Below are 288,358 nucleotides of genomic sequence, written 5' to 3'. Positions count from 1 at the left end.
ACTTGGATACAACCAGCCTGCTGTATTTTACGTGTGATTATCGCTAGTGTCTGTTATAGCCACTAGTGATAATCACTGTGTATTCCCAGCAGAGACATCTCCTTCCACCGGGAGAACATAATGCCTTCACGGTAGGGATTCCAACGTCAACACTTCCTAGGGTTACAGGAAAGCAGTTCGCTCTGTCTATGGCTGGCCTTAGATGAGGGGAGCTAGAGTGGTCTGACACTTCCAAATGTGTGGATTTCCAGCTGTGTGAACAGCTGGTTCATTTAAGAAAATAAATGGTATTGTGACAACAGAAAGCCAAGGTTGGTTAGCACATTCTGTATACTTCTGATGTATTCAGCTGGTAGTGATGACCGGGTCTCTTTGGGGGGAAAAAATGTATGGAGTAAATCAAGCCCACCATAAAATGTCAATTTTAATATGGAGAGAGACAGGTTTTATCCCCATCTTGGCTTTTTGAGGTTGTCTGGGTATTATATTTGGGGGTTGCTCTGTGTCAGCTTTGCTCCCCAATTCCATGGGAACCCCCCCTTTTATAATATGGAGGCAGCCATTGCCATCTTCTGCTTTTGAAAATTTGTATCAATGCCATGTTAATTGAGTTAATATCAAGTTTGCTGCACCTCTGAAAAGTGATCTGAGGACTTAACACTATAAATGCCGTACTGCTGCATTTGTACATGGTAGCAGGGTGGTTGTGGTGCAGCCCCATTTACCTGAATGGGCAGCAGTACTACCTGCTAAATGTGGGGGGTGGGGTGGGGGATAGTTTTAGCCACGGTGAATACCCCTGTCAGCTGCCTATGCAACATAAGATGGGGTATTGTCTAGCCATTCCTATGTATTAAGAAAATCTATTATTGCTGTCCCAGTTTTTAATTGCTGTCTGTGTCTGCACTGGGGAGATTTACCCACTATGTATCCTGTAAAAGTAATGATAAATCCAAAGTGTTAGTTTTCACCCAAACCAAAGTAGCGCTGATATGTGTAAACTCCTGAAAGTAGTCCCTTGTGCAGGTGTCCCTGTTGGAATTCCCTTGATTTCTGGGACATTTCAGTGTACTTATTGGTTTAGCCAGATGGACTTGTGTCTTTTTTTCAACCTAACTATGTAACTTCCATGTTATGCCTTGGAGAAAAGGAAATGCTGGGAAATCTCCTTGATGGGGACACAGGCAGCAATAAAATCCAACCAAAAGTTCTAACCCTTTAAAATTAAAAAATAATCTTTTTGTCTGGAGTTATAATTCTAAAATCAGTGTTTCTCAACCTTTTTTTCATTCAAGGCACTTTTTTTCATTTCAAATTATGGACAACCTCGAGGCACTCTTTAAAAATCATGAACAGTCTCGAGGCACTCCATTCTAAAATGCAAAAACTATTCTAATACTTTTACATAATGCAGCACAAGTCCAAGTAGGACACCCAACGTTAAGAGTTGACTTATTCTTCCAAAGCAAATAAACTTTTTCAAACGGGTACTGACTAGTATTCCAATGTTTCTCGATCACTCAGCTAATGTGAAACCACTGCTGATGGAGAGGGGCAGGGGAGGGTCAAATAAGGATGCTATGCAGGCGATTGACATCCTCCTCATCAACTGATGACGCCAGTGGTCTTCCTCATCAACTGATGACGCCAGTGGTCTTCCTCATCAACTGATGACGCCAGTGGTCTTCCTCATCAACTGATGACGCCAGTGGTCTTCCTCATCAACTGATGACGCCAGTGGTCCTCCTCATCAACTGATGGCGCCAGTGGTCCTCCTCATCAACTGATGGCGCCAGTAGTCCTCCTCATCAACTGATGGCGCCAGTGGTCCTCCTCATCAACTGATGGCGCCAGTGGTCCTCCTCATCAACTGATGGCGCCAGTGGTCCTCCTCATCAACTGATGGCGCCAGTGGTCCTCCTCATCAACTGATGGCGCCAGTGGTCCTCCTCATCAACTGATGGCGCGAGTGGTCCTCCTCATCAACTGATGACGCCAGTGGTCCTCCTCATCAACTGATGACGCCAGTGGTCCTTAGGATGCCGGCAGCTAGGAGGTTGTAATATGGTGAACGATGAAAACCTGTGGCTTTGTGTAACTAAAAGGAAGCCTTCATCCAAAGGCCGGCAAGTATACAATTTTTGGGCAGATTTTAGCCATCTTGCCAAGGCTTCCCTGAAGAAACCTTAAGGCACCCCAGGGTGCCAGGGCACCCTGGTTGAAAAAGGCTGCTTTTTAAATGGACCCATATTTACTTTGCCAGATGCCGGTGTTTCATAGATGAATGCAGTCAAAACTTATTCAGCCCCCTGTGCTGTTGGAATTTATAGCAGTCACGTGTTCTGTCCATCGGTACCTTGTTATTCCCTTATTCAAAAAAATCAGTTTTATTTTTTTTTTCTTTTCTTTTTTTTATTCTGAGGACAAAAAGCTCCACTAATGTTCTAGGGAGTTCTCTTTGATTAACAAGTCTACCCCAACCGCAGGCTTAATTTGTTAAGAGAATCTGTAAATGAGAGAATGAGTAATGAATGAATAATTCATGGCATAGTCTCAGCTGATGAATAGATGGTTCTGTCTCCACAGATACTAGAACCTCGCTTTAATTCGGATACCCTCGCCATGCTCTTAAACATTCCGGCACAGAAGACGCTACTCAGGAGACATCTAGCCACTAACTACAGCTTGCTGATTGGCCCAGAAGCTCAACAAGAAAAAAGAGAGATCATGGATTCCACAACCTACTCACCTCTGTCCACCACTGCCAAAGTCCGGGTGTGTTATTATTATTATTATTATTATTATTATTATTATTATTATTATTATTATTATTATTATTATTATTATTATGAAGCAAAGTGCTTTACCTATGCTATTCTGGATTTTTCAGTTTATTTCAAGCTGAATTCCAGGTATGGATATTGTTACATGTGGTCCAGCTTGGAATAATGGAAGTATGTATGTGGCATACTTGTGGGGTCATCAGGGAAGCTGGCACAACACTGTAGTAGTCACTGCTACCGTCTCAACTAACTTCCAGGTCACATGGCAGGTGGCTGCATTGTGAACACAGGAGGTCGCCCACTTGGCACAGGCAACATTCAGGAAACACTTTTTGCATTTTCTCAATGATGGCAAGACATTCTCTGATTGGAAGAGATGTGGCGGTGATGTCACAATCTCCTTGTCCAATCAGGGAATGCTTGCATTCATTTATAAAATGCAAAGCATTGGATAAATGGTGCCTGTGCCAAGTGAGTCACTCCCTGTTTTCAGTATGTAGCAGGGCAGCTGCACGGGACCCAGAAGTGAGCAGCAATCGCTGTATGAGCTGAGCTGTGCCTACCACACACGTTTTCCAACTTCTATGGGGATTCCACAGGTATGGCACATGCTTAGTCATCCAAGCAATGTAAAAATTGCCATACCTAAACTTCAGCTTTAGGCTTGGTTCACACTGATGGGTTTACACTGATGCGATGCGTCACATTGCATGTGATTCACACAGGAATTGCACCGCATTCCTGTGCAAATCACATGCAACTCTGTGCGGTGTGATTTGATCCCATTTTGTATGGCCCAAATCGAACCACATCTGCAAGAAAAAGGTGTAGGCACCATTTTTTTCTGCCGCACTGGAATCTGATCGCATAGGTGTTCATATCCATGTGCTCTGATTCTAGCAATCACACTACGTTCTGCAACCTGCCTTTGGGGTGTCGCCTTAACTTTTACTTGACACCCGCAGCAGATTGCATGTACACAGTGCAAATGCTATGGGATGCGGGAAACGCAGCGACTCCTGTCTGTTTCCTGCATTGCGTCAGTGTGAACTGAGTGTGATGCGATGCAGGAGACGCACTGGAATCCCTGCGTTTACCGCATCACATAGCAATCACACTGTGTTGATGTGATCTGCTGCAGGTGCCAATCAAAAGTTAATGACACCCCAAAAGCAGGTCGTAGAATGCAGTGCAATTGCTAGAGTTGGATCGCATGGGTATGAACACCCATACGATCCCATAACAGTGCGGCCGAAAAAGGTGCCATCGCCAGTGCATGAGCCTTAATTGATAAACTAGATGCTGAAATATGTTAAAATACATTGCAATTTAGGAACCTGGGTAGCAATGGGAACCTAAAAATGTTGAGCACTCTGCTATGCAAATGTCAACCAGACCCAACATGGTCATGATCTGACCTCTCCTTCCCACCTTCATGTTGCCTACCACATGTAATAGGCAACCTCACTGACCAGTGGGATGATGCATGGTGTTGGAAAGGCTAAGCTAGCTTTCGGTACATTTTTTTTTTTCTATTTACCAGACAGCCCCAGATTTGTGAATATCGGCATTTTGGAAATTGGCTCATTAGTAAAATCACCTACGATCAGGCAGTTGAATACATTTAATGACAGCACAGGTTTAACAGGGAAACAATCAAAGAGCTTTAACTAGCACACATGGTAGCAAGTCAAAATATATCTTCCATTATTCTGAAAAAAGATATTATGGTGCAAACCCTAGGTCATCTGAATAAACACGGGCATGGCCCCCTACATAGTTTATTATAAATCACAGTCACTCTTAAAGCTTGCAGCTCCTTCTAAGCCCAGAATTAGGGTTAATCCTCCAGATACAAGACTGTAATGAAAAAAAAAAGGATACAGAGGGCGTGACCATCTAGTGTAGATAATTTATTGCACAAGGGGTTAAAAGAATAAAATGCACTCACAAGTGCAGTTATTGGCACACCATCACAGGCATGGCCAGGGGGACCCGAAATATCAATGCAGCGCACGCTGTGTAAGCGGCTGGGGTATTGCAGTGTTAATGCCAGGAAACAGCTGTCACTGAAGGGTGCACTGCAGAGCCAGTGTGGAGCAAACAGCATGGTTGGATGTCCGAATAGCAGGTCCGCTTCTGGGGGGGCAGGTGACCTCAGACTAAGGGGTGTGGCTAAGCATTTCAGGGCCAAATACACCCCCCTTTCTAAAGCTGGCTCTGCATTATTATATCTCGGGTCCCCCTGGCAATGCTTATGATGATCCCATAACCACATTTTTATATGTGAGTGTTTTATATTGTTTAACCCCTTGTGCAGTAAATACTCTACACTTAGTCGCGCCCTCTGTACCCTTTTTTCATTCATCTGAAATAACTAAGATTATTTTGGTACTCCACTTTTTATTTCATTGCTTCTTTCTTATTTAAAAAAATTATATTTTTTCTAATGCTGATTACCACACAGGGTCTGTCTAAAAATGCTCATAGCACTCCTCAGGCAGGACAGCATTTGAGCTTGCTATACAAAACATATTGAAGTCATTGTGCTTATTGAATGGCATAGAAGCCGAGGTAACACAGCAATTAGCAATGGGCCCATTATCGTAAACTGCCCAGCTTTGCCCTTATTTCAAAATTTCTCTTTCCTCCTTGCACCATTGAAGGTGACATCATGATTTGTTTATAAGTGTAAAAAAAAAAAAAAAGCCTTCCTACTCGCACATGGGTAATCTTTTCCAAGACATTGCATAATTGGTAGTTTTATTTACCATGAATGAAGCTAATTAGTTAGCTTTTTTGCATTAGTGCACAGTGGAATTTAGCTGCATCTCTGCTTTTAATTATAGCAAAAAAAATAGTTCTTGGAATACATTTGTTAACAATTAAAGGATAAGTCCACTCTAAAACTAAAATCCCTGCATCTATACACCTCCACAATCTAACACTAACCTATCTAGCCCTGTAATAAAGAAATCCATATACTTACCTTTTTTGAAGCCGATCCAGTCCGGTCTCCAGCGGTGGAAGCTCTGCAGGAGACACGGCTGACAACGGCTGTGAAATGAATGGGAAGTGACGCCACCCATAGACTTATGGCTGACAGATCCGTATGGGATCGGCTTCAAAAAAAGTATTTATAGTGATTTCTTCTTTACAGGGCTGGATAGGTTAGTGTTAGATCATGGAGGTCTGTAGATGCAGGGATTTTAGTGTTAGGGTGGACTTATCCTTTAAGAGGTAGTGTACTACTGGCAATATATATCCACATCATTGGGATTATTAAAGTGGAAGTTAGAGCAACTAGCTAAATTCACAACTGAAATATGCAAGTGTGACGTTTCCTGTGAGCTGGAAAAAAAAACAGCTAGTCCTCTAAATAAAAAATGCATCAGACAGCACTGCCAGGCTCTGACCTCACTTTTCTCTACTGCACTTAAAGTAATACAACTTGGTCAAGGACCTCCCTAACATATGATTGGCTAGTGAAAGGACAACAACACACTAATGAGGTTGGACCTGTGTTTTTCTCATTCAATCTGATGGCTACCTCCGTTCTGTACAATATGCTGTTGTCCTAGTGTTGTACACCAGGTGTGCCTGGGCACACCATAATCACCCCATACGCATCAGCATTATCAGCAGAAAGATGGGAAAGATCTCACCTTACTGACTGTTTTATAAGCAGTGTTTGCTCACTTCTCTTTCAATGTGCCTGCATGGAGATAAATGTGCCGGGGTCATATATAGTATCTCACAAAAGTGAGTACACCCCTCACATTTTTGTAAATATTTTATTATATCTTTTCATGTGACAACACTGAAGAAATGACACTTTTCTGCAATGTACAGTAGTGAGTGTACAGCTTGTAAAACAGTGTACATTCGCTGTCCCCTCATAATAACTCAACACACAGCCATCTTGGAGGTGTGTTTGGGGTTTTTATCATGTTGGAATACTGCCCTGCGGTCAAGTCTCTGAAGAGAGGGATCATGCTCTGCTTCAGTATGTCACAGTACTTGTTGGCATTCATGGTTCTCTCAATGAACTGTAGCCCCCAGTGCTAAAAGCACTCATGCAGCCCCAGACCGTGACACTCCCACCACCATGCTTGACTGTAGGCAAGACACACTTGTCTTTGTGCTCCTCACCTGGTTGTCACCACACACACACTTGAAACCAGCAAACTGTTTGCGGATTTTCTTGTGCATCATCTTTATAAGAGGCTTCCTTCTGGGACGACAGTCATGCAGAACAATTTGATGCAGTGTATGGTCTGAGCATTGACAGGCTGAGCTCCCGCCCCTTAAACCTCTGCAGCCATGCTGGCAGCACTCATACGTCTTATTTGCCAAAGACAATCTCTGGATATGATGCTGAGCACGTGGCTTCAACTTCTTTGGTCGACCATGGCAAGGCCTGTTCTGAGTGGAACCTGTCCGGTTAAACCGCTGTATGGTCTTGCCCACCATGCTGCAGCTCAGTTTTAGGGTCTTGGCAATATTATTATAGCCTAGGCCATCTTTATGTAGAGCAACTATTCTTTTTTCAGATCCTCAGAGAGTTCTTTGCCATGAGGTACCATTTTGAACTTCCAGTGACCAGTATGGAAGAGTGAGAGTGATAACACCAAATTTAACGCACCTGCTCTTCATTCGCACCTGAGACCTTGTAACACTAACGAGTCACATGACACCGGGGAAAGAACATGGCTAATTGGGCCCAATTTGGAAATTTTCACTTAGGGGTGTACTCACTTTTGTTGCCAGCGGTTTAGACATTAATGGCTGTGTGTTGAGTTAGTTTGAGGGGACAGCAAATTTACACTGTTATACAAGCTGTACACTCACTAATTTACATTGCAGCAAAGTGCAATTTCTTTAGTGTTGTTGCATGAAAAGGTATAATAAAATATTTAGAAAAATATGAGGGGTGTACTCACTTTTGTGAGATACTGTATATGTAGACACACACACTTGTTCGAGCTTTAGGGCGCATACCCTAATTCAATAGGCTGCGCACACCTATGACTGACTAATTGGCTAAAGCTGGCCATACACGCAGTCAGTTTAGGCCAGCTCCTGATGAACTGGCCAGAATCGGAGCCATAGGTGGCCCCTTCAGCACCCTCCACCCTCCTCTTCAACCTGACAATCAGAAGAGCCAGGCAGAAAATTGTCAGCTGAACAGCCACTGAACCTAATCCGATGCAGCCAATGTTTGGGTATTCTGACAGCCATGGGTGCTTGCTCTCCGGATACAATAGGCCACAGGGAAGATTTCTCCATCCACACTGTTTAGCATGAATAGGGGGGTCAATACATTTCTCTTGTTCAGCCAAGTCAAGTGCTGGCTCTACCTTTCCTGGGTAAATCCTGCTGTGCAGTGAACTACAAGAGGCTAATTTAAAGACATACTGAGATAGTATTAAATCATTAATTTACCCCAGTTTTGTACTTTTATTAAAAACACAACCAAAGCCGACCATAGGCAGTTCAGCAGGAAACGGATGAGATTCGAGCCATGTATGGGCAGGCCGAATGTACCCAAGTTGATCGTTTGACTTGGGTACAACCAGCCTGCTGGATTTTACATGTGATTGTTGCTAGCGGATGTTATAGCCACTTGTTGTAATCACGGGGCTCTCACAGCGGGGACGGCTTCCCCCACCAGGAGAACACAATGGCTCCGCAGGAGGGATTCCCCTGTCAGCACGGACTGTGTTGATGGGGAATCTAGCAAATTTCTTTCCTGCAACCTGTGGTTGCTGGTAAGAAATTCGCTCAGTCTATGGTCAGCTTAATTGTAAGTATTTTTTACATCTAACTACACTTTCATTTTAAAAGACAGGTTTACCTCGCTGTATACTAAAACCTCATACACACGCAACGAATTTCCGCCGACCGGTCGTCCGTCTTTTGTCCAGAGTGGTGTCTGTCTGTTGGTTGGAATGTGCTCTAGACTGCACACGAATTTTCCCTCACGACAGAATTCTTCTTCAGAAGTGATGTCGTGTTGGATTTCTTTCTTTGTGTTCTTTCATCTCTGAGCATGCCTAGTCTTGCTCATAAGATTTTTCCCCATCAAAATCTGTACTAATGAAACGAAAATCGGACGTGTTTTGACGGTCGGCAAAAATTATATAGCCTGCACACCAGGATTTTTTCAGGCCGAAAAGTCTGAGTCGGTTGTCGGAAGCATCATACTAACAAGCCGAAAATCGGCAGATAGGTCCTCGGAGGAAATTTCCCGGCCGAATTTCTACTCGTGTGTGCGGGGCTTAACACGAACTCATCCACCTTCCCCAAGCCCTCCTAAACCAATCTGCACTAACCACCCATCCTCTACACCCCCCCCCCCTTGCTGGGAGAGCGCAATGGCTCCACGGTAGGAATCCCTGTCAACACTGACTGCTGGTGTGGAAATCTAGCCAAAATTCTTTCCTGCAAATTTTCTTTCCTTTTATACCAATCTACACTACTACCCCCCCCCCCCCCCCAAAGTTACTACGTTTTAAAAGTACGATCTTCCATTTCAACCATTGATACCATTGTTTATTTCAGCCAAAGAAGCTTGGATTGTCCAATTTTGGCCACCTCCGCAAGAAGAAATTTGACGACTCTACGGACTATGTGTGCCCAGTGGATGCCAGCCCCCAGAAAAGCGAAGTCAAGGCCCCCAACAACAGTCCTGTAAAAGAGGCAGACAAACTGGAGCAGGTGGGCAGACTAATCTGATGGCATCCGCATTTGGCATCACCCCTCCCCCCTCCACATACATACCCCCGTATTGTCATCTGTGTCTTTAACCACGTATTGCCATGTAACCATCCTACCGTCTTTACCAGCATGGCTTCACCCAAAAAGACAGACTTTGCTTTTGTAGAAGAAGTAAATCTATATTTGAGATTTTTTATATATGATGTCGAGCATGGCCTGGTGCTGGAGTTGCATCATAAGACACTTTACCAATTTTATACAGAGGCTGCATTATCTGCTGAAGAAAATTCTAATTTAACTTCAAATATTTAAATATGATTAAGATTATGAACTGTGTAAATAGTCGCTGAGCAGTGTTATATGATGATTGGGTTTTATTGAAGTCTGAGAAGTTTGTAAGAAAATTAGTTTTCGGATGAAAATGTTACGTGTACAGTATAAAAAAAGACTGCTAGAATACTGATTGTTCACTGAAGATGCAATAAATGAACATTATTATTAAGTTATGTAAACCATTCATCTCCTGGCTTTGTTTCATTGTATTCCTTCATTCTAACCTGTTTGTATGTATTGTGGTGAATATATATAGTTCAATCTAACCTTCTTATTCAGGGTGGTCAACTGTGCAAAATGTATTTACTGTCTGTTAAAGCATATTTAAATCCAAACATTTCACAGAATACCATTTACCAATTTTGGATGTGGTGGCTGCACTTGTGTTCTCCTCCTTCCTCGTCCTCCTTCCTCCTTCCTTTTCCTTTCTCCTCCTTTCTCCTTCCTCCTCCTTTCTCCTTCCTCCTCCTTTCTCCTCCCTCCTCCTCCTTCCTCCTCCTTTCTCCTCCCTCCTCCTCCTTTCTCCTTCCTCCTCCTTCCTCCTCCTTTCTCCTCCCTCCTCCTTTCTCCTCCCTCCTCCTCCTTCCTCCTCCTTTCTCCTCCCTTCCTCCTCCTTTCTCCTCCCTCCTCCTCCTTTCTCCTCCCTCCTCCTCCTTTCTCCTCCCTCCTCCTCCTTTCTCCTCCCTCCTCCTCCTTTCTCCTCCCTCCCTCCTCCTTTCTCCTCCCTCCTCCTCCTTTCTCCTTCTTCCTCCTTTCTTCTCCTTCTTCCTCCTTCCTCCTCCTTTCTCCTCCTTCCTCCTCCTTCCTCCTCCTTTCTCCTCCTTTCTCCTCCTCCCTCCTCCTTTCTCCTCCTCCCTCCTCCTCCTTTCTCCTCCTTTCTCCTCCTCCCTCCTCCTTTCTCCTCCTTTCTTCTCCTTCCTCCCTCCTTTCTCCTTCCTCCCTCCTTTCTCCTTCCTCCCTCCTTTCTCCTTCCTCCCTCCTTTCTCCTTCCTCCCTCCTTTCTCCTTCCTCCCTCCTTTCTCCTCCCTTCCTCCTCCTTTCTCCTCCCTTCCTCCTCCTTTCTCCTCCCTCCTCCTCCTTTCTCCTCCCTCCCTCCTCCTTTCTCCTCCCTCCCTCCTCCTTTCTCCTCCCTCCCTCCTCCTTTCTCCTCCCTCCCTCCTCCTTTCTCCTCCCTCCCTCCTCCTTTCTCCTCCCTCCCTCCTCCTTTCTCCTCCCTCCCTCCCTCCTCCTTTCTCCTCCCTCCCTCCCTCCTCCTTTCCCCTCCCTCCTCCTCCTTTCTCCTTCTTCCTCCTTTCTCCTTCTTCCTCCTTTCTCCTTCTTCCTCCTTTCTCCTTCTTCCTCCTTTCTCCTCCTTTCTCCTCCTTTCTCCTCCTTTCTCCTTCCTCCTCCTTTCTCCTCCTTCCTCCTCCTTTCTCCTCCTCCCTCCTCCTCCTTTCTCCTCCTTTCTCCTCCTCCCTCCTCCTTTCTCCTCCTTTCTCCTTCCTCCCTCCTTTCTCCTTCCTCCCTCCTTTCTCCTTCCTCCCTCCTTTCTCCTTCCTCCCTCCTTCCTCCTCCTTCCTTCCTCCTTTCTTCCTTCCTCCTCCAGGCAGCCTTGGTTATCACTGGACTTAATACATGTTTTGCCTTTGTTCATCTCCATTATAATGGATTGATGGGACTAGTAGTTTACACAATACAGAAGGTCCTTTGTGCTTTGTTTTAAGTTCACTAGAAATCACAGACATCAAGCAGATTGCATTTCTGGCAAGATCAACAGGAACTTTCTGTATTTGCTAGAAATGTTTTTAGCCTGAAAAACAAACACTGATGCAGCCACCACTTCTGAAGACTGGTAATCTGCAATTTATACAGATTTTGGTTTGAGGTTAAAATTGATAGTTGTATGCAAAGTCTGTGAGAAAATAAAGTCCATGTAAAATAAATACATTTTGAGTTGGCAACCCTAACATGGACACAGTGGGGTCCTGGGATTGAATGTCTCCAGATCATTTTGTTTAACATAACATTTTGGTGGGTATGTGTAATCTCTTACTAATAACTGCTTGTGTGTCCTATTGGTTATGGTAAATGCAGACAGTGGAGCCAACAGTTTTTGAATTGAAGTTTGGAGAAAATCTAGCAACTCAAAGGGGTCTATTTATAAAATGTCCAAGCATTCTTGGACATTATAAATTCCGGTAATGTCTTTTCCAGTGATCAGCAGCTCCATCTAGTGGCCATATTGCAATGTGTTCCTGAAATATCTCAAGCTCCAAATTTGGTCAAGCAGTATTTATTTTTTTTTTTCATTGAGCGTACTAATACGAAGCAAATAAGAAGTATAAACGGCACTGTGTTGTGGTTGCAATACCACACTGCCCCCAAAGTAAATTCTAGATTTTTAAAAAAACATCTACTATAATGAACCATCAAAATTACCTTTTATACAGTTTAACAACAAATGATAAAAACTGCTATAACTAAGTCTAGTTGGGCTAAAAGCTATGCAGTAATTTTAGACTAGACAAACCGCATTGTTCCCTGACCTCATTTTAGATAAAAGCAACTTAGTAAACTGGAAAATGAAATAAAAAAAAAATTAAAAATACGTTTTCCTCTTGTCCTCTGAAAGGCAATGTTATAATGTGCTAGTATGCATCGCATGCAAGCACATTATGTGAAACTTCCCTTAAAGAGGAAGTAAACCCTCCTCTGCAAGTTGTACCTATAGGTAAGCCTATGATAAGACTTACCTATAGGTACTGTAAATATCTCCTAAACATGTACCGTTTAGGAGATATTTACCTTACGTGCAGCCAGTGACGTCACTGGCACATGCGCTCTGAAGGAACGGCCGCTGGTGCCGTTTCTTCAGAGACCCGTGCCGTGACCGTCGGCTCCCGCGGCTCCAGCCGATCAGATGGCCGGCTGCCGCGATCCTGGAAGACGGGCGACTGGACATGTCGCCCGTCATAGAGGTGAGCGGGCGGCACGGCGGGGGCTCGTTCTAAGATAAGTATTTCATAATGAGCTAGTATGCGATGCATACTAGCTCATTATGTGTTTCTCTTTCAGGGTGAAAAAGAAAAAAAAAAACAATTGAGTTTACAACCTATTTAAAACGAAGCCCTCCGGCGTGCTGTCACCACGGACTGGGCTTCCATCTTCACCCGGTCTTCCTTCTGGGTTCGCGGGTTCTGGTCTTTTGAATTGGCTAGGCCTCGATTATGTCACTCCCGCTGTTTACGTCACTATTTACGGCACAGAGCGTTAAAAGAATGGCATGGGTATGCTGTTCCTTCAGAGCGCATGGGCCGGTGATGTCACCGGCTGCTACACAAGTAAATATCTCCTAAACGGTGCACATTTAGGAGATATTTACAGTACCTACAGGTAAGTCCCATTATAGGACTTTACTACCACTTTAAAGCAGAGTTCCACCCACTTTACCATCTTCAACATCTGCTTCATAGCAGCAAGTTAAAACATTACTGGCCGTTTTTTGTTTTTTTTAGCTTCATTTACCTTGTTTCCATGGGGTAATCCTTTTTTTTTTTTTCCTTTTTACCACCACCATGGCGAGGTACGTCATTACCTGTGTCGCCTTGGCTCCTGGGAGACTTGTGTCTTCATTCCCAAGAGTCAGTGGGCATCGCTGCCTGTTAGCATTGCGTTATTTCCAAACAGGAAATGACGCAATGCAAGGCGGTGATGAGCGCCATTTTTTAGTTTAGTCTAGATTGCTATAACAGGGCGGGAACTTCCTCCAATGCCGCCATTGCTATGGCAAGCCTTGCACCGCGCCTTGTGCTTTATGCGCGAGATCGGGAGGTGCATGCTGGGTAGCCAGCAGCACCTTATCCTGGAAGAATATACTAGTGGGCTTCACATGCCCACAATTAAGATAGGAGTGCGCTGGCAATGAAAGATAAAAGTTAGTTTTACACAAAATACAGACATACAAAAGCGGCATTGCATAGAATTACCTTGTTAAAATTTAAAAAAAAATAAATAAGGCTGGAACTCTGGAAACCTGGCATGAGTGAAAATTCAGATTTCTGTCAGTGACCACTTTTACTGAAAATAGTTGACTGGCTGTCAGGCTTACCCCATTGCACCTCCACGATTAAGCCCTGGTGGGTGGGGGCGAAATGCGTCGGTGGTATGGCTTAGGAGGAGCCCAAGGCTGAGGCCATTCACATTCCTCCGCGCCCAGTGTGCAACAGGTGCTCCTCCTTCCTCCTTTAAATATTGTCTATGCTAAAATGATGGCTCCGTCATACCAGTAGGATACAGCCCAAACCTCCAAAGGGGGATTAGCATCACCACTCACTCGTGAAACCAGCTAATAAATAAATACCAGTAACCGTTTTAATTAGTCCAGGTCAAACTAGTCATTTAAAAAGTAATGGCAGCATCAATGTTTCTCTCACAAGTTTCCTCTAACTTCTCACTATGTTTTAGAGAGGAGACCATAGCAGCACTTGGAGTTAACCCATGCAAGTGAAGAACGTGAGGATATCTTACAAACCTAAAAGCCGTCATGTAGATAGGGTTCAGGCTGGATTGTAAACCATTCGAACCAAGGAACCTAGTACAGCAAGGCAGGAGTGCTGATCACTAAGCCGCTGTGCTGCCCTAAGCTTTGCACTATCAATGCTGCCTACCTTGACTCACAAAGTGGTAAGTGTGCCTGGATGTTCAATCCTGTACTAGACCCACCTCAACAAGCCCCATAATGGCCTCATTGTTGGCTATGCCAGTTGTCCCCACACAGGGGGAGGCAGTGAGCATACCTTGCCTCACTAGAATTTGTGGCATTGAGGAAATTATTATAATTATTCATTCAGGCCATGAATGGCTCCACTGTTTGTATCTGGTAAGTAAAATTTATATAATGGGAACACCAGATGAAATACTTGAAAATAAACAAGATGAGTCAATTCATCAAGTTGTATGTACTGCACTGCATTTTTATTCTGTCATTCTATCATTTCAGGTTCAATTTACAAAGCTAAAACACCAGGATAAGGATGCTTATTATTTTTTTTTTTTTTTAAGTGACAGTTATTTTCAGCAGAGACTAATGAGATTTAAAAAATACAGTCACATGGCTTGAAATAAATATCCTTATCCTTGTATAAAGCTTCTTAATTTGAGCCTTTTGTATATAATTTATGCATGATGTACAGGAATTTGTAATTTACAATATAAAAACGATCGGATAAAAGAAAAGTGAAATTTGTATAGAGAAACTGGTTGGAGTTCATTTATCGTTCATCTAATGAGGTTCCCAATGAGGGATAAATGCTTAATTGGCTACCCTGGAGAACATTCTTTTCATACACTTACATTTGTATATTTGATGTTATTTGTCTTTTTGTTCTTAGTCTGTGTTTCGCATTCATAAGACCAAGTCATTTCAGCACGTTTTTTTGCATGTTTGTTTGTATTTTCTTTAATTATTCTATGACCATAGCTTGCCATGCACTATATAATCTGATTTCTTACTTTTAGAGTTAAGAAATGTAATATGTAATAGAAGGACAAGTCTGAGCAATCTATTCAATTAGTATCAAATCTGGCAGGCTCTTACCTTGCACTACATAGTTGATGGTAGATCTAAATCAGGGGGGCTCAACCTTTTGAAAGCTAGGTTCACTGGAGTGATTTGGTAACCAGTCAGACAGGGCCGCTGATAAGGCAGTACAACTGGTCCTGTTGTACTGGGCCCAGGCCCCATCAGCTAAACAGGGGGGCCCAGGCAGCTTTAGGCCCCTTTCACATTATCCGTCCATCGGGACGGATTCCGTTTTTCTCAGCGGGGGATCGAGCCGCCGATCCCCCGCTGAGCAACAGGAGGACAGCTGTTCTCCGGGGTGTGTGCGGAGACACAGCTGTCAGTTCCCCATGCATCTCTATGGGGTAAATCGGATGGGAACGGACCGTCGGTCTGTTCTCATCCGATCCCATCCGATCCGCTGGACGGATGGAAAATAGGGTTTCCATCCGTCCAGATTTGACGGATCGGATGTCAGCAGACATGTCTCCGCTGACATCCGAACCCCAATAGAGATGCATGGGGGGACCGTTCAGATCCGCCAAAAAAACGGACAGGCGGATCTGAACGGTCCGCCTGTGTGAAAGGGGCCTTATTGTTCATTTCTGCCTAAATTAATAAATTGATTTTTACTAGACTACACACCCACTCCTATTTGCTTACCAGGGCATAGATTACATTTCCCTGGGCCCCATTACGTCAACAGATGGGGCCCATGGGTTGGGAGCAGGGGAGGGACTTTTTTTTTTAATTTTCAGGGTATAGGCGGATAAAGCCAGTGCTGCCGTTCTGCTGCACCTCAGCGGGGTGGAGGCGGGGATGGGTAGGGCCCCATTAGAAAGACTGTAGGGGGCCCCATGATTTCTAACCGCAGCCCTGGTCCCAGGCCACAATGAACTGTGGGGTTTTACCACCCCCCCAAACTGAAATGTAAATGAGCCCTCACTGTCCTGACCCTAATAAGGCTGCTTTCACATTGATGTGCTGCAATTTACCCGCACCATGGGTGCAGCGCAAGTGCATCTGCAGATTTCCTGCAGGTTAGCTGCACTGAGGCATAGGTTTCTATTACACCTTGCAGATGTGGTGTACTTTCTGAAAGCACATCAAAGCTCCTGCATTTAGGAGTTTAGCTGTGCTTTCAGAAATTGCACCAAACTCGCAGGACAGAAGTCTGTGGCTGAGTGCAGCTAACCCGCAGATCAGTGTGACAGCAGCCTAAAAAAACCCTTTTAGAAGTGCTAATATGCCCATTGCAAAAACACAGCTTATGTGATGTTTAATACACTAACCTTTCCAGCTTTTGCTGGCATCACTCTCCAGGCTGCTAGGAAGGTTCTAGGGGAAGTGCATTTGGTATCACTCCGCCTGGGACAGGAGCTGGCGCTACAGAGGAAGCATTGGCTTATGCGGCTCCTGCACCCTCCGCAACCGCCTGCTTCTTCTGCTGCTGGCTCCATGCACTCTGATGCTCTGGGAGGGCGGGTTGGCAACCCGTTGCCCGCAATCTGGGCTTACCAACTTGCCATCCCAGAGGTAGTGGGATGTTGGGCCAGAGGTCACAGGCCACAGAGGGCGCCGTGAGTTAAATACCCCATTTCTATACCATTGTACAATCAGTTTGTGTAGTGTATAGTTCACCTTAGACATGGGATTGAGGCATTTTATGAAGTGTTCCAACGCTGCCAAGGAGATTACTAGAAATAACTGGACGAAGGTACAACAAAACAAGAAAGGTATAAACCTATTTACTGGGAAATGGAGATTACAGTGCTGTGATAACTTCAAAGCCATTATTTTGCTGAAACTGAATTTTTACTAAATCTTTTCTCTGTATGTATCACACTGCTTATAGGCTAAGCCGTGGTAAATCTCGGATTTAAAATGAGGGGGTTGCACTTTTATGATGCTACTTATATTTCTGTGAATACATTTGAGATTTATTGCATGTGGTTTCCACAAAGTGCAGTATATGCATATTCACAAATTAATAGTAATATATATTCGGTTTGGACTTGCAAAAGATTTGTATATCTTTTAATTTAGTCTTTTCATTCAGCCTTCCCTGCCAGATTGCACAACTAGGCCTGCTTCAGTTACACAATAACTGGTTGGTCAGGAACCTACCCCCAGCCTGCTAGATGAATAATAAAGGAGCAGCGGCACACTGATAGGGTCATCCTTCTGCCTATTTAACAAGCAGTAAAACTCTTATAGGCTCTGTGGGTTGCCCCCTTCCTGCCTTAGCCTGAGACCTGACTGTGTTACAGGAAGCCAATATAAAGATGTATTCTGGTATATAATTGTTAATGTGCATTTGTGTTGAATAACATTGTACAGGTCTTCTCTGCATGAACTTCATTGCTTTCTTTCATAACAGATGGTGTGACAGTTTTTTTTGTAGTGTCCTGTGTGCGGTGCATGGGTACTAGTTCAGTGCTGTGTGTAAAGTCGTCAAACTTCCTTCCTATTTATGAGGCTGCTGACTGATTTTACAGATGGAGCATTCAGAGGGGACGGTAAAGCAAATAGGGGCTTTTTCTGAAGGAATTAATAACCTCACTGTGAGTATTAAATCCTTGCTCCTTTCTTTCAGCTAACATTGCTTGGGTTTTTATCCCAGGGTGTTCTTTTTATTCATAGCATAATACAAGGCGTAATACAAATTTAAAATTAAATTATTTGCTCTTTATTAAAGACAAAACACTGTCACATTGCCCATCCAGGGGTATTACTGGATTTCAGGGAATTGATTCTAGTCCATTAAATTCTATACCTGGTGGGAAGAAGTGTGTTACTAATGGCACTTTTCCACTGCAAGTACCGGCTCGGCTCTACTCGGCCCTGCTTGGCCCGGTTTGCTTTTCCACTGCGGTACCGCATGGTATAGTGTCGGAACGGTTCGGTACGGTACGGTATAGGTTTGCTTTTCCACTAAAGTAGTACTAAAGTTAAGTGGGTGGGATAACAACGGGGTGGTGTGATTCTCTGACCAATCAGTGGCTAGTAGTGACTGCATGCAAAGGATTGTGGGATATGGTACCAGTTTGGTACCTGTTGGAACCACAATCGAGTAGGTACTGTTTTTTCAGAGCCGTACCATACCGTACCGTTCGGTTCCATGCAGTGGAAAAGCAAACCTATACCGTACCGTACCGAACCGTTCCGACCCTATACCATGCGGTACCGCAGTGGAAAAGCACAAAAGCGTGCCGAGCCGGTACGGTTCTATGCAGTGGAAAAGCGCCATTAGAGGTGGGGACTGTTAATAGTACTGCTAGTACTGCTATGAGTCAGTCTGTTCAGGAGAAATAAAATGTATGTGTGTATATGTGTGTATATATATATATATATATATATATATATATATATATATATATATTAGTATAGTATCTAACAAAAATGAGTACACCCCTCACATTTTTGTAAATATTTCATTATATCTTTTCATACGACAACACTGAAGAAATGACACTTTGCTACAATGTAAAGTAGTGAGTGTACAGCTTGTATAACAGAGTAAATTTGCTGTCACTTCAAAATAACTCAACACGCAGCCATTAATGTCTAAACCGCTGGCAACAAAAGTGAGTACACCCCTAAGTGGAAATGTCCAAATTGGGCCCAAAGTGTCCATATTTTCTGCGGCCACCATTATTTTCCAGCACTGCCTTAACCCTCCTGGGCATGGAGTTCACCAGAGCTTCACAGGTTGCCACTGGTGTCCTCTTCCATTCCTCCATGATGACATCACAGAGCTGGTGGATGTTAGAGACCGTGCATTCCTCCACCTTCTGTTTGAGGATGCCCCACAGATGCTCAATAGGGTTTAGGTCTATAGACATGCTTGGCCAGTCCATCACCTTTTACCCTCAGCTTCTTTAGCAAGGCAGTGGTCGTATTGGAGGTGTGTTTGGGGGTCGTTATGTTAGAATACTGCCCTGCGGCCCAGTCTCCGAAGGGAGGGGCTCATGCTCTGCTTCAGTATGTCACAGTACATGTTGGCATTTATGGTTCCCTCAATGAACTGTAGCTTCCCAGTGCCGGTAGCACTAATGCAGCCCCAGACCATGACACTCCCACCACCATGTTTGACTGTAGGCAAGACACACTTGTCTTTGTACTCCTCACCTGGTAGCCACCACACACACTTGACACCATCTGACCCAAATAAGCTTATCTTGGTCTCATCAGACCATAGGACATGGTTCCAGTAATCAATGTCCTTAGTCTGCTTGTCTTCAGGAAACTGTTTGCAGGCTTTCTTGTGCCTCATCTTTAGAAGAGGCTTCCTTCGGGGACAGCAGCCATGCAGACCAGTTTGAGGCGGATGGTCTGAGCACTGACAGGCTGACCCCCACCCCTTCAACCTCTGCAGCAATGCTGGCAGCATTCATACATCTTTTTCCCAAAGGCAACCTCTGGGTTTGATGCTTAGCACATGCACTCAGCTTCTTTGGTCGACCATGGCAAGGCATGTTCTGAGTGGAACCTGTCCTGTTAAACCGCTGTATGGTCTTGGCCACCATGCTGCAGCTCAGTTTCAGGGTCTTGGCAATCTTCTTATAGCCTAGGCCATCTTTATGTAGAGCAACTATTCTTTTTTTCAGATCCTCAGAGAGTTCTTTGCCATGAGGTGCCATGTTGAAACTTCCACAGTGAGAGTGATAACACCAAATTTAACGCAGCTGCACCCCATTCACACCTGTGAGCTTGTAACACTTATGAGTCACATGACACTAGGGAGGGGGAAATGGCTAATTGGGCCCAATTTGGACATTTTCACTTAGGGGTGTACTCACTTTTGTTGCCAGTGGTTTGGACATTAATGGCTGTGTGTTGAGTTATTTTAAGGGGGACAGCAAATTTACACTGTTATACAAGCTGTACACTCACTACTTTACATTGTAGCAAAGTGTAATTTCTTCAGTATTGTCACATATATTAAAATATTTACAAAAATGTGAGGGGTGTACTCACTTTTGTGAGATACTGCGTGTATATATACATATATTACAGTGTAAAGCAATTATTGGTTATAGTAAAGGGTACTCCTCGCAAATGTCTTTTGCAGGATGAACAAGCGTGTCAGTATTTACCTATAGGGGGCAGCCTTGAATAACTCCCAGCCAGCTACCGTGTTCTGACTGCAGGCACCCGCAGATGTTGGAATACCTGAACAGTGGCTGCATCTGATTGCACACAGCCACTGTTTACTCATTACTTTCTGCCTGTCTTCTTCTTTTTCAGATCAAATTATGTAAGCCGGGAGCATGCCATTCATGGCTCAGATTCAGCTAGTTCATTAGATCACCTGTATGGCCAGCTTTAGTCTGTATCCCTAGGGGGGGCGATAATGAAAAATCACTTAGAAAATGGGCAACACTGAATTTTCAATTACACTGTGTACCAGTATCTTTGCATTGAAGAGCGCACAACATACACTTTATTACCAAAAGTATTGGGACTCCTGCCTTTACACACACATGAACTTTAATGGCATCCCAATCTTAGTCCGTAGGGTTCAATATTGAGTTGGCCCACCCTTTGCAGCTTTAACAGTTTCAACTCTTCTGGGAAGGCTGTAAAGGCAGGTGTCCTAATACTTTTGGTAATATAGTGTATATTCTTTTTGGTTACATATTTTCATCTCAACACTTTAGCTGATCCAATTCAGTCTACATGGTCTATAATTATATTACAAACAAGGAGTCTATGGTTTTAAGTTTTTTTTTCATTGAGAAGATTTCTTATAAACCCCAGTGACCGCAAAAAACGTTAGATTTTTCCACATTTTCAGTCCCAGTGATAATATTTAACAGGGCAATAAGGAGTGAATCACCCTAGTGGAGACATGGACAGCAAAAACAACCTCAAAGCTGCTCCCTTCATCAGGGTTTTGGATCATTTGTTGTGATTTGAAAGTGGTCCATGGATCAAGTAAATTATTTGCTATTAGACACACTAATGTGAAGATGGCCCAAAGGAGAAAGGGGCAGCTTTGAACCCCCGAAATACGGTTACAATTTTGATTTTAGTGGACTATTTTAGTGAATAAGGAAACTTAAGACTCCAATCTTGGCTTGTGGTACGGTTACTTTTTCTTGAATTCCAATCTGAAGTGCTCCCCAAGATGACGTTCTACGTATCAGAGCTGCTTACCCAATGTAAACACACTGATATCCTTACATTTCACATTAAAACATGGGAATTAAATCCTGTTATAGGGATGCATCACCTGAAGCTGAACCCAAAAAAATAAATAAATCGATCCCCCTATCCACACATTTTAAGGTAAAGGGAGAATCCTCCCTATTGTATTCTGACAGCAGGCAGACTCCCCCCTGGTTTTGACAGATACCCACTTCCAGTCTGATCGCTGCTGCCATCTCAGCAGAAATTCAACCTCCCCCCCCATCCTTACCCCCACAGCCGTCTGGGACAGATCACAGATCCCAGAAGATGGCAGGACCTTTCACAAAGCACAGTGCGGCAGGGAACTGGCTTCACTGCTGGTTTCCCTTACTTAAGATGCCATCTTGGCTCAGGTGAGGGCAACCTGAATCCCTGGAGAGGTATATTAAAAGTCAGCAGCTATGGTATTTGTTGCTGCTGACTTTAATTTTTCTGGGGGAGACTGGAGCTCCTCTCTAGGTACAGCTGTCCTGATAGAGAAGTAACATAAATGAGGATAAAAGGATCGCCCCCGAAAATATTTTTGTTACAGATCGCAGGTTACCTGGTGGGCTAAGTAAGTTCCTGGTTTTCTAATATGTCTTGGCTGTTCCAATGGCACAATCACCCTGCCAAAATTTTGAGCGTTTCTGTGCACCTTTATGTGTTTCAATTCTTCCTGTTGCATTCTCAATTTTATAAAAAGTTAAATAATAATTACTCAACAGGGAGAAGGAAGCCTCTTCCTAATGTTCACAGCAAATGCATAAAAAGAGGAACTGAGAGACCTCACCAATAGAGCCCCCAAGAGATATAAGAATCTGTTAGTTGGTTTCATTCTCCAGCATCTACCAAACACCAAAACTTCCATTTTGGGTGGCTGACATTTTTAAAGCTAAGTCTTTTTTTACACCAAAATACTCCTGCTGGGAGTAAGTTGACGCTTTTGCTGGACCTTTGGTAGTTTAAAGAGCATCTTTACCCTGTTTGAAAATAAGTCAGCATCTTCACATACTGTAGCTGCTGACTTTTGATATGTAGCACCCTCCTAGGTAGGTGCTAGGTAAAATATATGTTTCTCTGTTGCTCATTGACAGACGCAGGACTGATATCTTGATATCCGTAGGGTTATACTGCCCCCTACAGGAGTAGGACACTAGGCAGGAAAAACGTTCTGGCCACACCTATGGGCAGTCCCAGGGGGTATATCCTCTCTCTCCCTGCTATAGGATGTCAGTTTTTTTCTGCCTAGTCAGGAGTAAGGACCTAAGTTCCTTGCTGGGATCTCTGGTCCTGGCAAGTTTTTTTTAGATAAATCTTTGTTAGCTTTATTCTCCAGTTGTTCCTGGGAGATCTTCAAGCAATTATGCCGGATCTGGGCGACGGGCTGGATGCTGAGATCCAGAGGTCACCCCAGCCAGCCTACGAGCGCGTGCAGGCCCAGCTCCAAGCTGGGTCGGCCGCGACATAGTCCCGCTGGACGGGGACTTGCCCGCGGGTTAAACATCCCCCCGAGTCGCATACAACCGGTCAACGGCCGAGTCGCAGCATCTCCTTTGGCCGACAGCCCCCCACTGGGCAGCGAGGGGTTTTGTCTAGAGTGGCGCCCGCTCTGTTCCGGTATGGTGAGTAAATGCTTCCCCCCTTCTCCTCATGGCTGACTCTGGGGTGGACTCGGACCCACACTAATCTGGGTTCTCCTCTGTTCCCCTGTGCACCCCCTGTGGGGGTGTTTGTGTGTGGGGTGGCTAGCCGTTCGTGCAAGCCGCTAGGGGGGTGGGGGGGTCCCGACAGTGCGGACGGCTGTTGTGCGGACGGCTTCCTCCCTGGCTTCACAGGGCCTACCTGCCAATCGATCATCTGTTAGTGATGTGGGGACCTCCCTTCACACCGCAGCGCGCGGGGCCGCCATTTTCCTGGAGTCCCTTGTGTGGCTCATGGGGGTGGCCATCTTGGTACACCCAGCTCGTTTTGTTTGCAGAGCTGGGCAGCTGTGGGAGTTACTGAGGGCGTGTGAGGGGACGGAGCCCCTCCCTAGACCCGGGAAGATCGCTCCACAGGACTTCCTTGTCATGTAGACAACGCTGAGAGCAGTCCTTTTGAACTCTGGTGCATCGTGTGGTGAGCCTTTTGGGGTTCACTCTCTCGCTCTGCGGGGGTCTCGAGGCATGCTGTCTCATTGAGGGGCACTGTAGCGCTGGATGACATTTTGCCATTCTGTCATATTTTGCTGACGGGTTTTCCTGGTGTTGCCATGGACCCTGCTGCACATGTGTCCCCACCTGATCCCCTTTGAGGTGGCCGCAGGGCCCTCCGATTCTCCGCTCACCATTGATGTGCTTTTGGCGGTCCTGGAGTCATATGTGTCCCGGGTGGAGGTGGCCTGTCAGGGACGGGGGGCTAAAAAGCGACCCCCGCCTACCCCTGTCTCGTCTGATGCCTCAGATTCTGATCCTGAGCCAGTCGCTGCTGCTGCGGGTTCCTCCTCTGGGGCTGCTGTCTCGCGCCCCGTCTCCTCTGATAGTGAGGATGACCTTTCTGCCTCCACCATAGCGCAAGACAAGGCACTAGTGGACGCACTGATTGTGTCTGTCCGGGAGACACTAAAACTGGAGGTTGCACTTGCCGGTGCAGCTCATACGGAAGTTGCCTTTGGCACTCGCAAGCCCTCCAGGGTGGCAAAGGTGTTTCCCTTTCCCAAATGCTTTGACGATATCATTAAGAAGGAGTGGGTCCGTCCAAAACGACCCCCTGGGATGCCCAAACGGATTGCTAGGCGCTACCCGTATGAAGAGTCCCTCCTTAAAAAATGGACGGTGCCACTTTCGGTGGATCCGCCGGTTTCCAGACTAAATAAGGCTACTGTTATCCCGTTGGAGGATTCTCCGTCCTTTCGGGATCCAGTTGATCGTAGGGCGGAATCTGTGTCCCGTTCCATATTCTCCCTGGCAGGGTCGGCCTTGAAGCCAGTGTTTACCATTGCTCTGGTTTCACAGACGTTGACGGAATGGGCCAAGCTATTACGCCATGACCTGGAGGGGAGAAGTCTCCCCCCTGCCGTAGAAGAGTTGCTAGAGCAAATGGTGCAGGGGCTACAGTTTGTTTGTGATGCCGCACTGGACGCTGCTCCATTGCTGGGGCGCGTGTCGATCTCGGCGGTGGTCCTCCGGCGCTTGCTATGGTTGCAGTGCTGGTCGGCGGATCAGGCTTCCAAAAAAGCCTTGACTGATCTCCTTTTCAGGGGGATCGCCTGTTTGGTGCTACCTTGGATGAGATTATCAAGGATCTCACTGGGGGCAAGAGCACCTTTCTACCACAGGCTAATAAGGGTAAGGAACCTCATCGCAGACAGGGACCTTCCTTTTCAGCTCACAAGAAGTTTTTTCGCTCCTCTGGGGCGGGCGACAAGGCGAAGCCCTCCAAAGCCCCCCGGGGGGTTTCAAGAGACCCTGGTCTGGTAAGCAAAAATACGGTCCTTCTAGACCTGAGGATAAGACCGTTTCAGCCTGAAGGTGCGCCTCCACCCATATCAGGGGTGGGGGGGGGGGCGTCTTCGCCGGTTTCCGGACCCGTGGCTCTCCAGGATTCAGGACAAATGGGTTCACGAGGTCATACTGTCGGGATACAAGATCGAGTTTCAATCGCTTCCACCAGTGCGGTTCTTCCCTTCCAATATGCGACTGTCCCCGGATCGCCTAACGGCTCTGTTGGAGGCAGTGCAGGACTTGATACAACAAGGAGTGGAGTCCATTCGCACAGTGGTGGCCTCCATGCATCAGGGGGATTTTCTGGCGTCCATAGACATCAAGGATGCCTATCTTCAGGTTCCCATTTACGCAGGACACCAGCGGTTTCTGCGCTTTGCTGTGGGAGAGGACCACTATCAATTTGGGGCGTAACCCTTTGGTCTCGCCTCTGCTCCCCGGGTTTTCACAAAGGTTTTGGCCCCAGTTCTGGCGCTGTTGCGGCAGCAGGGCATATCGGTTCTGGGCTACCTGGACGACCTCCTCCTCTATGCGGAGTCTCCGCAGGCTCAGTTCCATAAGCGGACTCTCCAAAAGGAGATTCTTCTCAAATGGAACTGGAATCCCGATTCCCTGAACAATTGGATCCGGCTGAGCGAGCGGACCAGGGAGTCTCTGGTTTGGTGGCTTCGGTCTCCGATGCTCAGTCAGGGGAAGTCCTCTCTTCCGATCTATGGGACGATTGTCACCACGGATGCCAGTCTATCCGGGTGGGGAGGGATTCTCGGCAGGCTATCTGCTCAGGGGCTCTGGTCCCTGGAAGAATCCAGGTTGCCGATAAATGTGTTGGAACTGAGAGCGATCAGGTTTTGCCTGGTTCACTGGACCGAGCATCTTCGGGGCTGCCCGGTTCAGATTCAGTTGGACAATGCCACGGCCGTGGCTTATGTCAATCACCAAGGGGGCACCAAGAGTGTTCTGGCGGCCGTGGAAGTGGCCGGCATTCTTCGTTGGGCGGAACGGTTTGTTCCGGCTCTTTCCGCAGTTCACATTCCGAAGCGTGGCGCTGGTTGCTCCGTGGGGGCAGTATCAGCTGCTGTATGCCTTTCCTCCTCTCAAGTTGCTGCCGAAACTTCTTCGCAGGATAGAGGCGGAGGGAATTTCAGTCATCCTTGTGGCTCCGGACTAGGCTCGTCGGGCCTGGTACGCCGACTTGGTCAGGCTGGTCACGGACGCTCCTTGGCTACTTCCTCTCAGAGAGGATCTGCTGTCTCAGGGACCGATCTAACATCCTGCTTTACGATCGCTGGCTTTGACGGCTTGGCTGTTGAGAGCCAGGTGCTGAAGGACAGGGGTTTGTCTGTTTCAGTTATTCCTACTCTGATTAAAGCGAAGAAAGCAACTTCCAGAAAGATCTATCATCGCACATGGAAGTCTTATATCGCGTGGTGTGAGTCCCTCGGGGTTCCTCCACGTTCTTACTAGGTGGCTCGGATATTGGCCTTCCTGCAACGGGGGGTTGAGCAGAAGCTGGCTTTGAGCACTATCAAGGGTCAGGTTTCAGCATTGGCGATCTTCTTCCAGAGGCCACTGGCTACTGATTCTTTGGTGCGGAATTTCATCCAGGGGGTGCGGCACCTGGCTCCTCCGGTGCGCGCCCCCTTGCCGCCCTGGGATCTTAATTTGGTGTTGTCAGTTCTCCAGAAACCTCTCTTTGAAAATATTAGGGAGATTCCCTTGCTTACCTTATCCCAGAAGGTGGCCTTTTTGGTGGCTATCACTTCTGCATGTCGGAACTGGCTGCGTTGTCCTGTCATTCCCCTTATCTGGTGGTTCATAGGGATAAGGTGGTTCTTCGTCCGAATCCATCCTTCCTTCCTAAGGTGGTTTACGACTTTCACTTGAATGAGGATATTGTGTTACCTTACCTGTGTCCTAAGCCCAGTCATCCTCGGGAGTTTGCGTTACACTCCTTGGATGTGGTTCGGGCAATCAGGGTGTACTTGGCTACTACTGACTCTTTTCATAAGGCTGATTCACTTTTTGTGATCACGGATGGCCCTAGAAAGGGGTTGCCTGCGTCTGCCGCGACTATCTCAAGATGGATCAGACAGACGGTAGTGCAGGCTTATTCTATTAAGGGTCGGGTTCCTCCGTTCCCTGTTAAGGCGCACTCTACTCGGGCTTTTAGTGCTTCCTGGGCCTTCCGCCATCTGGTGTCGGTGCTTCAGGTTTGCAAGGCGGCTACCTGGTCGTCGGTGCATACCTTTTACAAAATTTTATAAGGTTGATGTGCTGGCATCGGCAGATGAGTCTTTTGGCCGCAAGGTTTTGCAGGCTGCTGTTTGAGGGGACCTTTGGTCTACCTCGGGGTTTTGTTTTTTTCAGGTGGGTCTCATCTTCTTGTTTCGATGAGTCCTCTGTTCTTCTGGTTGGCTCTGTTTTGGCCTTCTGGATTGGATTTTATTTCTGTTATCCCACCCCTCATTTATGGCACTGCTTTGGGACTTCCCTACGGATATCAAGATATCAGTCCTGCGTCTGTCAATGAGCGACAGAGAAAACCGGATTTTTGACTTACCGTAAAATCCTTTTCTCTTAAGCTCATTGACAGACGCAGTACCCGCCCCTCTATTTTGAGTTGGGTTGGTATGAGTCTCTGACACTGCTTTGTTACATAACTGACATCCTATAGCAGAGAGAGAGAGGATATACCCTCTGGGACTGCCCATAGTTGTGGCCAGAACGTTTTTCCTGCCTAGTGTCCTACTCCTGTAGGGGGCAGTATAACCCTACGGATATCAAGATATCAGTCCTGCGTCTGTCAATGAGCTTAAGAAAAAAGGATTTTACGGTAAGTCAAAAATCCAGTTATGGCTCTGTTCTGCTTATCAGGCGAGCCTGATCTATGGGTTGGCCTGTCACATGCTTCCAGGTGTGACCTGTTGAGTCTGGGGAGTCTCCCCACTGTATCCAGTGAGGGATCTTGTTGGACAGTTGAGGAAACCTGGCCAGTAGCACACCAGGGTTTATGACTGTCTCAGTGGGTGGGCATTCTGCAATGCATCTTGGGATTGGGAATAAATCCTGAGGGGGCATGTGACAGAGTGTCTTTTGGCGGGAGTAAAGTCCCAGAAGGAGGTGGACGGCTGTCTCTCCTCCTGTTGAAGTGAGGAAGGTGGTCCACACAGTCGGCCTAGGGACCAGGGGTTGAGCTGTGCTGCAGAGGATCCAGTGTGCTGACCCGTGGAGCTGCTGGGCAGAAGACTTCAGGAAAAACAGTGTCGTGAGTACTCAAGGATCTGCCCAGGTGTCTGCCTAAGAGAGGGGACCACTCCAGAGAGGTCAAGGGGATCAAGGAGCCAGCTAACCCAGAGTCTTACAGTAAAGGGGGTGCAAAGTAGTTAAGCCCTGAAGATAGTTATAAAGGGGGCGCCAGGAGGGGCCCTGAAGTTGCTCAGCTGTGCAGTCTACCTCAATTTACAGCTTGCCTTAGGAAAGGATTACCTCAGGAAGCTTAAGGATTCTTTTCACAGCCAAGGGCAAAGTAAAGCAGTGGCGTAGCAGTGACTAGCTCAACCTAGTGATACTCAGCATCTTTCAGTTTGTCCCAGCCTATTGTGCATAGTTCAGTTCAGTTGGAGTATCCCACTCATCCCTTCTCCTATCCAAGTTCCTAATAAAACCTAAAAACCAACGAAACTGGACTGATCCTTGTCTGAGATAAAACACTTGGAAACATGCCAGATGGTTCTACTGTTGCTAATGGAAACCCAGGGGGAACCCATTTTCAGCAGCTCCCAAGGGAGTAGTGCTACAGATATGAGGACACTTACCTGTCCAAGGAATCCAGCACCATCCTCACCTGGGCTGGTTCATCACTGGTGGCATGTGTACTGTGGGAAGTCAATTGTGGCTTCACAGCCTGCTTCCCACTGTACATGCGTGAGCCGCTCTGTACTTCGTGAATGGTCCCACAGCCTTCTGGAAACTGTGACGTGTCCCAGAAGGCTGCAAGCAGGGGGAGGGAAGGGAGAACTTCCAGTGGAATCACTATGACTATCTGACCAGAAGTGGGAGCGGGTACCTGTCAAAACTAGGTACCCGCTCCTCTTCTAGCCCACAAAAAAGTGACAAAAATTAAAGCGGAGGGCATAACCAGGGAAGTTCCGCTTTGATGAACAATTATGATGTGCATAGTACCCAATGTACAGTGTATGTGTAAAGAGACTTACAACAGCATTTAGGATAATATAAAGGTCTGGTGTCGAAGGGCAAATGCAGCTTGTTATCTGGAGCAATGTGTTTGTTTGCATTTAGGGTTAATTTGAAAACCTTCGGACACTAGTCATAGTTCATTGACAGGTGCAATTTTGTTTGCAGTTGACTTGCATCTAAGCTGCATCTGCTTTTGCACTGCCATTGACTAGTATAAAAGAGAGGCTGTTCTCATGCAAACAAAAGCCCATCAACACAGGCCCATCATAGAGATCATAATTCCATGTCCTACACTGTTTCTGTAGGACTTTTTTTGTAGGATATTTCCGTCCAGAGGTTGTACATGGTTATTAATACTCATATCTGCATTAAATCTCTCCATTTCAGAACATGCTGAGCCAAGATGAGCTCCTTAACAACTACAGATTTCTAACGAACTACGATTCTTGGAGATAGCGCCGAAGTTACCTTTACTGACAGAATTGGAAGAAGCCAAAGATTGCATTCGATGGATTCTGACCGGCAGATGTCACCGGTTGGCTAACACAGATGGAAGTGATGACTTCTAGTGGGCCTATGGCAACAAAGGGCCCAGTTCTGATCTAGATTGAAGAATATTTCTAACCTTAGTTCAGAAAATGAAGCAATATCCTGATGTTATATCAAATTGTTATAGGTGTAAGCTACATTGGGAAAATGTTCCTATATCTAAAATCAACTGTAATCATTTGCTATAAATGATCACTAAAAGATTGAACAAACAGCCAGCTGTGATCGAAGGTGTAAAAGAGAATGTAGTAATTATACATTTGGAGCTGCTACAGGATATGTGTGCAGACACCCTAAAATCAAAGGAGCCACCGTGTTTTTTTACTTTGTCACCCTGCACAATGTATAAACTTCCTTTGATGCCTCTCATTCTCCATAGACCTGACCCAGCTTTTTTCCCAGCATAGTTGGCAGGTGACTTTTTTTTTTTGTAAAGCAGCCTTTATATTTGTTCCTCACAGTATCCTCATTGAAGGGCCACTATAGGGAAAAAACATTGTATTCCTAAGGTATTCATGAAAAAAGCCTTCTCTTTTTTAAATTAGCCACACCCCTTATTTAATAGCCCCACCCATAGCTTACGCCATAAGTAAAAACAAAGTGTTCCCTGCAAAGAAGGGAAGGTTGTACATTATCTCTCCTGCTGCCTGTGTACAGAGCGAATGGAAGAAATCCAACCGATTCCTCCATCTACACTACACAGCAGCAGATGAACGAATATACAGCCCCGCCCCTTTATCTCCTGATTGGCTAGCTGACTTTGATTGAGAGCAATGGCAGCCAATGGCTTTGTCTCAGCCAAGCAGGAGGGAGAATCTAGAATGGCTAAGAAACTCGTGGACATCACTGGACAGGGCTCAGGTAAGTATTGAGGGGGCTGATGCACACAGAAGGCTTTTTATCTTAATGCATAGGATGCATTAAGATAAAAAACCTTCTGACTTTACAACTCCTTTAAGGAGAGGTAGATGTGAATTCACTTTTTTTTTTTTTTGCAGAGGGCACTTTTCAGTTGTAACTATAATTAAAAGCAAAACAATTTTTTTCATTTTGGATAGGGGGGAGAAGGGAGATTCACCCTCTCCATTTGTCCTGTTTACCATTATCATTGCAAGTAAAAGAAAATCCCATATCCCATATATGCCAAAGGGACAAAGATGGCGAAAATAAACTTTACCAGGTTTATATCCAAAATGAAGAAAAAAGTTTTTTGCCTATAGTTCTACTTTAAGCTTTCCTCTGCATGGTGGTAGTTGCTGAAAATGTGATCTCTTCCTAGCTTAGCTATGTATATATATATATATATATATATATATATATATATATATATATATATATATATATATATATATATATATATATATATATATATATATATATATATATATATAATGTAGGTTTTTGTACATACTGTATATAGATACAGGGGGACAAGTTTTTAAAACTTATCCAGACTGAGAAGCTAAGCATTTGCTTCTAAAGTACATATATTTTTTCCTAAGCCTATAATATTTATGACACACAGTTGCAATGTTACATAGTCCATACACTACAGAGATTAGCTAGAGGTGTCCATTATTTTTTGGATAATTTAACATTATTCCCAACTCTTTTCCCGGGCTCCTGGGAGTTTTAGGTGTCGCACAACTTTTTATCTGTTGTAGCTTCCCCTTTCATTTAATTAGGCCTCTCAATGCACCACAAAGGATCAAAAAGCATACCTGCTGCACTTTCGGTATCGCAGCTCAACGTAAGACAGGTTTCGAGGGTAACTGGTGCATTGTGGAGGTGCGTTACTGCAGCTCAGTGGTATATACGGGGCGGGCCATCAACATTTACTCAATTTACTATTGAAATAAAACAGTGATGATAAACACATATGATAATACCTTCCTGTATAATAGAAAGTTGTATATTTTTCTTCTATTAATTTAAAAACTATATTGTATTGTTTGCAGAATGAGATGTAAATAGTTTGGAAACAAAATGTTTTATCCGTGTAAATCTTTAAAATTGTATTTTTATTATATTGGATTTTACAAAGCTGCTGGTTACATTTTTCTGCTGAAGTGACCTATTCAGGGTGTTGTAGAAATAGAAAGGCGGTAGAACTGGTAACTTTCTGTACACTTTAAAGGAAACCTGTACTAAAAGTTGCCTGGCTGTCACATTGACCCTTTGTCTTTGAATCATTTCTAATGCACTGAATGTCCTTTGGTAAATCCTCCTATGCATGCGCTGCAGACTTTTTTATTCTTACAGATAACCATACTCATGGTGGCCTCTAGTGGCCCCTTGAAGTACATGCATATGAAGAGGAGTTTGCCGGGTCTGTGAGATGAAAATATTACCGGATCAGGGAAAAATGTAAGTATTATTCCAGGTGAGCTGCATTCAATGGGGGGGATTTAGTAAAGGACAACTTTATTAAAGGTGAAATTGGAAGATACTGAAGACTGAGAGTCAGCATGGCAGCTAGGAGGAAAAGGTCAGCAATGCCAGTCTTAAGGGCCCATTCACATTACAATGCATCCTGAAAGTATTCACAGTGCTTCACTTTTTCAACATTTTGCTATGTTACAGCCTTATTCCAAAATTGATTAAATTCATTATTTTCCTCAAAATTCTACAAACAATACCCCATAATGACAATGTGAAAGAGGTTGGTTTAAAATCTTTGTAATTTATTAAAAACAACAAAATGAAAAAAAAAAACATCTTATGTACATAAGTATTCACAGCCTTTGCGCAATACTTTGTTGAAGCACATTTTGCACCAATTACAGCCTCAAGTCTTTTTGACTATGATGCTACAAGCTTGGCACACCTATTATTTTTGGGCAGTTTCTCCCATTCTTCTTTACAGGACCTCATATGCCCTATCAGGTTGGATGGGGAGTGTTGGTGCACAGTCAATTTCAGATCTCTCCAGAGATGTTCACTTGGGTTCAAGTCTGGGCTCTGGCTTGGCCATTAAAGGACATTCACAGAGTTGTCCCGTATATGCTCCTTTCTTATCTTGGCTGTATGCTTAGGGTTGTTGTCCTGTTGGAAGATGAACCTTTGCCCCAGTCTGAGATCTCAAGCAGGTTTTCATCAAGGATGTTTCTGTACATTGCTGCATTCTTCTTTTCCTCTATCCTGACTAGTCTCCCAGTTCCTGCTACTGAAAAACATCCCCACAACATGATGCTGCCACCACCACGTTTCACTGTAGGGATGGTATTGGCCAGGTGACGAGCCATGCCTGGTTTCCTCCAGACATGACACTTACCATTCAGAGTTCAATCTTTGTTTCATCGGATCAGAGAATTTTGGTTTTTCATGGTCCAAGAGTCCTTCAGGTGCCTTTTGACAAACTCCAGGCGGGCTGTCATGTGCCTTTTACTGATGAGTGGCTTCCATCTGGCTACTCTACCTTACAGGCCTGATTGGTGGAATGCTGCAGAGATGGTTGTTCTTCTGGAAGGTTTCACAGAGAAACACTGGAGCTCTGTCAGAGTGACCATCAGGGTCTTGGTCAACTCCCTGACTAAGGCCCTTCTTCCCCAGTCGCTCAGTTTGGCCAGGCGGACCGCTCTAGGAAGAGTCCTGGTGGTTCCAAATATCGTCCATTTACAAATGATGGTGGCCATTGTGCTCATTGGGACCTTCAATGCTGCAGAAATTTTTCTGTAACCTTCCCCAGATCTGTGCCTCGATACAATCCTGTCTCGTTGGTGTACAGACAATTCCTTGGACTTCATGGCTTGGTTTGTGCTCTGACATGCACTGTTAACTGTGGGACCTTATATAGACAAATCATGTCCAATCAACTGAATTTACAACAGGTGGACTTCAATCATGTTTTATAAACATCTCAAGGATGATCAGTGGAAACAGGATGCACCTGAGCTAAATTTTGAGTGGCATGGCAAAGGCTGTGAATGTACATGTGTGTTGTGTTTTTTTTTTTTTTTTTTTTTAAATTTGCAAAGATTTCAAACAAACTTCTTTCATGTTGTCCTTATGGGGTATTGTTTGTAGAACTTTGAGGAAAATAATACATTTATTCCATTATGGAATAAGGCAGTAAATTAACAAAATGCGGAAAAAGAAGTGCTGTGAATACTTTCCGCATGCACTGTATGTGGTACAGTAATGCACATACATTAATGCAAAGTATTATTACAGCCTAAATCTTGCAGTTTTAAGGCAAACTATTAATTTTGTACTATTGTGTGTTGCAGTAATAAGGTGAAATGCATGTTGCCATAACACATCAATGTGAATTGACCCTAAAATAAAATGTTATATTACCATGCTCTGGTATTTGCTAGATAACCATATCTTCTAGAAAATGGTCATCCTTTGATTTATTCTTCTCACATTAGCTGAGGCATAAACCATGAAAGAACTCTTGCTGCTTATAATAGATTTTCCAAGTTACTACCAGTGGTAACGGTCCATCATAAATGTGTATGTGTCAAAAGGCAAAGGAGTAGAGTGTTGTTTTTTTCATCTTATCATTGCATTTGTTAGTCAGTGTAACCTTTTGTAAAACTGACACCTTTTTACTTTGCCATTTATTTTCAAACCCTCAAAATATCCTTTGACCCAGAAGGACCCCATTTCCACTTACCTTTTAAGCTGTAGGTCTGAAAGTGAGGCTCCGTTCACATCTAGGCATTCTTGGGCGATTTTCTGCTGTAAGCCTCAGCTCTAAAAATGCCCAACAATACCAATCCCATTCATTTCAAGGGCCCCTGTTCACATCTGAGTGTTCTGTCGCCTTAAGCAAAACGCCCGTCGGTCAAAAAGGTACATGAGCTTCTTTTTTGGCAGATTTTTACTGCTTTTTATTGGTCACTTATCAACTCAAAACGCTTGCACAAAAACACCAAAATAAACACCCTAAAAAACTCCTGTAAAAATAGCAACATGTAGATGTGAACGGAGCCCTAAAGAAGTCCTCTCTCTAAACACTTAATTTCCTTTTGCCCCCCCAGGTATGCGTGTAGCACTTTGTCCCTATTTTGAAAGGTGGCGTGGATCCTGAGATAGTGTAGTCGACAGTGTGCCACTGCCCTGCTGCCACGTACTGCTCAATGACTGCCCTATCACTACATAGTACTCACTGTCTGCCCTGCCACTACATAGTGCTCAATGACTGCCCTGCCACTACATAGTGCTCACTGACTGCTCTGCCACTGCACATTGTTCAATGACTGCCCTATCACTACATAGTGCTCACTGACTGCAGTACCACTACATAGTGCTCACTGTCTGCCCTGCCACTACATACTGCTCACTGTCTGCCCTGCCACTACATACTGCTCAGTGACTTCAGTGACTACCCTGCCACTACACAACACAGTGCCCACAGACTGCCCTGCCACCACACAGTGCCCACTGACTGCCCTGCCACTACATATTGCTCACTGTCTGCCCTGTCACTTCTTACTGCTCACTGTCTTGCCCTGCTGCTTCATACTGCTCAATGTCCTGCCCTGCTGCTTACTGTCTTTCCCTGCCGCTTTATACTGCTCACGGTCTTGCCCTGCCACTTCATACTGCTCAGTCTTGCCCTGCCGCTTCATACAGCTCACTGTCTTGCCCTATCGCTTCATACTGTTCCCTGACCTGCTACTGTTTACTGCACTGCCCTGCCATTATATAATGCTAAGTGCCTGCCAATGACAGTACATGCAGCTCATGGTGTGCTCTGCACTGCTGCTGAGTACTGTACATGGCCCTGTATTTCCTTACTACTGCTTTCTGCCCTGTCATTGCATGTTGCTTACTGCCCTGCACATTGTTACTGCAACATAGAACACACTCCACAGCTCTGCACTGCCACTTCTTACTGCTCACTGTCCTCTGCACATTCTCTATATACTGCCCTACACTGGCACTGCATACTGCAGCTGCACATTGCACACATTAGTACAGACATTCACACAAAGGGGGGGAGGGGAGGAGGGTCCTGTCAGGTAGGCTGTATGAGGCCCCATGATTTCTAATGGCGGCCCTGGCATCATCACTTCACATGCATGATCAGGAAAGCAAAAAAGAAAACACTGTCTCAGGCAGGTGTGCTCCCAGCAGAGGGAATGGGAGCAAGTGAGCTCAGCCTGTGCTCCACACACCAGCACCGATGAGTCCTTGTACCTAAGATGTGCAGTCACAAGGAGTGGGAGCAACAGAGCTGTGCTTAAACTGCCTAATAGGAATGCCCACAAATAGGGCTTCTGGCAGGGGAGCAGCTAACAGGCAGTAATTGGAGAGCAAAATTATTAATTTACTGCACAATCCTACATGGATTCTTTATACAATCTGAGATAAGTATTTCTGCATTACTGAATAGACCAGTAGTTAAAGCAGAATTTCACTTTCGTACTCTGTTCAATGTCTGAATGAAGTATCTCCACTCAGGGCCACTAGCTCAACAAATGTTATTAGTACCAGGCCCCAGTACTCTCTTGTTCAGGATAACAGCCAGGTAGCTAGTATTAGTATTTTTAAACTAAATTCAGGAATAACACTTCTATATTTTTCTAATGATAGGTAGCATTTCGGCATCTAATCATTAACTTTTATGAAGGTAAAATTGCATAAATGCCGAGGTTTTTCAAAAATAATCCAGTAAGTTTACTCCTTGCTGTTGAAATCTCAAACATTAGTCTGGATCAGAGTTTGCTGCTCTGTGATAACATTTAGGGGTCTATTTCTAAATGTGACTTTTCCCAAACATTCTCTGGTGGAGAATCATCCAGAGACCTTTAAATGCCTGTGACTGATTTCCCACCCGAGAATGTCTGCTGAAAGCAACATTCTCCCCTTACTGTACAGTGAAAACAAATTTTATTTTTATATCCTTTGTATGAGAATTGGTTATGGCCTCATAAGGTGTCTATGATTATGTTGTATTATGCCATCTATAACTATGTAAAATTGTAAATATATGTATACATTGTATTTGATGTATTCTATCCTAAATGACAATTTTTGCTGAGAATTAAACTACTTTTCCCTTACATTATGAGTTTTATATTGCGCTGCCTACAATGCTAGATATAGAAGGGTTCAGGGAAACTGATCATACGTCGTGAGGCTGGGGATATCTTCCTGAAGTAGTAAAGGTTCTTTGGTCTACTCTTGCATCTTTTCCCATAAACGCCTGCACTGGACCCAAGGTCAACAAAGTAGGTCCAGCTTCTCTTCTTTGATGCTAGATTTTCATCCCAAATTCCCTCTCCCTAGATTGGCAGAGCATGGATCTTACATATTTTACTGCACCTTCAGTGTAATTTCCTACCTGCTCCTGCACTTTCCCCAATAACTGTCAAAAACTGCATACGTGGATTTCATTCTCAAGTACTTAAAGTAGAACTATAGGCAAAACTTTTTTTTTCATTTTGGATAGAGCAAGGGAGGGTTATAACCACCGTTGGGTTTTTTTTTTTTTGTACCATCTGTGCCCCATTGGGGAAATTTCCCTTCACTTCCTGGCCAAACAAGAAGTGAGAAAATCCATGCAAATTTAGGGAATTCCTTGGGGGCCCCCAGGTCACCAGAACTAGTTACCTCATTGGAAGTGTTCCCCTCTATTACTTTTCTGGGGACAACACAAAATGTGGGCTTTACTTTCACTAATAATGGTAACCAGGACAAATGGAAAGGATAACTCTCCTTAACGGGGGGGCACAGGCAGCAGTAAAAACTGATTGAGTTCTAATCCCTCCCCATTCTATCCAGAACTAAAAAAAGGTTTGCCTTTAGTTCTACTTTATTCACAAAAAAATAAACCAGCCTGGGATATGGAGGTAGGGAGGCTGGATCTTCTTAAAGCTTGATTGATATCAATGGAATAGTTCATGGGTGCCTTTAAACTAAAAATACTATAATACAATATACGGCCAAAGTTTGTGGACACCTGACCATCAAACCCATGTGAGCTTGTTGAACATCCCATTATTAAACCATGGACATTAATATAAACACCCCCTTCCACTTTACAGCTTATAACCACCTCCACCCAGCTGGGAAGGCTTTCCACAAATTTTTGGAGTGTATGAGAATTTCTGCTCATTCAGCCAAAAAAACATTTTTGAGGTCAGCCAATCGTGTTGGACAAGAAGACAATTCATCCCAAAGGTGTTTAGTAGGGCAAAGGTCAAGGCTGTGTGCAGGCCGCTGGAGTTCCTCCACTCAAAACTCCTCAAATGATATCTTTATCGAGCTGGCTTTGTGTACAGAGGCACAGGCATGCCAAAACCAAAGGGGGCCTTCCGTAAGCTATTGCTACAAGGTTAGAAGTACACAACTGTATAAAAGTTCTTCGTATGCTATATCATAAACAGTATCATTCACTGGAAAAACATGAACTCAATATTTTGGGGAGGGGTGTTCACATACATTTTGCCATGTACAGTACAGAGGTGTAACTAGAATTTTTCAGGGCCCTGGTGAAAGAAACCATAACCCCCTGACCACCAGGATCCCGGGACTATTTATGCCCTTTATAAGCCTTGGTTCATGCTGTTGTGACTTGCGACACATATGGGTTGATTTATTAAAACTGGAGAGTTCAAAATCTGGTGCAGTTGTGCATGGTAGCCAATCGGCTTCTAACTTCATCTTGTTCAATTAGGCCAAGGGTCTTCAAACTACGGCCCTCCAGCTGTTCAGGAACTACATTTCTCATCGTGCTTAGTCATGTCTGTGAATGTCAGAGTTTTACAATGCCTCATGGGGTGTGTAGTTCCCCAATAGCTGGAGGGCCGTAGTTTGAGGATCCCTGAATTAGGCTTTGACTAAAAGCTTTTTGGAGGTCAACTACCCACTGCTCAAGGAACCCATAGCAACCCCTGGAGGAACCCTAGGTTTCCACAGGACCCTGGTTGAAAATGGCTGACCTTGACATGTACTCACACAACACTCATAGTACAGAATAACCGTTTAATCATTGAAACTTTAGGACATAAAGACATCATTAAACCAAATGTTACAAATTCACATTTTAAGATATTGGTCACTTCCAGGTATAAAATGTAGAGAATTCATAAAAATGTGCAGCTGAAGTATTTCTCCTGAGTTGTCCCTCACAGTGTGTCAGTATCTAGATTATTGCTACGAAGTCACTGCTGATTTCTTGGCAATAGTGGAATGTAAAAAGAATAAATAACTTTTGCATTGTGCCTGCCTTCTCATTTTGATCTTATGTTACGTGTAACACAATGTGGTTGATTTACTAATCCGAGTGCAAAATCTGGTGCAGCTCTGCGTAGAAACCAATCAGCTTCCTGATTTTATTTTCAAATCTTAATTGAATAAGCTGAAGTTAGAAGCTGATTGGCTACCAGCCACAGCTGCACCAGATTTTGCACTCTTCAGTTTTAGTAAATCAACCTCAATCTGTTTCAATGTGATCTTCAGGAAAAATGCAGATACTTATTTTTCTTGTGGTCCAACATGACCAACCCCCTAAGATACAGAGTACTCCACTCCTGAACTTCTTTATCTTTATTTTTTAAATCACCTGATTGTAAACTGAATTTTCTGGGGGACTACTATTGCCCTTTTACATTTATAAAACATTTCTCAAAAGGTAAAATATTTTGGCAAAAATGACTCCAAGAGGTGAAAAGAGAAATTGTGTATGTACCTACACTTCCAATAGATCGTAATCTATTGCCACAATGCAGGCCTAAATTACAGTACCAGTGAAGTTTACTGCATATGAATTAAAGGACATCGCCATTCAAAAACTGTTATTTTTTGCATGGTTACTGGAACATTGAATTACATACCACCTTGTTGAAAATGTCATTGGCAAGATACTACCACAAGAATTCCCAGTTTCGCCCAACTGCTGCAGCTGCTACAAAGTTAACACTTTACTGAAAATTCTGTAACATTCAATACATTTACTGGGTCACCATGACAAGGCAACCTCTTTAATCTGGCTTTTTGGGAGGGGAAACTATCAGCTTTGGATGGAGTTGGCCTTAGGTCAACATGTACCTATCTGCCAAATTTGAGGTATCTTTAGTATTCTCAGTTGCCAGCATCCGGGTGTTTGGCACAGTAGCACCAGTGGTTTGTTGAGTTTTTAGTAGGCGAATCTTCTGTCTTCAGGGTAGCCAAGCTTGGTCAGGTTGTCCTGACAGGCGAACTGGATCATGGGAGGGGGTCCACACATTAGCACAAGTGGGTTATCAGAAGGAGAAGGCAAGTGCTTCTTAATCATATCTGCCGTAACAAAGCCGGAGCCATACTTCCAGCCTGAAAAGAGAAAAATGATATATAAAATACTGTTTGAACATGAACATACGGTTTGTCAACTACCATACCGTATATGCCGCCCAAAGAAATAAGGTATTCGTACAGAGCTGTACTCTAGATTGAAGAGTAATTCAAATGTTCAACACCAGGGCAGCTCTCTATCACCCATAAAACTGATGCATGCAATTGGGCGATGGAAGTGCCACTAATTGGTCTGACAAGTCTAAGAACTTTTTATTTGCCACAATCAAAAAATCAGAAGAGCCTCCGATGTATTTCTGTGGCCTACCTGCGACACTCCCCCCTCCCCCAGGCCACCATACCAAAGAGGAGAGAAGAACTAGGTGCAATGGACCAGGATTGTTACAAAACATGTAGACTAGTGCCTCAAAAGATCCACTTGGAGTGCCACTTTGTTTTAGGTTACAACACCATTGAAATCATCACAGCATGTCCATTTTTGATGAAATAAGCCTGCTTGGTCTTACCTTGAGGAGGTCGGTCCAGAGTGTACCACAGCTTAAACTGATCCGGGTGGCTCTTGGCTGCAGCCTCCAGTTCTGCACGCAGCAGAATGTCCTCTTCAGTCTACAAATAGACACCAGTATATGATATTGGGTCATGAACATGTAAAAGCCAAACTCCAGGCAAACCGCTAAATACAAAGATTATACATTTGTGTGATCTATTTTACCTACGAAAAAATTTGTAATTCTGGCCATCCAAAGCCTGAGATTTAAACAGCCCCTTAGTGTCCATTCACACTGGTACGACTTGTCAGGCGACTTGGTCAGCCTAACAAGTCGTGCACCGTCGCTCCCACTGAGTAGTACAGGACCCGTTCTAATAGGAGAGACACAAGTCGCTCTGACTTAGAAAAAGGGTCCTGTACTACTTTGGGGCAACCTGGAGGCGACTTGCATTGACTTACATTATGTGAAGTCCGTGCAAGTCGCGCCGAAGTCACGCTGCACGCGACTTCACAGGTCGCCCCCTAAGTCGGAGCTACCTAATGTGAACGGGGGCTTACACTGCACAGTCAAGTGGAAGACACCACTTACAGTTATGGAATACAGCTGGAGTTCAGCTTTCAAAATAAAATCAGGGTGACTTCATGGGATATAAATTGGGGAGCTGACAAGTATGTATATGATCCTCCTGGCACCCTATTTTTATTGAAAGTTAGGATCTATTTGAAGAAAACATTTAAAACTACAACTAAAGGCTCAGGCCTTAGGAAGTACTATATCAGGTTACTATGTCACACAGTTGAAATACATAAATATATATATACTGTACATAAACTGTTCAACTAATCTTGTGATTTGGGAACCCCTTCTTAACATCTGAACCAGGTCTTGGACCTCCATTGCAGTTAAAAAGATTCTGCAAACTACTGCACCAATTTATACTTGTTGGTGGTTTTGAGTTTTCTTTTTTATTCACTTTTTATTTTTTGGGTTAAAGTGACAGTCACTTTAAGCAGGACAGCCTGGCAGGACACACCGTCAGCCTGCTCACTGGACAGTAAGGGAACAGCAGCATACTGATCCCTTACTACTCTGCTCTTTCCTAAGCCTGTTCACAATGTTACATTGGAAGCACTGTACACTACAACAGAGCCCAACTGGCTGTGCCTCCCTCTCCCACTACAAGTCTGCTGATTAATGGACGCTCATATAAAGACACTAGAAGGTGCTTAGACTTATCAAATGTATTAATATATTTATTGATTTTTAAATTAATACATAACTGGCCTAAATTGTGTTTTTATATCTGTCAGGATTCCAGCTATGGGAGCAAATTATGCTGCCTCACATGACTGCTCAGGCTTCTCCTGAAAGACACAGTGCTTTGAAAAAGTATTCATACCCCTTGAAATTTTTCACATTTTGTTATGTTTTTATCAAAAACATAAATGTATTTTATTGGGATTTTATGTGATAGACCAACACAAAGTGGCACATAATTGTGAAGTGGAAGGAAAATGATAAATGGTTTTCAAAATTGTTTATAAATATCTGAAAAGCGTGACATGCATTTGTATTCAGCCAAGTCAATACTTTGTAGAACCACCTTTCCTTGCAATTACAGCTGAAAGTCTTTTTGGGGATGTCTCTACCAGCTTTGCACATCTAGAGAGTGACATTGTTGCCCTTTTTTCTTTGCAAAATAACTTAAGATCTGTCAGATTGGATGGAGAGCGCCTGTGAACTGACACTTTAAAGTCTTCAAGATTCTCAATTGGATTTAGGTCTGGACTTTGACTGGGTCATTCTAACACATGAATATGCTTTGATCAAAACCATTCCATTGTAGCTGTGGCTGTATGTTCAGGGTCGTTATTCTGCTGGAAGGTGAACCCCCGCCCCAGTCTCAAGTCTTTTGCAGACTCTTAACAGGTTTTCTTCTAAGATTGCCCTGTATTTGGATCCATCCATCTTCCCATTAACTTTAATCAGTTTCCCTGTCGCTGCTGAAAAAAACCATCCTCACAACATAATGCTGCCACCACCATGTTTCACGGTGGGGATGGTGTGTTCAGGGTGATATGCAGTGATAGTTTTCTGCCCCCACATGGTTTCTCGAAAACTGCAAATGGGACTTCCTATGGCTTTCTTTCAACAATGGCTTTCTTCTTGACACTCTTCCATAAAGGCCAGATTTGTGGAGTGCATAACTAATAGTTGTCCTGTGGACAGAATGTCTAACCTGAGCTGTGGATCTCTGCAGCTCCTCCAGAGTTACCATGGGCCTCTTGGCTGCTTCTCTGATTAATGCTCTCCTTGTCCGGCCTGTCAGTTTAGGTGGATGGCTGGGTCTTGATAGGTTTGCAGTTGTGCCATACTCTCCATTTTTAGATGATGGATTGAACAGTGCTCTGTGAGATGTTCAAAGATTGGGATATTTTTTTTTATAACCTAACCCTACTTTAAACTTCTTCACAACTTTATCCCTGACCTATCTGCTGTGTTCCTTGGCCTTTATGATGCTGTTTGTTCACTAAGGTTCTCTAAGAAACCTCTGAGGGCTTCACAGAACAGCTGTATTTATACTGAGATTAAATTACACACAGGTGGACTCTATTTACTAATTAGGTGACTTCTGAAGGCAATTGGTTCAACTAGATTTTAGTTAGGGGTAAAAGGAGATGAATAGAAAATGCACTACATACTTTTTAGATATTTATTGTAAACAATTTTGAGAACCATTTATCATTTTCCTTTCACTTTACAATTATGTGCCACGTTGTGTTGGTCTATCACACATAAAAACCCAATAATTACATTAAATTTTTGGTTGTAACTTGACAAAATATGGAAAATTTCAAGGGGTGTGAATACTTTTTCAAGCACTGTATTAGCAAAAGAGACCCAAATGTGAAGATACATTAATCGAACAATCCTATATTTCAATCCTCATTAAACAATCCTATAGGCTGTGATATGGGGTGATTCCGCTCTTGTGGTAGATACGCTTTTGAGATCACATCAGTCTAAATTGTATTTTTTAAAGGCTTGGCAGCACATTTTTGGACAAGGCAAAGCAAAGGGAACAAGTGAGAAATAAAAGCTCACACTGCAATATAGTTCACTGGCTGGTTTTTCAACACCAAAAAAATGAAAAGTGAAAAATGCTAGCACACCTGGCTACACTTCAGCAGCACCGTTGCTATAGTACTGGTCTCCTACACCATGGGGTCTTCTTTTTTTTGTCACAGCACCTTGCTGTATGGGCTCACTCCTGGTTCTCCCAGCACTATAGGTTCTCAGGAACTCCGACTCCCTTCAGCTCCCTCTGTGAACTTGCTAGTCACCTCAGCTTTCTCAGACTCTTTGGATCCATATAGCTGTCCTGACTTGGGCAAGAAGTGCCCCCAACAAAGGATTGTGTCTCCTGAGTAGGTCACCCCTCCTGGCTGGAGCACACCACTATCTTCACTCAAAAGCTGTGTCTCTGAATGGCAGGAACTGCCCTGAGTTCTCACCAGACCTGGCTTCTAATGACCCTGTGCGCTCATACAGGCCAACAAAGCCCAGATACGGGATTGAAGGTTCTGTCCCACCCAAGACACTTTGGGACCTTCAAGCTCCAAGCCCCAATCTGAAACTACCAAACCCAGAGAAAACTTAGAACACAGCTTTCTCCACTGACAATACACACGCTGGAGCTTCTCAAACTGAAATTTTTGGAATCCTTTGCATCCCTTTCCTAATCTGACACCATGGCAGGGCCTGGCACTGTCACAAGGCCAATGATTAGAAGAAAAGGACCTTTTCCTTAAAATAATCTATATGGATATTTGGGCACCTTTAAAGATGGAAGACGTTTTCTAGTACCTGATTAGCAAAGATAAGATAACATTTTGTGTCATCGTTAGGATCCTGTGTAATGTGACGGATCAGCTGCAGCATTGGAGTAATACCTAGTGTAAAACAGGAAAAAAATGGTAATTATATCTTTCCTTTGTATCGTTTACTTTTGCTACCCTGGTAGCTTTGTAAGTATGAGGAGGAAAACCTATTTGCTTTGTGCTTTCCTTTTAGCCTTGTCCCCTTTTTTTCCTTTTCTTCCCTTACCTACTGGCATATGAACTCAACGAGTCTATATTCTATTGTAGATTATACATCTGTACACTTCGCATCTGCTCCTGATGAGTGAACATATTCACGAAACGCGTAGAGCTATTCTAGATGCTACACCATACCATCCTACAGTCTATTACCATTATATCTTTATGAATTAGTTACAATATATATTTATTTATTTTAATACTATGTATTTCCTCGTTGTGTGATTAGAGAGCTAGCTAGGTCAGTATTAATTCTATATGTGCAATCATGTTATTCCTTGTACAATCATGTTGATTAATATGTATTTTATGGTATCCGCTGTTTTGATCATGTTTACCATTATTATTGCATTGTATACTATATATTTTTTACGTGAATAAAATGTTGTCAATTCTTATACACTATGTTTATTATGCTATGACCTTATACATATACATACCAATATATACATGTATAGATACATCTGTACAATTTCCCCAGATTGCACCTGCGGTTTCATTTAAAGTCCCAAACTCCTTTATGTTTATTTAATTATATCTTTCCATCTTTCTAACAATTCAAGGAAATCTACTCCTTTATACTTTCAAATCTTTGGTTTAAAAATAAACATTTAAAGAGGTTGTAAACCCGTACAAAGTTTTTTTTTGGTAACCTGTAAGAGAAACACATAATGAGCTAGTATGCTAGTGTGCAGCCCGCTTACCTGTATGCTTCCGGGTTCGCGGCATCCGGCCATCTGATTGGCCGGAGCCGCGGTGACGTCACTCCCGCGCACCAGGGGCTGTTCCTTCAGAGCGCATGCGCCAGTGACGTCACTGGATGCATGTAAGGTAAATATCTCCTAAACGGTACATGTTTAGGAGATATTTACAGTACCTATAGGTAAGCCTTAATATAGGCTTACATATAGGTAAAAGTGTCAGAGGAGGGTTTACTTCCTCTTTAAGGCTGAACTCCAGGCACCAAAACCTCTATTTAATTAAATTACTCAATAGTCATAAGGGATACAAATTCACTCAGTATGCACCGAATGCCTTTGCAAACCCGGCTATTGCCTTGTAAACAAACCCCTCCAGGTCCGCACTCATAGCAGAGGACGCCATGGGTTCCACGAGATAATAAGCTGGAAACCGGAAGTGAGCCAGAAACTGGAAATTACGCAATGACGAACACTGATTCGCTAAAATCTAAAGTGGGAGGGTTTGGGGTGGAGAGAGGACAACCTAAAACAAGCCAATTACAGCCTCAGCCTCAAATCACATGCTTGTCAAAAATTGATGGACCTAATATACACCCATTAGACTGGCGCCACCCGCAAAGTGCACACACATAGAATGATTTATTTTTTTAAAAAATGATAATATGACTAACATTTTTGAACATCTTAAAGTAGCTTTCTTATTTAGCAAACAAACTTTGGAAACTTTAAGGGGGGCGATGCCCCTGCACCCCTTATGAACTGGCCACCACTGGATAAGACCAATCACCCTGCACGAGGAGAGAGAGAGCAGCAGTGACCAGTTTTTATTACAGGAAACTCCTGCCCAAAGGCAAAGTACAGGAGTTGTTTCATGCTTCATTGCTGCACAGATCTAGAAGAAAAACGCAAAAGGGCAGCAAGATTTAGCTAAGAATATAAATCTCACATATACAGACAAGTATTTAGCCAAGATTTCAGCTTTAATACAGGGTGCTCCCATAGCACAGGATACACACAGTTTTCTAGGCAGAGAGAGCACTGCAGAATCTGTCTGCTTTCAGACTCTCTGTCTCTGATTGAAATTTTGTTTGCCCATTAAAGATAAGCAGCAAAGTTAACGGAGGGCGATGAGTCCTGTTCTGACTCATTCAGGTGTGTGTGTAAACAGTTTTTAACCCGAAATAGTACAGGATTTTTTTTTCAACAAAGCAGGAAAGAACACCTTCTAAAACATTTGAAAAGAACCCTAGAGCTCCACCTGTAGCATGGATAGAAGACTACACATAGTCATATGCAATATTACATATTTTGCTATTACTACTACAAAATATTTTTATGTATCCTATTTGTTCTGACCACAATGAATAAAGAAAATATGTACAGGACCACCGTGCATTACCTTAGTGGAGTGGCTTAGTGCACCACAGCTACAGAAACCCTCAACAAGTGGATAGCGTCCTCATTGATTTTACTGGAGTTCAAAGTACAAATAGGGATTTTCAGGCAATGCTTCCTCCTGGGAAACTTATATATTTGAACCTCTCCAAAAAGGATAAAACCATCTGCTATATTTTACATGTACAGAACCTGAGAACAATACTATTTCTGTCTTATGGTTCTCATCAGCACAGGACAGCATATGAAACACCACAGGAAGGTCTTCAATAGAGTCTTCCTGAAGACGCCAAGTACAGTGAAACATACGTCGGAACGGCATTCGTCACTTTCGGATTCCCATGTGACTCTATATCAGGTGCCTTCAAACTATGGCCCTACAGTTTCCATCATGCCTAGTCATGTCTGTGAATGAAGACCTCTGAAGACGTCTAGCCAATGACGAAACGCGTTAGTTGGAACGCACGCCGTGACGTCATACGGGCTTAGTGGAACGCAAGCCGGAAGTACCGCTCTCCACTCGGAGCCCTCGTGTATGACGGCGGTTTTGCATGTTTTATGGACTTTACCTTATGTTTTATCACACGGTTTGGACTTTTTATCACGCATTGATGTTCCTTGATTTTACATCTGAATTTACACCAATTTTTAAACTTACCATTTTGGGACTGCATGTATTTGGAGTGACCGGGGGTGTGCAATAAACCAACTACTTATATACAGTACTGCACTATCCTGGTTTTTATTCCTTTTTATACCCTGTGGCTGGAGGTGACCCGAAACAGTAGGACCACAGAACCAGTGAGCCTTTTTGGGACCATACCCCCTTGGAGAGGGCTGGCAGTGGAAGTGGTACTGCAGAGGGACATCCTTATTCGCCAGGAGGGACGTACCTTATTCTGGAGATTGTCTCCAAAGCACGGCTGGTCTTAATGCCGTAAGGCATATAGGACCCACGTTTTCTGGTGAGTTTGAATTTCACTTATTTTTCATGGTGAAGGGCCATTTTGGGAAGAGGAAAAAGGAGCACTGGCACTTTATTTATATATTTTTCACGCCATTCACTGGACTATTTGTTTATTGAATATCACATTTTTTTGGAAGATATCACTACATGGACTTTTTGATGATTTAATATATCTTTGTGTGTAGATCGATTGTTTATATATATTATCACCCAGCAATTATCACATTATGTAATATTTTTGTAATTTATATCCTTTATCACATCAATTGTGTTTAGCAAGCGCTATAGGTAATCGATCTATTTCGATTACTACATTCCACATTCGTCATGTCTGTGAATGTCAGAGTTTTACAATGCCTTATGGGATGTGTAGTTCCGCAACAGCTGGAGGACGTAGTTTGAGGATCCCTGCTATATACCAAGGCCATGAGCTGAGAAAGAGGCGTGGAACACACGCCGACACTCAAACTGACAGGCCACATCCGCACATGCTGTAGATCCCAAATGGGTAATGGCGCCCTCTGCAGGAGTAAGCTAGGCAGATAGAAATGTTAATATGAAACTTTTCTATACTTAGACACACCTCTAGGGGGCCGTCCCCAGCCATTATCCCTGATCCAGTCACAACTGGTCCTCTTGGTTTGTAGCAAGCAGTACCGGAAGTGCACTGTTACATGTGAGCACAATATATATATATATATATATATATATATATATTTTTTTTTTATGTCTTTTTAACATAAAAAAAACTTACTATACTCTAACGTCCTTCTCTGTGTCCCTGGTGGAGTACATTTCCTACCTTTTTAGCTACAACCCAAGGGATTATTGGAGTGGAATGTTGCCAGCTTAGAAACCAATGTGGTTTCCAAAAAAAACAGCATTTTGACCTTCTGTAAAAAGGGGTCAAACATCTCTGGTGAGTTACCATATCATCTGAGTACCCATGGTGAAGCAATTAGAAGACATACAAATCCAGAAGCACTTTGATATTGGTGTTGGGCACAGTCACATTGGATTTATTCATTGTTTGTCTTCAATTTGTTGATTATTACCTTTGCATCAATTGTATATTACTATATCTATAGGTCATGTGGTCTCAGATGGCCCCTTAATAACTTAATATGTCCATTTATGAGTACACATGGTGAAGCGGCAACACCTTTTCTATTCTTCGCACAATTTAGCAGTGATTTATCACCTTTAAAAGGGGCGGCTACTCATCTTTTTTATATATAGGGCGCCACCGCTTGCCACATTGTTATCGGAAAAGGGAAAATAGAGAATGCTCCATAGGAAATGAATGCAAGTAACCATTCCCAATACAGTAAACCCCCCTCCATCGCGGGGGTTACGTTCCGGACCCACCCGCGAAAAGTGAAAATCCGCGAAATAGAAAAACCCTATTAAAATACACTGTAGGCATGTTTATTTAACTGTCACTATACTTTTAAAAGCATTTTAAGGTCTTTAAACACACTTTTAAAACAATAGAAACTCATTTAAACACATAAATGATACTGAAAGACAGAGCAAGAGCTATGGAAAACACAAAAATATTTAATTTTCAATGATTTAATTAGTAAAATAATATTACAGAAAAAAACGCAATATACCGGGACCGCAAAAACTGAACCGCGATGGAGCGGGGGTTTACTGTACAGGGAATAGACTTCGGTGCCTGGAAATGCCTTTATTCAATCTAAAGAGTGGCCTATCTTTATTTTTTTTATCCTTAAAAATGAAGTTTTATTCCAAATATAACACACATAAAATGTGGCTTAAATTTTCAATTTTGCGTGTACCTTTAAATACAGAATGTTGCTGTCTCTGCTCAGCTGATCAGCCCAGGGACTACGTGCAACCTTGCATAAACCAGCAACCTGCTGAGCATTACCTTTGGCCTTGTGCAAACATGAGAGTAATCTGACCTAAACTATTCACTCTGTGCTGCCGAGAATCATAGACTACCTATTATAAATCTGATTACTTCCTAAATCACACTAAAAACATACACTAATCACCTTCAAAAAATATACAGTTTATCTAATTTTCTGTACATACAACACCCACATAGCATTTTACCGAGTACACAGACAGAACTGTGCACATCAGGCTCTAATACTAATAGGACTTACTAATAGTAAGATGTCAGATATGAACAAATGCAGTCTATAGTCAATGTGATCTGACATCAAAAAAAGTCCAATTAAAGCCCCACACCTTTTTATCTCCTTAGGCCTCCTGCACACAGGACGTTTAAAAGACACCAGTGCTGCTGCCAGGAAAAAGCAACATACTTTTAGCCACGTTTTTGACTAGCGTTTCTGGGCTTTTGTGCTAGTTTTTTTTTTAGTTTACAGTAAAAACACTCCCAATATTGTAAAAACGTCTAAAACCACCAAAAGTGGCTAAAAGCTTCTTACAGCGTTTAGCCACGTTTTTTGGCATTTTGCACTTTTGCAGCTAAACAGCCTCTGCTCCTGGTCACCCAGGCTGCCGTTTTTTTCTACTGCCCCTAAACACTTATGCCTCCAAACGCATCCGAAAGTTTATGTGTGCATGGACATAGGCTAACATAGAAGGGCGTTTAGAGGCAGTAAAAAAAATGTCGGACGCCCCTAACAGCAGCTGTAAAAATGTCCTGTGTGCTCGAGGCCTTACAGTCCTGAAACCCTGCATGTTATGATTTCTGACTGGTTTTTGCTAGAAAATCCCTTAACCTCCCTGGCGGGATGATTCTTTTGGATTTTAGGTGCTGAAAGCGGTACCATTATTTTGCATGTAATTCTTGTGAATGAGCAGCCCAAACCAACTGTATACATTTATTATATATATTATATATATATATGTATGTATACATATATTATATATATATACGTATATATATATATATGTATATAATGTATACAGTTGGTTTGGGCTGCTCATTCACAAGAATTACGTATATATATATATATATATATATATATATATGTGTGTGTGTGTGTATATATATATATATATATATATATATATATGTGTGTGTGTATATATATATATATATATATATATATATATATATATATATATATATATATATGTGTGTGTGTGTGTGTGTGTATATATATATATATATATATATATATATATATATATATATATATATGTGTGTGTGTGTGTGTGTGTATATATATATATATATATATATATATATATGTGTGTGTATATATATATGTGTGTATATATATATATATATGTGTGTGTATATATATATATATGTGTGTGTATATATATATGTGTGTATACTGTATATAAATATATATATATATGTATACTGTATATGTATATATATACACATATATTTACATAAAAAGTACAGTAAAACTGCAGGAAAGGGCACTGGGGGGTAATGTAATGTGATTTTATTTTATTTTGAATGGTATCAGTGTGTTTGGTGCATTTTACATTTGAATTTGCCGCCGGTTCCACCCCCCGGCGGACGTCACGTCGCCGGAGACGGAAGCCGGGGCTCGCAGGCGATCGGGAGGAAGCTCCGCCGCCGCACACCGCTCGCAGTCTTCGCTGGATCCCGGAGAAAAGGTAAGTAAAACCTCCTCCAGCATCCAGCGATCTTCTTAGCGCTACCCCGAGTGTGACTCGGGGTTACCGCTTTTGGCACTAAAATCTTACCCCGAGTCACACTCGGGAATACCGCTAGGAAGGTTAAATTGCTGCTTCCTGCCCTCCCACTCCAGTGTTCTGTGCTGGCATAGCTGAGTAGCAGCCACACCCCTCATCACATGTCCTTGCACAGATCTTTATTGAAACGTAAGAGAGGGAGGTGTGTCAGATCATAGAGGGGGAGCATCAGGACAGTGCTGATCACTGAGAGGACTGTCCTTTCCACAAAAGAAAAATCTTAATAAAGTTATATTTCCGTTGTGTACCACAGTGCATATGATTTTTCACAATAAGAAACCACATTCACAGTTTTCTGATAAGAAACACGGGGAAAAAAAATCCTAGCAGCTAAAGGGTCCTTCCTTGGTTCAAATCCCAACCATGGCACCACCTGCATGGAGTTTGCATGTTCTTCCTGTGCCTGCGTCTGGGCACACCGGTTTCCTCCTGCACTCCACAGACATGCTGGTAGGTTAATTGGCTCCTGTCTAAATGGCCCTAGTATATATATATATATATATATATGTATGAATGTGAGTTAGGGACCTTAGATTGGCATCAAAGGGCAGGGACTGATGTTAACGTACAATATTGGGGCTGATTTACTAAAACTGGAGAGTGGGAAATCTGGTGCAGCTGAGCATGGTAGCCAATCAGCTTCTAGCTTCAACTTGTTCAGTTAGGGTCCTTTCACATGGGCTTTCTGCCCGGCGGACTCCAATTTGCTCAGTGGGGGATCGATCCGCTGATCCCGGCTGAGCAGGCAGATACCAGATCTGTCTCTGCTCACTGTGCTGAGACGGAGCTGTCAGATCCCCGCTCTCCTCTATGGGAGATCGGATGAAAACGGACCGCCTGTCCATTTTCATCCGATCCCATCCCATCCAATCCGCCAGACGGATGGAAAATAGGGTTACCATCCCTCTGGATTTCACAGATAGGATCGGATCGGATAGCAGCGGACATGTCCCTGCTGACATCCACTGCTCCATAGAGGTGCATGGAGCATCCAATTAGGTCCGTCTGAAAAACTGACAGGACCTGATCGGAAAGCCTGTGTGAAAGGGGCCTTAAGCTTTGCCAAAAAAAGAAACTGGAAGCTGATTGGTTTCTATGCACAGCTACACTAGTCTTTGCACGCTCCAGTTTTAGTAAATCAACTCCTAAATTTTTAAAAGTGCTGCGAACACTGAAAGCGCTAAATAAGTACCTGTAATAAATAAATACATTTCCATCCTTCTCCTTTGATTTGTGGTTAATAAATGATCATGGTCTGCAGCATGTTAAATTGAACGAACATTTCAAAAACAATCAATTTTTAATGAAATTCTGTGAATGGCCAGCATTACTCTGTTGCCATTTGACTTTTAACCTTGAGTGTGGGGACCATAAAAATGGAGGTTGTTAGTACAATATCTGTTTCTTTGACTTCAAATGGGATTTAGCTGGCTCATTCGATTTGTCATGCGATCCGACAGTTCAAAATGGCATGAGAAGCCCTCCCTTTTTACCGGCAATGGAACTGTTCAAATCGTTGCAGCTCTGAAAAAGGGTTCATGTACAGTAAACCCCCTCCATCGCGGGGGTTACGTTCCAAACCTACCAGCAATAAGTGAAAATCCGCAAAATAGAAATACCCTATTTACATACACTGTAGGCATGTTTTTATAGCTTTCACTGTACTTTTAAAAGCATTTTAAGGTCTTTAAACACACTTTTAAGTGCCGGTTCACAATACCGCGGCACGACTTTGGGGGCGACCTGTGAAGTAGCGTGCACCGCGACTTCGGCGCGACTTGCACGGACTTCATATAATGACAATGTCAATGCAAGTCGCTCCGATGTCGCCCTGAAGTAGTACAGGAACTACTTTCTAAGTCGGAGCGACTTAAGCCGCTCCTATTAGAACGGTTCCCGTAGCACTGCATGGGCCGCGACTTGTCAGGCTGACCAGTCGCTTGACAAGTCGCGGTAGTGTGAATGGGCACTAAAACAAAGGAAACTCATTTAAACACATAAACGATACTAAAAGACAGAGCAAGTGCAATAGAAAAAATACTTAATTAACAATGATTTAATTAGTAAAATAACATTAATAGGTCTTACAGAAAAAAAACGCAAAATACTGGGGCCGCAAAAACTGAACCGCGATATAATGGGGGTTTACTGTACTGCTTTTTGGGGATTTCATTGCGACTTGCTTGGACTTCTGTTAAATGAAGTCACAAGCCGCAATGAAATCGAAAGTCCACTGATCTGCAGATTTGAAATCATGTTAAAGTAATACGATTTTAAAGCTGCACCGGTGTGAATCAGGGCTTCGTCTACAGTTTTTTTTTTCAGCCTTTTTATATTCTTTTCTTCCTTTGGCACCAAAAGTCTGTAAACCGATCATGGAGAAAGTTCTCACTGAAATGTAATGCCTTGTTACTCAATGGTAAATACAGGGAAGTACAGTCTAATCTATCATTCCTATACACAATAGACTCAATTTATCAAAATGTCTACGGATCATTCGTTTTAAGTGGCAATGAATTGGCCCTGCTAATTTTCATCATAGAACGGTTTTCTGCACCGCTAGTTTGGGCACAGCATGAAGCTAGAATGCTGCAGAAAAGGTTAGTTTGGTATTAGAAATTAGGGTAGGGATTACATTAGGGTAAGGAGGTAAACCCATAAGGTTAAACTTCAGAGAGGCTTAAGGCTTACATTTGTGTAAGATAAATGTTAGGGGCAGGGTATACATGTACAGTATTTTTTATTTTTTCTGTTCAACTAGACTAGAGGGTTAAACGGAAAAAAAACGGACAGATCCCCACATCGATACAAGTGATGGGAATGCAGGGATTTCCCCAGCTGCGCTATTGTATTCCGACAGTGGGACTCCCCTCCCCCCACCAGAATATACAGATCGGCGCTGCAGCCATTGGCTGGTTTTCCAACAAGGTCGTTCGACAGAAGCTGGTTGTTAGTGTTAAAGTGGTTCTAAAGCCTAAACGTTTTTTTATCCTAATGCAATAAATGCATTAGGTAAAAAATGTTTAGGTTAGGCATGGCTTTTATATTATTATTATACACAATTTATATAGCGCCAACAGTTTGCACAGCGCTTTATAACATGAGGGCAGACAGTACAGTTACAATACAATTCAATACAGGAGGAATCAGAGTATTCTGCTCATTAGAGCTTACAATCGAAAAGACTTATACTTACCCAAGCCCTCATTTGATCCAGCACTGTGTACGTCTGCAGTTCTTCTCTCCCCTCACTTCCAGGTCTCACTGGCTTTGGTAAGGCACCAGAAGCCATTGGCTCCCAGTGCAGTCAATCAAAACTAGTGACAAGGGAGTGGGGGCGGAGAGGAGTCTCGCTGTCTGTGTCAATGGACGCACCAGTGGACGCTCGGGAGTGAGCATGCACGAGTGCCCCCACGAAGAGCAGCTTCCCGTGGGAGTACTGGGCAGAGAGTGCCAGCAGGGGACCGGAAGAGGAGGTTCAAGACTGCTTTGTGCATTTTAATTGCACAGAGCAGGTAATATAGAGATGTTTGTTTTAAAAAAAAATACTACAATAACTTTAAATGTATCATGAAAGTAAAACACAACCCCACCCTCTGGTATCTAAACTTACCACCAGAGCTGCTGCCATCCAGCACACCCAAAGGGTCACCAATGTATAAAGAGACAAACCAGTAATGCTGGTTCTTGCACCCCATATGGCACACCCCACCTCCAAGCCCAACCATTGGCCACTCAATCCCTATCACTATAAAAGTGGAGGGCAAGTGGCCCATGTTCCCCCTGCACCCAGAAGTGCTGGGATTTTAAAGCAGGGGACAGAGGGGATCAGGGCGCCAGGCAGCAGTGTCAAGGGTAGGTTTAGGCACCAACGGGTGTGTGTATCTGTGTTAGGGGTAATCTTAGGGTAAGTGTTAAGGGTCATATGGGAATGGGGTAAGATACCCTGGGGAAACATGAGCATATTTAGCTGTTGTAAGCCCCATGACCAGGGTTGGTTTTACCATGAGGCACATGGGCCTGCAGACAGCTTTACATATTTATCTATACATTTCACAGTATTCTAGGTGGGGGATGGAGCAGTATAACAAAAAATGTTTAGTGTATAAGATGTAATATTAGCAAATATGTAATGGAAATATGACCATGCCTAGGTCTAATTACGGCCCGGCATCCATACTCCACAAACGAGTACCAAAATGTCTGTGTGGATCGTTCTGTCTTTTGTCTGTCATCGTACATGTAAAACAGTTTTGAAATTGTTTTGGACTGTTTTATATGAATGCAGAGTAAGGTGCAAACAGACCCATAGGGGTGGATTTACAAATTTTTAGCAAATAGACAGTGCACTTTGCAAAGTGCATTTACACCCTACAAGTACAGTTGCTCTAGAGCTAAGTAAATTTGGTAAACAGGGCTGGCCCTACCATGGGTCCCGGTGGGTCCATTGGACCCGGGCAGCACTTTCAGAGGAGCGGCAAACTGACGCCCAAGACAGTGGCAGAACTCCAGCTCGTTCGCCAACCTGCTCTGCTTTGCCCGTTCCACTGCTTATTTCACTGTAAGAGGGCCGCAGCTTATCCCACTGTGAGGGGGCCTGGCGCTGCTGCTGTTAGAGGTAATGACAGAAGTCGCCATACCCACACAGCGGACCACCCACCCATTCTCTCCGTGGCTTCCCCCTATTGCTGTAGATAGATGCCATGTCGGGACAGGAGGCAGAAACTGCAGGAGAAAGTCAGCTGACCAGCTGACAGCCAACTGTGTGAAGGGGGAGGAGCTTTCTGCTGTGCACGAAGACCCCATGTTGGAAGAGGCATCACTGTAGGCACAACTGACACTAGGAGCAAGTAAGTGTCAGCACCACTGATCCCATCACAACCACCGCTGCCTCTGTCTGAACCCCCCCACCACCGCTGCCTCTGTCTGAACCCCCCTCACCACCGCTGCCTCTGACTAAGCCCTCCCCACCATCGCTGCCTGTGTCAGAACCCCCCACCTCCATCGCCGCTGCCTCTGACTGAACCTTCTCACCAACGCTGCCTCTGACTGAACCCCCCCCCCCTCCGACCACCACCGCTGCCTCTGACTGAACCCCCCTTCCCACCGCTGCCTCTGTCTGAACCCCCCCCCCACCACCACCACTGCCTCTGACTGAACCCCTCTCACCACTGCTGCCTCTGGCTGAACCTAGCCCCCCCCGACCACCACCGCTGCCTCTGACCGAACCCCCCTCCTTACCGCTGCCTCTGACAACCTTTGGAAGGAATGACGGACAGGGGCGAAGAACCACCTTATCTCTGTGAAACACCAAGTAAGGTGAACGACAGGATAACGCCACCATTTCCGACAACCTGCGCCCAGAGGTGATAGCCACCAAAAAAGCCACCTTCTGAGATGGCGTAAGCAAGGGAATCTCTCGTAGATTCTCAAAGGGAGGCTTCTGGAGAACCGAAAGCACCAAATCGAGGTTCCAAGGCGGCAACGGAGACCGCACTGCAGGAACCAAATGTCGAACACTCTGAAGAAAGATACACACCAGGGAGTGTGTGGCCAAGGGTCGTTGGAAGAAGACAGCCAAAGTCGACACCTGGCCCTTGATGGTACACAAGGCAAATTTCTGTTCAACCCCCCCATTGAAGGAAGGTAAAGATCCAAGCCACCGAGAAGGAGCGAAGATGAACCCCAAGAGACTCACACCACGCTTTGTACGTCTTTCAAGTGCATTGATAGATCTTCCTAGAAGTAGATTTCCTAGCTTTTAACAGCAGTTGAATCACTGATTCAGACAAACTCCTATCCTTCAGCACCTGGCTTTAACAACCAAGCCTTCAAAGCCAGTGACTGTAAAGCAGGATGGAAGATTGGCCCTTGGGACAGCAGATCCTCCCTGAGAGGAAGCTTCCAAGGAACGTCGGCGACCAGCCACACCAGATCAGCGAACCAGGCCCGGCGAGGCCAGTCCGGGACCACTAAGATGACTGGAATCCCTTCTGCCTTGATCCTGTGTAGAAGTCTTGGCAGAAGCTTAAGAGGAGGAAAGGCATAAATCAGACGATATTGACCCCACGAGACCACCACCACGTCTGTGGCGTCCCCCAGAGGATCCCATGACCGTGCCACGAACTTCTGGCTCAGCTGCATTTGGTTGTCCAGGGACTGCGGAGTCTTGTCCCATTTGATCAGAATCTCCCTTTGCAGGGACCTTGTATGGAACTGTGTAAATGGGATTGCCTCGAAGGTCGACACCATCAGGCCCAGCACCGCCATGCAAGTCCGGAGGGACTACCATCTGCTGAACAGCAAGAGGTGAATTGCAGCCTGCAGTTTTTCCAGAGGAAGGAGTACTCTGGCTAAGGCTGAGTCTAGAGTCAGACCCAAATAGTCTAGCTTCGTGGAAGGAACCAAGGCAGACTTCTGAAGATTCAGAATCCAGCCGAACTCCTTCAGGGTCCATATGGTGATTTTTCTGTTTTTCCACCAGCGCAGTAGGAGACTCTTCTCACAGAAGAAGGTCATTCAAGTAGCCCAGGACCGTGATCCCCCGCTGACGTAACAATGCTAGCACCAGGACCAACACTTTTGTGAAGAACCGAGGAGTGGAAGAGAGACCAAAGGGTAAAGCCACAAACTAATAATGCTCCTCTCCCACGGCAAAGCAGAGGAAGCGCTGGTGACCGACACATATTGGAATGTGAAGGTAAGCGTCCTTGATGTCGATGGAGGCAAGAAAATCCCCCTGATGAAGGGAAGCCACCACCGTATGAATAGACTCCGTTCTAAACTTCTGCACACGCACAAAGCAGTTCAGCGCCTTGAGGTCCAGAATTGGATGCACCTTGCCTTCCTTCCTGAGGACTGTAAACAGGTTTGAGTAAAACCCCTGAAAACAATCAGTTGATTGTAGATCTCTTAGGAAGAAACCAGGAGAAAAAAATCTATCTAAAAAGAAAAAAAAATTGCCAGGACCAGAGATCCCAGCAAGGAACTAGGTCCCTTCTCCTGACTAGGCAGAAAAGTACCTATAGCAGAGAGAACGAGTATACCCCCTTTGACTGCCCGTAGGAGTAGCCAAATTTTTTTTCTGCCTAATGTTCTACTCCTGTAGGGGGCAGTATAACCCAATGGTTAAGAAGATCAGGAGCTGTGTCTGTCAATGAACGAAGGAGAAAAATATTTTTTTTTACATTTAACTGTAAATTTCTTGCTACTACCATAACCTACCACCAAAGAACAACTGAAAATATATTTTCCTGCTTCTGACGGTCACAGCAATACCACATAGGTGTATGTTAGCCCAGAATCAATAGTGTGCATTTTGCTTTTTTTAAATCCTACCTAAAACACACTGAGACTAAGGGGTTTATTTATTAAAGCGAGAGGGCAAAATGAGTCACAATTCTGCAGAGAAACCAATCAGATTCTAGGTTTTATTGCTAAAGCTTGATTAAACGAGCCGAGGTTAGAAGTTGATTGGTTTCTCTGTAGAATTGTGACTAATTTTGCCCTCTCTAGCTTTAATAAATAAACCCCACACTGACAAAAAAACCTAAACCCTACACTGTTTAAAAAAAATACTGACCCTGACCTTTGACCTTGGTCTTGACCCAAACACTAACCCCTGGCACTGATCTAGATAAAACCTTGATCTAGGTATTTTTTTTTTTTTTTATTATTATTTTATTATTACTTTATTTTTTCTTCACACACTTTTTTTTTATCTTTGCAAGGACAGAGAATGATACAATGTATATCTTTCGTCCATTCACTGAGACCGAAAAAACAGGGGTGGGCTTCTGATCACTGTGCTAGCCAATCAGAGGTTATCACAGCGATCAGGTGACCCAGAAGTGGCCGTTTCTGGTCCAGATCCTTAGAACGGGACTCGGGGCTCTCAGTGAGACAACCGGACTCTGCACTGGGAGCGCGCTGCGCAGTGCACTCCCAGCACAAAGGGAGGTACGCAAATTTTCTGCCCCACGGAAAAAAGCCCAGTCCAGTGGGGCTGCTTATTTGCATACTGTCAGGGTGAAGGGGTTAAACTGGTCATAGGGCATTAATCGGGTAAGAGGTCAATACAGAACTTACCAGTCCCCCCTGCCAGCATCCCAATGTGTTTTGTGGTCTTTAGCTGAGGTTCAGACTTTTTGTCCGGTCGGATGGCGAATTTACCTGCAAGAAAACCAGTGATTACAGACAGCTCTGTATACAGGTACAAATCATTTATAAAAGGGAAGTATAGTATATTAATAATAAGCAGATATTTTGACTTATTATCGCAGTGGTTACCCTAAAGTTGTATGCAAACTCTTTACAACCAACTTCTCTGATCTGCTCACTTTTTGTCCAATAAATATAGCATTGAAAGTGTTTTGTTTTATCTGTTCAGTACGTGCAAAAAATACCTGCAGATCCCTTTATACATCAAGTAAGCTAATAACTTGTGCGCTGTATCTGCTGTACTGTAATCAGCTAACACTGATCACAGTTTTCTCCATGGACTATAGAACACCTCCCCTTATATTATGGCAATGAGGAGAGGGGGTGTTCTGTAGTCCTAGTACAAGTTTCTGTCCTAGGTTGGCAACACTTTAGACACAGTGAGAGAGCGTTGTCACCCTAGGACAGGAAGTGTGTTGAGGTGGGTCGTAAAAAAGGATTCAAATGTTGCCATCACATCTAAGGACCGGTAAGCTGAATTATATTAAAGTGGAAGTTCAGCTTAACTGGATCCCGACTGGCTGCCACCTTTTTACTGCGGCAATGTGGCTCTCCTGCGCGAACCGACGTAGACCTTTGTCGGTCGTGCGCAGGCAGCTAGGCGGCGAGAGCGCGCTACCACCCCCAGTCGGCAGCGGGGAAGCCGATGCACGGGGCAGGTGGCTCAGATTGCCGCCTGACAATCGTGATTGTTCCCCGCTGAGAGAGAAGAGGGGTCAGCTGTTGTAAACACAGCTGACCGTTCTTCTTCCTGGAATGATCACAGAGCCCCTGTGATCCTTCTATATAGGAACACAGGTCTCTATGTTCATTTCACAAGCCACGCCCCCCCCCCCACAGTTAGAATCACTCCCCTAGGCTCCCATTTAACCCCTTGATTACCCATAATATTAACCCCTTCCCTGCCAGTATCATTATTACAGTAACAGTGCATATTTGCCATTACTAGTGAAAATAAAAAAAAAAAAAACAATAAAAATGACAAATTTTTCCCGTAGTTAGTAGATGTGACAACTTTTGTGCAAACCAATCAAAATACGCTTATTGCGATTTTTTTACCTAAATTATGTAGTGGAAAACAAATTGGCCTAAAATGTTAAAAACTGAGATTTAAAAATTTTTTTTTGAGAATGCTATATAGCAGAATGTGAAAAATATTGTTTTTTTTTTTTCAGAATTGTCGCTCTTTTTTTGTTTATAGCGCAAAAAATAAAAATCGCACAAGTGATCAAATACCACCAAAAGAAATCTCTATTTGTGGGAAAAAATGGACATCAATTTTATTTGGGTACAGCGTCGCCACAACTGCGCAGTTGTCCGTTAAATTAAAGCAGTGCTGAATAGCAAAATATGGTCTGGTCATTAAGGTGAAAAATCTTCCGGTAATCTAACTACTGTAATACACGGTTCAAATATCGACCAATCGTTCGATCGCCAACCAACAAAACAGCGTTTGTTGGTCAAAATCGTTGCCAACATTAACAATCGAAAAAAATCTTTCAAAGAGCAATCGATTTCATACGTAGTGTTGACGTTTCACGTGCAAGTGGAAGTGATGTAATGTGCGTGTGATCTTGTAGCCACACCCTTCCTCCCAGAATGTTCCTACGCTCTTCATTGAAGGGACCAGCGTTGAAACCGTATATACATTTTTCCTAACATTTCTTTTGCCTTGTTTATTTGGAATTTTTCATTAGTGTTTACGAGTCTTTGTTCTTGAACACTGTTTCTGGGTCACCAACTATTTCCGTTCATGCGTGATAATGTTCTATAGATTTTCCACTGATGACCTTCACACTAACGAATAGAAAATCGTTCGTTTGCAAACGATACAATAGAATTTTTCAATTTTTTCAATCTGTCTTTTTCGTTCATAATACTGATATGGGGTATTGATTGCTGGGCATCAACAAGTAGAAAATCGGCTGATCGTTCGCTGAAAGCAAATTTTCGTACGATTTTCTTATCGTGTATTCCTTCCATTACTCTAAATCTACTAGCAGCCACATTCTAAGATTAATCTATCTAACCCTGTAAAGCAGGGGTCTCCAAACTTTTCAAAGGGCCAGTTTACTGTCCTTCAGACTTTAGGGCGGCCGGATTTGTGGCCAGTGGGGGTTTAAAATGTCCCAGGCCCAGTATCGGTGAGAATAAACACGGCCCCAGTGTTGGTGGTCAGTAGGAGGAGGAGTAGTGCCCCATCATTGGTATTAGTGGAAGAAATAGTGGCCCATTGTTGTTGTTAGTAGGAGGAATAGTGCCTCATATTAATGGGAGCAATGTTGCCCAAAGGGCCAAGTGAAGGTTAGGAAAGGGCCACGTCCGGCCCTTTGGCAGCAGTTTAAAGACCCCTGCTGTAAAGCAAAAAACTGCAGCCGCTCCGGTCCGGTCCCACGCTGAGCTGTCAGCGACAGATTCTCTGCGTAGGCGTGCGCAGGAGAGGCAGCTGGCAACGGAAGCCTCATAGTAAGTCTATAGGTGACGTCACATCCCAGGCATTTCACAGCCATCTGCCCCTGGAGATAGATAAGTCTTAGAATGTGGCTGCCAGTAGATTTAGAGTTAGTTTTAGGCTGAACTTCCAATTTAAATTAATTTCTGAAGTGACTCTCAAATTTTTACATTCTTGCTCTTCTATATTTTTACTATACATTGTAGTGTATGTCAGTGGCGGCCCCCCCCCCCATCCATGCATCCGGCCCCCTAATCTACATGCAGGGCGCTGGACAGATGGATTCCAATGGGGTTTTTTTTTTTTTAAGCACATGATTAGAGCCAGAGACTCTAATAGGCTTCAAAAAAGGGTGGGCTTGGAGCACAGAGCACTGCACCCCGAGACCACCCAGTTGTGTGACAATAGTGAATTAATATTTGCTATTGTCACACGGATTCTGCTCCTTGCCAATCAGGAAGAGGGTCCTGAGACCTGTTTCCTGATTGGCCGACAGGAGAAGCCATGCTATTGGCCAATGAGGAGGAGGAGGGAGGAGACACAGGGGAAGCCCGGCCCAAGGAGGAGACAGAGGGGGAAGCCTGCCCTCCACATGTCAGTCCAGGGTGAGTGAGCCGGCGACTGGGGGGGGGGAGGGAGGTATGGTGTGTGGGCTGGAGCTGGTGTGGTCTGAAGGGGGGGGGGGGGGGTATGGTGTGCGGGCTGGTGTGGTCTGTCAGACTACACCACCCCCCTTACACCCCCCACCCCCCCCCCCCGGCTCATGGAGCACCAGCCGCCACTGGTGTATGTAATCCCAAATACGAAATGTAATGTATTGCAGCTTACCAGTCCTTAGATGTGGAGAGTGCATTTTTTTTTAAGCTTTTTACCATTTTATTTTCACCTGGGGACCCTGAAAATAATACACATTCTGCCCCTTCAAAGCTACACTAATTTCTCCACTGTGTCTATGAAGCAGCCATGGTTGTCACACAATCTGGACTTCAAACAGGTTAGCTACTACAAAAACTCTACCTAACTGCTTTACAACTGCACATTAAGCTATCAGCCACACAGCAAGGGCATTGTGTTTGATAGGGGGGCCAACTCATAGATTTGCTTTGTAATTTCCCATGCACACGTGGCTGTCTGGCTGCTGTGCAGTCCAGCCCTACTGCAGGTAGCCTACCAAAGGTTCAACTGGGCTGAACAGTGTACAGAGTGGCCCTTTGCCTTCAGGGATGAATGCCTGGAATGTAGGAGACCTGCTTCCCCAGAATTTGCCCCTGAATGCATAGGAATCTAAACATGGGTACCACTTGGTACCAGTGGCGGCCCGTCCATTGGGGGTGCAGGGGCGCTGCCCCCCTATCAATGCATCCGGCCCCCTAATCTATATGCAGGGTGCCGGACGCATGGATTCCAATAGGGTTTTTTTTTTTTTTTTAAGCATGTGATTAGAGCCAGAGGCTCTAATAGGCTTCAAAAAAGGGTGGGCTTGGGGCGTAGAGCACTGCTCCCTGAGCCCACCCAATTATATGGCAATAGCGAATTAATATTTGCTATTGTCACACTGACTCTCCTCCCTGCCAATCAGGAAGAGGGTTGTGAGACCCCCTTTCCCGATTGGCCAAAAGGAGAAGCGATCTTACTGGCCAATGGCCAGGAAGAGGCAGAAGACACATGGCTGGAGGACCAGCACAGCGGCTCAGCCATCCAGCACTCCCCGGCTCAGACAGGAGGAAGGAGGAGGTAAGGAGGCAAACCGTTCGGGGGGGGGGGGTTGCCTGCTGACCGACCGACCTACCGACCGACGGGGTGGAGGGGTGCATTGGTTTGCTGCCCCCCCCCCCCCGAATTACCAGCTAAGCTGAAACACAGATCTCTTTGTGCCTGTCATAGAACCCCCCCCCCCCCCAAAGTTAGTAAGCATAATTAGGCTCACACTTTACCCCTTTGATTACCCCTTTCCCACCAGAGTCATTTATACAGTAACAGTGCATATTATTTAGCACTGAATACTGTATTAACGTCACTAGTCCGCCAAAAAGTGTCAAAAATGTCCGTTAGGGGTCCAATCTGTCCGCAGCAATGTCGCAGTCTGGCTGATCGCCACCATTTACTAATAAAAAAATAAATAAAATGACCAAAAATCTATCCCGTAGTTTGTAAACACTATAACTTTTGCGCAAAATTAAAGTAAGCTTTTTGGGATTTTTTTTACCAAAAATATGTAGCATAATACAAATTGACCTAAACTGATAAAAAATTTGATTTTAAAATTTTTTTATTGGGAATGTTTTATAGCTGAATGTAAAAAATATTGTGTTTTTTTCAAAATTGACGCTCTTTTTTTTTTTATAGTGCAAAATCTAAAAACCGCAAAGGTGATCAAATACCACCAAAAAAAAAGGTCTATTTGTGGGAAAAAGAAGACTTCAATTGTATTTGGGTACAGTGTCGCACAACCACGCAATTGTTAAAGTAATGCAGTGCCGAATCTCAAAAAATTTTGGAGGGGTAAAAACCTTCCAGAGCTGAAGTGGTTAAAGACAGAGGGGGTCAGCATGACAACCAAGTAATGCCCCGTACACACGTGCAGATTGTCGGCCGAAAAGATTCGGCCGACGACCGATCGGCCGATTTTCGGCTTGTTAGTATGATGCTTCCGACAGCCGACAGCGCACTTTCAGCCGAACAGAATCTGTCGTGCAAGCATTAAAATTTTTGTATGCCGACACCAGAACGGCCGATTGTTCGCCAGTCAGTACAGAATTCGGCCGACAGACAGCAGATTTGCAAGACTGGGCATGCTCAGAAAAGAAAAAACACAGGGAAAGTTAACCATCGCATGACATCACTTCTGCAGTCGGCGGACAAAATTCGTGTGCAGTCTTTTGCACTTTTCAGTGGACACGACAGCCCGGGGACAAAAGACAGCCGATCGGTCGGCCGACGATCGGTACGTGTGTACGAGGCATAACTAGAATTTTCAGAATGAGAAGAAACCAACAGACTATATAGAGGAGATTTACTGGAGCACACAGACTCTGGTGCAGCTGTGCATGGTAGCAAATCAGCTTCTAACTTTAGCTTGTTCAATTAAGCTTTGACAATAAGCCCCGGTTCATACTGCAGCGACTTCAAATCCGACATCCTTGCATGACTTCATCGCTGCTTGCATACAACATCTTTAACCACTTCAGCTCCAGAAAGTTTTATCCCCTTCCTGACCAGGCCATTTTTTGTAATACGACACTGCGTTACTTCAACTGACAACTGGCAACACTGTTCCCAAAAAAATTTCCTCATTTTCCCATAAACAGAGCTTTCTTTTGGTGGTATTTGATCACCTGTGCGGTTTTTATTTTTTGGGCTATAAACAAAAAAAAAACGCCAGTTTTCCAAAAAAATATATTTTTTACTTTCTGCTATAAAACATACCCAATAAAAAAATTGTAAAAAATCTAATTTCTTCAGAAATTTTGGCCAATATGTATTCTACTTATTTTTGGTAAAAAAAAAATCCCAATAAGCGTACATTAATTGGTTTGCGCAAACGTTATAGTGTCTACAAACTATGGGATAGATTGTGACTTTTTATTTCTTTTTTAATATTTTTTACTAGTAATGGTGGCGATCAGTGATTTTTAGAGAGACTGTGATATTGCGGCAGACAAATCTGACACTAAGTGACACTTTTTGGGGACTAGTGACACCAATAGAGTGATCAGTGCTAAAAAAAAAAAAAAAAAAAAAAAAAATGCACTGTCACTGACAGCGGCAGAGAAGGGGTTAACACCAGGGGCAATCAAAGGGTTAAATGTGTTCCCTATGAGTGCTTTGACTAAAGGAAAACAGAGATCCATGTTTCTGCTTAGCAGAAACACGAAATCTCAATTTTTCTCTCTGGCAGACCGATGTTCTGTCTCTCTACGAACGATTGCCGGTTATCATGTCTGCCGGACCCGTTAATTGGCTCCCGCTGTGTCCAATCACAGTGGGAGTGGGGCTCCGGTGGCACATGCGTGCGCCCTCCAGAGCCGAAGAAGAAGAAGATCACATACAGGTAGGGGATTTTGCGCTTTAAGCCTCTTTCACACAGGCGGACGTTCAGATCCGCATGTCAGTTTTTTTGGCGGATCTGAACGGTCCCCCCCATGCATCTCTATGGGGGATCGGATGTCAGCGGAGACATGTCCACTGACATCCGATCCGATCCGTCAAATCTGGACGGATGGAAACCCTATTTTCCATCTGTCCAGTGAATCGGACCTGATGAGAACGGACCGACGGTCCGTTCCCATCCGATTCCCCCATAGAGATGCATGGGGACATGACAGCTGTGTCTCCGCACACAGCGCGGAGACAGAGCTGTCATCCTCCTGCTCAGCGGGGGATCGGCGGATCGATCCCCCGCTGAGATAAACGGAGTCAGTCTGACGGACTCATAGTGTGAAAGAGCCCTAAGGGCCGCCCTGCCACAGTATATGTACATGGGGCGGTCCTTAAGCGATTAACTGAAGTCAATCCAAGTCATGTTCAAGTTATACCAAAAGTAGTGCAGAAACCTTTTCTAAGTTGAAGCAACTTGATTTAACTACCATTAATGGGGTGCGATTTGTCATGCGACTTTGAATTTTCAAGTCGCATGACAAGTTGCGGCAGTGTGAACCAGTGCTTAAACCTGGAAGCTGATTGGTTTCTATGCAGAGCTGCACCAGATTTTGCACTCTCCAGTTTTAGTGAACCCCCCCCAAATTTCCTTTTGACATACCTTTTCCTTTGTAGACTAGAAGACCATTGGGCCCCCGAAAGTCAATAGTGTCCCCTATTTTTAAGCTGTCCAAGTACTGGGACATTTTTCCTCCATCTGGGAATTTTGGGTTCACATTTTTGTAATAAACCTGAAAGACAGAACCAACGATTGTTAGAATTTCCCAAAACCTGCAGCAGATCCCAATAAAATCCAGATTTAAACCCCAGATTCCAAATGGTGACATTCACAGGATGGTGCATCCTGGCCTGTGGACAGTTTACAAGAAAATGTAGAGGGTATACAATACACATACATGTCTCTTTTTTGTATAATCATCCATTGTTTCATATAATCTGTAACAAAGTAACTTTTTTAGGCCAACGCAGAGCAAAGAGAAACTTGATTTCCTAGCCAATGGCACTGCAAAAGCAATAATTGTATTAAAATATTCTATTAAAATAAAGTGCACAACCTTTTATTTAATTTTTGGAGAGAGTAACATCCTAAAGGACATTATACTGGACGGCTTCCATTCCTCTACCAGGCTCTGTGATCACAGCAGGTCTGACCATGGAGCAGATGAATATATAAAGCTCATCACCTATCACAGTCTACAAGTCCTGTTCTGAATGAGGTTATATTAGGGCTGTACCACTATTTAGGGACACCAGCGTTACATCAGATATTTTTTACACTAGCGTTTATCAATTATGGTTTTGCAGCACCTTTAGGGGCCACATGGACTTATCAGAGGTGCCATGCTGTGTTCATTATTTTTGCACATTGTTATGCTTTTCCATGGTACAGGCAGGACAATAGCAAGCATCATGAAGACACGGCAATAATTCAGGGCTGCACCAGCTTACAGAAGGGAACTGAAGTCTACCTTTGTCTACACTTGCCCTGCTTCCTGCCAAATGGCATGCAAGACTCTGATGTGAAAGTGAGGACTCCAATGTGAAGGGGGGGGGGGGGGGGGGGTAGGGCTCTGACACAAAAGAAGGGGACTGAGGAATCTGATGTGAAAGTGGGGGATGAGGACTCCAATGTGAAAGTGGGGGATGAGGACTCCAATATGAAGGGGGGAAGGACACTGACATAAAAGTAGGGGACTGAGGACTCTGATGTGAAAGTGGGGGATGAGGACTCCAATGTGAAAGGGGGGGGCACTGACATAAAAGTAGGGGACTGAGGAATCTGTTGTGAAAGTGGGGGATGAGGACTCCAATGTGAAAGTGGGGGATGAGGACTCCAATATGAAGGGGGGAAGGACACTGACATAAAAGTAGGGGACTGAGGACTCTGATGTGAAAGTGGGGGATGAGGACTCCAATGTGAAAGGGGGGGGCACTGACATAAAAGTAGGGGACTGAGGAATCTGTTGTGAAAGTGGGGGATGAGGACTCCAATATGAAGGGGGGAAGGACACTGACATAAAAGTAGGGGACTGAGGACTGTGATGTGAAAATGGGGGATGAGAACTCCAATGTGAAGGGGGGGGGGCACTGACACAAAAGTAGGGGACTGAGGAATCTGATGTGAAAGTGGGGGATGAGGACTCCAATATGAAGGGGGGAAGGACACTGACATAAAAGTAGGGGACTGAGGACTGTGATGTGAAAATGGGGGATGAGAACTCCAATGTGAAGGGGGGGGGGGCACTGACATAAAAGTAGGGGACTGAGGAATCTGTTGTGAAAGTGGGGGATGGGGACTCTAATGTGAAGGGGGGAAGGACACTGACATAAAAGTAGGGGACTGAGGACTCTGATGTGAAAGTGGGGGATGAGGACTCCAATGTGAAAGGGGGGGGGGGGCACTGACATAAAAGTAGGGGACTGAGGAATCTGTTGTGAAAGTGGGGGATGGGGACTCTAATGTGAATGGGGAAAGGACTCTGACATAAAAGTAGGGGACTGAGGACTGTGATGTGAAAATGTGGGATGAGAACTCCAATGTGAAGGGGGGGGGGGGCACTGACACAAAAGTAGGGGACTGAGGAATCTGATGTGAAAGTAGGGGATGAGGACTCCAATGTGAAAAGAGGGGGGGGGGACTCTGACACAAAAGTGGGGGACTGAGGAATCGGAAATGAAAGTGGGGGATGAGGACTCCAATGTGAAGGGGGGGGACTCTGACACAAAAGTAAGGGACTGAGGATTCTGATGTGAAAGTGGGGGGTGAGGACTCCAATGTGAAGGGGGAAAAGGACATAAAATTTGGGAACCAAGGACTCTGATGTGGAATGGGGGGACGTGGGACTCTAATGTGAAGAGGGGACTCTGATGTGAAAGGGGGGTTTACACCAACAAAGAGGACAAATGCTCTGGCCTTCCAATCCAGCTCTCTCTTGTTCAGTATTACCTTTAGCTTTACTCGTATCTACAGAAAGACATTTTACCTTTACAACCAGATCAACGTGACCGGTCACCTCATCACTGGACACCGGGGTGTACGCCCGAACCACCAAGCTGCCATTGACTTTAGCTGAGAGGTAGATGTGCTGTCCTGTAAAAAATGATATGTAATAAAAGTGTTATATTCAATAAAAAAAATGCTCATTTTCATATTTTGCTAATTCCAGAGAATTGTAGATATTTAGACATTCAGTTGATTTACTTAAACTGGAGTCCAAAATCTGGTGCAGCTGTGTATAGAAATCATTTAGCTTCCAAGTTTTAGGCCCCTTTCACACGGGCGATCCGATCCGCCTGTCAGTTTTTCAGGCGGACCGGATCCGATGCTCAATGTATCCCTATGGGGCAGCGGGTGTCAGCAGTGACGTCTGCTGACACCGGCTGCTCTCCAATCCAATCCTGTCCGTGAAATCCGGACGCATGGAAACCCTATTTTCCATCTGTCTGGAGGATCGAATCAGATGAGAATGGACAGGCGGTCCATTCTCATCCGATCTCCCCATAGAGGACAGCGGGGATCTCACAGCTCTGTCTCTGCACACACATCAGAGACGGAGCTGTCATCCGCCTGCTCAGCGGGGATCGGCGGATCGATCCCCCGCTGAGCAGAACGGACTTTGTCGGGCGGTGCACCTGTGTGAAAGGGGCCTTACTGTCAACGTTTAATTGAACAAGCTGAGATTAGAAGCTGATTGGCTGCCATGCACAGCTGCACCAGATTTTGCACTCTCCAGTTTTAGTAAATCCACTCCTCTTTTTACGTGAACATTCTGTGGACTATTGGTAATAGACAGACATCATGGTATAAAGCAAGTGCCATCTAACTCCTATTACATTCTCAAGAATATAAAACAAATGAGGGAAATCTAACAGGCAGATTGAGGACCCCTCATAATGGTCATAATAGGTATGAAGACCCCAGAACTCAGCACATACAGTGGCTTGAAAAAGTATTCATACCCCTTGAAATTTTCCACATTTTGTTATGTTACAACCAAACATGTAAATGTATCTTATTGGGATTTTATGTGGTAGACCACAGGTGTCAAACACAAGGCCCGCGGGCCGAATCCGGCCCGCCAGGCCATTTCATGTGGCCCTCGCACCCAGGGCTTTTTTCAGCTGCAATGTGGTGGAACTCTGTTCCGCCACCTCCGGCTCTTGCAGATCCCTGCCTACTCTGCATGCCATGCACTCACACGCAGAGCCACCTACACTGCTGGGAGGTACTAGAGTCAGGCAGATGAGATGTGAGGAAGCTTTTTGGGGGGTGAGGGGAAGACTCTGTTCTCCGTACACTCCTGAACTCTGCATGCCCTGTACTTCTTATCTCTGTATTCTGTACGTAGCGCACCTATAAAACCTGCACTCTGTATGTAATTCACTCCTCAACCCTGCAGTCTGTACAGAGCGCAACCCTGAACACCGCAATCTGCGTACTCATAGGTGAAAATAGAAGTACAGTCATTGCTCGTTTGACTGTACTTCTTCTATGGATCACAGGAGTACAGTTAGTTTTGCACTCCTGTGACCCGTTTTCAGCACACAGTGGGCTGAAATCTGCTCTCTGCTGACATCACAGAGCCGGTCCAGGTTCGGGCAAGATCGTGACCATGGAGTCAGGATCCGTCTACATGCCTATGGGCCATACACACTATAAGATTTTCTGAAGACTTTTTCCTTTAGACTTACCAAAACCATATAATATGGGTTCAAACCTAAACACTTACAATTTGTATGCAATCTGGCAGGCCCTTGCACTACATAGAAAAGGTAAATCTGAAGGAAAAAGTCTTCAGAAAATCTTATAGTGTGTGTGGCCCGTTAGACTGGCACCCAACTCAGCATCTCAGTGAGCCACTGAGAGCCTGAATAGCCGGCTTCTGCCCCTCCACAGCCCAGCACTCCATGAGGGAGGAGGGGGCAGTGCAGAGAGCTATAACTGACAGTCATCTCGAGGAGCTGCGAGAACTGAGCGATCTGTGGTATTAGATCGCTCAGTTCTCAGTGTCAGAGTCGGTACAGATGAAGCATCCACCTAGGTAAGTATGTATCTAAAAAAAAAAAAAAAATAAAGTTCATACTTCTCTTGTGGCATGTATATTAATGTTATTTTCTCCTTTTAAAAGGAGTCAATCTCATCATCATCTTTACCTATGGGAAGTCCTAAAATGTGCTCTGATGATGGTAGACCAAATCGGAATTTCTTGGTGTCATGACTGATTTCCTGCAAAGAGCAAAAGTAATGTGTTACCAAAACAATTCAACCCCCCAATAAAATATATTACTCTGAGTAATAAGAAGTAGGTTACGAGTGCTCTGGATCCCATATGGGACCATAGCTATGGATGACAGTATGATTTTTAAAAGACTGCTTATCATGATACTTGGTACTGAGACAGCCTAAAGCACCCATAGCTAAAATTGTAGTGATCAAGAAACTATTAGTAAATACTAAGGCAGACTGTACATTATGCAATTTTCTTTCCTTTAACCATGGGTTGAAGGAAAGAAAATGTCTTGATTCCCCCATTAATACAGTCAATGTTGATAGGGGAATCTCTACCCCAGCGCTATTGTGTTCTGCCAGCGGGGAGTGTGGGGAGCCTTCCCCACCAGCAAAATACAATGATCACTGCTGGTGGGTATAGTGCCCACCCATAGGTAGATCAAAATTCAGATGGTTTCTGCTAACACAACAAAATTTTGATCCATCTATGGCCGGCTTTACTTCTACCAGTACCCGTGATTCTGATGCAGAGAAAATTACCTGATAAAGTCTTTTCAGAAACTAACACTTCTCCTGGTCCCCCACTGTGCTCACTGGTTATAGAAGACTCCATAACTACTGTAGTCTAGTGATGGAAGAACATCGGCCGGGGCGGTTCGCGAACGCCAGCCGCAAATTTTCTCAAAAGTCCGCCAACCGCGAGTTTGCGGCGGGCCCCATTGACTTTAATGGGAGGCGAACTTTAAAAAACTTTAGGTCATATTTGCAGCCACAAAAGACGTACTAGCTGTGCACAAATAGGCCCAGCGCATGGACAATGTCATAACAGAAGTATTGCAATTGAAAAAGTTGCCCTAAATTTTTTTTTTTTTACAGCAAAAATATATATATTTTTTTCATAAATCAGCCAGAACTGACAGCAGCTGGTAAATACATTGTCTAATACATATAGGGTCCATTCACACATCTGTAAAATGGGTCCGCATCCATTCCACAACTTGGCGGAACCTTTACAGACCCATTGTTTTTCATTTCCAGTCTGAAAAATTAGGCATTCACAGGATAAAGAAGTAAGTGTCAGCCATTCCAGGCCCCAAAAATTAGCCCACATGGGTTTACATGACAGCTAAGAACATAGTTTTCTGTGGCTGAAGGTACATTAGGCATTCACATGATACAGAAGTAAGTGTCGGCCATCAAAGGCCCCAAAAATTAGCCCACATGGGTTTAACTGACAGCAAAGAACTTCGTTTTTGATGGCTAGAGGTACGGTAGGCGTTTACAGTACACAGAACTGTAAGTGTTGGCCTGTATAGGCTCCATAAATTAGCTCACATGGTTTGAACTGACAGCAAAGAACTTAGTATATGATGGCTAGAGGTACAGTAGGCATTCACAGGATACAGAACCGTAAGTGTCGGCCTGTATAGGCTCCAAAAATTAGCTCACATGGTTTGAACTGACAGCAAATAACTTAGTTTTTGATGGCTAGAGGTACGGTAGGCGTTCACTGTACACAGAACCGTAAGTGTCGGCCTGTATAGGCTCCAAAAATTAGCTCACATGGTTTGAACTGCCAGCAAAAAAAACTTAGTATTTGGTGGCTGGAGGTACATTAGGCATTCACAGAAAAAATAATTGTCGGCCCTGAAAGTCCCCTAAAATTTTCCATTCAATGGACATGAAATGCCTTTTATGCCGCTGTATGTAGTGAAGCCAAGGACCAGGAATTGTTGTGGGTGGAGGAATTTCGATGAAACCTGGTCTACTGGTCACATGTGTTGAATTCCTCAGAGATCCATGCCTCATTAATTTTTATAAATGTGAGGTAGTACTAGTCTACACTGTAAGGAGCTAGGCGAGTGCGCTTATCGGTCACGATCCCCGCTGCTGCGCTGAACGTCCTTTCGGACAGGACACTGGACGGGAGGCAAGCCAACATTTCTATTGCAAATTGTGCAAGCTCTGGCCAGAGGTCAAGCCTGCCCACCCTGTAGTCCAGGGGCTCATCACTCCTCAGAGCCGTTAACCCGATGTAGTCGGACACCTGTCGGACACCTTTTTTTACGCTCCAACATTTGAGCCACAGAAGCCTGCCTTTTTCCAGAAAAACGTGACGACGGCATCATGGAAGGTGGAGTGTTCGACAACTGTGAGGAGACAGGAGAAGGAGAAGGGGGAGGAGAAGGAGAAGAGGCTGGACGGTGAGAGCATGGAGTGTGGCTTTGTGGGTTCTGACAGTTTTGCTCCCACTGGGCTTGGTGATGGGATTTCAGGTGCCTTCTTAAGGCGGTTGTCCCTAGGTGAGTGTTGGGCTTACCGCGACTTATGCGTTGACTGCAAAGGCTGCAGATGCAACACTGGTGTCAGCAACAGACACATTAAAAAAAGCCCACACCGCGGAGCCATGTGCCGGCGTCCTGGGAGCGCCAGATGTGACTGTACATGGTTGATGGCTCGCTCCTGATACATTTGCAGTCTGCTTTCTACCTTTTCTGCAATGCAAGTTCTGCCTGCTTCTCCTCCCTGTCTGCCGGTCCGTCAGTCTGCCAGTTCTACAAATAATTGGCCAGTAACTGTTGTCACTGTGTGTAGCAGAGTTAAAAAATACAAAAAAAGGAAAAATGTGTAGCGCTAAAAGTAAATGTCCGACAACATAAAAAGTCCAATTAAACCAGCAATAAGGTGCATAGAATAATGATAAGAATAATCCAATCACGAAAAGGTGGTGGCAAATGATGTGACCAAGTTGTGCAGCAAATCCCTCCACCAATAACGGTATAAATAAGATTGCGCTCACCAAATGGAAAGGACCCCAAATACCTTATGGCAAAGAGGTCAAACAGGCTTGAAGGAAATATTGTAGTGTCTCCACAGGATTCACCGTCCGCGATGAGCAACGTGCCAATCACTGATGACGAGGATCAGACGGAGACTCCACTTCCCCAAGAGATGGTACATCAAAAAGACAAAAGGAGGAGCACATAGCATAATATTGCTAAAAGTATATGTGAAAAACTCATAGTGCAGCTGAATCCCTACACCAGTGAAGGTATAAAAAAGATTGCGCTCACCAAATGAATAGGACTCCAAATGCCATATAGCATAGGAATCAAACCAAGCTTGAAAGAAGTGATGGAGTGTCCCCACAAGATTCACCGACCACGTTGGACAGCGTGTAGATCACCAATGGATGAGAACAATCACGAAATCCACTTCCACAATGGGGGGTGTATCAAAAAAGAAAAATAGGGGACATATAGCGTAATATTGCTAAAACAATTTATTTCTAAAAACGGCTGATACACTTACAAACATCCATGACAGAAAAGCGTGTAGAGTATATAAAACAGCTGTGCTGACTGAGTCCTCTTAACATGTTTCGGCATACGTGCCTTTTTCAAAAATCTTTTGAAAAAGGCACGTATGCCGAAACATATACTCTACACGCTTTTCTGTCATGGATGTTTGTAAGTGTATCAGCCATTTTTAGAAATAAATTGTTTGAAAATTATACTGTTAAATAACACCCCACTTCAATATGTGGCATTGGTGTAGCACACCAGTTCAAAAAATTGGCCAGTGAGTTTGGCGCTGTGTGTACCAGACTTCACTCAGCAAACTAGGCAATATTGTTGCATGACACAAATACACTTGAAAAAGTTTACTCAGATAACACCCCACTTCAATATGTGGCATTGGGGGGGGGGGGGGCAATTGGTCTATCACACCAGTTATAATACATTATAAGTGCTTTTGTCACTGTGTGTAGTGTTGCTGCAGAAACGCTCAGTCTCACCACCACACCTGTCACAGTGCACAATAATAGTACTAATCCACTATAATATGCTTTCTACAAAGTATATTATACTGTGGATTACCCCCCCCCCCCCTTTAGTGCTCTGCACAGCAATACCAAAAAATTTGCAGCCCTTTACATGACTTTTGTGGACATTAACAGAGCAATTTGTGTGTGACTGCAGCCGATCTCTAACTGACCCTAAAGCAACCACAGGATACCTGGCTCTATAGTAAAGAGACAGTAATAGACCCTATAACAACATTGGAGAATTTTAAATGACTTTTGTGGACATTGACAGAGCGATTTCTGTGTGACTGCAGCCGATCTCTAACTGCCCCTAAAGCAACCACAGGATACCTCTCCCTAAGCTCAAAAGATACTGGACCTATACCGAAAAATACCAGCCCTGGAAGGTCTTTTGTAGATCTTCACAGCACTATATGTGTCTAGCAAACTCTCTCTAATGAGCACAGAAGACCTCTCCCTACACTGGCAGAAAGTGGAATGTGAAATGGCCGCCAGATCGGGTCTTTTTATAGGGTAGGGGGACTGTCCATGTGCTGGAATGTTTCAATTGGCTGTCCCGTTCCACCTGACGGCTGTGTCACGGGTCAAAGTTCTCCCCAATGTAAACAATTATGGCCACCGCGAACAACGCCATGTGTCCGAAAGTTTGGCGGGTAGCGAACAAACAAAATTCGCTGCAAACCGACCGCCGGGCGAACCGCGAGGTCATCTCTACTGTAGTCTTGTATTTACTATAAGGCACATTTGGAACACCAAACCAATGCACCCCCACCCCCTGACGGTCGGTCGGTCTGTCGATAGGCAGGCAACACAATCCCCAGGCAGGCAACACATTCTCCCCCCCCCCCCCGCCCCGAACGGCCTGCCTCCTTACCTCCCTCCTTCCTACTGTCTGAGCCGGGGAGTGCCTGTGCTTCTCCTCTAGCTGTGTGCCTTATCCCTCTTCCTGGCCACTGGCTAGTAAGATCACTTCTCCTTTTGGCCAATCGGGAAAGGGATCTCACAACACTCTTCCTAAATGGCTGGGAGGAGAGTCAGTGTGACAATAGCGAATATTTATTTGCTATTGCCATACAACAGGGTGGGCTCAGGGCGCACCCTTTTTTGAAGCCTATTAGAGCCTCTTGGAATCCATGCGTCCGGCACCCTGCATGTAGATTAGGGGGCTGGACGCATGGATGGGGGGCGGCGCCTCTGCTCCCCCAATGGGCGGGCCGCCACAGATATGGACTTATGTATTTTTTGAGTTCACTGAATGCGCTTTGCATTTTTTGCACTTAGAACTCTTTATATTACACTATGTTTTGTTATAGATTTATTCCACATTTTCACAGTTCTTACTGTGAAGAAACCTTTCCATATTTTGAGAATAAAGCACTGTCCCTCCAGACATAAAGAGTGCCCCCTTGTCCTCTGTGATGACCTTAAAGTGAATAACTCAACACCAAGTTCCCTATATGGACCCCTTATGTATTTATACATGTTGATCATATCCCCCTTAATCTCCTTTTCTCAAGAGAGAATACATTCAGTTCCTCTAATCTTTCCTCATAGCTAAGCTCCTCCATGCCTCTTATCAGTTGCCCTTCTCTGCATTTTCTCCAATTCCCCGATATCCTTTTTGGTGCCCATAACTGAACTGCATATTCCATATGGGGTTTTACTATTACAAAACTATAGAGAATAGAAAACTTGAAGATTATTATTTCCAGTGTGGACATAAAAAAGAAGATTTACTTAGGCCTGGTTCACACTAGTGCGATTTCAGATGCGACTTGAGCCACACAGAATCGCATGACAATGGAAATTACATTGTTTTCGATGGCGTCCATTCACATCAATGCAGATCAGCATGGAGCAATTTTTTAAAAGGTTCCAGTACTACTTTTGTGTGATTTCAATGTGATCTTGCCCCCATACAATATTAAAACCTCAAATTTGCATTCAAGCTGCATCCAAGTAGAACTACATAATCGCACTGAAAGTCAGATCAAAATCCTATTACAGCAGTGTTTACCTAGCCTTCCCTGATTCCCTGCACTGCTAGACTGGTAACGTCTTCTCCCCATGCTCCCATACCTCCCAACTTTTTTAGGTGGTATTGAGGGACACCTGTATGTAGGTATAGGACACACCCCCTGCCACGTCCCCTTAAAGGAGAATTATGCACAAAAAAAATGTTTATTTAAAACCACAAGTGCTTTTTTTTTACCACTACTGTTCCTTTTTACTGGCTTTTGAAATTTCCAAATGCAGCCATTTAGAATTTGGCTGAAAGGTTTAGTACTGAGAAAAACTTTTCGAAAGATAAAAAGTACATTTTATAAACAACTTTATAAATCAGACCAAAATTAGGAACAAATGAGGAGGAAAGAGGGACAGAAGGTCTTGACGTCATCATGCAAGGTCTAAAGCCCTGCAATGGTGTGAGGACGCCGAGGGACAGTCCACCTCCGGAGCGAGGGGAAGCACTATCTGCTGGGGGAGTGGAGGATCAGGAACGTTAAAGCGCTTTTCCCCTCTCCTAGGCTAAACAAGCAGTAAACTCTTGCCAAGTGGGCACAGCCCAACAGCAAAGGATTATTTTTAAATTTCCCAGAGTTGGGCTTAAAGTGTCCACAAATGCCGTAACCTTTGTACTAGAGATCGACCGATTATCGGCAAAGCCGATATATCGAGGGCCGATCTGCACTTTCCCGGATATATCGGAATTGGCCACCAAGGTGGCCGATATCACCGATATTTCGGAAAGTGCATGTACCGGAGTGATGCCTGCAGCTAGAGGCATCACCCCGGTACCGGCGTCCATAGCCGATGGTTGGCTGTCTTGCAATGACAACCGATGCAGCTGAGAAGCCACTCGGATGTCATTACAAGGAGCGGGAGGGGACGTCCCCCCCCCTCCAGCGGCTCGCCCAGGTCTCCCGTCCTATCGGTGACCCGATCAATGCCGCATTTGGCTCTGATCGGGTCTCCATGCAAAAACCTCAATGACATCACTTCCGGGTACTGGCGCCAGATAAAAAAAAATGACAGCATTCAAAACTGCCAAACTTGGTGTTTTGAATGCTTTTAAGTGCAGAGGAGAGGTTTGGGGTCTTTTAGACCCCCAGATCCCTCCACAAGAGTACCTGTCAAATAAAAAAAAAAAATAAAAAAAAAAAGTTTAAAAATATCGGCCCGTAATCGGCCGATACCGATACGCAATGACCAAAATATCGGTATCGGCAATGAAAAAACGATATTGGTCGATCCCTACTTTATATCCTGTCATAGGTTGTACAGTCTGCTGATCAGGAACTTTTCAGCCAATAGCTCTTCAATTACTCTAAGAACGAATACCTAGTTGCGAGGAAAATCCTGCTCATGCATTGGGGTAGGTGTGCGATTTTTATTTTATTCTCTACTTCATGCATAGACTTAACAATTTCACTACGTTTATGTGATCACATTTAGTTTCTATTGATTGCACTACAGTAAAGAGTTGCATGTTTTGTACCTGTTTTTCAATAAGAGGAAGAGGATACTTGGTGTTAGGATCCAGGAGGGTGACCGGCGCCTTCTTTGCTTGTGTTCCCATTGATTTAATCATGAATAATAAAGTGCTCACTACAACCACAGCCAGTGCTATTATCACTAAGGAGTCCTAAAAAGAAAGAGAGATTGTGACATAAGGATGGGGAAAAATGCAGATATAAAAAATTATACTTAGCTCTTATTGGGTTTTTTTCCGTTATGAACGCTCTTACAAAATACGAAATATAAGAATATGAACACGTACAGTATAATATTTAAGAATTAGTAATGCTGCCTAATGCCAAAACATTTTCAATGTATGCATAACCAAAACTATTTTTTTTTTTTTTCTGGATAGAGTACGGAGGATTTCAAACTTTCGCTGCCACCAGTGTGTACAGGTCCTTTCACACATGGGGTCCGTATGTCCGTTTTTCCTCCTATCCGTTTGCGGATGAAAAACTGACATAATGCATGTCAATGGGATTGCGGATGTCCGCTAACATCCGACTTGCTTCGTTTCCGTTCAGTTCCGTTTTTTGAGACGGAACAGAACCCTATTTTTCTTCCATTTAAAAAACGGAACGGACGCAAAAACGGATGTCGACTGTGTCATCCATTGACATCCGCAATCCCATAGACATACATTATGTCCGTTTATCATCCACAAACGGATGGTATGATAAACGGAACGGACCCTCCAAAAGTGCATCCGTGTCTGTTTCAAAAAAAAAAAACTGAACGGACCGTGTGAAAGGACCCTTAGGCTGGTCATACATTATACAATTTTCATTTACATTTACCAAAACCAGATAATATGAGGTCAAACCTAAAACCCTTTCAATCTGTTTGCAATCAGGCAGGCCCTTGGGCTCAGTTCATACCTATGCGTATTTTAATGCTGTTTGCAGAAACGCACTACAGTCCATTTACCATGGTTTCCTATAGGACACATTCACATCTATGCTTTTTTTTCAACTGCTGCTTTTTTGGAAAGGGTCGGGGACTTTTTTAAATGCAAAACCGAGCGTTTTTGGATCAATAGACTTCAATGGAGAAGGTGCAGATAAGCGCGTAGTGCGTTTTTTAATCTGCCCAACAACAAATTGGCAAAAAAAAAAAAAAACGCTTGACAAACATGTGCAAAAACACAAAACGCACTGCAAAAAGCACTGCAGGAACAGAACAAAAGCAAGCTGCATAGGTGGGAACCTAGCCTTACACTGCATAGTTGAAGGTAAATCTAAAGGAAATTGAAGAAGAAAATTGTATAATGTATGGCTAGCTTATATCTGACTAGCCAACTCTTGGCTGTCAAAATGAAGCAATTGGGCAGCTTTACAGGCAATAGTGGGTGCACCGTATGACCAGGGCCGGGACAAGGGGTGGGCAGGGGGAGCGGCTGTCGTGGGCACTGTGGTATCATGTGAGGTGTAAGGAGATTGGGAGGGGAGGGGATTTGTGCTGGGAGGGAGAATTTGGCGGGCAGCAGGGGGTTAGTATTGTTCTAGGAGGGGAAATTCGGGGGAGAAGTGTTAGGAGAGGTGATTTAGGGGGATTTGTGTTGGGAGGGGGGATGAGGGAAGAGGATTTGAGCTGGAAGAGGGGAATTGGGGGGGGGGGGGTGGTTGTGCTAGAAGAGGTGATATGGTAGAGGGAGGAGGGGAAATTTTTTTTTTTTTTTTTTTTTTTGGGGGGGGGGGGGGGGGGATAGTGCTAGAAGGGATGATTGTGGTTATTTGTGCTAAGAAGGGACATTCTTTTTGGGGCGGGATTTGTGCTACAAGGGGGAATTTTGGGGGGATTTGTGCTGGGAGGGGGGATTTGGAGGGGGGAGATGTGTACTTGGGAGGGGAAATTTGAGGGTAGAGGATTTTGCTAGGAGGGGTGATTTCATTTTTTGGTGGGCGGTATTTGTGCTAGGGGGGAATTGGCGGATGGGGGTGGGGGCATTTCAGCAGGAGGAGTATTTGTACTGGGAGGAGGAAGAATTTTTCTGCTTAGAGGGTAAGCATGCAGATTGGTGGTGGGGGGGGGGGGGATTTCTGACACATAATGCTCAGAAATCTGGAGGGGGGGGAGTGGCGCAGTTTGGCATGTTCGCCCTGGGCTCTAGCTAGATGACCTTGTCCCGGCACTGGGTGAGACATCAGGCAACTAAAAGATCCCTATTGTCTAAAAAAAAAAAAAAGAGAACCTGTCACCAAAAAAAGCATTTTGTCCCCAATGTGATAAAAAATAAAGCTTCAGGGTCTTATGCCAAGCAGCTGCGCTGCTGCTTACTGAACACAAAAAGGTCAGTTGCTTGGCATGGGCGCCATTCGTGAAATGCTTTGCAACCTCTCAGTGAGTGCAGTGTTCTTCGATTGCCCAATCATTGTGGATGTGCATTCATTGAGAAAATTGTTCATTGAAAGGCACATGTGCCAAATGGGCGACCTCCTGTTTTGCGTAAACAGCAGGCCAGCCACTCAGTATGGGACCTGGAAGCAAGTGAAGATCACTGGAGTAGCGGTGTCTAATACAGACATTTCAAGCTTCCACTGGGATCCCACAGGCATGGCACATACATACTTACATTGATCCAAGCTGGACCAATATAACTATGTAAAATCACCATAACTAAACTTCAGGCCCAATTCACACCTGCGCAACATTTTGTGCTCCTGCTTTTTTTTGGCAGTGGCCTTGCAGGTTTTTGCATTTTGCATTGTGCACTTTGTCGCATGACTGCTTCCCACGTTTGTGGTTGCATTAAGAAATAATTAAGGGTTAAGAAATAATGGCACTGTAAGCGCGATGCACACCTTGGTGTGTTTTTCGCACGTTTCCTGGAACTCGAAGGTGTGCATGCAGCCTCCAAGTGTACAGTGCATCCGGAAAGTATTCACAGCGCTTCACTTTCCACAGTTTGTTATGTTACAGCTTTATTCCAAAATGGATTCAATTTATTATTTTCCTCATAATTCTACAAACAATACCCCATAATGACAACGTGAAAGAAGTTTGTTTGAAATCTTTGCAAATTTAAAAAAAAAAAAAAAACCCCATGTACATAAGTTTTCACAGCCTTTGCACAATACTTTGTTGAAGCACCTTTGGCACCTCAAGTCTTTTTAAGTATGATGCTACAAGCTTGGCACACCTATTTTTGGGCAGTTTCTTCCATTCTTCTTTGCAGGACCTCTCAAGCTCTATCAGGTTGGATGGGGAGCGTCGGTGCACAGCCATTTTCAGATCTCTCAATCGGGTTCAAGTCTGGGCTTTGGCTGGGCCACTCAAGGACATTCACAGAGTTGTCCCGTAGCCACTCCTTTATTCTATTAGCTGTGTGCTTAGGGTTTTGTTGGAAGATGAACCTTTACCCCAGTCTGAGGTCCAGAGCGCTCTGGAGCAGGTTTTCATCAAGGATGTCTCTGTACATTGCTGTATTCATCTTTCTCTCAATCCTGACTAGTCTCCTAGTTCCTGCCACTGAAAAACATCCGCACACCATGATGCTGCCACCACCATGCTTCACTGTAGGGATGGTATTGGCCAGGTGATGAGCGGTGCCTGGTTTCCTCCAGACATGACGCTTGCCATTCAGGCCAAACCTTTGTTTCATCAGATCAGAGAATTTTTTTTTTTTTTATGGTCTGAGAGTCCTTCAGGTGCCTTTTGCAAACCCCAGGCAGGCTGTCATGTTTACTGAGGAGTGGCTTCCGTCTGGCCACTCTACCATACAGGCCTGATTGGTGGAGTGGTCCTTCTGGAAGGTTCTCCTCTGTCCACAGAGAAACGCAGGATCTCTGTCAGAGTGACCATCGGGTTCTTGGTCATCTCCCTGACTTAAGGCCCTTCTCCCACGATTGCTCAGTTTGGCCAGTCGGCCCTCTCTAGGAAGAGTCCTGGTGGTTCCAAACTTCTTCCATTTACAGGTGATGGAGGCCACTGTGCTCATTGGGACCTTCAATGCTGCAGACATTTTTCTTCACCTTTCCCCAGATCTTTACGTGGATACAATCCTGTCTCGGAGGTCTACAGACAATTCCTTGGACTTCATGGCTTGCTTTGTGCTCTGACATGCACTGTTAACTGTTTGACCTTATATAGAAAGGTGTGTGCCTTTCCAAATCGTGTCCAATCAACTGAATTTACCACAGGTGGACTCCAATCAAGTTGTAGAAACATCTCAAGGACGATCAGTAGAGACAGGATGCACCTGAGCTCAATTTGGAGTGTCATGACAAAAGCTGTAAATACTTATGTACATGTGACTTTTATTATTTTTTATTTTTAACACATTTTCAAAAATTTCAAAAAAACTTCTTTCACGTCATTATGGGGTATTGTTTGTAGAATTTTGAGGAAAATAATGCATTTAATCCATTTTGGAATAAGGCTATAACATAAACTGTGGAAAAAGTGAAGCGCTGTGAATACTTTCTGGATGCACTGTACACTTGGAGGCTGCATTCACACCTTCGAATTCCAGGAAACCTGCGAAAAACACACCAAAGTGTGCATCATGCTTGCGGTCAGTGGCGGTTTTAGGCATGACAGTGTTCCCCAACCCCCGGGCCGCAGACCGGTACCGATCCGTGGATCAAATGATACCGGGCCGCCCGAGGAACTTTGAATAATTTCACTGAGGCAGCCGAGCCGAGGCGCAGAGCATTGCTCCCCCCCCCCCCCCCTGAGCCTGCCCACTGTGTGACAATAGCGAATGAAAATTTGCTATTGTCACACTGATCCTCCTCCTGTCCAATCAGGGAGCGGGTCCTCCCGCTTCCTGATTGGCCGAAAGGCAAACCCCACGCCATTGGTGAGGAGAAGGCGCCGCGGGAGGACTGAGGAGAGGCGGGGAATCCGGGGACTGAACTGAAGAGAAGTGAGGTAAGTGCATGGACGGGTCTCGCGGGGGGAACGCTGGCGCTCTGCATTGAAAGGTGGCACGCTGGCATCTCTACATTGAAAGGGGGCAATGCTGTGGCACTCTGCATTTATTGGGGGCAATGCTGTGGTACTCTGCATTTATTGGGGGCAATGCTGTGGTACTCTGCATTTATTGGGGGCAATGCTGTGGCACTGCATTTATTGGGGGAAATGCTGTGGCACTCTGCATTTATTGTTATGTTGTCATGTTATTTTTTTTTGGGGGGGGGGGGCGCCAGGAGGGAGTCTTGCCCGGGGAGCAATTTAATGTAGAACCGCCACCACCAACGTGGGAAGCAGTCAAGCAATACTTTCCGAGATGCACCGTATCTATGGCAAAAACTTGTTTTGGGAACCGATTTCAAACATGTAAAACATTGTGCTGCATGCTCTCTGTAGATAAATACCAAATAAAAAATGTGTAGGGAATAGGTGACAGGTATTCTTTGCACACTTCTGCGATGCGGGAACGCTGGGAATATACAGCGTGTTCCCGCATCGCATCCGCACCTCTGGCAGTTCACACTGCCATATGCGATACGCAGGGGGTGTCAATTAAATGTTAACGACACCCCCAGTTTGATCGCATATCGCAGTGTGATCTGACAGTACGCACAGAATCGGATCGCACAAGTGTGAACCACCGTGCGATCCGATTCTGAGGCGGCTCAAAAAATGCCTCCTGTGCGTGTTTGCTGTGGATGCGCTGCAAATTCAGCCATACAAAGTGTATGGCTGAATTCGCATCCGCACGGGAGATCGCATGTAATGAATTACATGCGATCTCGCAAGCCGCACCAGCTCTGCAGTTAAAATATTCCTACAAAACCTGATTTTCAGTAATCTGAGAGGGATTTGTGTATTTTAGAAATAAAAAGACAAAAGGTGCTCCTGCTAATCTGCCATTCCTGGCTGGGTGATGGAGTTTAATGCGATCCTCTGTAATGATTATACACACACAGAGAGTGAAATCCATGCTATACCATTGTGTGCTGCTTTATATCTATGGAATCCTCCCCCAGCTCTGTGTGTTTGCGGACCATCCCATGGTCTGACACCACCTCATAACCTGACAGCGACCAATAGAATCTCACCCCTCTCTTCCTATACATCAGACCAGACACACCCCCTCGCTCACACATGACATGTGCTGCATGCACAATGAACATGTTACACATAGATGGGGACACAGAGATCTCTTCCTCTGACAGCACGCTGGAACTGTTACACCAATCTTATTATGATCAGATTCATACAATGAAACAAAATCAGTGCAGGGATTCACATATGAAGAGTGAGATCTGTGAAATCTGTGAGTGAGATCTGTGAGTGAGATCTGTGAGTGAGATCTGTGAATGAGATCTGTGAGTGGGATCTGTGAGTGAGATCTGTGAGTGAGATCTGTGAGTGAGATCTGTGGGATCTGTGAGTGAAATCTGTGAGTGAGATCTGTGGGATCTGTGAGTGAGATCTGTAAGTGAGATCTCCCTCTTCATATGTTAATCCCTGCACTGATTTTGTTTCATTGTATAAATCTGATCATAATAAGATTATTGTAAGAGTTTTAGCTCTCTGTTGTGGTGATCATAACTGTAACCATGTACAGTATATTGCAATGATTAAAAAGCATTAATTTCCTTAAAGTATTCATCTGCAGGCAGCAAATAAATAAACATGTATTGCATTCATAAAAAAAATTAGCATGCAATAATTATGAATATAATAATACAATTAATATTGCACTTAGCAAATAGGATGCAACCTGCAAAGAACAATGTAATTATTTGTACTATGTTCACAAATATTATTACAAGCAAGCAAATACCATGTAATCTGCATATTGCACTACAACTATACAGCAGCATGGCACTGCAGGGATCTGAGATGTCTTCAGTGTATTAGTAGTTGAAGGGTTAAATCACAAGGGGTAAAGTATTAAAAGGCAAAGCAGAATTGAATGACATAAATCTAATAAGTAACTCACCATTGTGTGTTGCTGCAGTCAGATGTGTGCTTCTCACATCAAGACACCAGGCACATTCTACAACAGGCTCATGATTATAGTCCTCTGCCTGCCCCGCCCATGTACTACCAGCTCCACCCCCTGCACTGGGGAAAGGGGCTCTAATAGTACGGTATGTGCTGGAGAATGACAGGTGGGAGGGGCTAAACTGACAGTTTGTGGATTGCAGCGAGGAATCTGTCTGCTACTATCCCTTCCTATCAATAATAACAATATGTATTAGTAATAATGTTAATATTAATAATATAACTTCCAAATAATCCCCTATATGCTATATTTTCCTATAAATAATGATAATAAAAAGAATATTAATAGTAATAATATTCATATCGTTTCCTACTAGTAACAATAATAATAATGCATTCTCTTCCTATTAAACATAATATTACTTCCTATAGTAACAATATTAATGCTTTCTCTTCCTAATAATATTAATAATAATAATAATAATATCACTTCTTAATATTAACAATAATAATATAATATATATAATTAGCAAAATAATAATAACATATTAAGCATATTATTATTATTCATATTAATATTAATAATAATAATAATAATAATAATAATAATAATACTTCCTAACAAAAACAGTAGTAATAGTAATAATAATAACAACAATATTAATGATATCAATTCATAATAATAAAAATAACAATAATAATGCTATTTCTTCCTATCATTATTAATACTACTACTACCAACACTTCTACTACTACTACTACTACTACTACTACTAATAATAATATTATTAATAATAATAATAATATTTCTTCCTAACAATAATATTAGTAGTATTAATCACTTCCTAATAATAATGCTATTTCTTGCTATCATTATTAATAATAATACTAGTAATAATATTTCTACCTAACAATAAAAATAATAATAGCAATAATATTATTCCTTACAAATAACTACAATAATAATAATATGTTTAATAAAAATATTCATAATATTATTAATGATAAAAAGCCTGATAGAACAGACTTTTGTATTTCTATTTGCTATGGAACTACAAGTACCAGCACTTGATTTATTTTTTGGAGGTATCTCATTGGACCAATGAACTGATCTCTGCTGTTTATTCGCAGGTTATGTCAACCTGAGAGAATTCTAACATCTTAGAATTAGTACTTAGTACTCACTTGTTCACACAGGAAACAGTTCTTGTTGCTCCTCTGAAAAGCAATTCTGGCTTGTGATTCACTTGAATGGGTCATTCTCAGAAGTAATACAGTTTTGCAATGTCTGAGAAGCAAAGCTTCATGCTTGTGGCATGTGTATAACACCATCTCACCGCCATTGCAGCTTTAAGTATAACTAAAGGGAAAAATGTTTTTGTTTTTTTTTTTTAGTTTTGGATAGAGTGGAGTGAGATTAGAACACCCATGTGAAAAATCAAGTAGATTTTGGCTCCATTGACAACAATTAGATTATTTAAAGACAAGGCTGCTTATTGGCTCAGTGCTATGGTATAGAGTTGAGTACAGGGGGTAGTGTTCTGCAGTCCAGGGCAGAACTTAGCCTGGTCTGACAACACCAATTGGTAAACCAGTGCAGCAAAGGGTTCCCGTCTCTAGCTATAACAGAGCAAGCCTCAGACACAGTAGGTTGGATCATTTAAGTTAGGCAAATGTGGTGTTAAGGATGCAACATGGTGCAAAAGACCCCCCAATGACAGTGAGCGGTGAATCTTCTCTCCAGCAGCTGCTGTTGCACTTGGGTTCTGCCTGCACAGCTATGTCATTCCTCCACAGAAATCTGTGAATAAATGTGTAGCAACCTACAGGTAGGTGCTAGGTAAAAGCATAGTAGGCCTTGTCTGTCTAACAGCAGGGCCATGTTTCTTTTTGTCAGGTAGGTTGTCATGATTCCCAAGTGTGTCTCCTGAGGAGGGGAGTCTCCCCACTGACTCTAAAGGAGGCTCCTGATAGGGCAGTGGAAGAAACCTCAATCAGAGATACATTCAGGCTTGTATCTACCCCAGGAGGCAGATTCTGCCGCAGAGGATTCTGGAAGAGGATATAAGTCTGAAGGGGGCACATGGCTTGGTATCTTTGGCGGGAGCAGAGTCCCAGGAGGGAGAGAACGGCTGGCTCTCCTCCTGTCTGAGGAAGTGGATGTCTCGGGGTGCTGCCTGATGATCCAGAGAGAGAGTGCTGAGTTGAGCTGAGGGGATCCGGTGTGCCGAGAACCAGCGGAGAGCGAGAGGGGTCCAGTCCCAGGAAAACCTACACAGGTCGTGAGTACTGAGGATTGCACCTGGGGGTCTGCCTGAAGTGTTAGAGGAGACCACTCCGGAGGAGGTTCTGGGATCCAGTGTCAGCTAGTTGTAAAGGGGGTACCTACGTTGAGGACCCTGAAGTAGCAAAAGGGGTACATAGTCAGTGGACCCTGAAGAGCTAAAAGTGTAAAGGGGGCGCCTGCAGATTGGGCCCTGAATTGTACAGAGTACCAGTTGAGAGTTGCAGCCATACGGGAATTCACCACAAGCTACCTCTAGCCAGTGCCAGACTGAAGGGGGTAGTCAGTGACTTTGCAGTGCAGCAGTGTCAGCAGTTCTATGCTCCATAGTCCTGAGTCTTCTGGACCTAGGGTCGATGATTCAGCACTTCTTTCAAGTTACAGCGTGTTCTAAGCGTCAGTGAGCGTTGGCTGGCGTCAAGCGTTGACAGACATTTTTCTGGATAAAGTCCCATGTTGTACCTAGTTGAGCCTAAGGAGTATCCCACTCATTCCCTTCTCCCATCCCCTTATCTACAATAAAAACCACAAAACAAAGATGCCGGAGTTGTCCATGTCTCAGTTCTCACACCCAGGGTCGCAGCTCACATGGGCTGAAGAGGTAACCCGTAACAATGGCAGACCCACATCAGGCCACAGGCCTGGAAACCTTGCTACAAATGAATGAACAACAAGTCCCATGTGCCACTGCAGCAGACATATTTGTAATCCTCAATGGACTACAAGTGTAATAATCAGTACACTAATAGTCCATTGATTCTTCCTCCAGATCTGCAAATGAAAGCCAATACAGGGGTAAAGACAGAGAGCTAGAGGAAGATTTTGCAGGAGCCTGACATTTCACCTGTGATATGCTGTTTGTGGGTGCTTTACAGGCTCATATAAAGAAAATAATAAGAGGCACTTTTTTTTTTTAAAGGGGAACCTAGCCTTTAAGATTCAGTTTGAGATTGACACACTGCTTGTACTGTATATTCATCAAAAATGTGTATCAGCCTTGTATATTCAGACTCTGACTTCTTTTTTATGATCATGCTATATATAAAGTGTCTTTGGGTTTAGTTCTGCTTTATTGCGGTTACTGCCGAGTCTAAAAGGTTTGTCTTTAATCCCCACTGTTTGTGGTTTCGATCTGTAGAGGAAGAGCTCATAAAACTAGGCTCAGAAGATGAACACGGCTGGTTCAGAGGACGCCTCCACCCTGGGGAAACCAGACTTTCTCTTGCGAACTATGTGGAGGATGCGGTGTCCTTGACCAGGTGGTGTTGGGTTTCTGTTAAAGTGGTTGTAAACCCTTACATATATCAAGTGAAGTGACTGGCCTTAGGTAATACACAGGGATGAAACAAATCCTCCTACATAAGCTGTACCTGTTTATCTGCAAATTATCGTTCAAAGTGCTGAATTTACAAAACTTGTCTGAGAGTTCCGAAAAAAAGGGGTCGTAGAGCTGAAAGTGAGGAGTGAGGAAAGCTCTGAGAGCTGATTGGAGGCGAGGGGACACCCCCCCCCCCACCCTTCACACAGCACACAGGAACAGAGCTGAGGCTTTCAATGAGCTAGAGGTCCCTCCTATTATCATTTTTCTCTTGGTGTCAGGAAAACTTGTCAGAAGTGATTCATGCTGATAGCAGAGGAATGAAGCAGCAGAGAGAAATTACACTTAGTGCTCTTAATTGAGACACACTATAGAGGGATATGCTTTGTTCATATTTCATGTTTGAAATTTACAACCACTTTAAGCTTTGTGCGCATGTGCCGCCTGCATGAGGAATGGGTAAAAACACTGGATCCTAATAGAAAATCCATTGCTGCTTTTACTATTTTATTTTAGACATGCAGTTATTTTGTTTCCTATTTTTTTCTTAATGAAACAACCCAGAAGATATTATATCTCAATATTCTCAGCAACATTATCAGAAAGAGAAAGTTCACCCAAAACTGAAATTTTAGATATAGGAGAATGCTAAATGAGTGACTCTAAGGGCTTGTTCACAATTGCTCAAAATATTGACACGTATGAAACGTGACTATAATACTAATGCACATTAATAGGTGTGGTTGAGAAGTGTTAAATCAGCATTACAAAAAGATCCTCTAAACGCCCTAAGTGCATTTGTGGTGTGGTTGACAAGTCCTTCTAGCGCATTAAAACCGCACCACAAACGCCTATTAACTGTAACGTACTACTGCATAGCAACCGCATGCTGGCACGATTGCAGCACGTTACCATAGACTTGAATAAAAGGAGTTGAAGTGCTTCAGCTCCTTTCAAACTTGACATGAGGCTTTAATTTTGAAGCGAAGCAACGCTAAGGATTATAGTTTTGATAATGTAAACAGCACTGTGTGCTGTCCATTGTATAATTTGCATAGACGTTTGAGGGGCATATTAACGCACCTCAAACGCCTGCTTTTAATGCCAGTGTGAATGTAGCCTAAATGAGTGAGATCTCTGCACTTTGGTTCCCAACTCTGCCTCCCTGCCATGATTGAAGGGAAGCCTCCTTCCTGCCACCAACATCTTCATATAGATAATGGACAGTACAGCAGGAGTAGTGACACTCCCTTTGTTGCTATCTGGTTCTGGGGACAGCGCTCTTGTAGGGGGTCAGCCCCTTGAATGACTAACTTCAGTACACTGTAGTTCTATTGAGAAATTCCCACAGACTGTCATGCATCTTCCAGCCACAAGAGGTCACTGTTGTTGCTTTAGGTGAAGGGAGGAAGCAGGAAGTTCCAGGAAGTGTGTGGTGTTCGGCTCTCTATGGCTGTGCTGAGCTGAGGAAAGGTACTGCATGCTGTGGCCTTGAGAGGGATATAGACTGTATAATCCTGGGACAGAACAACAGGATCTTGCCAGAGGAGACAGAACTGAACTGTGATACAACGGACAGTAGCTGAGAACCAGAGAAAGAGAGGAGAGAACATCCCAGAGCACCTCAAGCAAATTACAGAGCAAGGGGCCAGATTGCAGTGACCTCCAAGTGACAGAACAAGATAAACTACTTGCAAAGAAACCCAGACCAGTGCATAAGAGACTGCAGCTACAGACAGCAAGGGACAGATCCAGAGACCTGACTGCATCCACCATCACAGAGACTGAGATAAAGCAGCTGTATCTACAGAACTGTGAGTTGCACCGGTGCTAACCTGTGGTAGGGCATAGAACAGGTTTCTGTAGACAGAGCGTTGCAGCAACGTGTCCCGGTTAGCGGGAATCAGATAGGATCATATAACAGAGTAGCCTGTATCTCTGTGTGTGCGTTGGCGGGAACGCCATTTTAAGTATCACGTTGCAGTTAACTTTGCTGTAAACCTATGTAATCTGTTTTTACTGTTAACATCATTCTCCGGCCATTATACTCTGTTGGTTAATAAAGCCGGTATCTGCTTCAGCCTCTCTGTCTGCTGTACCGTACTTTAATTCTGCATTGCGGTCCCCTACTCCTCTGACCGCTACAAGTGGCGCTGCGAGCAGGGTACGGTTACAGAGATGGAGGCGGCTGAAGGAAATGTGCATGATGCTAATGTGAGTACCTCAGGCAATGGTGGAACCCCTGCAAGGGCCCTCCCTATGGGCATGCTGTTTAACTTGCTGCCAAAATTTGATGGCAAGAACATGTCACTGTCAGACTGGGTGACAAGATTACAGAGCGCTGCAAGAATTTACAATGTCAGCCCAGAGTTACAGGTAGAAATCGCTTTGGCTGCCCTGGAGGGTGAGGCCCGAAAGAATGTGTTTCTACAATCAGAAGCCACACGCAGCACCTTGCAAGAGATTGTGCGATTTCTGGAAGAAATATACGGTGAAACAGCTAGTGCGGGCCACCTCCGGGCGAAATTCTTCTACCGGGTTCAGCAAGAAAATGAAGGGGTCTCACAATATGCGATGGCTCTACAAGAAGTATTGGCTGAGGTACAGAAAAAGGAGGCAGACGGAGTATCTGGCATGGGATCTGCCGACCGAATATTGCGGGAACAGTTTATTCTGGGACTCTTCAGCTCTCCCCTGAGACAGGTTCTGCGGGAGCGAGTCAGGGTGGACCCTACTCTGAACTTTCGGCAAATATTGGCGGAGGCTGTGGCACGCAGTAAAGAAGAAAGTTATGCCTCCGGAGTGATACGGACCCAGACCGCCACACCCTTTGGGGTTGTGGGGAAGGAAGAGGTCCTAGTTAAAGTGGTACAAGACCTGCAAAACTCCCTGAGTGCTATGCACGAAAAATTGACACAAATGGAAAGGCGAATGGAGTCGAGCTATTCCCCTGGGGCTGCCTATCCGGCCCAACAACCGCCCTATCAGATTGCCCCACTGGTTCCTACACCACAGCATCCTTACCCGAGTTCACCGTCACACCAAGTTTCTCAATATCTTCCAACAAGGCCAGCCAGGGCGCCTCCCGCGCGCAGGCGGAGAGACTATCGTCCAGGGACACAGTGCTGGCGGTGCGGAGAAGGAGGACACTTCGCCAGAGAGTGTCAGAGTGATCTATCTAGACGCTCAGAGCCGGCGTTAAACTACCGGCCCCCGCAGTAGTGGGGCGTACTGCGGGGAAGGTGGAGAGTCAAGACACCCAACACAGCTCTGAACACCTGGTCGCAGGGTGCCCCGTCATACAAGCTGAATTTGAAGGAATTCCAGTCAACTGCTTAGTAGATACCGGATCACAGGTGACGACCATGCCTGAGTCATACTTCAATCGTTACTTCCAAGCACTGGCTAAGCCAGAACGAGAGACATTGGTCCGAGTTACAGCTGCGAACCATCAGCAAATTCCGGTCACGGGAGTCGTGTGGATGAACGTACGGCTGTGTGGACAGGAAGTGGGAAGAAAAGGTATTCTGCTGGTCCCCGAGACGTTCAAGGAGGATGTACCGGTGATAATGGGCATGAATATTCTACGAGAATTGGATCAGATCATGTTCACTAAACGGGGACCTGGCTATTGGAAGCAAGCCACCCCACACAAACCCACGCAAAAAGCTTTCCAACGGTTGATCCGGTTCTGTGGGACACAGAAGAGTGTCCCAGTACACCAGTCCGTGGGAACTATCCGAGTGCCGGGAAAGGCGACCCTCAGTCTTCCTCCGGGTCGGGAGACTATACTGACACTGCCTGTGGGAACCTTCCGCAACCTTGAAGGTATGGAGGTGATCATCGAACCAGGGGGTCTAGGAGAACTAGGTCAGGATGCCCTAGTGGCCCGGACACTGGCAGTGTACCAGAATGGACGAGTACCCATAAGAGCTGTGAATGTGGGACATCTGGAAGTCGCTTTGGCACCTGGAGTAGAACTGGCCCGTGTGTACTTACATCGGGGAGAAGTGCTAAGTCGGGAAGAAGTGACTTTAGCTCCAACAGGCAATGCTGCATGGACACTGGCAGTTACTGCCCGACCCGAAGAGGCTCCGACCCCAGAATGGAATGGGAGAACCATTGTGGACCAAATGGAGATAAATGTGAAGAATCTCGGTCCAGACCGTTTGCGGGCGGTTGAAGCCATGCTGTGGGAGAATCAGGCTGCGTTTGCCCGCCATGCCGATGACTTTGGCTGCACAGATGCTATCACACATGAGATACCGACCGGGGACGCTGCCCCAATCCGGGAGAGATATCGACAGATCCCGCCCAAGTTGTACCAGGAAGTGAAGACATTGTTGAAACAGATGATAGATTCAGGAGTGGTACGAGGTAGTCAAAGTCCTTGGGCAGCCCCAGTGGTGCTTGTCAAAAAGAAGGACGGCACTATTCGATTTTGTGTGGATTATCGGCGGTTGAATGCATGCACCACACGAGACTCATACCCTCTGCCACGCATCGAGGAGTCCCTGACAGCCCTAGGGCGGGCTAAATACTTCTCCACCCTGGATCTAGCAAGCGGGTACTGGCAAGTACCGGTGGCCGAGAAGGACCGGGCCAAGACTGCATTCATACTCCCCATGGGACTATTCGAATTTAACAGAATGCCATTCGGGCTATCCAATGCCCCGAGCACCTTCCAGCGGCTGATGGAGAAGTGTCTGGGAGACCTGAATTTTGAAGCAACCTTGATATACTTGGATGATATCATTGTATACTCCGCTACTTTTCAAGAACACCTAGACCGACTAGGACAGGTACTCAAGCGGTTGCGATCCCATGGCCTGAAGATAAAGCCAAAGAAGTGTCATCTCTTCAAGAGGAAGATAGAGTACCTAGGCCATACGGTGTCCCAAGATGGGGTGCTGCCATCTCAAGACAAAATGGCTGCCATACAACAATGGCCAGCGCCCAGAACACTGCGGGAGTTGAAGGCTTTCCTCGGTCTGACCGGATATTACCGGCGATTCATCAAAGACTACGCAAAGATAGCGGGCCCTCTGAATGAGCTGCAGAGAGGAACAGCTGGGAGGCCCAAGGGTCAAAGTGTCCCCTGGGGACAGAAGCAGGAAGAGGCATTCCAGGCCCTGAAAGAAAACCTGACATCGGCCCCCATCTTGGCTTATGCTGACTTTGACAAACCATTCCTCTTATCGACTGATGGCAGCCTCTATGGACTTGGGGCGGTACTGTCACAGGTACAAGAAGGACGTGAAAGAGTTATCGCTTATGCCAGTCGGTCGTTGCGGGATACAGAGCGAAACCCTCATAACTATAGTTCCTTCCGGCTGGAGCTCCTTGCCCTGGTGTGGGCCATGACAGAAAAATTTGCGGGCTACCTGACAGGGGCTAAGATCTTTGTACAGACCGATAACAACCCCCTGGCCCATCTGGATACTGCCAAGCTGGGAGCCCTGGAGCAGCGTTGGGCAGCTCGCCTTGCCAAGTATGACTTCTCGATCCGCTACCGCTCTGCTACAGAGAACACTAATGCCGATGGTCTGTCGAGGGTTACTTTTGAGACTCCAGTAGGGGATCTGGATGAACAAAAAGAAGAGGATGAAACTCCAGACTTCCGCAGGTTCACACCTCCAGCAGTTGCAGCACAGACAAGTGGGGAGGCCCGAGTGCTACCCAAGGCATTAGGAAGAACCAATGAAGAATGGGGCCGAATACAGGATGAAGATGTCGGACTGCGGCAGATGAAAGGTTGGGTGTCCCAGCAAAGAAAACCTGACAGAGATGAAAGGACTGAGCTTGATGCCGAGATGAAGTCCATTCTACACCAATGGGATAGACTGGAAATTCATGGAGCTGTTTTGTACCGCAAGTGGCAGCAGCCTGCTGATATAGAGGCAAGGTGGCAGGTAGTAATACCCAGAAGCATGGCACGAGAAGTAGCCAAACAGGCTCATGAATTTGGAGCTCACTTCGGGCCAGTTAAAACCTTCCAGTGGCTGCAACGCTATGTATATTGTCCACGACTGGAGGCCACGGTTGAGGAAGTCTGCCGGCAGTGTCGAATGTGTGAACTCACCAAAAGCACCGAACAGAGGGCACCCATGCAGCCCATACAGACCAAAGAACCGCTGGAAGTATTGATGATAGATTATCTTCTCGTGGGACAATCCGCCAGAGGTCCACAATACTGCCTGGTCATGATTGACCACTTCTCTAAATTTGCAGTGGTCACCCCAACTCGAGACCAGACGGCTGAGTCTGCAGCTCGGGCCATCTGTCAAGATTTCATCCGAGTCTACGGGTGTCCGAAGCGGATCCATTCAGATCAAGGAGCGTGCTTTCAAGGGAAAGTGATGGAGGAGCTACATCGACTGTATGGCATTGAAAAATCCAGGACAACTCCATATCATCCCCAAGGGAATGGGGCCTGTGAGCGCTTCAACCGGACCCTGCTTCAGATGTTGAGGACATTAGAGGAAGACAAAAGGATGCACTGGCCAGACTACCTCCATGAATTAGTCTGGGCTTACAATAATCGGGTTCACAACACAACCGCGTATACTCCGTACATGCTATTGTTCGGCAGAGCTGGCCGGGAAATTGTTGAACTGAATTTAGAACAACCACAGGACTTAATAGAACGATCGACCACCTCATGGGTGAAAGAACACCGTCAGCGGCTCCAGACCATCCGCCGGTTAGCAGGCCAGCGTTTGCAAGAGAGAACTCATACTGACCGTCCTCCCCTCCAGGAGGTTCCGCTGCAACCTGGAGACCGGGTATTGGTGTGGGAGAAACGTCCCAAAGGCAAGTTGAGTGAGCGTTGGGAGGTACAACCTTACAAAGTGATCAGGAGAGTGTACCCCAATGGCCCGGTCTACGAAGTACGGGTGGAAAATGAGGAGTTTGCCTCAAGGATCCTACATAGGAATATGTTACGGCCATGTCGGTCTGAAGATCCCAAACCTGCTGAAGAGACAACACTTCCTGTCCCGTCCTCAGAACTCATTATCTCCAATGAAAACAATGATGAAAACTGGTGGATTGTTCCTGACACTACGGAAGGTCCCCAGGCCACAGGGGATGAAGCTTATGCTACAGAACCACCACCGGCTCGCAATGAGGAGGAACCCAGGTTGGCAGCTCCCAATGAGGAAAGTCAGTCCCTCACAGATAGTCAAGACCTCCAGAGATCCAATAGGTCTACTGCAGGGGTTCCACCAAACAGGTACAATGCTGATCAGTTCGTTTGGTCCACCTGTATGTGTTGTGGACAATGTTGTGCTGCTGTTAGAGATTGTAATAATCACTTTCTTCCCCATGGACTATATAGGATGGCCGAGGACGACCATCGTTAAGTGGGGAGGCATGTAGGGGGTCAGCCCCTTGAATGACTAACTTCAGTACACTGTAGTTCTATTGAGAAATTCCCACAGACTGTCATGCATCTTCCAGCCACAAGAGGTCACTGTTGTTGCTTTAGGTGAAGGGAGGAAGCAGGAAGTTCCAGGAAGTGTGTGGTGTTCGGCTCTCTATGGCTGTGCTGAGCTGAGGAAAGGTACTGCATGCTGTGGCCTTGAGAGGGATATAGACTGTATAATCCTGGGACAGAACAACAGGATCTTGCCAGAGGAGACAGAACTGAACTGTGATACAACGGACAGTAGCTGAGAACCAGAGAAAGAGAGGAGAGAACATCCCAGAGCACCTCAAGCAAATTAGAGAGCAAGGGGCCAGACTGCAGTGACCTCCAAGTGACAGAACAAGATAAACTACTTGCAAAGAAACCCAGACCAGTGCATAAGAGACTGCAGCTACAGACAGCAAGGGACAGATCCAGAGACCTGACTGCATCCACCATCACAGAGACTGAGATAAAGCAGCTGTACCTACAGAACTGTGAGTTGCACCGGTGCTAACCTGTGGTAGGGCATAGAACAGGTTTCTGTAGACAGAGCGTTGCAGCAACGTGTCCCGGTTAGCGGGAATCAGATAGGATCATATAACAGAGTAGCCTGTATCTCTGTGTGTGCGTTGGCGGGAACGCCATTTTAAGTATCACGTTGCAGTTAACTTTGCTGTAAACCTATGTAATCTGTTTTTACTGTTAACATCATTCTCCGGCCATTATACTCTGTTGGTTAATAAAGCCGGTATCTGCTTCAGCCTCTCTGTCTGCTGTACCGTACTTTAATTCTGCATTGCGGTCCCCTACTCCTCTGACCGCTACACTCTCATCAAAGGATATAAATGAGTGGGTGACTAAACCCATCTGTATCCAAAAAACTAAAAGATCCAGTTTTGGGGGAATTGTAACTTTAAAGTCATTCATCATGGGTGTACATACTAAAGTTCTAGGATATGGAGGATGGTGAGAAAACTGTGGAAAAATTCCCAAAAGCATAAATATGGTGACCAAAGTAGTGCGTTCAACATACCATCCTCTTAAGGTAAGGCCTGTAATAATGTATTGTAATTATCAGATCTGTACACTTCAAATGGATAAAGCCCATGGGTGCCATTCTTTTTGCCCATCATTCCAGGAATTAAAATGTAATGCCCTCCTAGTGAGCAACTTTAAAGGCCACATCCCAACAGAAACTGAGATTTAAATTTGGCATGGTAGGCTGGCACACTGAAAAACATATTGGCTCCTTATATATCGTATGTATCAGATACACAAGATTTAGGAAACATTGGGTTATATAGAAGGTCTGTTAGCTATACAGAAACATGTACATACAGAATATCAGATGCCTTGGAAGTAGAAGCGGTTTTCATGGGGTAGAAACTAGAGGTTCATTCTCTGCCCCCTCCCCAGTTCATGTCCTCCAATCTGGCCATGTCACCACACAGGTTAGCAGATCTGCATACAATCCTACAAGCAGGGCCGGGAAAAGGGATGGGCAGGAGGGACGGTTGCCCTGGGCGCAATGGTTTATTGCAGGGATGGGGGTACACCTTGACCCTAACCCTAAGGGGAGAGGGGGGCGCAGTTTGACCTTGTCCCAGCACTGCCTACGAGTGTTCTAAATTAATGGGTTGTTGCCCCATTTCCCAAAGCAGAAAAGATTCAGTGGGGGGCTAAACTATTAACAGTTCCTAATACAAAAGGGGGCATCTGTCTAAAACGTGATCTCCTGGGGCTAAATATATTGATTCTAGTCCCAAAAATATGCATGGAATCCAACAGATAAGCGACAGCCTCCCCCCACCAGGGAGACTTTCAGGCCTCTATGGAGATCAAGGATGGATACTTGCATGTTCCCATTTTTATTTTTTAAGTATTACTGTACAAAAACAATATTACCAGAAAAATCAAAGGTAGAACTAGCTGTCTAGGGATGGGGGGTGCGGGGGAAGTGAAGTCAAATTTCAGAGATAGAGAAAGATAATAGATGGGGGGTCAGGAATAATGCAGGGAGGTGGAGGTCTCTGTAGGTGCATCCAAGACATATTTCTAGCCATGGACTCAACCCACCAGATTACACCTATAACTAAAACACCACTTATGGATGGACTGGGCCTTTATGTTGATCTTTCTTACTTGGGTATACTGTAGATAGAAGAAACATTAAAAGACCTCTGTTTTTTCACTGGAATAATTCACAGACACAAACATTTTGTTAACAGTTTTGATTTATTATGTCACTTTTAATGAACTAAAATCTGAAAGTCGTAATACTGCATAACTAAATTACTTTTACTCACAGTGACATTCTGATTCAATAAAAATACTAGCAGTGACATCCAGTTGCATGAGCAGACATTACCACCTACAGTCTTTATCACATTGTGAAGCCTGTCAGATAATTTGCGATAGTACAGACAAACTGAATTGAATTTAAAACATAAAGTTATAAAAGCAAAACAAGACTTGGTGTGAGAGTATCTATGTGTGTTTGAAAACTGCTGTAAGTTGGGCGCTTGGTTTCTATGCTTGATAAGGCCCTATTTTTTGCCATTCACCACAGGCAAGTGTGGATGTTGCTCACTGGGTAAAGTGTCAGTTATACAAACACAAGGGGGTTGATTTACTAAAACTGGAGAGTGCAAAATCTGGGGCAGCTGTGCATGTTAACCAATCTGTTTCTAACTTCATCTTGTTCAATTAATCTTTGACAAAACAAAAATGGAAGTGGATTGGTTTCTATGCAGAGCTGCACCAGATTTTGCACTCTCCAGTTTTAGTAAATCAACCCCAAGGTCATGATTTTAAGTCTGAGAGGCCATGTGGTCATGGTGCAGTTGGTTGTAGATAGCTGGAGTGAAAACAATCGCTTTAGGATTAGGGTCTGTCACCATGGGGCATTGCGACCCTTCTATATTTGATTACAAGCCTGAAAAAACACAATCTCATGTGCTGAGAGGCCCCATTGGGATAAGTAATTGGACTACTGGTGAAGAGAAAGGCCATTAGTACTATACAGAGTTGACAAGCTATGATAAAGGGTAAGGTTGGTCCCAGATGGTGGTTTGCCATCATGACAGATGAAGATAGGCCCTGAAGGAGTATTTGTAAGGCAAGGGGCTGCTCAGATGAAATGACAGGGCACACAGTAGTATAAAGATGAGTTAATAGACTAGTGGTGAGGTTAAATGAGAGAGGCAATGATGAGGCCAGGATGTGTGGTGTGGGTCTGACAGCATGGCAGTTGTGGAAGGGATACGAGGGTGATGGCCATTAGCTCAGTGTAGTCACATTGATGATAGGTTAATGAAGCAGCAGCTTCAAGATCATGGTTTGCAAATTCGGCAGATGGGGAAGAGCTGTACTGATGAGATACATCGATGGTAAGGAAAGTTGAAGAGGCAAAGGTTGTGATCTGCTAGATGTGAAGGGAGGTTATTATAATAGAGAAGACTCACGAATGGAAGGAAATTAGTATGATGGAAAGATGGTCTGGGAGGGGGCCATAAGGGTTCTTTACAAATCAGTTTAGAGGAAAAGAGTCAACTGTGGGGACTGCATGATGGGATACGTTGCACCAATTCATTTGTTTAAGAAGATTTGAGCACGGCAGTGGAATATATATTGATACAGGGCTTTATTATAGTCTGTGGTTGTGGTCTGTGGTTTACAGATGACAGAACGGGTCAGAAACAGGAAGGGGTGTGGCCTTTACAGGAAGGGGTGGGTCATATATAAATTATGGGGTGCACAAGTTTAGTAAGGCCTAGGGCAGAAAAAAACCTAAATACACCACTGGATATTAGGGTACCAGGGGTTACATATTGCCAACAAGGAAAGGTTCAGTCAGAGCTGAATTGCTAGTATTACATGGGCTCTAAACTGTGGCACCTCTTTTAGGAACATTCCCAAACCCATGACTCTGCTCCAGCTTTGCTTCTTTCAACCCACACAGACGACCCAGGTGCTGACTACCACAATCTGTCTCCACTCTCAGAAAAAATTAAATATAAAGCCAAACTCCAATACTTAGCTCTTCTTTCTATATTTCATTTGTCAAATGATGAAACTGCAATCGTCTCCACCCGAAAACCACCGTCCATGACGCATTTCACCACTGTTCGCTGACTTCCCCTATCCTTTGTGAGCAAGCCAACAGTAGTGAAACACATCAAGGAATACAGAGTATAGAAAAAAATATAGAAAGAAGAGCTACGTTTTGGAGTGAGGCTTATGTTTACTCGTGGCACTTGGTTGCCGCAGTGCTTACTCAGGTGAACCACTGTACTTCACAAACTATGTAAATTAGATTTGTATCTTCAATAGAAGATTATTCTTAGTCAAACATTCTCTAGAGGCATGCAGTACAACACAAAAACACTTTCCCTTTTAGCAAAAACAGCACATGCCTAAAATACACATTTCTCATGTTTTCATATATTTACATTTTGTATGTAAAAAAAAAAATCTTCTTTGCTGTACTCTTCTTTATGGGCTAATTGTGGCTATGGAAAGTGTAAGAGAGCCATAAGTGTAGCTTGGCATTGATCACACTGGTGTTGACTTCTATGAGGAGTGCTGAGCCTGTTGAGTTTATGGTCCGAGGAAAGGTGTCTACTGATAGCTGGGCTGTAACAGAGAGAAAGCTGGAGAGTTTTTATTTGAAAACCACATAACTTTACATCATAGGCCTTAGAAAGCAGAGCGAAGGTTATACTCATTGTTTATCTAGAGGGCATAGTCCAGGAACAATCTCTTACACACCATAAAAGGCACATAGTATTTTAAAGAGGCTCTGTCACTGAGGGGGAGGAGGTAAAGCTGCTGAAAATATGAAGCGCAGGCACCTAGAGGCCCATATTTGCAGCAGCCCCCAAACGCTTCCTGTAATGGCCGAATAACAGGCAAAGCTCCAACTTCCTGATAGTTTCATAGCTGGAAGCTAAGCTCCTCTCTGACACATACCTATTGACCCATTATTAATATTATACAGGACTTATATAATGCCAACAGTTTGAGCAGCAATTTACAACGTAGAGGGGGAACAGTACAATTACAATACAGTTCAATACAGAAGGAACACGAGGGCCCTGCCCATGGAGCTTACAATCTAAAGGGAGGTAGAGGTGGTACAAAAGGTACAAGCTGCAGGGGATGATCTGATGGAGGTGGCTCGGGTACAGTTCTTAGGTGGAGGTGGGGTAGACTTCCCTGAATAAGTGAGTTTTCAGGGATCGCCTAAAGGCAGACAGGACAGGGGCTGACTGGACATACTGGGGCAGGGAGTTCCAGAGGATGGGAGAGGTACTGGAGAAGTCCTGGGGGAGCATGGGAGGAGGTAACAAGGGAGCTAGAGAGCAGGAGGTCTTGGGAGGAGCGGAGAGGATGATTTGGACAATATCTGCAGATGAGGTTGGTTATGTAGCTGGGGGCGATGTTGTGGATGGCCTTATATGTTGTGGTTAGTGTTTTGAATTTTTTATGGTGGGGTAGTTGAAGCCAGTGAAGGGAATGGTAGAGAGGGGCAGCAGTCACAGATCAGTTAGTAAGGTGTATTAGTCTAGCAGCAGCATCAGTAATAGACTAAAGAGGTGATAGCCTGTGTGAGGGTAGGCCAGTGAGGAGAGAGTTGCAGTAGTCGAGGCTGGAAATAACCAAGGAATGAATACGTTGTTTTGTGGTGTCATTAGTCAGGAAGGGGTGAATTCTGGGAATGTTGTAGAGGTTAAGACAGCAAGATGTAGCCAGTGATTGGATTAGGGGGCTGAAGGAGGGGTCAGAGTCTAGGATTACACCGGGCACCCAGGCATGTGTGGAGGGACCAATGATTGTGCTGATGATCTTGATGGTAAAGTCATGGCGAGGGGATCAGGGAGGAGGAATTATTACAAGCTCAGTTTTAGAAAGATTGAGTTTGAGGAAGTGGTGTGACAGCCATACTGTAAGTTTGTGATACGTGAGGAGTTTGAGGGGGTGAGTTGACGAGTGGAGAGATAGATCTGGGTGTCGCCAGCATAGAGGTGGTATTGGAAGCCATTGGAGATTATCAGCTGGTCCAGGGAAGAGGTATAGAGAGAGAATGGGAGGGGCCCAAAAACGGAGCCTTGGGATACCTCAACAGAAAGAGAAAGAGGAGTGGAGGAGATGGTGTTGTATGTGACGCTGAAAGTGCGCTGAGATAGGTAGGAGGAGAACCATTAAAGAACAGAATTACGGAGGCCATGGGAGTCGAGTTTGTTAATGAGGAGCAGGTGGTCAACTGTGTCAAAGGCAGCAGAAAGGTCTAAGAGTATGGGCATGGAGTACTGGCCCATCACTATATTGAGCAACATCAATTGCCATTAGGAATGCACAGATGGAAGAAAGGGGGCAAATAAGATTTAGGTCACTGACTATGTCTAAAGTCAGGCATCCTTTTTTACATACATGTTGCCAGTTAGGAACATAAAATATTGATGCATGATGATAACGAGACAGCCAGAATTTTCTAAAAAGAGTAGCAAAAAGTAGTTGTAAACTTCAACCACTAAAATTTTATATAGGCTTTTTATATAGGCTTTAAAGTGGAATTCCAGGCTGTGACGGGAGTCACTTTGGTTGGGGGGGGGGGGGGCGTGGAACCCAGCTTGCCTTAGAGAGGTTGAGAAATCCCTCTCTCAGCTCCCTAGGCCCCTCTTATGTGTAAGTCACCCTGTGTCTATTAGGGACACAGGGTGACCAAGGAAATGATGGACAGCTACTTATAGGACACTGAGAATATGGTATGGATTACTTTAAATGGGACAGTAGTATTTATTAGAAATATACTTGAAGGAATATATGAAGAATCTGGGACTCTAGGCCTAGGATCCATGGTAAAGGCCTAGCTGCCTATTGCCAATAGGGGACTGCTCCACACAGTCAGACTCATAGCAGATGCTAATATAATCAACTCAACCCCCTTTCTTCCACACAATGTTGATTGTGCTGATTTATTCACCTATTGTCCACTGTGGAGATGTGTTTACACTTATAATAATGTGTATTGTACTTTGTGAGCTCGATGAAATCAAGTCTGCTAGTTAATTAACTCAAGTTAATTAAATCACTGTCATCTGTTAGTTGCTGAGGGGAAAGTAGAATAATGTTTGTTTTGGATGTGCCTTAGATATGTTAATTATATTTCTGTACACAATTTCATCTGCATGTGATAATGTAATCAGGCATCTGACCTGGTGGGGTAATCTGATCAGGAGAGGGATGTCCTCCTGTGTGGTAAATTGTGTGTGAGTCTGTTCAATAAAAGTTGTTGTTCCAGATCTATACAAGCTAAGTTCCGGCTAGTTTTTTATGGGGGCAGATAGAATATCTGATATCTATGTTCAGACTGGAGGAAGCAGTATTCTGACAGAAGCCCACAAGCACAGTGTGGGTCGCGATTCTGTTACACAGGCTATTGCCTTAATATGCTTACACCCACTCCCACCCCCTTCTAAATCCTATATTAATTACCCTGTAGAAGGAAGATGCCTATACTTAACTATTCTCAGAACACTCTGGTCCAGTCATGTGAGCGGCTCCCAGCAGCGGCTTAAAGTGGAGTTCCACCCTAAAATTATACTTACCTCCATCTTCTCGCTCCGGGTCACCTGAAAAACAAATGGATAATCGCAATTTTTTTTTTTTTTTACTTACCTCGTTAAGAAGAAAATATACTTACCTTACTTCCTCTTTCTCCCCTCGGCGGCCATGGCGAGTCGTCACTTCCTGGCATGCAATGATTCCTGGGAGCTGAACGTCATCGCTCCCAGGAATCAATGCGCCTGCACCGGCCCGACGTCAGTTCTGGTGCAGGCGCCGTCATACCTTGCAAAACAGCTTCTGGGCATGCCCAGAAGCTGTGCAGGGATGACGCTGCAGCACCTGAAGTGACGGCGGGGCCGGTGCAGTGCATCGTGGGACCGAAGAAGACAGGAGAGGACACAGAAGAGGATCGCGCTGGCTTCAAGCTGCCCACACCTGAGATGGCAGCGCTGGAGAATACATTTTCAAGGTAAGTATTTCTTCTAAAAGGTAAGTGCAACCCGGGACAGATCAGAGGCTAGCCATTGTGGAATGCACTAGCCCTGACTGTCCTGGGGGTATTTTTATTAAAAAAAAACGTTCACTGGGTGGAACTCCGCTTTAAGGGGAGAGGAGGGACAGCCAACAATGGATGCCTCATAGCAAGCCTATGGGTGACATCACTGCCCAGGCATTTCAGTCATTGTTGGCAACTGATACACTGATGTTTAAGACTCCTGATGGGGGCTGGGGTACTCGTGATCCACCCGGCAGAAGCCAGGTGCATCCTATTCTTCAGGGGAACTGTTAAGGCAAGGTCCACCCAAGTACTAGGTGGGGCTCCCCTAAAGAGAGACCCCATGGGAGCTGGAGAACCGGACAATAAGGCCATGTATCTTCCCTGACAAGACTCTGACTCCTCAGACCGAGGACCTACACCCTACTAATCAGAGGTGAGTAAAGTGCATTGCGCTGTGAAAAAAAAATGCAAATAAGTGTAAAAAATGCATATGTCATCCCTGAATGGTGAAAGCTTATAATAACTGTAGTAGTCTGAGCTAATACAAAGATGTCCACAGTCTTTTGGGTCCCGTGCCCCTCGCGGCTGCCCTTGTGCATAGTAACCACAAGGGGTTGCTTGGCACAACCACCATTAAAAGAGTGCTTTGCAAATTTCTCAGTAAATGCAATGCATTCTCCGATTAGACAATGTGAGGATCGTGATGTCGGTGCCCCTCCTCTCCACCTAGTCCAATCAGAGAACGCCTTTCATTAATTGAGAAAAATGAAAAGCATTATCTAAATTGCGGCCATGCTGAGCAAGTGATCCCCACCCCCTGTGGTTACTATGCAGATGGGCAGGAGAACCTGGAAGACTGTAGTAGCTTCCACAGAGGCCAATTAGGTATGTCGTTGAGTCAAGCTGGGTCAATATAAGTTTCCAAAAAATATCATCCTTGGAGTTCAGCTTTATGTACTGTGGTTACATTATTAGTCAGGTTGAAAAAAAGACACAAGTTCATCTAGTTCAATCAATAGAACAAAAACCTCCATATACACAATCGTATAACCACAGTTGATGCAGAGGAATGCGAAAATAAAATCAATAAAACATGATCCAATATTCTCCAGCAGGGAAAAATAAATTCCTTTTTGATCCCCAAGAGGCAATTGGATATTCCCTGGATCACTCACCCCTGGTGTGATTATCTTTACATGTTAGCATCCAGTTGCATTTTGTGCATTTAAGAATGCATCCAGTTCTTTAATAAAACAATCTACAAAGCTGGTGGGAACTAGTTCTGGGGAGAGTCTATTCCACATTTCCATAGCTCATGCTGTAAAGAAGATGTTGTGAGGTTGTGAGCATGTAACACAAAAACATACACTATCTATCTATCTATCTATCTATCTATCTATCTATCTATCTATCTATCTATCTATCTATCTATCTATCTATCTATCTATCTATCTATCTATCTATCTATCTATCTATCTATCTATCTATCTATCTATCTATCTATCTATCTATCTATCTATCTATCTATCTATCTATCTATCTATCTATCTATCTATCTATCGTGCCTTGCGAAAGTATCCGGCCCCCTTAAACTTTGCGACCTTTTGCCACATTTCAGGCTTCAAACATAAAGATGTAAAACTGTAATTCTTTGTGAAGAATCAACAACAAGTGGGACACAATCATGAAGTGGAACGAAATTTATTGGATATTTCAAACTTTGTTAACAAATAAACTGAGAAATTGGGCGTGCAAAATTATTCAGCCCCTTTACTTTCAGTGCAGCAAACTCTCTCCAGAAGTTCAGTGAGGATCTCTGAATGATCCAATGTTGACCTAAATGACTAATGATGATAAATAGAATCCACCTGTGTGTAATCAAGTCTCCGTATAAATGCACCTGCACTGTGATAGTCTCAGAGGTCCGTTTAAAGTGCAGAGAGCATCATGAAGAACAAGGAACACACCAGGCAGGTCCAATATACTAGTGTGGAGAAGTTTAAAGCCGGATTTGGATACAAAAAGATTTCCCAAGCTTTAAACATCCCAAGGAGCACTGTGCAAGCGATAATATTGAAATGAAAGGAGTATCAGACCACTGAAAATCTACGAAGACCTGGCTGTCCCTCTAAACTTTCAGCTCATACAAGGAGAAGACTGATCAGAGATGCAGCCAAGAGGCCCATGATCACTCTGGATGAACTGCAGAGATCTACAGCTGAGGTGGGAGACTCTGTCCATAGGACAACAATCAGTCGTATACTGCACAAATCTGGCCTTTATGGAAGAGTGGCAAGAAGAAAGCCATTTCTTAAAGATATCTATAAAAAGTGTAGTTTAAAGTTTGCCACAAGCCACCTGGGAGACACACCAAACATGTGGAAGAAGGTGCTCTGGTCAGATGAAACCAAAATCAAACTTTTTGGCAACAATGCAAAACGTTATGTTTGGCGTAAAAGCAACACAGCTCATCACCCTGAACACACCATCCCCACTGTCAAACATGGTGGTATCAGCATCATGGGTTAGGCCTGCTTTTCTTCAGCAGGGACAGGGAAGATGGTTAAAATTGATAGGAAGATGGATGGAGCCAAATACAGGACCATTCTGGAAGAAAACCTGATGGAGTCTGCAAAAGACCTGAGACTGGGACAGAGATTTGTCTTCCAACAAGACAATGATCCAAAACATAAAGCAAAATCTACAATGGAATGGTTCACAAATAAACATATCCAGGTGTTAGAATGGCCAAGTCAAAGTCCAGACCTGAATCCAATCGGGAATCTGTGGAAAGAACTGAAAACTGCTGTTCACAAACGCTCTCCATCCAACCTCACAGAGCTCGAGCTGTTTTGCAAGGAGGAATGGGCAAAAATTTCAGTCTCTCGATGTGCAAAGCTGATAGAGACATACCCCAAGCGACTTACAGCTGTAATCACAGCAAAAGGTGGCGCTACAAAGTATTAACTTAAGAGGGCTGAATAATTTTGCACATCTATCTATCATCAGATAATCTGAGATATGGTGAGCTTTAGAGGGCCTTGTGCTGTGACCTGTGGGAATAATATATGCTTTGCTGTTCATTCACTGGACAATGTAAGCAAAAAATAGTGGTGCAGAGATTTGTCATTTGGCCTAACCTTGGATCTCTGAAGGCCAAAGTCTTTATCAGTTGTTGTGTAACCCTTTCCAAACCCACAAGCAAACACAGCAGCAAGTTTACGATTCACGTCCCTCATTTGCTTCATGTGATTGGTGAGTGTCCCTACCTTTGAGAGTTTTATTGCTTGATGTTCCCTCGTAGATTGCGATTTGTGAATTGTGCCTCTGAGATGTAATCAAGTCTTTAAAATTCAGCATTATAAAGTGGTTGGCTGGTGCTTGGACTTTAAGCTGGCAACTGAAACAAAAAATATCAAGAAATTGTAACTCTTGGCCATCATGGAGTGCCCAACAACTTCTAAACTCCAGGAAAACAGCTAAATACATACATAAAATAAGGGAGCTGTGTCAACCAGAGATGTATAGTAACGAAGTAGAACTACTTAAGTACTGTACTTAAGTACTGAAATGCGGTATCTGTACTTTCCTAGAGTATAATTTTTTTCTCCTACTTCTACTTTTACTTCACTACATTTTTTCGATGATTTCAATACTTCTACTCAAGTATTTTTTTTTTGTGCTGCATAGTTACTCGTTACTTTTAAAAAAATTACCACTGCCAGAACAGTAGATGGCAGGTTACATAAAGCTCAAAAAAATGTGTATAATGTCATTTGTAAATCAGCGCATACGAAAATAAAGGCTGTGTATAATAAAAGCTGCTATACCAAATCTTTCCAATAAAAAGAAAATATGAAACAAACAAATAAATTGTGCTACAGCGCTTAAAGTTCATCAAGAAACTACTAACAAACACAACTTGGCTGTGCGAATAAAGTGCCTGTGCAATCGATATAATATCATCACTGCCCCCAGTGCCCTGCCCACACTCCACACAGTATCAAAAATAAAGTGACATGAATGTGCTAAAGCCTAAATGCAGTGAAAATAATTATTCCCACAATGTAACAGTAAATTCAATTCATATAAAATATGACAATAAATCACAATAAAATAAGTTATGAAATAAGTTAGGTCAGGTGCGTGCAACAAGTTGAAGTGTGTAAACCTATCTATAACGAAAAGTCCATAAATGAATTCCAGTGTGCAAATCTAAAGTGTCACTTCACTTGTCAGATGCTTCCACCTCCTTCAGTGCTCGAGTGACCGACCAACAAACTTAATGGTGGTGGCACTGGTGGATAGCGTCTGGGTGGCACTGTGGCACTGGCACTGACTGCACTGGTTCAAAAAGCCATATAGATTTAATTATTTAAATTCTCAATCTCATAGGTCCTCTCCTCATAAGATATTAATAACTTAAGATTAGGTGATGAACTTCTTGGCGGCCCTGGCAGGATGACGGGGACACCCGCCACTTCTGGAGCCGAGCCGCTGTGATTCCCCAACATGTGACAAAGTGAAAGCCAGGAGATCTAGTGGCTAGTAGTGCTCAACAATATCGCTTTTATATATAAAAATGAAATAAAATATACTGACTCACAATTTAGTAGTAGGTAGCGTGTAGCAGTAGGCAGCACAACTCAATTCAATCAATCCCACAGCCTCGCTCGCGCCGCGGCCCGCGGAATCACTGTCATGATCATCAAGTTAAGACCGCACAGGAGGAGCCATGCTGCCGTCTTCCCGCTCGAGGTCTCTGCCTCTAGACGTGTTGTGTGTCACTCAGACTCCACCTCTTAGGGCCCTTACTGAGAGGAGTTGTGACACGGGTGGCGGGACTCGGAGCATTTTCTTCGTTATCTCATCTTCTTCTCTATGAGGTGAGTGAGGTGGACCCTGGAGAGGGCCTAATCCTTGCAATGGCAAATGTGCCATTTGAGAATCAAATAATCAATATAAAATATTAATATATTATATACACACGGGTCATGGGTGGCTTTTTTGAACCAAGAAGAGTGAGACTGACGGCTACGATGATTATCCGACCATCCATGGTCCATGGACCATAAGTGTTGTGTTGTGGTGGTGCCTGTGCTTCCTGCGGCCTGCCTCTGCCTGTGTGGCTGTGCCTGCACTGCAGTGGCCACTGGCAGTGGCACTTGACTTGAGCAAAGCAAATGAGCACTACTAGTGTGAAGGACAGGTGGTGGAAACATGTTCTGACAAGTTCTTATAATGAAAATAATATAGACAGCTTTTTGAACCAGTGCAGTGCCAGTGCTACTAAGGTGAGAGGCAGAGAGAGACAGAGAGAGAGGCTATCCAGTCCACCACTTTACTTAAGCAGATCACAGAAGAAAGGTGGAAGCATCTGACAGCAAGTGACAAGCACTTCTTAGATTGCACACTGGAATTCAGTTATGGACTTTTCGTTATAAAGTTTAGTTTACACACTTAAACTTGCACCTATCTTATTCACAATCACAACTTATTTTATTGTGGTATTGTCATATATATTTTATATGAATTAAATTTACATTGTGGGAATAATTTGCACTGCATTTAGCACCGACATGTCACTTTATTTTTGATACTGTGGGCGATGATTTTGAATACAAGAAGAATATATATATATATAGTTGCAGGCACTTTATTAGCATTTTTAGCACAGCCACTTTGTTAGTAGTTTTTGATGCATTTTTCACTTTAAGCGTTGTAGGTTTGATGAAGCTGGCCTGGCACATCATCATCAATTGAGCAAATCAAATCAAACCGCGATTAAGAAGACTGCGCATGCTCCTGTTCTGCCTTTTGATCAGCTGAAAAGATGGACGAACCAAAAACACCACCTTCCACCCCTGGACCTTCAACGTCAAGTGATTTGCCTGGCTGTGAGAGTGAGGAAGCTCAGGAAGGAGACCACCCCTGGCTTTAAAAGGTGGATGCTTTAAAAGGGGAAGGGAGGGACATACTTTATCTGTTTTTTGTTTACAAAAAGTTACAGCCTAAGGAATTGTGATTGTCCTTTAGGTTAATCATTTGAATAAATCATTTGAAATAATAATAAACAATATGATGTTCAAACTTTTGACTTCTTTCTTTAATAACTACATAACACAGTACTTGTACTTCTACTTTCAGTACTTGAGTAGAATTTTTTTTTCAAAACTACTGGTACTTTTTACTTTTAGTACTTAAGTAGCAAATTTTTTGAAAAAACTACTTGCAATACTTAAGTAAAAAAAATGTTGAATACTTTAGTACTTCTACTTAAGTAACTTTTTCTGAATGCACTTCCACTTCTACTCAAGTCACTTTTTGATCGAGCACTTGTACTTTTACTCAAGTAGAAATTTTGAATACTTTATACAAGTCTGGTGTCAACTGTCAAAGGATTTGCATTTCTGTTCATTCAGACCTGAGATTTACACAGCTTGGTCACATAGCACAGCACTGTGTGTTAAAGAGGACCTACGGTATTCTTTCTACGCTGCAGTTTCTCTTTCACTTACAGGGCTCATCCCCAACCTTGTTACTGGACAGTCAAAACAGAAGCAGCCTATTGATGAGCTCATTTTTCTGTCACACTGCTCTCTTTTCATTTCAGCATTTTTCTTGCACTATAATGCACCTGATTGGTTCCCTGGGCTGCTTCTCCCCTTCACTGTCTGAGCTCTTCTGTACAGTTACTGCAAGAGGCTAATACCAAGTCAGATACTTACATTGATTCAGTTATTGATGTATTAATGAATACAGGGCTGCATTATTTTTCGCCTACAGTTTCACTTTAAAGTAGAATTCCAAACTTGGAAAATAGAAAATAACCAACATTTTATACTTATCTGCTGTGTGCAGTTGGTTTTAAACAGAGCAGCCTGCATCCTTCTCTTCTCAAGTCCCATGCTGACGCTCCTGGCTTCTCCTTCCTGCTGGGTGCTCCCACAGCAAGCAGCTTGCTCTGGGGGCACCCAAGCTGGCATGCTCCAGAGCCACGGCTCTGTGTTTCTATTCCCACACGGAGCTGCGGCTTGCCCCCCCCCCCCCGCCCCCGTCCCCCGTCTCCTGATTGGCTCACTGGCTGTGATTGACAGCAACGGGAGCCAAAAGCCAATCGGGAGTGTGATATCTCGTGGACATCACTGGATTGAGAGGGGGCTCAGGTTTACTATTAGGGGCTTCTGCACACAGAATATTTTTTATCTTCATGCATAGATTGCATGAAGGTAAAAAACCTTGTGCCTTTACAACCACATTAAATTTCAGTCTTTTTTTTATTCAAAGATAAATAAAAGCTGTCGGAAGTAAGCTTACAAATTATCAGGTACTCTCAACATCAGATCAATACAGAAAATATAAAAGAACAAAATGAGGAGTCATATAAGCTCCATAAACCATTAAAATGTGAATACCCCTGTAGGAATGGAGGAATGGTTACCGTACTAAGAGCGCAACTGGCAAAATAATTCATTAAGAGCAAACTAAAATAGGCCACCATTCAAGATATAGTCAACTTGGCCTAAACTATCATTACACATGTTAAAGTGGTAGTAAACTCTTGAATGTAATTTTTTTACCTACACTACAGGTAAGCTTATGATAAAGGGAACATTTTTTTTCCACTTGTAGCACCCTACTAGGTAGGTCCTAGGAAAAAGCATATGGGTGGCCCTGTCTGCATATCAGGGGGGCCTGATCATTTAATTAGGCCATCACATGCTTGGACAGTGGAGGAAACCTAGCCAATAGCACACCATGACTTATGGCTATATCAGTGGGCGGAGTTTGCCACAATGCACCCTGGGATGGGCTATAAGTCTGAGGTGAGCATGTGACAAGGTGTCTTTGGCGGGAAGCAGAGTCCCAGGAGGAGGGTGACGGCTGCCTCTCCTCCTGTCAGCGAGTGAGGGGTCCTGGGCAGTCAGCCTAGAGGATGAAGGTTGAGCTGAGCTGCAGAGAGGGATCCAGAGTGCTGTGAACCGTGTGGAGCTTCTGGGCAGGAGTTATGGGGAAACATAGTGTTGCGTGTACTCGAAACCGCCCAGGGGTCTGCCTAGGAGAGGGGACCACTCCAGAAGGTCAGGGGGATCCGGAAGCCAGTTAACCTGTGGAGAAGGCTTAGAGAAAGGGAGTGCCAGTTTCTAAGCCCTGAAGATAAATGAGAGAAAGAGGGTGTCGGTGTGGGCCTTGAAGAGTTTAGCAGCGCAGCAGTAGTACAAGTAGCTACCTCAGCATGGAGTGCTTAACCACTTAAGCCCCTGAAGATTTTACCCCCTTCCTGACCAGGGCCTATTTTGCGATTCGGCACTGCGTGACTTTAACGGACAATTGCACGGTCGTGCGACGCTGTACCTAAACGAATTTGACATCCTTTTTTCCCACAAACAGAGCTTTCTTTTGGTGGTATTTGATCACCTGTGCGATTTTTTGATCATGCGCTATAAACAAAAAAGAGCGTCAATTTCCCCCAAAAAAATGTAAAAATCAAAATTTTTTAACATTTTAGGCCAATTTGTTTTATGCTACATATGTTTGGTAAAAAAAAATCGCAAAAAGCGTATTTTGATTGGTTTGCGCAAAAGTTATTGCGCTTACTAACTAAGGGAAAGATTTTTGTAATTTTTGTTGTTTTTCTTTGGCGGCGACTGCGATTTTTTTTGCGGGACTGCGACATTGCGGTGGACAGATCGGACACTTGACTGACATTTTTGACACTTTTGGGGTTACCAGTGACATTACTACAGTAATCAGTGCATATGTATAGCTGTATATTACTGTAAAAATGACACTGGCAGTGAAGGGGTTAACTTTTTTTGAGAGAGGGGTTAAGTGTGTCCCTAGGGGCGTGCTTCTAACTGTGATTGGTTGTGGCTTGAGGTGAAAGAACAGAGATCAACGGTCCTACATAGCAGAACCGTATGATCACTGTTCATACACAGGGAAGAATGACAGGCGGCTGTGTTTACATTAGCCGCCTGCCTTTCTCCCGCTGTACCGGACAATCGCGAGTGCCCAGCAGACATCGCCTGTATAGAAGCATGGGCTGAAAGTTGTAGGGCTTGTCTGCAGGAACCTGATCTTGCACCCATGATCCACTGATCAATGCTGTAATGCTTTGCAGGCTCCTGTGGGAAAAAAAAAATTATAAATGCACACTTTTTTTTCTGCAAAAATATGTGCATTTATTATTTTTTCCCAAAAGGTGATCTTAGCCTTTAACCCCCTATATACTATAAAAATGTTTAAGCCATTCCCAATCCCAATACTTGTCCAAAGTAGGGAAATTAAAAAAAATTGGGAAATACAGGGTGGTCAGTTTAAAGGCACAGAAAGGCGAATATCTGGTTGTTTACTTTCCTATGGATTCTGTTCTTTGACCAAGGTCAGGTAAACTAAACTCAAGGTTTTTTGGTGATCTCTTATGCTTTTCTAACCTCTGCTGCTGCTTTGCTCCATAGGGGAGCTTTTCCGCTCTCTACTGGTCAAAATGGAAACTACCTTGTAAATCTTGCTTAAACTAGAAAAATGGGAGATGTCAAAATGTCTTTTTTCTGTGAGCACCGGTTCACATATATGCGATGACAGACATCACATGTGATTCGGAGCGCACTGCTCTGCAAATCATATGCGATGTCTGTGCAATGCGAATTCAGCCATACAGATTTTATGAATGAATTTGCATCGGATTCTGACACAACTCGCACAGGATTCTTTTTCTTGGTCCACACCAGAATGAGATCGAATGGGTGTTCAAACCTATGTGATCCAATTCATGTCCAAACTGACAGTTCGCACTGCGATATGCAAACTGATCTGGGGGTGTCGTTAACTTTGTATTGACACCCCCAGTGATTTGCATATGGCAGTGTGAACTGCCTGCGAGTTGAATGCGATGCGGGAACCCTCAGTGGATTCACAGGGTTCCCGCATCGCATATATGTGAACCGGGACTAAATCAGTTAGATTGCTCAAAGACACAATGGATTTGATTTACCAAAACTGGTGAACACACAATCTGGTGCAGCTATGCATAGTAACCAATTGGCTTCCAGGTTTTACTGTCAAAGCTTAAAGTAGTTGTAAAGTCAGAAGGTTTTTTTATCTTTATGCATTAAGATAAAAAGCCTTCCGTGTGCAGCAGCCTCCCCAGAACCCCTAATAGTTACCTAAGCCCCAACTCTGTCCAGCGATGTCCACAAGTCCCTCGGCAGCCTGGGACTTTCCCTCCTGATTGGCTGAGACTCAGCAGCGGTGCCATTGACTCCTGTGGCTGTCAATCATAGCCAGTTAGCCAATCAGGAGAGAGAAGGGGCCGGGCCGAACGGCAGCTCTGTGTGTTCTGAATGAACACACAGAGCTGCATTTTGGCTCGGGTGCCCCTATAGGAAGCTGCTTGCTGTGGGGGCTTTCATTAGGAGGAAGGAGCCAGGAGCAGCGAAGAGGGACCCGGGAAGAGGAGGATCTGGGCTGCTCTGCAAAAAACAAACTGCACAGAGGAGGTAAGTATAACATGTTTGATATTTTTTTTAAAAAAAAGACTTTACAATAACTTAATTGAACAAGCTGAAGTTAGAAGCTTTTCCGTTACTATGCATGGTTGCACCAGATTCCGTGTGCACTAGTTTTAGTAAATCCCCTTCAACATGTCTATTCTAGTAAGCCTGAATAGCTCCTGAACTCACTCAGCAGAAGTGACACCAACATTCAATCACAAATGAAGATAATAATAAATTCAACCCTGCCATGGCTGACATATTTTTGAAAATGTTAGTTGCCAGGCTGTGTCTGACTTGAATACTCTTAAATCACAGACAAGAAACAAGCATGTTGTAAATTCCTTATCTCCATACATAAAACCTATCCAAAAAACAACTTTTATCAAAACATAGAAAAGTCACTTGCCTTATATTGTGATGTGCAATATAAACATATGAATAGTATGGACACTGCCTGTAACCTATTCATATGTTTATTTCTATACATATTTTGGGTCAAAGAATCAGAAAGCATTGGTGACTGCCAGAGGACTAGCATACCCAAAATGAGTTCAACAGTGCCAGCCCTCATGCATTTTTAATGAATGTCATTTTAGTAACATAGTTATAATATTTCATTTATAAATGATGTGCTTCCAGCTTAGTAGTGCTACATGTTGTACTTTGCTTTTCCTCTTCGTTAGTGTAAGACAAGCAGTTTAATGGCTTATTCCAGGTATCTTCAAACTACGGCCCTCCAGCTGTTGCAGAACTACATATCCCATAATGCATTGTAAAACTCTGACATTCACAGACATGACTAGCCATGATGAGAATTGTAGTTCCTGAACAACTGGAGCAATTGTATGTATGTGAGTTAGGGACCTTAGATTGTAAGCTCCTTGAGGGTAGGGACTGATGTGAATGTACAATGTATATGTAAAGCGCTGCGTAAATTGACAGCAATATATAAGGACCTGAAATAAATGAATAAATAAATTGGCGCACGCTCTGAAACGCGTCGTGTCACCCTGTGCTCCGGTGACGTCACGTGGCGTGCGCTGCGTTCCAACCTGGTCCCTTCCCCGAACCCGGAAGATGCCCTACCGGTCTTTCACGTCTACCAGTTCCATCTCATCGGAGGCTTAGATCCATCTTTCCGGGACACTTGGACTATACAGCCTCCCTCCACGGTCCACCGGAGCCATCACAAGCCTTCGATACCTTACTTTTCATGTGAGTTACTACATTCTGTGCTTCCATTGTCATCATTAAATACTGCACTTAGAGGCGCTCTGTGTGTTTCTTCTATTTGTTCCTATCCACAGAATTGACTTCCCTGTGTCTCGGAGCTAGCCCTTATTGCGGTTTTACATACATCACTTCTTACAGCACAGTGACTTTCTGGGACTCCATACTCTAATATTTGGACTTGAATACCTTTTAACTGTTTATGGACATGTAAGTTCCACCGTCATGCATTCCATGATCCTGAAACAGCTGATTACGTTTTTTATTAGACCCTTGTAAGTTTATTCTCTTAGAGTGCTTGTTTTCTCCTTCCACCCTGAACAACTGGAGGGTCGTAGTTTGAAGACCCCTGGTATTTCATAATGGATTTTATCACAGCAGTTGTTCTTTAGAATTGCTGGTTGTCCAGTTTCACATACAGATTGCCACTCAAGGGAGAATCTGCAGATCTGTGTATGAAATACAATTCAAAAAATAAAAAAAAACAGCAACCAGGTGGAAATCACATCAAAAATTACTTTCTGGTAAACAATATTAGCTCTCAATGAACATTTATTGAAAATGATTCTCATTTGAAAAGCTCTGTATTCAATAAATGTATCTTATTAGAAACACGACACTCTTAGATTTGGAAAATTTTCATTTGAATGAATCAGAATTGCTCAGTAGAGTGATGCTAAGATCATATATATAACTACTCTTACCTGAACCCTTTGGGACGATCACGACTGTCAGCAACCAGCTTAACCTCCCCTGGTGACTGCAGTAACACCACATCCCTGCATACTGTGTAGATGGACTGTGAAGAGCTGCCATTGGAAAGAGAACCTACCGTAGAATCATAGATAATATGGTTAATATAATAAACGGGTGTGTTTCATTTTTTGTAAAGTGACTCTTCAATGGTGGGAAGAAAGTTACACAGTGTAGGTATTGTGAGTTACTGGTTTTCAGGATTGTGGACAGTGCATGTCTCCTATACATGGTAAGGGGCTCCAGGGTTTCTTTTTGTTATGGAAGAAATAAACTTCGCTGTTTTTTCAGAACTTAATGAGTTTTTCTGGGTCCTGAAGCCCAGAGACTTTGTAGAGTTTTGGATGGGATAAATCCTCCAGTCCATGTCCAAACTGTTGGCCAGACCTATCAAATTAGCATTAACCTGCTTGGACTGTTCCCAGGGTATTCCTGTCCCATGCATAGTTACCACTGGCAATACCAGTTGAGTGTGCCCCCCTTACAGTAGATATTTCTTACCTGCAGCAGCCTCCCTGAGCCATCAGGACAGTCTGGAATGTAAGCAGAATGGCAGATACTAGGGTTTTCTGGGTACTAGGGTATGGCCAAGCAGGAAACTAGGCCTAGCATTAGGTGTGTGGCCTGCCGCTGGTATAAAGCATGACATACCTAAATCCAGTGCGGGGACAAGATCATCTAGAGCCCAGGGCGAACATGTCAAACTGCACCAAGATGTATGAGCATTATGTATCAGCAAACTCCCTCCCTCCAAAAAAATAACACTAATCTGCATGCTTTCTCTAAGCATAAATTCCCCCCCTCCTCCCAGTACAAATCTGCTTCATCTGCTGAAATCCCCCCATCACAACCCCCCCCCCAAATAAATCACCCCTCAAATCCCCTACCCTTCAAATCCCTCAAATTTCCTCAAATCACCCCTCAAACCCCTCCCCTTCCCCCAAATCCCCACTTCCAGCACAAATTCTCTCCCCTCCCCCACATCCCCCTCCTAGCACAAATCCTCCCCTTTAAAAGTTTCCTCTCCTAGCACAAATCCTCCCCCCACAAGTTTCCTATTCTAGCACAAATACCTATTCATCCCTACTAGCACAAATTCCCCCCCCCCCCCCCAAAAAAAAATTCCCCTCCTAGAACAACCCCCCCTTCCCTATCATATCACCTCTTCTATTACAAACCCCCCTTTTAGCACAAATTCTCTTCCCCCACCCTTCCTCCCAACACAAATCCCCCTAACACCACTCTTAGCAAACCCCCTTCAAATGTCCCTTCCTACACCTTACTATCCCCTAAGTTCCACCTCCCAACACAAATACCCTCTCCCCGATCCCCTTGTGGCGCCTCCCACCTCACATGATACCATAGTGCCCAGGGCAGCCGCCCCTCTTGCCCAGCCTTGTCCCGGCCCTGCCTAAATCAGATGTTAGACAGTTATTTTTTAACTCAATCATTCTCTTCTAACTATTACTAACCTACTTGTGTTAGAAGGTAGAACAGTGATCCAAAAAGTCTTCTGGGTGTGGAATGTAAAATTAGTTACAAGCAGCTTGTGAAGATATTTAAGGGTAACTCCACTTTCGTGGGGGAAAAAAATAGCAAATAAAGAAAAAACAATATAGCGTATACAATTGCGACACAAATCATATTGTAATTGAATGTTATTACAAATGACCTTTCCTTTTCAATCTGTAGCCACTGTAATTTTCTGTAACATGCAATGCAATATGTCTACCTGGAGCTGTTCTGTACACAGAATGTACACTGACCACACCCCAGAAATATCATTTACTGCTTGTGTGATTGGCTCACCAATTTTCCTAGAAGTCTGCCTTAAGATACAAGTCAGATTTCTGGCATCCCCTGCAACAAAAATGTCATTTTTGGTAAGATACTCCCAATAGGAAATCACAAACTAAAGGGATGCAGGCCCAGCAGATTTCCTCATTAGTGCTCTGCAGGTGCACAGCTGATTGATCATTTTGAAACTACTCCCATTAGACTCAGTTTCCCACATGGATACAGACAAACACACAGGGCTTTCTTCAGAGTAAGAATTGCATTCACTTGTAGAGCTAAGCTGGCTGAAAAAACATCATCTACATCTGACACTCCTTCAGGTATTAGGCTCCTGGTCGCCTGCTATACTGATGGGTCTGGTATGAATTTTAGAAGTATCCTACGTCAAAAAAAAAAAAAAATGCGTGGCGTCCGCCAAAATCCATACCAGGACTTTCAGGTCTGGCAAGGACTTTAAGGGGGACCCAGGGGCAAAAAAAGTGCCTGCCCCCCCAAATCCATACTAGACCATTATCAAGGCATGTAGCCTGGCAGGCCAGGAAAGGGAGGGAACAGGCATGTGTCCCCCCTTCCTCCTGAACCATATCAGGCCATATGCCCTCAACATGGGACACCTCTGGCAAAATACCTTGTCCCCATGTTGAAGAGAACAAGGACCTCTTCCCCACAAACCTGGTTGGTGGAATCCCCGGGTGATAGCAGGGATGAGTCACTGGCTGTTAGGACACCAAAGGTTGCTGGCTCCTAACAACCAGTGACCAGGGATTAAAACATATGCAAAAACACATCTAAAACGCATATGCATTGTGTTTCATTTTAACACAACACATTGAAAAGGGGCCTCTCTCACCCAGGTTCACCCAGGTTCCAGAGATACATCTCCTCCGACCACAGGAAACACAAAAATTGACAAGTTTAGCAGATGGACCTTCTTCTAAAGTGTATTTGGTGATGCATTTCCAGTTCCTGTGGGAGGAGCTGCCTATATCCCATATGCTGTCCTGGAAGATGATTTGGGAAAACAAGTCCGATCCATGGAGGCCCCACCTCGCAACTTACAGGAATTAAAGGGTCTGCTACTCATGGCTTGGTGCCAGAAACCACAGCATACTTTCAGAGGTTAGGGCTGTTTTGGCAGCAAAAGGGGGACCTACTCAATATTAGGTGGATGGTCATAAAGTTATGGCTGATCAGTGGATGCTTTGACTTTTACCCCCTACCTCACCTAAAATATTTATAAACATTATACTGTGTGTGTGTATATATAAATATATACAGTATATATATATATATATATATATATATATATATATATATATATATATATATATATAAATAAACATACACACACATATACATAGAACTCAGCATAAATGAGAACTCCAACCGATTTGTCAGAAAACCCTTACTTTGCTATCATAATCAATATTTTCTCTGGGACACTATACTACAAAATACTCCCACAAATGCGGGCCCATTGATTGCAACCAGGATTTATTTTGTTGTACACACAAAAAAATATATTTCCTAACAAATGCATTCAAGACCATGTTGCAAAAATGAATACACCCCAGGGAAAGTCTTAGGAGCAAAGCTAAATTTTAGACAACAAAATCCTAATTAACAAGAATTCAACTACAGGTGAGTCTATTCATTTATTAAACAGGTGTCCAGCAGACAGTTGATTATAAAAGGGCATTACTTAACAAAGGGTCCTTTCACACAAGCTTTCTGCCCAGGGGATTCTTTTTTGCTCAGCGGAGATAGATCCGCTGATCCCCACTGAGCAGGCAGATGACAGGTCCATCTCCGCTCACTGTGCTAAGATGGATCTGTCAGAGCCCCGCTCTCCTCTAAAATAGATCAGGTGTAAACGGACCATCTGGATTTCACAAACAGGATCGGATCGGAGAGCAGCGGGTGTCAGCAGACATGTCACCGCTGACATCCGCTGCTCCATAGGGATGCATGGAGCATCTGATCAAGTCTGCCTGAAAAACTGAAAGGCGGACCTGATCGGAAAGCTCGTGTGAAGGGACCCAAAGAAAACCCCTTGCTATTTCATGCTGTCAGCAATGGCACCACATGGAAGAGAAATGTCACAAGGCCTGAGCATGGGCGTAGGAACCAGGGGGGGACACATCCCCCCCAGGATATAATGCGGGGGGGACAGGTATGGTGAAATCCCCCCCAGTTTAGTGGGGTTTACGACCCAGAAAGGCGCCGATTGGCTGCCTTCTGGGGGCGTAACCTGGGCGCAGGAAAGAGCGCTTGGCCACCCCCACCTTCGTGATGTCCTGGCTGTGATTGGTCCAGTCTCCAGCCTGGACCAATCATCATCCAGGACATCCGATCGCTGACGTCGCAATGGGGGCGGTGCCGGTGCATGCGTCAGTCACTCACCGTCACCGCCGCTCACCGCCGCTCACCTTCCCGCCGGTTCCCGCCGCAGAGAAGAGGAGAGGCCGCCCGCCGGTTCCCGCCGCAGAAGAGGACGAGGGAGAAGCCGCTCACCTTCCTGCCGCCGCCGATAGCTGAGCCGCCTCCGCCGCCAGGTAAGTGCATTGGGTTGAAGGGAGCACGCACGCTGGTCTCTGCATTGATTGGGGGACAATGCTGTGGCACTCTGCAATCATTGGGGTACAATGCTGACTGTGGCACTCTGCAATCATTGGGGTACAATGCTGACTGTGGCACTCTGCAATCATTGGGGTACAATGCTGTGGGAACTCTGCAATCATTGGGGTACAATGCTGTGGGAACTCTGCAATCATTGGGGTACAATGCTGTGGGCACTCTGCAATCATTGGGGTACAATGCTGTGGGCACTCTGCAATCATTGGGGTACAATGCTGTGGCACTCTGCAATCATTGGGGTACAATGCTGTGGGCACTCTGCAATCATTGGGGTACAATGCTGTGGGCACTCTGCAATCATTGGGGTACAATGCTGTGGGCACTCTGCAATCATTGGGGTACAATGCTGTGGGCACTCTGCAATCATTGGGGTACAATGCTGTGGGCACTCTGCAATCATTGGGGTAATATGCTGTGGGCACTCTGCAATCATTGGGGTACAATGCTGTGGGCACTCTGCAATCATTGGGGTACAATGCTGTAGCACACTGCAATCATTGGGGTACAATGCTGTGGGCACTCTGCAGTGATTGGGGACAATGCTGTGGCGCTCTGCAGTGATTGGGGACAATGCTGTGGTGCTCTGCAGTGATTGGGGACAATGCTGTGGCGCTCTGCATTGAAAGGGGCTCGCGCGCTGAACTCTGCATTGATGGGGGCACGGAAAAGCATATACCTGGCGAGTAAAAATGCTGTCCCCCCCAGATTTGTGTGGGTTCCTACACCCTTGGGCCTGAGAAAGAAAATATTTTTTTTTAAACAAGAAAGGTGAAGGCTACAAGAAGATCAGCAAAGCATTATTTATCAGTCAGAATACTGTAGCAAAAGTGATACAAAAATTTAACAAAGATGGAACTGTAACCATCTCACAGAGACGTCCAGGCCGTCCATGGAAGTTATCACCTCGACAGGAGAATCTTCTGATGAGAAGGGTTGAAGAAAATTGCTATGTAAGTTCACTGCAGTTAGCTAAAGAAGTAGAAAGCCACCTGGGACGATTGTTTCCCGTGACACAATACGGTGTACACTGCAGAAGAATGGCATGCATGGGTGTTGTCTACGAAGGAAGCCTCACCTAAAGCCCATGAACAAAAAAGCCAGCCTAGAATTTGCCAGGGCCCATGCTGTACTCTGGAGTGATGAGACCAAGATACATGTTTTTGGAACTGATGGCTTTAAAACTGTATGGCATCACAAAGGTGAGTAGTACAAAGAAAAATGCCTACAGTTAAACATGGTGGTGGCAGTGTCCTTCTGTGGGGCTGCATGAGTGCTGCTGGTGTCGGGGAACTGCATTTCATTGATGGTATCCTGAATTCAAAGATGTACTGCTCTATATTGAAAGAGAAGGTGCTGCCATCACTCCATTCCCTTGGTCGTTGTGCACGTTTTCAACATGACAATGATCCAAAACACACATCTAAGGCCACTGTTGCATTTCTGAAGTAGAACAGGGTGAAAGTTATTCAGCGGCCAAGTATGTCTCCTAATCTGAACCCAATCAAACACCTATGGGGAATTCTAAAGAGACAAGTTGAGCATCACTCTCCATCCAGCATTCAGGCTCTAAAAGATGTCGTTCTTGGAGATTGGAATAAAATAGATGTTGCAATATGTCGCCAACTTGTTTATTCCATGCCTAGAAGACTTGGTGCTGTTCTTACAAATCATGGAGGTCATACAAAATACTAGATGGAGTAGTTTTTGTTGTGGGGAGTATTCATTTTTGCATCAACTAATTTGAGTAAAACTGAAGATTTTGTAAACAAAGTTATTTTAATAACTTTACTTTCATATAATGAGCTAAACAAATGTTCTATAAAACTCAGTTTTGTCAAAATTTTGGATATTATAATTATACATTTTATATACTATATACTGTATATATACACACACACACTGTATACACATAAAGGTGGGGGGATGTAAAGAAAGTTCAACTGCCTTAAATGCGATAACCCATAAGAATCTAAATCCATTTTGTAATGGTTTGCCATCAGCTAAATAAATTCTGATTAGCTGGGTTTCTAAATGTAACAAGTATACTTAAGAATAAGAACTCTTTAAGTTAGCAAATAATATAATTTATATAAAAAAATAAGTACACTTGTACATACCTGGCTGTTCTTGGGAGTTAGAAATCTGATCAGGCTGATCTTCTGTACTCCATGGACTGTCTTGATCAATATCATTCCGTAAGTGGCCCATTTCTATTGAATCTTTAATTGACATTAAAATAAATTTAGTAACCTGTCTCATAAACCTCACTTGCCACATGACATGAAATTTGGGTGTTAGAAAATCAATTTTTTTATTACCCACACCAAGCCTAATTCCACTGACCACCCACCCAGCACAAGCTCTGCACCACTTAAAAAAAATAAATAAATAAAATGTACATACTTACCTTTTTTTCCAGGAAAATTTGGTCCAGTCTAGTGACAGCACAGGTCCTATTTGTGCTCTTTTTCCTCAGAAATCAGAGTAGGCAATTTCAGTACAGGTAAGGAGTATGTAAGACTGATGGTAAGGATAGATTTCAGCTTTAAATTCCCAAACCAGATTCAAGGAATTAGTAATAGTCTTACAGTATTGGAATAAAATACAGAATGTAGTATCATGATTTTGTTGTTAAGGAGTCTAATTGTAAAATACCCTATAGCTACATTCTCAACTGTCTGACCCCATTTTAAGTAGGCTTAAAATGGAAGTAAACCCTCCTATCATTATCAGCCAAGGAAGCTGCCATCTTGGCCTCAGTTTAATCTGCAACTGCCGCCATGATGCTGCACACGTGATCCCTAATGACACCAGCTATTGGATGGTTTGACAATTTGAATGAGAGTAAATACAAAGTGACAGCTAGCATTTCCGGCATGCCGAGAATGGTAACTGTTTTTTGAAATTATCAAATCGATGGGTTTACTTCCGCTTTAACTTACAAAACTTTTTTTTTTTTAATCAGAAATAAAGTTTATTGTACTGCTAGATATACAATTAAGTACAAGCAACAGAGAGAAAAAATAAACAATCCATTGTTTACAGCCAACCAAGTATTGAGATCAATATACAAAGCTTTACACAAGGATAGAAGTGTTTATTTTTAGCCATGTGACTGTAATTTTCAAATCTTTTTGAACTAAAAATAACTGTCACTTAAAGTGGATTTAAACCCTTCTATGCCTTTAAGTTAAGGAAGCTGCCATCTTAGCCTCTGTTTGATCTGTAACTGCCATGATGCTGCACATGTTGATCAGTTATGACACCAGCCTTTTGATGGTTTGACAGTTTGATTGAGAGCACAAGCAACCGTGATAGTTAGCATTTCCAAAACGCCATGAATTTAATCGTTTATTGAAACCATTAAATTCATTGGTTTAGTTCCACTTTAAAAATTGTATCTTTATCCAGGTCTGTTAGTTTTGTAAATTACTTTATATTCTGTATGTAACGGAACCGCCGACCCACACTGTGTTTGTGGGCTTTCGTCAGTATATGGCTTCCTACAGTTTTCGACATATATAGAGACTCCTGCCGCCCTACATACAAAACTAGCCTGAACTTAGCTTGTATGTGTCTGAAAACATCAACTCTTTATTGAACAAGAAACAGAATTTCATACACTTGAGAAGTATGTCAGTCACTACATGAACAATGACCCAAATATTTACCCAAAACATCACACAATGGTTAGATAACGAGGTAAAGCTGACTCATGGCTAATCCCATCTAGACAAGGTTATTATTAACATGCTAATTAACTCAGCGCACTTAACCAAGCTGGGATTACAAGACTGCCCAGCAACAAAGCTAAAACAAAATACAAAATTACACATTATCCTAAGTATAAAAACAGAACACCTTATTATACAGACAATGGCAAGAGACCCCAGTATCAGTCTGTCCATCAGTTATAGACTTCATGGCAACGGTCTACAACAGTCTAAAGGTCTCACAGTGTAAAGTGGGATTAAATCTTCATAGTTCTTGAGATATTTTGTTGATAATTATTTCTGTCCCATTTGAGTAATCCAAACCATATTCTGTGTCCATTAAGTCCCTCATTTCCTTGGTCACCCTGTGCCCCTAACAGACACAGGGTGACTTACACATAAGAGGAGCCTAGGGGGCAAAGAGAGGGATTTCCCAGCCTCTCTAAGGTAAGTTGGGTTCCATGGGCCCCCCAACAAACTCACGTCACACTGTATGTTAAAAAAGTCTACACCCTGAGCCCATTTTTATGTCGTTTGCTGAGGAGTGAGCTGGCTTTTTCTTGTGGTTTCCAATGAAAAGAGATTTTATTGGAATTCTTCCACCTCAACTAATATATGCAGCTCCAAGGCTAGCCATGCACACATTGATCTTTCTTGTTCAGCCAGACAGAGAGAAATTACTAGATTTCCCAATTCATGCTAAACAGTGTGGAAGGAGGAATCTCCTCTGCTGTTGTATTCAGACAGCAGCAGCACCTCCCTAATTACCGAAACACTGACTGCGGTTGATTGGCTGCAGTCACTGTCCAGCTGACAATTTTCCTCCAAGCCCCAACTGATCCATATTGTGCTGACCAGGCCACCCACAGTTCAAATTTGACCCAATTCTGCAGGAATTGGCCCAAATTCAAGTCGTGTATGGACAGACTAAACCCTTACATAGCTGTATGTTCTGGAATCAAATATCTTAATTTTTAAACTGTAGTGAGATTACATTGATCAGGACAATTCATTTGTGCACTTGTGTGCCTCCGCTGAGATTCATTAAAGTAACACAAAAAAAAAACACTTTTTAATTATGTATTCCTAACTCAAAAAAGTCCCTACTATTGCTCTGAGCCTCCTCCAAATCTCCAAATTTTGTTTGCTGCTGAACTTACTGTTAGAGGGTGGCTATTTTCCTTCTCCATGGCAGGGGAGGACTGGGCCAGGGGGCAGGGGGGCAATTTCCCCCTGGGCCGCTCTGATGCCCCGTAAAAAGACTGCACCGCTTCTGCCACAGACATGCCTAAAGGATTCCTGGTGAAGAGAAGTAAAAAGTCCCTGCCGCTGACCTACTGAATGCGGGTTGAAGACAAGGACAGAGCGCAGGGTGTAAACCCTGTCTGAGCAGAGGCCGGTTCCATGCCACACTGGATACTCTTCTGCCCTGGCCAGCCCCAACCGAGCTGTCCCATCAGGGAAAGTAGGAGGGGGGCCGAGTCGCTACACCATGGGCCTCTGGTTTGTATTTGCCCCCTGGGCCGAAAGTTGCCAGTCTGCCCCTGCTCCATGGCACCATTGTATGAAGAAAACACCCACACTTTCTTGATCACTCCTGAATTTGACTATGGACAATGGGGTTTTTATTGTGCAAAGAGTAAGAGACAATTTAAATCGGAGTTCCACCCAAAAGTGCAACTTCTGATTTAAGTGCTCCTGACATGCCACATTTGGCATGTGATTTTTTTAGGGGGGTGTGGGCACCTAGTTTTGACAGGTACCCGCTCCCACTTCTGCTCAGGCCACCTAGGAGGTTCAAGCTGAAGTTCTCCTCTTCCCCTCCCTCCCCGCAATCTTCTGGGACACGTCAGAGATCCCAGAGGATTGCCCGGCCACTAAGGAAGTGCAGCGCGACTCGTGCATGCGCAGTGTGCACCCGGCTGTGAAGCCGCAAGCTGTCACAGCTGGGTGCCCACACTTGTGTTGCAGACGCAGCAGGGAGAAGAGGGAGAGAACCAAGGCTCCCGCCGGCCGCATCGCTGGATCCTGGGACAGGTAAGTATGTGTTTATTAAAAATCAGCAGCTACACTTTTTGTAGCTGCAGTGCTGACTTTTAAAAAACACAAAATGGCTGGAACTCTGCTTTAAAGAAAAATAGATTACAGGGACATTAAAGAGGTTGTACACCGAGAAAATTTTTTTTTCTCTTCTTTACATCCTGAAAGAGAAACCCATAATGAGCTAGTATGCATCGCATACTAGCTCATTATGAAATACTTACCTTAGAATGAGCCCCCGCCGTGCCGTCCGCTTACCTGTATGACGGGCGACATGTATAGTCGCCCGTCTTCCGGGATCGCGGCATCCGGCCATCTGATTGGCCAGAGCCGCGGTGATGTCACTCCCGCGCACGCGCACGGGAGCCGACGGTCACGGCACCGGGCACTGAAGGAATGGCACGATCTGCCGTTCCTTCAGAGCGCATGCGCCAGTGACGTCACTGGCTGCATTAAAGGTAAATATCTCCTAAACGGTGCATGTTTAGGAGATATTTACAGTACCTATAGGTAAGTCTTAATATAGGCTTACCTATAGGTACAACTTCCTGAGGAGGGTTTACTTCCTCTTTAAGCAAAGGATGTGTATTGGGTTGTTTTTAAAGGATAAGTGATATCTTTTAGTGTAACTTTAAGTCTGTTGGGGAAAAAGTATTTTAGCTTCTAGTTTCTAAAATGTATAGTTCTTGCTGTCACCATATGGTCCACTGACCTGCCTGTATGACGCTGTATATCCATTCAGTGAATAAGGGAATTTTTGAGTACAATCCAGGTTTGGCATTTCCTCTGCAGCCAACTCCCCTGCTGGCAATTCCATAAATAAAGAAGGCTGTGGGATCATTTGAAGGGCAAACCAATGGACTCCCAGGCTGTCCCTGTACCAAACAAATGAAGAGGATGATTAGCAGAAGGATGCATAGGCCTAACAGTAAAGTATAGAGGTTATACAAGGGCAGAATTACTGACCAAACACATCAAACTGCTCCTAAGAGAGTAGACTAGGTGAACACCCGAACAAGACTGATTAGCCGACAGCAGGGCCTTCACATAGCCTTGTGAATAGATGCCGCACACCCAGAAATTGACGGGCAGCCATAGAATCCTCCTTGATCCATATTACTACTCTTGCAGTGCAAGTAGAGTCGTTAGGCCCAGGCTCAGGCACACCTGCAGGCTTGAAGGTAATTCCTGATGGGTTATTTATCCTCTGGATATGTGCTTATTTCATTCCGATACTGATGTCACCAGGCAGAAGAAGAGTGGCCAGCATGGGACATGTAACTTCTCACCAGGTGGGTACCTGCTTAATTGTACCAGTCATTGTTCCTCACACTGGCACCAATATATCTGCCATTGTTCCTCACAATTACACAAATGTAAACACCGGTACATTACATACTCCTGACTTCTGAACTCTATACACTATGTTGTAGGTTACACATACCTCACAACTTTCTGAGATGGGAATGAGGGACACCAACCAGTAAAAGTATGTAGGCATAGGACACACCCCCTGCTACACACCCTTAAAGGAAAATTGTACTAAAAAAATGATTGGTTAAACCCACAAGTGCTCTTTTACCACTACTATTCCTTTATATATGTTTCTGAAATGTACAGATGCAGCAATTTAGAAGATGGATGGAAGGTTTAGCACTGGGAAACACTTTTTGAAAGATAAAAAGTGCATTTTATATACAACTATATAGATCAGACCAAAATGATGGACAAATGAGGAGGAATGAGGGACAGAGGGACTTTGTTCCAAATCAGGGACAGTCCCTGGAAATCAGGGACAGTTGGGAGCTATGGGTTACATACTTCTGACCACTGCCTTCTATAGGGTATGTTTTACATTACATCCTCCTGATTGCTACACTGTAAACACAATGTTGTATTTTATAATTTCCTGCACTTTATACATCAGCCTTTCTTTTATATCAGTGGAACCCTTAAATAACTTCCAAGTCTCAGGGCGACACTACTAAAATGAATTTATTGGAGGTCAGTGGGAAGATAGTCCCCATTAGCATGGTGGTCTGAATGCCACCCTTGAAGACAGCTTCAAAGATCATAGGTGTTATGCTGCTGGCTCTGCCAAGTGACATTGGCCCCAGAACTATGCAGGCACCATAAAATTGGAGGTGAATCAACCACAGCTTAAGGGACCCCTACCCTAACAACCTCTGGAGGAACCCTGGTTGAAAATACCTGCTATACACTTTGTTGGAAGTTACATACTTCTGACCCATGCTCTTTATAGGATTTGTTCTACATTGCAAGCTCCAGACTACTGCTCCCTATACACTATCTAGAATAGTTTAGGAATTTGTTATGGGACTTTTAAGGTGCCAACATGCAAATAAATGATGGAGAAAGAATAATTTTGTTAAAAACAATTTTACAAATTTGTATTAATCAGAAATAACAAACATTGTTTTAAAAACATATAAAAAGAAAGAATAACTGTATAATGCCTGCTCAACATGTTTCGCCATCTAGCGATAGCTTCTTCAGAGCACTGACGGGCATCTCTAATGAGTTATTTTTCTGTATACAATGAAAAAATATTATATGAGGATCTCTACCAGATCGTTTCTTACTAATAAATGAGTGTAGGCAATACCTGTAGCAATCCTCCTTTCCATGGACCAGTCAGACTGACTGTCCATGTGTGTGCTGGCATTTACATCATGAGGATAGGTAAATATATGGTAGATATATAGATATATAAAATCTAATGCAGACATATATAAAATATGTTTATAATTTTCAAATTTTTTTTATTTAGATTAGATATATCAGATTAAAAACAAAGTTGGTTTGGCTCTTTCCCCCTCTATGATGCATCGCATGCAAAATGGGGGATTTCATCCTTGAGTTTCATATCTAGAGGCATTTCCATCTTGGCCCTTTCTATATTGAGCACAATTCAGTCTTTTTGGAGGTATGTTCTGTGGTTTACTTTTCAGTGGTTAATGTTGAGTACAATGAATGGTATAAAATGTATGTACAAATATAAAATTCTCATATAATATTTTTTCATTGTATACAGAAAAATAACTCATTAGAGATGCCCGTCCACTCCTGAAGAAGCTATCGCTAGATGGCGAAACATATTGAGCAGGCATTATACAGTTATTCTTTCATTTTATATGTTTTTAAAACAGTGTTTGTTATTTCTGATTAATAAAGATGTGTAAAATTGTTTTTATCAAAATGATTCTTTCTCCATCATTTATTTGCATGTTTGCAAATTCCTAGTCTATTCTTACCAATATTAGGGATGTGGTGCTTATGAAGTTTATCTCCGGCAACCATTTAAAAGCTGTGCTTTACATGTTCCTGACTTCTGTAACCCATACACTATAAGGTTGATTTAATAAAGGCAAATAAGATGTTCAATTTTGTAATGGAATTTTACCTTAGCTTAGTGAATGTGGATAAAATGTACTAGGCAAAGAATACCCAATCACATGCAAGGAAAAAAAGAAAAGAGCATTAATTTATTGCGCATGATTAGATGATGGAAGTCAGCCGAGCTTCCCCTCATTTACCGAGCTAAGGGAAAACTCCATTGCAATGTGAAAATCCCTTTCTAAAGAGAAAAGCCTATTTGCCTTAAAATAAACCTCTATCATGTAGGTCACATACTTGTGATCTCTGTCTTCCATAGTGTATATTGTATATTAGATCCTCCTGATAGCTACAGTCTTAATACTATTGTACTTTACATACTCATGACTTATGCACTCCATACACAATGTTATAGGTTACAAACCTCAGAGCACCGCCCTCCGTAAGTTATGTTGTACATTATATACACCTGACCACTACACTCTATACACTATGTTGTACTTTACACAGTACTTGCATCTCCATTCTATACATGATGTTGTAGGTTACATACTTATGACCTCTATGGGTATGTTTTTCATTACATGCTCCAGACTGCTGCACTCTTTAAACTATGATGTACACTACATACTCTTGACCAAAGTATATACTATCTCCTCAAGAGTTGTTTGCCAACTAGACTCTCTTTTATCTAATTTAAATTTGTTCTTCTTTAAATAGGCTCAGAATAAGTGTTTGCTCTACGTTTACATTATGTGTGCAGAACACATGTAATGGAAGAGTTTCAACAATGTAATCCATGCTGGAGACTTTCATCAAGTAATGTTAAAAAAAAAAAAAACTCACACTTTTATGTAATCCACATAATGGCAGTGCCTCAAAAACAAAAACGTGCAAAAAGATTTGAGCTGTACATAGAACTGACACAGTAGGTCCCCTGAAGTGCTTTGTGGTTCCTCCTACCAACGGCTGCAGGACTTGCTTGATATGCCTCGCTATATTAAATTATTTTATGTGCTTTAAAAACAAACCTAAATCTTTAGTTACCTATTTTCTCCACAATTCTGCCTTCACTTGCTGCATGCTTATTTCAGATTTGTGATGCAAAGTTTTAAAGTTCGAGAACTTACATTTTCAGCAATAATTCTCTTACTACAAGTTTTCTTAATTTACTTCAATTATTATTTTAGCCCCCAGTGACCTGCACTGCCACTTTCCTATGCATACATACATATATATATATATATATATATATATATATATATATAATATATATATATATATATATATAATATATGTATATATAAACTTTATATGTAAAAAAGAGCTAAAATATATATATAAAGAGTTAAAAAAGTAAAAAATATAATGAGCTATTTACCTGAATCGGTGCTTTAACCATTCATCATGGAAGCTCTGACTTGTGTTGCTTTAATGTGAAGGACTAGGTTCCATGGGAATGTGTAATACAAAAGAACTATAAAGTGCATGAAGACAGGCAGGGATGTGAGCCAGGTCATGGTGTCTCTGGAATAGAGACCGTTGTGGCACACTGATCACCTTCCTTTATAGTAGAACAGCCAGGCACAACCAATATTAAACATTTAACAAGCAAAGCACTACATACTGTATGATCAACTCTAAAATATGCGGTGGCTTACTGCTATGTTTAAAAAAGGTCTCCAGCAAATAATCACACAGCTGGGATAATATATACATATGTAAATAAATGGTTTCCAATGCAAAAAAAAAAATGTGTACTTTTATTCAAGCAGGCTTGTGAGTTACATGGCCTTGCCAGGGTTGCCAATCTCCCGAAGTGAAATTTACTGACATGACATTTAAACTAGGAGGAGGGGGGGGGGGGACCAGTGGTAGAGTCAGTTAGGAGAGAGCTAAGGACAGAGAGTATTATTGGGGGCAGAAGCGAAAGCAGGTCCGTAGCATCTAAAATTGGGGAGTCTGTGCCAGTGGCGGCTGGTGCTCAAAATTTTTGGGGGGACGCAAACAGAAAATTGAGTTACCAGCGTGCCCCCAATCAATGCAGAGTGCCACAGCGTGCACCCAATCAATGCAGAGCGCCACAGTGTGCCCCCAATCAATGCAGAGCGCCACAGCATGCCCCCAATCAATGCAGAGCGCCACAGCGTGCCCCCAGTCAATGCAGAGCGCCACAGCGTGCCCCCCAATCAATGCAGAATGCCACAGCGTGCCCCCCAATCAATGCAGAGTGCCACAGCATGCCCCCCAATCAATGCAGAATGCCACAGCATGCCCCCCAATCAATGCAGTTGGTGTCAGTGGGAGGAATTGAGCCCCATTGTTGGTGTCAGTGGGAGGAATTATGCCCCATTGTTGGTGTCAGTGGGAGGAATTATGCTCCATCATTGGTGTCAGTGGGAGGAAATATGCCCTATTGTTGTTTTCAGTAGATGGAATAGCGCTCGCTCCAAAGGCCAGGTAAAAGCAAGAAAAGGACCACATTCAGCCCCCGGGCCACTGCTTGGAGACCACTGCACTAGGCCTATGCTCCCTTTGTTTTCTCTATGTTTTCAAGATTCCCCAACCTCATGAGGGCAGCATTGGCCAAACATTCCCGTTTTGACAGAGACTTGATCACCTGTCTGGCTTCTCAAGTACCCCTGAGCGCTGTCATAGTGTGGATTTTCTTGCATGAATCCATTCTAAGTAGGGTTGAGCGGACACCTAGATGTCCGTGTTCGACGGGTTCGGCCGAACTTTAAAAAAAAGTCCGGGTCCGTGTCCCGGACTTTTACCGAACTTTTCCCGGACACCGAACCCCATTGAAGTCAATGGGGACCCGAACTTTAAGGCACTAAAATGGCTCTAAAACACCAAAGGAAAGGGCTAGAGTGCTGCAAATGGCAGCAAAACGTAATTAAGAGCATGGCAAGTGCTCTGCAAACAAATGTGGATAGGGAAATAACTTAAAACAACAAAAAAAAACAGAAAAATAAAACAATGTTCTTCTTCATCTCTGAAGGACGAGGCCCATATGGAGTAGGAGGGAGGTTGAGGTGGTGGTGGATGTGGCGGTGACATAGGCGTGCGCACAGGGTGTGCTGGGTGTGCCTGGGCACACCCTAATCACCTAGGGCACATAGCATTGCCAGTGAGGAGATGGGAAAGATCTCCCTGGGACCTGCTCTGCTCTATTTCTCCTTGCCTACAGGTACATGGCCCCGATACATTACTCTCCCTGCTGGCAAACACATGCATGTGTATTTCAACTTTGGGGTGCACACCTTAATGCAATAGGCTGCGCACACCTATGGGCGGTGTAGGTGGAAGCGGCGGTGGAGGAGGACCAGGGCCGGATTAACAGCATCATGGGCTTGGTGCTGAGGATTTTGAAGGGCCTTAAGGGCCGTGCCTTGCCATGCACCCAGAGGAGGAAGGGTGCAGCCATGCATGCCTAATTCAACATGGGATGCTGTCTCTGAAGCCCATAAACACATCCATGCATCGCCAACTGTCCCTCCTTGTCCGGCCTTCACGCTGTGTGGGGAGGTTCTGAGGGTGCTGCCTGGGGAAGCGAGCATAGAAGCCAGACTTCTGTGTTTACAAGTGACAGAAGAGCGGTAACAGTGAATATGGCCAACCCGGGGCCTATATAAAAGGTAGGGGCCTGGAGCTGCAGCTCCAATAGCCCCTACATTAATCTGGCCCTGAGGAGGAGGACGAGGTAGCCAACACTGCTTCTTTTCAAAAATTTTAAATGAGGGTACACCCCAAAAGAGTGAGAAAGAGCAAAAATGGAACAATGGGTGGGTAAGGTCGGTATCCATTGCTATTCTGCATAAGGTACGGAAAAGTCCCGTGGGATCCATGCCTGGTTCATTTTAATGAACGTGAGCTTGTCCACATTGTCTCTGGACAGGCGGCTGCGCTTGTCTGTTATAACGCCCCCAGCCGTGCTAAATACCCGTTCAGATAATACACTGGCTGCAGGGCACGCCAGCACCTCCAAGGCGTAAAGGGCAAGCTCAGGCCATGTGCCCAATTTGGAGACCCAGAAGTTGAAGGGGGCAGACCCGTCATTCACTACATGTAGGCGTGTGCACACATACTGCTCCACCATGTTGGTAAAATGCTGCCTCCTGCTAAGACGTTCCATCTGAGCTGCTGGTGCTGCTGTTTGTTGTGGCGTGCTGACAAAGCTTTTCCACATTTCGGCCATGCTAACCCTGCCTTCTGAGGTGCTGGCGGTGCCCTGGTTGCGTTGGCGACCTCCTCCTCCTCCTCCTCTGCCTTGTGCTTCCACTGTGGCCCCGCTGTCAGATGGGAATGCCAGCAGCATGGCGTCTACCAGCGTGCGCTTGTACTCGCGCATCTTGCGATCGCGCTCCAGTGAGTGAATTAAGGACGGTACGTTGTCCTTGTAACGGGGATCCAGCAGCGTGGCCACCCAGTAATCAGCACAAGTTAGAATGTGGGCAACTCGGCGGTCGTTGTGGAGACACTGCAGCATGTAATCGCTCATGTGTGCCAGGCTGCCCAGAGGCAACGAAAGGCTGTCCTCTGTGGGAGGTGTATCGTCCGTGTCCTCTGTATCCCCCCAGCCACGCACCAGTGATGGCCATGAGCTGGCCTGGGTGCCACCCTGCTGTGAACATGGTTCCATCTCCTCCTCCAGCTCCTCCTCCTCCTCATCCTCCTCATCCTCCAGAACTGTGCCCCTGCTGGACAATTGCGTCCCTGGCGTTTGCGTGTGCAGGAACCCACCCTCGGAGCCCCTTGCGAATGACTGCCCTGAAAGCCTTGGAAATGTTACCTCTTCATCCTCCTCCTCCTCCTCATCCTGTGCCACATCCTCTTCCATCATCGCCCGAATTGTTTTTTCAAGGAGGCATAGAAGTGGGATAGTTAAGCTGAGAACGGCGTCATTGCCACTGGCCATGTTGGTGGAGTACTCAAAACAGCGCAACAAGGCACACAGGTCTCGCATGGAGGCCCAGTTAAATTAAATAGCGGAATAGAAAATATGATCCAAAAAAAGTGTATGTATATCACACGTACACAACCACACTGGGCCCCAATTACTATTGTTTGTACCCCTAAAAGGCTAGATGAGGAGTAGGGGGAGTATGGAACAGGCAGCACCCTCAAACCTTCAGAAGTATGAGATGAACCCCAACAACTTGGAAAGGTGGATCTCTCTCACACGTACCAACACAGACTATCCCCCAATTTAACTGATCCCCAAAGGTTTTTGATTAAATAGCGGAATAGAAAATATGATCCAAAAAAAGTGTATGTATATCACACGTACACAACCACACTAGGCCCCAATTACTATTGTTTGTACCCCTAAAAGGCTAGGAGTAGGGGGAGTATGGAACAGGCAGCACCCTCAAACCTTCAGAAGTATGAGATGAACCCCAACAACTTGGAAAGGTGGATCTCTCTCACACGTACCAACACAGACTATCCCCCAATTTAACTGATCCCCAAAGGTTTTTGATTAAATAGCGGAATAGAAAATATGATCCAAAAAAAGTGTATGTATATCACACGTACACAACCACACTAGGCCCCAATTACTATTGTTTGTACCCCTAAAAGGCTAGATGAGGAGTAGGGGGAGTATGGAACAGGCAGCACCCTCAAACCTTCAGAAGTATGAGATGAACCCCAACAACTTGGAAAGGTGGATCTCTCTCACACGTACCAACACAGACTATCCCCCAATTTAACTGATCCCCAAAGGTTTTTGATTAAATAGCGGAATAGAAAATATGATCCAAAAAAAGTGTATGTATATCACACGTACACAACCACACTAGGCCCCAATTACTATTGTTTGTACCCCTAAAAGGCTAGGAGTAGGGGGAGTATGGAACAGGCAGCACCCTCAAACCTTCAGAAGTATGAGATGAACCCCAACAACTTGGAAAGGTGGATCTCTCTCACACGTACCAACACAGACTATCCCCCAATTTAACTGATCCCCAAAGGTTTTTGATTAAATAGCGGAATAGAAAATATGATCCAAAAAAAGTGTATGTATATCACACGTACACAACCACACTAGGCCCCAATTACTATTGTTTGTACCCCTAAAAGGCTAGGAGTAGGGGGAGTATGGAACAGGCAGCACCCTCAAACCTTCAGAAGTATGAGATGAACCCCAACAACTTGGAAAGGTGGATCTCTCTCACACGTACCAACACAGACTATCCCCCAATTTAACTGATCCCCAAAGGTTTTTGATTAAATAGCGGAATAGAAAATATGATCCAAAAAAAGTGTATGTATATCACACGTACACAACCACACTAGGCCCCAATTACTATTGTTTGTACCCCTAAAAGGCTAGATGAGGAGTAGGGGGAGTATGGAACAGGCAGCACCCTCAAACCTTCAGAAGTATGAGATGAACCCCAACAACTTGGAAAGGTGGATCTCTCTCACACGTACCAACACAGACTATCCCCCAATTTAACTGATCCCCAAAGGTTTTTGATTAAATAGCGGAATAGAAAATATGATCCAAAAAAAGTGTATGTATATCACACGTACACAACCACACTAGGCCCCAATTACTATTGTTTGTACCCCTAAAAGGCTAGGAGTAGGGGGAGTATGGAACAGGCAGCACCCTCAAACCTTCAGAAGTATGAGATGAACCCCAACAACTTGGAAAGGTGGATCTCTCTCACACGTACCAACACAGACTATCCCCCAATTTAACTGATCCCCAAAGGTTTTTGATTAAATAGCGGAATAGAAAATATGATCCAAAAAAAGTGTATGTATATCACACGTACACAACCACACTAGGCCCCAATTACTATTGTTTGTACCCCTAAAAGGCTAGATGAGGAGTAGGGGGAGTATGGAACAGGCAGCACCCTCAAACCTTCAGAAGTATGAGATGAACCCCAACAACTTGGAAAGGTGGATCTCTCTCACACGTACCAACACAGACTATCCCCCAATTTAACTGATCCCCAAAGGTTTTTGATTAAATAGCGGAATAGAAAATATGATCCAAAAAAAGTGTATGTATATCACACGTACACAACCACACTAGGCCCCAATTACTATTGTTTGTACCCCTAAAAGGCTAGATGAGGAGTAGGGGGGGTATGGAACAGGCAGCACCCTCAAACCTTCAGAAGTATGAGATGAACCCCAACAACTTGGAAAGGTGGATCTCTCTCACACGTACCAACACAGACTATCCCCCAATTTAACTGATCCCCAAAGGTTTTTGATTAAATAGCGGAATAGAAAATATGATCCAAAAAAAGTGTATGTATATCACACGTACACAACCACACTAGGCCCCAATTACTATTGTTTGTACCCCTAAAAGGCTAGGAGTAGGGGGAGTATGGAACAGGCAGCACCCTCAAACCTTCAGAAGTATGAGATGAACCCCAACAACTTGGAAAGGTGGATCTCTCTCACACGTACCAACACAGACTATCCCCCAATTTAACTGATCCCCAAAGGTTTTTGATTAAATAGCGGAATAGAAAATATGATCCAAAAAAAGTGTATGTATATCACACGTACACAACCACACTAGGCCCCAATTACTATTGTTTGTACCCCTAAAAGGCTAGATGAGGAGTAGGGGGAGTATGGAACAGGCAGCACCCTCAAATCTTCAGAAGTATGAGATTGTGTTCACTGTACCCCACAAAGATTGAGTTCACTGCACCCCACAATGATTGTGTTCACTGCACCCCACAAAGATTGTGTTCACTGCACCTCACAAAGATTGTGTTCACTGTACCCCCCAAAGATTGTGTTCACTGCACCCCACAAAGATTCTGTTCACTGTACCCCACAAAGATTGTGTTCACTGCACCCTAAAAGGATGTTGTTCACTGCACCCCACAAAGATTGTGTTCACTGCACCCTAAAAGGATGTTGTTCACTGCACCCCAAAAAGATTGTGTTCACTGTACCCCCCCAAAGATTGTGTTCACTGCACCCCACAAAGATTGTGTTCACTGCACCCCAAAAAGATTGTGTTCACTGTACCCCCCAAAGATTGTGTTCACTGCACCCCAAAAAGATTGTGTTCACTGTACCCCCCAAAGATTGTGTTCACTGCACCCCACAAAGATTCTGTTCACTGTACCCCACAAAGATTGTGTTCACTGCACCCCAAAAAGATTGTGTTCACTGTACCCCCCCAAAGATTGTGTTCACTGCACCCCACAAAGATTCTGTTCACTGCACCCCACAAAGGATTTTGTTCACTGCACCCCAAAAAGATTGTGTTCACTGCACCCCAAAAAGGATTTTGATCACTGCACCCCAAAAAGGATGTTGTTCACTGCACCCCAAAAATGATTTTGTTCACTCCACCCCAAAAAGATTGTGTTCACTGCACCCCACAAAGATTGTGTTCACTGCACCCCAAAAAGATTGTGTTCACTGTACCCCCCAAAGATTGTGTTCACTGCACCCCACAAAGATTCTGTTCACTGTACCCCACAAAGATTGTGTTCACTGCACCCCAAAAAGATTGTGTTCACTGCACCCCAAAAAGGATGTTGTTCACTGCACCCCAAAAAGGATGTTGTTCACTCCACCCCAAAAAGATTGTGTTCACTGCACCCCACAAAGATTGTGTTCACTGCACCCCAAAAAGATTGTGTTCACTGCACCCCAAAAATGATTTTGTTCACTGCACCCCAAAAAGGATTTTGTTCACTGCACCCCAAAAAGGATGTTGTTCACTCCACCCCAAAAAGATTGTGTTCACTGCACCCCAAAAAGATTGTGTTCACTGCACCCCACAAAGGATTTTGTTCACTGCACCCCAAAAAGATTGTGTTCACTGCACCCCAAAAAGGATGTTGTTCACTGCACCCCAAAAAGGATTTTGTTCACTGCATCCCAAAAAGATTGTGTTCACTGCACCCCACAAAGGATTTTGTTCACTGCACCCCACAAAGATTGTGTTCACTGCACACCAAAAAGGATTGTGTTCACTGCACCCCAAAAAGATTTTGTTCACTGCACCCCAAAAAGATTGTGTTCACTGCAGCCCAAAAAGATTGTGTTCACTGCAGCCCAAAAAGATTGTGTTCACTGCAGCCCAAAAAGATTGTGTTCACTGCAGCTCACACACAGAAAAATGGATGTGGATCACTGACACCTGCCTATCTCCAATCCCACACCACACAGCAATATCGATTGTAGTTTGTAGAACACAGTTTCCCTAAAATTCAGCAGACTCTGTCCCTAACAGGATTGAGAAGAGATCGTAGATCAGGATTGAGTGCAGATTCACCCCACCCCCCACACAGCAATATCGATTGTAGTTTGTAGAAGACACTGACCCTATAATTCAGCAGACTCTATCCCTAAAATGCCTACAACTCGCCCTGCCTAAACACTCCGACCTGTCCCTCAATTCTATCCGGACACAAATGGTTTTTTCCTGCCTATCTTTCCCTAATCAGCAGCCAGCACATTGATGTGTGCTCTGTCCCTTAGCTAAGCAGCAGAATGACGCTGCTGCGGCGGCTGCCTCGAACTTATAAAGACTTGGTCACATGCTTCAGACGGCCAATCACAGCTACTAAGACATTTGCAGGCATGGCTGGGATGGCTTAAGGCACACCAGTTAAACGATTGTTGATTGGCTGTTGAAAGCCCGCCATGAAAAGAGCGCCAAAGCATGCAAAACCCGGAAATAAAACGACCGAACACGGATTTTTACCCGAACATACAGTAAAGTGTCCGTGTCCGTGTTCGGGTAAAAAAAATCCAATTATTCGGTACGAACACGAATAATACAGTCCGTGTTCGCTCAACACTAATTCTAAGTCACAGACCTGGAACGAGTATGCAGCAAATTAAAGTCAGAATTCCTGATTACATCAGGAACTTAAAGTACCAAAGCTATTGGACAACAATGAAAGCCCTGCAATTTGCATTTTGAGAAGGAAAGGTCAGAGGCAATGATAGCCAATGTATTTATTCCAACAGGCAAACAGAGTGGCTAGGGAGCAAAGGGAAGATGAGCGTAAGTAGCAGGGGATCTGAAGCAGCAGTTTAGTGAACTTTTTTTCCTGTATGTGTTGAGCTGCAAAGCACAGAACCAAATAAAAAAATACAATTAAAAAACTGCTGGTAAAGCAGAGAAAAAAAAATATTTTTAATGTTTTCGTTCAATGTTTTTTTATTTCCTTTGCTAAGCAATTTTTTTATTTTTTTTATTGATATTTAATGTGCCTTTGAATTTGCCAACAAATTTAACTACTCCAGGAGAGTAGATTCCCTAGCACAGCCCCCTCCCGCCTTGCAGATCATAGCCCTCTCCTCTTTTAGGAGTGTCTAATAATTGTCAGTGCTGGAACAGCTCCTTCATCCCTCCTCTCACCTCCCTATACCACCATAACTTTATATACAGCTGCCAGTGGAGAAGCTAAGGAGAATACTATAGATCGGCCACTCAACTATGGTTCCTCCAGAGTTTGCTACGGGTTCCTAGAGCTGTGGCTAATTGACCTCCCATTTGATGGTGCCTGCATAGTTTCGGGTCCAGTGCCACAGGGCAGAGCCAGCAACATAACACCGATGATCTTTTTACCTGTCTGTAAGGGTCTCATTCTAATCACCACTGTAAGGAGGTTATTCTTCTCACTGATTACCAAAAAATTAATTTTATTTATTTATTTTTTTTTTTGCAGGTTCCTTTGGGATAAAAAGGGTGAGAAATGCTGCTTTAGAGTGATAGTTTTGAGCTTTGTTGGGCTGCTGAACTCACATCCAAGATGGTAGCTCCCAGCAGCAGTCTCAGGCCTCTTGGTTTACACAGGGGAGGCTTTAACTGGTAAATAAAATGCTTAAAATACATGAAATAAACATATAATCTTATGGAAAGACTTTGTTAAAATAAATTGTTTGGTTACAGGGTCCCTTTAAAGCAGTTGTTAAAAAGAAAAAAATGGGCCCCTCCAGGGTAATGTCATACACCTAGTGCTAGTATGTATCACATGCTAGCACATTATGACAGATTTACCTTAAAAGGAAGCCCTCCCGCGGTGTGCTGTCAACACTGACAGGGGTTTCATCTTTACCTGGTCTTGCTTCCGGGTTCTCCGGCTCCCGCGCTTGAATGGCCGAGCTGTGATGATGTCACTCCAGCGCATCGAGAGTGCGCGAGAGTCATGGCTGTGCAACAGCTCCTTTAACCACTTAAGCCCCGGAAGATTTTACCCCCTTCCTGACCAGGGCCTATTTTGCGATTCGGCACTGCGTGAATTTAACTGACAATTGCGCGGTCGTGCGATGCTGTACCTAAACGAATTTGACATCCTTTTTTTTCCCACAAACAGAGCTTTCTTTTGGTGGTATTTAATCACCTGTGCGATTTTTTGATCATGCGCTATAAACAAAAAAAGAGCATCAATTTTGCAAAAATAACAATATTTTTCACATTTTTTTATATGAAATTCCCACCAAAAAATGTAAAAATCAAAATTTTTTAACAATTTCAGCCAATTTGTTTTATGCTACATATGTTTGGTAAAAAAAATTGCAAAAAGCGTATTTTGATTGGTTTGCGCAAAAGTTATCGCGTTTACTAACAAAGGGAAAGATTTTTGTCATTTTTTTTTAACGCGTAATAGTGGCGATCTGCGTTTTTTTTGCGGGACTGCGACATTGCGGCGGACAGATCGGACCCTTGACTGAAATTTTTGACACTTTTGGGGTTACCAGTGACATTACTACAGTAATCAGTGCTATACATATGCACTGTTAATGTAAAATGACACTGGCAGTGAAGGGGTTAACTTTTTTTGAGAGGGAGGGGTTATGTGTGTCCCTAGGGGCGTGATTCTAACTGTGATTGGCTGTGGCTTGAGGTGTAGGAACAGTGATAAACGGTCCTACATAGTAGAACCGTACGATCACTATTCTTACACAGGGGAGAATGACAGGCGGCTTGTTTACATTAGCCGCCTGCCTTTCTCCTGCTCTAACGGACGATTGCGAGTGACCGGCGGATATCGGGTCCGTCGATCACACGTGCGGGGGGGTCCGTGACCGTGCGGGAGCTCCCTAGACCCTCACAGGCTAGCGATGTAGCCCTACGTCGCTTTGCCTATGAGGGGCTGACCGCCGCAGTAAATAGTCGTTCGGCGGTCGGCAAGCGGTTAATGGACAGCATCCGCAATGGACATGCGCTGGTGACGTCACTGGCTGCTACTAAAGTAAATGCCTATTTCAGAAAATATTTACTGTACCTTATTATAGGCTGTAGAAATAAATAAAAAAGCGGATTTTACTGCTGCTTTATGGATGATCTAAAACATATCTCTAAACAGAGGATGAACCCGATTCTTCTAACTAAATAAAAAACCTTACAAACCTTTCTTTTAACCTCAGGATAAAATATACTTACACGGCAGTTAAAGCTAGCTTGGCCTTTTGCAGGCCCAGCACAAGACATGCTTCTTGTAATTCTTCCATAGTAACTTTCACAAACACCATCTGCCTCCAATGGAACTTCCATCTGCTGAAGCTTTGTAGCCATTTCTCCTGCAATTGGTAACATTATGTTATTTTTACTGTTTATTTTATTGCTCTTCAGTGGGGAGGAAATAAAAGGCATCTTTCTTTAAAAGAGATGTATGGGTTTTTTTTTTTGTAGAATGATACTTACCTAGGTTGATGCAGCTCCCATCCGATGCTACATCAGTCCCCTGGCGCCTCTAACAATAAGAACCAAGAGATTGAACACCGCCGATCGCTCGGTTCTCACAGTTCCCTGAGCAGGGAGCTGCTGACTGACAGTCAGCAGTTCTCTGCTCTGACCACACTGTGGAGGGAGCAGGAACGACCGACTCGCATGTGGGCGGATCCCGACTCCCTTGCCGCTATCCTGCCGCTCTGTGACGTCAGCCGAAAGAGGGCTTCAACCCGCTGTCTGTTGAAAATGCATCACAGGAGTGCACAACTAACTGCACTCCTGTGATCCACAGGAGAAGTACAGCCAAACGAGCTTAGGCTGTACTTCTCCTTTAATCCCTTCCGGTCCAACCCAGCGTCCCTTCAAGTGGGTCTAATATGTCCAGGGGGCTGGATGGGCTTTCCAATCAAAAGACCACTGTAATTGGTTGTCACATAATCAGGAGCCCATATTGTGAGCTTCCAATCATAATGGGAGATCAAAAGCTGTCAATTGGGAGCACATAGTGAGCATGCTCTCTGCACAGAAACCTTGCCCGTCTATGGATGTATATGTGTGGAGTGTGGGCATTAAAGCCCACCCTCTTTGCTACCACATACGGTTTATGTGTTAATATTGTATCCGTAACAATTTTAGAAATATCTTAAGTAGACATAAGTGTGGTTCCATTTTAAATACAGACATATCTCCATGGTCATATTTTAAAATGGGTCTGAACAACTTCTGAGGACTAGAAGGAGGAATTGAAGATTGATCTGCAAGCGGTCCAGTCCGCCCAAAAGCGATATTTTAGTTACAGATGGAGCCAGGTGGGCTGGGTCGGCCCCACCTTTATTTATCATGAATTCTTCAAAAGTCTGATACCTCTGCCAAAACCCCCAGAGTTTGTTCCTGCTCTGGTAGTTTAGGTGCCCCCCACCTTTACATGTTCCAAAACCTCCTGTAGCATTCTACATACTTTAAAATACATTTAAAAATCCAACCGTTTCCAAGACTATGGGTTCCATTATTCCTAATCTTCCCCAGATTTTTTTACTCTGAATACCAGATTCCATTAAACATGCCAAAAGGGATAGTCTCTTCTGGGATGTCCTGGTTTTTTTGAGGTAAGGGGTTTATGATCACATTTGCTCCGAATTGGTACCGAACACGAGCTATCTCTTGTCCTGCAAACAATTCCCCCCCCCCCCTTTTTTTTCTCTCTCTCTCTCATCCTCTTCCCGTCTCTTTTCTTTTTTTCTATTCCCTTGCCATACGGTCTCTACTTCTGTCTATGGGCGAGCGGTCCTCCTTGGTCTGCCTTACACCCCTTCTGGGGATCCTCTAGTTTAACGGGACCCAATCACTGGTAGAGTTTCCTGTTAAGGGGTGAAGGGTTGTGACCAGATATCTCTAGCTAGGTTCATAGACATTTATAATGACTGTATTCTACTTTATTTGTCAATAACCCTTTATTGTACTTTTTCTTTCTAGAAGGAAATTGGTTTTTGCTACTATTTGACTGACTTTGTTGTAAACTAACAAATTTTTTTTCTAATAAACACATTGAAACAAAAAAAAAAAAAAACATGCCAAAAAGGATATCCTTAGACATTTCCTTCTGCTGCGTGTACTTTGATCCCTCACCACAAACACCTAGTCTTTCAGATTGGGTCACAGAATTAGACTTCATATTTGCATAGAACTCCGCCTAGCCCAGGGAAATGATAAGTTGCTTGAACTATCCTCTGGAACTCTCAAGAACTCCTTGACTAGTTATCATCCCCCTTATTCTACATTCTTTTAGACTGGGCATGGCAACGGTGGCAGGAGTACCCCTTATCCCCCACTACCTCTGCACCCCCCCCCCCCTCACCACCACCACCACCTTTACTATGCTACCCCATCTCTCTATTAAAACCATAATTTTTGCTGCCCCCCACCCTTTCCTCCCTAAGGCTCCATTCACAGTTGAGCGTATCATTTTACTGGTGTTTTTAAGGGCGCTTTTTTTTTAGCTTTTTTGCAGCTTTTTACAAGCTTCTCTAAAGCGTTTTAGAAGCGTATTACAAGCGTTTTACATATTTAGGTGTTTTTGTTTAGCCAATAGAAAGTACTAGGGGGAGAAGAAGAAGAGGGAGAGAAAATTAGGGGTGGAGATCTGCTGTTGAGCAGAAAACGAGTTACAAAACGCTTTAAAAATGTCCAAGTCAGGTGTTTCTATTGAAGTCTATGGGGCCAAAAAATCTTGTAATCTGCCACAAAGTCCTCACCTTAGCCCATGTATTGAACATGACATCAATACATAAACATGGGCACACTAACCCCTAAATGATGGTGTCTTTATAAAAAAAACTTGATAGTCCCTCTCCCTTATTTCCAAATGTATTTATAGTTTATTGTGCCCCCCGGGAGAAACAGACATCTTGGAACCTTAGCAACTCAAAATGGGTACTGTTGGGTCCTGGAACCTCATGCTAATGTTCTCGATGTTGACATATGTTACACTTGTACTATAATCTCTTGTACCCCCTTCTTCCACATTCTGTATCCCCAATTTGTCCTAAAACACTTAATAAACACAGATTGAATTTAAAAAAAAAAAAGAAAAAAAAAATCAACAATTATGTTCCACTACATTATGGACTACAAAATTTATAGGACTTTTCTCTGGGTGACAGCGCTTTGCATATACAAAGTATTGTTTTCACCCAAGAGCCACATATTTTTGTAATGGCATTTAATTAACAGAATGTCTAAATCCTGGGTAAAAATTAGCTGAATCCTGGGTAAAAACCTTAATTAAAAAAATCCTTATACTGTTCCTTCCTTACTGTATTAGCGCTATAGACCAGGATGGGACATTACAGTACACATACCTTCCCCATTGAGATCCCATCCAGTTACCACACAAATGATGGAAGATGTCAAATTGTTTTTTGAACGAGAGAAACACACTGGTTGTACATTGTCATTGAACAGCAACGGTTCTCCCAGCTGGAGCAGAGCAAGATCGTATTCCAAAGTCAGTGAATTAAATTCAGGATGCAATATGATTTCTTTTATTGAACATTTCTGGAACAGAACAAAAGATAAAGTTTTAAGCCATTTACTGAGAAACTCATACAGAATAGTAATGGAATTTTAAAAATGATCTCTTAAAGGATTACTCCTTTGGACTTGAAAGAAATGTCTATAATTTCCAATGATGAAACGGTTTGATTTTGTAAACATGACACATTGACAGTTTTTTGTTTTTCCTATTTTCTTGGCTGTGTGAGATTTAACTTTACATAGGAAGTTTTACAAGGACTTTGTCCACTCGGCAGAATGTGTTTTAGGGTTTCTTGCCAACTTTAAGTCATCCAAATGTCAAAGTACAACAGCGTTCTGCCCATGCAGGGATTGTTTAGCATAACAACGAACACAAACGTCTTTCAGCCTCCTTGCTATTTGTCGCACAGCTTTATCTATTCCTCCGATGTGTTACTAAACCCACAAATTTAGACAGCAGTTAGTGCTGCAGACCTCAGCATTTGCCACTTTTGCTATGTGGTTTTCTTTTTAAAGGATACGTTCACCTTTGGGAACATGTTATATTTTCCACCAGTTTTTTAGGGTGGAACATATAGCATGTTCCCAATGCTGCAGCCGTTATCTGATCCTGGCACTCCCTGTGACAGCAGTGTGGGGAGAAGTCCCCCATACTAGCTGCCATTTTTTGGGATCAGCGTGACCGCGTGGGGCTCCGCCAACACCGCTGCATCATTCATACACACAGCTCTGTGTATGAATGAACTACAAGTCCTGACATCCTTTGCGAATGTAAGTTAATTGATTCTTCCGGTCAGTGTATCTGCTTGCCCGTACAGGATTTAAGGTCCTTTCACATGGCGGTGTGTCCGATGAGGTCCGTTCTGCTCAGCGGGTGATCGATCCGCCAAAGGTGTGCAGAGACAGAGCTGTAAGATTCCCTGCTGTTCTCTATGGGCAGATCGGATGAGAACGGACTGGGTCAACAGCAACCCCAAACTGTTCCCAGTTGGGAACATGAAATTGTCCAAAATGACTTGGTATGCTGATGCCTTAAGAGTTCCTTTCAATGGAACGAAGGGGCCAAGCCCAAACCCTGAAAAACAACCCCACACCATAATCCTCCCTCCACCAAATGACTTGGACCAGTCCACAAAGAAAGGTCCATAAAGACATAGATGAACAAGTTCAGGGAGGGGGAACTTGACTGGCCCGCAAAGAGTCCTGACCTCAAAGGTGGGCCAACTCATCATTGAACCCTACGGACTAGGACTGGGATGTCATTAAAGTTTGAGTGTGAGTAAAGGCAGGTGTCCCAATACTTTTGGTAATATAGTGTATGTATTGTAAAGATGGATTACATTATTTTTATTGGTACTTATGCTATTGGAGTCCTCCTCTTCTCTCTATGTAAAAGTTTGCATATGGGTGGATGGAGCCAACCTTCGTGAAGTCTGCATTAGAAAACAGCTCATCTCTTCCCTCTGATTTTCATTGGCACAGCAGGACCTGTTATACGATGACACCCTACTGGGAGCATCTTTGTTTTTTAGGTCCACTTTTACTTATGGGTGGAGGTCAATTTCATGATGGAGGTGTACCAAAGCTTATTTCAAGTGCCACATCCTTAGAAAAACTGTCACAGCCTCTCTGCTAAACTCGATCCATTGGTCACCAGACTGAACCCATTGTCTGCTCACATACAGACTGCTCCTGTCTTAGCGCAGGCACATCGGTCTGTCTAGATGGTAACTACCTCTGGCTCTTCAGAATCTCCAGATCTCACTCTTAGATGTCAGTCTAAGTCAGTGGCTTATTTCTTAGGGTCAGATGGGACATATGATGCCCATGTGTCAGGCTTCAAACTGCTCTTGCAGCCCATAGGAGCCATGACTGATTAGAGAGCACTCTAAAGTATTGTGGGCAACACCCATCTGTCTCCAATGGGTTTCACACCCATGCAGGGACCCTTTCCCTGCTAAACCGGCACTATCTACATCATTACATGGTAACAGATCCTCCATTAGTCACTGCTGTTAACACAATCCCCTAACACAGAAACCCAGAATAACTGGTTATTTCTTCTAGCTGGCTTTAACATGATTGAAGTGCACTAGGGGCTGTGTCTACATACATTTTTAGTTTATTACTTTATTGTTTAACCCAGTGATCCTCAAACTATGGCCCTCCAGCTGTTGCCGAACTACACATCCCATGAGGCATTGTAAAATTTAGACATTCACAGACATGAATAGGCATGATGGGAATTGTAGTTCCTGAACAACTGGAGGGCCAAAGTTTGAAGACCCCTGGTTTAACCACTTGTCCACCAATGTACAATTTTAAACAGCTGCAACTGTGAGTTTGGTTCTGTTTTTAACAGCCAGCGAAAGGCTTTCAGATAAAAGTGATGCGGCCAGCCTTCCAATCACTTTTATGGGGCTCTCAAAGTGTACCCATGAAAGCCACACAACCTGTGGCCAAACAGCTGCATTGGAGGCAGGGGAGACACTGGGGGACCCCCAGCATCTGTATAAAAAGAGTAACTGTCACCTGTCCATTCTATCACATAGGGGGCTTGTTAGACCCCTTGTTATACCAATAAAGTAGCAAAAAATAAAAAATAAAATGAATAAGTGTAAAATAAAAAGAAAATAATGTTAGAAAATAAAAATAATTTAAAATGTTTTAAAGCATCCGCGTACACACCCCATATAAAAAGCGCATCATAGGGTGAGCACGTGTATCTAAGCATCAATTACACCAGTGAGCGTGAGAGCAATAATTTTAGGCCATAATTCATGGTAAACCCTCAATTAATAACCTGTAAAGGTTTAAAGCATTACCTAAGGCGGATTTTGGGTGCCATCATGTTTTGCAATTCCACAGGCATACACAATGTTAAGACTTGACATGTTTGGTATCTATAAACTCGATGCAACCCAATATTTTATATTAAAACATGGCATAATATTGTGTTTGCACTAAAAATCATTTTAGTGTATTTTGTTTCCTGAAAATATGGGTTTTATAAAAAGCTCCACAAATATTGGATTTAGTAATATAAAAAATTGCAACTAACACTTTTTTATTCTCCACAGTCTCTGCTTTCATGAAATATATACTTTTTTTGGGAGGTTTACAGTGATTTCTAATAATAAAATGCAGATTTTATAATGTGTGCAAAAAATAAATAAAAAATAGTTCTGGTAGAAAAGGTTAGCACTGATGTTAGTGCTGTAAATACGGTACCTCAGGTCTGAGGTTGGAGTGAATAGCTAATTATTTAGCTATGAGGCTCTATCGCCAAAAATTGTTCTCCAATCCAGAAATGTCCTTCCATATCACCGTCACTAACACAGATGGTAAAACGTGACTGGGAGGTTTACAAAACAATCTGACCATTTGGAAAGCACTCAAGTGGCAACCCTGTTGGCTTGCAGATAATGAAGAAACAGTCAAACCTGGGTATCTTGTGGGCTGTCCAGATCATGCAGTCCAGCGACCACCCGCAGCAGTTCTCGGAACCGTCTTCTGCAGTACAAAACTGAGTTATAATTCAAATACTCAAAGAAAGATAATGGATATATTTCACTTATTGGATAAACTGACATCAACCACGGTGGCCACACACACGTCAATGATGAACTAGTTGCCAAGTCCTGGCTATATGTTTTACTTTATAATAGTCTCCAAACTGCAGCCAAGGGGCCAGATGTGGCCCTTTGCTTGCTTTTACTTGGCCCTTGGGTCAATATTACTCCCACTTTCAGCAACAGTGGGGCATGGTCCCTGACACGGACAATGGTGCACTAGTCTTCTCACTGACACCAACTATAGCGCACTATTCCTCCCATGGATACCAAGAATAGGGCACTATTCCTCCCATTAATACTTACAATGGGACACTAGAACTCCCACTGACACAATTGATGGGGCACGATTCCTCCCACTGACACCAATGATGGGGCATGATTCCTCGCATTGATACTAATGATGGGGCAATATTCCTCCCACTGACACCAATGATGGTGCACCATTCCTCCCACTGACACCAGTGATGGGGGACTATTCTTCCCACTAACACCAACAATAGGGCACTGTTCCTCCCATTGATACCAATGATGGGGCACTACTATACCCCTAATACCAATGATGGGGCATTGTTTACTCCCACTGATGCCAGGACATTTTCTTCCCCCACTGGCCACAGTCTGAACACCCTAAAGTTTGAAGGACAGTATACTGGTCCTTTGGTTAGAAAGTTTGGAGACCCCTGCTTTATATGGATGGATATACTTGACAATACTACTTACTTGTGTGCAACACAGCTGGCAGCTGTTAGGACAAACTTTTTTGTCACAATTACCCCACTGCAGAAGTGCTTACTGCCAAAGCTTATGCTGACGTGCCAGGGCCAAGAGTTTGGAATGGCTTCCTCTGCTACAGTTATGCTCTGGTTAAAGAACATAGGTAGGATTGGTGCAGCTACACAACCTGTGTCTAAGACAAAATAAAAAAAACCCAATAAGCAAGTATGGGGAAATCCCTACTGTACAACAATGATTTTCTGATTATTTTCTTTAAGATGAAGTTTGATCTGCTTATATTTTGTTTTACCTTGTTCTTCCTCCCCCACCCCCACCCTCATCGACATGCTAAATACATTTTAAATAAACCTGTTTTCAATACATACCTTATTTTAGACCCAGTGATGTGTCAGCACAGGGTCTCTGTGCTTCTCTGTGCAATGTAGGTGGATTATGGCTGGTGGGAGGAGCTAGTACGGTGCTGTACATAGCTTCATGAAAACATCACAGCACTCGGTACTCCTTTCACCTCTTAGATAGTAGGGAGACTCTTGAAAGGAAAATCAAACAAAGGGCGACCTCTACCCGTGCCACATCCCAAAATATATTGTATACACAAAAAATGCAAGAACTAGTCCTGCAGTTGATGAACTTTACTGGCACCAACATGAGACCAAGACTTTTTAAAAAAAAAAAAAAAGTATCAAATGTTTATTAGTACACATATTAAAAAAAAAGACGCTTACAAAAGCATCCAAAAAAAAAAAAGAAAGCTTTAAACCATGCATGTGACATACTAGTCCTTAATCTGGCCCCTATACAGCACCTCCCAAAAGTTGGTACAATACGGGTTACAATACCCAAAGGAGGTGTCCGCATATTGGGTCACTTCCGCTTGTCAACGCGTTTCGCTTTGTTGCGTAGCTTCTTCAACACCAATATTGGCAGGGTATCACATTAGCAGGAGCAGTAGAGATTGTTAATGGTCACAAGCAGCACGTCTGGAGGGTGGACACAGGGATGAAGTGTTGCCCCAATTTCAAGACAGCAGTGCCTAAAGGCCCGTACACACGTACCGATCGTCGGCATACAAACGTCGGTGGACGAAGGATCTGCCGATTGTACGCGTGTTAGTATGGTGCCTCCGACAGATGTCTGCGCACAATCCGCGGACAAAAGTCTTTCTTGCAAACATGAAAATATTTGTATGCCGACACCAGAACGGACGATTGTTCGCCTGTCAGTACACAATTCTGCCGACACACAGCTACAAATCCCAACACGCATGATCAAACCAAATGAGTTCCCGGAAGAATTTTCTCTAGTAAACTCAACATTTTATTCAGAAAGAACTTTCGGCTCGCGGAAGTCCAAGAAATAGGTGAAATGCGGAGCACATGCTCATCTTGATAAATGTGAGAAGAAGGAAGATGCTGCTCATAATGCCATACTTTTCTAATAAAAAGGCATGTGTTCTGTTATGATGAAGATAATGTTTGTCTATTCTATCTGTTCTATCAAATTTTAGAATTAAATAATTTGAACTCTTCACCATTATTTTTGTATTTTCACACCAAAGATCTAACTATTGATATGACCCTTTATTCTTGTATGAATTAATGTCTAAAACATATTTTTCAGGTTATGCACAATATTAAACATGTTAACAAATTCAGATAGGCCATTTTTTATTTTAAATTTTCTTTATTTTTTGGATCTCAGCAAAAAAAAAACAAAGCAAACATCAATACTTTCCGTATAATAAACTAAACATAAAAAAGGTCCATTTGGACAAAATTAAACTAGAAACTGGCAAACAGGGGTAAAATAAATAATAGGGGGTTACACAAATTAAAGTTGCTGGTAACTGTAATCAGGTTGCCATGAGGGCAGGTTTGGATCCTGCTGGCCATATTGCCACTGGCCATGTGGCATTTGGCGAGGTGGTGGGTGTTGTGGAGGTGGAGGTGGAGGTGGAGGTGGAGGGCACGGGTGCTCCTGGCATGCGTGGCTGTGCTCAGTAAGTATGCCGTTTTCTGCGTTTTGCAGCACATCCAGAATAATTTTTCTGGCATACTGACACTGCCTGAGGTCCACCTTATCCAGGATTTTGGCAGTCATATTCCCGAAGGACTCATTGGCCTCCGGTTTCCGACGTAGGGCTATGGTGGCCTCCTGGATAAACTCGTCGGTGATGTCATCCACGTGCTTCCTCTTTTGCCTCCGTTTGGCAGGAGGAGGTGGTGGTGGAAAGAGTTCCGCAGGCTCCTCAGGCTCCACAGGCTCCCCAGGCTCCTGGCTGCAACCTGGCTCCTCCTCAGTGACACTTCCCTGTTGATGAAATGAACAATTGATTAGAATGTTATAGTGTATATAAAAATGCATGTTTGTTATATTATTGTGAACAAATAGCAGACTTTACATACAGTGGCATATCTAGGGTCTCCAGTGCCCTTGTTGAGGAGCTGTATTTGGCAACAACCCCCCCCCCCCCAAGATCAATGTAAAACTGTAACCCACCCCCCCAAAAAAAAATTAAAGGGCATTAAAAGTTTCTAATTTGCCCCTTGTTTGCCCAGTGTAGAGCTCTCTAGTGGGCAATCATTGTCTCAGGTGTGAAAAAGAAAGAGAGGGTTGAGAGATAGAGAGAGGGAGAGAAAGAGGGGGTGTGAGAGAGAGAGGAGGGGGTTGCAGAGAGAGAGGGGCCTGAACTTGCAGAGGACTTGATGTAGGGCATTGAGGGTGAAGCAGTGCAGGGAAACATGAATAAGGAAGCCACCTGCCTTGCTGACCCAGAGTGAGAGACCAGAGACATGGAAGCAAGGATGGATGGATCATTTGCAGGAGCTGTTAGTTTTGTATTAAAAAAGGTTGAGCCAGAGGAATGCTGAGGCTACAGCAGTGTTTCTTAGGACCAGAGGTGTGCTGGGGATGCAGCAGTGTTTGTAAGACCGGAGGGGTGCTGGGGATGCAGTGAGAGGCAGTCTCAGTCTCCTGGTCTTTTGGCTCAGCTGCTCTCAATGTTTTACACCTGCATGAAGCAGCTCTCAATGTTTTACACCTGCATGAATCCGCCTGCAAACTGGGGGTTCTGGGGTGTGCAGGCTGAGTGGATTGTTAAAATAAACAATAAAACAATGCCAATGTTTTTGTGACCCACCCCCCTTGGCCTGCGCCCCTGGCGGTTGCCTGTCATGCCAACCCCTTGCTATGCCCGTTTACCTAAAGGGTCAATTATGGTTTAGCTTATAATTTTGTTACATGATTACATTTTAGCAGACAATATATTGTGAAATGCCATACCTGAGTAAAACTCTCCTCCAGGAAATCCTCATCCTGGCTTGGATCTACCGACACTGAGCCCTCTGCCGAAGTAGAAGGCAGTGTAGAAATTGACGGCCTGGATTCCATGGTGTCTGCCAGGAACCGCATGTTATCATAGTACCACAGCCGTGGTACATATACATTCCGTGCCCCTGCTCCAGACTGGGTGGAATCTTCTATTTTTTTTAACTCCCGCCTGTAGGCAGTGCGAATACTGTTTATTTTTTTGCGGATATAATCAAAATTTGCCCCAGGACAGACGGGCTTGTAGAAGGCCACCAAATGTTCCATGGCCTGTTTTCTGAGTTTTCGATTTTTATAATCTGCGGACTTGACTTGCCACAAACAGGGCAGTTGCCTGAACTCATCAATAAAACTTATTAAAAAGTTGTGGGTGGTGAAATTGTCCACCATATTGCAGGACAGTATATGCCTGCAAGACACAAAACAACACAAAACATATTAAAATAGCATGTATTTTGGCACATAATAAAGATATTCCTAATAAAAGCTGTATAGGGCCCAAAACACACACTTTCTATTAAAAGAGTCGTACCTTTGTTTGTGGGGAAAAGTCGTGATTCGCCGCTCGATCGTGCTCCAACTCTCGATATGTCCGCTAGCGAATCGTCGGCCGAACGATCTGGCGTCCTTTAAATACAGCGCAGGCGTCAACTCCTCCTCCAGTGGCGGGCTTGTGCAGGGGTGTGTACGTGCCGAAGATCAGGCCTACATGCGACACTCACACCTGAGGCAGTGGAATAATCATTGTTTAATTAGGAACCATGTCTCAACAATCTGGGAGCTCAATTAGTGGGGGCCGAAGTGATTGGGCCACCCGAAAATCAAGGGCTACACCCATGTCAAAGCCAGAAATGGTGGAGATGGTCTCCATTTTAGAAAAAATGGATTACGATGGAAAGTTGGCAAATTACGATCGGCCCAATGCCAGGAAAGATGGCATCATGGACAAGGTGGTGGCCTGTTTGGTCAAAAAATTCGGTGTCGAGCGATCGAAAGATCAGATTCGGAAACGGTGGTCTGACCTCAAACACCGTGAGCAGGATCAGCTTTCCCAAATCCATCGGATTTTGAAAAAAAGTAAGTTTTATTTTTTCTTTATTTTTTTAATCATGCAATATGTTTTTTTATAATTTTGTGTATGTTGTATTAACATGTCTAGATTATAATGTCTATGTAAAAAGTTAGATTACTCATTTTAGTTGTCATGTCGTGATTTGATCGATCTATTGTTGATGTTTTAGTATATGACATTAAAAGTCAGGAAGCCATAGTGAAAAATATATGTATTGTGTTGCAACGAACGTTCTTTCCTGCACGAATCTTCTCAGCAAACATTCCTATTAATCACAGATTATTATTCAAACCTTTAAATAGGAGAAAAACGTAAACTCCGTGCCAAACAATGGGAAAGGAGGAGGAGAGGTTTGGCAGCTCCATCGGCAGTTGTGGAACAAGATGAGGACATGGGCACAGAAGGTGGCACAGATTCCACTAAAGGTAATTGGTTCCTATGCACTGTCAAACATTAATGTACCATATTTTTCGTAGATAACCATGTACATGTCTTCATATTTGTTACTAAAAGAGCTATCAAGCAGGGCACCATGTCCTAACAAATGTACCTCTTGTGACTTTTATGATATGGCCAATGTTTTGTATTATGTAGATGAAGACATTATTCCGGAAATAATCCTGGTGGAGCCAACAAGTGATGAGACACCAGAGCAACAAGAAGGTTGGTAGTCACAGATTTTTGTGTAGTGGTATCATAGAAATATGTGTATTTGCAATGATTGTTTAACCTTATATTCTTGTATTCCCTTGCAAATTTACATTGCAGATGTTGCATCATGCCAGGATGTGGCATCCCCAGCCAGGTCAGAAGCCCGATCTCCTGGCAACTTGCCAAGCAGCATGGAAGCCAGTTCCGAAACTGTGGAGGAACCAGGACCAAGTGTCCAAGAGCCAATTGTGTGCCCACGTAGGTTTTTTCATAATGATTTTTATCAGTGTTATTTTTAGCCTCCAATTTACAACACTAGTTCCCTATGGGAGCCTCTTTATTTGAATGGAAGTCGCACCGTAAGTCGGATCAGGATGCTCTGACTTGCGGGGCCACTTGCGTTGTGAAGATTTTTGAGGGGGAACTACACCCAAAAATTGAACAACCCACCGTGGGTGTCCCCCCAAGTTCACAACCAGGCCTTTTGTGTGTGGTATTGAGTTTGAGGGTATGCCCACAACAAAAAGACAGCGTGGGTTACCCCCAAAACCCCTACCAGACCCTTATACAAGCATGCAGCTTGTCAGGCCAGGAAAGAGAACGAGCAAGCGGACCAAACACCCCCTGGACCACAGCAGGACACATGCCCTCAACATGGGGGGGTTTTGTTGCTTTGGGCCAGGGGGCCTCTGCACCGCACACCCAAAAGCACCTTACTCCCATGTAGAGGAGGACAAGAGCCTCATCCCCACAACCCTGTCTGGTGGTTTTGGGGGGTCATGCGGCCAGGGGGTTCCTAGGACTTTGGAAGCAACCTTTAACAAAGGGTGGCCCCCAGATCCCAGACCCCAATCACTATGTGAATGGGTATGGGGTACATAGTACCCCTACACATTAACCACATAAATGGAAGTGTATGTGAATAACGACAGGAGACGTTTATGAAATGTTCTTAAATATCTTCATCCGGTCTTCTCCACTCTGCTCTTTGGATCTTCTCCTCTCCACTCTTCTGCTGTCCAATCTTCTGCTCTTATGTTGTCTGCTCTTTTGCCCTAGGCTCTTCTTCTTCCTCCTGTCCTCCTCCAATGCTGTTGCCGTGCATTCTGCCCGTCTCTGGTCTCTGCATCTTAATATATATACATTACAACCATGCCCTCACAATGACGTCATCATGCGTTCACACCCCTAATGAATATATAGTAAGCTCAGGAGACCGGCAGAATCATCAGCAACAGCATCGGAGGAGGACAGGAGGAAGAAGAAGAGCCTAGGGCAAAAGAGCATAAGAACAGGGTAGGTATTAACTCGAGAGGAATTTAAGATTACCTGGACACCAAATGTTTCTCTATTATTATGACCTCATGTAGGTGATTCACATTGACTCATTTTTTTTTAATTTTTACAGACCATGTTTTACATAGTTGCACATTAGCCAAATTGACCCGTGAGGCTCTCCAATGCTGCGCAGACCTGGAACAAATAAAGGAGACTGCAACGGCATTACAAATCAAAATGCGCAATTTTGTGGACATGATTGGCAAATTTTAAGCCACAATTTTACTAGGTTTTTAATGTTTGTATTGGGATGTTCCTGATGTTACAATTTTTTAAGAATGTTTTAGGGCATTTTAATTACACTCAGATGTTAAAGAGTGTACCCAAGTTTGGGAAAAGCACTTTACAACACCCTAACCCTAACCCTAACCCTAACCCTAACCCTGTGAATGTTTGATACTAAAACGTTTTTACATTCAACAATGTGTGTTCAATTCTTTATTAGACTTTAGTTGGGGGGTCGAGGTCTAAAGCTGTGTAAAGAAGCACTAAATGTATGATGGCTGTCCTATTCCCATATTTACATGTTAATGAAAGCATTTTGGTCACTGCCATATGCGAGTTGCTGGAGGTGTCAATGAAATGTTAAAGATACCCCCAGTTTTAACACATATCACAGTGCGATCTGACATTTCACACAGGATCGGATCACACAAGTTTGAACGATTGTGCGATCCTATCCTGATGCGGCTGAATAAATGCATCATGTGCGACTTTTGTGCGAGTGCAGTGCGAATTGAGCCATACAAACTGTATAGCTGATTTTCGCATGAACATCTGATCGCATGTAATAAAGGAGCAGTGCGCTACGATATTACATGCCATCAGATGTGCAGTGTGAATTGAGACATACACTTTGTATGGCTACATTCGCACTGAACACGCATACAAGTCGCACATGACCCTTTATTTCTGATGTATCTGGATTGGATCGCACAGTGCTTAACACTTGTGGAATACAATCCTGTGGAAAAAGTAAGTGGCGGGTCACCCTTATGCAATGCTGGAAGGCTGCAAAGTCGCAGACTTCCCGCATCGCATAAGTGTGACTCAACACTCAAGGTACTAGCAGTCCTAGGATTCAATATGGCATTGATATTGCCAGTAGCAATCAGTGTAGGGAGATCAGTGTAATCTATAGTGTATTGCTTGTTCGTTGCTCTAGTTCACTTTCCATTACCTATATATATAACACTTTGAGATGAACAATGATCAAGTTTCACATAACACTGACATATCCTAATATTGGTGGGCAGTGAGAAGGATGTCATAAATGAACACAACATAACAGGTGTAGGTACTTTGTTAATACCCTAATGTATTATATGAAATATATAGTATGGGCAACTTCTGGACAATGAACACCAATGTAAGGTGACATTAGATGAACCTTGGGTGTGACCTAGTTCTCAATGTGACAGGGTTTGTGTACATTTTGTGGGGTGCAGAAGGCCCTTGTATTTACACCACTGGCTAAAAAATAACACATGGCCATCATCACTTTGGATCAGCTGGTGAGAGACTACAGTCAAGAAACACACTGATGAATGTATTAACCCTTCCAAAGTCACACATATATAACACATGATTAACCCAAATAATTGTGTTTGGCATATGTGCCCAAATGATTATAATCCACAATACAGAATCATTGCAATTTTTGTTTAATGTGTTGAAAAATAATATATCTCTGACATTTATCTTGTGTGTCCAATCTTTAACAAGATTAATGGGTGTGTGACAGTGATTGCTGCCAGGACACAGCTCCTCTCCCCACGAAATAGTCCAGATATTCCTGGCGGATCTGACGGGCCCTGTGTGATGCCAATGCTGACCGTCCAACTTCCATTGACGTCATGGACTCCACTTGGTTAGAAGGTTGGGCCTCTCCACTTGTACCTGGCATAGCAGGGTCAGTATCCAGTTGCTGCAAGACATAATTTTGTGCATTCCTGCGTAGGAAGTTGTGCAAAATGCAGCAACACAAGACCACATTATCCACTTTGTACAGTGCCAGGTTTATGGACGTCAGGAATATCCGGAACCGGTTGGCCATTATCCCGAAGGCATTCTCCACAACTCTGCGAGCTCTGGACAACCGGTAGTTGTAAATCCTTTGGTCTGGGGTGAGGTTCCTCTGAGGGTAGGGCTTCATGAGATGCTCCCCAAGCGCAAAAGCCTCATCTGCGATAAACACAAAGCTCATACCCTCAACAGTTTGCTCCCTGGATGGCAGGTTCAGAGTGCCGTTCTTTAGACGACGAGCGAACTCCGTCTGATCAATAACTCCCCCATCCGAATTGCGGCCATTTTTGCCAATATCCAAAAAAATAAACTCATAGTTTGCATTAACTATGGCTAGCATGACTATACTAAAAAAACCTTTATAATTATAATAAAATGTGCCGGAATTCGGAGGGGGGACAATGCGGACGTGCTTCCCATCAATAGCACCCCCACAATTGGGAAAATTCCACTTCTCCAGAAATTGATCAGAAATCTCCAGCCATTGCTCTGCGTTTGAAGGAAACTGTGGGGAAAAAATAAAAAAAATAAAATTAGTGCTTGAGCACATCACATTATTAATTACACACACAGTTGTCTGTTAAATGCTTATGCAACTTGCTAAAAAAATATACAACAGGAAGGCAAAGGTTTGGATATGGGGATGTAACATCTACATACATTTATTTTCAACCTCCTATTGTTCTTATATTGTAAAGGGCCATACACACTAGAAGATTCTCTGAAGACTTTTTCGTGCAGATTTACCTTTTCTATGTAGTGCAAGGGCCTACCAGATTGCATAGGATTTGAAAGTGTTTGTTGGACCTCATATTATTTGGTTTTGGTAAATCGGAAGGATAAATTGTTCTGACAATCTTCTAGTGTGTATGGCCCATTATACTCACCAGCTAGAGCTGAGATTTACAAACTACGGCCATCCAGCTGTTGCAGAACTACACATCCCATGAGGCCTTGTAATTCTCTGACATTCACAGACATGACTAGGCATGATGGAAATTGAAGTTCGTGAACAACTGGTGGCCCATAGTTTGAAGACCTCTGAACTTGAGCTTTGGTATATGCTGACTTTGAGATTTAGCATGTGGGTGGGGGGATGGGTAAGTAAAACTGGGCATTTATACATCAATTAGGGCTTGTGGTCAGTGAAGGTTTTAACATCATTACATAAACATACAGAATCATAGGTGGGAATGGATGGACTGATGTATTTTAGATAAATCATTAACTAGGTACTAAAACATTGGCCAAGGAATAATTGTTTGAGGGAAAGCAATAAAATGACCCAAATTCAAAATACTGTTAACAGGCAATGCGTTTAGGGACACATAGGAGAGAATGGTGGGGTGGTTAGTGGGTAATTTTACAAATGGTTAAAGATAATCTACATCTTTACTACTATGTGCATGCGGACAGAGGGTAGTTTACAAATAATGGCCTGTGTCAATTGCTGTACATCCAAAAACATCATAATTCAGGTGAAACTAGTAATACATGTAATGTAATGTAAAAAATCAAACATACCTTGATATAGTCCTTCTGCAAGACCTTGATGATGGCAGAGCAGGTCTCAGGGATGATGACTCCAAGAGCTTGGGGGGAGATGCCTGTGGTGAACTTCAGATCCTGCAGGCTTCTCCCTGTTGCAAGATACCTCAACGTCGCAATTAACCTTTGCTCAGGAGTAATTGCAAGCCGCATACAAGTATCCTGCTTCAGAATATAGGGGGACACCAGGGCAAGAAGACGGTGAAAGATGGGATCCGTCATCCTCAAATAATTCCTGAAGTCATCAGGATTATTTTCCTGGAGCTCCCTCAGCAAGGACATATGAGAAAATTGATCACGGTTAAGCAACCAATTTTTCGTCCAGGAGGTCCGCTTCTTCTTCCTATTGCTCGTACGTCGTCTCAGAGCCAAAACTCCAACACTAACGACAGCAACGGACGAATTCACGGTCGCCATAATAAATTCTCGAACGATGTCTCGGAAAATAGCGAAATGTCGTCAACCAAACAAATGCTACCGAAATCAGCGCGAGATGCCCAGAAGGGTCACGGCCAAACACTCACTTCCTCTTTTGTAGCGGCGAACGTGCGTGGAACGTAGTGACGTCATTTTCTGTCGGAAGACAAATGTCCTGGGCAAGTTTGGAGCACTTTTCAACAGACAAACAACAAACACACCAGCCGCGAACATTTGTAGGACGTTCCGTCGGCCGACGATCGGTACGTGTGTACGGGCCTTAAGGGTAACCTTGAGATCTTAACACCTGCTACAAGGGTGTATGTCCCCTCAAGGTATCGCCTGGATATGCAGCACAGATTGATCATGTAAGTGATTATGACTAAACATATTTTTATCTCCTAATCTTCAAAGAGTTCAGATACTGGAAACATCCATCCACCCACCATAGTCAGGGCTTGTAGCAGGCCATTGGGTAAGTCCTCCAGGTTTGATGTTGCCTCAACAAGAGCCGTCCGTCCACCTGCCAGACCTTCTGTCAGGTGGACGGACAGCTTTTGTTGAGGCAACATACACCCTTGTTGCAGGGCTACTTCTTGCATTTTTTGTGTGACTCTTGAAAGGAGTTTTGCAAACATAAAAATGCTTTGATGGGTGGATGTCCATATAGAGGAGTGAGTGTTCCTAGGCAGACTGTCTAGGTAATACCTGCATGTGATGCTGAGCCTCCACAATGGAAAGAACTAAAATCCAATAAATATGGGGAAAGTGGGGAAAGTGGGGAAAGGTTAGCACCGCTTTAATAACTTGCTGAGAAGGCCTTTTCTGACACTTGTTGTTTACAAGTAACAAATTGTAACATTAAATATATATATTTTTTAGCAGAGACCCTAGAGAATAAAATGGCGGCGGCTGCAGTTTTAAAGGTCACATGTTTTTTGTGCAGTGGTATTTTAACCACTTTACCACTAAGCCTATTTTTGACACTTTTTGTTTACAAGTTTAAAACAGTATTTTTTTGCTAGAAAACTACTTAAAACCCCCAAACATTATATATATATATATATATATATATATATATATATATATATTTTTTTTTAGCAAAGACTCTGGAGAATAAAATGTCGGTCATTGCAAAATTTTTTGTCACGCGGTATTTGCGCAGCGGTCTTTAAAACACAATTTTTTTGGAAAAAATTTGAAAAATCACATTTCACTGCATTTAAAAAATACTAAACAGTAAAGTTATCCCATTTTTTTTGTATATTGTGAAAGATGATGTCACGCCGAGTAAATAGATACCCAACATGTTACGGTTTAAAATTGCGCCTCCCCGTGGGATGGCGACAAACTACGGTCAATAGAGATCTCAATCTGCGACGCTTTAAATTTATTTAACGGTTACCAGTTTAGAGTTAGAGTGTAGCTCTTTTTTTAAATTATTGCCCACACTCTGGCGATCGCGGCGATATCTCACATGTGTGGTTTGAACAGCGATTTAATTCGCGGCTCGACTTGCGTATACGGTTTTTTTTGTGCGCGAGCTAACGGGGGCGGCTAAATTTTTTTTTTTCCTATTTATTTTTTCTTTTTTTTTTAACTTTATTACAGGTTTTTTTTTTAAAAAAAAAAATCTGATCACTTTTATTGCTGTCACAAGCAATGTAAACATCCCTTGTGACACCAATATGTAGTGACAGGTACACTTTATGGAGGGATCGAGGATCTAAAAGACCCTAGACCCCTCCACTACACTTCCCTGTATGCAAAGCGCCGAAAACTGCATTTTTGCATACAGCCGTTTTTCAAATCTGCCGCCTTTTGCAGCACAGTAACCCGGAAGTGACGTCATGGACGCCGCCTCCAGGTTACGTCATCGGAGACCCGATCGATGCCATTTCTGGCATTCATCGGGACTCCATCCAGCCGGCGGACGTGCCGGCTGGGTGCTCGGGGCTCCCGGTGGGACGGGAGCCCCGAGCAAAGCCACGGAAGGCGGCGGGAGGGGGGGATGTCCCCTCCCGCCCCCCCGGGTAACGATCGCGCGGGTCCCGCGCCGCATCGGTCGTTACCGACGGAAAGCCGACCGTCGGCTTCAAACAACAGTACCGGGATGATGCCTCTAGCTAGAGGCATCATCCCGGTATAACCACACAAAGTCAGCCGACGTAGGTCTACGTGGCTAGACGTTAAGTGGTTAAACACCATTTTTTTTTAGGAAAATAAACTTTAATGCAAAAAAAAAAAAAAAAACATAGTATATACTCCAATTTTTGGGTATAATATGAAAGATGATGTTACACTGAGTAAATAGATACCTGACGCGTCATTCTTTAAAATTGTGCAGAAATGGCGTGGAATGGCAACAAACTAGGGTTCTTAAAAAACCTCCATAGGCAAGGCTTTAAAATTTCTACAGGTTACCACTTTAGAGTTAAAGGAGGTCTAGTGCTAGAATTATTGCTCTTGCTCAGATGTACGTGGTGATACTTCACGTGTGGTGTGAACACTGTTTAAGTATGTGGGCATGACCTCTGTATGCGTTCACAACTGCACGTGAGCACGCGGGGATGGAGAAGCTTTTCAATTTTTTTTTTTTTTTTACTTTTTTTCATTCTTACATTGTCCCATTAAAAAATATTTTTGGATCACTTTTATTGCTATCACAAGAAATGTAGACATCCCTTGCGATAACAATCCTCTTTATGAAGAGATCTGGGGTTTAAAAGACCCCAAATCTCTCTTCTACCCTTAATAGCAAAAAGATAAAAAAAAAAAAAAATGTTTCTTTGATCTCTTGCTTTTAAAAAAAAAAATGTGGCCTTGTTTACATGTAGCCGAAAACCAGAAGTCATGACGTCGCTCCAGTCCTCCTAGGGGGGGAAGATCTGAAGAAGGGAGCGTGTCTCCCGAAACACGTCAGTTTCCAACGACAGAGATGCATGACCCTCGTTACTGGAGTTTTATCTAACGTGTTATACGTTATACATTTTTTTGTGAGCATGTTTTTTGCTATTATAATAAATTTAACACCCTTTATTGCACGCCCTTCTTTTTCTACCTTCCAGTCCTCCTAGGGCATAGAGATGAGTGGAGGCCATCCTTTCTTCACTCATCTCTGTGCCCAGTCACCGCCAGCACCAAATCAGTTTCCGTGTTTCCCGATCCACCAGGTAAGCTACAAAACCATCGGAAAGCGATGTGAGAAGGGGGGCGGCCCCTCCCGCTGCTTCTAAAAATGACCCAGCTATTTCTATGAGAAAGACCGGAACCTGAGGGAAAGAAATGGTACCAGGGGTTACCGCATCTAGCTGCAGCCATAACTGCTGTATCTAATGTCAAGGTGATGACGTATTTTCGCAGTTAGGCGGTCAGCAAGTCAAGACAGGTAGGAAAAAAACATTTTCACTAGCAACAACACTCTTTTTAATTTCTCATAGTACAGGTTTTCTTTAAGTCTACTCTTACAATATACTAAGCCATTTACCAGCATCTGCAAGTCTATTTCCAGGTTTTGGTGGTTTTTTCGATCCTCCAAAATCTTCAGGTTTGCTCTCCGAGGCTGTAATAAAAATATAGTAATTACCATTTTAATACAATGATTATATTATTATACAGGATTTACATACTGTAATTATTTTTTAAATACAACAATGAAATTAGAACATATTGGCAATTTCAGGCAATGAGCCCCTTGCCGGGCCAATGAAGGGCTTCATTTTTGACCTGACCCTTTGGATATATATATATATATATATATATATATATATATATATATATATACACACACACTATATACTGTATACATACAGTTAAAGGTAACATAAAACACAGAAAATGCCTTTAGTAACCTCTACTTCTAAAAATATAAAATATTAGGTCCTGGCTGTTACTCCTTTAAAGGGGCCAGACTAGGGCCAGTGGGAGTAGAAAATGCCCTGTCTTTGTGTCAATGGAAGGAATAGTGCCCCATCATTGGTGTCAATGGAAGGAATTTTGTCCCATCTTTGGTGCAAGTGGGAGGAATATTGGCCCATTGTTGATATCAATGGAAGGAATTGTGCCAGTAGGAGGAATTGTGCCCATTCAATGGTATCAGTGGGAAGAATAGTGACCCACTGTTGGTGTCAGCGACAGGAATTATGCCCCATTGTTGGTGGATGGAATAGTGACCCAAGGGCTGGATAAAAGAGAGCAAAGCGCTACATCCAGCCCCCAGGCCGCAGTTTAGAGACCCCTGATTTATGACATTATTTGACTTTCCTGAACCTCAAGCATAATCTTAAACATCAAAACCAGTCAACAATAGGAACCAACACCCACAGCCTACATACATCACAACATACCTCCCCACCTTCTAAGATGGCAAAGAGAGACCCCAAGAGAGACCCCCTTCATACCTCCCAATTGCCCCTCATTTGAAGAAACTGTCTTTCTTCCGGATCCCAATCCCTCTTTCCTCCATAAAGAAAATGAACTATTTAAAGTAAAACTAAAGCTAAACATTTTCTTTTAATATTTTGGATATTGTGAGGGTGGGTTATAATCTCATCAGTTGTTTTTTTTCCTGCCATCTGTGTCCCATTGGGGAAATTTCCCTTTACTTTCTACCCATACCTCGAAACTTTCAGCACACAGTATATAGGCAAAGAAACATGTCCCTGCCAAAGCTCAGGTTACATGAACCACAAAAATCCAATATGCAGCTAAACACCACAAGTACTTTTTTACCACTATTTTTCCTTTATATTGGCTTCTCAAAATAGCAAATTCAAGAGCAGTGGTCTGCAAACTGCAGCCCAGGGGCCAGATGCAGCCCTTTGCTTGCTTTTATCTGACCCTTTGGCCACTATTTCATCCACTGATACCAAAAATGGGGTATAGCCGCCTCCCCCCGACCTCCCCCCTCCCGAGACCAGTGAAGGGGCACAATTCCTCTCAATTACACCAATAATGGACCACAATTCCTCCCAATTACACCAACAATTGGGCAAAATGACACTAATGATTGGGCACAATATTTCCCACTGACAACAATGGTGGGGCATGTTCCTCCCTCAGAAACCAACAAAGGAGCACGATTCCTCCCAATGACACCAACAATGGAGCCTAATGACACCAATGCTGGGGCACAATTCCTCCCAATGACACCAGCGATGGGGCACAATTCATCCCAATGACACCAGCGATGGGGCACAATTCCTCCCAATGACACCAGCGATGGGGCACAATTCATCCCAATGATACCAAGGATTGGGCCCACTGACACCAACGTTGGGGCACAAATCCTCCCACTGACACCAAAGATGGGGCATTGTTTATTCCCACCGACATCGGCACCTCTTGACCAATGGCCACAGTCTGGCTCCCAGTTTAGAGATTTTAGGAGACACCTGACATAGAAGTTGTTAGAGGTTGGACAACTGAGGCTGCACGAGTGACTGAGGAATTTGGTCTCAAAGGAGGCACAGTTTGGAGCTACTGTATGTCATAATACCACACTCAGACAAGGAACCACAAGGGATAATGTTAATCTGTATTTCATTCATTCTTAATTGAATTCTTTCATGTGTACCTGCCTGTAACTTTCATCCCATGGGTCCTCTGAATATCCGGGTCCTCCTGTTACAATAAGTTTTCATTTTGGACTGCATGTATTCTGTCTCCACCTTAAGCTCCCCATTTACTTTAAAAGTTCAGAAATCTATGGATTCTCCCATCCACATTAAACAGCATGGATGGAGGAACCTTTGCTACCAGTTTGAACCTAAGCCAAATTTAGGGTCTCCACTCCGGCATCTATGTCCCCCACTGGCTGTGTTGTCCTTTGCCTGCTCCCCCCCCCTCCATCTCTGGGATCTGTGTAGACAGAGTGGACTGTGTGTCCAGCAGCAGGCTCTAAGTTCCCTGTTGTGTGAGCAGAACGGGCTCTTTTAGAAATCTCCCACTCACTCCTGCTCCATCTCCTTCCTGGCAACAGCGGCAATTAGACGCCAGGTACTTTATAGCCACCTCCAGGGATACCCCTTGTCAGGAACATACGTATATGCCTACCCACTATCGGGGTTTTAGAGAACCCATTCGTAACTAGAGGCTCCAACGGGGGTAAGTACTACAAGTGGGGGCTCTGCTGAGATGTTTCTATTCTACAACCAGGTTACCAAGGCAACGAGCCAGAAACCATTCACTCTCACACTCACTCCGTGGACTCTTGCCCCACTCACGATGAACAACGCCTGCAATGCAAAGAAGCATGTCAAACTTAGACATAGCATCTATTTTTTTCAACCATGAGTTCCATATTTTACTAAACTTATTTGGGCATTCTCAACCATTGAAGGTGAGTTTGTATTTGGTTGCATTATCATTGACAGGTTTATTCATATTGATGTATTGTGAGTCTGGGTCTTGCTAGTGTAGCAGAATCACCTGTCATAGATCAGTATTAGATTAAATCCTACGATAATTCAAGGGGACATGTCCTCCAGAATGCTCAATAGGAAAATGTCCCTTTTCTTGGAGATATTCAGTTCAAGTATAGTATTCCTTCAAATAGCATACACTAATGACAAATAGCTCTGAATTCTTGAACTGGTCAAGAAGATATGAAATATTTCGGCATTTTCACGTTAGCATCGCACACAGTTGAAATTAAGTAGAAGGCCTGTCTTATGGGAACAGTCTGGAGTGTAGTAAAGTCTATGTATAAATTTGAACTGTATCATTTTCTCCACCATTCTGATAACATTGAGAAACCAAGTTTTTCGGGTCGGTACAGTTTGGAAGGGTTAGAATGGTCCGGTCTATTCAGGTGAGCGTTTCCACTGCAAGTCGGGCCACCAGGGACCATGCGGGGTTTACACCAAATGAGGCGTTTGTTTAGCTCTTTCATTTGACGTGAGCATTGAAGTTTTCCTGTCCGCCAATCAGTGGAATCTATCGTGTGACGCCAGTAGCTCCGCCCTAACCATTCCGTACCATTTCCTATGGCCCTACATCTGAAGCAGGACCAGGAATGGTGCAGTTTGGTTCGGCTGTATGGGCCACTTTCATAATGGAAACACTCAAATTAGCGTACCGAACCGACCCGAACCGATCCGCTCAGTGGAAACGAGGCATATATGGCTCTTTTCTTTATGAAAGTTGCTAAATGTCTGAGGTCCAGCTGCATGAAATAGGCTGTAGATGGTAGTGGACACTTTAGACTGCGTTTTGTCATAGGCAGCTTTTCTTGAGTACTAGTCACAGTAAGACCCAAATTGAGATCTCATGCTCTGGCAATGTGTCTATTGAACTATCTGTTTATTATTTGTGTTTCTAACTGCAATTATTGAAAACTCTTAAAGGTACTTTAAAGGGAGAGCTGAGATCAAATATATTTGATCCCTGGGTCCACCATGTTGTATATGGATGGGCATACAATTCCCCCAGCCTTTGGTTGCTCCACTAGGGTAAATGAGGAAAAAATGAGCCTAGCAATGTCGGAATATAGACAAGACCTTTTGCCAGGCAAGGGGAACCCTTCCTACATTTAATAGTAGTGGTTATTGGCGTCAGATCACGTAGTAAAAAAACAAAACAATTATAGCTGCAGCCCCTGAGTCTACGGTGTCATGGAAAAAAGTGGGGTGGGCCAGTCCATCATTTGCTACTGCAGCTTGAAGGACCATGCAAGAGATGTGGCATTGGGAGCCACTCTGGATAAAGGAAGAAATAGTGGTGTTAAAACATTCAAATCACTGCTTGGTAAAGAGCATCAATGGCTTTAAACAAACCCTTCTCAACCTTTCAACACAGAGGAACCCTTAAAAAAGCTTTCCAGTCTTAAAGAACCCCTACTGAAAAATACTATATCTACACCTCATGATACATTAGTGGGATAGTCAGTGGGAAGAATGCTCCTTATACTTGTGAACATTGGGAAGAATTACCCCCTTACATATAACTAAAAAGATTGTTGGCGTCAGTGGGAACTTAAAGGCAGAAAGGCTCATTACGTAAGGAACCTAGCAACCTCTGGATTAATTTGGGTAGGCAGGTCATTTTAATGATAATGAGATTGATCCTGCAGATAAGGTTCAGTCGTGGGGACACCTATAATTGTAGCTTAGGTTCCATTTGTTGAAAAACAGGGAGGATAGTGAGGGTAGGAAAATTAGTTACATCATTGTGGACCATTGCTCCAAGGTATTACAATACTTAATAAGACCTTCATCCCATTTAAAACCATGTACCTCTCTGTTCACAACAATGTTTACAGCGTAGAATGTCTTACATTGATCACCATGGAAGGAGATTTTTGCCCGAAACCCAATATGATTGCCACGAGAGTCAGAAGAAAATAAAATTTGCATTATGTTGGAGGTGCTCTCGACTGGATCAGGAATGGATGTTCCACAAAACTTCCCTACAAATGAAATCAAACATTGTAAACAGAGTTTTAAATTATCTGGCTTTCTGATCTCTTGAGTCATCACACAGCAGTTCAGCCCTAATCAACACAATGTTCCTCCTTGTCCATGCAGGGCAACGTGACAGTGTCTCTGGAAAGTACATCCCATGGTCCCCATATTACTTACCTAACCGGCCCTCCATCGCAGTTTAGTGCGCCTCTACAGCTGGTAAGAATATCCAGAACTTTCAGGTATGGAGGAGCTTGTGACCTGCTTTTCTGTTTCATGTGCTCTGGCCTAGCAGCCAATTGTTAGGCCCCAGCACTGTCACATGACAAGAAAGACATCACTGCTTCCCCAGGTTCCCAACTCAGACCATTTTAGTGCCAACTGCAGAGGAGCAAGGGGGTAAGAAGAGTATAGAGTATAAGATTCAGGCGGTGCCCTTTGCAGAAAAACTACCGGCATGGACAAGGTATAAGTGTCTTGATGGGTATTTTTTTCATTGATCTGAATCTTGAATCTTTTTTTTTATACCATTCTTAGGTAAACTGCTTTTTTTTTTTTTTTTAGCATAAAAAGTACAAAATTTAAAAAAAGCCTTTATTTCACTTGCAGTTGAACCTGCAATGCTTTGTACCAAAATCTAAGTATAGTGTTGTCATAAATGGGGGGATTTTAGCATAAAATCAACACTTTTTGATTTTTAGGAATGGGTAGTTTTAAAACCCAACTTTAAGATGGAAGAAGAAACCCTTGCAGTAGCCCCTCCACAATGCAAGAGTTACATGCTTGTTATCCCTAGGGCAGGGGTCTCCAAACTCTAGCACATTGGCCACACCCTGCCTGCTACCAGATTTAATCTGACTCCCTAGCTAGGGTCAGTGGTGTATCCTCGGTGCATTGATTGAGGATTAGGGTCAGCAGAGACGGTCTATGGTCTCTGTATTTAATATAAGGGGGCACTCTGATGGAAATCCTGATATCAGGGGGGACTCTAATTGGGATGCTGAGGTAAGTGAGGACTCTGATGGGAACACAAATGTAAGGAGGGAATCTGATGGGGACCCTTAATTAAAAGGGCAACCTGATGGGGAACTTGATGTATGGGGGGGCTCTGATAGGATGTAATCAGGGACAATGATGGCCAGTGCCGGGACAAGGTCATCCAGAGCCCAGGACAAAGTTGCCAAACTCTGCTGCCCCCTTCCCATTCATGATGTGCGAGCTTAGGGGACCCCCTTAGGTGGTGCACAACCCACATGTCCTCCCTGCTCTCACTGCACTGCTCCCAGCACTGGGTTGATAAGAGTAGCGATGCTGTTGTCACTACTCCTGTAAGCCTTGTAATAGAACTCAGCACAGTGTGCCCACATCCCTGCAATAAACCACTGAGCACAGGTTAGCTGCCCCTCTTGCCCACTCAATGTTCCGGCCCAGCAGATGGGGACTCTGGTATGGCCCTAGGGGGGACTCTGATGGGATTTTTTTTTACCTTTTTACGCCCCGCGAATATTAGTAAAATGTACATGTTGCCCTCGTACTAAAAGGTTTGTGGACCCCTGCTCTATAGGGAAGAGGAAGAGTCTTTATTATGCACCTTACCCCTTGCTCCAGCAGGTTTTAGCGCTCTTCTCTTTTTTACACTGCGCCAGGCTGTGGTTGGTACTTGGATGTCATCAGATACAATGTAGTGTTATTTTTACCGCATTGTATGTGAACAAGGCAAGCACACATCTGCAGTCGGAAACACATTTAAATGGGAGTCGGGGGGGGGGGGGGGCGTAGACCAGCTGCAAAGACAGAGAGCCTGCCAGAGTGAGAAATCAGGTAAATGTTACACCTTATTCCTCTACCTATAGGCAAAAATAAGCACTAACTACTTAGGGTTGGCCCTTTGGCAGTTTTATTGCTGCAGGGCGGCACCTGTGCATCGCATCACGTATATATACGTGATCCAACTCTTCCGGGTAGGGGGCGCACATGATTACACTTAGAGGAAGCTGATTGGTGGGTGCACGTTACCTGATGTCCTCCAGCACCTGCTGATCATCAGGAAGAGAGACAGAACTGTGATCTGCCTACGTAAAATATGCAGATCTCTGTTCTGACAGGAGCGAAGGGATGGAATTTGTGTCCCTGCAAAGCAGGGAATGCATTCCATGTCTTCCTCTAGTAAAAGCACCTCTCACACTGTAGTAAAACACTGGCTAGGCAAAACTGTTAGCCCTTCGATCGCCCCTGATGTTAACCTCTTCCCAGCCAGTGTCATTAGTACAGTGACAGTGCAAAGTTTATAGCACTGTTTACTGTATTAGTGTCACTGGTCCCCAAAAAGTGTCAGTTAGTGTCAGACAGAGTTGTATAAAGTACTCAAAACCCATACTTGAGTAAAAGTACAAGTGCTCGATCAAAAAGTGACTTGAGTAGAAGTGGAAGTGCTCAATCAAAAAGTGACTTGAGTAGAAGTACTAAAGTACTCAACATTTTTGTACTTAAGTATTGCAAGTAGTTTTTTAAAAAATATTGCTACTCAAGTACTGAAAGCAAAAGTACCAGTAGTTTTGAAAAAAAAAATGCTACTCAAGTACTGAAAGTAAAAGTACAAGTACTGTGTTATGTAGTTATTAAAGAAAGAAGTCAAAAGTTTGAACATCATATTGTTTTTTATTATTTCAAAAGCAGCTTTTATTTATACATGCAGTAGCATTTATTTTCGTATGCGCTGATAATACACATGTTTTGAGCTTCATGAAACCTGCCATCTACTGTTCTGGCAGTGGTAATTTTTATAATAGTAACGAGTAACTATGCAGCACAAAAAAAAAATATCGGAGTAGAAGTATTGAAATCATCGAAAAAATGTAGTGAAGTAAAAGTGGAAGTAGGAGAAAAAAATTCTACTCTAGGAAAGTACAGATACCGCCTTTCGGTACTTAAGTACAGTAGTGAAGTAGTTCTACTTAGTTACTATACATCTCTGGTGTCAGAATGGCAATTAATATACGCTTACTGGGATTTCTTTACCAAACATATGTAGCAGAATATATATTTGTTTAAATTTATGAAGAAATTTGATTTTTTTTTTTAAATTGTTGATCTTTTTTTGTTTATAGTGCAAAAAATAGAAAAAGCAGAGGTGATCAAATACCACCAAAAGAAAGCTCTATTTGTGGGAAAATAGGACATTTTATTTGGGTACTGCATGACCACTAAACTGTCAGTTAAAATAACGCAGTGCTGTATCGCAAAAAATGGCCTGGTTATGAAAGGGGGGTAAATCTTCCGGAGGTCAAGTGGTTAAAACCTTACAATGTGTGTGTGGGGGGGGGGGGGCATTGCAAGGATATTGTTTTTTTTTTTCTTGTGCACAGAGTTAAGCTTTACACCTATCTTTGGATTTTTCATTTTTTCCTGTGCATTTTTGCCTGTAGATTGCATTGAAAACAAAATACAGTACTTTTTTTGCAAGACACCATTCCAAAATGCCATAAAAAAAAAAAAAAAAATGATAAATGCGTTACTTTGTTATTAGTATTAGGTAAGGGAGACATTACTGCTGGATTAATAAGGCTATAGCTAAAATGCAAAAATTGCTCTAGTGCATAATAGATATATATATATACAAAAAGGACATAAAAGTGACACATAAATAATATTCATATTTACCTGTGTAGAAAAAAAATGTGAAAAAAATATTATTTCATTTTTTTCAGTCCTGACCCTGATGGATAAAGAGAGAATACCTACAAAACAACTACACATTCCCTCCCTACAAGGGAAGATGCATTACTGCCAATGTTTGTTATATAGAGTATACAGTGCTTTAAAAAAGTATTCATACCTCTTGAAATTTTCCACATTTTGTCATGTTTCAACCAAAAATGTAAATGTATTTTAGTGGGATTTTATGTGATAGACCAACACAAAGTGGCACATAATTGGGAAGTGGAAGGAAAATGATAAATTGTTTTCAAATTTTTTTTACAAATAAATATCTGAAAAGCGTGGCGTACATTTGTATTCACCTCCCTGAGTCAATACTTTGTAGAACCGCCTTTCACTGCAATTACAGCTGCAAGTCTTTTTGGGGATGTCTTTACCAGCTTTGCACTTTCTTGAGAGTGAAATTGTTGCCCATGCTCAAGCTCTGTCAGATAGGATGGAGAGCATCTGTGAACAGCAATTTTCAAGTCTTGCCACAGATTCTTAATTGGATTCAAGTCTGCACTTTGACTGGGCCATTCTAACACATGAATATGCTTTAAACTAAACCATGCCATTGTAGCTCTGGCTGTATGTTTAGTGTCGTTGTCTTGCTGGAAGGTGAAGTCTTTTGAAGACTCTTAACAGGTTTTCTTCTAAGATTGCCCTGTATTTGGCTCCATCCATCTTCCCATCCACTCTGACCAGCTTCATTGTCCCTGCTGAAGAAAAGCATCCCCACAACATGATGCTGCCACCACCATGTTTCACGGTGGGGATGGTGTGTTCAGGGTGATGTGCAGTGTTAGTTTTCCGCCACACATAGCGTTTTGCTTTTAGGCCAAAAAGTTCAATTTTGGTCTCATTTGACCAGAGCACCTTCTTCCACATGTTTGCTGTGTCCCCCACATGGCTTCTCGCAAACTGCAAATAGGACTTCTTATGGCTTTCTTTCAACAATGGCTTTCTTCTTGCCACTCCTCCATAAAGGCCAGATTTCTGAAGTACACGATTAATAGTTGTCCTGTGGACAGATTCTTTCATCTGAGCCGTGGATCTCTGCAGCTCCTCCAGAGTTACCATGGGCCTCTTGGCTGCTTCTCTGATTAATGCTCTCCTTGCCTGGCCGGTCAGTTTAGGTGGACGGCCATGTCTTGGTAGGTTTGCAGTTGTGCCATACTCTTACCATTTTCGGATGATGGATTGAACAGTGCTCTTTGAGATGTTCAAAGTTTGGGTTATTTCTTTATAACCTAACCCTGCTTTTAACTTCTCCACAACTTTATCCCTGACCTGTCTGGTGTGTTTCTTGCTGATGCTGTTTGTTCACTAAGGTTCTCTAAAAAACCTTTAAGGGCTTTAAAGAACAGCTGTATTTATGTGGAGATTAAATTACACCCAGGTGGACTCTTTTTACTAATTAGGTGACTTCTGAAGGCAATTGGTTTCACTAGATTTTAGTTAGGGGTATCAGAGTAAAGTGGGCTGAATACAAATGCACAGCACACGCAATGTGTGGGGGAAAACTAACACTGCACATCACCCTGAATACACCATCCCTACCGTGATACATGGTGGTGGCAGCATCATCTTGTGAGGATGCTTTTCTTCAGCAGGGACAGGGAAGCTGGTCAGACTTGATGTGAAGATGGATGTAGCCAAATACAAGGCAATCTTAGATGAAAACCTATTGGAGTCTGGAAAAGACTTGAGACTGGGGTGGAGGTTCCCCTTCCAGCAGGACAACGACCCTAAACATACAGCCAGATCTGCAAGTTTCGAGCAAAGAATATTCATGTGTTAGAATGGCCCATCCAAAGTCCAGACCTAAATCCAATTCAGAATGTGTGGCAAGACTTCAAAATTGCTGTTCACTGACACTCTCCATCCAATCTGACAGAGCTTGGGTTATTGGGCAACAAATTCACTCTCTAGATGTGCAAAGCAGGTAGAGACATACCCAAATAGACTTGCGGCTGTAATTGCAGTGAAAGGTGGTTCTACAAAGTATTGACTCAGGGGGGCTGAATACAAATGCACGCCACCCTTTTCAGATATTTATTTGTAAAAACCATATATAATTTTCCTTCCACTTCAAAATGATGTGCCACTTTGTTTTGGTCTATCATATAAAAATCCCAATAAAATACATTTACATTTTTGGTTGTAACATGACAAAATGTGGACAATTTCAAGGGGTATGAAAATGTTGTTGAAGAAGCCAACTTGTGCACGATCACTACAATATCATACTAGGGCCAAATAACCTACCATGTCTATGTAATGTGGAAGGAAACACAGCCAAGCACAAGGAGAACATGCAAACTCTATGCAGGGGGGATATGATCAACATGTATAAATACAAAAGGGGTCCATATAGTGAACTTGATGCTGAGTTATTCACTTTAAGGTCATCACAAAGGACAAGGGGCAATAGACTCCCTGCAGAGGTGGTTCTGGCCAGCTCAGTAGATTGCTTTTATAAAGACCTGGAATATTTTCTAGGTGTACATAATGTAACTGGATAGTAATATTTATAGGTAACGTTGATCCAGGGGATATCAAATTGCCTCTCAGGGGATCAGGAAGGAATTTTTTTCCCCTGCTGTAGCAAATTGGATCATGCTTTGCTGGGGTTTTTCGCCTTCCTCTGGATTAATTGTGCGTATAGAATTGAATGGTTGTGTTTCCTTTTTTGTTTTTAGACTTTTGTTGGTTGAGCTAGATGGACTTGTGTCTTTTTTTTAACCTAACTATGTAACTATATATATATATATATATATATATATATATATATATATATATATATATATAGTGTCCTGACTGGTACTCAACCCAAGGGTTCCAGTGCAGCAGGGAAGAAATGCTAATCACTAAACCACAGATTATGCTTTTGATTTTTTTCTAATTCAGACTTGCCCTGTGATGACATGCCAAGTACGATAGAGAAAAATTCAGTGCTTCTTTACAAATTTACAGAAATGGGGACATCAGTGACTGCAGTAAGACAGTAAACTCACCTGCCACATCAATTCTATCCAGATCATTATAAATGAGCACATAATCAAAAACACAGCCTTTACTCTGTTCAACTTCAAAGACGAGAAACGTGACCTAAACAACAGAGAGTGAAAGCTGAGCAGTAAATGAAGTGCAAATATAGAACCTTCATTAAAGTGTATTTCCACTTTTGCAGCCAAATTGAGGTAACACTTATTGAATAAAGAGCCATCTTTAATGCAGGGCAAAAGGGGCAGCTGTCCCGGGTCCAGCCATTGTTGTGGGGCTCAAAGCAGCTGCCCCTTGAGCCGGGACACTGCTCACAAATAGTTTTCCCTGTGTAGCCGGGCATCTGATCCTCTTTCCTCATCTGCCTGCCCTCTCCACTAGTTTACTGTGCATGCAGCTGGGGAGAGGCTGCATGCACGAGGCAAGAGGCAAGAGGCAAGCTGCGGCTTGCCTGTGTAACTTCCCACTCCCCCCTCCTCCTGTCAGCAGCGCAGAGATTAACCACAGGAGCAGCCACTGTATAATCCCCGCTTACCGCCCACTGTTTTTCCCATCACCGGGATTTACACTCAGCTGACTGTGTGTGTGGACTCTCCCCTGCGCTTCTTCTGTCAACAACAGGTGGGGGGGGGGGTTAATAAAACAGAGGGAGGACCAGAGAAGCACACTGTGAAGTGGAAGTGCGCTGCCTGTAATAATCCCAGCTCACCACCCACTCTGTCTCCCCCTCAGTCCTAGCAACAGGAATGGACCAATCAGCAGGGAGGAGAAGAGCATCATGGGACATTTAGTCCCCAGAGACAGGCTGCTGATTGAAAATAAAGGAGGATAAATAACAGCCCCCACCAAGCTTTGAGGCAGTAAGGAGGAAAGAACCAGATTTTCCCCGGCAAACTTTGCTCCTCAAGTTGACTACCCGGGCAGAGTGTGTGAGAAGACTGTGCTGGGGATGCTGTCTGAGAGGGAGAGAGCCCGTGCCAGCGAAAGCTCACTACCATGTGTGGGACTACCAGAGAGTATGGAGCATGGACTGAGTGCGGAAGAACGAAGCTGCTGCCAAGATAAGGACCTAAGCACAAACACACACAGAAAACCACTCAGGTGTGAGAAGTCCAACAATCCAAGTCGGTGCACGTCAGACCCGCAATCCCGGCAACTATAATCTTTGGAAGTAGAGGACTGCACTCTGACTTGAAAATTGCAAAAATGTATTGAAGAATCCAAAAATCCATGATAGACAAAATAATCAGAGACAGGAGAGAGAGCATAGTTGACGCGTTTCAGGAAATCTAATTTTCTTAATCATAACTATGATTCATCATAGTTATGATTAAGCGAATTAGATTTTGTGAAACGCGTCAACTATGCTCTGTCTCTGATTATTTTGTCTACCATGGATTTTTGGATTCTTCAATAAATTTTTGCAATTTTCAAGTCAGAGTGCAGTCCTCTACTTCCAAAGATTAAACATAAGGACCTGCCATGCTGCGTACCAGAGTCACCATGAGCAACCCAGAGCGAGCAGACCCCTGATCGGAGGGATTAGTGATGCTGTGTCTCTGAGTCTAGTGAGAGAGCCTTGTGGCCGCTACTTGTCACCACTACTATAGACTGAGCCATTAGGAGAAAATGTTTGCCCAGGGTCCATTTAATGTTTAAGATGGCCCTGATTGTATATTTATTACTTGCCCCTAGGTACATAGCATTACTTAAGAAAAACATGTAAAAAAAAATGCAGCTCAACTTTTTAAATACTCATTTCTGAAGTCCAGCAAGGAAACTTTTTTTTTTCTTTTTTCTTCTTTTTTTTTTATTAAGAAAAGGCTTGGGATCTGTGCTTTCCAAAATTAAAGCAGCTCTAAATTCTGGTTTAAAAACCAAAAATGTTCTCAAAGGCCCCATTGTATGTAAGAACATAGCCACATTCTCTTGCTCGCTCCTGAGATTGACAGGGACTATGAGATTTGTAGTGTGCATAGAACAATGCACGTATCTAGCACACAGTTCTCGTTCCTAACAAACAAAAGTGAGGGGAAAAGGAGAGGTTTGAGAACTCACAGAGGACATTATCAGGACACAGATAAACTCAGTAAGAGTCGATATAATAAAAAACAGATTACAGGGCCATTAAATGGTGGATGTGTATGGATTATTTTTGGAAAATAAGGATATCGCGCCAATACTGTCTGTACTGTGGGGGGAAATTAATCTCATCAGTTGGTAACTAGAATTAAACCAGAGGTCTTCACACTATGGCCCTCCAGTTGTTCAGGGACTACAATTCCCATCATGCCTAGTCTTGTCTGTGAATCTCAGAGTTTTACAATGTCTCATGGGATATGTAGTTCTGCAACAGCTGGAGGGCCATAGTTTGAGGATCCCTGAATTAAACACTGTATGGCTAAACAAAGAGTTAAACACTCAGTGCTAAATTAACTTTAATTGATAAATGTTAATGTGAACTGTATTCAGCCTGTCCCCAGCCTCTCCACTGGGATAGATCCCAGTTATAGTGGTTCTAAAGGCAGAAAGTTTTTTTATCTCAATGCATTCTAAGCATTAAGATAAAAAAAACCTTCTGTGTGCAGCAGCCCCCCTCAGCCCCCCTAATACTTTCCTGAGCCCCATCTCGATCCAGCGATGTTGCACGAAAGACTCGGCTATACGGGACCCTCCACCCTCATTGGCTGAGACACACATTGGCCACCATTGGCTCCCGCTGCTGTCAATCAAAGTCAGTAAACCAATAAGGAGAGTGGGCGGGGCCGAATCACAGCTCTGTGTCTGAATGAACACAGGGAGCTGCAGATTGGCTCGGGTGCCCCCATAGCAAGCTGCTTGCTGTGGGGGCACTCAGCAGGAGGGAGGGGCCAGGACACCGAAGAGGGACCCAAGAAGAGGAGAATCCGGGCTGCCCTGTGCAAAACCAACTGCACAGAGGCTGCAAGTATAACACGTTTGTTATTTTTAAATAAAAAAAAATAAGACTTTGATATATCACTTTAACCTTTTGAGAAATTCTTGCAGTTAGCCACAATATCTTCTCCTATGAGACATCTAAAAAGGTAAGAAATATGAAAAAAACAGATATGCTGTGTGAAACCCAAAGCGAACATATAGTGTTTTTTTTTTTTTTTTCAAATTTGACTGCAAAAGTGGAAACACAATTTAATTCATAGGTGCGCACAATATATAATTTGCATTGAGTCATATATTCATATTCACATTTCAACATTTGCTAACTGATTGCTATAAATGAGTGCATATTGCTGTACTTGAAGAACAGTGTGTACAGCATGGAATATTTCCAGCAACTTCATTTCCCTTTCATTAGAAAATACAACTTTTAAATGCCCATTGAAGAAGAAATAAACTCTGAAAACTATGCCCATAAGGCAGGTTTGTGGGCTTCCTGAAGCCAATCTTTCCCCATTATTGACTTATTATGCCTTGTTCTGCATTGTTTAGATCAGTGGATAAACCCTGAGGGTTTTTTTGCAGGTTTTCCACACTGTGGTCCCTGCAGCCTCTTCTCCCCATACTCCATTGACATCACCATTTCCATAGCCCTGTACTGGATGTAAGGATGACAAGAGACATTCCACTGCTGGGGCATTGGGGAACGTTGGAGGAGGAGTGCTGTGCTGGAGGAGAGTGCTGTGGGAGCAGGGGATCAGGTAAGTAAAATTGCTTTTCGGGTCCTCGAGACCTAAGCAAGCATTTAAAGTGACACTGAACCGTGTTTTAAAAGTAGAATATATTCAAGTCTGTATTCCTAACGCAAAAAAAAAACAACCTTTTGCTCTCAGGCACCTTTGGATCTTCAAACTCCAAATTGTTTCTTTTTGCTGCTGTTATCTGACTTCTGACTTGTGAGAGGGTGGCTACATTCGTTCTCCATAGTACCACTGTAGGTTGGAACATAGCCCTCCTGTCTTGCTCACTCCTGAGATAGACTATGGGATTAGGTTTATGCAATGAGCAGTGCATATGACTGCAACTAAGGTGCACTGCTTATTCAAACCAAAGGAAAGTTCAGGAGCTCACAAAGGATATTACCAAGAGCAAGAAAAACACAGTAAGAAGGAATATCTTGAAATAAAATGACAGGGCCACTAAGTGCATATGGATTATTTTGGAGGAAAAGGATATCGTTAAGTGTCACTTTAAAGAGGAGCTCCAGGCTCCCCCCCCCTCCCCCAAAAAATGAAAAGTCAGCAGCTACATATACTGTAACTGCTGACTTTTAATATTAGGGCACTTACCTGTCCAGGAATCCAGCGGTATCCTCACCCAAGCCGATTTTGCAATTGGCTATCAGGTGCTTTCACCACCATCTTGACTAAGGGAAACCAGCAGTGAAGAACTTTGTGAATGGGCCGGCTGCAGAGGAAAGAGGGGGCAAAACCTGCTTCTCCCACTCTCCAAATGGTGCCAAATGTGGCAGCGGGGGGGGGTGGGGGTGGGTGGAGGCAGACAAGCGGAGCTTCCCCTTTTGCCTTTTGGATGGAGCTCCACTTTAACCTTGCAGTGTAGGAGCAGCTCAACTTTACTTTCCCTTAGATAGGCTTTATATCCAAGTGCCAATAATGCCTACCTTTATCCTTAAAGATGATGGGCAATTGATGATCCAATGGCAGTCTATGTTGCTGGTGTATTTTTCTGGGTGATTTATTGTCTGTATTTCTCCTTCTTCAGAAATAACAGCAACAGATCCACAATGAGAATCTGGAAAGACAAGGATATGTTGATCTAATGGTATAAAAAAAAACATCACCAAAGATGAAACTTCAGTAATAAAAATAAGCAATGCACATCAGTGCTGGAGAGGAATAACGCTGTATTTATTTGATATTGTCATCTGTAGCCTTGGGACCAACTCAGCTTTCATCTGCTCTTCCCCATGTGATCTCCTTTTTCAAGCAATGTAATATGTTGTAAATCGAATTAGAATATTCCTAGTCACAGAAATATAGATTGGAAAAAGGAGAAATATCTGCGATTGGAATCAAAAATTATACAAACTTTGAAAAGGAAGGCAGGCAGCACTGTAGGTAAGATTACACACCAAATGTAACAAAATAAGCAAAAAGGCAGCGCCAATAATTGATAAACTCAGTCACAAAAAAAGTGTCTCTAATAGAGGTAAGGTGGAAAGGCGTCTCTGATGATGTCAATCTTTGACGATACGCGTAAGGCGGAAGTTCTGGTCGGAACGATAGCACGCTTACCAAACCGCGGAATTTGTATGCTGCATACATGCTCATTTTTATCATCCTTTCTGTAAGTGCAATTTTATCCAATAAATATTTTTATACTGGAATGTACTGCACTATTATAGTCTTCTTCGTTCTGAGGTACTATTACTCTGAGAGAGAGAAGAGGGAGTTACTATCTATCATCATATCCACATCAATTATTTACATCTGATTGAACTCTGCCATTTTTGACCACTCTATAATATGAGGGTCACTTCCACCTGGTAAGCAGTTTTTATTTATCACCTGGTGACTGATGAAGTGCTTTCTACCCACTCACTGGTGACTGATGAAGTGCTTTCTACCCACTCACTGGAGGACCCTTTCCACCTTACCTCTATTAGAGACTCTTTTTTTGGGACTGAGTTTATCAATTATTGGCGCTGCCTTTTTGCTTATTTTGTCACAGAAATATAAATAGAACAGCCTTTCTGAACCTTTTGAAGATGGAGGAACCCCTGAAATAACTTTCCAGGCTCAAAGAACCCCTGCTAATAATTATTATTACATTAGTATGATGGTCATGGGGAATGATTTTTACATTTGTGGTCAATGGGAAGAATCCTCCTTCCACAAATAGCTAAAAAGATCATTTGTGGCATTAGTGACCTATTTGAGAGGCAGAAATTGCTCAAGGAACCCGTAGCAACCTCTGGAGGAACCTTTAGGGTTCCATAGAACTTTGGTTGAGAAAGGCTGACTTAAAAGGTCTGGTCCCAATCTCCAAATCTGAGAGGCCATACCCTTCTATACAGAGATATTCAGGGAAATATTTCCAGCACTTATGAAGGGATGCTTTCACAAGTGTTCACAGTGGTTGTCATGTGAGCTAAGATGTCTATTCTGGTCAATACAAGGTAAAGTGTTCTTTCATTCAGTGCTGGGGTGAGCAAAGGTACTTCCCTGCACAGCTTGTCAATGTGGCACTACCAATCCACAACAACACCATCTCAACCGTAGTCTAAGGCCATACATGTGTCGAATTTTGAAAGAACATTCTTTCGCAAATCAGAAATTTTGTGCGTATTGTGATTTAATGGTGCCACCATTGATTTCGAAATTCGACCGACCAAGCCTTCAATTTCACCTTAAATTGTTACAGAAAAGAATTTTCATGGCCTGGGAATCTTCTTTTCTTTCCGGGAATTTTCTTTTTCTTGCAATCATGCACATTTCTTTTTTGATAATATTTCTTGCACGATTCTCCCATCATTAATTAGAAAATCTTTTTTTTTTAAATTTCCAACATGCCCAATCACTCAAATTCGATGACCACACGAAAATCGGGCATTGCTGCGGCCCACTAATGCTGCGGAATTTGAACGAAAATTCTTAGATAAGATTTTCAAAAGAAAATTCTTTTGAAATTCGACCCATGTAGGGCCAGCCGCAGTGTTTCTTAACTCCAGTCCCCAGGGCACACTAACAGGCCAGATTTTAAGTATTACCTTGGGGAGATGCAGACTAGAATACTGCAATCACTGAGCAGCAAACCTGTGATGTATTTCAGTTTTCTTGCAAACCTGGCCTGTTAGTGTGCCCTGATCATTGAAGTTGAGAAACACTTATCTAAGGAGCAAGTGAGTGGTAGCTCAGCATGACAGCTAAATGACTTGTCTCGGTTATGGCCCCTAGCTGGTTCCCCTATTGCTCTGTAGCAGCCTGTTGGCTTTTACATCAAGAAAAGTACAATTAGTGTGTGTGCTAGCTATAATATTGACCAGTTACAGCTCTGTGATAGTCCATATCAAAGATTCATGATCTCTGCAACCTAGCAGCTATCCAGTGCTATTGCCACATTCTTACTGCATGTGAGAGGGCAGATCACACAGGGCGGTGCCTTTTAATAACTTCCTTCAAAATTATACTGGACCTCATTAATAATCAGTTTATCTCTTACCAAAAAACAATAGATCTGGCATGCTGCTATATTTAGTGATTTTTTTTTTCTTTCTAACTGGTCATAAACAAGCCAGTGTGAAGAGCTTAAAGATAAAGAAAAGCTTCCTTAGAATGTTGTTCATTTTGCATCTTCCTACAGACTAATTTGTATTACAAGAGATACATATAAATCCTATACTGGTCATTTTTGGAAATGGTCAGGTTTTAAAATTGCAGAGGAATTATACTATACTGACTCTACGATTAAGCTCTGGACAGATTAAAACTCAATAAGAGGCCGCAAGTGGAACAACCTCTGGACCAAACAATACCAATAAACCATCTCAGATTTTTATTGCGGAAATTGTCTTCTTTTTTCTTTTTTGGATGGTTATAATTTTTGAAAATTGGCCATGTTTGAAAATTACACAGCAACGTTTGAAGTAGAATCACCTGAATATTCTTCTGGCTCTACTGCCAGGTAGGACAGCGCAAATCCAGTCCTGCATTCTTGAAAATCGGAGATGAATTTCAGGTTGACTTTATTTTTTTTGATAAGTAAAGGCCGAGGACGATCACTTCCACAGAATTTACCTGGAAAGAAAACAGAATTAAAAAAAAAACAATTCTGTCACATGAAGTAATTGGACAGTGTTGCCAAGAAGATTGGACAATGAAATTGCTTTTACAATTTAAAGGAAAAGTAAAATATTTTTTTTCATTCTTTTTTTTTAATTATTTTCATATCATCTTGAGGGTGGGTTCACACAGACATTGCATGTGATTGGCACTGCATTGCTGTGCAGATCACATGCCATACCTGTGCGATGCAAATTCAGCCATACAAACTGTATGGCTAAAACCGCATCGCATTCACTAAAATTTTGCAGGACCCTTTTTTTGGTCTGCACTGGAATCGGATCGCATGGGTGCTCACATCTATTTAATCTGATTCCTGCACCATTTGACAGTTTGCACTGCGATTCGTGAACCGATCTGGGGGTGTCATTAACTTTACATTGACACCCCCAGCGGTTCACAGATGTCAGTGTCAATCAGCATGCGATTCAGGTGTGATGCTGGAACCGGCATTGAATCCCTGGGTTTCCCGCATCGCACTAGAGTGAACTGGGACTGTGCTGCCACGCAGCTTTAACTGTCTAGCAGTTGTTATTACATGTTATGTTATGCTATGTTATTGGTATCTTCCTTGCACCCCTACTGTTTCTGGCTAGATGGTTGCTCCCATCCTCCATTTCCTGCTGTAACTCCCATTTTGTTTAGTTGTTATGAGGAGACTGCAGAGTGTGGAAGCTGTGTAACTTCATTGGAAATTTACCTATGGAAAAGCCTCTATGTTTATGCCTTTGCTAACTTGAAGCATTAAGAAGCATTGGAGAACACCTCTGGAGTCTTTATTCATTGAGTAAACTATCTGTTAAAGCCATCATTCAACCTGCTGCACACACTTACAGACTGGGGGTCTACAAGAAGGTCACAGGTACAATCGATGCTGAGACAGAACAGTAAATTTCCAAGAATATACAGCTTCAGAAAGTAAATTTCCATGGTAATATACAGCTTCAGAAAGTAAATTTCCAAGAATCTGCAGCTTCAGAAAGTAAATTTCCAAGAAGTACTTGAAGTAAATTTCCAGAAGCATCCATCACAGGTATCTGCAGCTTCAGAAACGTGAGTACCACACTTGCCTGTGTGTCACCAGAAGCATTACTCTTGTTAAACTTTCAGTGCGAAATAGAAATACATTTTTATTATTACAGGTCAAGAATTGTGAACTTTGAGGCCTCCATTGACCTTGCTACATATTGAGTCAAAACTCTTTCAGTTTGAAACACACATTGCGTCCATTGTTTGACATGGTTTTGTTTGCCTGAACTTTGAGATGAGAAGCTGTGTCATCTGCCCCAAAAGGAAAATGTGTTTGACAAACTTTTAAATACAATACTCAGAAAGACAGATAAATAAACCGCTTATCACAGGTGGATCGGCCTTTGGGGGAAAAGGTTTACATAAGACATCCTTCCCCTGGTCTTGAAACACGAAAAACCAGAGAGGTCGTAAAACTTTATGTTCAGGCCATGACTCACACAATGGGCGAAACTCAATTTCAGGATAACACCTGTGTTCAACCATACACAATGCAAGTAAACTATTGTTTCCACCCTGAGAAGACAAACAAAACTGTCTGGACAAAGACGAGAATCTGTCATTTATTTACCTAAACACAAACAGGGGGATAAAGTTGTTGAAATCTACACGGAGTCACATAAACATTGTCACTTAGATTGATGAGAACTGCAAATCTCAAAATGAATTTCAGAAAATCATAAATTGATATCTCTGCCCCATCATATACAAAAGGTGTTTTGGAACTATGATGTTATGACAACCTCCTACTGAGAAGTACATTATATTCTATCATATAGTAGTGTCAAATGGTCAGAAATTTCACCCATATTTTATCATCCAGTCCAAATCATAAATGTACTGTTGTTAACATAGTAATCCCTTAAATGGATAATACTCTAATTGGAAACAAACCATGTATAGAAAAAGTTACATATACAAGCTGTTGTGTATCAATATATATAACTGTATATGTATCTATACAATTCTTACTGCTACTAATTGAAGTCTTGGGTTAAAAAGTAAAGTCCAATATATATATTACATAAGATATATTAAATATTAGAATAGTGTTACCAAGATTAATCTTTATTCAGATACCTGGTGGATTAAATGGACGTCATAGATGAGAGCATGATTACATTTTATGTTTTTTTTATAATAGTCTTAAATGGAGAAATTTTAATTAATTTTAATATACTGGTTAACCAAGAGGTGTCACCCTATGACATCACCAGTTAATGAATAAGATGTTCCAACCAATAGGAATAATGTTCCTCCCACTGGGTTTGGCTTATGATAATTTTTACTGCCCTTTTGTTCAACACAAAATAAAAAGAAACCAGAGATGTAATAAGAGAACACAACACAACAGACACACACAAGACACAAGACACATCACACTTACAACATACACACTACTAACAGCCATGCATAGACTCATCTACACAGACGCCATCTTGGTCCACCCTGTATCTGAACCTTTGAGGGATGCCAAAAGAAGCTCCTCCCTAATTGGCCACCATCTTGGAAATGCAGCCATCTTAAAGGAACCTGGTAACTACTATTCTAAGCTAAGCGGCCATTTTAAATATGGTAATTATGCCTTGCTGTTATTTGATTATTATTCAATATTGTTTATGTACTTCCTTAAATGTTTTACATTTCCTATTTAAAGGGTAACGAAAGTACAATCCCAGCCGTATAAACCATATGTAGATTTTTCTCTAAAGAGATGATTTTTGTTTTTATAACATTTTTAATATCAGATTAAGCGCATTATTTGCGATTTTACGTCTTCCGTTTTGCATGGCTTATTCTCATTTCATCTGCAGTGGAATGACTTTCGGCCATGTGATTCGCAGACTATTGTGGTCTGATTATATAGAATATTAATTTATGGTTCATACTACACCTGGGAAAAACATAATCTTGCTTTATTTTACTTTCATCGTTTAGCTAAATATCACATTGCATTTATCGTTTTAAGTTGGTATTTTATGTAAGGTTATCTCTTTGTGTCACTCAAGTATGATCATTTATGGTGAAAATATGTCTTGCGAATAAATATTCTTATATATATATTCCCTACTGTAGACTGTTTCACTAAGATTGGTATATGCTTTTAAAAAGAAATTAACTGATATAAAAAAAAGAACTTGGGAAAATTGCGTGGTATACTATGAGTGTCTGAACAAAATTGATTGGGTTTTGTTTTTAGTTATTAAATTATTTGCCGTAATCGGCTGGAGGCACTGCGTCATAATTCTATTGATAGTTCAGACATCGCCTTTTAGTAATAAATTAAAAATAGTCAAATTTTATACCAAAACGCACAACATATTAAATGGAGTTGCACTGCTGAGATATCATTGATTTCTTACATATGCCAATCATAATTTTGATCATGGTGACATAATTAATAACTTTGCAAAAAAAAAAAAAAAAAAAAAGAGAATTTTTTTTTAATAATTTTTTTTTTAATTATTTAATTGTGAATATTAATAGTAATGCCCTAAAATGTCTACATAAGGTAAGGTTCACGCTGCCAACTCTGGCTAGATGTTAATCCCACAGCCCCAGTAGATTCGGCACAGATCTAGAATATGTAGAGACACCTCTCTGAGTCTAAAATGGTGGTGTATGTATAGGCTAGTTGGAGTCATACCAAAATCCTCAGAAAAAGTCGGGCCAAAAATGGGCACCAGACGTGGGTAGGGGAAAACCTGATGTATGAACTCACCGAAAGCTTCTCTAACCCCAAAGACGTCAGGAAGCGTGATCACATACTTTTAGAATCATGGCCAATCTTACTGTATCTCTGTGAGGAACTGCACCATAAGGCTCAGCAAAAAGGAATTTAGTAAAGTTCTAATCTCCACTCCAAATAATAAGAAGTGAGATAAGGAACCTCCTTGAGCAGGTGAAAGTGACCTCTATTGGGACACATAGGTTAAGAGAATGTAGCGTGAAACTGTAGGAAAAAGTAGAACTGTGGCAGAAGTTTTATTCAGAAAGCTGTAATATAAGCAACCATTTGAAAGAACAATGTAAACGATTAATGCAATAAGTAGGAAGTTTTGAGCAAGGAAAATTTTTTTTTTATTAGTGGAAGTTGCAGAGTAATCAGTAGTTGAAAATTAAGTTGCCGAGTAACCAGCAGTGGAAAATTTATAAATAAATAAATAAAAATAAAAATGTAACAGTTCCAGTAAGGACAGGAATTCATAAATAAATAAATAGGAAAGTTCAAAAAGGTTATGGTGGCCATACAAAAGGGTACTGCTTATCAGTCCTGCATTATAAATAAAATGAAGTAATTAATTAGACCCAGATATGACTCCCAGTCTGATGGTTAAGACCCAGACAAGGGGGGGAGAGTTAGGCAAAGAGTCCACGTCCTACCCCAGCCATATTCCTAAGATAGGAGGGCAGAAATTGGGCAGCCATACATAACTAGGTATGAGTCATATCGGGTCACCGCAAAAAGACTAGCACCCCTAAAAAGATACCATACACCTCTAGAATTTAAAAAGTTTGTTTTAAAAAGAGTACTGTCCCGATTTTTATTAAGACAGGGTCCTTAGATATTACTAATCATTTTGAGGCCTATGAAAACAGCCTTTCTGTGTTGTGCCTCAAGGATGTAATTTAAAAGTCGGCCCACACATAAAAAAAAAAAATCCTTAACGCTGCTAGAGCTGCTATATATAATTTAAAAGGTACACAGCACCAAAGCCCACTGAATTTTTGCTGTACTGTACTCAAAAGTGCCTAACACCCTTCAATGGAGGAGCCTGAGTACAACTATCCAGAATTTAAAACCCTGTGCTTTGAGGCATCGGCCAGGTACATAAAAATAAGTTTGGCCAGGGACTACAAGTTGGGATGTTCACTGGAATGGTTGGCAAAAGAGAGCGACAATTTGCACTCCATCCAACAGACCAGTGAACCTAAGAAAGGCGTGAGCCTGTCACCAAAATTGTGGCAGAAACACACCTTTCTCCTCAACCTTAACACTAAAAAAAAAATAATAATAATAAATAAATAAATAAAAAGGAGCAAGATTTTATACCGGATACCTCAAGGAGGACACCGGACACCCCACAAATAAGGAGGGGGGAGGCCATTTTAGGATTTCTTTCCAAGGGGACAGAGCCCAAGGTTCAAAGAATCTCCAGGGAGCATCCCCAAAGAGCCCAATTCACCCTTGAGGATGGAAATCCTCGCTATGCCAAATATCCTCAACAAAAGGGGGGACCCCACAAATAAATAGGGATTTGCCCTATCTTAGGGCTCCTCAAAACCCTCGGGAAGATGAAGAGACATTGAGGCCCAGACCCCTGCCAGAACCGAGCAAATGGTTCTGAGGGGGATCTGTCCCATCTGTCTGTACCCGAGAGACAAAGGCACCGCAGGTAGCGGAGCCAAATAAAAAAAAAAAAAAAACCAATAATTCTATTTCTGAAAAGATTTTTCAGCAGAGTAGATGCCAAGGTGGATCGGATGATCACTTGGTTCACTCAGGGCACTGTAGCCCGAACTAAAATAATTCCTCTTTAGGAACAAATCTTGTGGCCAGCCAAAGGCCACAAAATCCTTAAATGCCCAAATAGCAAGGGATCAGAGGGACACACTGAATGGATGCATAGGAGACAGAGGTTCTAACACCATTTTATCCCCAGGTCACAGTATTGAGGATCCTGAAAATCCCTGCCAGGGGGATCTTGGTTGTTAGATAATAACTACTCTCCTATTTTTCAGTGGTCACTTCATCCCTCTGACTCAAACAGGTCGCTCAAAGCGGGCACATTTCGAAAAATCGCCAATGGCGGTGATACAAGGAGGATCAAACCCTAATGACGTAATGAAGTCAAGAGGTTAAAGGTGGTATTACGGTAACCAAGAAAAATCCTCAATGTCAGGTAGTTTTGTTGCCTACCATGAATTGCATTGATGCCCCAAAGGGGGGATATTATATTTTTTTTCCTCCCAAGTAGAAGGTAAATTCTAACAAAATAGTATATCACTGTTCAATTGTTCAATGAGTGGTATCCATGGTGATGAATACGTCCCCATGTTAATGGGCCCCAGAAGTCAGTCTCCCCTGGGAAAGGTTGCATATATAGTCTCACCATCCATGGTGGTCAGATAAAAGGCTGATCACACGATGGAATAAAAGGAGGACTCTGAGGAAGCTCAGGATACCAACCTCACATTGAAATACCAACTAAAAGTTATGGCTGAAAACTGTATGTATCATTTTCTCATGGAATCCATTTCCCTTTATAGGACTAAGAGACCCAGGAAGTAAGCAGGAAACCGAGAGTCTGATGTATCTGAGACACCCAAAGGGGGGTACAGTGTGAAGGACCCCGGGATACCCCTGATGGCCAGTCTACCAAGACAAACCCGTCAAGACAGCCAAAGGCAAAAGTGCCCGGAGAAATCCACATTCCACTGGCCAACAGATGATAACCCTTGGATCCACACCTCACTCGGAGTCACCATGCTTGTTTACTGAAGTCACTACACCTACTTGCAGGTGTCTACACCCCATTCAACTATTCCATACCTATCTACAAAGCTGTCAAAGTCCGATTTAAGCCCTATTTCTTCAAAAGTTCTGCCTTGGAAAAATGTTTCAAACGGCTACGGCAATTTTCACAATTTTTCCAAGAGGGGGGATTTGTTAAACTTTCAGTGCGAAATAGAAATACATTTTTATTATTACAGGTCAAGAATTGTGAACTTTGAGGCCTCCATTGACCTTGCTACATATTGAGTCAAAACTCTTTCAGTTTGAAACACACATTGCGTCCATTGTTTGACATGGTTTTGTTTGCCTGAACTTTGAGATGAGAAGCTGTGTCATCTGCCCCAAAAGGAAAATGTGTTTGACAAACTTTTAAATACAATACTCAGAAAGACAGATAAATAAACCGCTTATCACAGGTGGATCGGCCTTTGGGGGAAAAGGTTTACATAAGACATCCTTCCCCTGGTCTTGAAACACGAAAAACCAGAGAGGTCGTAAAACTTTATGTTCAGGCCATGACTCACACAATGGGCGAAACTCAATTTCAGGATAACACCTGTGTTCAACCATACACAATGCAAGTAAACTATTGTTTCCACCCTGAGAAGACAAACAAAACTGTCTGGACAAAGACGAGAATCTGTCATTTATTTACCTAAACACAAACAGGGGGATAAAGTTGTTGAAATCTACACGGAGTCACATAAACATTGTCACTTAGATTGATGAGAACTGCAAATCTCAAAATGAATTTCAGAAAATCATAAATTGATATCTCTGCCCCATCATATACAAAAGGTGTTTTGGAACTATGATGTTATGACAACCTCCTACTGAGAAGTACATTATATTCTATCATATAGTAGTGTCAAATGGTCAGAAATTTCACCCATATTTTATCATCCAGTCCAAATCATAAATGTACTGTTGTTAACATAGTAATCCCTTAAATGGATAATACTCTAATTGGAAACAAACCATGTATAGAAAAAGTTACATATACAAGCTGTTGTGTATCAATATATATAACTGTATATGTATCTATACAATTCTTACTGCTACTAATTGAAGTCTTGGGTTAAAAAGTAAAGTCCAATATATATATTACATAAGATATATTAAATATTAGAATAGTGTTACCAAGATTAATCTTTATTCAGATACCTGGTGGATTAAATGGACGTCATAGATGAGAGCATGATTACATTTTATGTTTTTTTTATAATAGTCTTAAATGGAGAAATTTTAATTAATTTTAATATACTGGTTAACCAAGAGGTGTCACCCTATGACATCACCAGTTAATGAATAAGATGTTCCAACCAATAGGAATAATGTTCCTCCCACTGGGTTTGGCTTATGATAATTTTTACTGCCCTTTTGTTCAACACAAAATAAAAAGAAACCAGAGATGTAATAAGAGAACACAACACAACAGACACACACAAGACACAAGACACATCACACTTACAACATACACACTACTAACAGCCATGCATAGACTCATCTACACAGACGCCATCTTGGTCCACCCTGTATCTGAACCTTTGAGGGATGCCAAAAGAAGCTCCTCCCTAATTGGCCACCATCTTGGAAATGCAGCCATCTTAAAGGAACCTGGTAACTACTATTCTAAGCTAAGCGGCCATTTTAAATATGGTAATTATGCCTTGCTGTTATTTGATTATTATTCAATATTGTTTATGTACTTCCTTAAATGTTTTACATTTCCTATTTAAAGGGTAACGAAAGTACAATCCCAGCCGTATAAACCATATGTAGATTTTTCTCTAAAGAGATGATTTTTGTTTTTATAACATTTTTAATATCAGATTAAGCGCATTATTTGCGATTTTACGTCTTCCGTTTTGCATGGCTTATTCTCATTTCATCTGCAGTGGAATGACTTTCGGCCATGTGATTCGCAGACTATTGTGGTCTGATTATATAGAATATTAATTTATGGTTCATACTACACCTGGGAAAAACATAATCTTGCTTTATTTTACTTTCATCGTTTAGCTAAATATCACATTGCATTTATCGTTTTAAGTTGGTATTTTATGTAAGGTTATCTCTTTGTGTCACTCAAGTATGATCATTTATGGTGAAAATATGTCTTGCGAATAAATATTCTTATATATATATTCCCTACTGTAGACTGTTTCACTAAGATTGGTATATGCTTTTAAAAAGAAATTAACTGATATAAAAAAAAGAACTTGGGAAAATTGCGTGGTATACTATGAGTGTCTGAACAAAATTGATTGGGTTTTGTTTTTAGTTATTAAATTATTTGCCGTAATCGGCTGGAGGCACTGCGTCATAATTCTATTGATAGTTCAGACATCGCCTTTTAGTAATAAATTAAAAATAGTCAAATTTTATACCAAAACGCACAACACTCTGCATATGAAACCAGACACCTACTGAATGCTTCATTACTATTACAGCCTTCTGTGCTGAGCTATCCAGTCTGAACTAGTTTTCAGCACTAGCCAACTATTGTAACAACAAATACCTCAGCCCAGCCTGCTTAATAACAGAAGTCACTACTTACAGAGCTGAGCTCTGGCAGATTTCTAACAAGACACCAAAACTACAGTACTTATTATGTCTGACAGAGATCTCACAGAATTACCTGCATTTAGTCAAGACAAAGCAGACTCCTTACTTCATTCTGCTCGTCCTGTCAGAGCCCCTCATTCATCCTTGAAGGCAAGGGAGGTTTATGAAGCAAGTAAGGAAGAAACATCTAGTAACCTGACTGCATTATGGGAAAAGACTTTAAGTTGTATAACAGCCACTAATGAAACTAGCAACAATTCTGAGCAATTGAACACTGCTCTCTCAAGGGTTAAGAAGGCATTTGAGAATTATAAAAGACTTTCTGAGAAGTACTATTCCCTATTGTCACATTCCAACATAGAGGAAGCTGCATTGGAATTAAAGGACTTTACTTCTAATGACCAGCAGAGGCATAGTACATATCTTGAAGCAAAGGCACAGATAGAAGGTAGATTAGCACAGCTACATGAAACTACATCCTGTAAATCTGCTTCTTCCAGACACTCAGGAAAATCTTCTAGGTCTGCCCGCTCATATCATAAATCTTCTTCTAAGTCATTGCGGTCCTGCTCTATAAGGTCAATACTGAGCGACCATATTCTCAAAGCTCGCCAAAAGGTTGCAGTAGCCCAGGTTCAAGCCGCCTGCTCTGAAAAAGAAGCAGCCTTCAAGGCAGAAGCTAAATGCAAGGAGGCAGAAGCTAAATGCAAGGAAGCAGAAGCTAAACGCATTCAAGCAAGAATACAAGCAGAAACAGAGGCTCAGCTAGAAATTCTTCAGAAGAACAGAGAAAAGGAAGTAGCTTTAGCAGAGTTATCTGTCTTGGAACAAGCCCTATTGGAAGAAGAAGGAGCAGCTTGTACCAGCTTGCCTGCTTGTCAAGACCCTGTTGAAAGGACCCTACAGTTTGTCTTAACTCAGAACCACGACAATACAGTCCCACCTACAATTGGAGATTCTTCTCATAATCATCCAGCAAGTGGATCAGAAGGCAATGTGTCACCAAAGCAAGCTGGTCAACTAGACACACCTACTAACAGAGACCCTCCACAACTACCGCACGTCACAAAATCAAGTGAATCAACCTACGCAGCTCATGTGCCACCACAACCCTATGTGCATAGAGATTACAAGGGCACAGCAGAAGACTACAGAATGAACTTTATACCCCCTTTGATACAGCTCTCTTTGACTTCAAATGCTCAGAGACCTTCAGACGACAGACCCTTACCTAAATTAAACCCATCTGCAACACCTCCCTCTCTACCTACCAGCCAACATCAGATATCAACCATGGTCCAAGACGGCGCACCATCAGTAGACCCTGTGGCTATAAAAACTGAAAGCACTGACATTGCAGAGTTCAGCAAGTATATGATTCGACGAGAGTTGATAACAACTGGACTGTCTAGATTTGATGACCGCCCAGAGAACTACAGGAGTTGGAGATCTGCATTTAAGGCAGTAACCAAGAACTTGGACATTGAACCTCAAGCAGAACTTGACTTACTAATAAAGTGGTTGGGGCGTCAATCTTCAGAACAAGTAAAGAGACTTAAATCTGTCTACATTTATAACTTTAAAGCAGGCCTTGATGCTGCCTGGGAACGTCTAGAACAAGACTATGGGAGCCCCAAAGTCATTGAATCTGCCTTATTCCAGAGACTAAACGACTTTCCTAAAATCTCTGTTAAGGACAATCATAAGCTTAGAGAGTTAGGTGACCTCCTTCATGAACTTGAAATTGCTAAGTTAGATCCTAGTTTACCAGGTCTTAGCTATTTAGACACTGCTCAGGGCGTAAATCCTATTGTAGCAAAGTTGCCTAGTTATCTTCAGGGAAAGTGGACTAGTGTAGGATCAAAGTATAAGTATGAACATCAAGTTTCCTTCCCTCCCTTTTCTTATTTCGCAGAGTTCGTGCGGAAGGTTGCAAGATCCAAGAATGACCCAAGCTTCTTCTATCCAGATACAACCACCATTCCTTTAAGTACTTCAAGGGGTATTGCCACCAACAGTAAATTCAAGGATTTAAGGCATCCTATTGCCGTGAGGAAGACAGCGATAGCATCCAACGTCTTAGCTACAGACATCAAAGCAAGCAACCTTAATCAACAGTGTCCTATTCATAATGCGCCACACTCTCTCTCCAAATGTCGTGCATTTAAGGACAAGCCTATTGAAGAACGCAAGTCATTTCTCAAAGAGCATAATATCTGTTTTAAGTGTTGTGCATACTCCGATCATTTAGCTAGAGACTGTATGATCGCCATCAGATGTTCTCTCTGTAACAGTGCCAAACATGTGGATGCTCTTCATTCAGACCTGTTCAAAAGGAAACCTTCACCCGGCAGCAACCTCAAGACTACATCAGATGATGGCGGGGAGAGAACTGAGCAATATGCCAACCCCGTAACCACAAGATGTACAGAGGTATGTGGAGAAGGGCTTCATAGCAAGTCTTGTAGCAAGATATGTCTTGTAAGGGTTTTTCCTGAAGGATGTCCGCAAAATTCCATAAAAATGTATGCCATACTCGATGATCAGAGCAATCGCTCATTGGCCAGTACAGAATTCTTTGACCTATTCAACATTCAAGGAGAGACCTGGTCCTATACCTTGCAGACATGTGCAGGAAAGGTCAATACTTCTGGAAGAAGAGCCCATGGCTTCATAGTTGCATCAGAATATGAGGACACAGAGTTTCCTCTTCCAACGCTAATCGAATGTGATCAGCTACCGAACAACAGAGAAGAAATCCCCACACCAGAGGTTGCACGTCATCACCCTCATTTGAGTCACATTGCTAACTACATCCCACCACTTAACAAGGATGTTAAGATTTTGATTCTACTAGAGAGAGACATTCCTAGAGTTCATAACATAAGAGAGTTATGTAACGGTCCAGATGATGCTCCTCAGGCCCAGAAACTTGATCTTGGTTGGGTGATAATAGGAGAAGTCTGTTTAGACCAATCTCACAAGCTCTTGGATGTAGCTTCCTACAAAACTAATGTTACCTATCAATTGATGAAATGTCCATTGCACTATTATGTGAAGGAAAGACTTAATTTTAAGAACGAAGTTCCATATCAAGCACTCCAAAGCATTAACTGCAAGCTCACTTCTCAAAAGGACTTTGGTGATTCAGTGTACCAGACTACTTGTGATGACAACAAGATTGCCCCTTCAGTCGAAGTCAAGGAGTTCATCAAGATTATGGATGAAGAGTTCTTCAAGGACAATTCCAACAGTCCCTAACAATCGAGAACAAGCTTTAACCAGATTTGCTGCACTTAAGAAAACTCTCCGTAACAAACCTGAGAAGCGAGAGCACTTTCTAGCATTCATGCAGAAGATTTTAGTGCCAGCAGTTGTCCTCACACAAACCATTTGGTTTTCAGGACCCAAATTTTTAATGGACCAGTCTTCTACAAACTCAGAAGAAGATATCGATTTCCACCTGGAGGATCCAGATACTGATCTGGAAATCCGGCCTGAAGTTGTAGCATTGAGTTCCAACATCTGCTCAAGAAGAAATTTGGAGGATGAAGATGAATCCACAGATATGGGGGATGGAGCTGATGAATGGATGCAGGCCAAGACTCTGGTTAAGCCTCCGGACCAGCTGGAACTCAGCGAGGCTGAACTTAAGGAGGAATTCACTCGTATCCTGACTGCAAACAACCCTCATGCCCCCCAGAACATTGTGAGGTACAGTTTTAAGGAACGGGCCTACAAACCAATTAGCATCGTGGACCAGCTGGCCGTACACTTCTCCCTTGATGGAAACATGTCACACAAAGACTCTGATGAAGCGCGGCGACAGGGGGCGAAGTTGGGATTCATTGAAGAGACTCAGACCAACGACTCCACAGAGCCGGGAGACAAAGATACAAATGGGAAGTCTGACGCTCAGGCTAGTGAAGAATGGACAGAAGGTGAGGAAATACCATCCAGGAACAAGAAGGAGAGAAAACTGACCAACCAGTTCAATTATAGCGAGAGAGTGTCCCAGAGCATTAACAAACCCCTGCGGGAGCGAGCTTCTCAGACAGAGCCACCTCCAAGGGCCACCTTCTCCGCCACTGCAAACCAGTGGAAATTCAACCCACCACATGCTTCACACATGGGTGGAGCATGGGAACGTATGATTGGGATGGCAAGGCGCATACTGGATTCTATGTTGCTTGATGTGAGTTCTTCACGTCTTACCCATGAAGTACTTACTACATTCCTTGCTGAGGTCTCAGCAATAATCAACTCAAGACCGTTGACCGCTGTATCTACAGACCCAGAATGTCCGACTGTTTTAACTCCAGCTGCATTATTGAGCCGGAAAATTGGACAGATCCCAGTGCCAAAGAGCATCTTTGATGAAAAGGACATATATAAACGTCAATGGAGATACGCTCAATACCTTGCAGATTGTTTCTGGGACAGATGGAGGAGGGAATACCTCACACTTCTCCAAGGACGTAAAAAGTGGCATACCCAGAAACCTAACTTAAAGGAAGGGGACCTGGTTCTTCTAAAAGACAAGCAAACCAATCGGATCCAGTGGCCAGTTGGAGTTATTACAAAGGCCTTTGCTAGTGATGATGGAAAGGTCCGAAGTATGGAAGTCAGGATTGTAAAGGATGGGAGCCCAAAAACCTTCCTGAGACCAGTCACTGAGACAGTCCTAATTATGCCTGCTTTCAAAAATTCTGATTCAGTGTTATGTGTAGGAGTCACTTAGACCTCTAGCATAGTTAGCTTAGAGGAGAGGGCTACATAGCATTCTACTGTATGCAATGTTAATTGTATGTTTATGGAAAATAATTGTGTAGTGGTATCTCACGATACCAGGTGGGGAGTGTGCTGCCACGCAGCTTTAACTGTCTAGCAGTTGTTATTACATGTTATGTTATGCTATGTTATTGGTATCTTCCTTGCACCCCTACTGTTTCTGGCTAGATGGTTGCTCCCATCCTCCATTTCCTGCTGTAACTCCCATTTTGTTTAGTTGTTATGAGGAGACTGCAGAGTGTGGAAGCTGTGTAACTTCATTGGAAATTTACCTATGGAAAAGCCTCTATGTTTATGCCTTTGCTAACTTGAAGCATAAAGAAGCATTGGAGAACACCTCTGGAGTCTTTATTCATTGAGTAAACTATCTGTTAAAGCCATCATTCAACCTGCTGCACACACTTACAGACTGGGGGTCTACAAGAAGGTCACAGGTACAATCGATGCTGAGACAGAACAGGGACGTAAAGGATAAGTTCATTCTAACACTAAAATCCCTGCATCTATAGATCTCCATGATCTAACACTAACCTATCTAGCCCTGTAAAGAAGAAATTAGTACACTTACCTTTTTTTAAGCCAATCCGACCAGATCCCACGCTGAGCTGTCAGACCCGGCTTCGCTGTGGAGGTGGGTGCAGAGGACACGGCCGATAACGAATGCCCCATAGTAATTCAATGGGTGACGTCACTTCCCATTCATTTCACAGCCATTGTCGGCTTAGAAAAAGGTAAGTATACTGATTTCTTTTTTACAAGGCTAGATAGGTTAGATTGTGGAGATCTATAGAAATTTTAGTTTTAGGGTGGATTTATCCTTTAAAGATGAATTCACTGTATAGATATTTTTACATTCAGTTTGGATTGAGTATGTATATGATGGTAAAATGTCATATTATTATGGCTCACTAATACATAAGAATGCACCACAAGCCTGGTATAGGGATGGTTTTACCTTGACTGACCTAATCCTACACTAAATGAAGGAATGTGTGCTTCCTTAAAAGGTAATGCTACTTTCCAGGGGGTTATGATTGGTGAATACTGCCAATTACTCATGTAAATACCAAAGCCAAAATTGGAATAAGTTAGTCTCTCACCAGGGCAGCACATGCATGCCAAGGCAAACGAATGGCCACTGGCCTCACCTATAACTGCTATTACTGGCCTTTGCAGCAAGGAGCGGATGGAAAGGCAACACATGCAAAACAAAACCAAAGATATTCCAGGATCAACTTACTGACCAGCTTTCAACCAACCGAATGATCCTGTCTAACAATATGCATTAAAAACAGGAGTTTAGTTTGCACACATTTGCAAATACATGCATAAGCTACAGAGCCTCATCAAGACAACTCAGTAATTTCTGTAGTCCTATCTCTAAATTTTGAGAGCCTCCACAGTGGAAGCACATGCTTTATAATGGATAGGCAGAGGGCAAGTGAGCCTGGAGGGAGCCTTACCCTCCTTAAAGGTACAGGGGCGCACTGGACACCCAGTACATAGCACCATTACAGCAAAGGTATCCAGTGCGTCCCCACACCAATATTTCAGCAATACAAACAAAAATGGCCACTGCCCTCCCCTATAACTGGCCTTTGCAGCTAGGAGCACATGGAAGGGTAAGGCATACAAAACAAAACCAAACCTACACATGTACATGTCTGGTTTAATCATCTGCCAAGCCGTAGAAAAACGGTTGGGACTCCTTGACGAAAGGCACATACAGGGCTGCTAATAGAAATCACGGGGCCCCGTACAGACTACCTGGCAGGTCCTAATTTGATAGGCATGGGGATGCAGGTATACAGCCCGAAACACAGACAGTGTACATTTGGGGGCTGCTCACCTGCACACGTCCAATAAGGGCCTGCGGCTGTGTTCATACAGGCGCTGCATCCCCATAGAATGACAGGTGGCTCCAGCCAAAACCCTTCCTTCACACAGCCAGAGTACCTGTGTGAATAAGCCCTTAATTTTATTTTTTCTAACCTAAAAACAGATCTCTCCAGCAGTGTGCTGTCACTACTAAGAGGGATTCCATCTTTGTCTGGTCTTCTCTCTGTGTTCTTGGGCTCCAGTTGTTTGGTTAAACTGCAATGATGTAACTCACACGCATGCGTGCGGGAGCCATGGTCACAGCACGGCTCTCTGAATGGATGGTATGCCATCCATTGAGAATGCAGTGCACATGTGCTGGTGCTATCACCGGCTGCTGCATTTAGGAGATATTCACTGTACCTACAGGAAAGCCCTATTATAGGCTTACTGGTAGATACAAGATAAAAAATGGAGTATACTACTGCCAGATCCATTAGTAAATGGGTGAATAGAAGGAGTTGATACATAGATGCAGAGGGAACTGACAGTTAAGGGGAGAAGAAGCAAAGTTGCATAGACCAGGAAGCAGTCTGGGGGAGAGAAGTGGGCCCAGCTACATAAAGAACACTACACTGCACTGGGACAAGATAACAGGCATGTATGGAACTGCTGTAACAGTACATTTTTCTCCCCATGGGAATGCAGCTGATCAGCTGTGACTGTGTCCGGGACTCAGAGCAAAGGGGGAGAGATGAAAAAAATATACAGGCTTTGACAAGGAGTATAGGAAAAACTGCAGGGAGAGAAACAAAGCTACAGAGATTAAAAAATTTACAAGCAAAACTTACATTAGAGCCAGTGCTGAGAGGGGGGCCCACACAGGGAGGGGGGATTAGTGAGGGACAACTGTCTCTTTCTCAGCAGATAAAAGCTGGTGGGAGGGGGAGAGATCACTTTCAGCTGCTGGAGGAAGATTTCTGTAACTGTCGTTCACCACTAATCCCCCTTCCTGTGTGGGCCCCCCTGTGTGTTCGGGCCCCCTACAAGAGGACCGGTGACCCCCCCCTCCCCCACCAGCGGCCCTGGACACATATATCCAAGTTTCTTTTTACATTTTTCAAATGCTATTACATTTGTTATCTTCATCTATCATTACCTAATTGCATGTTATATATACAGTTTGATTTTACCTACAAGTGTTTGTGTGATTTCTCTTTGCACATCTCGAAAAAACTCCCAAAATATAAACAATTATGTAAACATGATAAAAATAGTATGTTCCTAACGTGACTGATCCCCCTGGAAGCTGGAAATCACTGTAGTAGGTACCACTACTACAGTGATCTGCTTTTTGCATCCAGGTCTTATGCCAAGCAGCTGCACAGGTGGTCACTTGCTTTTCAGGGGCAGAATTTAAAGAACACTTTGCATTTTCTCAATGTATGGAAAACATTCTCTAATTCGATGAGGTGGAGAGATGTAGGTGTGACATCACAATCTCCACCACCTCTAATCAAAGAACGCTTTGCATTCATTTAGAAAATGCAATGTGTTCTCTGAAAGGTGCACGTGCCCAGTGGCGGACCCAGGGATAGGTACGGACCAAGGCTGTGGTGAATATTTTCCAAAGTACAGACCTTAGTGAAGGACACCAAGGTACATTTCCAATTAAAACCATCAAAAACCCCTCTGTCTACTCTATGGCCTAAACAAAAACAGCAGAAAGAGGGTGCCTGGGTCAGTGTGGTAGTAAAAACAAGTAACAATTTATTCAGATACACTTACACAGGGCCGCTGATAGGGGGGACCACCAGCCCTCTTGTAGGGGGCCCGAGCACACAGGGGGGGGCCCACACAGAGAGGGGGATTAGTGATGGACAACAAATACAGAAATCTTCCTCCAGCACCTGAATCTGATCTGTCCCCCTCCCTGCTATCAGCTTTTATCTGCTGAGAAAGAGACAGTCCTCCCTTCACTAATCCCCCTCCCTGTGTGGGCCCCCCTCCCAGCACTGGCTCTAATGTTATCTCTGCTCAGGAGTTTATTTGTAACTTTGTTTCTCTCTCTCTGTCTCTTTGATCACTGAGCTCCAACTGTCCAGCCTGTATATTTTTCTCATCTCATCTTCATTTTTATTTAACATCGTTTTTTTTTTTAGATTTAGCAGGAATTATGTGAGTTATGTTATATTTGTGTCTGCTAATAGTGATTTTGTTGTAATTTTAGCTAAATATATCTTTAATATTTTCTTAGGGGGGGCCCTGCAAGGTAGTCTGTACGGGGCCCCGCAATTTCTAACAGCAGCCCTGCACTTACATCAAAGTATCTTGCAAGCTGCACACAGGGTGGATGTGGATCACCAATCAAGTAGCCAGCCGTCATTAGGGATGGGGAAAAGCTCGGACCCGCCATATTGAGGTGTATTACTGGCAGCGTCTCCAGCTCTCACACATGGTCTCACAATGCGAACAAGAGACCAAATCAGGACAGGGGCGGGTCGCAGCATGTTTCTGAGGCACCACCTCCTTCTTCTTCTTCTTGGCGGGTACAAGCTTATCCCCACAGCGGTCTTCTCATCGCTTGTGACGGCTGGCTGATTGATTGGTGATCCACATCTACCCTGTGCACAGCTTGCAGGAAACTTTTCTGTAAGCGTATCTGAATAAAGTGTTACTTGTTTTTACTATCACACTGACCCAGGCGCCCTCTTTCTGCTGTTTTTGTTTGAATCTGAGGGAAATCCAATTTCCTATTGAGGAGCTGCCGGTGAATGTGTGTGCTATCACCATCCACCTGTCACCTGTGGATCCATCCATCCTGCGGACTTCTCCTTGATATTCCTTACGACTATGGACTGTATGGACTAATTCTTACCTAATTTGTTTTGGGTATATCTTTTTATCTTTTTGTTTTTTGTTCCCCCCTATTATTGATCCCTTATGGTCCACCTTATAGCTGTCAGTGAGCGCGGACTCACACACTACCACACTAGAGGTTTTGATATCATTCATATGGCTGAAGCCTCGCTCACAGCAGCATGTGTCAGGGCTCAGTGTTTAGAGCAGGGTCCCCATAGATCCATGTGCTCTTTGCTATGAAGGCCAGTTATAGGTGGGAGCAGGGGCCATTTTGTTTGTTGTTGATGTTTACTGGGGAGTGGACACACTGGATGCCTTTGCTGCCATTGTGCTATGAGCTGGGCGTCCACTGTGCCCCCAAGTGCCTTTTAAGGAGGGTTGGGCTACCTCCAGGCTTACCTGCCCCCTACCTATCCATAGTGCTTCCACTGTGGAGACTCTCATAAGTTTACAGGAGTTAGGACTGCAGGTAATACAAGGTGCCGTGAAATGGCCCTGCAGCTTACACATGCGTTTGCAAATGTGTGCTAGCTAAACCCCTGTTTTTAACGCATACTGTTAGACAGGTTAATTTGGTTGGTAAGAAAACTGGTTAGTGAATTGAGCTGGGAATTTTTTTAGTTTTTGTCTCCCCATAGATCCCCCTTTAAAGCAGGCCAGGGTCCCCCATAGATCCCCCTTTAGAGCAGGGTCCCCATAGATCCCCCTCTAAAGAAGGGTCCCTATAGATCCCCCTTTATAGCAGGGTCCCCTTTGAATCCCCCTTTAGAGAAGGGTCGCCATAGAATCTATGGGAACCTTCTCTAAAGGGGGATCTATGGGGACCTTTGTCTGCTCGAAAAGGGGATCTATGGGGACCCTTTGCCAAAGGGGGGGGTCTATGGGGACCCTGCTCTAAAGAGGGATCTATGGCATAGATCCCCCTTTAGAGCAAGATCCCCACTTTAAAGCAGGCCAGGGTCTCCATAGATCCCCCTTTAGAGCAGGGTACCCATCGATCCTCCTTTAGAGCAGGGTCCCCATCGATCCTCCTTCAGAGCAGGGTCCCCATAGATAAACCTTTAGATTATGGACACAAGGTCTCAAGGCACCCCATTCTAAAATGTGAAAACTATTCTAATAGTTTTAAATAATACAGCAACATCCACAAGTCCAAGTAGGACATCCAATTTTAGAGGTGATTTATTCTTATTTATTCCAAAGCCAATACAGTTTTGCAAACTGGTACTGACTAGTATTCCAATGTTTCTCTTCTCCCTCAGCTTTTCTCCATCACTAATATGCCCCAACGCTGATGGAGAGGGACAAGGGAGGGTCAAACAAGGATGCTATGCAGGCAACTGACATCCTATCAAATCATGACACCATTGGTCGTTAGGACGTTGGCAGCTAGAAGGTTGTTACTGGTGTACAATGAAAACCTGTGACTTTGTGTAACTAAAAAGGCAGCCTTCACCCACAAGCCAGTTTGTATACAATTTTTGGGCAATTTTTAGGCATTTTGCCAAAGCACACCAAAGGAAATCTCAAGGCACACCAAGATGCCTGGGCACCCTGGTTGAAAAAGGCTGCTCTAAAGTAGGGATGGGCTCAGGCGTGTTAGGATCCTAGTCTTTACCCACCTAAGCAACCCCACCAGGAAGCCGCCACTGCACACCACCAATCATAGGCAGCAAGGCATTTCCTGGCCCGCAGCTGCACATACACGTTGCTCATGATTGGCGGTGTGCAGTGATGGCTTCCTGGCGGGATTGCTCAGGTTGTTGGAAACTAGGATCCGAACACACCAGAGTCCATCCCTACTCTAAAGTAACAGTTATCAAGAAATATGACATGCTTCTCTAAAGAGGCATGCTTTTATAGAATGTTTGAAGTGTTCTCTATTAGAAAAAAGAAATGTGCTACAGTAAAAAAAAACATATTTGTCCTCCTGAAAAATCTAACTTTTAGAATTTTATATTTCTAATCACTGATACAAGATAATACTCACCAACTAAATATCCTTTTTGAAAATAGACAGCCAGATAATCCATGTCACAAGTGTAATCAAATTCCACATCAAAATGATCGAAAGTGAGTAAAATGTGCTTTCTCTCAGGAACCACTATTGTCCATGTACACTTCCTAGGATAAGAAGTAGCGGTCAGAACACAGACAATAAAAAGTAAGTAAACTTCTTAACAAAGTTTCCTTTCACTTTTTTGCCCCTATCCCCGTGAGCTGAGGTACCCCATCCTCCCCTCCAAAAGCTCTATTTCTAGTGAGTTATTACTACCTATGCCAACCACAGTGTTTACATCCTTCTTGATGGCTTCTTCACCCAATCTGTAATCTCCAGATTTATGCAGATTTATCATATGAAATGATAGCGAAAAGGAGGCACCTTAAACCTCTAACGGAAGAGATGCATAAACAAAATATTCAGTATAACTGGAGTTTTCCTGCGTGCCTAGTAGGCTGGAAAGATGGACGTTCAGTTCAGTTAAGTTAAGATTCCCGGAGAAGCTACAAGATTTCTGCAAAAAATTTTAGTTACCCGTGTCAGATCCCTGGGTGGTCAGAAACAAAGATAGGAAGATCAAGACCGGAAGATGTTCAATGGCAACTGATCCCAAAAAAGAGATGAAGAAATAGTAAAGATGCAGAAGGGGAGAAGACAGAAACTGATGGGGAGACTTTACGGTTGGAGGGGCATGGGAGGAATAGTTAAGAAAGAAAAGAGAAATAAACAAAATGGATGGGAAAACTGGGTAACAGGCAGAGTTCTGGGTGAGAACCCCAAAGGGAGGGGGTCCAAACAGAGCGCTAGTCAGAGCACCACCCTGAATTTAGAAGAGTAGAAAAGCTCTATTGGAAAAAAAAAGAGATTGCAGTTGGGTATAGACTGTACTAAGGTAAAGAGGAGCGATCTACTCAGGACCAGGGGGAGGTCAAGCTCTAATGTATAAGATCACAAATATTAGAGTGGGGAGGGGTGGGGAGGGGAGGGGGGGTAGAAGGAGACAGAGGGCGGAGGGGAGGGGAAGGGTTGAATGGGGGTGATTGGTTAAGGAGAAGATCTTATCGTGCCGGACACCTCCAAATCTCTTATTGTATACACCCCTATTTAGCCCCAGTTGTAAGTATCAATTTTGGGCCAAAAGGTTATTATACCTCCCCAGCCCTGACCGACAGTGGGGGCTGGGAAGGAGAGGAACAAGGAATAGTAAGAAAATGAAACAAAGATAAATAAGATGCATACAATAAGATTCCTGACTTTTTACATAAGAGGGCTAAATACACCAGTAAAAAGGCATAAAATATTGAAAGAAATTAAAAAATACTCTGCAAATGTAGTTTTTCTAAAGGAAACACTTATAGCTCAGGATACAAATGAAACAAGGAAGTTCCTCGCCCTTATGGGTTAGGTGGTGTGTTTAAATAATATTGTGAATCAGCAATAATTGAAGCTGCTGCTGACAATTAAGGTAAATGTGCCTTTAAAGTGAAAAGTGTAAAAGTGTCAGCGCTGCTGTGTATACAATTCAGAAAATATATAAATAAATAAATTAACAATCATCAAATGACATAAATTATTATAAAGTGCTCAGTGCAAACAGTGCAGATTATATATATAGTGATATCCAGTCTTCCGATGTAATAAAAAATAACTGTCCTCCAAAATCCAAAAATGTTCTTATGTGCAAATGGTGCCGGAAAAATGCTTCATTGTTCCAATCACAAAATAGTGCTCGTGATCCCCGTCAGCTTTCCTACTCACCAGAACACTATGAAGTAATAGCCTGTATAACACCAAAGATGTGCCCTCCCCAGGATAAGCTTGCATCCAAAGCCTGTGTTCAAAGCGCTGTATCCGGATTGGTAAGCGAACGGCTGTTGAGTGTAAACGCTGGACAAGTTCCTCCTCAGTGACATGTAGAAATAAAGCCCGCCATGGTGAAGTATATCAAGCAAATGTTATTGATAAAAAAATATCCACTTACATTTAAAATAATAACGATCAACTAGCTGCGGTGCGGTGGTTCCTGCGGAAACAGGGTAGAGGGTACTCACCGCAAGTCCCGCTTCTGCTCCATCCAGGAGGAAGCCCAGAAGAGTGCCAATGCTTCTCAGATTCCTATCTTTGGACTGCCTTATTTAAGTATACACTTTCCACACTTTATTGTAAATTTTCCTGGTTACCTGCTTCCTAGCCGTGATGGAAGACGTCTGGAAGGCCGCACTCCAATTAACTCTAATTTATTTCAAACAAAAATCCATACAGCACGGGTACAGGATAAAAAGGTTACATGTTTCACACTACATCAATGCTAAATCATAGCCATGGCTATGATTTAGCACTGATTTAGTGTGAAACATGTCAGCCTTTTTATACAGTACCTGTGATGTATGGATTTTTCTTTGAAATAAACGAGAGTTAATTGGAAAGCGTCCTTCCAGATGTCTTCCTTCACTGCTATGCATTGTGCATTTTGAGCCGGCACCCATTCATCACTCCATTTTGAACAGAGGTATTATGCAGTGGCTCTGTCTGTAGCGGTGATCACCATTGTTACCTGCTTCCTACTTTGGAGCAGGGTATCTGTTACCCTGTCAGAGAGATCCTTGTTCAGTAGTAAGCACCGTTCAGGATCCATGCTGCTAGATTTAAGGTCCGGGTATGGGGAGGATGGGCCTGTGACTGAACCAGAAGATCGTTCTGGAATGAGAATATCCAGGGGTCTTCCTCTGCCATCTTTTTCAAGGGTGTGAACCATGCTCGTTTTGGCCAATAAGGAGCTACCAAGATCACCCTTACTCTTTCCCGCTTGATCTTCCTGAGAGTTCTCGGAATGAGTTGGGTTGGCGGAAGTGCATAGGAGAGGTTGAATTGCCATGGGAAACCCCAGTAAGTCTATCCCCAGAGAATCCTCCTCTCTGTATAAGGAGAAGTAGTTTGCTACCTTTCTGTTCCCTGCTGTGGCAAACAGGTCTACCTCTGGAGATCCTCATCTTAGAGTGAGTGTCTCGAAGATCCGATTGTTCAGTTCAACTCCGTTGGGTCCAGCTGCCGGCGACTTAACAGGTCCGCCAGCACGTTGACTGTCACCTTTATGTGGAGGTCTGAAAGGGAAAGTAGATGAGTTTCTGCCCCTGAAAGTAATTTGTGGGCCACCCTCATTAGATGTTTTGATTGAGTGCCCCTCTGGTGGTTGATGCCACTCCCGTGACGTTGTCCGACAGCACCTGGATGTGTCTGGCCCAGAGTCAAACTAGGTACCCTGTCTCACCTGGTGTCCTATGTGGGCTCCCTATCCGAGGACACTTGCGTCCGTGGTGACTCTGATCTGAATGGGTGGCAGCCAGAGTCTCCCTTTTATGAGAGAGTAATTTTCTAGCCCCAAGCTAGGGACTTTTGGATGACCAGGGGGATTGCCATCTCTACCCCAAAGTGGACGTCTTTCCATCCCAGTTGCCCAAGAGTTGGCACTGCAAAGCTCTCATGTGGAGTTGGGCCCATTGAACCGCCAGAATGGAGGTGGACATGAGCCCTGATAGGACCATTGTGTTCCTTCTTGTTGCCCTGGGTACTGATATCAACTGTTTTGTTGTGATGACAAGTTTTGTAATTTTGTCTTCCAACAAAAATATCCCTTGAGCCACCATATAGATGGTGTAACCCAGAAACACCACCCACTGGGATGGGGTTCTGTTGGACTTTTGTTTGTTGATCTCCCAGCCTAAGGAGGTGAGAAAGTTTTCGGAATTCGGAAGGCTCATTTGTACCTCTGCCTCTGTCAGTCCACAAATGAGGAAATCGTCCAAATAAGAAACTATCCGGATTCCCTTCATTCTGAGCTCCTGCATCATTTCTGCCATGATTTTTGTAAAAATGCGGGAAGCTGAAGAAATCCCAAAGGGGAGAACCTGGTATTGGAACAGGTGGATCTGCCTTTCCCCTCGAATAGCAAATGTCAGGAATGCCTGATTGCTGGGATCAATGGGGACATGCAGGTTGGCATCTTTCTGGTCTAGAGTTACCAGGAAGGCTGCCCCCGGGGGCAGGGATCTCACCGAAAAAATGGACTCTATCTTGAATCCTCTGTATTGATTTGAACCGTTGAGACCCTTTAGGTTTAAAAATAGGCAATGTTTGCCCGATGGTTTTGTTCTGAGGAAAACATGGGAGTAGTAGTCCGACACATGTTGAGAAGGATGAATTTCCTTGATCACCTTCCCGACTAGTAGATCGGCTATGGCTATGATTTAGCACTGATTTAGTGTGAAACATGTCAGCCTTTTTATACAGTACCTGTGATGTATGGATTTTTCTTTGAAATAAACGAGAGTTAATTGGAAAGCGTCCTTCCAGATGTCTTCCTTCACTGCTATGCATTGTGCATTTTGAGCCGGCACCCATTCATCACTCCATTTTGAACAGAGGTATTATGCAGTGGCTCTATCTGTAGCGGTGATCACCATTGTTACCTGCTTCCTACTTTGGAGCAGGGTATCTGTTACCCTGTCAGAGAGATCCTTGTTCAGTAGTAAGCACCGTTCAGGATCCATGCTGCTAGATTTAAGGTCCGGGTATGGGGAGGATGGGCCCGTGACTGAACCAGAAGATCGTTCTGGAATGAGAATATCCAGGGGTCTTCCTCTGCCATCTTTTTCAAGGGTGTGAACCATGCTCGTTTTGGCCAATAAGGAGCTACCAAGATCACCCTTACTCTTTCCCGCTTGATCTTCCTGAGAGTTCTCGGAATGAGTTGGGTTGGCGGAAGTGCATAGGAGAGGTTGAATTGCCATGGGAAACCCCAGTAAGTCTATCCCCAGAGAATCCTCCTCTCTGTATAAGGAGAAGTAGTTTGCTACCTTTCTGTTCCCTGCTGTGGCAAACAGGTCTACCTCTGGAGATCCTCATCTTAGAGTGAGTGTCTCGAAGATCCGATTGTTCAGTTCAACTCCGTTGGGTCCAGCTGCCGGCGACTTAACAGGTCCGCCAGCACGTTGACTGTCACCTTTATGTGGAGGTCTGAAAGGGAAAGTAGATGAGTTTCTGCCCCTGAAAGTAATTTGTGGGCCACCCTCATTAGATGTTTTGATTGAGTGCCCCTCTGGTGGTTGATGCCACTCCCGTGACGTTGTCCGACAGCACCTGGATGTGTCTGGCCCAGAGTCAAACTAGGTACCCTGTCTCACCTGGTGTCCTATGTGGGCTCCCTATCCGAGGACACTTGCGTCCGTGGTGACTCTGATCTGAATGGGTGGCAGCCAGAGTCTCCCTTTTATGAGAGAGTCATTTTCTAGCCCCAAGCTAGGGACTTTTGGATGACCAGGGGGATTGCCATCTCTACCCCAAAGTGGACGTCTTTCCATCCCAGTTGCCCAAGAGTTGGCACTGCAAAGCTCTCATGTGGAGTTGGGCCCATTGAACCGCCAGAATGGAGGTGGACATGAGCCCTGATAGGACCATTGTGTTCCTTCTTGTTGCCCTGGGTACTGATATCAACTGTTTTGTTGTGATGACAAGTTTTGTAATTTTGTCTTCCAACAAAAATATCCCTTGAGCCACCATATAGATGGTGTAACCCAGAAACACCACCCACTGGGATGGGGTTCTGTTGGACTTTTGTTTGTTGATCTCCCAGCCTAAGGAGGTGAGAAAGTTTTCGGAATTCGGAAGGCTCATTTGTACCTCTGCCTCTGTCAGTCCACAAATGAGGAAATCGTCCAAATAAGAAACTATCCGGATTCCCTTCATTCTGAGCTCCTGCATCATTTCTGCCATGATTTTTGTAAAAATGCGGGAAGCTGAAGAAATCCCAAAGGGGAGAACCTGGTATTGGAACAGGTGGATCTGCCTTTCCCCTCGAATAGCAAATGTCAGGAATGCCTGATTGCTGGGATCAATGGGGAAATGCAGGTTGGCATCTTTCTGGTCTAGAGTTACCAGGAAGGCTGCCCCCGGGGGCAGGGATCTCACCGAAAAAATGGACTCTATCTTGAATCCTCTGTATTGATTTGAACCGTTGAGACCCTTTAGGTTTAAAAATAGGCAATGTTTGCCCGATGGTTTTGTTCTGAGGAAAACATGGGAGTAGTAGTCCGACACATGTTGAGAAGGATGAATTTCCTTGATCACCTTCCCGACTAGTAGATCCTGACTGCAGCCTCCATGGCTTCCCTTAAGTGAAGCGACTCCGGGAGGGATGTGGCACGGAAGTTGTGTGGTGGTTTCGCCATAAATTCTATCCTGTAGCCCTTGATGATCTGCAGAATGAAGGGGCTTAAACAGAAGCTTTGCCATTGCCGGAAGTAGTGCTGAAGTCTTCCCCCTCGCCTTGAGAGCTGGCGTCCCTGGGGTGCGTTATTGTTAACCCCTGGGTTGGGAAATAGGACACTCAATTTTCCCTTGTTTTTGTTAAAAACCCATTTCCTTTGGGGATTAACCTTTTCTCCTTTTGACTGGGTTTCTCCTCTGGGGCGAAGAAAAACATTTACAGTTTCTCCTTTGGACGGGAAACCCTTGGATTTGTCGGCTGATCTTGCTAGTACTTTGTCAAGTTACGGACCAAACAGAAGATTGCCATCAAAAGAGATGTTGCATAACTTAATTGAGTCATCGCCATCCCAAGTTTTGAGCCAAAGGGCTCTTCTGCCCGCGTTAATAAGGTCTGTGTAGGGAGGTGATATCCTTACTGCTTCCGCAGCTGCATTAGCCATGTACGCCACTCCTTTTACTATCAAAAGTAGTTAGTCTTAAGCCTCTTCTGAGTCAGGGATATTTTTTAGGGGACCCCGAAGTTGCTCTAGCAAAAAAAACACATTTCTGGCTACACAGGTATTGGCCATGTTGGGCTGGAGCCCCGCAGACCCTGCTTCATATGCCCACTTTCATATGCCCACTCACATTGATTTTCTTATCCAGTGGGTCTTTAAGGAGGCCCATATCGTCAAAAGGACAAGTCTGATTTCTTAGAGACTTTGGCGAGAGATGCGTCCAGCTTAGGGCATTTGGCCGGGACTCCTTCCATCAGTTTGAAAGGAAATCTTCTTTTTAGTGCCTTAGAAAAGCATAACTTGTTTTCTGGGTACTCCGATTCCTTGCTGATTATAATTTTTTTTTTTTTTGGGCTCTCATAGGCCTTTATGTAGCTGGTCGCGTGCGGAGTTGGGGATCTCAACTTCCTGTAGGTCTTCAGCAAAATAATTTAAGGAGTTCCTCCGTCTCTCCGCTGGGAACAGATGTTTATCTTTTTTTTTTGTTTGTTTTGTGGGGGCTGCATGGTCTGGTTTATCGGATTCAGAACTGTCTTGAAACAGGATTTCCCCCTCCTCCTCAAGTGACTCCACTTGGATGAAGTAAGCCGCGCTGGAGGAACAGGAGAAGGCCTTGCTGTCTTCCCTCAGGGTGCACACCAAGAAACGCCTAAGGAAGTAGTGGGTTGATCCACGTTCTTGAATGGGGTTATATCTTTCTTGAAGTCTAAAAAATCTTTAGATAGAAATCTAGTTTCTGATAATCTTTTTTAATGCGTCTAAGGCATAACAGCTCCTCTGTGGTATCTACTGATTTGGGCTGGTAGAAAAAAGGAAGGCTACAAACAGTGGGGGAGGAAAATCAGCACAACCCCCCGCCCCCCAGCAAGCTTTTTTCTCCCACCTCCCTCAGGAGTAGCTGCTTAGGTGGCTAGCACTCCCGTCAACCTCTCCCCTCCACTTACCATATTAAGGCTGGAGCCTGAGTCAGTAGCCTCTGGTAGGGGGGCCAGGTCCTCTGCCATTAGGACCGCCTGGAGGGAAGGGAGCACACCAGGTACCCCTGCAAAACTCCGCCGCCATCATGTGGATGTTAATGCCATATAGGGGACTAGCAGGGGAGAGGTAGAGAGGAAGGGGCAGGACCCTGATCTGCCCCTTATTCAGCTGCCGGCGAATCACCGCAATAGAGGGCTTCCCCCGTGCTGGGCTTTTTCCATTTATCAAGATGGCCGCCGGACTACTTCGGGTAGCGGGCCCATCTTGACGACGTTACTACCGCAACGACCGATCAGAGGGCAGTATGCTGGCGTGCTGCACGTGGGATCTCCAGATCTCTGGTGTCCCCAGCGTGAGTCCGAACAGGAAGGATGGTGGGCAGCCTGACCCAGAGACCTCCAGCCCGCTGCAGGTGCCTCTGGGCTCTTTACCCACCCCATACTTGGCCTGAAGCAGGGGTGAGTGGAAAAAACCTTAGGGGGAATCCAAACATCCCCTGCCCCTGCCATTACCACCGCACCATCTGGTGTAGGACTGGCCAGGAGAAAGAAGCAGAAGGGAGGGGAAACCCTGTGGAAACTACCGAGCTTTCCTCCACCCAGGGTATCCTACATCCCTTCTCTGAAAGATGCCTGAACTGGCTGCCTCACCAGTTGAGTACAGGCAGAGGGAGGAGGTGTCCAGGGATGCCTGCCCTGGACTAGGTGAAAATAAACTGGGGATGAATGCTCTCTTCAGTGCTTGTGCGTGCAGGACAGGAAACACAAGAACTGAGGGGCAGGCGGTGGACGGCCATTTTAAACATGTTTGTGCTTGTGTTTCCTGCAGGAGGAGGAGCTTATCTCTCATGTGACCATCCTGGAGGATGACTTGGGAAAGAACTGATGCCTAAATGGATCCATGCTGATCAGACAGAGTTTATTCCAGGGCGGAAAGGTAACGATAACGGGACAAGAACAATTTTGCTGTTGAACAAAAAGATATTAAGTCCCCAGCGTTACTTCTGTCAATAGATGCAGAAAAGGCATTTGACAGACTAAACTGGGGGTTTATGATGAGCACAATAGAGTACATGGGAGTAGGACCCAAGATGATAAGGTGGATTAAAGCACTATATAACCATCCAACCGCTTTGGGCAAAGTGAATGGGAGTCTGTTGCTAACATTTGAAATGTATAATGGGACAAGACAAGGGTTTCCTCTCTCCCCCCTTCTGTTTGTTCTATCATTAGAGCCACTATTGGCAACTATAAGAAACAAAGACATAGAAGGGGAGAAGATTGGAGGAGAGGAGTATAAAATAGCAGTATACGCCGAAGATGTCCTGTTCTGTATAACAAACCCTAGAATAACGTTACCCAATTTAATAAAGGAATTTAAACAATATGGAAAGTTATCCAACCTGAAAACCAATCTAGTAAAGTCTGAAATCTTAAATATAAGTCTGAGTAAAAAAGAAGAACAAGTCTTGCAGGGAGAGTTTCCTTTCCCTTGGGTGAAATCAAAGTGAAAATACCTGGAGGTAAAATGGATACCATCTGTAGAGAAGTTGTACCAAGTAAACTATATTCCACTAATACATGAGATCATAGCAGATTTTAAAAAGATATAATAAAGATGGTAATAGTACCAAAGATCTTGAACAAATTCAAGATGGAATTACCCCAGGAATATTTCAAAACATTAAAAACAATGATTTCAAAATGTATATGGCAGAGTAAGAAACCAAGAATACAGCTCTCTGTATTAAGTAAAGATAAAGCACATGGGGGGCTAGCGGCGCCAGATATTAAAATATATTATGATGCTGTAATTTTAATATGAATGGTGGGCTAAGGGAAAAAATGAAAAAAGATGGGTAAAGACTGAAAATACATTAAGCAAGACACAATTAAGTAAAAATATCTGGATCCCACATAAGTACAGAATGTTAGATGTTAACACACGTGAATTAACTAGAAACTTATTTAGGATATGGGATAAAAATACACAAGCAAGCACACTGGGAATTTAATTCACCTTTATTTCATTATCAGACACAAATTATTGTTTCCTGGGTAAAAGTACACAATTTGGGAATACAAAGTTAAAAAATATTATAAAAAATTGAATGATACGTTCACTTCAGGACTTAAAGCACAGAGAAGAATTTGGAAAGTTGAATGAATTCTTGCTGTACTTGCAGCTTAAGCATTTTGTGGCATCACTACCACAACCTATTAGATCAGGAAAGGACCTGAATCCCCTGGAAAAGCTGTGTAATTCACAGGGAAAGGTGAAACACTGTATAGCACAGATATATAGGATCCTCACGGATTTGGCTGAGCCAAAAGTACCTCCATTCATTGGAAAACGGGAAAGGGAAATAGGAGCACAGTTAACAGAACAACAAGTGGCTAAAATACTGTAATGTTATGTATACAGTTATTCTGCGGATATAAATACCATAGAAATTAATTATAAGGGCCTTGCAAGATGGTACATAACTCCTGTTAAGGCACAAAAATATCAACCAGTGAAATCTCTACTGTGTTGGAGAGGCTGCAATATGAAGGGCACAATGACCCACATATGATGGGAGTGCCCAAAAATACAAAAATATTGGTAAGGGGTACGGCAGCTTATTGAAGAGTCAGTATAAGAGTACAGGGTTCCTAAATGCAGCAAAAGGAGTAATCCCAAAAAAATGGTTAGAACTAGAAGAACCCACAGTAATGGAAAGGTTTAAAAGGGTGGATTATATATGCAACAAGGAATATCTGAGTGGTAGAGAATAAGTAGAGACAGAAAAATTTCATGAAATTTGGAAAAGGTATACAAATAAAAAAAAAAAGAGTAAATATGCAGAGATTTGTAAGGAATAAGAAGTTTGGGGGGGGGGGGGGGTGGAGATGAGAGAGGGAGGGATCTGACAAAGGTGGGTATGGGGGGGGGGGGGATTATGAATCTGCCTGAGGTAGAAAAAGGTTTTGTTTTTTTTTTGCAGATTTTGTATATTAAAAATAAATAAAAATGTTAAATATGAAAAGAAAAAAAAAAGAAATCGGGGAGAGGCTCCCCACAGTAGTTGGATCTTTTAGAGAAGCTGTGTGATATCAGGCTCTGAGAAAACAGGAAAAAAGCCACTCAGGTGTGTGTTCCAAACGCGGGTGCAGGTCAGATCCGTCATCCAAGGGTAGAAGAAGTTCAAGTTTGAGGGTATTATGATGAAATCAAAGGTTTCTTTATTCCTCAAAGTAGACAGACAGTGTACAAAACAGACGTGTCCGGTTGACGCGTTTCACAACGCTGTAGGTCGCTTACTTAAAACCACACTGTGTGCTATCAGGCTCTGCCTGGCTGCCTGCACGCCAGTTCCCGACAGTGGAGGGTCTCTCACCCGGCTGCAGATCACTTGTGCAGCTACTCCATTCCCATCTGAGTTGCTGAGGGAGGGAAGCAAAGAATCCTATCTTCCCTGGGCATGTCCAAAAAACCAGGGAGGTGTGCGAAAATAGAGTTAAAGGGGCTAGTGCCTATATCTGAGCATGGTGAGTAAATGGGCACCCCTCTACAATATCTGATGTCCAGGTTTTAACTAAGGAGAAACTCTGAGATCTTGAGATTGCATTAGACACGTAGAGTTAATTTCAGTCTATAGCAGTAGTTCAAAAGGCACAAATTCTATACTGCTAAGACAGCTAAATGCTTCCTACTGCACAGAAGGGGATCTTAAAGTCCAACTTCAGCCTTTCTTTTGTACCAGAAATATAACAGTTTAGTTTTCCATAACAGTCCTCTTTTGGGGCCCCCTCCTACCACAGGCCCCATAGCAACAATATGGGCTGCTATTGCTATTAATACTCCTCTGATTACTTACCTTTTTCATCTCCCTTTCTTTCTTTCCTTCCCCCTTTCTCCCTCTTTCATTTCTTTACCTTTGCTTTCTTGTCTCCCTTCCTTTTCTTTGAAATATCTCTTTTTTCCCACTTCTTGGAATGAAAAGATAGTATTTAATTTCAACTGTTCTAAATAACTAGTTATCTGAGTATTTCCTAGCATAATAATTATTTTTTAACAATTTCTCTTTAAGTGCTTACAGACCGCCCCATAGTACATTTACTGCTACAGTCGCGACAGTCGCGCCGAGCAGGAACATGTACAGTATATATATACACGTGATCCTGCACTTCCAGGTAACGGGCAGAATGTGTGTCACCAGTGGCTCCCTCCTGCTGCGATTCTACACAGCGGGAGCTGATCAGCAGCTCCCGCGGACCCCATGTCCACCAGAACCTGCTGATCATTCTGTACACAGTCAGTACAGAAGGCATGGATCCTGTGTTCCTGCAAAGCAGAAACATCAATCCATGTCTTCCCCTACTAAAAGCACCTCCCACACTACAATGAAACACCAGCTAGGCACACAGTTAACCCTTTGATCGCCCCTGATGATAACCTCTTCCAGCCAGTGTTATTAGTACAGTGACAGTGAATATTTTTAGGCACTGATCACTGTATTATGTTTAGTTGATTCACAAAACAGTGTCAAAAGTGTCAGTTAGGTGTCCAAATTGTCCGCTGCAATATCGCAGTCCCGCTATAAGTTACTGATCGCCGCCATTACTTGTAAAAAAAATAAAAACTCCATAAATATATTCCATAGTTTGTAGATGTTATAACTTTTACGCAAACCAATCAATATACGCTTATTGGGATTTTTTTTACCAAAAATATGTAGCAGAATACATCTTGGCCTAAATTAATGAAGAAACTTTTTTTTTTTTTTTTATTGGGTATGTTTTATAGCAGAAAGTAAAAAATAGTGTTTTTTTTTTTTTTCAAAATTGTCGGTCGTTTATTATTTATAGCACAAAAAATAAAAACCGCAGAGGTGCGCAAATACCACCAAAAGAAAGCTCTATTTGTGGGAGGGGGGAAGGACATACATTTTTGTTTGGGTACAGTGTTGCACGACCGAGCAATTGTAAGTTATAGTAACAGAGTGCTGTATTGCAAAAAAATTGCCTTTTCATGAAAGAGGGGGGGGGGGGGGCGGCTAAATCTTCCAAAGCTGAAGTGGTTAATTAGGGAAAATTTACTTACTCATTATTTGAATAATATTTACTGTGGGGGTCGGGTAGTTTTAAAGTTCCTTTAGTTCCCTTCAGAAGCTGGTCTTTTGCACTGCAGGTTGCTGTGGATGACAAGACAGGAGACTGAGCCAATCACATTGCGGGGATATTGTTAGGAAATATATTTGCAGTGTGTACTTACCTAGAGCTGTGTTCAAGTTTGAACTTTCTAGATAATGGCAGAAAACAAGAAGTTATAAAAGAATGTTTCGATTGGCAATGAAGGTAAAGTAAGCAGAGCACCAACAGACTAATTTCCAGATATCTAAATCCCTTAAAACAGTGGTCCTCAACCCTGGCCTACAGGGCCCACTAACAGGCCGGGTTTGCAAGATAACTGAAATACTGTAAATCCCAGGTGATATCATTTGCTGCTCAGTGATTGCAGTACTCTAGTCTGCATCTCCTGAAGGTAATACTTAAAATCTGGCCTGTTAGTGGGCCCTGAGGACCTGAGTTGAGGACCACTGCCTTAAAAGACCTACAATGGTAAATACCAATAAAACATTTAGGCATATGTATTTTTGTTCAAACTAACCAGATATGTAATAATAAAAACCGCAACACTCAAAAAAACGAATCGGTGCAACGCCGAATTTGGGGCGCTGCACTGATTCCCAAAAGTAGTTTCTGTACCACTTTTCCTGACTTCAGGGGGTGATTTCCATGGACATCTGTGCAGGAACCCGCACAGATGTCTGTAAAATCGCCCTCGAAGTCGGACTGAAATGCTGGCTTGAAATCGTGGGGGTTCAGCTGAACTTGCACGATTTAAACTGAACTCGAACGATTTCAAAACGGCCTCAGTGTGAACCTGGGCTAAAGAAACAAAGCATTTGGAAAAATGAATGTATTGCAGAGATGTACTGAATATGTTTTTTTTCCTGCCCAGACAAACACAGGTGCCATCTAGAAGAATATTCATAGGAGTATAGTGAGCTCACTCTGAGCTGGTAACAGGTTGGTTTGTCCATGTAGGCTTGTTTTGGGTATAGATACACTAATACAGGGTATTTCAGTGGTACTGGTTTTAGATATTATGAGGCTTCTGCTTTTTGACCTTTAGGCTAAGATCAAGTCTAGTATGTGTTCTTATCAGTGTCCAGTATGGGTGCTCAACCATCATTATGGTCCTCAGGCTGGAATGGCCAGTTGTATAGTACCCCCTGCTTATATGATGAGGGTCCTGAGGGATCCTTCTGTGAGGAACAGAAACTGGGGCGCTCACTCACAAGAGTAATTCTGTAGTGGAGGAACCAGAGGGGTCCCGTGCCTCCTTACATGACTGTGCTGCCTTGTCTTGTCACAGGCTGAGAAGGCAGTGGACACACGGTGCCAAGCACCCCCTCCCCCACGGAGTGGTACCCTTGCAATGCCCAAGTAGCACTACAAGTTCAGGATCGCATTATGTGAAACCGCACTAGGTCTCAACATCTCTTGCGTTTCTCTGCACAATGCCTTATTAAGCTAGGCCTTTTGGCCGAGATTGGGGCAATTTTTGTTACCAGGTTGCAAGGCCTAACCCATGCACTTGCACTTTTTTTTATGTCGCTTACTATATATTTTTCTCCCAATGTGTGTCACTCTGCACTAATGTTTGCTTTTTCCTTTCACTCAGGATGGAAGGTTTAGGTCCTTGGGTCCTTTAGGTCCCTACCCAAATGTCTAGGGGATGGATGTGTGGCGATCAGGTTCCTTCCTTCCCTGCCTTGGGAAGGGTCTTTCTTCGGGAATGCCCCTCACCTAATAATTGTTGGTTGGCGTTGGCTGACCACGAGGAGCGGGTTCCACTGGGTGTTTTGACTAGGTCATATGTCGGCAACCCACGGCTCCAGAGCCGCATGTGGCTCTTTTTGAACCTTTGCTGCGGCTCCCGGGTGACGTCGTGTGGGGGGCGGTGCGTGCGTTAGTCACGCACCGTCCCAACGTCACCTTCCCGCCCGCCGTCAGAGAGGAGGGCAGCGGCGCGCATGCAGGTCGAGGAGGAAGAAGACGTCCGTCCAGAGACCAGAGCAGAGTCCGACCGAGTCTCCCGAGTCCCGACTCCCGTCAGCAGAAGCACGCCAGGCACGGTGACGGCACCAGTGTGAGGTAAGTGAAGTGATGCCTCGGGGGGGGGGGGGCCCACACACTGCTTTGAAGGGGGCACGCACGCACGCACGCTGGTCTCTGCATTGAAAGGGGCATGTATGCTGGTCACTACATTGAAAGGGGGCATGTACGCTGGTCACTACATTGAAAGGGGCATGTACGCTGGTCTCTCTGCATTGAAAGGGGGCACGCTGGTCTCTCTGCATTGAAAGGGGGCATTAAGGTAAGAAACAATATATGCAGTGTTATATTTGTTTTAAATGTCGCAATGGTTTTGCGGCTCCCAGTTTTTTTTTTCCTTCGGAAGTGGCTCTTAATGTCTTAAAGGTTGCAGACCCCTGGACTAGGTGGACCTGAGTGTGCCTTACTCCTCTCTGGAGTCTTGTGTCCTGGGGTCAGGGAAGGGGACTAATAGACACACGGTTTGTGTGTTCACATGCACTTCTTTTGTTTACCTATGGTTTCGCTTTTTGCACACTGCACTATAGGCTTGTAAAAAAAGAAAAATTAAAATATGATATTTATTATTTTTATTTTTTTCTCAAAAAGATAATTATTATGAGATTTCCAATAGTGAGTAGATGCTCACTTGTGGACTGTCTCTCTCTCTCATTGAGACTCAGTACAAAGCCTTATGAATTAAAGGTAGAGAAAGGGGTGTGTCCCTCCTCTGATTTATTCAGTTATGTGTGCAAACTGAACAGAGATGAATATTAGAAGATACAATTACACTCTAACATCTTGCAATCAGCTGCTTCTAGAACTTCAGTTGCTTGCTGCACATGGTAATTTTAATTTGTATTCACATGCAAAGCTAGGCAAATTCTCAGGTAAAGGCATACAAAAAATGTTGTATTAAGTACCTTCGTTGAGGTTTAGATTTAGCCATTCAAGCATTTTTTGAACATCCGTGAAGATCCCTGGTGACCCTCTCTTCTCTGCGGGCTGCATCATATTGTTGGACCATTTGCGTGCACATCCCATGCCCCATGAAGTGACACCAACCAGAACCCACCTCCCATGACTTCGAGGGCACAGGAATGGCCCCCCAGAATCACCCTTAAAAAAAAAAGAAAAAAAAAACATAAAAATACTTTAACCATTTGTCAATATCTATGCGGCTTGATCTATATGCCTCATTTGAAATTGGACTCATATCTGAATAATACACCTAATATAAAGATTCACACACATTTGTCTGTCAAAAGGTCACCAGATGTTGAGGTGATGTTTGGTGGGATCCTCCATAGTGCCTTAAGGCCCATACACACGTAGCGATTGTCGGCCGTAAATATTCGGCCGTTGAACGATCAGCCGATTGTCGGCTTGTTAGTATGATGCTTCCGACAACCGACTGCGACTTTTCGGCCGAACAGAACCAGAACGGCCGATTGTTCGCCAGTCAGTACAGAATTCGGCCGACTAACAGCAGATGAGCAAGACTGGGCATGCTCAGAGAAGAAAAAACACACGGAAGGTTAACCATCACATGACATCACTTCTGCAGTCGGCTGTTGTTGGCCGACAAAATGCGTGTGCAGTCTTTAGCACTTTTCAACCGACAGGACAGCACCGGACAAAAGACGGCCGATCGTTCGGCCGACATTCGGTACGTGTGTACGGGGCTTTACACCTGTCTCAGTCTTTTGCATCCTGTCCTGCAGCCAAAGAGAAAATCATGCGTTCAGTACCTTGCAGTTCGCTTTATTTTCAAAGCCACCACAGCCCCAACAGAAAAGTCGGGACCCTACCAGCAGTTGCAGAGTGAGGTCTTTGCTCTCTGTGTGGAAGCAGTTTTCTCATTACAGAGATCCAAAACACATTCTAATAAGTCAGACCTATAGCGCTGCAATCAGCAAAGCTCATTCTCCTATCTGGTTGGAGAGCTCTGGTTCTGAGTCAGCAAAGAGATTAGTGCTTCCCAACAGAGAGCAAGAGGCTTTCTTTGTAGCATGCTGGCAGGGAACAGGATTTTGTACAAAGATTGTGGTTGCATTAGAAAGTAAACAAAATGTAAGATTAAGCACATTTTCGTTTTGATGCTTGTAGGCAGGTGCAGTCTTTTTTCTCCACTGCACGTGGCGACCATCTTCTTGGTCATAGAGAGGCAACATCCGATTGGATGCTGGTGTCCCGTGTGACACTGATGGCTATCTTGGATCAGGCAGAGTCTATTTAAGAAATACACAATGTTAACAGGCGCTTGATCACATATCGAACCAAAAGTCCATGGAGTTAAAAGTCATTAATGGCACAGGAGGAGAAAAAGTCCACCATGTAGGGCAGCCATCCAGAAACCAAAAGCCAGGGGTTCCACAGGGCAGCCATGCTCCTTCTTCATTCTTCCATGAAGAAGGAGCGCAGCTGCCCTCCCCCAGGCAGCAAGCATGCTTGGAAACGCGTCGCATGCAGATGACATCATCCAGGGTCGACTATCCACCAAGCCTTGCTGTCAAGCAAATACACCGAGCCTACTTCCTGGTTCTAACCTTGCCGTACAAGCCGGCCACGGCGAAAGGATTTCAGCTCCAGCAGGCCGGATGTCCATGACCGGATGATGTACACTTCTCCACACTGGAACCTTGTTTTATGGGCATGAATCTATGCTTACTAACGTAAGTGCATAATTTTATTCATTAAACCTGTTGGATAAAGTCTACACTTGGAGGCACCTCTGTCTGTCTTTGTTAGAGTCTATTTAAGACCCTGGGATTGGCATGCATTTCGTGTGTGGCTAGAGTACGGACAGGTCACCTGTCTGTCAGGTACAGTGCTTAGCTTCAGGGAAAGGTTCCAGAAGAGTATGGAAAGTGCAGGGACACGTCATCATTCCTGGAAGCCTCCCCAATTGGGTATAGACCTGCCGCATTTACCCCCTCCAGACAGGCACTGTCGGAACACCTGAGACCTGCTACTCATCACTGTTACATCCTGTGAGTGCTCCAGGTCAGGCTGCCTTCCTGCTGGGCTTGTTGTGTATTGCTGAACTTCAATTTCAATACAAATCTATTTCCTGCATCTGGACTCTGAATATTTTCTGCCGCAGCACCACGCTGCACCTACCCACATGCCCCATGTAATGTACAGTATTTAGTCAATTTAAACTGAAAGTTCAATTGAGCTTTAAATACATCAACATGTTCATACCTCTCAGCATATATCTTATAATTTTGTCTTTCATTTTAAAGCTAAACTCCATAATAGGTGACAGGCCTGCTCTACTTAAGAGACAGCTCTCCATGCTGGAGAAGAGGTACCATGCCCATAGGTCTGAGAGAGTCGAGGTGGCTAAGCAAGTCTGGGAGACCTGGGATTACTAGGCAAGTCCAAGGGACTAGAGGGAATATGGAGGTCTCGAAGGAGTGAGAAAGCCCAGGGTGCCAGGAGAACCCATACTGAGAGGCCATGGAGTGGGCCCAAGCAGTAGTATGCTGCAACTGAATTTGCTGGGAGAGCTAGGGAGTGCTAGGAGAGTCAAGAGAGCTGCAACTGGAAACACAGAAGTACTGTGTAAGGAGTCAAGAGCCAAGGTTAGGGCCTAAGCACCAGCACTGCTGGAAAGAGAACAAGGTGATTCAGAATTCTTCCGTTACCTGTTTTTGAAGGTGAAAATCGCCTGCATAGGCCACCATCATTCTGTTAAACTTTAAGTTTGTATAAAAAAAAGTGGTCTGGAAAGCTTTAAAACCTCAGTTTGGGCTAGCATGGACTCACTACAAAAACTTCTACCAATCCCCCAATGTCACAGTAGTAAATCTGTTGCACAATCTGGCTTACTGCTCCTGTTTAGTTGTGGGACAGAACTGCCCCCACTATTGTATGTTTTCAATAAAGCTAGAGAATAGATATGAGCTCAGTTATCCAGAACTCCTCTTTATTTAAACATTAAAAGAGAAGTTTGGGATTTGTTAAAAAAACAAAATTATTCTCAGCTAGGTGGATGCATCATTGGTCCAATGCTGCATCAGTCCCCCACTGGCTCCAGACCAAGAACTGAGCGATCAAACACCACTGATCCCTCAGCTCTTGGTCTTCAGGCTGCAGAGGGCTGAGGACTGCCATTCACTGGCTCGTTGCTCTGCCCCTCCAGTACTCACTGGAGCACTTGGTTGTGCAGGAGGCAGGAGCAGCTGGCTCCATCTTCCAACGGTTCACTGAGAGGCTGAGCCAGCTGCCGGTCCAGGAATCTTGTTGGATCCCAACTGTAAAGTCAGGATCTTTCCCAAGCCTGGATCGGCTCTGTGAAGTCAGCGGCCTTTAGCCTGCTGTCTGCTGAAAATGGATCACAGGTGTGCAGAACAAACTGCACTCCCATGATCCATAGGAGAAGTGTAGCCAAAATAGTTTTGCCTATACAGTATATCTTCTTTAAAATTGCACTTTTACAGTTGCTGTAGGCCAGATCATTCCTTGCCCAGCACCACATGTAAACCAACAGAGGGGATGCTAATGACACTGGACCTTAAATGGACACCATGTTTAGTCAATGTCATTGGTTTGGATAGAGATGATTTCCGAAGACACCCAAGCTCATAGCTACTTGAGGAAAGTGCTGGCATTGTCTGTACAAACAAGAGTCCAGCAGTCATGTTCTAGTAGTTTCTATTGCAAATTTCCTCTAATTTTAAAGACCTCTAACAATTGTGATGGTGATAATAATGTCATGGCTGATTCTGGGACTGGCCAGTGTAACATTATGTGAATGATTATCAAAATAGTAGAAAAATAAAAACCTGGCATGCATCTTTTCCTCCCTCTGGAAATCCGCCGCATACTGCAGTTTGAAATGTCGCACGTGGGCCCAAAGTCTGCATCACACGCATACAAGTCTGATGTTCAACAATTGGCAGTGTCACCTTCTGTAAAGTGGTAGCTACTTGACCATCTGGAAGATAAGACAGAAAATAAAAAATCATAACGTATCTCCACAATGCAGGCCTAGGATTAAAAGGAAAACTGCATAGGCGTGGCTTGGGTTGACAATTATTGCAGCCGTACAAGGATGGACATTTAAACCCTGCTGTCATAAATTGGAGCAACACTTCTGAGAATCAGAAGTTTCACATCAGAGATAAAAAAAAAAATTATTTTTGGGCACTGGAAGATGAAATATAAGGGGTTTATCCCCCGTTTTAGAATAGTGTGTGAGGAAATGCAAATCATTCCTTTATGCTACTGTGGCCAAATGTACATCTTGAAACATTGGTTTACAGTTACAGCCTATGATTATAGAACAATTTAACTACTTTGTTTCTCCCTTATTGCATGGAAGGCTTTTGATTTCTTTTAGCCCACATCTCTATACGGGTGTCTGTATTTTCCATTGTCTTGATCAATAAGCCCCACTTCATAGAATCCAGGGGTCCTTACACTGCACCGATAATGGCTAACAAGCCCGAAACATGTGCAATTTGGAATAAATTACTTTGATAATGTTAGATTCTATCTATCTGTACTATAAACCAGCAGTTCAGAATATACTTTTGGCTACAAGTGCATTAGGAGTGGTTTACAAAGCTCCAACCACTGTCCAAAAAGGAGGAATACGCTTCATATTTTTTGGATCTGTGACCGAAGTGAGACAAGCAAATGCTTTCTGTTTTTAGAAGCCTCTACTGTTTTTCTCACTGATTTAGTGAGGGGCTTTTTGGTACCTTCCAGCCCACCCCACCCAACCATAGGGTGTCCAGTTTTTCCATTACAGCATTTAAGGTTTAAAAAGGGAACAAACCTTTTATCATGCATTTGCTTTGCTCATGCCAAGGCAGACAAAAGCAGCAGTTTCCTACAATTCAGCACAGCAATGGAAGACCACTGATGTTGCTGAGTGATCTAAACAACAAGCACCCTCAGCTTTCCCCTATCATACATCCTACTCAAGACCTGTAGTATAGAACAGCCTTTTTCAACCAGGGTGCTTTGAGGTTTCTTCAGGGGTGCCTTGGCAAAACCTCTAGAAATTGCTCAAAAATTGTATACAAGGCAGCGTGTGGATGAAGGCTGCCTTTTAATTACACTAAGTCACAGGTCTTCATTGTGCACCATTACAACCTTCTAGCTGCCAGCATTCTAATGACCAATGGCTTAATCAGTTCATATGGATGTCAGTCGCCTTTATAGCATCCTTGTTTGACCCACCCCTGACCCTCTCCATCAGTGTTGGGGTCACATTAGCTGAGTGATGGAGAAAAACTGAGGGAGAAGAGAAACATTGGAATACTAGTCAATACCAGTTTGTAAAAGTGTACTTGCTTTGGAGGAACAAATCATCTCTAACGTTGGGTGTCCTACTTGTGTGGACATTGCTGTATTATGTAATGTATTTAACCACTTCAATACCGGGCACTTTTTCCCCTTCCTGCCATGGCCAATTTATAGCTTTTAGCGCTGTTGCATTTTGAATGACAATTGCGTGGTCATGCAACACTGTACCAAAACCAAATTTATGTCATTTTTTTCCCACAAATAGAGCTTTCTTTTGGTGGTATTTGATCACCGCAAGGTTTTTTCTTTTTTGCTAAACAAATAAAAAAAAGACCGAAAAGTTTGAAAAAAAACAAACTGTTTTTTTGTTTATGTTATAAAATGTTGTAAATAGATACCTTTTTTCCTGCACTGATTAGCACTGATGAGGAGGCACTGATGGGGTGGCACTGATAGGCAGCACTGATAGGCAGCACTGATGGGCACTGATATGTGGCATTGATAGGTAGCACTGATATGCAGCATTGGTGGGCACTGATAGGCGGCACTGATGAGCACTGATAGACGGCACTGATAGGCTCTGATAGGTGGTACTGGTGGGCACTGATGGGCGGCACTGTTGAGCAATAATGGGCAGGGCACTGGTGGGCGGCACTAATAGATGGCAATGATGGGCACTGGCGGGCAGCACTGATGGGGAGGGCACTCACGGGCAGCACTGATGTGGAGGGCACTGGCGGGCTCCCTGAGCCCTGATTGCCATCCCTGGTGGTCATGGTGGGCATCCCTGGGGTCATGGGTGGGCATCCCTGGGGTCATGGGTGGGCATCCCTGGGGTCATGGGTGGGCATCCCTGGTGGTTCTAGTGGCACATCCCCCCCCAAGGGTCTGCACTGGTAATCAATGCTCTGATTACCAGTGCAGACCCCCCCCTGTCAGGAGAGCCGCATATCGGCTCTCCTCTACACGTCCCTATCAGGCACGAACTGAGGAAAGCCAGTCAACGGCACTTCCTATTTACTATGTGACCAGCTGTGATTGGACACAGCTGGTCCCATGAAAAAGAGCCTACGTCAGTAGGCTCTTTACCGAGATCGGAGATGCGGTGTGTGGGGGGCGCGCAGTGCGCATTATCCTGCCACCGTCATATGACGTCCGGTCAGGATAATGCAACCACCTTCCAGCCGCCATTTGCCTATAGGGTGGGCGGGAAGTGGTTACAATTGGGTCCCCCAAGGTTGTCCATATTTTTAAAAGGGTGCCTCGAGGTTGTCCATAATTTTTAAAGGTTGCCTTGACTGAAAAAAGGTTGAGAAACACTGGTCTAGAAATGTGTAGGCTTGATACAATCAACCACCTACAACACCAGCTTTTACAGGGATAGTGACCTTTTACAACATTAAAAGAGGAGGCGCTGCGAGAAGCCGGAAACCGGAAGCAGGAACTTGTGTGTGTGTGTGTGTGTGTGTGTGCGGGCAGGCAGTGTGTAGCGTTTGCTGTGTGCTGAGAGAGGAGGAGAAGGAGCAGCGGGGGGAGCCGGTGCGGGTGATCTCGGGGGGAACCGAGGTGACCGGTGACTGAAGGGGTGTATCATCTGAACGGCGGCGGCGGATCCAGAGGGACTGAAGGAGGAACAGGACATGAGTAGGTGACCGATCAGCTGATCGGCCGCTGGGGGGAAGTCAGAGGGAATAGTTTGTGACTGTAAGTGAACTGTGATGACTGTGACTGTAACTGTACTCTAACTGACTGTGACCGTAACTGTACTGTGACTGTAACTGTGCTGTGACTGCTGTAACTGTACTGTGACTGTAACTGTACTGTGACTGACTATAACTGTGGGTGTAGAGTAGTGCCTGAGTGTCTGTGAATACCTATTACTACCTGAGTGTCTGTGAATACCTATTACTACCTGAGTGTCTGTGAGTACCTATTACTACCTGAGTATCTGTGAGTACCTATTGGTACCTGAGTATCTGTGAGTACCTATTACTACCTGAGTGCCTATGAGTACCTATTAGTACCTGAGTATCTGTGAGTACCTATTGGTACCTGATTGTCTGGGAGTACCTGTGAGTGTCTGGGAGTACCTGTGAGTGTCTGGGAGTACCTGTGAGAGTCTGGGAGTACCTGGGAGTACCTGAGTGTCTGGAAGTGTCAGTGAGGGTAGCGGAGTACCAGAGGGTGAGAAAGTAGAGTTAGGAAGCTAGGAAACAGCCACACAGGACAGACTAAATTACTGAATCCCCATTAGATTAGATTAGTAGGTACAATGCCCGACGGGTGTGGAGATACGATTCGGTGTACATCTTGTGGCATGTATATACGTTCCTTGATCATGCAATCGAGGGCGAATACAGATGCACAAAATGTAAGCATGTTGCTTCCCTGGAAGCTCAGGTCCTGAATCTAGGGAAGCAGCTGGCAACAATGAGACGAATGTCCATACCAAAGGAGAGCTGGGATCGTACCCGACAGGTGCAGGCCGGGGCCTGCACAGAGGAGGGCGGAGAAACAGAGGTGCAGGCATCAGAGCAGAGTAGATGGGTGACAGTTAGGAGGGATAGAAGGGAACAAGGCAAGGAGGTCGGTCCTGGGATGGAGCACCCCAATAAATACACCCCGTTGCGTGATGTTGGGGAAACCAGTCAGGGACCAGCATTGCTGGAGCAGAGAGACGCCCCTAGCTGCCAGGGGAAGAACTCCTCCAGTGAGGCTAGGAGAAAGGGAAAGGAAAGACAGGTGCTGGTGGTAGAGGACACAATAATTAGAAGGACAGACAGTGCAATCTGTCACAAAGACCGTGATCGCCGAACTGTCTGTTGTTTACCGGGCGCACGGTTTCGGCACATCATGGATCGGGTGAACAGATTACTTGGCGGGGCTGGGGAAGACCCAGCTGTCACGGTACATGTGGGTACCAATGACATAGGCAGAGGAAGATGGAGAGTGCTAAATTATTTCAGGGACTTAGGCGCTAAGTTGAGGAGTAGGACCTCCAAAGTAGTATTTTCAGAAATACTACATGTACCTCGAGCCACACCAGAGAGGTAGCGGGAGATTAGGGAAGTAAACAAGTGGCTGAGTAGCTGGTGTAGTAAGGAGGGTTTCGGGTTCCTGGAGAACTGGGCCGAATTCTCAGTCGGGCCACCGAATCTTTGGTAGGGAACAACCGTACTGGGTGAGAGGATGGCCAAAAAGTTAGAGGGACTTTTAAACTAGGTGATGGGGGGGGGGAGGGTACAGATGTAGAATTAGCCAGTGGGGAGCAAGATTCAGAGGGCACAAATGGGGACATTAGTGGTAGAGTGTTCAGAGTTCCTAAATCCAAGGTGGGTATGGGGAAAAAATCACAAGAGCAGCCTAAAAACAACATCAAATAACGATATGGTATGCAACCGGTCAAAAGTACAAGGTTTGTATACCAATGCCAGAAGCCTGGCCAACAAGATGGGAGAGCTGGAGGTGCGGATGTTTGAGGAGGACTTAGATTTTGTGGGTATAACAGAGACTTGGTTCGAAAACTCTCATGATTGGATGGCGACCATTCAGGGGTATTCCCTTTATCGCAGAGATAGAGAAGGTAAAAAAAGGGGGAGGGGTATGTCTGTATATTAAGAACAGTGTACAGGTAAATATGAGGGATGATATTAATAATGGACCTATGGACGAGGCAGAATTCCTATGGGTAGAACTTAAAAGGGAAGGCACTGTAGGGAAGGTAATATTGGTCGTATGCTATAGGCCCCCCAACCAGAGGGAGGAGGGGGAGGCGGACCTCCTTTTACAGATAGGATTGGCAGCAAGGATGGAAAATGTCTTTATAATGGGGGACTTTAATTATCCAGATATAGACTGGGCAGAAGGAACCGTGCATTCAGCCAAGGCTCGGCAGTTCCTAAATGTTTTGCAGGACAATTTTATGGGTCAGATGGTGAACGCACCGACAAGAAACAATGCGGTACTTGACCTACTGATTACCAACAATACAGACCTGCTCACGGATATAGAAATACGGGGCAACTTAGGAAACAGTGACCATAGGTCAATTAGTTTCAGTATTAATTATAGTAATAGGAAACACAAGGGTAATATAAGGACACTGAATTTCAAAAGAGCCAATTTCCTAAAACTGCGCTCTTTGCTAGAAAATATCGAATGGGATAGAACCCTGGGAACAAAGAACACGGAGGCTGAAATGGGAGTGATTCAAGAGCATACTAAAATGGATTGGCCAGTGCATTCCAAAGGGAAATAAATTTAAAAGAGCAAAACTAAACCCTGGGTGGCTAAACTCCAACATAAAAAATGCATATTAATACAAGGCTGAGGGGTCATTGGCAGCATTCAAGCATTACAAAGAGTGTAATAAGAAATGCAAAGGCGAAATCAAGGCGGCTAAAATAGAACACGAGAGACATATAGCGAAAGAGAGTAAAAAGAACCCCAAGAAATTCTTTAAGTATATAAACAGTAAGAAAGCGAGGCCAGAACGCATTGGCCCCATAAAAGACGACAAAGGAAATCTGGCCACAGAGGACAGAGAGAAGGCGAAAGTGTTAAATAATTTCTTCCCTTCAGTCTTCACAAAAGGGGGCTACACTAACCCAGCTTGGAATGCTAAACTAAATAATACACCTCAGGAAGTACCGCCATGGCTAACAGAAGATACACTTAGAACTAAACTAGAGAAACTTAACATAAATAAATCACCAGGACCGGATGGCTTGCACTCGAGGGTTCTTAAAGAGCTCAGCCAGGTGATTGCCAGACCATTATTCTTGGTCTTTAAGGATAGTCTACAGACGGGTATGGTGCCAACTGATTGGAAAAAAGCCAACGTGGTACCAATATTTAAAAAAGGGCCGAGATATATCCCGGGTAACTATAGGCCGGTCAGCCTAACATCAGTAGTCTGCAAGATTTTGGAGGGGATGTTAAGGGACCACATACAAGACTTTAATAATGAAAACGGTATTATTAGTAGTAATCAGCATGGATTCATGAAAAATCGTTCTTGCCAAACCAATCATCTACGATGAAGTGAGCTACCACCTAGATAAAGGTAAGCCTGTGGATGTGGTGTATCTGGACTTTGCAAAGGCCTTTGACACCTTTCCCCACAATTGCTTACTGTACAAATTAAGGAATGTAGGTATGGACCATAGGGTGAGTACCTGGATAGAGAACTGGCTCCAGGGGAGAGTCCAGAGGGTGGTGATTAATGGGGAGTACTCCGAATGGGCAGGTGTGGAAAGTGGGGTCCCCCAAGGTTCTGTCCTGGGACCAATCCTGTTTAATTTATTCATAAATGATCTAAAGGAGGGGATATCTAGTACAATCTCAGTATTTGCGGATGATACTAAACTAAGCATGCCAATATCCAGGATGTGGAAACCTTATAAGCCTTATAAGCGGAGCTGAACAAAATAATGGGGTGGACAACTACATGGCAGATGAGGTTTAATGTTGAAAAATGTAAAGTAATGCACTTGAGCGTCAGAAACACGAAAGCAAGCTACTCACTGGGGGGGGGAAACCTCTGGGTGAATCTAAGATAGAAAAGAATCTGGGGGTCCTAGTGGACAACAGGCTTGGCAGTGGCATGCAAAGCCAAGCCGCTGCAAGCAAAGCCAACAGAATACTGGCATGTATAAAAAAGGGGATTCACTCCAGAAATAAAGAGATTCTTCTCCCACTCTACAAGACTCTGGTCCAGCCACATCTGGAGTATTCCGTCCAGTTCTGGGCACTGGTCCTCAGGAAGGATGTGCTGGAACTGGAGAGAGTCCAGAGAAGGGCAACAAAAATAATTAGGGGAATGGAGGGCATCGGCTATGAGGAAAGACTACAAGCACTGAACTTATTCTCTCTTGAGAAGAGACGATTGAGGGGGGATATGATATCAATATACAAATACTGTACTGGCGACCCTAGCATTAGGAACAAACTTTTTAGAGAAAGGGAATACAATAAGACACGTGGCCACTCACTAAATCCAGAGGAAAAACGGTTTAACCTTAAATTACATAAGGGGTTCTTCACTGTCAGAGCAGTAAGGAGGTGGAATTCGCTTCCACAAGCAGTCGTATCAGCAGGGAGCATTGATAGTTTCAAAAAACTATTAGATGGGCACCTTAAAGACCACAACATACAGGGGTATACAATGTATGGTTAACAGCAAACACGCACGCGCATCATAGGTTGAACTGGATGGACTGATGTCTTTTTTTCAGCCTCACAAACTATGTAACTATAGGGTGACTGTTAGTAAACAAGGCCAATTACCAGATGAGAGACAATTTGTTTTTTCCTATTCATTATGTGCTAGTGGCCAGGGTGAGAATAGTGATTTTGCAACAAAATTAGCAATTAAAATTAACAAGATTGCTGAGATTTTGTTGAACTGAGCCTCAAAATTTGCTATGCAGAGTGCAGACCTCGTAGGTGAAATAAGCTTAAAAAAAAATCATATGGTTTATCAACATAGCCATGCAATTGCCATATTAGCGCCGACATGGTGACTGCATGGCTTTGTTGATTAACAAAGTCACATCAGTAAGCGCTGCCAATGAATATCTTTTTTGGTACATTTGATGTGCAACTATAAAATAATACCTTTCTTAAACAAGACAGCACCCAGTTAAGATATAAAGTATAATAATAATAATGAAAATTATCTAACATCATCCTAACAAAAATATTAATCGGCCTTGTAACTAGGACAGGTCTTAAATAGTTAAAAAGAGCTTCACTACCCCCACTAGCCATTTAAAGCCCATTACATCCTAAAACCACTCCACAAGAATGGTGGGGACACTAAATAGTTGCCTGGCTCATTAAAAAAAAAAAAAAAATACTTGATCATTTCAGTAAAATAAAAGTCTCTAACTTTCTGCCGTGCGTCCCCATCCAAGTGCAACACATAGAAAACCTGCCGGAAAAGACTCATCTGGGCTCGGCAAGCAGGCTGGCTGGATTTTAACACCTGCAAAAATACAGAGAAAGTGAGGACATGGGAACTCAAGTGCAGATATCTCACCGCCAGGCTTCCCAAAAAATTAAACTTGCTGGTTAGTTATACATACAAACAAAGAAAATAACAGTATTGGATACACTGACCTTGCGGGCAAAAACTTTTTTGTCTGGTTACGTATTAAAAAATATTAAAGGCATTTTAAATACCGAAAGTATATGAAACAAAAGCCTTTCCTTATATTGTCTTTAAAGAATCTTCAATCCAATGGGACCACTATAGTACCACATCTGTAAAGTATTGCAAACTCAGGAGGAAAAGATATCAGACTTTATTGGCACAGAAAAAGAAAACATAGAAATTATTGATTTCATGTGTGATCCTTACTGTGCCAGTAAAAAGTCCAATGGTATATTTTCCTCATGAGTCTTCTAGGAATGTCTCAGTCTTTGTAGCACAATTTAAAGCTGAACTTCAGGCACCAAAACTTTATTTGAAATACAGTATCTCACAAAAGTGAGTACACCCCTCACATTTTTGTAAGTATTTAATTATATCTTTTCATGTGACAACACTGAAGAAATGACACCTTGCTACAATGTAAAGTAGTGAGTGTACAGCTTGTATAACAGTGTAAATTTGCTGTCCCCTCAAAATAACTCAACCCACAGCCATAAATATCTAAATTGCTGGCAACAAAAGTGAGTACACCCCTAAGTGAACATGTCCGAATTGGGTCCAATTAGCAATTTTCCCTCCCCTGTGTCATGTGGCTTGTTAGTGTTACAAGGTCTCAGGTGTGTTAAATCTGGTGTTATCACTCTCACTCTCTCATAGTAGTCACTGGAAGTTCAACATGGCACCTCGTGGCAAAGAACACTCTGAGAATCTGAAAAAAAAGAATTGTTGCTCTACATAAAGATCGCCTAGGCTATAGGAAGATTGGCAAGACCCTAAAACTGAGCTGCAGCATGGTGGCCAAGACCATCCAGCGGTTAAACATGACAGGTTCCACTCAGAACAGGCCTCGCCATGGTCGACCTAAGAAATTGAGTGCATGCGCTCAGCGTCATATCCAGAGGTTGTATTTGGGAAATAGACATACGAGTGCTCAGACCATACGCCGCACTAAAAAAGATCCTCTTCTAAAAAAGATGTACAAGAAAGCCTGCAAACAGTTTGCTGAAGAGAAGCAGGCTAAGGACATGGATTACTGGAACCATGTCCTATGGTCTGATGAGACCAAGACAAACTTATTTGGTTCAGATGGTGTCAAGTGTGTGTGGCGGCAACCAGTGGTGGCTGGTGCTCAAAATTTGGGGGGGGGGGGGGGTGAGCGCAAACAGAAAAATGTAATAGGCATTGCTTTGCAGCAAAAAACGCAGTAAAAAAATAGCGTGACTTTGAGGTCACACAAGTGTGAAAGGGGCCTTCAGTAATCAAGGTACAGTGTGCCCCGATCAATGCAGAGTGACAAGTGAGCAGTGCCCCCATCAATGTAGAGTGACCACGGTGTGCCCCTTTCAATGTAGAGTGACCACAGCATGCCCCCATCAATGTAAAGTGACCACAGCGTGCCCCCTTCAATGTAGAGTGACCACAGCATGCCCCCTTCAATGTAGAGTGACCGCAGAGTGCCCCCTTCAATGTAGAGTAACCACTGTGTGCCCCCTTCAATGTAGAGTAACCACGGTGTGCCCCCTTCAATGTAGAGTAACCATGGTGTGCCCCCTTCAATGTAGAGTGACCACAGCGTGCCCCCATCAATGTAAAGTGACCACAGCGTGCCCCCATCAATGTAAAGTGACCACAGCGTGCCCCCATCAATGTAAAGTGACCACAGCATGCCCCCATCAATGTAAAGTGACCACAGCGTGCCCCCATCAATGTAAAGTGACCACAGCATGCCCCCATCAATGTAGAGTGACCACAGCATGCCCCCTTCAATGTAGAGTGACCACAGCATGCCCCTTCAATGTAAAGTGACCACAGCATGCCCCCCTCAATGTAGAGTGACCACGGTGTGCCCCCTTCAATGTAGAGTGACCACGGTGTGCCCCCTTTAATGTAGAGTGACCACGGTGTGCCCCTATCAATGTAGAGTGGGAGATAGATCTTTAGTGTAGGGGAGGAAAGTGATCTGTTATAGGAGGGAGCTTACAGAGAATTGTGATCTGCATACAGGTAAGCTGCTAATACATGAAATGAGACATGAGCCTGAGTGTAGGAGAGAGCCGGCCTCAAACCTGCAGCTGTAGTGTCAGTGTCAGCAGCCTCCAGTCCACTCGGTCTCTGCATCTGTCCTGATAGAGCGCACAAAATACCTCCGCCAGAGCAGGCAGCTGACTGACTGACTGACCGTAACAATAACTAAGCAGAGCAGGTTGCAGGGAGGGAGGCGGAGGCTGAGTGGGGCTCGATGCGGGGACAGACAGGCTGCGGCGGCTCGCGGCTTCTCTTGAATGAATTGAACTTACCTCACTCACGGTTCCGACCTGCGTGCTGCTGCTGAGTCGGCCCGGGGCGGCGGGAGTGTTGTCTGCGGAGTGCGGACTCTGCGAAGTGGAGACTGGTCACTCACTGACTGCTGGAGACAAACTCTTCTTCTGTCCTCCTCACGCAGTGCCGGCGGGCGGGAAGGTGATCGCGTGCGCCAGTGCGTCACAACGTCAACCGGGATGTCCTCCTATGTGATTGGTCCAGGCTGGAGTCTGGACCAATCACAGCCAGGACATCACTAAAGTGGGGAGTGTCGGGGAGCATTGCTCTGCGCCCCGTTGACCCCCAGAAGGCCGCCAATCGGCGCCTCTGCCCGCCGCACATGGGGTGAAAAACCCCACCCCCCATAGCCACCACTAGGTCCGGCGCCCCTAGTGGGCTAAAAATGCAAATTTTTTTTAATCTTTTTTTCCTCTGGCCACAGAGTGGGGGGGGGGGGCAGCGCCCTTGTGCCCCCTATAGACAGGCCACCACTGGCGGCAATGACGACGACAAGTGTGCCGTGCCTACAGTCAAGCATGGTGGTGGGAGTGTCACGGTCTGGCACTGGGGAGCTACAGAGCTACATTTTATTGAGGGAACTATGAACACCAACATGTACTGTGACATACTGAAGCAGAGCATGACCCCCCTCCCTTTGGAGACTGGAACGCAGAGCGGCATTCCTACATGATAATGACCCTAAACACACCTCCAAGAAGACCACTGCCTTGCAAAAGAAGCCGAGTGTAAAGGTAATGGACTAGCTAAGCATGTCTCCAGACCTAAACCCTATTGAGCATCTGTGGGGCATCCTCAAATGGAAGGTGGAGGAGCACCAGGTCTCTAACATTCACCAGCTCTGTGATGTCATCATGGAGGTGTGAAAGAGGACTCCAGTGACTCCTGTGAAGCTCTGGTGAACTCCATGCCCAAGAGGGTTAAGGCAGTGCTGGAAAATAATGGTTGCCACACAAAATATTGACACTTTGGAAGTTTCCACTTATGGGGTGTACTTACTTTTGTTGCCAGCGGTTTAGACATTAATGGCTGTGTGTTGGGTTATTCTGAGGGGACAGCAAATTTACACTGTTGTGCAAGTTGTACACTCACTACTTTACATTGTAGCAAAGTGTAATTTCTTCAGTGCTGTCACATGAAAAGATATAATAAAATATTTGCAAAAATGTGAGGGGTGTACTCACATTTGTGAAATATTGTATGTTCCTCAATAGCCACAATGGCTATAAATGCACCAGATGTGTGCAGCAGATGCCTTTTCAAAACTAAATATTACTTTTTGCAAACCTAGATATTACTGTGAAAAAATATTGCTGACATCATCACCATTCGGCACTTGGAGATAGCAGAGCTGTAGGAGGGTCACAGCAGATCTGCCCACTATAGCCTGTCTGTAAAAACTACAGGAGGGGGAGGATACAAGATCAGTCACCCACACAAGGAGATAGAGCAGCAGTGACCGGTCTTTATTTCAAGAAATGTGTGCAACAAGGCCAAGTGTAAATTATTTTATGCTTGAATCCTGCACAGATCTGGAAGAAATCCATACAAGACACCAAGATTCGAGTAAGAATATACCCACTTTTTGTATTTAGACAATATTTAAATATTTGTTTGGCCCAGTGTTCAGCTTTAGGGCTGGGAGATTCCGCAATCAATGGAGAACATTAATGGAGAACATTAATGACCAAATTGTTATTTAACTAATGAACAGGCATTGGGGGCAGAGTTGGCCAAGGAAGCTTTTTTTTTTTTACTGTATAGTCACCCATCAGATGGATGAGTAGCATTACCACAGTTTTGGAGAAAGGGGGGAAGTGTTGAGCTATGCACATTGAAGGTATCTGCAGTTATACCAGCAAGGTAGCTAAATTATATGGTCTGAAACATTGAAATCCTGAGGTTATTATTTGTACCTAGAACTACCCTTTGAGTAAGTAAGACTAAAGTCTCGTACACACGCACCGATCGGCCGACTTTTGTCCAGTGTTGTTGTGTTGGTTGAAATGTGCTCTAGACTGCACACAAATTTTTTCGGCCAACAACAACCAACTTCAGAAGTGATGTCACGTGATGGTTTACTTTCCGTGTGTTTTTTCTTCTCTGAGCATGCCCAGTCTTGCTCATCTGATTTTTGTCGGCCGAAATCTGTACTGACTGACGAACAATCGGCCGTTCTGTTGACGGCCAACAAAAATTTTATAGCATGCACACCAGATTTTGTTCGGCCGAAAAGTCGCAGTCGGTTCTCGGAAGCATCATACTAACAAGCCGACAATGGGCCGATCGGACGTTGGCCGAAAATTTACGGCCAACAATCGGTGCGTGTGTACGAGGCTTTAGTATCAAAGCCTGTGCTGTTTTATTTGATTTATTTTCTATAATACATTGTGCTAAAAACATGAAATCCTCTTTGAGAAACATTGCTTACCAAATACAATGCGCCCTTTCAACACCAAAATAGCGATGTCATAGTTAATTGGCTGGTTAGCAAGAAATTTGGGGTGCAGAATCACTTTAAGTATAGAGAAAATCTTCTCAGGACTTTCTTTGACAGCAAGATCATGGTCTCCAATACACACCTTAAAATTACTTGTAAAGTTCCTGTGAAGACAAAGAAATTACCCAGACAATTCCAGGCAGGATATGGGAATTAATGAACAGGATAGAGCTGCTCAACGGAAAAAATGTTAAAAAAAAAACCTGATGTTATTAAAAAAAATATAAGATAAATCACCTTAATAATGCAATTTAAACCATGTCCAACCTCATCTGAAAAGGGTATTATTTAGTGGTGCACTCACTTTTTGGCACGATCACTATATCACACTACTATATGTTACCAAATCATAGTTTGCAACAGTTATATGGTATGGCTGCCAACTTGTCCCAGCAGTGGCATTTTTTCTCCTTATCACATGTTTATCAGTTGTTCATTTGCACTAAAAAAAATTCTTAAAAAAAATATAAATAAATAAAAACACAATTAATAAAAGGTCAATAATTTAACTGGTCTAGATCTAAGCTATTAGGATCATGTCCCTGGTAGGTGGCCACACTAATCCCCCCCACACACACACCTTCCAACACCTTATTACAGTTGTGCTCAATAGTTTACACACCCCGGTCAGAGTTTGTACAATGGTGGCTATTTTTCTTGCACCAATGCCAAAAAAGCCCACTTTCAAAACCACAAACAGCACCAAGAGAAGCCTCAAGATTTGTGGAACAAATTAATTTGGTGTAACAAGATATTTAGATAAGTTATGTTTGAATAAGAGTCAACAAGGCCCAAATAGAAAAGCACACCAACTCTATAGTGAAGTATTAGGTGGATCTTTGCTGCATTAGGGGTGTGTGAGCTACAGCAGAACAGGAAAATTAGTCCAAAACCGATGGCAAGATGAATGCAACATATTATCAGAAAATGCTGGAGGAAACTTTGCCTTGTTCAGCCTCCTGTATTTGGAGCTCACTTGGACTTTCTACTATGAAAATGATCCAAAAAAGGAGGCCAAGTTGACTATTTAGTGAATGCAGTAGAAAAAAATGGATTTTTGTAAAATCTTACCGTAAAATCCTTTTCTCTTAAGCTCATTTACAGACGTAGTCCTCCTTGATTAATATCAACTCGGGTTATACTGCCCTCTACAGGAGTAGGACTAGACAAGAAAGAAAACGTTCTGGCCACACCCTAGGGGCAGTCCCAGAGGGTATATCCTCTCACTTCCTGCTACAGCAAATCAGTTATGTCACAAAGCAGTGTTTAGAGAATTTAACCCAACCCAACTCAAAAACAGAGGGGCGGGTACTACGTCTGTCAATGAGCTTAAGAGAAAAGGATTTTATGGTAAGATTTTACAAAAATCAATTTTTCTCTGTCGCTCATTGACAGACGTAGTCCTCCTTGATTAATATCAACTCGGGACGTCCCAAAGCAGTGCCACAAATGAGGGGTGGGAAAATGGAAATCCAATCTAGAAGGCCCAACCGGTGCCAACTAGAAGTTTTAAAGGCTCATCAATCAAAAGATGAGACTCAACTGAAATTCCAACAGAAAAAAACCCTCGAGGTAGACCACCGATCTCCTCAAATTGCGTCCTGCAAAACCTTGCGGCCAAATGAGGCATCCGCCGATGCCATCACATCAACTTTATAAAATTTTGTAAAGGTATGCAGCGACTACCAGGTAGCCGCCTTGCACACCTGGACCACTGCCGCCTGATGGCGGTAGGTCCAGGAAGTACTGAGCGCTCGAGTGGAGTGCGCCTTAACAGGGAACAGAGGATTCCGACCCTTAATAGAATAAGCCTGTACCACCGTCTGTCTAATCCATTTGGAGATAGTCGCGGCAGATGCAGGTAACCCCTTTCTGGGGCCATCCGTGATCACAAAAAGTGAATCCGTCTTACGGAAAGATTCCGTAGTCTTCAGGTATACCCTGATTGCCCGCACCACATCCAAGGAATGCAACGCATATTCCCGAGGATGACTGGGCTTAGGACACAAGGAAGGTAGCACAATATCTTCATTCAGATGAAAGTCTGAAAACCACCTTAGGAAAAAAAGGATGGCTTCGGATGAAGAACTACCTTATCCCTATGAATCCCCAGATTTGGGGAATGACACAATAATGCAGCCAGTTCTGACACCCTGCATGCAGAAATGATAGCCACCAAGAAGGCCACCTTCTGGGATAATGTAAGCAAGGGAATCTCCCTGATATTTTCAAAGGGAGGTTTCTGAAGAACCGACAACACCAAATTAAGATCCCAGGGTGGTAAGGGCGCGCGCACTGGCGAAGCCAAGTGCTGCACCCCCTGGATGAAATTCCGCCCTTTTGCAGAAAAAAACAAGATTCGGGTCACCGAATAGGTACGTGAGGGAAAACTCCTATGATTCACACCACGCAATATAAGTCTTCCATGTGCGATAATAGACTTTGCTGGAAGTCGCTTTCCTTGCTTTAATTAGAGTAGGAATAACTGAAGCTGACAATTCTCTGTCCTTCAGTACCTGGGTCTCAATGGCCAGGCCGTTAAAGCCAGCGACTGTAAAGCACGATGGAAGATCGGTCCTTGAGACCGCAGATCCTCCCTGAGAAGAAGTCTCCAAGGAGCGTCCGCGACTAGTCTTGCCCAAGTCGGCGTACCCGGCTTGACGAGGCTAGCCCGGAATTACCAGGATAACTGGAGTTCCCTCCACCTCTATCCTGCGGAGAAATCTCAGCAGTAACTTGAGAGGGGGGGGGGGGGGGGGGAGACATACAGTAGCTGATACTTCCCCTATGGGGCGCCCAGCGCGTCTGCTGTGTCCGCTAGAGGATCGCGGGCACGAGCCCTGTTGAGCCAACCTGCCAACAGATCCATATCCGGGGTGCTCCAATGAAGGGACAGCTGGTGAAATACCTCTGGATGAAGAGACTATTCCTCTTGATGCAGAATCTGACGGCTGAAATAATCTGCCTGTCCAACCCCGTGATAAATATCGCGGAGAGAACTGGAACAACTGTTCCCCCAATAAGAATGTTGGCCACTTCTATGGCCGCCAGGGCACTCTTGGTGCCCCTTGGTGATCGACATAAGTCATGACCGAGGCATAGTCCGATTGGATCCGAACCGGAGTGCCCTGGAGCTGCTCAGTCCAGTAAATCAGACAAAGTCTGATCGCTCTCAGTTCCAACACATTTATCGGTAACCTGGAATTTATCAGAAGAAATGACTTCCCCTGGCTGAGCATCGGAGACCGAAGCCACCAGACCAGAGCCTCCCTGGTCCGCTCGCTCAATCGGATCCGATTGTCCAGGGAATCGGGATTCCGATTCCATATGAGAAGAATCTCCTCTTTGGAGAATTCAGGTATGAGACTGGGCAGACCGTACTGCCTCTAAAGAGGCGACCATCAATCCCAGCCAGTTGACGGACAGCAACATCCGAATCATTGACTGAATCTTCTGGAGTTTCTCCGCATGGGGAAACACTCTAACCAAGGATGTATCCAAAATTAGGCCCAGATAGTTCAGTCTCCTGGTGGGAACCAGGGATGATCTTTGGGAAAAGCAACGAAACCGCTGATATCCTGCGAAGATGGTGATATGAAGATAGGCATCCTAAACTGATATAGGGAGGCCACCACTGTATGGATGGACTCCATCTCTTCCAAGACCAGAATTGGACGCACCTAGCCCTTTTTCCTGGGCATTGTGAACAGGTTTGACTAGAACTCCCCCAAGGAATGGGAACTACCACTGCTTGTTGCATCAAGCTGTCCCCGCAAAGCTTCTTAAGCGACCCGGGGATGTCGAATATTGGAAGGGAAGAATCGCACCGGTGGAAGTGATCGAAACTCGATCTTGTATCCCGACCATATGACCTTGCGAACCCCTTTATCCGGGATTCTGGAAAGCCGGAAACCGGTGAAGACGTCCCCCCACCCTAGAGATGGGTGGGGCCCATTCTGTCAATCCAATGGGATAACAGTGGCTTTATTTAGTCTGGAAATCGGTGAGTCCACTATTGGTGGTACCGTCCATCTTTGTAATGAGGGATTCCTCAAAATTATAGCGCCTAGCAATGCGTTTGGAAATAGCAGGGGCTCGTTTACGGACGACCCCATTTGGGCAAGGGAACCCCTTCACTATTTTGGTAGGCTTGCTAGTACCAAAAAAGGAATATGAGTCTCAGCTACCTCTGCCGGTGTAACCTCAATCCTTACTGTCTGAGGAGACCGTACCTGAGACAAAAACCCCAGAAAAGGGGCTGCAATGACCAGCTCAGAATCCGTATCTGAAGTATCAGATGACCTAGGGGTAGGCGGGGGTCGCTTCTTGACCCCCGTTCCTGACAGGCTACCTCCACCCGGGATACCAAAGACTCCAAAACTGCTGATAATGCATCATCACAAGTGGGGTACTGGAGGGTCCTGCGGCCACCCGAGGGGATCAGGTGGGGATACATGTGTGGCAGGGTTCATGTAACAAGACACTTGCCAGCACACACAAAAAAATTAATTGCAAGAAAAAAACATTTTTTTTTTTTTTCTTAGTCCCCCAGCGCAATAGCGCCCCTCAGTCTACCTGCTTGGACCCCTCAGAAAGAGAGAGAGAGACTCCAAGGCTCACCTGATGCACAGAAGTTTGTTATCAACTTGCTTCCAGCACTGTCTGTTACAGACAGGAAGTCTTTGGCTTGCTTTCCCGGGCCAAGGAGGCGGCTCCGCCCCTTTACACGCCTTCCGGCACCTCCCAATTGCTCCACGAGGTGTTTGGTCACCTCAAACATTGCCGCCCCCATGCTGGATACATGAGGCTACGCCAATATGGCGGCCTCGTGCGATCTGCAGGAAAATGGCGGCGGCCTGTGTAGGATAGCGGCGGCTAGCAGCAGCCTGCGGGATGTATGCATTCGGCCTGTGCGGCCTGCGGGAGTGCCTCGGCCTGCGGGAGGTGTCCTCGGCCTGCGGGAGGCTGTGCGGCCCGTGGAAGTGCCCGGCTACTGGAGGAATGGCAATCTGTGACTGCAGTAACTCAGGCATAGGCATTGGCCTGTGTACACACTATGACAGGTAGGATACCCTTACCTCAATAGTAATGCCTCTTAGTACTGCCACTGACTTCAGTCACCCTTACAGTCATATAGTAACTTTAGATAGTCAGCTCCCAAACCAAGCCTCCTGGTTTCTATTCACAAAAATCACACTCAAATTGGGGGATCTGTGACCTGTTATAGGATAGAGGGGAGACCCAGAACTGAGTGTCCGACCATCCCAGGGAGGGGCCCGCGTCCACCACAAACCCGACAGGGGGAGAGGGGGAACATTCTACTCACCATACCGGAACCAGGCGGGTGCCAACTCCTGACAGAACCCCTCTCCACCGGGGTGGGGGGGCTGTCGACCAATACGGACGCCGTGACTCTGTTGGTCATTGGCGTCCAGGCGATACGTTTAACTCGCATGGTCAGTCCCCGTCCAGTGGGACTATGTCGCGGCCGACCCAGCGCGGAGCTATGGCCTGCACGCGCTCGTAGGCTGAACTGGGGTGACCACTGGATCTCAACATCCAGCCCGTCGCCCAGTTCCAGCGTGCTTGCTTGAAGATCTCACAGGAACACTGGAGAAAAAAAGCTGTCTAAAAAAGTATTTCTAAAAAAATCCTGCCAGGACCGAAGATCCTAGCAAGGAATCTAGGTCCTTACTCCTAACTAGACAGAAAAAAACTGATTTGCTGTAGCAGAAAGTGAGAGGATATACCCTCTGGGACTGCCCCTAGGGTGTGGCCAGAACGTTTTCTTTCCTGTCTAGTCCTACTCCTGTAGAGGGCAGTATAACCCGAGTTGATATTAATCAAGGAGGACTACGTCTGTCAATGAGTGACAGAGAAATGAAGGTTGTAGAGTGGCCACAGAAATCTCCTGAACTTCACAATATTAAGCTACTTTTGGGGAGATCTCAAACATGCAGTTCATGTTGGGCAACCAAAGGGTTTACAAGACCTGGAGGCTTTTTTTTCCAGAAAAATTGACAGCATTACCACATATAAAATAAAGAGGCTCATTTTGCTATTTCAAAGGATTTCAAGCCATTATTGATGCTAAAGGAGGCAATACTCGGTAATTAAAATAAAGGATATGCAAACTTTTGAACACAACCCTTTTAGTATTTCCTTGATTGTGCTATTCTTTGATGCCCAAATGTTTAATATAAATCCCATTAAAAATAAAGGAAATGTGTTTGGTGCGATCATACAAATTCTTAATATGCATAAATATCTAACAAAGTGTATAAAAGGCGGTTTGTATTGAAAAAACATTAAATGCTGTACAGTGCAAAAAAATAAAAAATACAAAAAATGTTCCAGGGTGAATTTAATGTCTTTGAGCAATAAATTGTCCAAAAATCATCCTTCAGCGTGTAATGTGTTTCATAACTTCCGTAATACCACAAAGCTTCTGAGTGCCAAAATAGCATCATAGCAGTTGATCTTCACCAGAAATCAAAACTCAGCAGATTTGATTGATTCCCAATTAAACAGAAGGTCAGAACATTGTTCTTATAGTTACACTTGGGTTCCCCAATACAGATAAACACTTAACCAGATCAGTTAAATACACAGGAGGTATGATCACTAACTTCCACTTTCATTTCCTTAGGTTCTCCTCAGGGAAACAAACATATGCCCTTCATAGTGTAGCATAAACAGTTTTTTATAAAATAGCATTACATCCAATTAAATCCTCAGTTTAAATCAGCCTTCCAAAACTAGAAAATCAATATAAGGAAAAAAAAAAAACATTTACAGTGACTGCAATAGTAAAAATATTGAAAATGGATAAATGTAATCCATGTAGTACCTCTCATGTTACATATGTGTTGGAATGTCCTTGTGGACTTCAATAAGTGGGGAGGAAGAGGAAAAGAACTGGGAGAAAGTTTTTAGAAAACAAATTTAAAATATAATTCCACTCTCTAAAATTTCATAGCAAAGTTATTAGGTCCCTATAGGGTTATATTTTGGGGAATAGATAGAAACAAGGCGCACTGGTGAGGATCTAATATGAAAAGAGAATCTAAAAATTATTATTTTTTGGATATTTAGGGTAGACACCATGAAACCCAAAGTTTTAAATGCTGAAATTGATTTAAATTATTTTATTAGTAATTTTTGACTCTCTGTGCTTTTGTATAAACTTGAGCATTATGAGACGTCTGTGAGATATATATGGAATGGCATAATTATTTTTTAAATATTTTGGTGTTACTAAACCCAGGACCCTGCATTCACTATATGGAAATGCAATTATTTTAGTAAATATAGACTGCTAAATACATTTTCCCATTAGCAGTCTTGTGAATTCTATCAGTGTCCATCAGAGCACTGGTTAAAGCTTGTAGTTTTTATTCTCCTCTGACAGTCCTATGAGGCTGCATGACCCCTAACCCTCTGTCTGGACAGTGTTCTGTGCTGTCTGGCCCTGTGCTGATCACATGTAACCTCCCATAAAAAAAAAAAATCTCTAGCAATGCACCCCAAACTGAGGACCTCCTAGAGCTCTGTGCTATCTTCAGATGGATTGATTGATTATAATGGAAGGGGAAGATGAGAGAAGACAGGCTCAAACAGCCTTTTTACACAATGCAGAGGATTAACCTCTTGGGTTCCACAGTAAGTATAAAAATCATGCTTTACTGCATATGCAGACTGATTTTACTGTTGTGAGTTTAGTAACACTTTAACTTGTTCATTTGAGTGTTTTAGTATTACCAGGATTTTGTACTTGTAGTGTATGATTTTAGGATGCTAAATTTATAGGTCATTTGAAGTGTTAACCTCTATGGGTAATTAAGAAAGAGAATATATGAAGGTTGAATTATAGCCCCACCACTACGAGCTCCAGATGTCCAGATGTGAGGAAATGCCTAGAACGTGGAGGCAATGTGATGTCATTACACTGGTTGACACACAGAGACTTGGCACCCTGGTAGTGTGTATTGGAGTGTATCTTAGGGCACATAGGGTTTATAGAAAGAATTGCAAAAATGTTGGGACCGGCGCTACCACTTATAAAACGTGCATGTGCAAAATAGAAAGTGCATATAGTGCTAAAGGTGCACGCAATGAATATAAATATATATATATAAAGTGCTACGTGCTGTTTATGGGCTGTGCCTTGTGTACCATACTGTAAACATCATATGTTATGCATATACTTATACAAATAAAGTGCCGAGTGCTGATATTGCCAAAACCCCGTGTAGTGATTAAGAAATCAAACAAAGTATGGTGTCGGTAGGTGATTCACCGAAAACACCGCTGCTTACCACACTCTTTTGGCCGATACCTCGACACTTCTTCGGTCACTAAAATAAAGGATAAGCCTCCATTGCGTAGCATATGTTATGTCCAGACAAACAAACGTAGCATCCACTCACAGTTGAGCGTGACGTCGTATGACGAAACGCGTAGGGCGTGGTTCACGTACGTCAATACGTCACTTCCGGGAACGGTGGTTTGAGCCGGTGGAACACGGAAGCGGTCCGGCGAAACACCTCTCCAAGCTGATAGTGAACTCCCTAACTGTGAGTGGATGCTACGTTTGTTTGTCTGGACATAACATATGCTACGCAATGGAGGCTTATCCTTTATTTTAGTGACCGAAGAAGTGTCGAGGTATCGGCCAAAAGAGTGTGGTAAGCAGCGGTGTTTTCGGTGAATCACCTACCGACACCATACTTTGTTTGATTTCTTAATCACTACACGGGGTTTTGGCAATATCAGCACTCGGCACTTTATTTGTATAAGTATATGCATAACATATGATGTTTACAGTATGGTACACAAGGCACAGCCCATAAACAGCACGTAGCACTTTATATATATATATTTATATTCATTGCGTGCACCTTTAGCACTATATGCACTTTCTATTTTGCACATGCACGTTTTATAAGTGGTAGCGCCGGTCCCAACATTTTTGCAATTCTTTCTATTTTACTACCTCAGAGGTAGGTTGGAGGCAGCTTACACCACCTTTTTAAACCTTTTAAGCCTGATTCAGTATACGGAAAACTCCATAGCGCTGGTATACATTCCTTTTTTCTACATAGGGTTTATGTTGGCATTTTCTAACAGCGTAGGCCTATGTTGATGTTTTTATACAGTGCTGTGAAAAAGTATTTGCCCCTTCCCAATTTACTTTTCTTTTTTTTTTTTTTTTGCATATTTGTCACATTTAAATGATTCAGATAATCAAACAAATTTTAATATTACACAAAGATAACCCAAGTAAATACAAAATGACGTTTTTAAATGAAGATTAACTAATTAAGGAAAAAAAGCTGTCCAAACCTGCCTGGCCAAACGTGAAAAAGTAATTGCCCCCTAAACCTAATAACTGTTTGTGCCACCCTTGGTGGCAACAACTGCAATCAAGCGTTTGCAATCATAACTGGTAATGAGTCTGTCACATCGCTGTGGAGGAATTTTGGTCCATTTGTCTTTGCAGAATTGTTTTAATTCAGCCATATTGGAGGGTTTTTGAGCATGAACAGCCTGTTTAAGGTCATGCCACAGCATTTTAATCAGGTTTATGTCCAGACATTGACTAGGCCACTCCAAAACCTTAATTTATTTTTTTTTTTTGGGAGTCATTCAGAGGTGGACTTGCTGGTGTGTTTTGGATCATTGTCCTGCTGCATAACCCAAGCGTGACTGAGCTTGAGTCAGGAACTGATGGCCGGACATTCTCCTTCAGGATATTCTGGTAGAGCGCAGAATTCATGGTTCCATCAGTTATGACAAGTTGTCCAGGTCCTGAAGCTACAAAGCAGCCCCAGACCAAACCTCCAAGTTTGACTGTTAGCTGCTATGACGTTCTTTTTATGAAATGCTGAGTTAGTTTTACGCCAGATGTAACGGGACGCAGACCTTCCAAAAAGTTACACTTTTGTCTCATCAGTCAACAAAATATTTGCCCAAAAGTCTTGTGGATAGTCAGGATGTGTTTTGGCAAATGTGAGACGAGCCTTTGTGTTTTGTTTTTTTGTCAGCAGTGGCTTTCGCCTTTTTTAACTCTCCCATGGATGCCATTTCCGCCCAGTCTCTTTCTTATTGTTGAATCATGAACCTTAACTGAGGAAAGTGAGGCCTGCAGTGTTTAGGTGTTGTTCTGGGTTCTTTTATGACCTCTAGGATGAGTCGTGGTTGTGCTCTTGAAGTAGTTTTGGTAGGCCGTCCACTCCTGGGAAAGTTCACCACTATTCCAAGTTTTCTCCAGTTGTGGATAATGGCTCTCACCGTGGTTCACTGGAATCCCAAAGCCTTAGAAATGGCTTAGTAACCCTTTCCAGACTGATACATGTCAATTACTTTGTTTCTTATCTGTTCTTGAATTTCTTTAGATTGCAGACATGATGTGTTGCTTTTTTTAATCTTTTAGGGTGCGTCAGTTTGTCAGACCGCTTCTATTTAAGTGATTTCATGATTCAACAGGTCTGGCAGTAATCAGGCCTGACTATGGCAAGTGAAATGTAACTCAACTTTCCAAAAAATATGGTTAATCATAGTTCATTCATGATTTAGCAAGGGGGGGGGGGATTACTTTTTCACATAGGGCCAGGCAGGTCTGGACAGCTTTTTTCCCTTAATAAATGAAATCATTATTAATAAACTGCATTTTGTATTAACTCAGGTTTTCTTTGTGTAATATTCAAATTTGTTTGATGATCTGAATCATTTAAGTGTGACAAATATTCAAAAAATAAAACATTTAGAAGGGGTCAAATACTTTTTCACTGCACTGTATCCATTCTTTAAGTGGGTTTAATAAACTATAAAATAACTCATGAAGTGCAGCGCCACTGTATATACCACTTTGGGCAATACGCGTATAGGAGGGAGCCAGTAACGTAATGCAGCCACTGCGGTCCCTGTGGAGTGGTTAGCAAGCAGACATGTTAGATATATAAGCACTTTTTATCTGTATATCTTGTAAGTGTGAGTGTGAGTGTGGGCAGCCGCAAAAGGGTTGCTGGTTCGAATCCCAACCACAACACTACCTGCCTAGAGTGTGAATGTTCTCCCTGTGCCTGCATGGCACTCTGGGTACTCTGGTTTCCTCCCACACTCCAAAGAAATGCTGGTAGGTTAATTTGCTCCTGCCTTAATTGGCCCTAGTATATGAATGTGAGTTAGGGACCTTAGATTGTAAGCTCCTTGAGGGTAGGGACTGATGTGGATGTACTATGTATATGTAAAAGCGTTGCACAAATTGACGGCGATATATAAGAACCTGAAATAAATAAAATAAGTGTGATTTTATGGGGGCATTTTAATAAATGTGTTGAAATGGAGAGCACCATGTAGTCTGCCTTTTTGATTGCATGTGGCTCACTGAGCAAAGAGACGTGCTAACAGAGCTGGATCCCAGATGGAGAGGAAAGAGACCATAGCAGCGTATACCACAAGAGTGATTTCACACAGAGCCTATTGAACTCATCTTTGAGGTGAGCAGGTCTTTCAACTGGTGGTGGTGTGCAAGTTTTGGTGTCATAAGCCGATTGGTGATTGAATAGCACTATGGTGGATCATATATATTAATGGACTTTGTTTTGTGACACTTTTCATTAGACTTGGATTTTTATGCAAAGGACTTTATTTAGAGCACACAATGAGTTTTAAGTGGTATATTCAGTGGCGCTGCAGTATATGAGTTATTTTATGTTATTTGGTGTAGTCAAATCACTAGGAACGGGATTTAGTTAAAATTGTATATATAATTTAGATGGTTTCGAGTTTCACAGTTTAGAGGAAGCACTGATTGTATTTCATATAAGGGTTTAATAAATTGTTTATACTTCACTATGGATGGCATGTTTTTATTTTCCCTTATGAGCAGAACTACATTTACCACCACTTCAGCAAAGTAACATCCAGGAGTGTTCTCCATGGTACCAACATCTTCCTGCATTTTTCTGGGTTTCGCATCTTCAGCCATTTATTTGGATGGCCCAAGATAATGTAGCTCTGCACATGCGCAGCTCAGTGAACACACAGAAAAAGTTTGCAAGCACAAACTTTCAATTTTTTTTAACCACTTAAGCCCCGGAAGATTTTACCCCCTTCCTGACCAGGGGGTATTTTGCGATTCGGCACTGCGTGACTTTAACGGACAATTGCGCGGTCGTGCGACGATGTACCTAAACTAATTTGACGTCCTTTTTTTCCCACAAGCAGAGCTTTCTTTTGGTGGTATTTGATCACCTGCGCTATAAACAAAAAAAGAACGACAATTTTGCAAAAATAAATATTTTTCACATTTTTTTATATGAAATTCCCCAAAAAAATGTAAAAATCTAATTTTTTTAACATTTTCAGCCAATTCGTTTTATGCTACATATGTTTGGTAAAAAAAAAAAATCGCAAAAAGCGTATTTTGATTGGTTTGCGCAAAAGTTATCGCGTTTACTAACAAAGGGAAAGATTTTTGTCATTTTTGTTGTGTTTTTTTTAACGCATAATGGCGGCGATCTGCGATTTTTTTTTGCGGGACTGCGACATTGGGGCGGACAGATCGGACCCTTGACTGACATTTTTGACACTTTTGGGGTTACCAGTGACATTACTACAGTAATCAGTGCTATACATATGCACTGTTACTGCAAAATGACACTGGTAGTGAAGGGGTTAACTTTTTTGAGAGGGAGGGGTGGTGTGTGTCCCTAGGGGCGTGATTCTAACTGTGATTGGCTGTGGCTTTTGCTGTAGGAACAGTGATCAACGGTCCTACATAGTAGAACCGTATGATCATTGTTTCTACACAGGGGAGAATGACAGGCGGCTTGTTTACACTAGCCGCCTGCCTTTCTCCCTCTCCACCGACGATCGCCGAGTGACCGGTGGACATCGGACGGCGCACGCTCGCTCCCCAGAGCCTCACAGGCTAGTGACGTACCGGTACGTCACTTTGCCTGTGAGGGGCTGACCGCCGCAGTATATGTACTTGCGGCAGTCGGCAAGTGGTTAAACAACTATATTTCTGTTTTAAAGTGGTTGTAAACCCTTACATATACCCAGTGAAGTGACTGGCATCAGGTGATACACAGACATGAAACAAATCCTCCTAAATAAGTTATTTCTGTGTATCTGCAGTCTTCTCTTCGTTCTCTTCTCCGTTCAAAGTGCTGAATTTTAAAGTTTGTCTGAGAGTTCAGAAAAGAGGGGGCGGGGGCTGAAGTTACACTCTGCAGAGCTCAGCAGCGAGAGTTCAGAGAGCTGATTGGAGGGAAAAGACGCACCCCAAACAGCTTACATAAACAGAGATGAGGCTGTCACTCAGCGGGAGGTCCCTCCTCTGTCACCTTTTTTTTTCTTGGTGTCAGGAAAACAAGTCAGAATTGATTCATGCTGATGGCAGAGGAATGAAGCAGCAGACATAAATGACATAAATGACACAGTATTCTAGAATGAGACAAATACACACTATAGAGGGATATGTTTTGGTCATATTTAATATCTAATGTTTACAACCACTTTAAGGAAGGTAATGTTAAAGTTTGGGATTGTACCTCCAAAGGGTCTAACTGCTTTGTTTTAGTAGCATGCTTATCAATATTGGAGAACTTGCGTTTCTTCTGACCTTCGTTTTGATTGAGGGTCATCAAATCAGGTGAGTTTTCTAACCTTAAAATTATTAAAAACAATCGGAATGAAAAGAAGTTTAAATGCTTGTGTTGATGGGGTTTCTTTTTTGCTTCAGGTGGGATATGCATTCATATACAAGTCTATGACAATACAAAGAAAGTCCAATGCAGGTCAAAAGTAAGTCAAATGTAGGTCAAATGTCCATGTATTCTGAATAATCTCAGAAGTGTTTCAAACTGATGCCATCAATACAAGCCCACAGCCTGTCAGCACAGGCCCTAATAATACTTAGCAGTCCCACTACTGGTAACTCCACCCTTCACTGTCTTGCAGAGCTACACCAGTTTAAAGTGATTGTAAACCCTCACGACACGTCAACCCACCCTTCATGTCAGCAGAAGTCTGATCATTGGGTGAGCACACTGAATTCCCAGCACGGCTAAAGAACTAACCATGCTGTGCTGTCATGCTTAGTATAGTCAGTTTTTACAAGAAAAGCAGAGGGACTGGCAGGAGCACCAGGGATTTTACCCAAAGGAAGCAATATAAAGAGAACAGGAGACTTTTTGATACAAGCACGTGGTCCAGCAGGCACATGTAAGGAATTTGAAATGTTGGGTTTACATATTCTTTAGGAATCCTCAGCGCCTAACACTTCCGGGTGTGTGGAATGCCCTTATCCCTACTGTGAGTAATGGTTCCAGCAGGTGGATGCTACGTCACTACGATGCCGCTGCATTTTCTCACCTCTCTACAAGTCCTGGGCTCCCATGAAATTCAGGTTGGCCTAAGAAATATAGGGAGTGGATTCGGCAGGGGGGACCATCCTCACTGCCATGCAGAAGTGAGCAATTTAAAGCAATTGAGTGATCGACAGAACTCACTGCTTTCCATTCTGAAAATGTTTTTAGATGTCCTGGGCAATTAAGCAAACTCTCACTGCTCTCCAACTTGAGTATGTTTTTGAATGGTGGGGGCCCACCTGAATTTTGTGGGAGCCCAGGACATCCAAGCATAAGGGGAGTCAAAAAGGTGTTGCTACCTTTACTGTCACATAGAAGTGATCAGGCAGTACTAAGTTGTTTGCAAATGTGTGCGAGTAAACCCCTTGTTTTTAATGTGACCTGTTACACAGAGTGAGTTTGGTTTTGTTGCAGGCTAGCTAGAACCTGAACAAGGAATTTCTGTTTGTTTTTGATGCGTGTTTCCCTTCCATGTGCTCCTTGCTGCAAAGGCTAGTAATAGGTTAGGGTGGTTGCCATTTTTTTTTCAGCTTGTGAAATGGTGAAGGCATGCACGGGACACCTTCAGCTGCCATTGTGCCCTTGCTGGGTGTCCCGTGCATCCCTATACCTTTAATACCTTTAAGGAGGGGTGGGCACCCTCTAGGAAAAATAGTCCTTAAGCTATTCACTGCTATATGTGCTCCAATTTGGGAGACTCTCAAAATAATAGAGTTAGGAATGCAGTACACTGGGGTGCCTTGATGTGGTCAATGCGGCTTACACATACAGTATGTTTGCAAATGTGTGAGACTAAACCCCTTGTTTTTCACGTGAACTGTTAGACAGGGTCAGTTTGTGTTGTTGCAGGCTGGCTGGTAAGTGAGTACATTTTGATTTGTTATTGAAGTACTAAGTACACATGCAACAATCTTATTTAGGTAAGTACAAAAACGATATATAGTCTTACTTGTCAGTTATGCAGTGAGCAGCTGTAATTACATGCTTGTCGCTAACAACGGTTCCTCCGCAAACATGTTGTGATTTTCGTCTTATAGAGACCTAAGCAAGATTAATTGCAATAAAAAAAAAAAAAAATTTATAATTCATAGACACCAATACTTTTTGTTTAGTTACATAGGTTCAAAATAGACATCTCGATGTCGCTCAAACAAAATAAAGAACAAAACCAAAAAGATTGTGCAACTTTAACATCCTCTTCCTCTAGTTGAGCCAGAGGAAGAAAAAAAAGAATATTATAACCACATGGGTGCCATTTTAAAACATTACAGATACAATGGCTGTTTGTCCCAGTGCCTTTTTTAAAAAAGGAATTAACTCAAAGGCTCCTGCAGGTCCTGGCAGTGACAGCTGGGATCCAGCAGTAGTTCAGAAGCTAAAATAATCAGTTCTAGCACCTCTGATCTTGTTACAGTTCCTCCTGTCTGCATGGAAGGTGATCACAGACAGTCGGCCTAGTGAGTCAGAGTGTGGTGGTGTGCCAAGAGGTCCAGGAGGCTGACAAGTGAAGTTGGAAGCAGAGCGGCCTTGGGAAAAACAGTGTCCGTGAGTACCAGGGAGCTTGCTAGGGGTCTGCCTAGGAAGGGGACCACTCCAGTAGGGTGTCAGTGAACAGAAGGTCAGTGCACACAATCAGTGAGAAAGGGGGTGCCAAGTTAGACCCTGAAGAGTAACCTAAACAAGAGTACATATTCTTTATCTTCACTTCAGTGGCAAGGTGAAGTAGTGGCCTTGCCACATTCTACAGTCAGTTGTCCTCAGGAATTGTGCATAGTTCAAGTTGGAGTATCCCACTCATCCCTTCTCCCATCCAAGTTCCAATAAAAACACAAAAAAACAAATCCCCTGGACTGTTCATTGTCTGAGCCAAGTATTTAAAGAGATAGGTTTCTACAGACTGTTGCTAAGGGTAACCTAGAAGAATCCAAGAAGTGTAATTCTCAGCAGCTCCCTAGGGGGCAGTGCTTCACCTTCGGGATGAATTAAAGTGCAAACATTCCCATAGACACATTCCTAAACCTTGTGGACAGCATTCCCAGGAGAGTTGAAACTGTTATAGTTGCAAAGGGTGGGCCAACTCAATATTGAACCCAATGGAGTAAGACTGGGATGCCATTAAAGATCATGTACTGTACGTATAAAGGAAGGCGTCCCAATACTTTTGGTAATATAGTGTATGTTTTTTGCCCTAATATCTACTGTAAATCACATTACTTATTGCATATTGTAGTTGTTTGTAGCCTAAATACTGAAATTTGCACTCATAACTGTAATTTTGTAGCTTTCGGAAATGCCAGTAAAAACGTGGCTGTGTCAGTAAATTTGGGGTGTCGTGTCAGTAAATTTCAATCTGGTAGGTTGGCATCACTGCTTTCTAGGCAAGTAGTCTTTCTGACAAACTCACATACTGGCCTCTGTTAATTCTTGGGCACTCCAGTGCCAAGATTTCCTAGCTGGAACTCTCTCTTCTAAGCTTTCATATACATTGTGGAAAATCTACTTGGGAAAGAGTGATGACAACAATGGCTTTGTAATGGCTAACAACCGGGGAATCCAGGTGCAAAAGAATGACATTCATTGTGGCAGATATAGCTCATTACTGGTTTCTGCAAAAGATGTATGGAGCTGGCATGATTCCACTCCCTGGAGCCAACCCAAGATGAAAATATTACTTTTGAGTGAAGTTAGACTTTAGAAGTGAAGTAAGAACACCTTTAAAGCATAAAACATGAACTCACCATCCAGGGATAATCTTTTTCCTTTGCTGTTGACCCACCAACAATTCTCGAGAGAAGTCTGTAGTCATTCACTAAAGGCTGCTCTCCGCACCTGGAAGCTAAGACATTTGATTGAGGTTTACAGAGTATCTTTGGTTGAGAAAAAAAAAAACCCATTTCCTGTCCTGGATGCCCATTGAAAATGATACCATTTAGAAGGCATTTTAGACATGGCATAAGGCAGAATTATACTAAAATGTAAAGGTTGTCTAACAGAAATTCATTCACATAATGGTATGCAACACAGCAAATCTGTAAAAATGTACCCTTAGCATATAATTCCCGAACAGAAGCACTTTGGCACACATGACAGAACCTATGCAACCTCTGTTCTTTAGCCTTACACGAGCCATTCAGGACTTCCGATCATCAGAAATACCCCTTCCACTCCTGCTTTCACTCTCAAAAATATGGCGGTTGCAGAATGGATGTCTTAGCAAAAATAACCATTGCAGAATGCCTACTTCAAGTAGGCATTTACAGCTGATTTGGCCCACACTGAGGATAAAGCTTACCCTCTTAAGGTCTACTTTAAAAAACAAATCTTTGGCTAAAGCTTATATGAGGACCTCAGGGCCTGGGTTTACACATACTTTAAAATGACCCATTATATCCAGCTTGGGCAATTTTAAATTTAGAAACAGACAACTACCCCTTGCACTCACACACAGTCATTACTCATATCTTTTAAGTAGCTAAAATAATGATCACTAGATATTAGAAACAACAATTGATGCCCAGTCCTTCAGAAACTATTGAGTTGGTCAATACCCATTTTCTTTATGAAAAACTACTAGCTATCACACAAGATAGATACTACATTTTTGAAAAGCCTGGAAACCTTGGATTTTATAGCTGAATTATTATTTAATATTACAGTTACTGCTATGATCTTTTTGTGGTGCATTTTTCCTTTATGTACCTCACCTATATGTACTTTTTCCCTTTTTAATTATGGCTCCATTTTGTTTTGCCCATAAACACTGTTTGAACTCACTATCTAAAATACTTAATGATTTAATGATAAAAAAAATACCTATTACAGTAAACCCCCCTCCATTGCGAGGGTTACGTTCCGGACCCAGCCGCGAAAAGTGAAAATCCGCAAAATAGAAAAACCCTATTAAAATGCATTGTAGGCATGTTTTTTTTACTGTCACTGTACGTGTAAAAGCATTTTAAAGTCTTTAAACACACTTTTAAAACAATAGAAACTCATTTAAACACATAAAAGATACTGAGAGACAGAGCAAGAGCTATGGAAAACACAAAAATATTTCATTTTTAATGATTTATATAGTAAAATAACATTACGGAAAAAAAACGCAATATATCAGGACCGCAAAAACTGAACCGCGATGGAGCGGGGGTTTACTTTATACAGATATGTTCCATATTAAGTCCTTGCTTGCACTTGTATAAAGGTTAGCTACACTAAATTCAAGTTATTGGATTTTTCTCAATGAGATATTCTAACAGGTCTAAACATTTAAAATGTATTACCCCTATCTCCCGACGGCCTGATCTTCACCACATAAACATGTTCTGATTTCTGTAGACTTACCTGCTTGCCTGTCTTTCTGTGCTACAAATATGTACTTACGTCTGTCGTTACTGTCATAGTTATATTGTCCTCCTCCAATAGTAAGGTACACTATGAAAATGAAAAAAACTGTACACAGAAATGTTCCAATTGTTCCCATGTTGTCCCATCTAACTAAAATAGGAACAAGCTGGCAGCAGGTTTATAAGAGCAACATGGGCCTCGTGGGAGATCCAGCTTTGATAAATTAGTCTGGTTGATCATTGACAATATTCTGGTGAAGCCAACCATTGTATCTTTGCAGCAACTTGGCCTTGTATTCCTACTGCAATTTATTTTTCATTGTAAAATAATTAAAATATAAGATAAAGCTATAAAATAATTCTTGATGAGACAAACAAGGCTGGCACAAAAGTCTTGAAAAGATTTTTTTCTTAAGGGAACGTGTTGTTTTTTAAAGATTGGGGGGGGGGGGGGTGTTCTTATTACAGTAAAAGAGATTTTGTATGTTAGGTCGATAAAAGATAGTTGAACAAGTGATACTCACTGTAGACTGCTGTCATGATGTTCATATTTTGGTTTTTACAGGGTGTAAGATACCCACACGTTTGTAGCTCAAGAGCCATATCCAAACATGAGTTCTCCACAAACTTTTTTAATGTGTTTGTGGGGCTTTGTGCCCATTTTAGCAAAAGAGTCTTTGTTAGGTCAGATATTAACCACTTAAGCCCCGGAGGATTTGGCTGCTAAACGACCAGAGGGTATTTTGCGATTCGGCACTGCGTGACTTTAACGGACAATTGCGCGGTCGTGCGACGCTGTACCTAAACGAATTTGGCGTCCTTTTTTTCCCACAAACAGAGCTTTCTTTTGGCGGTATTTGATCACCTGTGCGATTTTTTGATCACGCGCTATAAACAAAAAAAGAGCGTAAATTTTGCAAAAATAGCAATATTTTTCCCTTTTTTTTATATGAAATTCCCCCCCAAAAAAATGTAAAAATCAAAATTTTTTAATATTTTCGGCCAATTTGTTTTATGCTACCTATGTTTGGTAAAAAAAATCGCAAAAAGCGTATTTTGATTGGTTTGCGCAAAAGTTATTGCGTTTACTAACAAAGGGAAAGATTTTTGTCATTTTTGTTGTTTTTTTTTTTAACGCGTAATGGCGGCGATCTGCGATTTTTTTTGCGGTACTGCGACATTGCGGCGGAAAGATCGGACCCTTGACTGACATTTTTGACACTTTTGGGGTTACCAGTGACATTTCTACAGTAATCAGTGCTATATATATGCACTGTTACTGTAAAAATACACTGGTAGTGAAGGGGTTAACTTTATTTGAGAGGGAGGGGCTGTGTGTGTCCCTAGGGGCGTGATTCTAACTGTGATTGGCTGTGGCTTCAACTGTATGCAGAGTGATCAATGGATCTACATAGTAGATCCATGTGATCAGCTCTCATACAGAGAGGAGAATGACAGGCAGCTTGTTTACACAAGCTGCCTGACTTTCTCCCTCTCCCCCGCCGATCGCAGAGTGGCCGGCGGCGATCGGGTCCGCCGGTCACACGCGCGGGGGGGTCCGTGACCACGCAGGAGCGGGAGCGCGCCTCCGGCGGCGCGCGCTCGCTCCCTAAACCCTCACAGGCGAGCGACGTAGACCTACGTCACTTTGCCTGTGAGGGGCTGACCGCCGCCGTAGATAGTCGTGCGGCGGTCGGCAAGTGGTTAATGATGGATGAGAGCACCTGGCTCATAAATCAGCATTCCAATACACCCTAAAGGTGTTCACTAGTGTTGAGGTCAGGGCTCTGGGCAGGCCATTCAATATACTTCACACCAAGTTAACTGAACCATGTCTTTATCGAGCTGGCTTTGTACACAGGGGTACAGTTATGCTGGAACAGAAAATGACCTTCCCCAAACTGCAGTCATAAGGATTGAAGCGCACTCTAATATATCTGTCACTTACCTGATCCGAGGCCAAGGTGCTGAGAGGGCTCCCCTTGCGGCTAAGTGCGGTACACCCCTGAAGGTGGTACAGGAAATGTAGCACCCAAAGAAGCACAGGTTGCCAACAGGGTACTGAAGAGCTGGGCCAGTGAACACCTGGCGCATGCTGGAGATGACAGGATACACAGAAAGACAGATGTCTCTCGGGAAAGTCCAGATTTACTTGGCAAACTTGTGCACATAGGAAACCGTAATATAAGCCAGGCTAAGGGTCAAACACGGGTAATCCATCAAGGGGCAAAGGCAGGTAGTGGAAACACGAACTTGGCCGAGGTTACAACAGCAAAGCACGCAGGAAGTAATAGCAAAGTTCAAAAAGCAAGCCGAGGTCCTACACAGGTGATCAAACAGGAGCAAGGTTGGTAGAGCAAGCCAGAGGGTCAAAGCCAGGAGAAGAGATCAGACAAGTCGCGTCACAACAGGGAGACTACTCTGTTGCATATCATGTTTTTATTTGGTTATGTGCTTCCATGTTAACTGTTATCAGTGGGGTGAAACACAGAATGAAACTTGAAGTTTCATGATACAAAATCCATACCTGCCAACAAAGGATTGCAATTTGCCAATGAGGACCATCTTAGATTGCAAAGGTGCAATATAGGAAAGAGAGCGCATGCCGACCTCGGATGATAACGTTTTATTAATGAACAACACAACACATATGGATGCAGAGACATCAGTGATAGCCGCCTGCTCCTCCTCTCCCTCCGGGGTGACCTCCGGTATAGCTACTAGCTTCTAGCGGTGTATCGAGCCTTGAGCTGCTAGAAGCTACACCGGAGGTCACCCTGGAGGGAGAGGAGGAGCAGGCGGCTATCACTGATGTGTCTGTCCTTCAAGGACCATAATGTGAGTGCATCCATATGTGTTATGTTGTTCATTAATAAAACGTTATCATCCGAGGTCGGCGTGCGCTCTCTTTCCAATATTGCAACTTTGTTTTCGTATTGTATCCGCCACACAGTGGAGTACAGGAGGAGCTGCAGCGACCAGGATGGATTCAACACATACACACCGCAGCAAGTAGGGACTGTATCCAGGATCAGCCTGGTGAAGTGCTCAGTTATTTGTGCATTGGTTGTTGTTTGTACCATCTTAGATTGCTCCAATTTAAAATTGAGACTGAATCTAAAACGTTTGAGCTACAAAAAAATCTTAAAAGGTCAAATAAACATTTATTCATTTGCAAATTCAAAGTCAGGTATGTTTGTGTGGTAATTCTTCACTCCTTAGGTCATTAAAAAAGCCAAAGAAGAACAAAATTCAAACTTATAGGGTAAGTTCTCCCATCATTAGAAGAGATATGTTGTCCATGGCAGCATTTGATGCACTGAAATGTGATTCGATGAACCTTAGAGCCTGTTCCTGGGTTTGGATTGCAGCCAGGTAAAGTTTTATTGCTACAGTAATCAAAGTAAAAAGAAAAAAGGAACATGATCCATATATATCCGTATATATATATATATATACATATACAGTATCTCACAAAAGTGAGTACACCCCTCACATTTTTGTAAATATTTTATTATATCTTTTCATGTGACAACACTGACGAAATGACACTTTGCTACAATGTAAAGTAGTGAGTGTACAGCTTGTATAACAGTGTAAATTTGTTGTCCCCTCAAAACAACTCAACACAAAGCCAATCATGTCTAAACCACTGGCAACAAAAGTGAGTACACCCCTAAGTTAAAATGTCAATATTTTATGTGGCCACCATTGTTTCCGGCACTACCTTAAGCCTCTTGAACATGGAGTTCACCAGAACTTCACAGTCCTCTTCCACTCCTCCATGACGACATTACAGAGCTGGTGGATGTTAGGGACCTTGCGCTCCTCCACCTTCCGTTTGAGGATGCTCTACAGATGCTCAAATGGGTTTAGATCTGGAGACATGCTTGCCCAGTCCATCACCTTTACCCGCAGCTTCTTTAGCAAGGCAGTGGTTATGTTGGAATACTGCCCTCTAGCCCAGATTCGGACACTGTGTGAGATAAGCACAATAGGACAGAAGCACTCAGGATTCAGTTATACACTGAAAAAGTTATGGTGAGCTGTAGTTGAACTATTAGAACATAGGATTACCTGCATAATAGTCCCTCCTGGCCCAAATTTTGCAGTATGGGCGAAATCTCTCTCCCCCCCCCCGAGACAGGCATATGCTAACACATTATTATACATAATACTGTGTTGTTAGCAGCCAACAGCAGAGGGTAGCAGATCCCTACATTAGTATATAGCTAGGCAGTAAGTGTGCATTTGGGCATCGTCCAAACTCATCTCTAGCCAAACTCCAACAAGCTGTGGACTGGTTCATCCTTGTAGCAACTATTTGACGTCAGCTTAGAGTGGGCAATAGCTCACAGGGCTCATCCCCACCCCGCAGCTCACATAAACATAGATGGGAATTGCGAGGTTGTGATGAGCCCTGTGAGCTATTACTCGCTCTCTCAATTGACGTCAAAGAGCTGCTCCAGGATCTAGACCTGACAATCTGCCTGACTGACAGATGGCTCCATCTCTCTGGCTGAGAGTTGAAGTCAGTGGCACCTGTCCCCTCCCTGCCCTGTGCTCCAGTAAACACTGCAGGAGCAGAGGGGACAGCGGTAACTGATTGTCACCACTCTCTGCTCTGAGCTGATCAAGAAATGAGCATTCAGAGGTCATGTGATCACTCAGTTCTTGGGCTTAGATCCAACATGGGAAAGCTGCTGCATCATACCAATGCTGCAGCATAGAGTTAAGTTTGAAGGTTTGTTTTCTTTTTTTATAATCCCAAACTTTTCAGTTTAACCAGAGTTCTCCAAACCATTTAATATGAGGGCTACATTGTATATATTAGAAATATTTGCTAATGAAAAAAAAAGTACTTAAATTAGGGTCCCCATCAGAGCCCCACTTACATTAGAGTTCCCATCAGGGTCCCTTTACATCAGAACCCACTCCACTTACATCAAGAGTCTCCATTAGAGTCTCCCCCTACATCAGGGTCCCTATCAGAGTCCCAATTATAAATGTAATGCTTACAACATGGTTGTAGCAACAAGGCAGGAACTGGGAGCTGAAGCATATCTGGACAGGGGAAGTTCTGTCCTCCTGTGAATGCTGGGGCAAGCACATCATTGGTTACTAGAATGCAGCAGTCCCAACAACCAATAATGATGACAATGCAGCAGGGGGAACCTGTGCTGGGGACTGTGGGGGTTGTTGGGTGGGGGGGGGGGGTGTAAAGTAGAAGTGGAGAGATATGCGCACATTGAGGATTTGCCACTGACCCTGGCTGCATTGCCACATAAAATGTTGTAGCAGATGGGATATGGCCTGAAGATTGTAGTTTGTAGACCCCTACTTTAAACAATGACAGCAGCCAAGTGAAAATATATAATGCCTAATAGGATTTGATAGTGGAACAAAAATCACAGTTCTGTGTGAGATTTTAATATATTATTGAACTGTCCATTAAGGAATGATCTAAACAGGAAAATTGAATGTTCTCACGCCTAAATAATAGTGCCACTAATTCACCGGGTGCTGAGCTATCTGACCGTTCTGGACTTCTGCCAGACAGATATCTTAGAAATGGTATTATATTATACTTTGAAGGCAGACTTTCCCAGGAACACTCATGTATGGGTCCCCAGCCAGAAGAAGAGGAACGACTGCAACCACAAAGCAAGCCACCAGTTCAGATTCATAATAGTAAAATATTAATGTGCTGCGGGTGCAGTGCAGTTGAAGATTTTTTGCTTTCCAGATCTTTTGTTGTATTTATTTAAATTTCTTAAAATGAAGCCTTCAATTAAAATGCAAAGAGGGGCCTTGCTTGTCAAAGTTCTTGAAATGTGAACCAGGATCACCTCACAGCAGCCAGTCAGATTCAAGCTTCCATTTTCCAACCAACATTTTTCAAGCAAGTTTGAATTTGACAGACTGCTCTCAGTTTAACCACTTTACCACCGGAGGATTTTCCTGCTAAAAGACCAGGGTTTTTTTTGCGATTTTTTACTGCGTGACTTTAACGGACAATTGCGCGGTCGTGCGACGCTGTACCTAAACAAATTTCACGTCCTTTTTTTCCCACAAACAGAGCTTTCTTTTGGTGGTATTTGATCACCTGTGCGATTTTTTGATCACGCGCTATAAACAAAAACAAAGCGTAATTTTTGCAAAAATAACAATATTTTTCACTTTTTTTTATATGAAATTCCCCCCCAAAAAAATGTAAAAATCAAAATTTTTTAACATTTTCGGCCAATTTGTTTTACGCTACCTATGTTTGGTAAAAAAAAAAATCGCAAAAAGCGTATTTTGATTGGTTTGCGCAAAAGTTATCGCGTTTACTAACAAAGGGAAAAATTTTTGTCATTTTTGGTGTTTTTTTTTTTTAACGAGTAATGGCGGCGATCTGCGATTTTTTTTGCGGTACTGCGACATTGCGGCGGACAGATCGGACCCTTGACTGACATTTTTGACACTTTTGGGGGTACCAGTGACATTACTACAGTAATCAGTGCTATATATATGCACTGTTACTGCAAAAATGACACTGGCAGGGAAGGGGTTAACTTTATTGGACAGGGAGGGGTTTAGTGTGTCCTAGGGGCGTGCTTCTAACTGTAGTGGGACATTCCTATTGGTGTAAAAAAAAAGATCAACGGTTCTACATAGTAGAACCGTCTGATCTTCATTTTTACACAGGGAGAACTGACAGGCGGCTTGTTTACATAAGCCGCTCTGTCTTTCTCCCGCTGTACCGGCGATCGTAGTGTGACCGGCGGACATCGGGTCCGCCAGTCACACTCCCGCACTCCTCCGTTAACGAGCCGAGGCGGGCGCGCGCCTCGGCGGGCGCGCGCTCGCCCGCTATTGGCTCTAGAAGGAGTGACAGGCGAGCGACGTAGACATACGTCACTCTGCCTGGCCGGGGCCGACTGCCGCAGTAAATATACTGTGCGCCGTCGGCAAGTGGTTAAAGTGGTTGCAAAGGCAGTTTTCTTTTTACCTTATTGCATTCAATGCAGTAAGGTTAAAAAAAAAACCTTCTGCATGCAGCTTCCCCAGCAGCCCCCCTATATACATACCTGAGTTAAATCTAGATCCAGTGATGAGCATGAGATCGTAGGCTCTCTCAGTTCTCTCCCTCCTCATTGGCTCAGATACAGCAGCCTAGCTAAATGTACCCATATACTTTTTAAATGTGTGTGTGCAGGTAGAAAACATAGCAACTGATTACCATCTATATTAGATAGATACAGTATTCTCATTTCCTATTGTTCGATATTCACAGCAAATAGATAAGTGCAGAACCACTAGTCAAAGAAGAGTTTTCTCATTATCTAACCAACCAGGTAGTCAGTAGAGAACTATGAAAGAGAAAAATGGTAATGATTCAGTACAGTGCTTTGAAAAAGTATTCATACCCCTTGAAATTTTCAAAATTTTGTCATGTTACAACCCTAACCGTAAATGTAATTTATTGGGATTTTATGTGCTAGAGCATCAAAAAGTGGCACATAATTGTGAAGTGGAAGGAAAATGAAAAAATGGTTTTCTAAATTTTTTACAAATAAGTATGTGAAAAGTGTGGCGTGCATTTGTATTCAGCTCCTCTGAGTCAATACTTGGTAGAACCACCTTTCCCTGCAAATACAGCTGCAAGTCTTTTTGGGTATGTCTCTACCAGCTTTTGCCCATCCTTCTTTGCAAAATAGCTCAAGCTCTGTCAGATTGGATGGAGAGCATCTGTGAACAGCAATTTTCAAGTCTTGCCAGAGATTCTTAATTGGATTTAGGCCTGGGCATTGACTGGGTCATTCTATCACATGAATATGCTTTGATCTAAACCATTCCATTGTAGCTCTGGCTGTATGTTTAGGGCCGTTGTCCTGCTGGAAGGTGAACCTCCGCCCCAGTCTCAAACTGCAAATAGGACTTCTTATGGCTTTCTTTCAACAATGGCTTTCTTCTTGCCACTCTTCCATAAAGGTCAGATTTGTGGAGTGCACAGCTTATAGTTGTCCTGTGGACAAATTCTCCCACCTGAACTGAGGATCTCTGCAGCTCCTCCAGAGTTACCATGGGCCTTTTGGTTGCTTCTCTGATTAATGCTCTCCTTGCCTGACCTGTCAGTTTAGGTGGACGGCCATGTATTGGTAGGTTTGCAGTTGTGCCATACTCTTTCCATTTTCGGATGATGGATTGAACAGTGCTTTGTGAGATGTTCAAAGCTTGGGATATTTTTTTATAACACATGGCTAATGTGCAAGGCAAAGACTATAGGCTTGGAAAGATCAGGTTGAAATTCAGAGTAGTGGTTAATGATTCCTACTCTGAATGTTCTAAGGTTATCAGTGGTGTACCCCAAGGTTCAGTGTTGGGACCCTTACTTTTTAATATCTTTTAAATGAAATAGGGTCTGGAATTAAATGTACCATTTCAGTGTTTGCAGATGACACCAAGCTATGCAGTGGAATACTTACAAGCTGACCTAAATGCACTGTTTGATTGGGCAACTATGTGGAAAATGAGGTTTAATAATAATAATAATAATAAATGAAAAGTTATGCACTTGGGGGCTAAGAATATGCATGCATCATACATACTAAGGGGAGTACAACTGAGGGAATCCATAGTGGACAAGGATCTGGGGGTTTTGGTAGATCATAAGCTTAAAAAAAAGCATGCAAAGCCAAGCTGCGGTTTCCAAAGCGAGCAAAGTCCTTTCTTGTATTGAGATATGGACTCCAGAGACAGAGATATAATTGTGCCCAGGGACAAATCATTAGGAAGACCTCACGTGGAACATGCAGTTCAGTTTTGGGCACCAGTTCTCAAATAGGATATGGGGAAACTGGAGAAAGTGCAGAGAAGGGCAACCAAACTGGCATTGAGGAGCTCGGCTATGAGGAAAGATTAGAGGAACTGAATCTATTCTCTTCTTCTTAAGAGGAGATTAATGGGAATATGATCAACATGTACAAATACATAGGGGGTGTTGAGTTATTCACTTTAAAGTCATCACAGAGGACAAGGGGGCACTCTTTACATCTGAAAAAAAAGATTTAATCTTCAAATACAGAAAGGTTGCTTCATAGTAAGAGCTGTTAAAATGTGGAATAAACTCCCTCCAGGGGTGGTTCTGGCCAGCTCAGTGGATTGCTTTAAAAAAAGGGCTGGATTATTTCCTTAATGTACATAATATAATTGGGTTCTAACATTTATAGGTAAAGTTGATCCAGAGATTACCTCTCAGGGGATCAGGAAGGAATTTTTTCCTCTGCTGGAGCAAATTGAATGATGCTTTTCTGGGGTTTTTCACCTTCAACTCTGGGTATAGGATAATGTATATGGTATTTTATGATTTTTTTTTTTTTTTTTTTATTGCTTGAACTAGATGAACTTGTGTCTTTTTTCAACTTGACTAACTAAAGTCAGGTCCATTAATATTGGGACATCAACACAATTCTAATCTTTTTGGCTCTATACACCACCACAATGGATTTGAAATTAAACAAATTAAATCTTGTTTGTTTCATTTCAAATCCATTGTGGTGGTGTATAGAGCCAAAAAGATTAGAATTGTGTCGATGTCCCAATATTTATGGACCTGACTGTATGTAACCCTACTTTAAACTTCTCCACAACTTTATCCCTGACCTGTCTGGTGTGTTCCTTGGCCTTCATGATGCTGTTTGTTCACCAAAGTTTTTTAATAAACCTCTGTGGGCTTCACAGAACAGCTGTATTTATACTGGGATTAAATTACACACAGGTGGACTCTATTTACTAATTAGGGGACTTCTAAAGGCAATTGGTTCCACTAGATTTTAGTTAGGAGTATCAGAGTAAAGGGGTTGAATACAAATGCACACCACGCTTTTCAGATATTTTTCTTGTAAAAAAAATGTGAAAACCATTTATCATTTTCAATTTACTTTTTTCATTTTTATGTTAGTGTTTGAAATTATATAGATTCAATGTATGGAGTGTTTGATTTAAAATATTGAGAGCAACATAAAGACTTTTTGGAAATGAAATAGCTTATTTGGCTGTGTATACATCAATTTTAAAAATAGGGACATTTAAAGAGGGACAACCCCTCCAAATGAGGGAAAGTTGGGAGCTATGAAGAGTATGAATGGATTAGAACCACTATGGGGTTTTAACTCTAATGCCTCGTACACACGCACCGATTGTTGGCCGTGAATTTTCGGCCAACGTCTGATCGGCCGATTGTCGGCTTGTTAGTATGATGCTTCCGACAACCGACTGCGACTTTTCGGTTGAACAAAATCTGGTGTGCATGCTATAAAATTTTTGTTGGCCGTCACCAGAACGGCCAATAGTTCTTCAGTCAGTACAGATTTCGGCAGACAAAAATGTGATGAGCAAGACTGGGAATGCTCAGAGAAGAAAAACACACGAAAACTTAACCAGCACATGACATCACTTCTGCAGTTGGTTGTTGTTGGCCGACAAAATTTGTGTGCAGTCTAGAGCACATTTCAACCAACACAACAACACTGGACAAAAGACGGCCGATCGGTCGGCCAACAATCGGTGCGTGTGTACGAGGCTTTACTCAGGGATCAGTTACCAGGTTTACCCTCACTTTCTGTTCCTGCCCTGCTGACAACAATTTCACCAAACAGTAAATAAAAATCTGATGATCAGTGGCAGATGCAAAAATAAATATAAAAAAGCCGACAGAGTTTCTATCCTTCTCCTACTCTAATAAAGAAAACATTTCTATCTCGGTTTGTGTTATTTGAGAGTTATCCTCACTTCCTATCTGATAAAATGTTGTCAGCTGGACAGGAAGGGGAAATCTCTCCCCAATTGCGGCATAAAAGGGTTATTACCCTTTACCACTTCAACCAAAACTAAGGAAAAACTTTTGATTAGACATACAGCTTAATGAATGTCAGCGACTTTATATTTGCTAAAGGGGAAAACTATGCGCTGGCCCCTTGGGGTTTGCTGGTTTTTAACACTTTTGGATTCCCCCAGGTTACCCGTAGCAACTGCATGCAGCAATCTTAACACCTTACTTTTGGCCCAGTCAATGATCAGTCTAGGAGTTGATGTTTTTATTGTTTTTATTTTATATTGGGATGGGAGAAGGGATGAGTAGGATACTCTTACACTTGAACTATTCACAGTTCTGAGGACTTCTAACTTGAGAATGCGGCAAGGCCGCTACTTCATCCTGCCACTGGATGAATCTGAGGTAAATGTTCCTTCTGGTATTTCTCTTCAGGGCACTCACCTAGTACCCCCTTTCCTCCACCAGCTGACACCCGTCCACTGACTACACTACTCCGGAGTGGTCCCCTTCCCGGGCAGACCCTTAGGCAATATCCTCTGTACTCACGATACTGCTTTCCAGATTCTCGCAGTGCCTCAACTCCTCCAGTCAGCTCTCTTGGACCTCTGGGCTCAGCTCCACTCCTCTGGCTCACCAGGCCGACTGCCTGTGACCACACACCAACTACTTCAGAAGAGGAGGCAGCCGCCACCCTCCTTCTGGGACTCTGCTTCCCGTCAAAGACCTCATGCACCTGTGCCCCTGGCTTTATATACCCCACCCCACAATGCACAGAGACAGCAGTCTGTGCCAATCCCGGGGCTGTATTAAAGCCTGTGTCCTCATTGGCCAGGTTTCCTCCACTGTCCAATGTGCCTCCCCATTGGGCACAGTGGGGACACTCCCTCAGACCACATGAATCACACATATTGGGCACATTGAGCAGACCTAACTCGCAGATCCTGCTCCCTGTTAAGCAGAGTGCAATATAGAATTTACCTGCTGCTCCTCTGATAGACAGACAGAGCCAAACAACTATACTCACTCTCTAGTACCTACCTAGGAGGGTGCTACACTTTTATAGTTTGCATTGGTCTAGAATTACACAAAAAGATTAAAACAAAAAAACAGCATCGGACAAAGAGTTAAACCCTATGGAGAAGCTCTGTAACCCATTAATAAAGGTAAAACAAGGTTTGTCCCAGGCCCTTTAGGATGTTAACCGACTAAATTGGAATTAGACTAGAAAAACACGGGGTGAAGACTGTACTGAGAGCCACACATTGCACTGCTAGAGATGTGAATACCATCAAGATGAATTATAAGTGCCTCTCAAGCTGGTATAATACACCGGCCAGGGTGCACTGTTGTCAACCCGAGAAATCTAGTTGGTGTTGGAGGGGGTGTCAGGTTTAAGGATCAATGTTCCATATATGGTGGGAATGCCCTAAGATCAGTGTATTTTGGTTGAGGATGCAATATCTTATTAACCAAATTACAGGCGAGGAAGTTGTAGACGACACCTGGGTATGTTTATTCCACAAAACTAATAGAATATAAAAATTTTACAGAAACTCAATTGTTCCAAATCTGCTTAATGCTGCGAAGGGGACGATCCCAAAAAGATGGTTAGAAACCGAAGCCCGTACTGTTAGGAATTGGTGTAGGAAAGTCAATATATATATATATATATATATATATACACACGATATAGAATTTATGTGTAGCAGAGATGAAGAACGCGTGGACAATTTAAAAAAAAAAGTGGAAAAAATTGAAAGATTAAAAAAAAAAAAAAAAAAACTACAGATTACATACGAATTTGGGGAAATTAGAAAAACTATTCAAGTAGGACATTCCGGGAGTTACATAGAAGTCGATTAGGACAATATTTAAGTCAGTGATACTACAAGGGGAATATAGGGGTTGGGGTGGGAGTCAGGGGGGAAAATGAGACATTTTTCTATTTTGTTTCTTTTTTAAGTACTCTGTAAAATTGATTTAAGTTAATAAAAAAAATATAATAAAAAAAAAAACAGAAAAAACTCTTTCTGACCAGGTAGGACAAATTGCCCCTCCCCAGGAGTACATGTACTCTTGGATGCAACTCAATCCTCTAGACCAGGGGTGTCAAACTCCACTTCCATCGTGGGCCGCATCAGCATTATGGTTTCCCTCAAAGGGCCGGTTATATCTGCAAGATTAGATGTCCAGAGCACCAGGAGAGGAGAACCAGAGAAGGGCTGGAGTCAGCTTCCAGAGTCTGCTGAATGCTGAGACCAGGGGAGGCAGAGACAAGGTGGTGTTGCGGCTGCACAGAGAGGCGCAGGATCTGTAGGAGGAGTTCTGCCCTCCTCTCTAAAGAGGACTGCTGAGGAGGAGGGGGGGCAAAGACGAGCCTTTCTGCAGCTGCACAGAGTACTGCAGGATCTGGCAAAGGAGTTCTGTCCTCTCTGCTGCCGACTACAGAGAAAAGGTGGGGGCAGAGACAAGGGGGCTGCCACAGCTGCATGAGAGGTGCGAGGGCCACATGAAATGGCCTGGGGGGCCGCATTCGGCCCGCGGGCCTTGTGTTTGACACCTGTGCTCTAGACTGATTATGCTTGCAGTGACATGATATCTTAAAGCGGAACAGAGGGATTTGGTTCCCCCCTCTTTGTCCACATCCTTCTTGGAAACGTCACAGGTCTCGGAAGGGTATGGGACCATTCACAATGTGCGGCGCAGCTGGCGCCTGAGCACTGGAAAGCCAGCTCTGAAGCCACAAGGAGTCACAGCTGGCTTCCCGTAGTAAACATGCCGGCACCAGGGACCTGCAGACCAGTCAAGAACCAGCCCAGGTGAGGACAGTGCTGGGCACATAAGTGTCCTTTTATCAAAAGTCAGCAGCAACAGTATTTGTAGCTGCTGACTTTTTTCTCCGCGTGAAGATCCTCTTTAAGACCAATCGCCTCCTCCCATAATGGGCCCTGGCTTCATAGCCAGGAGAAAGAGAAAGCTTAGCTGGCAGCCAGGTATGACACAACCCTCTCCAAAAAGAGCAGCCAGCTTATGCCAGCTCAACCTAAGCTGGCACTCAAGTTTGCCGTGCTGACAGTAATTTTTTAATGTAGGCGCTGTGGTCTCACCCCAGAACTGTTGTTTAGGTAGCATTGTTGTATAAATAAGGGTAATTTCCTATCAGCTGAAAACCCATATTCAGCAAAAATAACTACTAAAGGACATGGATGAAAAATAACAAGTATTAGGGACAGAAAAAATTCTTGATGATGAATTCTTTTAAACTGAGCAATCTGTGTCAAAACACACTAATTAAAATAAATATATTGGCCACTAGATGGCAGCAATTGACTATCAGGTAATGTCGCTTGGATGACAACATGTTAAGCAGGCTTGTAGCAATTTATGCAGCAGAACCAAACACTTATGAACTGTTTGAGGACCTGTGTCTTGGCGTTGCTATTACAGGCGTTTTTATGGGCGTTTTTTCAGCAGGCGTTTTTAGATTGAATAGACACCAATGAAAAACGCCTGTAATCTGCCCAAAAAGAAACTCATGTACTTTTTTGAGCGTTGGGCATTTGCTCACGGCGTCAAAACGTTCAGATGTGAACAGGGGCCATTGAAATGAATAGGATTTGTCTTGTTGGGCGTTTTGAGAGCTGATCCTAGAGCAGAAAAACGCCCCCAAAACGCCCACATGTGAACGGAGCCTTATAATATCTGTCTATAAGGCTTCTGAGCACATTCAGAATTTGTTGATGGGTGCATCTAACCTCCTTCCCACCTGCACTGACCTGTTTCAAGTTGTTTTTTCATTCCCATAGATATACACTCACCAGTCACTTTATTAGGTATACCTTGGCTAGTACTGGGTTGGACCCCCTTTTGCCTCCAGATCTGCCTTAATTCTTTGTGGCATAGATTTAACAAGGTGTTGGAAACAATCCCTTAGAGTTTTTGGTCCATATTGACATGAGGAAATCTCGCAGTTGCTGCAGATTTTTCAGCTGCACATACATGATGTGAATCTCCTGTTCCACCACATCCCATTGGATGGAGATCTGGTGAGTGTGGAGGTCATTGGAGTACAGGGACCTCATTGTCATTTTCACTAAACCAGTGGTGAGATGATTTGAGCTTTGTGACATGATGCATTATCCTGCCATCAGAAGATGGGTACACTGTAGTGGAATGGACATGGTCAGCAACAATACTCAAGTAGGCCGTGGCATTTAGACGATGCTCAATTGGTACTAAGGGGCCCAAAGTGTGCCAAGAAAATATCCCCACACCATTACACCTCCACCCATAGCCTGAACCGCTGAGACAAGGCAGGATGGATCCATGCTTTCATGTTGTTTATGCCAAAATCTGACCCTATCATCTAAATGATTGTCAAAGCTTAATTGGACAAGCTGAAGTTAGAAGCCGATTGGTTACCATGCACAGCTTCTCCAGATTTTGTTCTCTCTAGTTTTAGTAAATCAGCCCAAAGGTGTTCATGTCTTATTCCATCACATATTCCAAAAATAAGAGGATTATTCCTAATTTTAGTGGGAAGAGCCATGCAAATTATTCCTTTTCCCCCCACTGCTGGCCAGATTTACATCCAGAACCACTAGTGTATAGTGCAAATACATAGCTCCCAACTGTCCCTTGTTTGGATTTTTGGAGAGACCTTCCCTCCCTTAAAGTTAAACTCCCTCTATCCATTCAGTAAAGTATTAATCTGTTTCTTTTGTCTGGTCAGGTTTCCCTAAACTTGGTGGTTGATTACTCCTGCCTGCTTCTGGGAAAGGCTTCCAGAACACAGAGTAGGAGGATAAAACACTGAGTTATGAATATTTATCAGACCTCAGCCAATCCCTGGAAAGGGGTGCCCAGAAGGTGACTGGGGGGAGGTAATAAATGTTTGGGAGGCCTCAGCAGAGTGTTCTACCTCTGCTAGAAGGATTCCTCTTCTCCTGTGGCTGTTGAACCTGAGACTCATCTATGTGTTGGAAGAATTGCTGTTGGGCCTCAGCATGTGCTGGGCTGAGGACCCAGAGGAGATTTGACTAAAGAGATTTTGTAGAGGGCAATACCTGGGGATACTAGTCTGGAGAAGGATCCTTTTTCGCCTCAACTGAAGAGTCTCACATGGAATTTGGAGTGAGTGGCAGCAGTCCTATGACATTTTGAGTACAGATTTTGATTTGGGATCTCAGGTGGGGGTATCTGCATATGTTTGAGGAAGTGCCAGAAGGTGCTGCAAAGGCTGGAGCATCTCGTATAGAGTTCTAGAATAACTGGCCATTCCTACTACCCTCAGCCAAAGGCTGAAGGTTTTCAGCTAAGAGATTGTCCCCCTGTCGTCGTTAGTGTTGGAGTATCCTGCACCCTTATCCCTCACCCTTATCCCTCTCCTGTTCCAAGTTTTCTGCAAAAAATTTACGAAAGACATCCCCTAGACTGAGCCTGTGTTTGACGGCGTGCTTGGAACTAATACCTGGCTGGGTCATCCTCAGCAGCCCCTATGGGGGAGAATGCTACGAGTGTGACCAGGACCAATGCAGAGACGTTTTGTTTGCCTACATACTGTGTGTTTAAAGGGGTCCCACTTTATTGTTTCAGACAGTTGGGAGGTATGCAAATATAGCCAAATATTAAAGAGCCATTTATAGAATGTCCTGAAAAAAAAGGTATAATCCTTTTATTTTTGGGATATGTGATGGAATGGTATAAGTTTATACCTTATGTTTTAGTAAGACTCTACTGTGCTATGCAGTGATTTAATTGGAGGGCTTTTTGACTCCTTCAGTCCTTCTTACCATAACCATAATGATTATTCTTGCTCCTTTAAGTCCAAAGGCCATCATATTTTCTCTTTAAACAGAGCTCGAAGAATCCCAGTAGCTTGCAGAATGTTTCCAGTGACCTTTTCAAATACTCCATGTGCTAAGTGCAACATTTCACTGTCCATAAAGGACTTCTAGCTGCCGGTTCCAAACTGCGTGCACAAAAATAACTTAGCATTTCATCAGCAACGAGCCTGAACAACAATGTCCCTTTATACTGAGTGATCAATCTGCAGATGTGTCTGGGGAAATGTGGTGTCAGGAGGGGGCTGGATGGAATGCCAGGCAGCTCTGGCTGGGCTGATCACAGCATGTCCAGTGGGCAGGCTTGTCTTTTCGCTGTGAACACATAGCCCAAACAGCCCAAGTCAGCAATTGTCAGCATGTGCTGCACAGGAAGTAGGTCATATTCTACTTTCATCAAAATCCCCACATGGATATTAAAATCTATCTGCTTAAAGGGGACCTGTCCTTGGAGAAATACATAAGCTGACCTCTTTCCAAAAATGCTAGTTCCCTGGCAGTCATGCTGACCCTTTGTGTTTAAGGTTTAAGGCTTAAGCCTCGTAGACAGGATCAGATTATGGGACAAGTTTGTAATCGGCTGTCAATAGCACTATATTAACAATCCGGGCAAAATTTTCTTATCGTGTGTAGGGGTCTTTATTCACATCAGATGTTGGTAGCTATTTCCAAGGCATAGATAAACACGTTTCCAATGGTGTCAGCTCAGACCACAGCGTTACTGTGGTGTGCTCTGAAATAAGTACTGCATGCAGTGCTTTTTTTTTTTCAGCTCAACTGGTTGCAACGGGAACTATTTCAATGCTGCTGCGATTAATAGAAATGCATTGAATTGGGATCGGTGCATCTGCACTTTGTCTCCCAGCATACAACAGCGGCTGTGCGTTCAGCACCTTTCGCAGGTGTTCATGAGCTCTATAATACTTTTGGACTTACTGAACCAGATTAAGAACCCATTCACACTTGTGTTACTTGTCAGGCAACTTTGGACATTAAAGTCGCATGGCAAGTCGTACCTCTTTGTTTTCCAGTGATAACCATTCATATGCGACTTCAAAGTAGCTTATGCACTACTTTGGTCTGACTTTCATGCAACTTGGAGACCATAGACTTCAATGTTAACCCTCAAAAGTTGCATGAAAGTCGTACCTGTTGCAGAGGAACAACAAGTCACATCTAAGTTGCACCCATTCGAAATTGCATCCAAGTTGCAATCAAAAGTCAAGCTACTTTGGAGTTGTACAGAGCCTAAGGCAGGGTCCTTAAAGAAGAGCTCCAGGCTCCTTCAGAAAAAAATTGTAAAGTCAGCAGCTACAAATACTGAAGCTGCTGACTTTTAATATAAAAGGACACTTACCTGTCCAGGGAACCCGCAATGTCGACACCCCAAGCTAATTCTTCAATCGGCTTCAAGTGCAGGCGCCGGCATCTGAGGGAAACGAGAAGTGAAGCCTAGCAGCTTCACTGTCTGTTGCGAGTTGCGCTGTGCTTTCTAAATGGTCTTGCTGACTTCTGGGACTTGTGTGTGTCCCAGAAAGCCAGCGAGGGAAGGAGGAGGGGGCCAGAAATGTCCTAGATCACTGATCGGTAATCTTACCCGGAAGTGGGAGAAGGTCCCCCGCTCCAGCCTCCCCACCAAAAAAAGTGCCAAATGTGGCAGTGGAGAGTGCAAACAAGGGGAGCTTCCCCTTGTGGGTAGAGCTCCGCTTTAATCTTGCACACTGTCTCCAAGTCAGACAGTGACCTAATAAGTACTGACATTGACTAAGAACTGAGGTCACCAGTGACAACCTACATCTTTTCTCTTCAATGTTTTCCTAACCCCGTCCCTTTATCCAGGGGGACAAGAACAACTGTCCAATCACCTGACCACTGTGGTTGGCTTTCACAGTGGTCACAATATCGGGAACCAATCCTGCCAGTTCTCAATCATGACTAGAGACTGGGAGTTGTCTGACAGCTCAGTCACTGTGCTCTGAGTGTGCCCTCAGCACAGAAAACGCAGCCACCCATGGACGTATATATATACAGTTGTGTTCAAAATTATTCAACCCCCAATGCTGCAAAGGGTTTTAGGGAATTTAGTGTACATTTGTAATTGTATTCAGAATGAAATCCTACAAGGACTTCTTAAAGAACCATATGCAACTAAAATGACATCAATTGGTTTTGTAATTCAGTAGTAAATGTTTATTTTGTGAATTCTTCATTGACACAATTATTCAACCCCTTAAAGACTACCACTCTGAAGAACAGAGGTTCATTGAAGTGTTTTCAATCAGGTATTAAAAACACCTGTGGATATCAGGGAGCAGCAATAAAGCAATAAAGCCTAATAAAGCACAAATTAGGCAGCTTTAAAATGACTGTGATACTCAGCTCCTTCTAGACATTTACTGGTGTGGTTACAAACATGGTGAAGTCAAGAGAATGGTCCAGGAAGACAAGAGAAGAAGTGATTACTCTTCACAGGAGGCTATAAGAAGATTGCAAAGATGTTAAACATACCAAGAGACACCATAGGAAGCATCATTCGCAAATTCAAGGCAAAGGGCACTGTTGAAACGCTACCTGGTCGTGGCAGAAAGAAGATGCTGACTTCAACTGCTGTGCGCTACCTGAAGCATAGAGTGGAGAAAAGTCCCCGTGTGACTGCTGAGGAACTGAGAAAAGATTTGTCAGATGTGGGTACTGAAGTTTCTGCTCAGACAATACGGCGCACACTACGTAATGAAGGCCTCCATGCCAGAACTCCCAGGCGCACCCCCTTGCTGTCTCCAAAGAATAAGAAGAGTCGACTGCAGTATGCCAAAAGTCATGTGGACAAACCACAGAAGTTTTGGGATAGTGTTCTTTGGACCGATGAAACAAAATTAGAACTGTTTGGGCCCATGGATCAACGCTATGTTTGGAGGAGGAAGAACAAGGCCTATGAAGAAAAGAACACCTTGCCTACTGTGAAGCATGAAGGGGGGTCAATCATGCTTTGAGGCTGTTTTGCTTCTGCAGGTACAGGGAAGCTTCAGCGTGTGCAAGGTACCATGAATTCTCTTCAGTACCAGGAGATATTGGATGACAATGTGATGCAGTCCGTCCCAAACCTGAGGCTTGGGAGACGTTGGACCTTTCAACAGGACAATGATCCCAAGCATACCTCCAAGTCCATTAGAGCATGGTTGCAGATTAAAGGCTGGAACATTTTGGAGTGGCCAACACAGTCACCAGACTTAAATCCGATTGAGAACCTCTGGTGGGACTTAAAGAAAGCAGTTGCAGTGCACAAGCCTAAGAATGTGACTGAACTGGAGGCTTTTGCCCATGACGAATGGGCGAAGATACCCGTAGATCGCTGCAAGACACTTGTGTCAAGCTATGCTTCACATTTAAAAGCTGTTATAACTGTAAAAGGATCTTAGTACTAAGATTGAATGTCACTTGGGGGTTGAATAAAACTGATAATGATGTGAGCACAGAAAAGACATTTGTGGTTATTTCATTATAAATGTTATGTTATATTTGTCTGACCTACACGTGCCTCTTTGATTTAATTGTAAGCAGGATGACTGAATGATCAAAATCAATGTCAAACTGGCCAAAACAATCAATTTCATTGGGGGTTGAATCATTTTGAACACAACTGTATGTATTAAAGGGGTTGTAAAATCAGAAGGTTTTTTTTTAGCTTAATGCATTCTATGCATTAAGTTAATAAGCCTTCTGTGTGCAGCAGCCACCCCCCCCCCCCCGATGCTTACCTGAGCCCATCTCTGTCCATGACTATCTCAGCCGTCCGGGACTCCCCTCCTCACTGGCTAAGACACAGCAGTGGCGCCATTGGCTCCTGCTGCTGTCAAAGTCAGCTAGCCAATCAGGAAAGAGTGAGGACGGGGCTGAACCGCAGCTCTGTGTCTAAATGGATACACCGAGCTGTGATTCGGCTCGGGTTCCCCCATAGCAAGCTGCTTGCTGTGGGGGTACTAAAAGGGAGGGAGGGGCCAGGAGAGCCGAAGAGGGACCCGAAAAGAGGAGGATCCAGGCTGCTCTGTGCAAAACCACTGTAACATGTTTTATATAAAAAAAAAAAAAAAAAAAACTGACTTTACAATCACTTTAAAGCATGCCCATGTGTTACATGATCAGGAACAGTTTAAAGTGTCTAAAACAAAAATGTAATATATTGCACCTTACCAGTTCTTAGCTATATGTAGATGGAAAAGCTGCGCTACACAATTGATACACTGAAAAATCAATCAGCAATAGTTCAAATGCTCAGAGATCATAATAAAAAAGTCCAGGCAAATAGCACAGATTAAACATATGCATTCAATAGGACAGTCCAAGAATAAGGATTCCAAAGTGCAGATGAAGAGATAGTAAATCCGCCACAAAGGGTCACTTCTAACAGCCACAGTGAAGCATGCTATGCGCTTACCAGATGGGAAAGGGTTACCAGCATTGTATACTCTCAGAATAGCCAGCTGCAAAAGGGGCCACCTCTCCTGACCGAGTCCTGTTGTATACAGGGAACCACCACATCCAGCAAGAGAAAGCACCAGCCACCTCATCCAAATTATTGATTGGCCATAAATATGTAGAGGAAAAAAAAAAAAGGGGGGCCACAATAGTGCAGATGGTCTAATGCAATTTAATAGATGAACAACGAAAATACACTCACAATTGATCAGATGAAAAGCGCTTGTCAAAGTTTTCAAAAACACCGCCGCCGCCCGGCTACCGGATGCAGAGTAGTGACGTCAGCACGCCTTCCCTACGTACGTTTCGTTACAACTAACGTCTTCCTGGGGATGCGGGCGGCGCGCTGAGTCACCACTTAAATACAGACAGAGGCATCCGCCCCATCCGGAAGTCGGAAGCAATCGGCGCCATATTGGACCCTGGAGGTCCCAAACATCACACAAAAACAGTACAAATATAGCGGCCGCGTCCTCCAAATTGAAAGAAGCCGCGGGCGCCATCACTAGTCCGGGAAATTACCGAACAAATAAGGGCAAAAATGCATACAGCGGCCGCGTCATCTAAATCAAAAGAGGGCACAGGCACCATGATTAATCCGGGAATGACCCGAATAACTAAAGTCATTTAAAAACATTTTATTAAACACTAAAAACATTTACAGATTAAAAATCCAGCCAGAGTTGCCTCCACAAGGATCAGCTCAATAAAGTAAAAAATATCCAATAATTATCAACAAAATAATTCTATGCATGCCGAAGCCTGATGGGTGTTAACCCCACATGTTGATTAATTAATATAGGCAAATTAACCATTAAAGAGGCATGCAAAATTCGTACACTAAAGGTTGCAAATATTCAAATCATCAGCAGAAATACTTAATATATTCCAATAAAATACTATATAAATATATAAAAATATGTATATATAAAACGCAAGGCCACCGATAGTGGCCCTACAATAAATCACGGAGCCTAAATGGATGCAACTCGTAATTACTGGAAATGCAAACCATTTATTTAAAATAACTATAATCCAAGTGACTTTAAAATGATTGAAGATTAATTAGATAAAAGTTTGCATGCCGCCACGGTTAGCAAAAAAGTCACAGAGCCTAAATGGAAGCGACTTCCTCAAAGGAGATAAATAATTTTAATCGCTAATAAGGTAAAAAATATTAAGAGTTATCTATGAAGGCGTTAACATCTGTGTCTATGTTCAAACCAAATGGGTTAAAACATTTGTTCTTGTAGATCCAGGACATTTCCAGCTTGGAGAGTCCCCTAACAAAGGGTTCCCCTCTCCAGTGCGGAACGAACTTGTCGATCCCCATAAAAATGGTTCCAAGGGGGTCCTTTTTTTTTTTTTAACCGATAATGGTTGGACACGGAATGTTTTCTAAACCCTTTCTTTATGTTGGCTATGTGTTCATTACACCTAACATAAAGTGGTCTCTTGGTCCTCTCTATATATTGCAAGCCACAAGGGCATTGCAAAAGGTAGACGACACCAGTCGTAGAGCAAGAAATAAAGGGTTTAATTTCAAATGTAATGCCTGTGCTTGTAGAAAAAAACTCCTTAACATTCCTCTTTTTGCATTTATTCACCGCACAGGTCTGGCAGCGGTTACACCTATAATAACCTGTTAATTGGTCGAAAAAAGTAGGCTTGGGCCCGGGAGGGTTGAGGACGTTAGGAGCTAGTCGGTCCCGCAAATTAGAGGCTCCTCTGAATATAACTTGACAGGTACGGGAGGTCTCTCTCCCTCCCAACCAGCCACCCAGGTGCGAGGGTCACAGCCCTCAGTTACTGACTCATCGACCCTGACATATAGCAGAGCGTAAACAGCAATTTATAGAGAAAGAAGCCCATGCGACCCAACAGGTCCAAGCAAGTTCAGCAGCCTTCATCAACAGTGGACATCAACATACCCAGACCCACAGAGACCCATAGGGAGCCCCCACCCCCGAAGGAACCCCGCGTCCCGCGGACACCACTCACGCATTCATAGAGAAGAGGACGTGTACCCGCCGGGACGCAGGGGGACCCCAGATAAGTCAAATACTCCAGCTGATCATGCGGCAGAGTCCCGGGCACAGGGGGGGGGGGGGGGGGCTCCAGCGGCACAGCAGCCCTGTCTCCCGCCGGGCAAGGAGGGCCTAAAAAAAAAAAAAATCAGCGGTTCCAGATGTCACAGGGCGAGTCAATCGATCCGCAGGGACATGCAAGCACAGGGACAAGCGGGCAGCAAGGCAGGGAGGGGAGACATCCCAACGGCTAGCCGAGAGGGAGGGGGGAGAAATGGATAGAACAGAACGGGGCCATAGTCAGACTCACGGTTGTAGTTTATGGCGCCCTCAAGCCTCCGGGGAGGTCACCATGGGGCCAGTGGAACTCGACCCCGAGGCTCTAAGCTGATGTCTTGGCCCAGAGGAGCGAGGCCTCGAGGGGCCGCCGCCAGGTGGACGACCGTCTCTCTCCGGGAGTCTCGCCATCCAGTCCGGTAAGGTCAGCGGTGCAATGTCCATGAACCGAAATAGAGCTGGGAGATCTGCATGTTTACGGAGGGTAAACGAGGCGCCATTTCTGCGGATGGTAAGCTGAAGGGGGAAACCCCAGCGGTAGGTGGCCTCCTGGGATCTGAGCCGTTCCAGGAGGGGCTTCAACATCGCCCTGCGGGTCAGTGTACCACGGGATACATCCGGGAAGATGGAAATCTGGGCCCCATCGAAGTCCACCGGGCCCCTCGACCACGCCGCCCGCAGGACTTGCTCCTTAACTGAATATCTGTGCAAGCGGCAGATTACATCCCGCGGTCTGGCAGCGTCTTGGGATCTGGGGCCCAGAGCTCTATGGATCCGGTCAAACGTAAAGTCCGCAGGGGGGTCTTGCGGCAAGATCCGGGACAGTATGGCTTGGACCGTCGCCACGAGATCTTCCTGACCCGTAGCCTCTGGTATTCCTCGGAGCCGCAAGTTGTTTCGGCGGCTCCGGTTCTCCACATCTTCCAGCCGGAGCTGCTGTTCAGCCAGAGCGTCGGTGTGAGAAGCCTGTACTTGCTCCAGTTGGGCAACTCGTGCCTGCAGGTCCCCAATAGCCGATTCCCCAGCCGTCACTCTTCCCTTCACCAGGGAGACCTCCGCAGTCATCACCTGAAAGTCGCGGCGGTGCTGCTCCGCGACCTGAGCGACCATGGCCTCCATGTCCTGCTTGGTGGGGAGGGACCGGAGCAGTGCCCAGATGTCTCGTTCTTCCTCGGGACCTGCCGCTAGGGAAGACAGCGAAGGCGGTAAAGGGCCCTGGGACATCCTGGCAGAAAGAGAGGGCGGGGGAGAAGCAGCTGCCAGAGATGGGGAAAGGGCGGCCTGGGCAGGACCGCCGCCTAGGCCCACAGCTTGAGAACGCGACACCGGGGTCGGAGAATCCTGAAAAAAGCTGCGGATGGGAGCTGAGGTAGACGCCCGGGAAGCAGTTTTTGTCTTCCTCTTTTTGTAGGTGCTCATTTCAGCCTGTAAGTGTCTTTTAATGCCGGTCAGAGAGGTCGGGAAGCGGGAGCACCAGAAGAATGCGTCCTCACGCCGCCATGACCCAGCCACGCCCTCTGAATATAACTTGAGGTTGCTCAGGAAGCACATCAGATAAGTGACGGTCACTCTTAAGGATGTGCCAATGCCTATGAATGAGGTTTTTTATATTTTTATGCTGCGTTGAAAAGGTAGTAACGAAGGGGGCATTGAACGAGGCGTTCGTGATTTTAGGACGAACTGCAGTGGACAACATGTTAGATCTATCCATCCTTTCTACTTCCTTGAGTGTGTCCATAAGAAAGGAGCTATCGTAGCCCTTGTCAAGGAACCTGCCCGTAAGGACTTCAGCTTGTTTTTTGAAGTCCACTTCATTAGTACAATTTCTCTTGATTCTCATATATTGTCCCTTCGGGATAGCACGGAGCCATGGGCCATGGTGGCAGCTGTCCGTAGGGATATATGAGTTCCGATCCGTCATTTTAAAATAGGTATTGGTAATAAACCTATAACCATCACACATGATGGTCAGATCAAGGAAATTAATGGATTCCTGGCTGGCCTCAAAGCTCAACTGTATACCCCTATCATTATGGTTGAGTTCTTTCATGAAGAGCTCCAAGTCTGACCATTTAGGCTCTGTGACTTTTTTGCTAACCGTGGCGGCATGCAAACATTTATCTAATTAATCTTCAATCATTTTAAAGTCACTTGGATTATAGTTATTTTAAATAAATGGTTTGCATTTCCAGTCATTACGAGTTGCATCCATTTAGGCTCCGTGATTTATTGTAGGGCCACTATCGGTGGCCTTGCGTTTTATATATACATATTTTTATATATTTATATAGTATTTTATTGGAATATATTAAGTATTTCTGCTGATGATTTGAATATTTGCAACCTTTAGTGTACGAATTTTGCATGCCTCTTCAATGGTTAATTTGCCTATATTAATTAATCAACATGTGGGGTTAACACCCATCAGGCTTCGGCATGCATAGAATTATTTTGTTGATAATTATTGGATATTTTTTACTTTATTGAGCTGATCCTTGTGGAGGCAACTCTGGCTGGATTTTTAATCTGTAAATGTTTTTAGTGTTTAATAAAATGTTTTTAAATGACTTTAGTTATTCGGGTCATTCCCGGATTAATCATGGTGCCTGTGCCCCCTTTTGATTTAGATGACGCGGCCACTGTATGCATTTTTGCCCTTATTTGTTCGGTAATTTCCCGGACTAGTGATGGCGCCCGCGGCTTCTTTCAATTTGGAGGAACGCGGCCGCTATATTTGTACTGTTTTTGTGTGATGTTTGGGACCTCCAGGGTCCAATATGGCGCCGATTGCTTCCGACTTCCGGATGGGGCGGATGCCTCTGTCGGTATTTAAGTGGTGACTCAGCGCGCCGCCCGCATCCCCAGGAAGACGTTAGTTGTAACGAAACGTACGTAGGGAAGGCGTGCTGACGTCACTACTCTGCATCCGGTAGGCGGGCGGCGGCGGTGTTTTTGAAAACTTTGACAAGCGCTTTTCATCTGATCAATTGTGAGTGTATTTTTGTTGTTCATCTATTAAATTGCATTAGACCATCTGCACTATTGTGGCCCCCCTTTTTTTTTTTCCTCTACATATTTATGGCCAATCAATAATTTGGACGAGGTGGCTTGTGCTTTCTCTTGCTGGATGTGGTGGTTCCCTGTATACAACAGGACTCGGTCAGGATAGGTGGCCCCTTTTGCAGCTGGCTATTCTGAGAGTATACAATGCTGGTAACCCTTTCCCATCTGGTAAGCGCATAGCATGCTTCACTGTGGCTGTTAGAAGTGACCCTTGGTGGCGGATTTACCATCCCTTCATCTGCACTTTGGAATCCTTATTCTTGGACTGTCCTATTGAATGCATATGTTTAATCTGTGCTATTTGCCTGGACTTTTTTATTATGATCTCTGAGCATTTGAACTGTTGCTGATTGATTTTTCAGTGTATCAATTGTGTAGCGCAGCTTTTCCATCTACATATTTATCTATAGTGATTCCCACTACAGCTGCAGCTTTTCATTTGTTTAGCTTAGCGCAGTTATTTACTTTTTACCAGTTCTTAGCTATAGCAGCTGCATTAGTTTTCTCTTTTAAGGGTAAAAACATTTTCAGCAACTATAGAAAATACCTGTTGATCCTGCAAGAAATGCAATGCGCTTGTCACTTCTTGTGAGTTAAAAGGACATCAAAACAATACTATATTTCTTGTGTTAACTTCTAGTCCCATCAACTATCAAAGCATAATCCTTTACTGTCTGTCTGTCTGTCTTTTTATTTTGGGAACAGCTTCCAGCATTCTGTTTCTCTGTAGGATAGTCAGAAGTGGCATCCCTTTTGTTTATCTCGGTACAGGTTTCCTTAATGTTCCTCCATGAAACATGGGTTGCACTTCATAAGCAGTGCAAGAAAAGAACATTTTCCTTCATTCATTTTACACTGATCAGACATAAATTTACTCCCCCAATATTGAGTAGGCCCCCCTTTTGCAGCCAAAACAGCCCTGACCCTTTCAGGCATGGATGCCACTATCCCTCTGAAGGTATGCTGTGGTATCTGGCACTGCCCTGTCAGTAGCAGATGCTTTAGGTTCTGTCATTTGCAAGGTGGAACTTTCATTGATCGGACCTGTTTCCCCAGCACATCCCACAGATGCTCAATGCACAAATCCACAAACCAGTCCAGCGCACTTCTAGTCCCAGCTTTCAGTGTCTAAAGTTCAAAGGTTTTCCTGTGTAATTCAGGGACACCCAAAAGACAGAGGATCCTGCAGTTACTAGAAAAGATCCGGAGGATCTAATGTAGCTCAAAATACAAGAAACAGCAGCGCAAGATCCCCATTAGCAATGTAGAATAAATAAATGGCATACAGTAGTACACTCACATGTACTATAACCTGACACAAAAGGCACGTACCTTTGAAACGTGTTACCGTCCCCCTGTACAGCCCCCGTTCCTCTGTCTATCAGTTTGCAGAGGCTCCGATAGTGGCACTGGATGCTGGGCATTGGCGGTTTCTGACAGCTGTTGCATACGGGCTCCCTCTCATGCCGGCCAGGGAGCAGGAGAAGCCAATGTTTCATTTAGCCTGATGGTGCCTTGATTCTGGTGGTGTCACTGTCTGTGCTGATTGTCAAGGACTCTACATGTGAATGTACTATGTCATTTATTTAATACATTTTACTACATTGCTAATAAGGACCTTGTGCTGCTGTTTCTTGTATTTTGAGCCACATGTGCTAGTTGAATTAAGATCTAGAGAATTTGGAGAAGTCAACACCTTGAACTTGAAATGGTGCATTGGTCAGCAACAATGTTTAGGTAGGTGATATGTGTCAAGTAACATTCGGATGAATGGCAGGACCCAAGGTTTCCCAGCAGAACATAGCACAAAGCATCACACCACCTCTGCTGGCTTGCCTTCTTCCCATAGTACATCCTGCTGCCATCTCTTCCCCAGGTAAGCAAAAAAACGTGATTCATCAGACCAGACCACCTTCTTCCACTGTGCAGTGCTCCATTTCTTATGCTCACGTGCCCATTGCTTTTAGCTGTGGAAACAGGTCAGCATGGGCACCCTGACTGTTATGCAGGTATGGAGCACCATATACAACAAACTTTGATTTTGTTTTTGTGATCAGCTTTTAACACATCACTCATGCATGCTTGCTCCTAAACTGGCTCCTTCCTTGCTGGCCCTGATTGACAGCAGTGGAAGCCAGTGGCACAGCCCCGCTGTAAAGGGTAATGGTTTTATTTGCCCAGACTTGGGCTTTAAAGTGGCACGTACAGTGCATCTGGAAAGTTTTCACAGCACTTCACTTTTTCCACTTTTTGTTTTGTTACAGCTTTATTCCAAAATGGATTCAATTCATTATTTTCCTCAAAATTCTACAAATAATACTTCATAATGACAACGTGAAAGAAGTTTGTTTGAAATCTTTGCAAATTTATTAAAAATAAAAAACAAAAAAAAGTATTCACAGCCTTTGCTCAATACTTTGTTGAAGCACCTTTGCCATCAATTACAGCCTCAAGTCTTTTTGAGTATGATGCTATAAGCTTGGCACACCTATTTTTGGGCAGTTTCTCCCATTTTTCTTTGCAGGATCTCTCAATCTCCATCAGATTAGATGGGGAGCGTCCCTGAAAAGCCATTTTCAGACCTCGCCAGAGATGTTCAATCGGGTTCAAGTCTGGGCTCTTGCTGGGGCACTCAAAGAGATTCACAGAATTGTCCCGTAGCCACTCCTTTTTTATCTTGGCAATGTGCCTAGGGTGGCTGTCCTATTGAAGATGAACCTTCGCCACATTCGGAGGTCGAGAGCGCTCTGGAGCAGGTTTTCATTATGTTTTTTTTCATTATCATTTCAATTTGTTCATAGGATGTCTCTGCATATTGCTGCCGTCATCTTTCCCTCAATCCTGACCAGTCTCTCCTGCCACTGAAAAACATCCCCACAGCATGATGCTGCTACCACCATGCTTCACTGTAGGGATGGCATTTGCCAGGTGATGAGCGGTGCCTGGTTTCCTCCAAACATGGCACTTGTTCAGGCCAAAAAGTTCAATCCTTGTTTCATCAGACCGGGGGATTTTGTTTTTCATAGTCTGAGAATCCTTCAGATGCTTTTTGGCAAACTCCAGGCAGGCTGTCATGTGCCTTTTACTTAGGACTGGCTTCCATCTGGCCACTCTACCATACAGGCCTGATTGGTGGAGTGATGCAGAGATGGTTGTTCTTCTGGAAGGTTCTCCTCTCTCCACAGATAAACGCTGGAGATCTGTAAGATTTGCCATCTGGTTCTTAGTCACCTCCCTGACTAAGGCCCTCCTCACTCGATTGCTCAAGTTAGCTGGGCGGCCCACTTTAGGAAGAGTCCTGGTGGTTCCAAACTTCTTCCATTTATGGATGGAGGCCACTGTTGGGACCTTCAATGCTGTAGAAATGTCTTTTTACCCTTCCCCAGATCTGTGTCTTGATACTATCCTGTCTCAGAGGTCTATAGACAATTCCTTGGACTTCATGGCTTGGTTTGTGCTCTGACATGCACAGTCAACTGAGGGACCTTATATATAGACAGGTGTGTGCCTTTCCAAATCATGTTCAATCAATAGAATTTACCACAGTTGGACTCAAATCAAGTTGTAGAAACATCTCATAGTTGATCAGTGGAAACAGGATGCACCTGGGTTAGGGGGGATATGTTTTACGTTTAGGGGGTGTGGTTCTACAATATCAGATGGGGGGCACGCTAGTATATTGATTGCTGCTAGAAGGTAGGGGTGGTCAAGTATGGTGGGGGAGGGGGCTGAGTTGTGTGTATAGATGGTGTTAGAGGGTGGGGAGTATGTGCACATGAATGTAGATAGATGGATACATGTGTATGTCTGGGGGATAGGTGGGAGAGTTGGTAATGTATGTTGGGATGGGGGAGGATGAGTTCATGTAGGCTTGCGGAGATGGAGAGGGAGCTGGAGTGTATGTTTAGGAAGTTTAGGGAATGCATCAGTTTGGCTGGCCTGGTTGTAATTTTGGTTCAGGTTGAGTATATGTTACCCATTGCTTTTTCGTTGGTGAGTATCTGGAGATATTCACATACATGTATACACTGTTTCATTATAGTATCTCTGTGGAATGTAAACTATCTCTGCCTGCTTTTGCGGCTGTGTGGTCCAATGTCCATCAGATTTGGTCCTGGAAATTTACCGTGGGCTAAATTTTCATCTCATAGTCCATAACGCTTTTCACGCATCAGGAGATTCAGACATTCATTTTGTGGTTGAAGTGGTCCAATGAGATAAGATATGTATTTTTTTATTATACAAAAAAAGTTGTTGAATATATAATGGTTCCCCTCGTTTTCAAAATTTGGTAATCTTGTAGCTATACATTAGAGTTCCCTGAAGAAGCAGAGAATTATTTCTGCAAAACGCGTTGGACTACAATGTACAAACGAAACAAATCAATGTATTGACTGTAACCTCAAATGTGCAAGAGTAAAAGTCACTACACTATTGTCTGTATATCTTGGCATGTTTTTATATTCAACTGTATTGTTTTAATTACTTTTGTACAATAAAATTATATTTTTTATACAAATGAAAGTGTATGTGTTCACCTCAGCGACAACTTCATATCCTATAAAGTCCTATTCTGTTTCGAAGGGGTTTCCCCTTCATACTCTGTTTCATTTTATTCTCCGGATTTTAAAAATTATACAATTTTTTGGGGGTTTGACTAATTTGAAGGCCTAACGTGCATTATAACACAGAATAACGCAGAATCTGAAAAAATGGCATGGATGGAAAAAATGTGCTGTATCACATTTAATTTTCTGACAACAGTTGTTCAATGTGCAAAAGAGGGTGCAACAAATATAGATTGCATAAACTAATTTGCGACACTAGCAGCTCTACAGAATAAATATCATAAATAATAAGAATTTGTCTAAAACATCATGGCTAAGAATGGTTAATCAACGAACAATAAATAATATAAAACTATAAAATGTCCGTCAGTAGTCAAAAACTCCTGCTGATGTATATATAAGCTTTCGGCCAAAGTACAGTCCCAAGTACCCGTGCAACTAGTAACATGGAAGAGTGTGCGGCTAGTAAAAATGTCCGTGTACCACCACCAGCAAGCCGTGATCACCCGTCAGATTGGAAACTCACAAATCTCGGATAAAAACAGGCCTTAAAATGTCAACGCTGGCTCCACCAAGACCATTTGCACCAACCGTCTGGCTCTTTAATATGAAGCTTTATCCTTATTGCTTAATTTGACATGTGAATGCAAGCATAAGGGGACACATAGCATAATTCTGCCAAATATTTATTGAAGCAAAAAACACCCGTTCCCCACAGCAATATACTCACAAACAAAAACGTGTTGTAAGGCATAAGCGAATGCATACAAGCATAAGAGCGTCTATCCACCTCTGTCAGCATTCAAAACGGCCGCTTTGGCGCCAAGCGGGACCGGATCGGAGAGTGCGGCGTGGTGTCTTCAGTTGCTAGGCGACCGCGCACTCACGCCCTGGCGCGTTTCGTCATCAAAGACTTCCACTGAGGGCGTGAGTGCGCGGCGCGATCACCTCCTCAAATAATCCTCCGTGCGCATGCGCGGCCAGACTGCCCTGCG

General features: G+C 43.5%; 4 protein-coding genes across 5 annotated transcripts in view; 2 read left to right on the top strand and 2 right to left on the bottom strand.

Moving 5' to 3' along the window:
• The window catches only part of PPFIBP2 (PPFIA binding protein 2), a 364,249-nt gene extending 334,547 nt beyond the window's left edge, over positions 1-29,702 (top strand). For both annotated transcript variants that reach the window (XM_082270389.1, XM_082270388.1), the window contains 4 exons: positions 2,587-2,775; positions 9,348-9,503; positions 17,874-17,939; positions 29,619-29,702. In XM_082270389.1, coding sequence (XP_082126515.1) covers positions 2,587-2,775; positions 9,348-9,503; positions 17,874-17,939; positions 29,619-29,687 — 480 coding nt within the window. In that variant the 3' untranslated portion in view covers positions 29,688-29,702. The remainder of the gene's footprint in view (positions 1-2,586; positions 2,776-9,347; positions 9,504-17,873; positions 17,940-29,618) is intronic.
• Positions 29,703-39,679: 9,977 nt separating this feature from the next.
• Positions 39,680-85,717, bottom strand: LOC309565682 (NADH-cytochrome b5 reductase 2). The gene is made up of 9 exons (XM_082270653.1): positions 85,670-85,717; positions 78,752-78,898; positions 71,348-71,420; positions 69,178-69,284; positions 66,795-66,924; positions 59,452-59,535; positions 44,387-44,472; positions 40,535-40,634; positions 39,680-40,046 (listed from the first exon to the last, which is right to left on the bottom strand). The coding sequence occupies exons 1-9, from the start codon at positions 85,670-85,672 to the stop codon at positions 39,874-39,876; spliced, it is 903 nt and encodes a 300-aa protein (XP_082126779.1). The 5' UTR covers positions 85,673-85,717; the 3' UTR covers positions 39,680-39,873.
• A 15,070-nt stretch (positions 85,718-100,787) lies between these two features.
• Positions 100,788-232,794, bottom strand: LOC309565172 (ovochymase-2-like). The gene is made up of 20 exons (XM_082269968.1): positions 232,707-232,794; positions 224,344-224,495; positions 220,474-220,669; positions 217,662-217,688; positions 217,491-217,581; positions 204,655-204,788; positions 183,893-184,033; positions 180,898-181,028; positions 176,312-176,405; positions 169,469-169,600; positions 164,681-164,755; positions 150,801-150,987; positions 149,949-150,018; positions 146,331-146,526; positions 143,185-143,321; positions 128,137-128,299; positions 123,789-123,890; positions 117,189-117,312; positions 108,025-108,155; positions 100,788-101,322 (listed from the first exon to the last, which is right to left on the bottom strand). Exons 2-20 carry the CDS (start codon positions 224,431-224,433, stop codon positions 101,189-101,191), a joined length of 2,355 nt encoding a protein of 784 aa, XP_082126094.1. The 5' UTR covers positions 224,434-224,495; positions 232,707-232,794; the 3' UTR covers positions 100,788-101,188.
• On the top strand, positions 193,239-203,959 carry LOC309565512 (uncharacterized protein; the record flags this gene model as incomplete). The annotated part of the gene is made up of 3 exons (XM_082270481.1): positions 193,239-193,871; positions 193,959-194,993; positions 203,927-203,959. The coding sequence occupies 3 exons, from the start codon at positions 193,239-193,241 to the stop codon at positions 203,957-203,959; spliced, it is 1,701 nt and encodes a 566-aa protein (XP_082126607.1).
• Positions 232,795-288,358: the final 55,564 nt, after the last annotated feature.

This window comes from Pelophylax lessonae, assembly GCF_965119305.1.
Source record: "Pelophylax lessonae genome assembly, chromosome: 10".
Taxonomy (NCBI): Eukaryota; Metazoa; Chordata; class Amphibia; order Anura; family Ranidae; genus Pelophylax; species Pelophylax lessonae.
The sequence above is the reverse complement of the archived record's forward strand: the minus strand, read 5'-3'. Positions and strand labels throughout refer to the sequence as shown.

Coding starts and splice junctions, on each gene's coding strand:
- LOC309565682 (XM_082270653.1), bottom strand. Junction 66,925..69,177: donor ACGTTGATCTGGTTGTAAAG/GTAAAATGTCTT, acceptor TCTGTCTTTCAG/GTTTATTACAAAAATGTGAA. Junction 59,536..66,794: donor TCTAGTCTACAAAGGAAAAG/GTATGTCAAAAG, acceptor GTTTTCTTGCAG/GTAAATTCGCCATCCGACCG.
- LOC309565172 (XM_082269968.1), bottom strand. CDS start 224,433: ATGCGTGTGATGCAGACTTTGGGCCCACGTGCGACATTTCAAACTGCA. Junction 217,582..217,661: donor AAACTTGAACACAGCTCTAG/GTAAGTACACAC, acceptor TGTCATCCACAG/CAACCTGCAGTGCAAAAGAC. Junction 108,156..117,188: donor GATCGTCCCAAAGGGTTCAG/GTAAGAGTAGTT, acceptor TTTTTGTTTCAG/TTGCCAGCTTAAAGTCCAAG.